At 35.6% G+C, this 288,358-nt stretch overlaps 2 protein-coding genes and 1 long non-coding RNA gene across 15 annotated transcripts; 1 reads left to right on the top strand and 2 right to left on the bottom strand.

Moving 5' to 3' along the window:
* Positions 1 to 117,978: 117,978 nt before the first annotated feature.
* Positions 117,979 to 120,821, bottom strand: LOC120607285 (uncharacterized). Its single transcript, XR_005654118.1, has 2 exons — positions 120,701 to 120,821; positions 117,979 to 119,546 (listed from the first exon to the last, which is right to left on the bottom strand). It is a non-coding gene; the product is annotated as an uncharacterized LOC120607285 (long non-coding RNA).
* On the top strand, positions 119,984 to 225,216 carry EEA1 (early endosome antigen 1). 2 transcript variants are annotated; one of them, XM_039869039.1, is made up of 30 exons: positions 119,991 to 120,194; positions 138,734 to 138,826; positions 145,265 to 145,390; positions 149,634 to 149,761; positions 153,766 to 153,820; positions 153,912 to 153,977; positions 155,837 to 155,876; positions 156,773 to 156,886; positions 157,564 to 157,685; positions 158,562 to 158,717; positions 165,653 to 165,769; positions 172,635 to 172,973; positions 178,151 to 178,300; positions 179,308 to 179,427; positions 185,852 to 186,055; positions 188,900 to 189,100; positions 190,042 to 190,155; positions 192,321 to 192,476; positions 194,285 to 194,424; positions 200,382 to 200,712; positions 201,760 to 201,861; positions 203,623 to 203,817; positions 208,636 to 208,818; positions 213,674 to 213,859; positions 215,160 to 215,291; positions 216,260 to 216,445; positions 217,399 to 217,637; positions 217,905 to 218,025; positions 220,861 to 220,959; positions 221,647 to 225,216. In XM_039869039.1, exons 1-30 carry the CDS (start codon positions 120,171 to 120,173, stop codon positions 221,767 to 221,769), a joined length of 4,362 nt encoding a protein of 1,453 aa, XP_039724973.1. In that variant the 5' UTR covers positions 119,991 to 120,170; the 3' UTR covers positions 221,770 to 225,216. The 2 variants fall into 2 exon arrangements, with proteins under 2 accessions (XP_039724974.1, XP_039724973.1); XM_039869040.1 differs by lacking the exon at positions 145,265 to 145,390 and having other exon boundaries at positions 119,984 to 120,194; positions 221,647 to 222,053.
* A 2,127-nt stretch (positions 225,217 to 227,343) lies between these two features.
* Positions 227,344 to 286,437, bottom strand: PLEKHG7 (pleckstrin homology and RhoGEF domain containing G7). 12 transcript variants are annotated; one of them, XM_039869037.1, is made up of 17 exons: positions 286,241 to 286,437; positions 282,002 to 282,024; positions 274,363 to 274,501; positions 268,666 to 268,793; positions 261,377 to 261,417; positions 257,541 to 257,639; positions 256,695 to 256,838; positions 252,878 to 252,973; positions 252,227 to 252,328; positions 248,797 to 248,910; positions 242,517 to 242,691; positions 240,854 to 240,969; positions 240,402 to 240,495; positions 235,038 to 235,117; positions 232,974 to 233,127; positions 229,085 to 229,182; positions 227,344 to 227,978 (listed from the first exon to the last, which is right to left on the bottom strand). In XM_039869037.1, the coding sequence occupies exons 3-17, from the start codon at positions 274,491 to 274,493 to the stop codon at positions 227,871 to 227,873; spliced, it is 1,680 nt and encodes a 559-aa protein (XP_039724971.1). In that variant the 5' UTR covers positions 274,494 to 274,501; positions 282,002 to 282,024; positions 286,241 to 286,437; the 3' UTR covers positions 227,344 to 227,870. The 12 variants fall into 12 exon arrangements, with proteins under 12 accessions (XP_039724971.1, XP_039724960.1, XP_039724966.1 ...); XM_039869026.1 differs by lacking the exon at positions 274,363 to 274,501 and adding an exon at positions 282,552 to 283,276 and having other exon boundaries at positions 286,241 to 286,429; XM_039869032.1 differs by lacking the exons at positions 229,085 to 229,182; positions 274,363 to 274,501 and adding exons at positions 229,009 to 229,063; positions 282,552 to 283,276 and having other exon boundaries at positions 286,241 to 286,429.
* Between the last annotated feature and the right edge of the window lie 1,921 nt (positions 286,438 to 288,358).

Raw genomic sequence — 288,358 nt, 5'->3', positions numbered from 1 at the left:
AAAGATGTAAGTCAAGCAAGAGCCAAAAGAACCAAACTTATAATTGATGTGACTTTCAAAGTATTAGTAAATTATTCAGCTGGTATATTAGTTTCCTAAGGTTGTCATAACAAATTACCATAAAGTTGGTAGCTTAAAACAACAGAAATTTATTCTCTCACAGTTCTGAAGGTTCAGAATCAAGGTGTCGATAGGGCCATGCCTCCCTCTGGAGTCTCTGAGGGAAAACCCAGTTTGTGCTACTCTCCTAGCTTCTGGTGGCTCCTGATCACCCTTGACAGTTCTTGTCTTGGGGTTTTATAAATCCAGTTTCTGCCTCTGTCTTCACATGACTTATCCCTGTGTCTTTTCCTTTTCTGTCTCATATAAGGACACTTGCCATTGGATTTAAGGCCCACCCTAAGGTCTCATCTTGAGACCCTTATCTTAGTTACATCTGCAAAGACCCATATTCAAATAAGGTCACAACTGAGGTTCCAACTCGGTATATCTTTTGGGGGACACAATTTAACCCACTATAGCTGGCAACATTTATTATTGACCCTATACTATTATCAACATTATTATATCTAAAATAAAAATGCCAACCAAAAATAATATAAAGAATAATATAACAATATCTCCTTTAAAAAATATGCAGTCTTTGAAAAAAATTATTAAAGCACTGTCTGCATGGTATTCCAGTGATCATATGATGTTTGATTATGGAAATACATATACAGAATTTTTAAATATCTTATTTATATCACTGATTATGAACAGATTATTTTTCAAAAATGTATCGAACTTTTGTCTAGAGCCTTTGATGTTCCAGGCACTGGTGTAGTGCCTGAATAACAGTACACTCAAGGCCCTTACCTTTCTAGTTTGCAAAACAGGGAAAAGTGAGAAGGAAGATGATGAAATAGTAACTTGGTGACAAGCACTGACTTAAAACCATTGCTGAAAGGACATATTAAGTCTCAAAATACGTGATTCCTACAGATGCTAGCAAAATAATTTATAAATATGCTACTGTTTTCTTCCTTTTTTTGTCCCCATATTGGCAGTATACCAGAGTAATTTCTGAACTGTAGAGTTCAATTAACCAGAATTTTTCAACCTTTTTGACATAATTTTTTTTACATTATCATCCAGTATACGTATCACTGAAATAAAAGTTTCACAAAACAATATTTACTCTTAGAACCATAATGTCTTCTGCTATTTTCTGTTCCATTTTATTTTGTTAGAGATTCAAACTCAAAACTCACTAATGGGTAACCAAAGTTTATTAAGCAGCATTACCCACTCCTCACCATATCCACCCAACGCACGTATATTAACAAGATTTCCTAACATGTTAGCATTCTTACATTTCATGCAGTAATTACATTACTATTTAGACATAGTCTCACTCTTATGACTTTGGTAGGAATAGTATTTTGGGGGACTTTAAAGACACAGTTTAATAGTTGAGAAAACCACATTAGATGATTTTACTTTAGCTTGTATATTGTTAGAACACGTTTTCCCCTCTGAATATATTAAAACCTTTACAACATTAATAAACAACATGTTGCATCTGTTCCCTTTCCTCCACAGACCAATAGTAGCTTCGGCTTGCTCACAGCTTTGGGTTGCCATGGCTCCTGCTACCTATGCAGTGATCTTATAATTCTCGAACTCTCTGGTTCATTCGCTCAGTTTCTGTGACTCTATTCCAAATTCTTAGCAGAGATCTTCTAGTTGGTTCAGCTTGTTCAAGTTCTCATGTCTGGTCCGGTTAACAGTGACCTGACTGAGTGGGTTCATGTAGGACATATGGCGGCCGTTCCACAGGTCTCTGAGAGGGTAGGTAGCAGTCAAGGGCCCAGCAGAAGTAGATGATGCACTAAAATGGGAAGAATTAGAGAAAATTTTAGTAAACAGGTGATTTATAAAGGTCCGGGCAAGGCACAAGAAAACCACAAGAAACAACAGTGAGAGGAGTGCAGTACTCTTGGGTTAGCAATCATGGGGCACCATGGCCACTCCCAGGCCCAAAGGAACAGCAGAGGGAGCAGTTACCAGAACTTGCAGAAAGAGCTGGGTAGAGAGACCTGCTCCACAGCAGCTGTGAACTTTGATTAAGGTTCACAGCCAATCCACTCCGACCTGACAGGGAGGATGCCAAGGGAACAAACACCTCAGCTTCCCTCTCATTCCTTCGTCCAATTTCCTGTCAGTTCTCCTCACCCCATTAGCCCAGCATGCCTGGAAGCCAGAGGGCAAGGGCAGCACAGTGCTGTGGGTCAAGGTCAGGAGCAGAGAGTGCGAGGAGCAGGGATCTCGAAGAGCAATTACAAAGTATCTTAAAGTAAATGAGGTGTGGGCAAGGAGGGAATGGTGTCCATCCCAAGTTCAGGGAGAGATCAGGAAAGCTTTCCAGAGGTATGAGCATCTTTGGTTTTATATACTGCCGCTAAGGATTTAGAGCCCCTCTTACATGCCAGACACAGGCAAGTGTGTTATCCGTTTTAACTCATTGAATACTAAAATAGCCTTCTGTGGAGGATATTATTGGAGAGGGAGGTACTTTTTACTGAAGTCTAATGTACCTGTAGAAAGGTGCATACATAAGTGACAGACCAATGATTTTCACAAAGGCAACTCGAGTCACCAATCCCCTGATCAAGAAACAAAACGTGGCAGTCTCTCTAGAAGTCCCTTTCCAGTCTCCACCACCCTCAGTGATAACCTCTATCCTGGTATCCAACACCACAGTTGATTTTGGCCTGTTTTTGAACTTTATGTATTGATAACAGCACTAATTCTTTTGTGTGACTTCTTTGCTCAATATTATGCTTGCAGCAACAGCCTTATTATTTTTTTAAATTGTTAAATATACATAACTTAAAATTTACCATTTTAACTTTTTCCCAGATTTATTGAGGTATAATTGACAAATAAAAATTGCGTATATTTAAGGTGTATAACTTGATATTGTAATATACGTGTATATTGGAAATAAACACCCCACTCAAGCTAATTAACATATCCATCACCTCGCATAGTTACTATTTTCTTTTCTCATTTTAATTATTTTTAGTGGCATTCAGTGCATTCACAATTTGCAACCATTACCACTGTCCATATCTGTCACTTTTTCATTATCCCAAACAGAATCTCTACCCATTGAACAGTAACTCCCAATTCTCTCCTTCCAGCCTCTATTCTACTTTCTGTCTCTATGAATTTGCATATTCTAAGTATCTCATATTAGTGGAATCACGTAATATTAGTCTTTTGTTGTCCGTTTTTTTTCCCACTTAGCATAATGTTTTCTAGGTTCAAGCTGTCACTCATTTTACAAGTGCGAAAACCGAGGTAGAGAATCATTAAAGGAAGCAAGTGGTGAACCCAGGATATGAATCCAGGCAGTCTGGCTCCAGAGCTTGAGCATATAACTGCTTCATTAGGCTATTTATCAATAGGTGTTGTCCTCACAAAGTCAGTGATAGCTCTTGAAATCATCTGCCAGCTGGATGGCTCTGACTACTTCTCAGAGTCCATCCACCCACAGTCAGATGACTTGAAATCCACATTTTCCCTCCTATGTTGCAAAAGGAAGAGTTCCTTTTGTTTTGTGTGTGTGTGTGTGTGTGTGTTTGTGTGTCTGATTAAAATGGCAGACTTTTCTTTCTAATTGAAGATTCTTTATTGACTGTTTCTGCAGATCCTGCCATTCATCAATTTCAAAGGTTACTCTGCTCCCATCCTTGAGACTGGCATCTCACTCCAGAGCTGCCATTTGGCTGTCTCAGCTCCCTATTGGGTAGAACTCATCATCCCACTGCTCCTAACTCTATACAATTTACTCAAATTATCAGTTCAGTGCAGTCTTCTGTTGACGTGGGAACAAGAACAATCCCTTTTGAAGCCAAAGATGCCAGTCTGGTTGCCGTTAGGAACAGGGCACTTGGTTGGCAGATACCAAGCTGTCTCATCTAAAGTGAATTCAGGGGCCAATAGAACCCAGGTGCAGCTTCCTCTCTGTCTTTGAGCAGAGTCAAACCACAGAGAGCTCATGCATATTTTCAAATAGTCTGCAGATGTCTGACTTTTCCTGGCCTACACTCCTCAATTCTTGTATCTCAGAATGCTGGGTACCAGGGAAAGGCAAGTAGCCACTGCTATTTCGAATGGCATGACTCAGTAGCAATGGAGCTTTCCAGCAAAGAAGTGTTGTCTTTAGAATGCAGGAATGATGTAAAACGCCACATCTTAAGTGAATTTTTTAATTTGAGAATTTTCAAACTAATTTCAAATATGTACTTATAACCCAGTTTTAAAATATAAATATTCTGCCAACAGATTTTCTTCCTGACATACAGAATTACCTTATCATTCTGGTCCCATTTGTTATCAGACAAGAGATAATATGCAAAGTGCTGGCTCCTTTTCTCTATTGAATCTTTAATTAATGCAGTGTTTTGTGGCTCAGTCCTTTTCATGTACGCTTTCCTCCTGTGTGATCTCACCCAAGCACAGGGCTTTAAATGCTGCTTGTTCATGTCAGAAATCACTTGGCTACAAGTAACAGAAACTCAACTATGAAAAGCAAAAATGGGAATTTATCAATGTACATAATTGTGAAGTTAGTTTTAGGGATGACAGTGTCAAGGGCCTCCATACTGCATCAGCCCCTTGCCACTCTCCCTTGATCACTTGAATCTGTTTTCTGCTGTGTTGATCTCATTTCATCAAGCTATGGCCCAAAGGTGGTAAAAACAAAACAAAACAAAACACTAGTAGCTCTAAAATTGTACCAATTTATCTATCCTGCCAGAAGGAGAATGCTTTGTTCCTGATTGTTCCATCCAAAGTCCTTTGGCTAATTCTTATTGAGTTGACCTCATTGACTTGAGCAACCCTTAAGAAGCACTGTGACCAGGTGGATGACATATGCCAACCATCCAGGCCTAAAATCTCTACTTGGGAAGAGGAGAGCTGGCACTTTGATTAATAGCCCCTTCAAGATTATTAGCTAAGAAGGAAGAAATTTCCCCCAAAGAAATTCAAGATGCTTTTTAGCAAAAGACGTGGGACATTATGCTAGACACCACCATACCAACTATATGTTGGTAACCCCAAAATTCATTTCTTTCCATCCCAGACGTCAACCCTGGACTCCAGGTGTATATATTTAACAGCCTTCTTGACATATCTAACAGGCAGCTGAAACTTGACCTGTCCAAAATGTACTTGTTGGTTTTGAGTAGCCTGCCCCGACCCTATCTCCAACCTGTATTCTCTTTTGTTATAGGCAACCAGAACTGGCACTGGCTAACTTAGGTAGAGAGAATGTACTTGAAGGACTCACAAAATTTATGGGGGGTTAGAGTCCTGAGCTTGGTAAGTAGGAAGCACAGCTACTGCCTTATAAAGGAAAATTTTGTTAGGAGGCTGTCCCTGAAGAGACTGAATTTTGTCCATTTGTTCAAGATTCACACTTGAGGGAAGGAATATATAGTAGGACAACCTCAGGGGTCCTAATTGGACTACATCTTGGCTTGACTATAACCCATAAGAAAGTGGTATCCCCCAAGAAGAAATAGGGGTGCTGTTAGGGAAATAGATGCTAGACATTCAAATACCAACACATATCCCCACTCCATACTGCTCTTCTCCTGCTCAATAAATATCTTCTCCATCCAACAAGTTACTCAAGTCAGATACCTGAAAATGAACTCGACTTCCTCCCCTCCCTCACCTCTACACCCGAATCATCAGCAAGCCCCTATAGCTCTACTTTGAAAAGATGCTTTTGTTCTATTTTGTGTCTCCTCACTACCACCTCCCTTATCCATACCACCATTATCTGTCACCTAGACTCCTATTATGGCCTCCAGCTGGTCTCTCTGCCTTCTCCTTTTGCTCCATACAGCTACCATTATGATCTCCCTGAAATATAAAACAAATTCTGCACTCCTTCTATTTAAAGCCCTTCAATGGTATCTCATTGCCCTTAGAATAACAACCTAATTCCTGACCACGGGATGGTCGTATAGCAAAGTGGTTATGAACATAGACTCTGGATCAAGATTGACTTGGCTTTAATCTAAGCTCTACCCCTTATGGTATGGATCTCCTTAAGAAAGTTAATAACCATTCTGGGCAATAGTTTCCTCAACTGCAAAGTAGAGATAATAATAGTATTTAGTTATAGGATTTGCTGTGAGGATTAAATGACTAATACATATAAATTTCTTGAATAATATCTGACACATAGTAAGTGCTCAATAAACATTAGCTATCATTATTATAAGACCCATCTGATCTGGTACCTTGTCTCCTGTCTAACTACATTTACCTCTATTTATCAACCATTTTTCCATAGTCTCACCAGACTGACATCCTAATTTTCTTAGAATATTCCAATTATTTTTACCTAAGGCCTTTATATTTGCTGTTACACATGCCCACATGTTCTTCCACCAGCTTTCAGATGGCTAGTACTTTTTCAACTTTAGGTTTCAGCCTAAATGTCACCTTTTCCAGACAGGCTTCATGCTATGCAAAGTCACCTTCTCTCTCCCCACCTTATTTCTCTATCCCTCAACATGTTGATATCCTTTAGTGCACTTATAGCGTTGAAATGGTCCAGTTTATTTCCTTTTCTGTTTATTGCCTGTCTCATTCTCTAGAATTTGAGCTCCATGAGAATAGGAACCTTGGCAGTCTTGTTCACAGCCCTTAGAACATGTTTGATACCCAATATGCACTCAATGAATACTTGTTGAATGAATGAATGGTGGCTGACTGAAGGAATGAAATATTTTCTCAGTCGATAGGATTGCCTTTTATCAATGAAGCTGGAGATAGAGCTGTCACTATTAAAAAAAACAGCTGGGGTGGTAACTCCCAGAAGCAAATTCTTTCCCAGATATAGTTCTAATCGCTTTAGGTTTTAGTGGACTTTCGTTTTTACTGTTCTGTGTCTGAGGCAGCTGTGGGGCTAGGGAAGTGTGATAGACCTGGAGGCAAGAATCTGAGTTTTCCATGTGGGATCTGCTATTTAGTAGTTGTGTAATTGTGAGGAAATCACCACTTCTCTGAGCCTCAGTTTCCTTAACTGTGATATGGAGATAAAAATAATACATTCTGAAGATGTGGAGAAATTGGAACCCTTGCACATTGCTAGTGAGAGTGTAAAATGGTACAGCTGCTGTGGAAGATACTATAAAGGTTCCTTAAGAAATTAAAAATAGAATTATCATATGATTTAGCAATTTTATTTCTCAGTATAAACCCAAAAGAACCAAAAGCAGGGACTCAAACAGATATTTGTACACCAATATTTGTAGCAGCATTATTCATAATCACCAAAAGGTAGAAGCAAACCAATACCCATCAACAGATGAATAGGTAAACAAAATGTGATATATACATACAGTGGAATATTATTCAGATTTAAAAAAGGAAGAAAATTCTGACCTATGCTACAATATGGATGCACCTTGTAAACATTATGCTGAATGAAATAACCAGACACAAAAGGACAAATGCTATGTGATTCCACTATGTGAGGTACTTAGAATAGGCAAATTCATAGAGACAGGAAATACAATGGTGGTTGCCAGACCTGGGGGGAGGTAAAAATGGGGAGTTATTGTTTAATGGGTAGACAGTTTCATTTTGGGATGATGAAAAAGCTCTGGAGATGAATGGTGGTGATGGTTACACAACAATATGAAAATAATTAATGCTACTGATTTGTATATTCAGAAAGGGTTAACACAGTAAATTTAATGTATGTGTATTTTACCACAGTAAAAAAATAATAATACTTCCTCATAAGGTAGTTTTGAACATTAAATGAGATGGCGTATGTCATCACTTTACCATAGTGGTATTCAGTTAAATTGGTGTGAAATGAGTGGCAAATGAGGAGAACATGTTAGCCTTGAAACATTTTTCAGCAGAGATATTACATGCACAGAAAACACAGTAAAAATTATCCCAGTTAAATGCAGTAATGGACAAATTGTGCACTTGGCAGCCTTCACTAATATTCCACTCAAATTTAGCCTGATCCATGTTGAATGTGGGGGACATCTTTCTCCTGAGAGCAAACTGGATCATTCTTACTGTTTTACCCTAAATCAGGCCAATAGGCCTGGGAGGTAAACTCAATTTAGAGTGATGACAAAACATTGGTGTCCCCTACACTCAATAACAGGGGTGTCATCATTGTCTTGTATGGGTGGTGGGGGGTGCAAGGTTGGGAGTGAGCTTTTCTCATGCGGACATGAAAAGAAAAAGGAAGCTGAAGTTTATTGGTTCTTGTAGTTGGGAAAGATACTAGAGCAGCTCAAGGAAAAGCTTTAGGAATCACTGTTTCAAAACCTGGAAAGAAGCTCATCCCAGCTGGGATTTTCTTTGTCCCATCTGTCTCTCTACTCCTTGTGTGTTGGCCTAATTCTCTCCTATCGCAGATGGCATAGCCTTTTCTAAATAGCAAGGCACATGCCTGCTGACTGCCCTGATATAGCCATGTCTATGCTCTATGAATTAAGATAAGGCCAGGAGGAGGTACCAAACATACCCAACTATGTTGTTATTCACAGTATGTCTCAGGGTGGGTTCTCCAAGAAGCAGACTCTGGAAGTTTAATGTTCAGGATGCTTATTAGGGAGCATTATTAGATTTAAAATCTCTACAAAAGAGGGAAAGGAAGCAGAATTGGGTGAGGGAGAAGTCGAGGGGAGTCAGGCTTGTTGACAACGTTGGTAAACCCCATAGAAGTTAAATTGGCTTGCTAGTGATGTTCCATGTTGGATTGCAATGGCTGGTCATGCACTTATATGTTTGATCACTGGATGTGGGCTTCCCTCAGAAACATATAAACTTGGATAAAGCAACTCTGTTAGTGCCGAAGCAGTCCCCGAAGAGGCTGACAGCTGAAGGGTTTTTGCCGACAGCACTCCCTCAGCTGGGATAATAAGTCCTTCACTGAATTGGAATCTGGGTGATCCATCACAGTGTCCATTATACAATATAATTGTATTTCTTACTCATTTAATAGTCCTGGCAGGTGTTTAGTTAGGGAAGTAGGCCTTCTTCTATGCAGTCATTCAAGGACCCAGTCTCCTGCGATCTGTGATGTCACTAAAACATTGGAACTTAATTATCGTTTGCATCCAAATGGAAGGAGATAAGAAAGCATGGAGAAGCACACACAGGAAGATTTCAAAGGCCAGGACTGAAAGTGGCACATATAATTTCTGTTCATATTCCATTGACATGGTAATACTGAATAGCAGGGAGGCTATGTGCCAGGAAGAAGAGAAATAGATCTTGGTAAATAGTTATTGGTCTCTACCACAAATACTCTTATCTTTCTCCTGTCACTCCCTGGCTTCTAATAACATATTTTCTCACTGCATACAACCTCTGGAGAGTGGTTGCTTAACTCATGGGTAGCAGCCTCCTCTTCATCACCTACTCCCAAATCCTGATGAACATGATTCTCTCATTATTGAATCATGTCCTTCAAATTCCTTTGGTTTATTTTTCAGACTGAAGAGTTAAGTCTTCTACAGAGTAGGTAGTATCCCTTAACAATGCTTCTCCCTTGAGCCTCTTAAGCCTCCTCTCTTTAGATCCTTTCTAGTCTGGCAGCTTTCCAACACCCTCTTCTCTCTCCTCTCTCAAGTTAAGACATAGAACTCATATAGACATACCCAGATCCCTGTCCCTACTCCTGAAATGTTCCTTCTTTTTGACTGTGCTTAAGACATAAAACTGCCATGAGGTTTCCTCTTATTTTTATGTTTTTATTTTTAGTGTTTTCTCTTCAAGGTTATTTTTCAACAGCTTTCTACAGCTGGTTGTAAGTTCCAGTTGTCAGGAAGTTTGAGCAGAATTCTTTACACAGGGCTTAAAATGTCATACTTACATATTTAGGAATTGACTAAGTTCTCTCTTTTTCTCCCTCCCTTTTCCCCCTTCTTTTCCCTGTGGCAGAGATAGCTAGCTGACCACCAAAGGCTCATGATCCCTCCCTGTTGTGTGAGCTCTTGCCTAGCCAGGCCCTCCTTGTGACTAAGTGGTGCCATGTGACTAGCTAGGGCCAATAGAATGGAAGCAGAAGTTATTTGTATCACTTTAGGCCAAGGTAGTAAGAATCTACTGTGCCTCTCCCCATGCTTTGTTTCCTGTTAGTAGTGCCCTTAGAGAACTCATGTTGAAGGTGGTGGTGTCACAAGTTTGAGGCTGGATTCCTGAGTTACTATTTGGAGGAGAGCTGCCCAATCAGGCACATCTGCCACAGATTTTGGACGAGTCTTCGCATAAATTTGGCTCGTTTGTTACTGGACTTGCTTTTAATCTTCTCTGACTAATACACTCCCCTTCCTTTGTTAAATATTTCTTAGCCCATACTATCTGCCAAGCACTAAATTGAGTATTAAGCATGTAAAGATAAATAGAACATGGTCCCCGCATTCAAGGAGCTCATGATCTAGGGGAAGAGATGAATGTATACTGACATATTTCGTTAGGAAATTTGATTAGGATGCACTATTAGTGTGATTCTGTAGGAGATGTTTACTCACCAGGGACAATTATAACAAAGTCTCGAATATAATTAAAGCTTTACTTAAAAGTAATAGTTGTCCTGTGGGACCAGCATACCTCTGATTCTTCACGGAAGAATTTTATTGGGACTCGACTTTGAAGGTTTATTTTCATATAATCCTCTAATGAGTGCTTGATTCCAATGGAGCATGTCTCTATTTAAAGGGAACCAAATTGCTATTTCAGAGACAGACAATTACACATATGCTTTGTATAGAGTATCACCTGTTTGTGTTGCTTTCCAGGGAGTTTTAGTAGATATTGGACTAAAGGCCTAGTTTAAGTCATAGCTCTACTGATGGTAGTATATCGAATTGAATCACATGAGATGGTCAGTATTTGACCATTTCGTACCTAAAAGATGTCATTTTGTAAGGTTCTACCTGCTATAAGCATGGCAGTAGATTGAATTTTCGGTCCCAACTCTTTACTCACTGTAGTAGTATACATTTGTACCCTTGTCATAGCCCTGTTGTAGGAGCAGTAACGTCTCCACTCCTTGACTTTGGGTTTTGCCATGGAATTTGCTCTGGGCAATGGAATGTTAGCAGACATGATGTAAGCTGAGGCTTGAAATGTACTTGTTCAGTTGGACATTTCTTGTGCTTCTTTAGCACTATGAGAAATACATATTCCTAGGTAGCCCCTGTGCCTTTATGCTGGGCCTAGGAGAGGGAAGTTTTATCTGATTATATAAAGGGACCCAAGCCAGCAATATTCCTTTTTCTACCTCTCATGGTTATCATCTGCATTTTAGCTGGATCTGGGGCAGCCATCTTGGGACCATTATGGAAGCCTGCCTAAAGAAGACAAGTCGTTGTTCAGAAGATAGTAGAGAGGCATGATGGAACAAATGACTGTTCTGATAATGTCACTGAGCTACGGAATTCACCAACCCTAGAAGCTCCCTGTCTGCATGCTTCTTGCTATAAAAGATATAAACATTCCTATTTTTAAAACTACATTCTTTGGGTTTTCTATTACTAATAATTGGTAGCATCCCAATGGATCACTCAAGAATCATGTGTGTCACAAATTTTAATTGCTAGAGATGTTTAGAGTTGTAAAAAGTCATAAGTAAAAAATAGAAAAATTATTCCCACCTTACAGGTAAAGGTTGATGATGCTGGAAAAGGTCCTTTGAGAGTTGGATCAAATCTGACTTCTTTTGGCTTGAACCAATCATTCTGGTTCATCATCAAATTCTGTCTTGTGTTATTATTATCACTCTTTCTAAAAGTCCAATTTCTTTAAAGGAGAGAAACAGGTCAAAGGGTCTAACAGTTGTGTATTATACGTTTGTTGGTCTGGAGCTTACAAGTGAGGCTAATTGATGATTAATGCCCATGCATAGCTCCCACTCCTCTTAGCGAAAAGGTAAGACTACATAGCTGAGGGAGTAGAACATTCGGAGTTCATCAGTTCTGGGTTCAAGTCTTCGCTGGCTGGGGTGATCTTGTGCAAGTCACTTAATGTCTATAAGCTTCAGTCTCCTCATCTGTAAAATAGAGATAGTGATAAAGACTTCAGGTGCTCTGTAAGTAATCATTGTATTCTTCCCCATCTCCCGGGACAAACATTCTTTAATTATAAAGAGGATTAGGCTAAAAATCATGAGTGGCTGGACTTGGAAATGCCCATGCCTTACTGCTAAAGTCAGTAACAATCATTTTTATAAACCAGGAATAAGATAAAGCCTTCCTTCTAGAAAGTACTATGTGTTCTCAGGGAGAAAGGTGGAACAGTAACAGAAGGAGATATTACAGCTACCCTCATCTCTGTCCCTTAAACCATATATTTATTTTTAATGTAAAATATATGACAAGCTAGACATCTTTGACTATGGCAAGTGATTTTTATATTCTGCATGCAAACTCAGGACGTATGCTTCTTTTTTCCATAACTATTCTAAATGTCTTTCCCCCCACCAGGACATCTCTGCCACTTAGGATAAAATTGATTTTTAGTTGTCTGGGATTTGGTGATGTCAGTTCTTCTAGGCATGGTGCATGGGTATGTGCGTGCGCATGCACACACACACACACACACACACACACACACGAGTTTTTCGAATGGTGAGTGCTCAAAGCTATCTGGAGGAATCCAAGCTCCATGGACCAAACTGAAATTTCCTATCCTCTATGAAATCCTTGATGCTGACTCTTCTGGTTTCTTTGTACCTTCCTTTTATCCCCCAACAGTGCCTGAAAATCAGGAATTGCCTTTGGGCTGCGTGAGCTAATGCTGTGGCCCAACAGGTTAGGCAGCTCTGTGGTGTCAAGTACATACTTTAATAGCTGGAATGGGGCCTCTGGGTGAAGAATAGACTTGAAGTAGAATCATCAACTCACAGACTTTTTACAGAGGGTAAAATTAGGCATAAAGAGGTAAAGATGACTGCTTAGTCTTTAGCAAACTAGTGCCAGTGAAAGGCAAGATGATGGTCAAAATTGTGTAAGATCACTCATCACATTTTTGGTGTGCCAATTACTATTCTAGGCAATGGGGATACAACAGTGAATAAAATCCTATCTTTCAGGAACTTATATTCTAGAGAAGGGAGATAGAAGATAAATAAAGGAAATAAGTAACAGAATGTAAGGACTTTGGAAAACAAATAAAGCAGGAAAAGGTGCTAGGAGTGTGTTTTAGGAGAGTTTTGACATCTTAAATAAGATAGCTGGGAGTCACTGAGGTAGGCTTTGAGAATGAGTTGAGATGAGATCTAGGGGACAAGGATTCCAGGCAAAAGGAACATCCAGTCTTGAAGTGGGGACATGCCTGGAGTGCTCAGGAAAAAGCAAAGAGGCCTGTGAGGCTGAAACATGCTGAGCAAAAGAATGTCGCGAGATGGCATCAGGGAGAGAACGTATATGGTCTACATGGGTGGGTCCTTGTAACACTATAGCACTTGAGATTTTACTTCGAGTAGAATGGGAAACTGCTAGATGATTTTAAGTAGTGGAGTGACATAATTTGACCCATATATTAAAAAGACCTGCTGGCTTCTGTAGTGAGAATAGATTATATATGGCCGAAGGTAGAAGCGAGAAGACCATTGCAATATTCGAGTAAGATATGAGGGTGGCCTGAACCAAGCTGGTGGCAGTAGAGGTGGGGAGAAGCAGAGATATTCTGCATTACATTTTGAAAGTAGAGCCAACAGAATTTCTTGATAGATTAGGTACAAGGTAAGAGAGCAATAGAGGATTCAAGTATACTTTAAGGGTTTTGGTTTGAGCAACTGGAAGGATTCAGTTACCGTCATCCGGAAGAGGGAAGACCGTGGATGAGACAGGAGATTGGGGGAAAGGTCTAAAGCTCAGTTTGGGGTGAATTCGAGATTCCTTTAGATATCCAAGTGGGGATGTTGGGTAGGCAGCTGCTTATATGGGTTTGGAGTTCAAAGGTCTTGAAAATAATGTCCCCAGCCCAGTGCCCAGAGCAGAGTGAATGTTCAGTAGGTGGCAGTTCCCTTCCCTCTCCATATCTTTGATTCTCAGATTTGGTTCACAAATACTGCACAGAAGAGAAGACTCCCAAGTCAGTACTGAGGGTAACACATGGGGCTTCTCTTTATCTGTACAAGCTTGGAGGTGCTTTATAAAAAAGAAATGTCTTGATTTAATGACCAAGTTCATTCTTTCATTCTCATCTTTATAAAGAGGATGACATAATTATGGATGCCATTCCTTGTCCTGTCTTCCAAATGAATAGTAAAAAAATTCAGTGCCCTCACTCAGTGTTCTCTGTAACTTCTCTTTCTAGCCCTTGTGCCAGAAGGATGATTTCCTCCCTGGGTCCCTCAAAAACAGCTATCCTTCTTTTTCTGCTTTCTCTCTTCTCCCAATCAATAGTTTTGGTTTCTTCTCTCCTGCCTTGGAATAATCTTGGCCCTGTCCTTTCTCTAATGCCCTCCACTCTTTCTAAGCCTTGGATCTAGTCATCCTCTGGGGTCTCCATCTCCACAGTTTCTTTTGGATATTGAGTCATGGTTTCCTTGGACAAGGTGATAAGGAATTGTTTTTGAGATTCTTCAGGCATTAATTCCTGAAGGCAGAGCTGTTGAAGGAGTCTCAGATACTCCAATGGCCTCTGGCATTTGGGCAATGAAGGTGGTCCTAAGAGGCTTGTGTTTCTGTTCCCAGGTGCAATATGTGACCCCATCCTAAAGGTCCTTTTGGTTTGCCTTGAACCAAGAACGAGACATCATTTAGCTTAGAAAAAGCATTTTGCCATCATTTACTTTGAAATGGAAAGTTTTATCAGGAGGCCAGCTCCCCTGGAGTTTCAAGCTGTGAAGATGGCCCTCGAAGTTTGGGAAAAATACACCTAGGGGAGGTGGAGGTAAGAGGGGCGACATCTGGAGGCAGCAGAGCCTTCTTACCTCCTGACTTCTGTCTGTGCAAATGGGGATGTGTTGTAGAGGGCCAAGGGCCCAGTGGCTTTTATCCTCGTTTTCATGCTTGATGCCATCTCAGGAAGGTCTTTGTTTCCCAGGATCATTTCTAAACAGGAGATGCATGATGTTTCTGGAATGGCTCATTGGCTATGATATGACAGGTGTGTCTTGTGGCAGGAACAACAGCTCAGGTGTGGCCGAGTCTTGTCAAGAAGCCTTCTCGGGTCAGTCTTCCCTTCTGTTTTAGCAAATCCTTGGCTCTGTGCTTTCGAGCATCTGCGAAACTGGGCATGGAAGTAATCTTCTTTTGGTTTGATAACTAGCAGACCCACAGACAAGCCAGGAGCAAAGCCAATTCCCTCCCGGAGTGTGGGCAGAGACCATGCCGATGCCGATGGGAGGAGTGAGAGCATGGGGCACTCAGTGCTGCCACCTGTGCACCAAGTTAGCCTGGCAGCCTCAGCATCTGGCATGAGCTCAGAATCTCTGACCCCCATCTTATTACATCCTTCCTGAGGAGTTATTAAAAATGCTTAAGAGAACACAGAAGGCTTTTTATAGGCATCCTCGATAGGATTGCTGAAAAAAAATTTCTGGAGTGGAAAGACCTTTAGAAATGTCTTTGCCAAATTTTTTTTTTTTTTTGTAGTTTCTCATCACGGGACATATTAGTATAAGGAGACTCTTCCTTAAATCTTCAGAGCTCAAAGGGGTGTTGCATCCCTGAGACGTTTACGAGCCAAGAAGACTGGAGGAGTGGGGCCTTGAGCTTCAGCTTCAGTTCTGACACTTTTAAACCCGTGGAGATTTATAGAATCAACAAGCCAGATCTTGTGGGGGATCATCAGCCATACTCATTGTTTCCATGGAAACAGTAGAAATTTCTGATATAAAATGGAAGGTAACCTATGGACACTACCCTTAAAAAAAACAAGTCTGGTTTTCATCTCTGCTTCTTAAGCTGGGGCCAACTTCTCCTGCTGTCTCCTTTATGGAATTTGGAATAAGGAGCTAAAGGAAAACTCCTAAAGGCGAAAAGGACTTCCTCTCTGAGTCCAGACGAAAAGGACTTCCTCTCTGAGTCCAGACAGGAGTGAGACAACCGGATTCCAAGTAGCAAGTTTTAAGTACTGGCTTTGCTCGTGACATTGGAGACCTCACACTGAGCTTGTTTTTAAGTAGGCCCCTGAGTTTTTCTTCCTGTTTTCCGGTGTAACCGTCTGGACTTCTAAATTACAGGGGCAATAGCCTGGGAACAGAAAAGCTGTTCTCATCTGCTTTCTGGCCTATTACAGACCAGAGAGAGAAGCTGTGAATATCTTGAGATTTCCAGTGTGGCTTCTCAGACCTGTTGGTTGGAATAATCCTGATGCGAGTTGAAGAAAGGACACAAGCACATGAGCTTTTATAAGCACCGAGTAGAAGCTCTATCCTTTTCAGTTTCATCAGAATGTCAGTGTTACTATTGATAAATCAAGCGTGTCATCTTTTCCACTATCTCAGCACCTGGCATCGAAAGCATGATGTAGTGGAAGGAACGCTGAAGCTGAGGTCAGAGTCTTGGGTTCTGGTGCCGATTTGCCTTAATAAGCTGTGTGACCTTGGATGAGTCAGTTACTTTTTCTGGGCTTTACTTTACTCATCAGTAAAGAGAGAGGAGGAGAGATACTAGAGATACAAGTATTTTTTAAAATGGTTTTTATTGTGGTATAAAACACAACGTAAAGTGTATCATCGTAACTATTTTTAAGTGTACAGTTCAGTCGTGTTAATACATTCATATTGTTGTGAAACAGAGCTCCAGAACTTTTTCATCTTGCAAAACTGGAACTCTACTCATTAAACAACTTCCCTTTCCCCCTACTCCCAGCCCATAGTAACCACCATTCTATTTTCTGTTTCTATGAAATTGACTACTTTAGGTATCGCATAAAAATCAAAACATACAGTTTTTGCCCTTTTGTGACTCTGCCTGTTTCACTTCATAATAATGCCTTCGAGATTCATTCAGGTTGTAGCATGTGCCAGAATTTCCTTTCTTTTAAAGGCTGAATAATATTCTTTTGTATGTATATACCACATTTTGTTTTGTCTAATCACCTGTTGATAAACATTTGGGTTGTTTCCACCTCCTGGCTGTTGTGAGTAACGCTGTTATAAACATCGGTGTACAAGTATCTGTTCAAATTTCTGCTTTCAGTTCTAGAAGTAGGATGGCTGGATCACATGGTAGTTCTATTTTTAATTTTTCGAGCTCAGAGGAACTGCCATAACTTTTCCAAGGTGGCTGCACCATCTTTCATTCCCACCAGCAGACCACAAGCGTTTCAATTTATCTACATCCTTGCTAACACTTGTAATTGTTTTTCATAGTCGTTTTAAAGGGTGTGAGGTGATAACTCATTTTGGTTTTGATTTGCATTTCTCTGCTGATTAGTGATGTTGAACATCTTTTCGTGTGCTTATTGGCCATTTATATGTATGTCATCTTTGGAAAATTGTCTATCCTAGTTCTTTGCCCAGTTTTTAATTCAGTTATTCAATCTTTTGTTGTTGAATTGTATACTAGATGAGTCTATCGACTGTCCATCTTTAACAGTTATAAGTCTAGATTCTCACTGTCTTCAACTAACTTTTTCATCTCTCTTTCTTTCCTTTCAAAGGACAGATAATGGTTAAATGCTATATTTGCAATAAATTGAATCTATCAATGACTGACAGACTTTTTTTTTTGGCATGCTGAGTTTTGCTGTATGTGGCAGGAAGTGAAGGTGCATTGGTTAGAGTTTGATATAATTGGATGTCCATCACTTGAGGAAAAGTGTGGAGTGGAGTGGGAATCTTTTTTCTTCTAAAGCAAATGCTTTTTCAGGACTAATTATATGCTGATTGATTTTCTAAGTACTTTATATATAGTAACACATTTAATCCTCACAGCAACAACTCTATGAGATAAGTACTAGTATATCTTCATTTTAAGATTATAAAATTGAGGCACAGAGAGAGCAAGTAACTCCCTTAAGGTCATATAGCTAGCAAGTTGATGCCACAGGTCTCTCTGCCTCCTGTCCCTTTCATCCTTAGCTGCTGTCTTCGTAGTCTTTAATCTATTATATAGTATTATCCTAGGATGCTTTTGTCTCCTGTTTCCCTCCCTCGTCTTTCAATCATGCCCTTTGGAACCTATTCCATAGTAAACAGAGTCCCTATATCCTTAACGTTTCTACTACATGTTTCCCCTATTTTCTACCAACAACTGAGACCCTAGTCTTCCCTTTCATCCTTCTCAAAGGAAGTGGGTCCCTCTCACCTACCCTCTGCCACTCAGGCTGGAAGTTGGGAATTAATATCTCCCTTGCTGTCCAAGGCTATTGCCAGGTCACTATTCCACCCTCTCGTGTAAGATTTCCTTTGGCTTTGAGGCTCACATCTCATTGCTGTGTCGTCACTGTTATGTGTCAACTTGCCGACCATCTCTGCAGTCACAAATGATTTTAGCAGCAGGTTTATGACCTTTCTCTCCCCTAAATTCTGCCAACTGTCAATCTGGGTGACTCCAGTGTCCAAAAGGATGATCTTCCTCACCTACTGGCTCCTCTGATCTTTAGCTTTAAGCCTAGTGTTTTTTATTTGGCTTCTTCTTCGCCATGCTGGTCTTTCAACAGCCCTACCCTACTGTGTCATCACTCAGTACTGCTCTGTCCTGAAATCTCAAATTCCAATATTCTCTAGCTCTTTTATTTCCTTACCCCCATTAGTTAATTCACGGAGGTGGCCAGATCCTAGATTCTTCCATGTCCACCCAGTCTATATCACCCTCTTCGGTGAACCCACACCCTAGGGTAATCATCTGAACTGTTCCTCATTAACATCCTCAGCAATATTTACACCTATCTCCACCTTCTTTTCTCCTGTTTTAGAGAATGAAGCATCTCTCCTTCCTTCAAATTTAATACTTCAACCTATGCCCCCATCCGCCTTCTCTGAGGTCCTGCTCTGTCCGTCATTCCCTTTCTGCTGTATCTGCACTCTCTTCTATGTCCCTGTGAACATGCTCAATTACCTTAATTCTCCAGCCTTCCCTTGACCCTGCACCCCATTCCAGCTTCTGTCCAATCTTGTTGTTTCCCCTTCTCTAAATTTATGGAAAGACAGTCTCTACTTATCCTATTTTCACCTTTCGGTCTATCAAAATTTGGCTTCTGTTCACAAAGAATTTAGGTACATGTGAGGCTGATTTAGAAACTTGAAGTAGTAAATGGCTGATTACTTCTACAAACTCAATGGAGGAGAAGGTCAAGTTGTCTGCTAAGAATGTAGGGCAAGGAGATGGGTGACCTTGAGGAGCATGGTAACATTAGCAATGCGTCTGAGAGAGTAAGAGAGTGGAAAAGGATTATCAGAAGCATCTTAATTGAAGGCGAACTGCACAATGCCTGGAACATAAAGATATGCAACAAAGGAGCTCCCTCCCCGCTTGTCCCTTCCCTTTGGAACTCAGTTTTTTTTCTTTGTAGAGCATGGGGTTAGACCAAATGATCATCAAATCCCTTCCAGCTCTAACCGTCTTCATACAACAGAATTTCTCCTAGCAATGTCTCAAGTTTGTAATTGCCTTGGAGACAAGTCTTTCAAAAACTGCTTACAAAAAGGCCCGTGTTCTTTCCACAGAGTATTCTTAACGAATATCAACAAAAATGTTTTTAACAGACATTGCAATTCATTGCATAATAGCCAGTTACCTCGTTGTACCTCTTCTTGAGTAATCTAAACCAAAACGTGTGGTGTTATGAAGATTAAAGCAGCGATGTGATTTCCATCCAAGTTAGTATATATGCATTTCAAAGAGAATTTTAGGATTTAACACATCAAACTTAAGAAGTAACTATGATTTGACCAAATTCTTGACTAAATCAAAAAAGCTGATTTTCTTTTTTCCACAGATGGGAGCTTTTGTGGACAGAGCTGGACAAAAAAAAAAAAATGTGAAAAGAATGCAGAATTTAATCAGGCAGTAAAGAGATTAGTTGAATCCAGCCTAGGCTAAGGGTTGCTGAATTCCATCTAACCAAATTAAGCTTCTTTTAAAATGGCCAGTATATTTGCTATTTCAAGAGAATGTAGCATATCCTGACCCTAAACGATTTTCTTTGTGATTTCATTATAAAATGAGTAACATCTTAATTTTGAAATTTTAAGTTAAAAGGTATAAGAGATGTTTATTAAGTTTGTAAATAGAACTAGAATATTAAGGAGAACTCAGTTTATGATATTTTTAAGTTTTTTTTATTAGAGTTGCAACAAAAGAAAGTTTTTGCTTGTTATGGTCATAAAGTTAGTTGTCCTATAAGACATTGGAGGCATGTAAAAATAAATTTGAGTATATTATATTTATAAATGCAATTTTACATAAGACTACTTAATTGATTAAATTTGTAAATGGGAGTGATTAAGCAGTTTAGTCTGTCCACTGAAGTTTTAGAAAAAATTTGAAAGTGATTTTCTTATTCTACAAGTTTTATAAATAGAGTGATAGTTTAGACTGAAACTAATGAGAAGTGGGCTTTAAAATGTACAACTTTGGTAGCCTGAATATTAATTTAAGAGTCAAGTAGTTAAAAATTCTTTCTATTGAAAAGGCTCCCATTAGGAATAGGAAACACCAAGACAGGAGGGATGAAAATGTCTGGGTATCTGGACAAGGAAGAGCTGTCTGGTGCTGCAAGAAAGTGATGCCCCGGAAATGTAATGGCAGATATAATGGGGACACTGGAATATACTGAGTGTACTCAGTGTACCAAGGGGTGGGACTTAAAATATTTTCTCTTTCATTTTTATAATACGAATACTTTAAGAACATTCAATTCCATATCTTTATCTTTGCATGACCTTGTTTTATAGGTAACAGATCAGGATTCAACCAGACAGGGTAACAACATTCAAAGTTGGGTGACATATTAACTCGATGCAGAATATTGTTTAATTTCTCAGCAGTTGAAATGCAGTATTTCCTCACTATCAAATAATTTTTTTATTGGGACTCAGTAAAACTGAATATATCCCAATTAGTTATTAAGAACAAGGTGCTAATAATATATCTTTCCCTCCTGAATGAAGTGATAGAGCATCTACTATGTGCCAATCACAAGACTGGCAGTTTTACATACTTCATTTCATCCTCAGCACAGCCCTGGAAGTCTGAAGCTTGACTCAAAAAAGTTAACTCTATTGCCCAAAATCAATCTGCTCAAAAGTCACAAATTTTAGTTTTCTTTATCACCAGCAAACATTAATTGAGGACGGAGCACAGACAGAACACCAAGATCAGTCTAGACTATCCCTGAGCTTGCTAATTAGATCATGTTGCTCTTTCTTTGGTACATTGTGTCTTGTGGTATTGATCAAAACCAACACATTAAAAATAAACCTTGAAAACTTGAGATCTTCTTTAAAATATTGTATTCTCTTCAATCCCACAAGTTTTACAATTTGAAATTTTTAAAAAAGCTCAAAGGAGAATCTAAAGAGCATCAATAATTCTATTAATCAGAGAAAAAGCGCTGTTAACTTTTTCATGTATCTCTGACCTGTTTTTTTGCTAAATACACATGCACATGAACTTATAGCATCCTTATACTTTAAAAACACAAATCTGACCATTCCAGGTTATATCATTTTCTATTTTTTCCACAGTAGTTGTAGCATGTATAATGGTTGTATGGACCAGAGTTCCATTTTTTAATCGACCATAATTTACTTATTAAATTGGTCCCTGATTGTTGATTATTTAGATTGTTTCTATTGCCACTTTTGAAAACAAGGTTGTCTTACCTACTCTAACTCTCCTTTAAATATCAAGGCTGTAGGCAAATAATTTTAAATATGCAAGGAGTCAGAATATATGTAATCATGATCCCATTCTGAGATGAACTGTATTTCATCAGAGATGACTGGGGAAATAGCAGCAAAAGCACTGATGATGAGCACTGATTATAGTTAACTGTAGGTCTAACACTTAAACAAAGGTGGAGAAAGGTAGAAGAACAGCATGTAAATTAGAAATAATGACTGAAAACATTGGACAAGAGAAAAGGAAAAGAGAAAGTGGAATAAGACAATTGATTAGCACATAGGTAATATATAATAGAAAGTGTGAGTCAAAAGATATCACTTAAAGGTCTAAATCAACTATAAGGAATAAAGGGAATTATGACCATTAAAAAACAAAGTATTGGGATAAAGATAAGCACTATAATAATAATATAAATCTTCTTAAATATTGAAAAATATAACAAAAATAAAAAAGAAATATTTGCTTATATTTACAAAAATAAGCATATTAAGGATAACCTACAAACTCAAAAAAAATAGCCACCTAAGAGGACTGGAGGCAATAAGGGTAGAAAGGATGGAAATGGGTCTAAGATTTCTTTGAGTTTACCATTTAAACAGTTTTGACTTTTGAACTATGTAAAAATTATACGTATTTAAAAAATAAATCCAAAGACTAAAAAGAGCAGTGTGTATAACTTGATAAAATTCCGGATTTTAAAAAATATGTAATAAAGACCATTCTGGAGACAATTGGACACTTTTTCTTAAATTTTGTATTAGATGATATTAAATCAATGTTACATGTATTAAGTATAGTAATTGTGGCTATGAGGAGAATGTTCCTGTTATCAGGTTACAGAGGCCAAAGTATTTAAAGGTAAAAAGTATTATAATGTCTATAATCTAATTAGAATAGAACAGCAAAAAATAAGTATATATAATGAGAGTAATAAAGCAAATGTGGCAAAATGCTAGCAGTTGGTGAATTTATGTAAAGGTATATGGGGGTTTATTATATTGCAACTTTGTCATTTTGAAAATAAAAAGTGGGCCGGTGGGCAAAATCTGCTTCATTATAGGAAAAACGGATCTAATACGATGTTAGATATTATGAAATTACATTATCATTTTTTAATCTCTAAAACCCAAAACACTACTTCAAAGAGACATATAAATCCATGTATTTCTTAAAGCCTTATTTACAATAGCCAAGATATTGAGGCAACTTGGGTGTCGATCAGTGGATGAATGGATAAAGAAGAGGTGGTACATATATACTTTTACTCAGCCATAAAAGAAGAATGAAATTTTTCCATCTGCATGGAAAAATTTGGACTTGGATGGACCTAGGTATCGTGGTGAGTGGAGTAAGTCAGAAAGAAAAAGATAAATACCATGTGATTTCACATACATATGGAATCTAAAGAATAAAAGAAATAAACAAAACATAAACAAACTCATAGATACAGAGAACATTTTGGTGATTGTCAGATGGGAGAGGTGTTGGGGGTGGGTAGGTGAAAAGTGAGAGGGGATAAAAAGTACAAATTGATAGTTACAAAACTGTCATAGGGAGGTAAAGTATAACATAAGAAATATACTCGATAATATTGTAAAAACTATATATGATGTCAGATAGGTACTAGATTTATCAGGGTGATCACTTCATAAGTTATATAAATGTCTAATCAGTGTGTTGTATACTTGAAACTAATATAATATTATATGTCAACTATAATTGCAAATAAATTTTTAAAATTACTTTGACCATAATTGGATTAAATGCTCCAATTGAAATATTTTGGATAAAGAAGTAGTACATATATAAAATGGAATCTAAAAAAAAATTCATGAACTAGCCAGGCAGAAGCAAACTCATAGATGCAGAGTACAAACTGCATCTATGGAGATGTGAAATACAGCTTTGGGGAATATAGTCAATAATATTTTAATAACTATACTTTGTGTCAGGTGGATGCAAGACTTATCAGGGTGAACACTTTGTAAATTATATAAATGTCAAACTACTATGCTGTATACCTGAAACTAATACAATATTGAATGTCAACTGTAACTAAAAAATTAAAAAAATTTTTTTTTAAATCTCAACCAAGCTGTTAAAAAAAGTTAGATGTATTCTATCAATGGGAAAACATGACACTTAGATATTAATATAAAAGTTTAATTTTTAAAAAATAATAATTAAAAATTTTAAATAAAACCCATTTAGAAATTAAAATAGAAAGTATATTGTTAATATATAGATTAATATATTACTCTTAAGGTATTATGTTAATGAGATAATTATATATTAATTGTATTAATAAAATTAATATCGATAAAATTAAAATAGAAATTAAATTAGAAATTAAATTGCACTCCAGTGGGTTCAGCAGGAATGATCATAATAAAAACTAACACAAGTCGATTTGTGGAGAATGTGATCGGAAGATCACAGCTTCTAATAGGAGTCCTCTGCATAGCTCTTCTTTCAATTGAGGAATCATTTTTATAGCGCAGACACTCGGTCCACCAGCCTCTGCTTGAGTGTGTTCAGAATGCTTTGTGAGGCAGAGAGCCCTTTGCATTGTTGCATACTGTTACTTATTAGACTGTTCTTTTTTTAAAATAAAACAAAATAAGCCTCCTCATAACTTCTGATGATTGATTCTACTTCTGAGCATCCTTTACATGTGACAGCCTAGCCAATATTTGAAGATTCATGCTGACTTCTTTCTCTTTCCTACCCCAAAGAGTTGACTATCTTCTACCCTAAATCTTCTCAAATTCTCCAATAGTTACTTAGAAGACCTATTTAGATTCTCTTCAAAACTTGTTCCCCTCATTTGAATGTTCTATCTATATCTTTTTTTAATTAGGGAGCCAGACCTGGACACTACATAGAGCTTGACCTGTGTATACTAGAAAGAGAATTCAATGTGATATAGCTATGATGCTCAGTAAGAAAAATGGCTGATTCTTGGAGATGGTGGGTCTGGGACTTCCAGAAAATCAGTTTTGTTTTTTTTTTTTAAATTAGAATTCTGCACAAATGATAGTGAATCTTATGCTATCTCATGAAATACAGTTTGTAGACCACCTGCAATCAAACGAACTGAGATTATCTGTTAAAATTTAAGAACGAGGGTTCCTATCCTAGACTATTGAATCAGAATCGCTAGGTGTGGAGTCTGGGAATCTACATTTTTACTAAACTTTCTTGATATTTCTTACATACACTGAAATTTTAGAACTGTCGATATGGTGATTAATAATACAGGATTTCCCAACTTCAAGCTCTGTGATTTCTCTAAGCTTTAGTTTTCTCATCTATAAATAAGGATAATATCTCTTTAGAGGATGATTTATTAAAATGATATGTATGTGTAGCAGACACTGTTGCTTGTTCATTCAATCGCCATTTTCCAGCCCATCCTTCTCTTCTTTGCCTGTGGAGCCCAGTTTTGTTGGGGTACGGTGGTCACTTTTCCATGTGTTCAAGGAAGATGAGCCAGGGGCAAATTGTGCGCAATTGGTCTAAGATGATATTGGTGGTCTCATTCTCCTTGCCATTGATTGGTTTAGGAATGGGTAAGTGATTTGATCCTGGATAATGCGATGTGAGGGAAATCCATCTGTAGAGACTTTCTGGGTAGGGTTTTACCAACCAATAGAAAGAAATATGTGGAGAATGTACTTTTCTAGATGTTAAGGTATCTGTGTGGCACCTGGAATATTGTAGCCATTGTGCAACCACCAGGGGAGCTATTACCTGCATGCTGAGAATGGCAGACTTGTGGGATGGATCCTCCATGATATTGTTATGCTACTCAACCAGCCAACTCTGGGACCAGCCCCTCCTCACCAATGGTTATGAGATAGGAAACCCTACTGCTTAAGCCTGTTTTAGTTAGGTACTCTTACTTGCAGCCGAAAGCATTCTAATGTACATGGCACATAATGCTCTTAGCATAATGCCTAAAGCATAATATTTGCATAATAAATGGCAGTGTCATTTTATTAGTAGTAGTATAGAAATATTGGACTTGTCTATTAAATTTAAGGCAGGGATTATAGTGTCAATCCTATTACAAGACACGTGTCAAAAATATTTGCTTTAAGTTTGCATCAATTCTCTTTAGTTTCTACTCTTTATTTAGCCTGATAAAATCTATTATACAATGTATATCAGCTCTCTTTCCTAGCCTCCAGTTTTACACAAATATGACAAATTTTTCAGCTTTTTAAGTTTTCATTTAAATTTGGTGTCCTTTGAAAGATGATTATAATTTGAATAGAAAGAGAAAGACTTCTGTGTTGGTGGTTAGAACACACCATGACTGAGGATTATTCTGGGAACAGGACTAATTTCATGATTTGTCACAGGTGGTCCCAAGTTAAGCCTTGTAAAGGCATTTGGAAGACAGAATGTGGATTGTAAGGAGTTGGAAATTTATCCCATAAATCCCTGGAAGTTTTTGTCTGATGAGGCATCTGAGGCAGTTGGCTGAAGTTAGATGCCTTGCCCAAGGTCATTCAATGATGGTGTGACCAAAGAGGGATTAGAATTCACAGTCACAGTTCCTGGAATTCCTGTGCATGAGTGCAGTCTGCTACGTGATGTTACTTGGGGGCAACAGTAATTACTGTGGCAACAATATCTCTAGAGAACAAGGGGAGGGACAATGGTGGAGGCAGAGTCTGGTCCGACTCTCTTATTTTACAGAAGAAGAAATTGACATCTATAAAGGTCAAGAGACATGTCCAAGGTCACATGGGCATCACGTGGCAGATAAGGACTTCTGTCTTATAATGCCTGACTTCCTGATTTTCCCTGTATCATTTCTGCTAAATTTCTTTAAAAACACTCTTTCTAGAATTTTATAACATGAAAGCTGCAAACATTTGGCCAAATTATAAAGTAGACTGCATTCTCTTATTAGATCCATTGCTTTATTTTGATTTATTCTACTGTCTTATTGTATCAGAACGTCCTGATTTCTTTGGACTTTCTGGCAGATGTGCTAAGCCAGTGCTTACTTTCACGACTGATTTACCAAGACTATTATTCAATATGTCCATAATGTAAAGAGGCTGACTCTTTTGTGGCTCTAGAAACTAGTGATATTACTTTATACTAAAATAGCATATATGAAAATTCAGGAACCATTTCTCATGACTGAACTATCATTATAGAGCACCAATTATGTGTTAAGAATCGATCTTGGCATAGCACATGCAATATATCAATTTTGTCATTATAGAAAAGCTGAGTAAGTTCATGCTACTATAGCAGGTCACACTGGGCACATACGCAGGCACTCAGAAATGAATGTTCACAGCTGTTGTCATCATCGGTGTTGTTATTCTGGCTTCATGTGAGGAATCAGGAGGGCAGAGCTCTACTTTTTTTTGTCCTCTATAAATTTGCATTCTTACTTTCCTCAATAAGTCACACAGGTTTTCTGGACTTCCTTGTCATGAGAGAAAGTCAAGAAGAGAGTATATGTCCTTGTGCATTACAGTGCTACGTGGAAAATAGTCAGAGATAAGAGAGAATACATGACTCCCACCCTGGGCTGGGTGTTATAGACATTCATGATGCTTTTGTGAGCCAGATCCGAAGCCAAACTGCCATGTTCCTAAAAACGACTACAAAAGTCCTTTGTCTTGTTTGTGCCCATGGGATTTTAATTTATCGAGGCGACCGAGTGATGACACAGAGGGGACAATACTACTGAAAGAAGAATTTATTATTCTTCGCCAGAGTGGGCATGCATGCCACACAGGGCCACATGGAGAGCACCAGTTTTGGTCACGAGGCAGAAAGGAATGAGAAGAAAGCCCGAGCCAATGCCTTTATTGGGTTTTCTGCAGAAAAGGCAAAGCAGGGCAGAATAAACAGCCAAGATTGGTGAGTTTCAATAATTCTGGCTGGCTCTGGGTTACAGGAGTGGTCTCTAGGTGCCTCTAGGATGATTCAGAGCAGACGAATCTGGCATGGTGTGTGAAAGTTAGATAAAAAAGGTGGTTGGGGGATATGGACTCAGGGTTGGTTGGTTTGCATATGAAAGTTGTGTTCATGCATAAGATGCTATCTTCAGGAATTAGCTGGACCTGGGAGCGGCACTCTTTTCCCAGGTCTGTAAGGTCCTCAAAATGTCAAAACACCATAAGACACAGAAAATTTTTAAAGAGATGATTAATACTCCCTTTTATCTGGTCCCTACTTTCATTCCCTGATTCCCTGACCTTTAAGGTTCTAGATGAAATCATAGGCATCAATATCAAGGGCACAGGTCAAGCAGTTTTTGGTAGAAAAGCAAGACTTGTATCCTCTGGTGGATGATGCTAAAAATAGCCTGTAGTGTTACACAAGTAGTGTCATACAATCTGATTACAGTCTATGTGGAGAAAAGAAAAAGAAAGGCAATGATTAAGAAAAGAGTTGGGAAAGAACCTCCTGCAGCCCACTGTATCTTTGGTAGTGCTGCCAGGCAACCAGCAAATTCATATCAGCCTCACAGCTGCCTGTTGCTGATTTAGAATCTTCAGTTTGCCATTTTAGAAAGGAGTCTGTTATAACTACAGATTTCACCATGTAAAATGAGACAAAGGCAAACACCACCTAACTCCCACCTACACGAGAGTATTTCTGTTGTTAATTATTTACTGTATCTGATTTTCTTTTATGGCAGCTATTTTTTCTTAGCACGTGTATAAGATTTAAAAGGCTGAGTCAAATCTCATAGTGTAGTAGTTTATAGCTACGTGTTAACTGATGCACATACTCCTGAGCCTTGAGCTAATGTATTATAGAATTATAGTTCATGCTTATCCACGCTTGTTGCCAAATAAACTGGAAACCCAGACTTTGGGCCTGTTTTATTACCACAGACTCAAACCTGGTCTCCAAGACACCATTCCTATTGTAATTTATCTTGCCTGTGTTAATGGATGACTTACTGGTACAGGTCATTGAGTGTTTGATACAGTAAAGCAAATCTTGAGAACAGAGTATTGAAAAGATTATATTTATTCTCAACACTACACAAGAATGGTTTCATTCTTTCCAACAATACTAGTCATATACGTTGCTTGGATCCCTAATATGATCTCCAACTATTTATTGAGCACTTAATAGATTGTAAGCTCCTCCGGGCTTGTTTATATTTTTATATCCTTCTTATGAGAAGTTAGCTATATGAGGCAGAGGCATACTCTAGAATCTAAAATGAATAGTTGATTAGATAATTGTCTTACCATAATGTTTCTCAAGGTATACTGCATGGTCCACTGAAGGTCTAAAATGATTCATCTAATGTGCATTGAATGAATTAATCAGACAACACAAGACTTTTCTATTCTGAAGTTCCTGGATTTTCACTATTACATATTATGGCCTACTTACGGGTAAATATATGAGTTTGTTAAAGGTTTCTAAAAGTAGGTATTCATATTTTTTTGTTGAGTCTGTTGAATATTCCACTAGAAAATTCTAGAGTATGTTGAGTATTCTACCAAGATAACTTGCTCATATGCAATACTTGACAACATTGCAGAATTCCCATTGCATGTGCACATATGCAGGCAAACAGCTGGTCCTTCCACTGTGTATAGGAAGGGTTTTTGTAATCAGCGCTTCACAGATTTTACCTTGAGTTGACCATGGTTTTCAATTGTACTATCCTTGATTTAAGCAAAATTTTTCAATTTTTAGTTTTTTAATCTTTGTTATTATTGAGTTTTTTTTTTGTTTTTTTTTTTTATTAATTGGAAAGTGGAATTGGGTAGAATAAATGGACCACCGGAACTTTTCCTTTGCTTAAGCTGTCCCTAGTTGAAAAATTGGAAAACTACACCTCTAGACCTGAGATTATAGTGTTATGATTGATGTGCTCAACTGTGAGCTACAGTGCAAACAATTTATTACTACTGATAATTGAAATATTGTTTGTGAATATTTTATTTTTCTGTAGAAGTTAATGAGGATTCAAGATTACTCCTGTAATAATACTATTCTTGCTCACTGCTTTTAATATGCTTTCTCAAATGGAAGAGAAAGGGGGAAAGAATTATAAAACTGGAAATTGTATCTAACCTGAAGCTATTTAGTCAAAGCCATATCCTGCAGTGAGTGACTTGCTGATAGTCATAGTAATGGCAACTACCAATGACTGCAGCACTTATGAGCTGTGAATTTATGGCTTTTTAAGTTTTTTTAAAAAATAATTTCTTTCTCCCTGATTTTGAGATGTGAGTTATTGAGGGCTTCAAGGATGTTCCCATCTCCCTGGTCTACATTGTAAATTTTGTTTTGGCATGTGTGGTCATTAATACAGCATTCCATTTTCTTTTAAATTTTATCTGTGGCAAATTTGTAATATAGAAGAAGGCCAGGGAACTAATATGATTTTCTAGGACTGTCAGTCATGATTACCAAACAACATGCACCCAGAACGAAGTTGTACCTGAAAATTTATGCCACCATTTTTATCGTTTATCAAAAATTTGTACATAATAATTTTTTATCTTAAACAAAGATTTATGTGTGCTTATTCTTAAATAGAACTTACAACATTAAATGATTTAACGAACATTTATTCACACATTATGTGCTGGATGTAAAATTATCAATAACATAGACATTGGCTTGTATCTCTTGAAGTTTGTATTGTGCTGGACAGGTTGGAGGAGGGGAGACAAAAGTGAAGGGTGGGAGTGAGAGATGGGGCCAGGACTATAGATAAGTAATTAGACAATTACAATTTGTGGTCTTATGGGGGCACATGAAGAGGGGCACATAACCTCAATTTGGAAGAGTCATGAGGACGTTTTTAAGAAGGAAAGTTGCATATGAGTTGAGATGCAAAGAATGAAAAAACAAATTGACTCACGATATTGCCTATAGGAGATAAGTTCATAAAAAAATCAAAATATAGTTTAAAATTTAAAATTTGATTTACTATGTTTTCTTGTAAGGTATAGATATATTTTCTCTTGCAAGAACTTTGGAACCTTTAAATATCTGATTTCATCACTCACATGCTTGTAAAATGTTTCTGAATTCCATGCTCCATTCCCATCTAAAGCAAAATGGCAACATTTATTTTACTTGCCATAAATTAATTTTAAAATTTGCCATAATTTGTATATCCCCCATGGGAGTGTGCTCTGAGTTAAAACAATACCGTTATGTGTATCACAATGAGAAAAGAAAATTGAGGTTTGTTCATTCTACGATGACTATCTATTGAGCACTTACTATGTACCAGCCAGTGTTCTATGTGCTGGAGACAAAGCAGTGAACAAAGCAATAACTCTGCACTCATAGTACTCTTATTTTACTGTGGAAGATAGATAAAAATAAGGTAATGTACAAAATGTCAAGTAGGGATGAGTATTATTTTAAAAGGCAGATAAAAAGTTATGGGGTAGGAAGAGACTATTTGAGATGGGTTAATGGGTTAATTGGAGAAGCTCCTGTAATAAGGTGACAATCCAGCAGAAACTGGAATGAAGTGGAGGAGAAATAGTTTCCGAATGGAAGAAACAAGTGCGAAAGTCTTGAGATGGGACTATGCTATATTTAAAATTGACTGCCAGAGGGCAGGTAGAAAGTGATGTGATGGTATAAGGAATAACATTTGAATCTGATATTTTTAGGAGGGAAAAAGACATTTGAGTAGTCTCTCAACTTTCAGATCTTTGTAAAGGAGCTTTAAAATTATGCTTTAGAGAACTTAACAGTTCTGCTTAGAGTCTAGATCTTTGGTTCATATGCCCCAGAGTATTTTTATTTCTGTTTCTAATATTTCACACATCTAAAATTGTTCTCTTCTGCCTTCACATTCTGTTTGTTTGGGTGGATGTCAGAAAATAGAAAGAGGTATTTTTGTTAAAAATCGCTGCTTTTCTCCTCACACTAGCTACACATATACTAATCCTAGCTCGTGTTTAGCACCCTCTTTCTGCACTTTTCATAGGTCAGACACCCAGATCTCAGAGATGTTAAGCAAACTCCTCTCTTAGTCTGCCCAGGTTGCCCAAGTAAAACACCATGAACTGGGTGGCTTAAACCACAAAAATTTATTTCTCACAGTCCAGGGTGCCAGCATGGTTGGATTCTTGTAAGGATTCTCTTCCTGGCTTGCAGATGGCTGTCTTTGTGCTGTTTCCTCGCAGCAGTATGAGAGAAAGAGAAAGGGGGCAAGGAGAGAGAGAAAGAGAGAGAGAGAGAGAGAGAGAGGAGAGTTGCACAAGTTCTCTTATCTTTTCTTATAAGGGCACTAATCCCATCTTAAGGGTCCTATCCTCATGACCCTATCTAAACACAAATACCTCCAAAGGTCTCACCTCCAAATACCTTCATAATGGGGAGGGGGGCTTGGGCTTTAACATATAAATTTGTGGAGGATAAAACTCAGTCCATTGTCCAAGGCGCATGGTAAGTGGAGAGTCCAGGACTCAAGCTTGGAATTTTAGTTTCATGCTCAGCACTCTATCACATTGCTATGTTTTTTAAAAATAGGAAGTTTGGTGATTAGTGGAACTGATCCCATTTATTCCAAAATACTACATGAAGCGATGACTTATGCCTAAATATTGGTTTCCCAAACAAAATATTTCTGTGACTTTTTCTATTACTCTCAGCCCAATGGTCCCTTGCATCTTGTATGCAGGAGGACTCATTATACAGCTCCTGGATAATCAGCTTAAGTAGTTTCTTTATCTATGAGTGGAAACAAGTAACTATGGAAGAAATAAATCCACAGTAGTAACAAGTGTCAATATTGACCATAGTTGCTCATAGAGAACACACCTGTTCAACAAGAAAAATGCTTCAGGTCACCCATCGATGTTTTCCCAGCCATCGGGCAAACAATATAGTCAGTTTTAATATAAAAAATGATGCAGAAATCTTTTTTAAACTCTAAGGAAAAGAGGATCTGTCTTATATGTGGAGCTGCTGAGAGGGTAAGAAGTAACTCAAGAGCCAGTATACACTGCTTTGTCATCATAAGGGTAAGTACTACCTACAATGGAGTCAACCTAGAGGAGAGTAGGGCTGTGACATTATTTGAAGACCTGGAGCAAGTCATACCTGAAGCCAAGATGTTTCTCCTTGCTTTTTTTTTAGTTATACGAATCAAAGAAATTTGAGCAAAATTAAAAATTTTTCCTTTGCTTGGAACACTTAGATTGGGTTACTGTCACATGCAAGTGAAAGAATATTTTTCATCTGATCCTCTGCTGGCATCTCCCAGCAGGATACTACAGCATTCAAAGAAGGAGAGAGGATGAAAGGAGTCTTGTACCCCTCAATTGCTAAGAGGAAAAATTTAAATGCTGGACAGGATGAGATCATCCAAAGCACATGAATCAGTTAGGTCAGTTTTGTGAGTTATGAAACCTAAGTCTTTTTTTTTTTTTTGCCTCTTTACTACAAATAGAATAGAATCCACCACAACCACGTCTAATCTGAGCAATGCTCTCCAAAAGTTTTAGTCATGCAAAGTCTGTGTTAAAATAAATCTTTCAAAAAATACATAAATTGTACTTCATTAAAATAGAAAACTTTTGTGCATCAAAGGACACTATCGACAAAATGGAAAGAAAACCTGTAGAATGAGAGAAAATATTTTCAAATCATATCTATCATAAGTGATTAATATCTAGAATGTATAAAAGAACTCCTACAACTAAACAACGTTAAAAAAACCCTGATTTAAAAAATGGGCAAAAGACTTGAATAGACATTTCTCCAAAGAAAATATACAAATGGCCAATAAGCACATAAAAAGATGCTCATCATCTCTAGTCATTAAGGAAAGACAAATCAAAACTACGATTAAATATCACTTTGTACCTATTAATGTGAGTATTATAAAATAAAATAAAATAAAATAAAAAAACAGAAAATACCAAGTATTGACCCGGATGTGAAGAAATTGAAACCCTCATGCACTGTTGGTGGGAATATAAAAGGATGTAGCAGCTATATAAAATGATATGATGGTTTCTCAAAAAATAAAATATAGAATTACCATATGATTCAGCAATTCTACTGCTGCATACGTACCCAAAAGAATGGAAAATAGGGACTTGAACAGGTAGGTATTTGTACGCTTATGTTCAGAGCAGCATAATTCGCAATAACCAAGGAGTGAAAAGAATCCAAGTGTTCATTGATATGTAAATGGATAAACAAAATGTGGTGTGCACATACGATGAAAAATTATTCAGCCTTAAATAAGAAGAAAATTCTGACCTATGAACCTTGAGGACATTACTCTAAGTGAAACACCTCAGTCACAGAAGGATAAATACTATATGACTCTACTCGTGTGAGGTACCTAGAATAGTCAAATTCACAGAAACAGAAAGTAGAATGACAGTTGCCAAAGGTTAGGAGGTGGGAGGGATGGGGAGTTGTTCAATGGGTATAGAGTTTCAGATTTGCAAGATGAAAAAGTTCTGAAGATCCGTTTCACAACAATAAATATATTAACACTAAGGGGCTAAAAATGTATAGTAAATTTTATATTATGTATATTTCACCACAATAAAAATAAAATAAAATAACTAATATCTTCCAGAAGAATGGTGTTTTAGTGAACAAGCAGAAGACGCTCAAATCTTAATTAGTTGATATTAGAACAATGGAATGGGAGAGACGATTGACTGTCATGATTCAAATTCATTAAGAAAACTAGGATTATTAAATTCAACTAAATACAATAATAGGGTCATTTTCAAACACTGAGTCTAACTGCATGAGCTTTCATCTTTCACTGAAGGCTGAGAAGGAGGAATAACGGATATTGGTTCCTATCTGAGACCCCTTAGTTCTTTGTATCTTCATTAATTAATTGTTGTAAGAAGGAAAAGCCTGTTTTCATTTTTAGCATAGCAATAGCTCTGCAAGTTTTGTTTAATTTAACTATCTAGATTCTTCATTTCCTCTGACGTTTTTAATGTAGTCAACATGAATTTATTCAAGTTTGACTAGGCATGATGATCAGTGTTTCCATGCAGGATATTCTGTTAGCTTTTCTGGCTTGATTCATTCTCAGCTCTTCTCTGCTTTGTTCTCTACTTCAGGAGGAAGTGATTGTGGACTGTGTCATGCTCTAGCTTCTATCAGAATTTGACCTTTGGAAGGCAGAAGCAGATCAGAAGATGGGAAGAGAGAAGTGAGATATTCCTTTTCTGGCTGCTCCCGGCTTCACCATGGTTTGGCAGTGGTCAAAACCTCTGTCTGCCACCTCAGCTTCCTCGGGGCAGTTCCATTCCCTTGGCTCTAGCTCTCACTGTGCCCCGTAGCCATTTCTCCCCATTTCTTTCCATTGCCCATTCAAGTCCAGGGGAAGTACCAGCTCCCCCTTATTGTTAGTCACGGTGAGCAATTCAATTCCTTCTTGGTTTTCTTGACCTTGCCCAAATTCTTGAATTAGCCCCTTCGTTTGCTCTCTTCAAGTAATCCTTCGAGCATGCCATTCATGTTCTTCCAAGACTCTGACTAAAACAGACATTAGTATGCCACGAACACATAGACAGATCTGATGATCTTATGTACCTAAAAATAATAATACGTCCAGGGAAAAGAGGCTAAAAGTCCAGGTTGTTACTGGTAGCATGTTATGGAAGGCATGTTATTGATGCGCATGTCTCCTAAATTTGCATATTACATACAAAGCATTTAGCATAGTGCCTCCCCCACAATGGGCTCTCAATAATAGTTATTATTATCGTCATTGTCATTCTAATAGCCAAAAAATGGCAACTATTGTCTCTATTTATTTATTAAAGAGATTAGCCTTATTTAACTACTGATTTTTTTTTTATTCTTATGGAGGGTTTACTATGTGCCAAGCCATTTAGACACTTTATCTCATTTAGTTTTCAGAACAGCTCTATGAACTAAGTGCTACAGAATTATTATCTGTGCCTTACAGATGGGGATACCAAATCTGCAAAAGCATAAGTGATTTGCCCCAAATCACACAGAGAAGGAATGTACACAGCTGACATTTGAACACAGACTGCTGGCTCTAGAAGCTGTGTTCTTATCAAGACATCCACAGAGTGCCAGGATAAAATGAACACAGTCCTCACTTCCTTGGGCTGGAGGAGGAAACAAGCATAAAACAAGAAATTACAAACATGATGTATCTTCCTAGGAAGACCTAATCTCATCTGGAGAAATTGACAGTTAAGCTGAGAACTGAGAAAATGAACCAGATGTAAGAGATATTGGTCAGGCCTCTCACCTGCAGATATGGCAGCAGGTCATGACAGGACTGTCTACGTCTCACCTTGGGTTCCTCCAGCAGTACCTAGCTTCTTGCCCTGAACAAAGTCTACACTCAAAAAGTGTTTCTTGACTCGATTGAAATAGAGATATTTAATTTCTTCCTTATCACTGACAGCTTCCGGTAGAAATCTTCCTTAGTAATTGTTTATAAATCAAAGTCTTCACAGTGCCTTGTGAGGTCACAGAACCAAATTCTCTTCTCAGTTACCTGTACATGACACTCCCTAATTTCGATGGAAATCACATGTATTTATTGAAAGGAGAATTTGGTTGACAGGATATTGCAGAGTAATTAATGACAATTCCAGTCCCTCCAAATGCACATTTTGTATCTATAATCATTGTTTAAGAAGATTACATTCCACATGAATTAGAGGTTGTGGAGTCTGAGCACCTCCACATTTTGGTAGTTGTATAGTCCTTATCCTGTTCTCTAGTTACTTTCCTTTTCAGATTAACACCAGGTTATTATTTTTTTCTGACACCTAGTTTTCCAGGTTTAAAAACAAGAACCACTGTTTAAGGGATTTTTAAGAAAAGATAAAAGTCCTTTCTGAATTAAGTTTTAGGGAGAAAAAACCCTGCCAAATATTGCTTCCTGAAGATGTTTCCACACTGGAAGGACTGTCAGTCCAGAATGGTTCAGGTGGGGTCTGTCAGCTGCTGACCCCAGTGATCCATTCCGGCCTTGTGTGTCTGTTCTCTATTTTCTCAGTATCATGCTCAGGAAAGAAATGTGGTTGTCTCTGCTTAGGCTGTGGTTTTAGATCTGTGAATCATCTGGTATCCTCTGAGTGTTAAAAAGTATTTCAAACAAAGAAGAAACTTGTAAATGCTTAGTTGCTGGAAGCTGCAGGCTATAGGCTGAGATGTATCAAAACAAAAGCCTGTAAATAAATTCTTCAAATAATGCTCTTATCAAGCTCTTTGAATCACTTTTTTTTTCTCCTTTTTCTGTCTTCTCTGTCTCTTTCACTCATATTGTAAGATGGAAAAATATTAAAAGAAGAGTTTGGAAACTGAAGTTTTAGACAGAGGTCTGCTACTGACTTTTACCAGAAACAGTTACTCAATTTCTCTTGGACCTAATTCCTTCTTTTGTCAAACAAAAATTTGTCGAAAACCTACCATGAGCATTGTTTCACCGGGGAATCAGAGGTAAGGAAAACATACACAGTCCCTGCTTTTGTGGGGCTGACATTCCAGTAGGAAAATGACATATGACCACAAAGAGACAAGAACCCAGCCTCCTAATGTGAAGTCAGACAGATTACCTATACTTCTATGTGTCTGTGGCTTCCTTGTCTACAAATTGCATAAGATTATAAATGCTATATCTTTCAGACATTATTAAATGTGTTATTAAATGCGGCACTGCAAAGGATCTAGAACGGCCAAGACAATTTTTAAAAAGAATAAAACAATGTTGGAGGACTTATTCTATCTGATTTTAGGACTTATTGTAAAAACTACAATAATCCAGATAGTGTGGTTAATGGTATAAGGATATACATGAATTGGTGCAATAGACTGAGAGTCCAGAAATAGACCCACATGTACATGAAGTCAATTGAATTTTTAAAAATATTTTTTTATTTTTTATTTTCAATTACAGTTGACATACAATATTATGTTAGTTTCAGGTATGAAACATAGTGATTAGACATTTATATAACTTATAGAGTGATCACTCTGGTAAGTCTAGTACCCATCTGATACTGCACATAGTTGTTACAATATTGTTGCCTATATTTCCTGTGTTGTACTTTACATCCCTGTGACTATTTTTATTACTTCCAATTTGAACTTCTTAATGCCTTCTCCCTTTTCACCCACCCTCTACCACCTCCCATCTAACAGCCATCACTCTGTTCTCTGTATCTGAGTTTGTCTGTTTTGTTTGTTTATTTTGTTGTTTAGATTCCACATATAAGTGATATTATATGGTATTTGTCTTTTTCTCTTTGACATATTTCACTTAGCATAATACCTTTTAAGTCCATCCATTTTGTCACAAATGGCAAGATTTCATTTTTTTTTATGTCCGAGTAATATTCCATTGTATTACAGATACCACTTCTTTATCCGTTTGTCTATTGATGGACACTTAGATTGCTTCCATATCTTGGCTGTTATAAATAATGTTGATGTGAACATAAGGATGCATATATATTTTTGAATTAATGTTTTGAATTTATTCGGATAAATCCCCAGAAGTAGAATTGCTGGATCATATGATAATTCTATTTTTAATTTTTTGGGGAACCGCTATACTGTTTTCCATAGTGGCTATACAAATTTACGAACTCACCAACAATGCACAAGGGTTCCCTTTTTTCCACATCCTCACTAACACTTGTTGTTTGTTAATTTATTGATGTTGGCCATTCAATAAATGGTGCGAGGTGATATCTCATTGTGATTTTAGTTTGCATTTCCCTGATGATTACTGATGTTGAGCATCTTTTTGTTATATCTATTGGCTAACTGTATGTCCTCTTTAGAGAATGTTTATTCAGGTCTTCTGCCCATTTCTTTAAAAAATAAAATTGTTTCTATTTTTTGTGTTAAATTGCATAAGTTCTTTATGTATTTTTTTATATTAACCCCTTATTGGGTGTATCATTGGCAAATATCTTTTCCCATTCAGTAAGTTGGGTTTTTTTTGTTTTGTTTTGTTGATCATTTCCTTTGCTATGCAAAATATTTTTAATTTGATATAACCCATTTGTTTATTTATTTTCTTTGGTTCCCTTATCTGAGAAGAAATATCAAAAAATATATATTATTAAGAATGATGTCAAAGAGTTTACTGCCTATGTTTTCTTCTAGGAGTTTTATGGTTTCAGGACTTACATTTAAGTCTTTAATCCATTTTGAGTTTATTCTTGTATATGGTTTAATAAAGTAGTCTAATTTCATTTTTTTTTTTTTGCATGTATCTGTCCAGTTTTTCCAATACCATTTATTGAACAGGCTCTCTCTACCCCATTGTATATTCTTGCCTTCTTTGTTATAGATTAATTGACCAGATAGGCTTGGGTTTAATTCTGGATTTTCTACTTTGTTCCATTTCTCTGTGTGTCTGCTTTTATGGCAGTACATAGTCAATCAAGTTTTGATGCCAAGGTAAGAAATGTATAGTTTTCAATAAATCATGCTGAAATAACTGGACATCTAGATTAAGAAAGATACTTTAATCTTTTATTCACAGAATACACAAAATTTAAATTAAAACAGATCATAGACCTAAATCTAAGTGCTGACAACATAAACCTTCTAGAAGAAAATGTAGGAGAAAATCTATGTGACCTTGGATTAGGTAAAGTTTCTCATGTAGAATACAGAAAGCATTAACCATAAAAAATTTAATAGAGTTCATAAAGATTAAAAACATCAACTTGTCAAAAATACAATTAAGAAAAGGAAAATGTAGCTATGAATTAAGATAAAATATTTTTAAGGCATATATTTGAAAAAGGACTTGTATCCAGAAAAAATTCTCTTATAACTCAATAATAAGAAAACAATTTAATAATAAAATGAAAGACATGTTTGAATAGACGTTGCGCAAAATATACGGATGATCAAAAATCACATAATAAGATTTTCAACATCATTGATAATTAGAGAAATGTAACTTAAAACCATAATGAGATACCAATACACTCACACTAGAATAGCTAAGATTAAAAAGATTGACAATAACAGAAGTTGGTGAGGATGCGGAGCAACTAGAAATCCCCTACATAACTGGAGAGAATGAAAAATGATAAAGCCATTTTGAAAAATAAAGTTTCTTAAAATGTTAAAATACCACATTTACCATATGACCCAGCAATTTTACTCTTAGGTATTTACCTAAGAGAAATGAAAACATATGTCCACTGAAAGACTTGTACATGAATGCTCATAGTATCATTATTAGTCCCAAAGTGGAAAAAAATGCCCATCAATGGATGAATAGATAAAAAGAAAATCTGATATAAAATGGAATATGAACAACCGAAAGGAATGGAGTACTGATACAATAATATGATGCAAAAGCATCATTCTAAGTGAAATAAGCCAAAAACAAAACACCATTTATGTTCTGTATGATTCCATTTGCATGCAATTCTAGAAAAGGCAAAACTAGTGACAAACACATCAGTGGTTTCCTGGGACAGAGGATTGAGCTGGAAATTGACTGCTAAAGGGCACAAGAGAAAATCGCGAGTGATGAAAGTATTCTAAAATGTGATTGTGGTGGTAATTGCATGATGATACATTTACCAAAATATATTCACAGTTAAAATTGGTGAATTTTACTATATATAAATTATATCTCAATCTAGTTGTAAAAGCTGTTAATTTAGAATAAATGCTTAGAGCTTATAAAAAGCAGCACATTCTATAAGACAATATTTTGTAGTTACAGAGGACCAGGAGAATAAACAATAAGAAAATTTTAATAAACAATAAGAAAAATTTTAATAAACAATAAGAAAAATTTTAATAAACAATAAGAAAAATTTTCAGATTAGCCAGGAAAAACTTCTATTCGTAATGGAATGCCAGAAATCCTAGGTGATCTAGCACCTGACTTGTGACACCTTTGGGAATCACAGGCCGAAATGTCAGGCTCCAGAAATAGGTTTCTTATCACGCACACAGAAATCTCTGTCAGAGGCTACAGGCTGTGGTTTCACTGCTTTATCTAGCTAGATAAACCCTTAAGGGTTTCTCCTCATCCGCTCCCTGGAGACCTGGAGGTGAGATGGGGGAAGAGTGGAGCAGCCCAGCCTTCCTGGTCTGGATATACGTCTTCTTAACTGTGGGATATCTGCAGCCTTCCAGCCACTCATAGTGTTTCTTCTTGGAACATCATGCTTTCTAGTTTCCTAGTCACTGCATGTTCTACCTGGGACTCTGATGTTTACTGTGGTGCTGATTTCTTGCAAGTGTCTGCATCCCAAGCAGTAGAGAGTCAAGATTTTACTGGATATAACTTAATACAAAGCTTCTCTGAGAAAATCTTCTGAATCCGAGCTCATCTCCCCCTTAACCCAATTTCATGCTCTTGTCTCCCAACTTTCTTCTCTTTCAGCATTCAATTAGCTGCGATCTCTACCAGGAAGTGTTGGTGAAGAACACGATTTCTCCCTAAAACTCTCCCTTCCTGAACAAGCATCTTCCACACTCACTCATTGCTTCCTTCCACATACACAGATCCATAATATCACAAATTATTGGAATCCAAAAATACAGAAAATGTAGACCACTATTTGCCAAAATGTCTTCCGCAGAATCCAGGGGTGTTAATAGGTGCTCAGTGGAAAATAGATTCCATGATCTTATATGTCTAGAAAGTGACAATTAAACAAGTTTCTATATACTGTACACAGGAAGACTCAATATGCTCACTTTGATAAACAGCATCATGACATGGGATGGAGATTGGGGAGGTGTGAGAATGGAGACACGGTATGCAGTGTCTGATCAGAGAAACATTTTCTTCTCTCAGATTGTAGAGCAGTACTGTTAAGTAGAAATATCCTGCGAACCATATCTGTAGTTTACATATATAATTTTAAATATTTTGGTAGCTGCGTTTGTAAAAGTAGAAACAAGTGGACCTATTTTTTATATAAAGTTTTCATTTATTTAGTTATCATTTTTTAAGAGCCACTTTAGATTCACAGCAAAATTGAGCAGAAAGTACTGAGAAGTCCATATACACCTTGCCCCAACGACACCCACAGCTTCCCATACTACTCAATTTTAATGATATATTTTATTTAACACAATATATAAACCTATTATTATTTCAACATTAATCAATATAAATTATTAATGAGATACTTCACTTTTTTTTTCTCTGTATACTGTTTTAGTTTTTACATTGTAAAATGTGGCCCTACCTACATTTCAAGTGCTCAGCAGCCACATGTGGCTAGTGGTCACTTTATTGGTGCAGAAGCAGATCAAATGTTCTAAGGAACATAGTTTAGGAAATGCTGATCTAGCCACACCCACTCATCATACAGATAAAGTTGTAGAGCCCTGAAAGTTTAAAGTGAATTTCCTGACTTACAGACCCAAATAGACTTCATAATATAGACCCAGTCAATGTCAGAGGTGAGATCAGCACAAAGATTTCCTGATTCTTACAGGGTAGTTCCTTCCACCACACCATCACTCAAATACAATTTTTTTCCTTTGCAGGAGGGAGAATTGCAGCTTCCTTCCTTTGCCCTACAGAAGAACCTTCTTCTATTCCTTCTGAATTAAATTAGAATGAGGCTAAGTCTAGGAACAGAGAGGTCTGAGTTTGCAGTGACTATCCACAGCCTTTCATCCTACTGTATGCTTTTCTGAATCTCCATGCTGTCTTTCCTTCTTAGAATTTACATGGTGTGCATTTTTATTCACATTAGGGGCTTTTTCAGCCCTCAGTGCACTAAGACCCCCAAATATGGGATCATTATGGTGGCCCCTGGGCACTGGGCCCTGGATTGAGAAGGAAAAGAGGAATCTGTCATTCACCAACAAATGCTTATTGAACACTTATCATATGTCAGGCCCTGTTCTTGGTGCTGGGGACATATTAATGAACAAACCAAGTCCTTGGCCTCATGAGTTAGATTCTAGTGGTGGGAAACAGATAAAATATAAATATGTAAATATATGGCATGTCGGTTGGGAATAAGTATTATTGAGAGAAGATTAAACAAAATAAGGAAAAAGGGGACTAAGGAATGGAGGTAAGTTGGGGAGTGAGGGATTCTTTAATTCTCCACTCGTGATGCTTATTGATGAAAAGGGGAACTGGTGTAAGAAAAACATTCTTCAAAGCCTTCATTATGAACGTGTATTTAAATGCCTTCAACACCTTTATGAATATGTGGGTCCTCTTAAGTAAATAATAATATTTTTTAACAACTAAAGTGCATGCTATTCACTAGGCAGTGTTAAGTATGTGACACTGATTTAGCAATTTAATAAGAAACCAATGATCTTTGCTATCTTACCATTCGTTTTCCAAGTCTTTGTAGTTAAGAGATGTCAGGAAAGCAAAAATTGTCATTATGAGCTGGCCATTTATTAAAATCAGTCTCCGGTCAAATACCTCTTTCTGTTTTATTCTAACATCTATCCTGGGCTATGGGTTAGTCATCTTTGTTGGTCATAGCCTCATTGATTGTCAAATATTTATGGCTTAGATTGCACAAATACAAAAGCAGATGAATTACACAGGGGAAAAGCACAGTTTGCAAAACATTTAGGATTTCATAAAGTTGATGGAGTGATACAGGAGAACTACTAGAATTACTTACAAAGCTATTGGCAAATGTGGATTTGGCATGATTTGACCTGTTGAAAAGTGACAAGAACAATGATGGGGATAATGACAAGTGCTTCAAAAGGAAGGATTTGAAACAAAAGGAACAGAAAAGGTCCTTGGAAGCCAGTTAGGCCCCAGAATAGTTTTTGTTCTTTTGAAGGTCACATGTGAAACGAAAGATGTTATATAGTGCTATCATATAGTTTTATTTGAAAATTTTAACAAAAAACTCCTAAGTAATTTACTATTTTTCTGAATATAACTGTATAGTTAACACTTTACACTAAATTTAGCTAAGTATAAGACGATTTTATAACTTGTATAATTTTTAGTTTATTTTTCAAAAAATGTTTTAATAACACCTATTTTTTTTTTAAATGTCATTTTGGTACATTGATTATTAAGTGGCCTTTTCCAGGTATCAGCTGCCCCGGAATAACAGGAAATACCATGCAGGTGCTATTAGTACCTCCAGTTTTATGGTGAGGAAACGGGGATATGAGAAATTTAAGTAATTTGCTCTGGGTCACGTAGCTAGTGAGAGGTAGAGGCTCCTAGAAACCTGGCTGAGCTGAATTCAGACCACATCTCCACTACACAACACTGCCTCCTAGAGGGGTGACGGTGGTCTAGCTTATTCTTGACAAAATTCAAACTAAAAGCCTTGCATAAAAAGATGTTTAGTACTCATTTCTTGTGGACCTCACAGGTAGGAATGATTCTACATTAAATATTGTTGCTCAAGGCGGTTTTTAGCAGTAAATGAGCACATTGTCTATTGTCTCGCCATCATAGTTTATACAGTCTAAAAGGTTTGAAGTCTAAACCACCTAACTGCTAGTTACGGTCTATTATCTTTGTGTTTGCTGAACCTCTGCAGGACATATCAGGAAAGTTAAACATGTCTGTTATAAATACTGGGTATCTAATTGTCTTACCTTATAGCTCAGCCAGAAGGCAGACACTAAATAAAGAAAACCTCCCAGCTCACAATGACATACTGTCTTCGTACATCTTTCAAGCAGAGGAAAGATAATGGCCATGTATGATTTTAGGCAAGACTGCTGATTTGCAGTCTCTTCAGGAAATTGTAGTGTTTCCGAGGACAATATTCCTAGTCAAAATAGATTAAGCCTGAAGCCAAAGTAATGACCACAGTCAAAGTTAATGATACTGTGTGTTTGGTTGGAAACAACTGCAGGAAAAATAAGTTATCATAGCAGACAGTCCACCCTGTAATCTCTCTTTATTCTCTGGTCCTTGTCACCAGTGGGATGGAAGAAAGCGGTTTTCTCCTTGAGTATTTTGTATTTGTAGGACAGAAAAATGCTTCAGTATGATGGAATGGAGTCCAGGGCAGGAGAAGGCATAGTTTAGAGCATAGATCTCCAATCCCCAGGCTGCAGACCGATACTGTTCCGGGTCCGTGGCCTGTTAGGAATCCAGCCGCACAGCAGGAAGTGAGCAGCGGGCCAGTGAGTGAAACTTCATCTCTATTTGCAGCTGCTCCCCAGCACTAGCATCACCACCTCAGCTCCACCTCAGATCATCAGGCATTAGATTCTCATAGGAGCACTGGCCCCTGGTATCGAAAAAGTTGGGGACCGCTATTTTAGAGGAAGACTCTCTCTTCGCTTTCCCAGTTTCAAGTTTTTAAGGAATGCAAGGCAGTCTTAGAACATTCTCTTTTACACAGAAGGGGCATGGTGTGCTGCTCTCTGGTAGCCACGGCCACACCAGCTTGCCAGGAGAGTAAGGGTTCTAATAAAGACAGGGGACTGTCAAGGTTAGTGACCACCAGCAATTCCACTCCCACGTATATACTCACAAGAATTGTAAGCAGGAATGTGAAGAGCTATTTGTATAGGGGTATAGCAGCACAGTTCACAAGAGCCAAAACATGGAAGCAAGCCAAGTGTCCACTGACAGATGAATGAATAAACAAAATGTGGAATACACATACAACAGAATATTATTCAGCCTTAAAAAGAAAAGAAATTTTGACCCATGTGACAACATGGATGAACCTTGAGAACATTGTGTTAAGTGAAATAAGCCAGTCACGAAAAGACAATACTGGATGATAACATTTATGTGAGGTACTTCGAGAAGTTAAATTCATAGAGACAGAAAATAGAATGGTGGTTTACAGAGGCTGGGGATAGTTGGGAATGAGGAGTTTTTGTTTAATGGGTGTGGTGTTTCAGTTAGGGAGGATGAAAAAAATTTTGGAGATGGATGGCGGTGATGGGAACACAAAAATGTGAATATACTTAATGTCACTGAAATGTACACGTAATAATGGTTAAAATGGTACATTTTATGCCAGTAAAGAGTGGTGAAGTAGTGCTATCTAAGGTGATGATGGCGAAGATGATGAGAAGAAACACAACTGTTCAGATTTTCCAACCATGTATTGGCATGAAAATGATTTAAAAGCAAAGAGAAGTCTTGCCAGATGCTAATAGCAATACTTTATTGAGTGCTTACTAATTGCCAAGGATTACACTAGAGCTTTAATACATTAACTAATTTATTCTTCACAATGACCCGGTAAGGGAGGGTACTACTGTGATACTCTTGAGATTTAGCAAAATTAACCACCTGACTAGTCCGTGGAGCCAGTGAGTGCCAATAGAATTAGGATTTGAAGTCAGGATGTCCGACGAGCCCAGTGGTTCTCTGATATTAGTGTGCACCACAGTCACCTGGAGGGCTTGTTAAACTGCAGACCGCTGTGCCTTGCCTTCCAAGTTTCACTAAGTCTGGGGTGGGGCCAAAAGATTTGCATTTCTAACAAGTTTCCAGATAATACTCAGGTTGCTGGTTGCATGCCACACTTTGAGAATCAGTGGACTAGCGTATATTTGCTTTCTCTGTCCAAGGGGAAACTGAGGAAATGACATAAGGTAACTGGATGTATTAAAAGGAGCTAGAACAGGTGAGGGGAATAATGAGCTGAGCTCACTACCCTTCCTCAGCTGTGCCAAATTCTGCTATGACACAGGGGCAACTGCTAATCTCCATCAGCAAGGTGTGAGCTTTGAGGTGTTTTTCTTGGAAGGAATGGACAAAGACTAATAGTCACACATTCTCATCACTCTCTTTCCTGTAGTCTGTCCAAATATTCTACATCCTTCAAGCTCAAAATGAAATCTAATCTAAGATTGAAAGCTTGGTTCCCATACCTCAGATTGTATTTAAACTCAATGTTACACAGGTTAGAGATTATTAATCTCTAACTGATTTATATGCTTTTGTCATTCTTCTTCAATTAAAAAGCTTTCTGAGGTCAAGGATAGTGGCTTATATTTATCTGGGACTTCCAACATGGCTAGAACAGTCTTAGGCAGACTAGCTGTATAATTGATGAGTATTGAAAAAAATGTTCAGCGAGTTAAAGATTAGCATGATTACATCAATATTAATACAAATAAGAGTAAGCATATAATAAAAATGTTGCAGAGTATTAAATGTTGGTTAGTTAGTGGCAGTCTTGTTGCTAGTTCAAATGGCGACTTTGGAGGAAATAGATGAAAGTACCTCTGGCTCAAACACCTAACTGGCATCCACGCAAATCTAAGGAGCCTGCAAAGGGATGGTGCATCCTGGAGCCATGCAATACATACCTTGTACAACTCTAAGAGGTGGTCCTGTGTCCTGGGTGGATCACACAGGTTCACTACTTCCTTCCAAGGCAGGTGATGATCTTGATAAATGTCAGTACTAATAGCTCTCCCATAATATCTAGTGCATATTTCTATAACTGCACTTGTACAATATTCTGTAATTTCCTAATCCCTAGTCTTTCTCCCTTATTAGATTTATTATGGATGCTCTAAGGGTAAGGACCATGTCTTAGCTTTGCACCCCTAGTGTCTAGACAAGTATACTGCATGTAGTAGTCCTTTAAAGTAAATGTTTGTCGAATGAAGTAATAAGTAAATGAAACATAAATTGTCATTTTGGGGTTGTTTAAAGCTCCAAATATAAAGTTATACAATAAAATGCTTTGAAATTGCTTGGAGAAATGTCAAGATTATACACAAGTTCAAGTGGAAAAAACATTAATGGCACCATCAGGTTTTGGTAGTTAACCTTTGCAGAGTCCTACAGTGAATTTTCTTAGTATTCCTACCAAACATGCGGAATGGCAGATGGATAGTTTCATCCTCCTCTTATGCATGAGAAAATTGCTCTTGTCTCAGTAATATAAATTCCACAATTTTTTTTCGGTATTATTTTTTCTTGATGATTTTGTCAGATCAGGACACCTGTTTCCTTAAACAATTGTCGTGCTCATGGTGAAGGCCTTAATGAGGATATTCCAGCTGAGGAATTACTATGGAAATGCAACAAAGTTCCTAAGTGCCTTATTCTCCAGAACATACTTTTTCATTTGACCTCGTAAAAATATCTCCTTTTCACTTGGCCTTTGTGTTAGTCATCAGTGCTGTTCACTGGATATTGTCAGTGTCCCACCCTCCTTTACCAGCATCTGGCAAGATCATACTTCCCTGTAGCCCTTGAAATTAGGTGGGCTGTGTGACTTGCTCTGGCCAGAGACATGTGAGTTGCGGGTACGTGTCCCTTCTTGTGGACACTTGAAAGGCCAGTGTGTGGTTCTCTACTTTATCCTCCCCGTTGTGCTGTTAATGGGTCAAACTGAAACCTCAGCCCGAGGTCTCTGAGTAATTTCTATGAGTAATATATTCACATTTATTATTAATGAGAAGTCAAAATGATCAAAGGATATGTTTCTTTAAAGTGCCTTAGCGAAATAACTGGCTAGATGTGTATATTTCAACTTCCCCTCTTTTCTTTGAAGACTTTGCAGCTTAATGCATTATGATCCACATGAGCAAGAGTGGCTTCAAAGGCCTATGCAAGGTCTGTGTTTCTTCCCAGGGTAAACACAAGTCCACTGGGTCTTTGATTAATTCCCTTCATAGCCATCACTCTGTGCCATTATTAGGGATCCTAGACTCACAGTCAGAATTACACGCTTTACTCAAAACAGAGGCATTTATTCTTCAATCCAAAGAGTTATCTGAAAATTGTCTGTGCTCTCAGTCCTTCTATGTTAGGTCACCTACATATTTTCCCTTTCTCTTGTTTTTGCTAATTCCACATTTTAGCTCCCTGCACAGAGTTCCACTGCTGTCTTTATTTGCCCATATCCAGAGTTGGGATGTGATGGATACCCCTAAAGTACAGATGACTGGCTAACCATTGAACTTTGTGGCTGCTGATCTTGCCTCGTCTCCTCAGGCTTAAAACCAGAACTGACCTTGGGTAAAGTATTAAGTAGGTCAACTTTGTTCTCAGGCCCACACATCCCTCTGCACACTTGAGCGACAGCATTGCATTAGACTACTGGGTATTGAATACATTTAGTAGCTGTGTGACCTTGAACAGATGACCTAAAATCTCTAAACCTCAGCTTCCTGATTTCTTAATGCTAGTACTAGTGCTTAGCTCAAAAGATGGTCGTGAAGGTTAAATAATATAATATATACAAATGTTTTGCACGTTGTAGTCTCTTGACGTATTTTTTTCTCCCCTCTTTAATTCCCCACCCCTGTCCTTCCACCCCTGATCCATAAATATTGCCATTTCCCCCTTAAGAACTGGATCTCTGAAGGCAAGATGTTCCCTCCCACATGCTCACGGCATGCACCTGGGGCCTGGCGCGTGGCTCCACCTGGGGAGTGAACCCAGGTGAACCCAGGACCTTCTACTTGCAAAGCAGACTTGCTAACCACTACACTATAGAGCCACCCCTCTCTTGATATATTTTAACTTTTACTAGTATTAGTGTTAGTGTTAGTGAGGTGTAAATGACCGACAAGGCATAAATATACATCTCTTGGGCTGTGAGAAACCTGGTGCGTAGGAGGCTGGTATGAGTCCAGGGAGAGGACCTGTGACAACAGAGTACATGCATCTCAACATAGCTCTGTATTCTCCATTCACGGAAGTATATAGAACAACTCTTTTAAAATAGTAGACACTTTGTTTCTTTGTGAAACCAAAGATTTTAAAAGGATATCAGCTGGTACCAGTGATACAAATAAAAGAAAAGTAATGAGCTCTGAGAAAGTGATGATTTTTAGCCAGAAAATCATCAGAAATATGGGATAAATGGAAAGTGGAAAGTTAAGTTGGGTAGTGCCCAAGAGTGATAAAGTGAATGAATCTACCACATGTGTTCTGTGGAAAAAAGGAAAACATGGTTTGTAAAACTGTTTTAGTAAGTACTCCAGCCAGCAGTCCAGCTTATTGAGTAAGATATAAAACTGTAGTGAAAATTGGAAACAAAAATTGGTGTGAGATGAGTGCAGGAAGTCCAAGTCTTAACAAAATGGAAATATAGAGGAAAGCAAGGGGCCTGCTCCACATTCGCAGTCTGAGGGATTGGTGTAAGGTGTCAGGTATATTTCTGTCCGAAATCAAAGATCAGCTTTACTTTGTCGGCTTGTATGTGTCTCTGCATTGGCTGATGGGCTGCTTGAGGGAAGGGTTCTGTATTCATTGCCGTTTGCTTTCCAAAAGTCTCCCTGTGCCTGACACATGGTAGGTGTTGAAGAAGTGTTCAGTGAGTGAGTAGTTAACTGAACCCACTCCGGGAACCAGGTTCCAAGGACTGAGCGGGACCAGCAGACAGGAAGCTCGTGCTAGAATAGTCAATTATGACCAGAGTTTCTGCCTAGGGGCAGGGAGGGCAGAGGCACCTGGGGTGAGGCCCACCCTCCCTGAGGCATTCCAGTTGTGGTGTTTGGAGGTTGTCACCATTGCAAAAGCTTACCAGTCCCGTCGATGAAGACGTGGGAGAAGGAGGACTAGAGACTCCTGGCAGAGCCACTAGGACATTACAAGACACCCAGGGCTTTGTGGGAATCATGGAGGCAAGCTTCAGAAGGGCACCCCCACTTTGGGGATCAATTTCTCCATGTTTAGAGCATGTTGTAAAAACTCTATCTTTTTTGAGGTATCTAAGGCTCTAACCTGGATATGATAGTGAACATTTATTGAGCACTACCATTGTGCTAAGTGTTTTTCTACTTTATCTAATTTAATTCTCACAAAACCCCCAAAGGTTGGTGTCAGTATCCCCATTTTAAAAACAGGAACTGACTCTTAGCAGGTTAGGCAATTACTAACCCATAAATCAGGGATTCTAATCCATGGCTGTCTGCAAAACCTCATGCCATCAACCACTAAGAAAAATTCCTAAATTTGTTTTATTTTTATGTTAGGGTATGGGAATATGTATGTAAATATAAAATATCTTCCCTCATCTTATAGTTCTCCTACAAATGTTGCTTCTGTCATTCCTTAGCCATACCCTTAAATTTCTAAGACTGGGGAGGTGTAGACTGAGGTAGACAAGCTATAAGGTGGCCCCCATGATCTCTGCCTTCTGGTGTTCACACCCTCATATAATTTGTTCCCCTTGAGTGTAGACAGGACCTGTTCCTTGATTCCAACCAATGGACTATGGCGAAGATGACGCAGTGTCACTCCTGTGATTATATTAGGTTATGTAAGACTCTCTCTTGCCAGTAAACTCACTTTAGAATCTCTCTCTCTCTCTCTTCATTGCTGATTTTGAAGAAGAAAAATATATATTCAACAGCCTGAGGGAGTTTGGAGGCAAATCCTTCCCCAGCCAAGCCTCTGATGAGACCCCAGGCCTGGCCAGTGCCTTGACTGCAGCCTTGTGAGACCCAGCTAAGCTGTGTCCAGACTCTTGACCCACACGAACTGTGAAATAATTAATGCGTGTTATTTTGTCACTAAGTTTGTGGTAATTTTATATGCAAGATAGAAAACTAACAGAGTCATGCATCGCTTGATGGAGATACGTTTTGAGAAATATGCTATTAGGCAATTTGTTGCCATCTAGGTTTGTCAAAGTACACTCTAAGATGTTCGCACAACAACGAAATTGCTAAGGACACATTTCTCAGAAAGTATCCCTGTCATTAAGTTGCCGGGGCATCCTCGCTCTCAAGCCCTGAGTGGAGCTAGGCAGTGGAGGGAGAGTTCAAATCTCTTCCATTCTGCCCTCTCAAGAGATATAAAGGAAAAGAGCTTACCTGGCATGGCCACAGGATGAAGATAAACACTTTCTTTTACAGATATTAATCACTTCTAATCGTGTATTTCTCTTTCTTTCCTCCATGTTACCAAAGGGATCCAACAAAGGGATCCAACAAAGGGATTCTATTACTTTAGTTGGCATAAAACAGGGTCCAAAGGAGTCGTTAGTTAATTATCTCACCTACAGGAATGAGGGGAAAGAAAAAAATTCTATTAGGCCTCACCTCTTATCGGAAAAGAAGGTTTTATATTACTGAGAGTGGGAAAACTGCAGGTTAAAGGCTAAATTCTTTGAGCTATCATGTAATTCTAAAACTTTTCTTTTTTTAAGGATCAAACAAAATCATGTTTAAATGAATTGCATGTGCAAATACAATCACCGTCCTTCTTGCTGTGACATGTTTGTGCTGGCCGAAGCCCAACATATTATAAGACGGAAGAGCACAGGGGTTTGGGTGGAGAGCTGATCCTGAGCAGAGAGGGCAGGTGACCTGTTGACTGCATACAATTTCCCTCCCTGCAAGCAAAACAATTGGGCCACCGTCATTCGTCATTTGGCTCAGATGAGGGGCAGTGGGAGGGTATGTGTTTTGCCTGCCTTGTTGCAAGGAGGAAAGGGAGGGTTGCTTTGTTCTGAATAAGGAGGCAAAGGTGGGATTCCTATATTTTTGTTGGATCCCTTTGCATGAACGACCTCACCTGTCAAAACATAATGAAGAGTGGAAGTGGAACAAAGGAGAAAGAGGCAGAAACCGTGAGAAGGTGGACTGAAGCAAACAGGGCCTAAAAACTGTCTGTGAAACGTCTGATTGCAGTTCATTTTATACCTGCCGAACTTCCTGTTTTGGGCCAAATTTGGTCTGTATGTGTGTGTTTTCATATGTTTACCTTCTATGACTAGACTAATTCGAAAATTGGCAAAAAACATGCAGAGACTTTTCGCCAGTGAGGATATGTGGATGGCAAATCTATATACAATGATTAGAATCATTATATCTAAGCCAATAAATATTCTAAGATGTTGTGTGTGTGACGGTGTAATCATAAATAATTTCTAGATGAGGATCACACTTATGAATTCGCACAAAGTCTTTCACTACCTAACTATATCTAGTAATTTCCAGCTTTTTAAGACACAATATTATAATGAAAGTGCTTTCACAGAGTTATTTCATTTAGTTGCTCAAACATTTACTCACCCTCTTCTTCTCCATGGATCCTTAGAACTTTCTCTCTTGACTTCCGGGCCCGATCCACCAACTGTGTGTCCCTCAGAATTCTCTGATGTCCAAGCCCGTCTGTCACTTTGGCTCTGTTCTCCACTCCCAGCACTCTGGGACTCCAAAGCTGCCCTCCTGCCCCTGCCCCTCCCCCGGCAATCAGCTAATGCAACATTTTCTCCAAATATTCTCTTTACCTGTTTGCCTTAATAGATACCAAGAATTCTCCAGAAGACATTTCTTTCCCCACAGCCTCTTGAAGGGTAGGATAGTTTTTTCATTTGTTTGTTTTGTCTTGTTTTATTCTTTCTCACGTTCCTTGTACCTTAAGCCTGAGAAGTAGAAAAAGGATAATTCTGGCTCTCTATTGCTGACTGCAAAGCATTCCTCTCTCTCCCTCTTGAAACTGCTTCCTCTTGTTCCTTCTCCCTATCTTGGACCTGTCATTTCCTTGACTTGTTCTTACTTCTGCTCATTTAAATGGCTTGAGCCACTGACCGATGTGCTTCCTCTCCTCTCCACTCCACTCTGTTGTGATTCTGAGACCACAGCTCTCACAGGTGACCCTCTCTATACCCTGACCTCCCAGTTTCATAATCTTGCACTTCAGCTCAGCCACCCACCTTTTTGGTGGCCCCTGTACCTTTGTTCATATTACCAGTAACTGCTTCCTTTCTGAAATCTCCAACCACCACCTTCTTCTTCGTAATCAGCTGACTTACTTTGTAGCTACACTTATTTTACCTTATGAGTAGAATCTACCGTTTAAAAAGAATTGTCCATAAGCTTCCTTTCATCTTCATTTTCTTTCTCATTCAGCTTAGAGTCCATTGATATCACTTCCTTAAAAATATTCTTAACTCACTGGATATTGATAGCCAAAAACAAACCTTCACCTAAACCTCACATATGATACAAAAATCAACTCAACGTGAATTATAAATTTAAATGCAAAACATAAAACTATAAAGCTTTTAGAAGATGACATAGGAGAAAGTCTTCAGAATGTAGTACTTGGTGGAGAATTCTTAAATAAGATACCAAAAGCACAATTCATAAAAAAAATAAATAAATAATTAAACTTCATTAAAATTAAAAAAATTTGCTGTGCAAAAGACCCTGTTGAGGATGAAAAGACAAGCTAAAGACTGTAAGAAATATTCGTAAATCACATATCTGACTAGGACTAGTGTCTAGGACATATAAAAAACTCTCAAATTCAATATTTAAAAATTCCAATTTGAAAATTGGCAAAAAACATTCAGAGACTTTTCACCAGTGAGGATATATGGATGGCAAATAAACACTTGAAAATATGTTCAATATCATTAGCCATTAAAGGAAATGCAAATTAAGACTATCGCTATACATGTATAAGAGTGGATAAAATAAAAAAAAAATAGTGACAACATACTGGCATAAATAAATGGTCGAGTACATAAACAAATGGAAGAGAATAGATAAATCTCCTATTCAAAATTCCAAATAATTTGTATAGACATTCCACCCTTTTTAGGATGTGGTACATAACTTTCCACTGTGTGTGGCTTACACAGAGTGACTTCCTTTCAAAGAGCACAGTCTGAAAAGGGCTGAAAAGAGTAACTTTATGCTGGTGAAATCTAACAAACACCATCTCAACCAGGCAATCAAGGTTATCAACAGTGATAAAGTTATGTTGATAGTATGTACCCTTGATGTAATATGATAAGAATAGCTTGAAACCTGTGTGATCTTCCTCTTTCAAACTCATAACCCCAGTCAAACCATGAGGAAAACATCAGAAAACATCAGGTAATTAGGTAAATGTTGAATAGATTTGAACCTAGTGTTTCTGTTCCTAAAGCCAGTGCTTTTTATACTGTACTTAACTTACAGACAAACAGAAGGGTGCTTTTGATGGACATGAACTCAACCTCTGACCACACTGACCCTCAAGCTGTTCTGGACCATGGGACGTTCAGAGATTCAAAGACTAAATGACCCACAGCAGTGGTTCCCAATACTGGTCAAGAACAAAGTTTATACTTGCCCTTAGAACTCCTATTGTAGAAATTTCCAGCTTCCCTCCATAAAGCAGAGAGAACCATGATGGTTTTATCTTAAAAGTGAGGAGTAATGACTGGGGAGTGCCCTCAGCTTATTTCCTGTGGGCTCCAGTCACTCACCTCGTCTTTCTACCTGTACATTGTGGGCAAACTGGAAGAAAGAGCTCAGAAACATGGGAGCTGTTGTTCTTTAGCATCTTGATTTGCCTACACAATTTCAAATGAATTGAAAGAGCATTATGACTAATGTTTTCATTTTTGTTCATATCAATATGTGTGAAATGGGAATTTTTTTTGAAAGTGACAATAATAAAAATAAAACACCAAAATAAATTTCATATTAGAATTCTTCATGAATGCTATCAAATACACATAGTGTTACCAAATTAACAGAAAACTCGTACCAAGAAAACATAGCATACATTGCATTATAAAATAAATTTTAATGTCATAAATATTTCTGCATTTATTTAAAACTTTATATCTTTTAAATTTATCCATGGTTAAAGAAAATGTTTCTTGGGAAAAGTTCATAATTTTGGTATGAAATTATGAACTTCCTACATTTTTGATGTTAAAATATACTTTCTGAAATGATAGAATAGTAACTTTTGGGGAAGTTTTACTGTCCTGAAAATTTAAGGAATCACTAACCTAAGAATAATAACATTCTAAAAATAAGAGGATTAAATAGACAAAAATTAAAAGACTTCTATGTAAATTAAGAACTAAGAAAATTTGTCTGGTTTCATTAGTTTGTATTTCACATAATCCACTGTGTAAAATTTCACTTTCTTTGACCACAATACTAGGTTATTGTTTAAATACCAAATCCGAAAAGAACTAAATGGTGGAAACTGGAATATAGTATAGTTACATAGTATCATATATCACAATTCTTTAGAATATGTACTTTCACCGATTAATATATTATAAAGGTTTTGTGGTAGTTGTTTTCATTTGTTGTTGGCTTTGATATTTTTGCTGTTGCTGTCCCACAAATCCTGTGCAATAATGCAGATTACAAAATGCATCTATAGTGGTTGGACTGGTTTTTTAGGTTTATATCACATAAACTAAGTTGATAAAAAATATAGACATGTGCTTCTGAGTTTAGTCAACTTCCCCCATTTACATTGTATAGTGTAACCAATAGAGAGCCGTTCTATGAAAATTGAAAATAATTTCCTCAGAAATCCTACTTGGAACATTATGAGCCTGGGTGTAGCTGGGCTCAGCCCAGCTGCTCAAAGAGTTGCTAAGGAAGTAAAAACGAGGCATGGTTGGATTTTTCCTCCATTTCAGTCCATGCTCCAATTCAAATGAATCTCATTTTACTTTATTATAAAGCAGATCTCTTTATTCCACTCCAACTCATCTCCATTTCAACGAGCTGTAGAAGGAAAACACAATTTCCATGACACCTATAGTTTCAGAGGAGACCATTTGCAGAGGGTGAGTGCTTCACCCACAGCAGGTAGTTTTACAATCAACCTGTGTTAATAGCAAAATTAGAAGAGGTAGCTTGTGAACAATTACCTGCTCAAACTGGAGACTAAATTGTGCAGAATTCTGCCCAAAAGTTTTTGAAAATTCGTTCCCTTTTTGGTTACTTGGACATTCCAAAATTTACTTGGGCTATAGTTGTTACTATTGATATTTAGAAACAATTTAAAAATGGCTACTTAGATACAATATGTTGCAGTTATCACAACTTAACTACAATTTTATTTTTACTACAAATAAGTAGATGAAAAGATGTGAGGTTTTAATTTTGTGAAGCCCCTTATATCCAGGTAAACAGAGAACAAGTTCTTTGTTGGTGTCAACTGCTTTCAAATATGGAAATACCTGCTGGACACTTCTTTGTAGAAGAGAGTAATTAAGAAATATAGAAATATTGGTGAGGTCAGAGAACAGTAGAAAATAAGCCAAAGATCTCAAAGATAATAAATACAGGAAAATATAGCATCAAGAACATTTGGAGAAGGGAGATGGAAAATAAATTTGTAAAAAAATCATTGCAAGACACCCAAATTCTCAAACATTTTAACCTGAGTTCTTGCTAAAGAATAGAAGAGGTTGATATTTTTAGCAGGAAAGAACCCTTAGCAGATTCACAAATTATACTTTTATTTATTCTTCCATTGTGGAGAATACACATGTATTAGTGTAAGTGAGATCTCCTTCCTTACACAGGTTCACTGTGGAAAAAATAATATTGACCAAGCCTCTAATCGTGCCTAACCTGAAATTGATACACTTACAATCGTGGAATTTTTTCAGCTGGAAAGTACATTTGGATGAGATTTAAAGGCATTACATAACTTGTGACCTTCACACCAGTTATCTATAAAAAGCAATGATATACGTCATAAAGATAGAAAGTTTAAATCATTATTCTGAATTATAACACAAATGGAGCTCTAGTTAATGAACTGAGTAATTTTCTTTTCTACTACTGGGGAAAGCCCTCGCATAGAAGTCTGAACTTTGAAGTGGGCAACACATTGGAGATGACAGTCTGACTGCAGTGTTGTGCACAGATCAGGAGGCTGAGAAAATACACTTGACAACACTAAAATCTCAGAGCCACTTGATGATAAAGCCGACTTTAGCAGAAGAAAGACCATGAGCTTATTGCAAATAGAAAATTAGGGCTCCTATCCAGGGAAGAAGCCTTCTGCCAGACCAGTATAGCCTCAGAGGTTGTACTGAAGAACTTGGATAATACTGAGAGGTGAGGAATTCATTCCAGAGATACTTTGAAAGGCGCTTTGTCTGTTTGTTTGTTGATCATCTCTTGGTGAGAAAGAATGGCTAACTTGTATCAGAAGCTCACAGAGTATGATTTATAACTTGTGCTTTAAAAGAAGCTTAAATTCACTGTTTTGAAACCCAGAGATAGCATACTAGACTGACTGCTCAGGAACTTGGGCCCTGGATGTCAGCTGTCTGGGTTCGGTTGTAGGATAAGAGAGAGAAGAATCACCATGCGAGTCTTTGAAAATCATGTCAGTGATTTTTGTTTTTAATCCTAACAGCATTAGGAACTCATTTCAAACCAAGTGTTTGAGACAGCAGAATGTTTTCAAATTCACGTTTGAAAAACTTACTGACTCCTACTTCTGTCCATTACTAGTTATATGAATTTGGGCAAGTTATTTATCCTGTCTGTGCCCTGGATTCTTCATTCATAAAATGGCACTCGCCTTATACTGTTGTTATGAGGATTAAATGAAATAATGCTTTAAAGTGCCCAAAACAATAATGCTTTAAAGTGCCCTGGGACACAGCAGGCACTCAATGGATGGTAATAGTATTCAGCCCTGTGTGCTCTATAATATGACCCAGTGGTATAATAAATGGGAAAAGAAAAAGACCCAAGGGGAACAGAAAGGTTAGTGATAGAGAAAGAAGGAAAGCTGGGAGTAAAGGAAGTAAGGAGAGTTCTCTAGACTTATTGAGAATTAACGATAAATAGGAGATGTAGAGGGAGAGCTGCTCTAGGTTTTGGAATTAGACTTCAGAGAACTCTCACCTTTTATTTACAACACTTTGAAATGCTGAGTCATTCATTAACAGCATCCTTTGCTCTTCAGCAGCTCTACTTTGAATTGGGCTGTTTCCTTGGAATATCTAGTGTCCAGTTATTCTCTGAACTATGGCATATGAGGCTCCCTGAAACCTGGGTCCAACCGGAATCTAATTCCTACAGCCCCTGCCCCCACTCATCTGAAGGATGCTTAAAACATTGCAGTGGTTCAACACTAAGTCCAGGCTCCTTAATGTGGCCTCTACTCATCTCTTCCATGTCATCTCACCACTCCTGGCCTTGCACTTTATGCTCTCACAGCAACACTGAATGACCTAAAAGTTCTGTTCTGTCTCTCTATACACCAAGTACTTCTTCTAACCTGTGCTTTACTCAGAAGTGTCCTCTGACTGCTCTGCCTGCCCATTCTGGCCCAGGTGACTCCTATTCCTATTTTCCTCCACCAGGAAGTCTTCTCTGATGCCTCTGACTGGGAGAGGTACCCCTTCCCATAACGTCATGTCAGAGTTCCAGTTCCTCCTATTGTCTCTGAGCTATTCAAACCCATTATAAGACTGCCTGGGCTATAGAAAGCTCTCTCATCATAATGAGTGAGCCCTTTGCTCCATGCAAAGACTTACCCTCTTTACTTGAGCTTATCATTCTCATTGGGATAAGCTCCTTTAATTTTCAGAATTACTACATTCTTTCTCTGTATATTAAGTGCTTCTTGATATTGTTGTTTATTTCACTATTTGAAAGTTAAGCCTTTCCTATAAAACCATAGGAGTAACACTGTAGCTTATACATCTCTTTATTTCAATAACTTTAATGGCTAACACATCGAGGTGCTTGACAAATAGTTGTCAGTGATAAAGATGCTGATTTCTGTTTTCACTCTGGTTTCTGTCCTCCACTGACTAATCTTACTCATCCTCAAGGCTGTCTTCTTCCTTGGATCCCTGCAGTGTTTACTGATTTTATTTTTCTTTGTAAAAATAGTTTACTTTTATTTAACTGCTCTGTGTGTGAATACCTTGTACCTCATACGAGTTGCTCATTTGTTTTGTTTGTTTTAACAAAATTGGGCCTATGCCTCACCTTCTTTTGTAACATTCCTCTCCCCAATATGTAAAAAATCTTCCTGCTTGTTAACCTCATCAGATTGAGGTGAGGAGAAAAGAAAAGCAAAAGAAAAGGTGAATGCCCTGTGAATACATATGTTTGGGAGGATAGGTGTGGGTCTGGCTAGTTTGGTAGTGATAATGTGAAAATGAAAGGACGTTCTATAGAACTGTATTTAAGGATTAGTTGCTTAAATAATGCTATTTATTAATGAAAATACTGAACACTTCAGAAAAGTGGAATGAAATTAGTCAAAGGTAAGGAAGATGAAATGCTGATTTGACTGGACAAGGCAGTGATATGTGGTAATTAGAGCTACAGCTTTGGCATTAAACAATCTGGGTTCCATTCCTTGCTCTCCATTCACTGTGGGACTTGGGCAAGTACTAAAATCATTTCAAACCTCACTTCCTTCCTTTGTAAAACATGATTAAATGTACCTCTTATCACACAGGATTATTGAACCAATTAAATGAGCTAATGCAGTGAGCTAACACATGTAAACATTTAATTCAAGGCATGGGTCAAATTAGTTATTAATGATGATAATAAGGATTCATGGTGTGAATAAGGACTCAAGAGATTGAAGGGTAGAATTATCTACCATTGGTTGGTTATTAAGGAGGCAGGAAGCTTTTTATGGGGCATAAGGAAGGGTATAAATGAGACTGGAGGCAATGAGGAAAAAAAGATGAATTAAATGATGAAAAAGTGCCCACTGAAAGAGCAAGCAGCCAGGAAAAAGAAAAAATTAAGGGAAAGAAGATTGAGATGTGAAAAGTTAAAGGCGAGGCTTATTATTAGAAAGGAGTATAAAGAGAAAGGGAAGAAGCAATAAACTAAGGCACGGAAAAAGACCTATAATACCCTGAACCACATTGCTACTCATTCAGAAAATATTGAGGGTGCTTTGTCCTTTGTCAGGTAGAGGAAAACCAGCTGATCCGCTGTGAGTTAATCCAACATGGGCAGTGAGTCATGTTGCTATGGAGACTGTAGTCAGAGAGGTAGAGAGACAGAAGAGATCTCAAAGGTTATTTAATTAGTTACCTGGCTCTGCCCTCTTAACCTTCAAATCTATGTTCAGTGTATGTATAATGAAATATTTCTAGTCCAGCAATTTACATACCAATGCCCAAAGAAATACCATGTGGACAACACCACAAATTTTTTATATCCAAAACAAAGCTCATTATCATCTCCTCAGAAATCTTTGGCACCACCCCTTCCTTGCCTTGGTTAATGGTGCTAATTCTCCTAAACTCGAATAGAATAGTTATATCCATCTACCATCTCTCCTTCTCTCTCATATATTGGCATCCAATTAATTGTCTCTGCAGCAACTTGCATTCATCTTTCTTTCTCTCACTGCAATCACCTTAGCCTAGGCCCTCTTTTGTTTAGAATTTCAGAGCTGAAAAATACTTCATTCTACAGAGGCTCAGAGTGGTTAAGTGATTGCCTAAAGTCACACAGACTGTCGGTGGGCTAGTAAGACCAATGAGCCAAGCTTACGGGTCAAACAATTTTTCTTTTAATTCCTAGTGCTTGAGGTGCATAAAGATATCCACACAGCAGAACTGAGCTAGTGAACCTCAGGGCAAGCTCATGACTTTAACTTGTATCTCTCAGTAGATGCCTGACAAATCTATCCTCCATCCTAAATCTTTTGCTAAATTTAGTTCACATCTCCTAGAGCCTGCTAGACATCTTCAATCCAATGTCCTGCTAACATTTAAAACTCAATATGTGTAAATGGAAACTCCTCATTTTCTTCCTCCTCACTCAGAAAGGCAGAGGATAGCAATACATTAAGAACTGGAATCTAGATTTTTATCTCACCTCTGCCATTTACTAAGTTAAGCCCACAAAGCCTCAGTTTTCTTTAGCTGTAAAATGGAAATAACAATAGGACTTAATAGAACTATTGGGAGAAGTAAGAGAAATAACAATTATATTAAGCACTGGGAATCGTATCTGTCATGCAGTAATTGCTCAATAGTATTAGCAAAATCTCCCAACAAGAAAGCTCAATATCATCTTCAACTCTTTTTCCTTGCTCCCTGACTCCAATCGGCTGCTGAGTCCAGATGATCTACCCATGTACTGTCACTTGCATTCAGTCACTTCTATTTCTTACTGCCGGAGAAGGGAGAAGCTTGGCTGATAATCACAACTTGACTGCCACAAAAATAACTTTCTTCTTCACTCAGTTTTTCCCTCCTCTCCTCCACATAGCTCTGGAAAGACCAATGTTGCTCAGGTGGAAGTCATACGGATTGTATTTCATTTGAATAGCTCACCATGTAGCACAGTAATGTCCCTGCACATGGTTAAATGAGTCAGGTCAACTTTTCTATGAGCTTTCTTCCATTGTGGCACTAACATCCACATTTACCTCGTTGCCTATTTAACACAAAATCCTGCTTTCAGCCTAAAATAAATAAAAAGGAACATCAGCAGGGAAAAACCAGACAACCAAACCTGCTTTGCTTTGCTTTGTCCAACCGCACGTTATAAGTCAATGGTTTATTATAGTCTGTTTACTTACAGGGAAGCTGCCGGTGTCTAAGACATAGGCATTTAGAAAGTTGTTCAGACAGTGGATTCACAGTACCTAGAATCCCTAGAATGCTTGTGACTCAGTTTTCCATAAGTATGCTACTGGAGGAAACACTCACAGATCAGCAACTGTGCACTTTTATTGGCAGCACAGATATTGCTGATGTGAACCATTCCAAACAGCAAGCAGTTTCCCCAGTGAAAACAATGAGTAAAACCATGGCATTCAACAGCTGGCAAGGAATGTTAGAGATAGCTTAATCTACTCTTTGTTTTGGACACAATCCTGCTTGAAACTATTTCGAACAGATAAAAACCCATGCTCTGCTAATGGGCCTTCATCAGTCTTCAAATATCCCTCCCTTCCAAATTAGAGAGTAATTCCCTTTGTCTGGAGCAGACAGCTCGGTTGCCTAGCCAAGAGCCTTTCCTCATTTTCTCTTCTCTAGTGAGTAAAGAGCTCACTTGAGGGGGTTGCTCATCCCTTTCCTGTGCATCTCAGGATTAAATTCTGATCGTCTTGAACTCGCCAGTGATTGGTTTGGAAGGGGCAGGTGACCCAGTTCTGTGCAATAAAACATAATGAGAGTTCAGCTAGAGGGAGCTTCTGGAAAAGGTTTTAAAACAAGAGTTATAAAACAAAACCAAACCAAAAACCAGTTCTTATTTTCGGCTGGACATGATTACTAGGAGCTGTGGGATTTCTCTCGCATCCATGAAGGGAGCCAGGCAAGGACAAGGTCTTTGGTAATATCACTGAGCTGTTGAATCAACAAACCTGGAACCAATCTACCCCAGGATTCCTTGTCATATGAGGTAGAAAATGTTCTTTATTGTTTGTATTGATGACAATGAAAGTCCTTCCAAAGTATGGAACAATATTCATTTGCAAGCATCTAGAGAAAGAAATGGTAAACAGTAGGATCTTCTTTGGATTCCCTAAGGCCAAATGTACCAAGCTAAAATTATTTTTTTGATAGAATTTGTAGATTATACATCTGAGAAAGTCATGGACATCAAATATTTGATTTCAGCAAACATCAGAGAAAATTGCTTATAATATTTTGGTTAACAAGATAGGAAAATATTGGGGAGAAGATGCAGATATTGAAGAAAGACTAGAGGAAGACAAGACTGGCATTTTAAAGATGCTATGACAGATAACAAATAGGCAATGGTGCAGGAAAGAAATCAGCATGAAAGATGTTGATATGTCTAATACAAATGGTGGGGCATACTAAAAGATGGACAGTGTATTGGGAATCAACTACATATGATAATTGGAAACCTAGGCTAGTGATAGCTGGTACCACAGAAAAATTGATAGATTATATGCTTCCATTCTTATATCGTTTTTCTTTGGGGCGGGGGGGGGGAGGGGATCGTGATATGGGGATTTAGAGGAAATAGATGAAAAGACTCCAAGTTTAAGCACTTTTTAAAAATGGAAGCACTCTTCCCAGACAAAAATAAGCTGAAGGAATTTGTTGACACCAAGCCAGTATTACTGGAAATGTTGAAGGGACTTCTTTAAGAAGAAAAATTATGTATCAAAAACATGAATAAAAAATGATAATAACTACATTCCTATCAACAAGTACTTCAAATCAAAAAGAATTAAGTGCTCCAACCAAAAGATAGAGTGACTGAATGGATAAGAAAACAAGATCCCTACATATGCTGCCTACAAGAGACTTACTTCGAATTAAAAGACACACACAAACTAAAAGAAAGACAATAGGAAAAGATATGGCCTTGATGGACCTAGAGGGTATTACACTGAATGAAATGGGTGAGATAGAGAAAGACAAATATTGCATAATTTCAGGTACATATGGAAACTAAAGAACAAAATCAACAACAACAACAACAACAACAGAAATAAATTCATAGATACAGAGAATATTTTGATGGCCACCAGATGGGAGGGGGATTGGAGTGGACAGTGAAAAACGGCAAAGGGATTAAGAAGTACAAATGGATAGATACAAATAGACATGGGGATAAAAAGTATAGCATAAGGAAAATAGTTAACAATGTTGTAATAAATATGTAAAAGGGAAAAGGGATACTAGATTTAGTGAGGTGATCAATTTGTGAGTTATATAGATCTCTAATCGCTATTCTGTAGAACTGAAAATAATATATTATTGTATGCTGACTATAATTGAAAAACTAATTGTCTATTGTATTTTAATAAACTGGAAACAAAACAAAACAAAAAATAATAAAATAAAAGTAGACACACTTCAATTATTAGAAGACAAATCATTGAGACAGTAATTTTAGAATAAGTCATGGCAGAGTCCTAATTGCTGTACCTTGGATGAGGGCCAATACTGTACTAGAAGGAAATATGACCCAATGCTGAATTCTACAGTTTTGGTCTGTAGATCTTCAAATTCCTAGGATTGTTCTAGAAAAAATGGGGAGGCCAAACCCTTAGATGAAAGTCAGGTGGCCTCAGCTATAGAGATAATAGAGATACAAAGAGAAGGAATCAGGAAGTGCCTTAACCAAACATTATTGATTAATCAATGAATCCATATCAGCTTTGTGGAAAATCTGATTAATTGTTTGTCTGAGATCTTTGTTCATGACCCTGACTTAATCAAATATTTTTGTTATGAACTTAAATGAGAACAAAGATGATATGAAAATCACATTTGTGAACAATAGAAAGTTGGAAAAATTTCTGTGTCAGACTCAATAATCAAAAAATTGGGTGTAGTTAAACCAGCATCAGATTAGCAGCTCCTAATGCGGTTTTTTCCAACTTCACAATAAAATACATGTGAACACAAAAAAGTCTCGAAAATTCACAATATGATATACTAGAACTACATACAAGGACTGGCCCATTGTGAGTATTTCAGAGAAATTTCCATGAATTACAAAACGAAGAGAAAATAATTAAAAGAAGTAAGTGGTAAATTTCATGTGCTCGTGTGGGGAGCCAAGCTGATGGAAAGAGTTTGTCTCTCCTCTGTTTTTTGACTCTGGGACAGAAGCCCCAGATCAATTCTGGCTAGAAACATAGACCATTGCAGGTCTTTTGCGCTCTCTCTCTCTCTCTCTCTCTCTCGTAGAGTTCTAAGTTTTATCCTCTTACATGCTGAGCCAATTTTATCCTCACTCTACTAAGTTTTGATGGCACTTTTTCCATAGATCAAGAACCTGAGATCTATTGCTGAATATTCCGTTATTTTATTGTCTGTTCTTATGCCACTACCAAATTACTCTTTTTAATTATCTTGGTTTTATAATATGTCTTCATATATGATAGAGGCATTCCCTTTCCCCAATTTTGTTCTTTTTTTTTTTATAAAAAACAAAACAGACAATTAAAAAAATATTAATTTTATCATACACATTGAGCAAATATTCCCTTACCCCCAAATTTTACTAGAATTTTGGGAGAAAATATATTAAAATCATAGATTATTTTGAAAAGAATTTACAGTGTTGTGTTTCTACACGTGAACATGCCTTATATTTCCATTTATTCTTTAACCGCTTCAGTACTATGCTACTTAAAGTGTGGTCCATGGACCAGCTGCATGAGCCTTACCTGGGAGGTTTTGAAATGCCAAATCTTGGGCGTCACCCTCAAACTACAGAATCAGAATTTGCTTTTTAAATAAGATATCCAAGTGATCTGTATGTACATTTAAATTGGAAAAATGCTTTAGTAGAAGTTTAAAGATTTCGCTGGGATTTTATGCATATTCGTTAGGTTAATTCCTAGGTGAATATAGTTGCTCCTCACTATTTGCAGGGGATTGGTTCCAAGACCTCGCTCGGGTGCTGAAGTCCAAGGACGCTCAAATCCCTCAAGTAAAAAAGTGTATTATTCACGAACAACCTATGCACATACTCACATATACTTTAAATTATCTCTAGATTATTCATAATACCTAATACAATGTGAATGCTATGTAAATAGTTGTTATACTGTATTGTTCAGGGAATGATGACAAGGAAAAAAAAGGTCTGTACATGTTCAGTACAGAAGCAACTATCATGCTTAACTACATAGTACATGTCAGCAGCAATGAACATTTTTTTGAATATTTTTAATCCAAGGTTAGTTGAATTCGTGGATGCAGAGCCCATGAATATGAAGGGCTGACTCTACAGTCAGAAAGATATCCAAATCCTTTGCTGAACTCCATTAACAATTCTAAATAGTTTTCTTATCGAATCTCTTCTGAGTTTTCTGTGGATATTTATATCACCTATAAATAATGACAATTGATTCTCCTGACTCGCTCCTCTTCCCATCTTGATACTTCCTCCTTTCTCTTGATTTATTTTATTGGCCAAGACATCCAATATCATTTGGAAAGTAAGGGAAAGAAAAGACATCCTGGTTTTATTCTCAACTTTAAAGAAAATACTTCTAGTATATCTTTTAGTAGATATACTTACCAGGTTATGGAAATTTTTCTCTATTCTTAGTTTTCTAAACACTTTTTTCAAAAGTTTGCAATTGATTTAAACATAATTTTCTGCATATATTAGAAAAAATCATATGTTTTTGTCCTTTGGTTCATTAAAATGAATTATATTGTTATAATTTCTGTCTTTGAACCATCCTTACATTCCTGGAATAAATCATCTACTGTTATAATTCATACTTAAACACTCTCTCTTTTATTAGATAATGTAGAATAAAGCATGTAGCTTTTTATGTTAATTAAATTATAGGGGTAAAAGTGCAACTGGACTTAATTTTGCTGAAAAAGTAATTTATTCTATTCTCAGCCTTTTAATGTTTTACTGTTTTTTATGTTTTATTTTATTATTAGTTTCAAGTGTACATTGCATTGGTTAGACAATTTAGTTTATCAAAAGAACATGGGCCAAGGGAGACACATAAACTTCTCAAGGAGATAAATTTCTCTTGTTTGTGACCTTGATAAATATTTAGAACAAAGGAATGAATATAATTGTTACTTTCCCCCATTTTTTTTGGTTTAATAACCTAGATAAACTTTGAAACTCATCTCTAGAGATGACTGTCCACAGCATGCAGCTATTTCCATGGCATGACAGGGCAGTTACCTTATGATCAAGCTCCTCCTTGCTCTTTGAATCAAAAGATGCTCTTAATTTCAGTTACCATTTCTGGGTAGGTGGCACAGAAGACTCAGGCAGAACCATTTAATATACTGCTCCTACAAGAACTTTTCTCCATAGCTAAAACTTCTGATTAATAAAGCCCATTGTGGTTTACAGTCATGCAAATCCATCCCATTGCTGATATGTAACATGCCAGGCCAGGATTGTCTATTCTCTGGATGTAAAACAGCTGAGCGAGGCCCTTGGCAGTCAGGCATCTGTGGGTTCTTCTCAGTTGACTGATTATAACTCTTCTATTCCCAGTTTATGAATGTCTGCTTTAAGCGAGAGTTCTTAATCTTTCAAGAATCCACTGGAAGCTCCTTCCATAAAAAATGAAAAAAAAAAAAAAAAACCAGAAAGAAAGAAAGAAATACAAACAGACAGACAGAAATAAAGAAAAGCAGCCCATTATTTCCAAAAGGTCACAGTCATGGTTTCAAAGCTATGGTCTGAGTAGGGGTCTGTGGCTATCAGTTAAAATCCTTGAGATAGGGCCAGAATGAAAAAAGGCTAGAAGCACCGCAGTGTGGTTGACTTTCAGTGTTAGTACAGCCACTCAAAGGATATGCTTATTTTCTTGACAGTTCCAGTTTTTTAGATGAATAGTTTAGGTAACAGCTAAACTAAGCAGCTGCATGCTGGAGATTTTGTATTTGTAACATGGTAGGGTACAAAGAGTGCAGAGTTGCATAAGATCTTATCAGGCCTTCAGGGCCTTTGAGAAATTATACTAACAGCCCAAAACATCTATAACCTTTTGCAGATTTACTTTTGTACAAGCTTTTAGTGAAAAGTCATCATGAAGTACTCCTGGAAGACTGGACATGGACTGTGGATGACAGACACTCAGAGCTTTCCAAGAACTGGGCATTGATTCTAATACCAGTTTCCTGGTCATTCGTTACATCCTGGTATGGAGACATATTCATTCACTTTCTCACTTATATAGTCATTCATTTATTATTAATTGATATTACCATAAATCCAACTAGGCCCATTAATGAATTTTCATCTTCTCCTTTGCCAGAATGTATACAATAAAAAAAATACACTTTGAGTTAAAGATAAGCTAGAGAGAAAGGAATATTGTTATCATTTAACTGTCACAGCATGAGTCTTCATTCAGAGAATTAGACAAGCATTTCAGCAGAGAACAGCATGGAAGGAGAGTAGGATGAAAGGTCTGTAATTCATCTTTATGCCTGATGTGTTGTTGGTGGGAAGAATAAAATAACAGTGATGTGATGATTTAACACCTAATCCTAATCTTAGATTTTAGATATTGAACCCTTGTATAAATTTTAAATGAAGCCAAAAAACATATAAAAGGAGGAAGACACATTTTTATATTTTTAGAGAAATAATAGGAGTGTCAAAACATACACCCTCAATTACAGTTTAATCAAATCCATTTGTTGTTTCAAAGATCTGAATGGAATATTGTATTATTTATAACATAATGATTTATACTTTTAATTAACTTCAGAACATGTGGTTATTTTATTTGGGCTCTGACGAGTTTCTCCACCCAGGATTCAGAATAAAAGCACTATGGAAATCACTGTTGATTACATAATAGAAAATCCCAGCAAGGTACAAATCTGATCCTTAGTTTAATTTAGTCTTATTTTGTTTGTTTTAAAATTAAAACCACATATAATTTTTGAATTAAGATTAACTTTTTTTTTTTTCACTTTGGAAAGCTATTATTAACAGCTTTTTCAGGACCGAAGTATGAAGGAATTTGGGAAAGAATCTTTTTCTTATGCTCTGGAATCTTTAAGCATGTAAAACAGATATCATAGTCTCAATTAAGTTATTAATTGCTACAAGTTGCTAAAATGTAATACTGTTTTCACTGAATTTCTGCAACCTCCGAAAGTACTGACAAAAAGAGTTTTTATACAAGAAAAAAATAAAATATAGATTAGATATGCTGTATAGATTAGAATAACATTACATAGCATTCTCCTGGACCCGCTCTGTCCAATACTGTAGCTATTAGCCATATGTGGCTACTGAGTGCTTAAAATGCAGTGTTGGGAAGGAAAATCATTTCCTCTACCCTCTTAAGTTCAGGAACTGGGGAACTAACAAAATAAACTAACAAAATAAACTAACAAAAGACATTAACAGGAGAAAAGGTACACAGTTTTTATTACTATTCATGTGCACAGACGTTCACAAAAAGGAAGTGAAACTTAAAGAAGTCAGACTTGGGGACATATATCATTTTAACAAAAGAAAGGGGTTTGGACTTCGAAGGATGATAAATCTTTGGAAAATGACTAGGAAATATATGGAGAAACTAACGGAAGGTAACGGTTATCTTAGTAAGGCTTGTTGGTGTGAATTCATCTTCAAGTCTCCTGTGGTAGGAGTTGCTCTTCCCTTCCTGATGCTGGGAGGGGGCACCTTTGCAAAGAGACATGTGTGCCCTGCTTTCAGGTAAATAAGGGGATGGCATAGAACTCTTTTTGCATCTGTTGATTCTCAGTTGCCTTCAGTTCCAAGAAATCTGAATGTCAAAATGCCATAGTTTGGGTTGGCATATCTTGATCCTCTTCAGTAGCAAGCCTGAATTGAGATGTGCCATAAGTGTAAAATACACACGAGGTTTTGAAAACTTAGTAGAAAGAAAAAAAGTGTAAAATATCTCTTTAATTTTTTTATGCTGATTACCTGCTGAAATGATAACATTTTTGATATACTGGACTAAATAAAGTATATTATTAGATTAATTTAATCTATTTCTTCCTGTCCGCCCGCCCCGCCCCGCACCTCCCGCCCCAGTGTGGCTACTACAACATTTAAAATGGTGTGTGGCTAGCATTATATTACTATGAGGCAGTTCTGTTCTGGACATTAAGTAAATGACTCAAGTTGAGGGGAGATTCAGTTTTTAATAGAGCGGACTTCACTGACAGGTGGACAGCAGATGTTGCTAATTTACTAGAATGACAGCAATTTAAACAATGGGAAGGCATCCTAGGATGCTCAGGACAGTGGAAAGTATTTTTGTTGTTGTGTGTGTTGTTTTAAACTTTCAATGATATATGGGTAGTCTATTTGGAGTGATACTTTTTCGTCTACTTCAGACAGCCCTCAATTCTTTAGGTTGTAATACAAGGACAATAAATCCTGAGTCAAATGGTAGGGATGAGATCCAGTTGACCAGAAGAAGGATCTGATAAAATGAAAAGTTAACTTAAGAGCATTCCCTGGTGGCCAACATCCATACAAAGAAGGTGACCATTTATATAAACATAACGTAGCAAGCATTATCTCTCAAGTTACATCAACCTGGGTAGAGTAAGGATGCAAGATAATGCTAACAGAAAGAAAAACTATTATTTCTCACAAGCTCCTATTAGCTGATTCCTGGAACTTTTCTGAGTCTTCTTTGATGACTCAAGATGGCCATTGGGACGGCTGTGAGTGAAACCCAACAGGTCTTTTGTCTCATATTTTCTCTTGGATCCTCCATGCTGAAATATCTTCCAATCATTTCCAGAGTCATTTTGGGCCAGAGACCACCACACTTGTGACCTGCCAGTTCTGCACCTGCTCCCTTGACATTGGTGGGCCTGATGTCACCCCTCACAGTGCTGCCTTCAACAAACCATGCCAACGTCTGTGCCTGGAGCCAGCAGTCCTGAGTCTACAACATCTTGTCCGTCTTCACAGAAAACAGGAACTTCCTAACTTCTTTCCTTCCCTCTTTCCTGTGGGCAATGTTGACCTTGAGCTTGAGCTTGGGCCTAGATAGCAGTCCTGACCCCACTCTCATCCTTCGTTCATCTTGTGCTTACGTTTGGACAATGTTGACTTTTACCTGAATGTTAAGAAAGACCCTCATCATATTGTGTCCTAGAAATTATGTACTGCGAGAAACCACCCCTCTCCATATGACTTACACAAGACTCAGGAGTACTGCGAGAAACCACCCCTCCCCATATGACTTACACAAGACTCTTGCTTACCTATGACGAAGTCAGACACAGACCCTTCAAATTCCCACTCTTTGCGTCATAAACGATTAATCGAACTCTTTGTCTCCACGGATTAATCAGAACAGAGTGTTTGTCAACCAACTTTGGTTAAGCTTCTCTCCTTACCCCAGGCCCTTGAACTTTGTCTCACTCTCAACAGGAGCCAGCATGTAGCCCCTCGAGGGCCCCTCCTTAAAGCAGGCTGGGCTCAGTGTGAAACATTCTCTGATCCATGCTCCCATCATGCCACTCTTGTATACCACTTCCCTACACCCAGTTCGTATTTACTCTTCTCCCTACACAAGAAAAATACTTTTGACTAATTCTTGATACACTTGCAGACCTTCCTAGTCTTTTCTTCCTATTACAATAGGCCCTTTCTTTCCCCTTGCAATAATGCTTTTTGAATTAGCCCTTCTTTACTAAGTCTGGATTTATTTTTTATTTGATAGTTTTTATAAGCAGAGGAAGGATACCTCAGAGGAGGCCCAACCCCCCAGTTTCACTCTCTTCAGATCCATGTTTACTTAATTTTGTTTACCTTATACTAAGTCGAATCACTGTAGTGTGATATTTTTTTAAAAAGGATTTCGCTATTTTGGCATATATTAAAAGGACTTCATAGATGTAATCCATCAGCGCATGTGTGGATGTCTAAGAATGGTGGCGTCAGAAAATCCTGGGCAATGGGAATCACATGCCTATCTGTCACCTACCACAGCTGCGCAGCATGGTGATGTCATCTTCCTGAGCCTTATTTTCACTCCATTGCCAAATGGCAGTCCCTGGGCTGGGTTCAGCCCCGAATTTCCTTTATTTGGTCCACACAATATTGAAAACATTTCTTTTAATTAATCACCATCATTCTTGAAAAATCAGGAGACTTCATATAAATCTAGCTTCTCTTGGAAAATAGGACATTGGAAACATTGTTTGCATCCCTCCATAGGACAACAAGTCCTCATAACTTGTGCCGTCACTCATTTATATTAGTGCCATCGCTCATTTATATTATCTGCCTGGCCTGTGGCCTTAAACTATTAACCCTGATTATAGCATGGAACTAATAGTATTTCCCTCATTTAGTTGTTTTGAGGTCAAAATGAGGTAAGGTGTATAGTGGCTCCCATTAAGACGTCAATAATTTTTCCTTCTCCCTCCTCACTTGCTGGTATTTAGACTTGTGAACTTAAATTGACTTTTAATCACTTAAAAAGACTTAAATAGATTTTCAACTTTGAATACATGGCTAATGGTTAAAATTAACAACAACAGTAAGGTTAGAAGTGCATCTGAGATGAAGCAAATCTCTAGGGGAAACGAAGCCGACCAGAAAATGTGTTCGAAAGATAATCTTTTTCTTTTTAAAATTAAAATCTTAGACTGTATTTGTGTCTGCCAAATGAATCATTTAATCATTGAAATAGTTCATTTCAAAATAAATATTTTTCCTACACTGACAAAAAATTGATTCAATTGATTTTACAATTAAATTGAGGGGGGTGGCTGATAACTTTTGCAAACTCATTCCTTGTCCTTTATTGATTTGGTTTAAAGTTTAGCCATTGAACAGTAACTAATCCACCTTGAACTGACAAAATCAAGGGCAGTCACCAAATGAAAGCATAATGTATAATAAAATGTGTCACAGCTCTCACGGAATTTTGAGTCTAACTTTTCCTTGAAAATTCACATCCGATCACTGAAATACATAGGATTACGAATCTCTGCCTTGAGATTAGTCCTGGACAATCAAAGCTGCCTCAACTGTTGCTCATCTTAGAGGGCTTAAAATTTTCACAAAAACTCCCTTGTAGCTTCCATTTCCTCTCTGGAAGATTTCTTTGCAGATCCAAACCTGAAGCAGTTTCTCCCTCCTACCAGGCTCCCTTGTGGGGCCCAACTACATATTTCAAAACTCTCAGGTGGTTCTTCCTCCCCACAAATCCTTACTGAATACTGAAACTCACAGTCAGTTTCAAGAGTGCTGTGCTTAGCTGTCGAGAGTCCTCCCCCATTTACAGAATCTACAGGCATCTCACACCAGGCCTTGAAATCCCCATTTCCCAGCATGAAGCACAGGGTAGAATGTGGCAGAAGCCTGTCAACCGCTCCTCCAGGACTTGCAGCTTCTCCCAGCCTCATGTTTGTCTTTCTCAATATAATATTCTCTACTTCTAGAAACTTCTTATAGCCTTGCATCTGAAAAATGATGCCATTTCTTTTCCTCAAGGGAGGTCTTTGAATGCTTCTGGCATTTTCACAGGTTACTTTTTTTTTTTTAACTTTAGTATTGAAACAAAATGTGACCAGTTTAAATGTTTCATTAGCTGTTACTAAGCTGCTTCCCTGCTTGCTTTGTAACTTCTTTCCAGGACCTAGTGAAAGTTTAGGCACTTATTTTAGTTTTTTGAAGTGAAATAGCACCCTCTATAGGCCAACCTTGTTATGAATCTGAGAAACCATATCTCACATAGAGAGTTAAATTTCTCATGCCAGAGCCTAAAGCAAAAAAAAAATCCCATTTGTCAAAATTATCCAGAAAAATCCTTGAAATAGTAAGGCATCATAAAAGCCAAGAATTAGCTTACTTTTTTCTCTTTTGATTTGGTGACTGCCTTCCTTTATCTAGAGAGGTGGACCTTCAATAAGAGAGAGAAGATTAGGTTAGTCTCTTTCTTCACTCCTCTTTCTGCTCAGCCATGTTTCTGACATCACTCAATGACCCCTCCTTTTGTTTCCCCGCCCCACTCCCCTACTCTGAGAATCTTATGTTCTTCAGTTCCCTTACAGTATATTTATTCAGTAATATTTATTGACTGTTTATCTACGAGGTGTCATTCAATCACCATTATAACTTCAAACACAGAGATATTCCTGCTTTCACGGAGTTTATATTCTAATGAGGAGATAAAGAAGATTAACCTCTAGATTTTGAAGAGATTCTTTTTTCGGAGAGTGATAAGTACTCTGAGGATTATAAAACAAGAGAGTGGCCTAGAGAGTGATGGGGCAGTGGGGCAACCGGTTTTAAATAGAGTTGTCACAGAGGGCCTCCAGCGGGAGGTGACTTGAGCAGAGACTTGAGTGAAGAGACAGGTGTAGAAGCTTGATGACTGCTATAAATTAGGGAGAGAAGAGTTAAGGAAACTTTCTCAAACACAGCTTATGTCTCTGAACTCAGTAGTTTGTTTATTTACTGAATATCTTCTTCTGTTTGTTGTACAGCTTTTTATTTAGCTTAACACATTGTGAGTAACCTTAAACAGATTATTATTATTTATTTAAAATCATAAGATAAAGTTAATAATTCTGAGTTGTTTTTATCTACAGGAAATGAGGGATGAGAACTAAGAAACAAGATGGGCATACTATTTCAGGCCAAACTTTGGGGCGAAATGGCAAGTCTTCCTTTCATTGTCATTCGTCCCTCATCTTGGGTGCACTTCCTCAAGGTAATGTCCTTTCTTTGCCATTCTTCTCTGGGGATGCTCTTTTAGGACTGGGTAACAGTGCTGGGTAACAGGAAGTAGGGGAAGTAGCAGCCTACTGATGGTGATCATTTGCAGGTCTGTTCCAAATTGCATTTCTCCAGCTGCAAATAGTAGAACTCTCCAACAGAGTGAGAATAAAGATTTATTCCCAAGGAGAGAGTTAGCTCAAAGAGAGAGTGTTTGAGAGGGAAGGTGGAAGCAAAGTCATCAGACTGAGCATCAAGCCTAAAAAGAACTAGGATACTATTTTATTCATTCATTCATTCATTCAATATCTACTGGACACTTGCAATATTCCAAGCACTGTGATAGGCACTTGGTATATTACGGTGAACAAGACCCAATCCTGAACTAAGGTTCAGGGACAGTTCCTGCAAAACATTGTCAAGTCCATCAGGAGGTATTCTGTGATGCTACAGTTCTCAATCTTGTATTCCCTGCCCATAAGGCTATTGTTAGGCTACCCAGGGCTCTTTTAGTTTGGGATGCACCCTAATTTAGATATCTCTTCATGTTCCACTTTCTTCTTCCACCAAATATTGGCAGACAGAGAAAGCACAGTGTAATGTTTGACAGCACAGGCTTTGAAATCCAAAGGTCTTTGTTTCAAGTTCTGACTTTGTCACGTACTAGACACCTGACTTAAAACTCTGTGTGCCTTAGTGTTCTCAACAGTGGCAATTAAAAACAACTTCTTCAAAGGGTTTCCATGCAGACTAAATGAGATCATTTTGTACAGTGCTGAGCCATCTATTTGGCACAGAGTGAGTGTGCTAGGCTGAAAAATGACCCCCAAAGATATCCAGGCCAAATCCCTGGGACTTATGAATGCTACATTATATGGCAGAAGCATTTGTAGATGTTATTAAATTTAGGACCTTGAGAGGGGGAGATTATCCTGAATTATCTAGGTGGGTCCCAAATCTAACTGCGACATCCTTATACAAGGGAGGCAGAGGGAGATCTGATTACAGAAGAGTCAGACAGAAGGCACTGTGGTGATGGAAGCAGAGAGAGATTTGAAGATGATATGCAGCTAACTTTGACAATGGGAGAAGGGGCTCTAAGCTAAAGAATCAAGGCATTCAGCTATAGAAGCTGGAAAAGGCAAAGAAATAGATTCTCCTCTAGAATCTCTCAGATGAAACCAGCCCTGCCAGCATCTTGACTTTAGCCCAATGAAACTAATTTCAGATTCTGGCCTCCAGAAATGGAAGAAGATAAATATGTGTTGATCCAAGACAATAAATTTGTGGTAATTTGTTACAGCAGCAATAAGAAATTAATTCGATGAATATTCAATAAATAGTAGGTATTCAATAAATGCTCATAGAAGGCAAACATGGTACAGTGAAAATATTAGTATCTATGATTTTTTGAGAACTTGCCATGGTTTATGTTCTAAGTGCTCTACATAAACTAAGATATTTAATCCTCAGAACAATCCTGACTTAGGAACTATTATTATCCCCACCCTACCTCCCCTTCCTCCTTTTTGTAAGGTCTACAGCACCTGGTCTTCCTAGGCAGTCTCCCATCCAAGTACTAACCAGGCCTGAATCTGCTTAGCTTCCGAGATCAGACAAGATTGGGCACCCCACCCCCTTTTTTTTTTAAGTCCAATGTATCAAGTTTTTCCTCTCTGAAATATGTTTTGGTATATCTAAAAACTCTTTAGCTAACCTAAAGTAACAAACACTTTATGCTACGTTTTCTTCTAGACATTTTATAGTTTTATTTTATGTTAAAAACTATTATTTATTTTGAGATAATTTGGGCATAAAGTGTGAGATAAGGATCCAGTTTCATTTTTTTTCCCCACATGGAAGTTATATATATATATATATATATATATATATATATATATATATATATATATATATATATATATATATACCATTTGCTTAAAAGACTACTCCTTCTCCACTGAATTGCCTTTGCAGCTTTGTAATTAATCAGTCGACTATATTTGTGTGGGTCTATTTTTAAACTCTATTGTGTTTCATTGCTCCATATGCTTTAGCACTTCATCAATACCATACTGTCTTATTGTAGTTTTATAGTCAGTTTTGAAATCTGATAGTATGACTCCTCTAACTTCTTTTCTCTCCCACATTATCTTGGCTGTTTTGGTTCTTTTGCCTTTCCATATAAATTCTAGAATTTGTAGATATCTTAAAAAAAAATTCTGTTGAGATTTTGATAGAGATTGTGTTGAATTTATAGATCATCCTTTTTAACATATGAAGAAACTGGGGCATGGAGAGGTTAAATAATTTGCCCAGGATTACACAGCTATAACCTTGCCTGAGCTCAGGTATGACCACAAGCAGTCTGGCCCCTCTACTCTTAACCTCTATGTTTTATTGCCTCCCACATGTTGTATGTTGAGCTATACCACATGGATCCCATAAAAAAAAAAAAGATTAAAATGTTGCCACTGCCCAGTCTTAGACCCATTAAAGGACCCTGGATGTGGCAGTCTCAGGAAATCTTATCACCTCGGGGTCACCATGGTGGTGATAGGGTGAGGGAGTTAACATCTGGATAAAAAATATTTGTAGTTTGAGTGGTGGTCTTTTCATATCCTCAGAGTTCACAGATTTCTCTGTTGGCACAGAGTGGATCCCGTTGCTCACAGCAGCATGTCTAAGCAAGGAAATGGGTTTTGTTTTATGAACATTTGATGCTAACTCTCTTTTCCATTTAGCACTTACAGTCAGGACAACGAGTAGCTAGGGAGGAAAATTCTGGTTAGATTTCTAATAAAAGGAGGTCATGTGTTTAAGTAATTAGGCAGGAGTCTGAAAATGTCATTTCCTGCCTGCCGATTGCTGCACAGAGTGATATTTTGTGGGCAGCCTGACACTCCTGGCCAACAAATAGGGCTGGTCATGGAGGGGACACCCTTCACTGCCTCTCCAAGCCAGATTCCTTTATGATTTGGTAGTCCTATGACAGTAGACTGAGACAGTGTTTCAAAGAGAAGCCAGAGATAAACTTATACTTTTATATGAGTCCTGTGGCCACCTAGGGTAGGGTGGGAGGAATGAGAAATAAAACATTTGACAGATCAAATTGATCTCTTCAAGGACTTGCTACCATGTTCAGAGTTGCCTTTTGTGGTCATCAGACAAAATGATTGACTGATGCTCAAAAAGAAATGGCTTCTGAAAAGATATGATGACAGCATGATGCTTGACACATGGTAGGTGACCAACAAATAGTTAATGAAGAAATATGAAAAGCAATTGAGTGTTAGAAATAGCATCTGAATTGTGCCATGACATGGATCCAAATCTCTTAAGAGTACTTTGAAATTGCTTTTTGAGTGAGTAAGTGATAAATCTACAGTGGGTTGAAATTATGCATGACTGTAGGCAAAGCTGCCTGTGAGGGTCCCCAAAATTCTTCAAGGCCTTAACTATGTCTGCAGGGTTTCTTTTTTTTTTTCTTTTCTATATTTAAAAAGAGTGTAAGAGATTATTCTTTCTTGATCTCCTGTCTTCCTTGATGACAACTATATTCCAAATTACCTAACCTTCTAGATGAGTCAATTTGATAATTGATTGTTAATAATGAATAAAAAATTCTATATTATGGAATAAACTGTGGCATGGTATGTAATCACCTAGATTTATATATCTCTATGTCTGTCTGTCTGTCTGTCTGTCTATCTATCTATCTATCTATCTATCTATCTATCTATCTATCTACCTACCTACCTATCTATCTATCATCTATCTAATCTATCTATCTACAAATCCTTGATTTTACTAAGTAGTGACTCATTTTCCTGATTTGACTGTTTTGGTTTTCTGGAGGACTTCCATGAGCATATTTGGTTGATATCTGTATTTTTCCAGGAACTGAACTGAACTGAAAATTCTTGTTTGACATATTAAGAGCGTTGATTAGTATTTATAAGTAGATGACCTTAAATATAATTTTCGAATCATGAGAAATGTGAATAGTGTTGTTACCATGACAAATTGGCATATCTTTCCACAAGAGAACTAAACCTACATTAGTCACGACTTATTATCTCTTGTAGATTAGAAAAGGGATTTTAATGGAAGAGAGAAGAAAATATCCCTATCAAGACATCTGAGGGTGCCTTTACAGGTCTTTTTTCTTTTTTCTTTTTTTATAATCCACCTAAAAATTGGGTTTCCAAATAAAATATAGGACACTTAGTTAAATCTGAATTTCAAATAATCAACAACAACAAAAATTTTGGTGTAAGTATATCTCATACGACATTTGAAATGTATTTATACTAAACAGTATTTTGTTGCTTATCTGAAATTCACATTTTACTGGGCATCCCGTATTCGTATTTGCTAATCTAGCAACCCTATTCTAAAATAATACAATTTACAATCCTCAAGGATCCTCTCATTTCAATACCTGGAACAGCCAGAATGGCTGCTGTCCTCTGAGATCTGAGCATCAGGTCAAAGCACTTGGGGCACAATCTGGGTCATAATGAACAGTAACATGCGTTGTTGTGGCAGAGACTGCAGATTGACTCTCCAATATTCATTCTCTTCTAATTCTATAATGGAAGTTGTGGATGAGCACACGTCTTCCCAGCTAAAGTCAACATTTCTCAGTCTCTCTTGCAGCTAACTGTGGCTCTGTGACTAGTTTCTTGCCAATGAGATGTGAATAGGTGTCGTCTGCCCCTTCCAGATCATGTTAAAGGGCATTCCCTTGAGACTGGACTCAGTTTAGGCAACTATGCAGATTCACTTATCCATCCCTGCTAGGCCTTGCTGTCTACTCTGCTTCTGACAGTTTCATTACTGTGGCTGTCACCATACTTTTCTCATTTCTAATGCCAGTGCTTGCTTCAGGGTCCCCAGCTCTGTTGTCTCCACAGCTACGGGAGCATCTTTTACATCCAGGTCCAGAGAGGCGAAGCTCCCCCAGTGGTTGCCTGAAAGGGTGGTAATACAACTCAGAAATGTGGGGGAGTATTAAAACCCTATAGGATGAACTTGACCAGTGGGAGACAAAAATATGAGAAATTACTGCAGGTAAATGACTTGGCTCTCCTGCCCCTAACGGTTGCTTTCACCTGGGAGTTTGTTAGAAATGCAGAAATTCAGCTGAACTACAGATCTATTGAGTCAAATCTATATTTTAACAGAGAGATTTACATGCATATTAAAGTTGGAAAAGGTTGCTCTACGACATAGCTGTTCCACAAAGAAAACAAAACCAGCACCTAGACACATTATGGTAAAACTACTGAAAATCAAGGATAAAGAAAAATATCTATGTCAGACAGAGGGGAAAAAAAACATATTACAGAGGAGCAAAGATAAGAATTACAGCAGTATTCTTGTCAGAAGCTATGCAAGTCAGATCACAACACGGTGACACCTTTTATGTACCGAAAGAACAAAACTGTCAAAAATATCTTTCAAAAATAAAGCATACTATTCCCAGCAAACAAACGAACAAAAAAAGAATGATAAGTAGAAATGTTGAAGGAATTTCTTCAGACAGAAGTGATATTATATCAGAGAAATACAGAGTGCTAGAAATGGCATAAATGAAGGTAAATATGTAATTCTTTTTTAAGTTCTATTTTCTCCAAAATGATAGGTGATTTACTAAATGAAAAATAGTATCACTGTACTATGTGAAGTTGGCACATGTGAAGTAAAATGTGGCACAACAGTAGCACAAAAGATGGGAAGGAGGAATTGGGAGTATACTGTTATAGAATGTAATATTATTTGAATGTAGACTATAACTAATTAAAGATCAACCAATTTGACCTGACATAGGTAGAGCGCTCTATCTCAAAAGGCAATAGAAAAATATGCTTTTGAGTCATAGCAGAAATAAAGTAGACATTAGTAACAGAGAGACATTTGGGAAATCCTTAAATATTTGGAGATTAAACAACACATGTTTAATAACCCATGAGCCAAAAAAGAAAGTCATGAGGGAAATTGGAAAATATTTTGAATTAATGAAAATGAAAAATATTGATGACATACAGTGCTAAAGGGAAACAATTAAATTATGAATCCCTCCCATTATCCAGGCCCCCTTGTTGGTTTCTAGGTCATTTCCTAGGTTCTTCTTTGTTATGTAGAATCCAGGTAATAGAGTAGAGTACAAAGAAAACTAAAAAATCCAAAGAGGCTCCATTAATATTCATAAAAGTGAACTGAGGTACAAATGAGGGAGGGCTGCAAGTAGAGCTTTCTGAAATAGAAGGACACAGTGGAGAGCATGATTTGGCAGAAAGCCACTGAAAAGCAGACAGAACTTGATGATGAGAAAGGTGTCTCTAAACTTTAAAGTGTATTTCAAGAAATTTTGCTGTATCCTAAAAATATACCCTAACTTTAATGTTTTATTAAAGGACTAAGCAAAGATTTAAATTTCTTTTGATTTTTATCTTTCTGAAGATGGCAGTTTCTTTGAATGTGACTCAAAGACTCTCATGAGGCCCCATACAGCCCAAAACAGTCTTCTTTGTTCTACTTTCCTTCACACATTTCATGGAAGAGTATTTCCTTCTTTCACATTCTTTTTAGGCTGCAGGTTGTTCTTTTGTAATTTATGTTCTTCCTCACTGCCTCTCTAGATATTCATTTTCATTTCCTTTCCTTTACAAGGAGAAACCTTTATGAGGAAGAGGCCCCATGTACTCCCCTGCCCAGGAAGGATTAGATTCCCCAAGTCCTCTAGGAGTGGCCCTTGACATTTCCCATGTACTCTCAGAATGTATAACCTTTTATTTTCATCAGGCATCTGGGTGACTTGAGCACTTTGAAGTCCCATACATCCTCCCCTCACCTCCCACCCCCAGTGAAATAATGAGCCCATGACCCAAATGAACACAGAAATTTGAATCCAGAACATAAAGACATAAAGTTGGAAGATGACTGTGGCTGAGTCATTTGGCTGGCAGCCTCCAAAATGTGCTATTCCAGGAATTCCTGGTACTGAGATCCCTGGATCTGCCTTAGTCTGGTTCTATCTGAGACTGTTTTTTTCCTTCAATTTTGCATTTTCTTATATCACTCCAATTAATTCTTTATTGCTTAAGTTAGCTAGAATATGTTTCTGTTGTTTGCAAGCAAAGGACCATAACCGAGACAAGTGACAATATAAAAATGGTACTGAGTGCTGTGCCAGATTCTTTTGAGTTAGGCCTGCTTGTGCTTATGTAGGCTGTGTGATGACTCAACGCTCCCTTAATTTTCTCTACTTATTTCTCTGCTGTGAAACCTCTCATCTTATAGCAGAAAATATACTGAGACATCATTTGTGCCTCATTTGATGCAAAAACATTATTTATGTTTTCAGTCCACATTTGTTCTTATGAGTCTGTGTGTCAAGTAGCGATACTTGATACCATAAGAAACCACGTGGATCATGAGAGTAAATAACACCCCTTAGTTATTAAGTAACCATTCAAATAATCCAGGATATGTTCATTATTTTTTTGACATTATTGTTTAAATGAAAGCACATCACTTAAAAAAAAAATTTAAGTCTGTGCAGTAGACTTGACTTTATCTATTGTATTTCACAGACTTCGTCATTCTCCCTGATGCCTCAGTGGAGATCAACTTTGGCCTTGACAAATGCATAGTTAGGTACCATGAGGTTAAAAAGCTAATAAGCGAGGACATGACAAAAGAAGCACAAAACAAAAAAGCACAAATGGTCAATAAGCATAGGAATATCTGCTCAATTTCAGTAAGATCAAAGATGTTTAATGTGTCAGTCTGGATGGGCTGGGTAACGTCACAGTAACACTCAACACCAAATCTTGGTGGCTTAAAATAAAACAGGTTTAGTTTTTGCTCATGACTTACCTGAAGGCTTTGCTCCTTGGAATTTATTAACATGGCCTGTCCACGTTAATCAATTATGAGACCCAGGTCACTTTCTGGAATATTGCTGGTAACCAATAAAGGAAGAGAAAGACCACTCTGTAGGGTCTTATACTGGCAACAAAATACTCAGCCTAGAGCGATACATATCATTTCTATTCACGTTTCAGTGACCAGAACAGGTCACATGTCCCCACCAAACCTCAAAGCCCATGAAATTCTAACCTACTATATGCTTGGGAGATGAAAAGTCAAAAATGTTTGGTGGAAGCATTAACAACTACAACATGTAATCAAAACAATAATAAGCCATTATTTTTCAACTAACAGATTGGCAACTTTATAAAGAGAAATAAACCCCAACTCAGCAGGTGTGTGGGAATGGGCACTCTTACACATCAGAAATGAAACTTTGTATATCATTTGTTGGGGCAGTTTGATAGTACACACACACACACACACACACACGCATGCACACTGTACATACACTTTACAATTCCTAGAGGACAATTTTACCTCTAGGAATTTAACCTAATGGGATATTTACAGATGTGAGAAGATAGGTTTACAAAAGCATTCTTTACAGCATTGTTACAACAGTGGAAAATGGGAACAGCCCATAAATGCAGCAGAAGAGTAATGGCTGAACTGCTTATGTTACAGCTGTTAGATTAAATATTATCAATCCAATAAAATTATGCTCACAAAGAATTTATAACTAAATAATATCTTTATTTTATAATGTAAAATAACAGAGCAGCCTATACACATTCAGTATAAGTTCTTACTGCTCTCTGCAAGTAGAAAAAAGCACCTCGGGTCTCTCTCTTCTCTCCTTCAATGATCGCAGCTCCTTCATTCAGCAGAGCCTGCATATCTATTTACCATTAGGGACCCCAAACAGGGCTGTCCTCCTGTGGGTGATTCCTGTGCTATTTTGTAACTCATCCGTTCAGCTCTACAGCAGCTCTGCTGGGAACAGGATGATGGGTGTTGTCAAAGTGGCTTCCACTTCCCCAGAGGCTCATTTATACTCAGGACTGGGAAGAAGTGAGAGTACTGACTCCTTCCCCAGAGTCCTCATGGTTGAGTTTTCCTTCCTAAGGAACCACCCCCTGCTCTCTAGAGATTAGCAGAATACCCTGCTCTTCTCACTTAGATTCCTTCCTTCCTGCCTGTCTTCCTTCCTTCCTTCCTTCCTTCCTTCCTTCCTTCCTTCCTTCCTCCCTCCCTCCCTTCCTTCCATCCTTCCTTCCTTCCTTCCTTACTTCCTTGAAAGAAACTTTTATTGAGTGGTTTTAGTTTTGGGCACTGCGCTCAGTACTGGAAACACCATAATGAACAAGATACTCTCACTGCACCCATGGAGCCTTCTATCTCTCCATTGGGGAAAAGAAGGAGAAAGGGCAATTGCAATATATTCCTGTGGTAGGCACCTCTAGGATGGCCCAAATGCCCCCTGCCTCCTGATATTGACACCCTTGTGTAATCCCTTCTCCTGAATGTTGGCTGGACTTAGTGACTTGCTTCTAATGAATATGGCAGAGCCATGGAATGTCACTTCTGAGAATGGCTAATAAAAAGACTCTGGCTTCTGTTATGGTTCCTCACCACTACTTCTCTCTCTCTCTCCTTGCTCTGGGGGAAGCAAGCTGCCATGTGCTTTACCACTATGCTCGGTAACCAGTGTCATTTGTTAGAAATAGAAGGTAATTATACAAATAATCACAGGAAAAGCAAAACAATGCTGTTAAATCCTAGCAAAACAAGATTGCCCACTGAAAGCTCCAAATCTAAAACCTCCTTGCTCCCTCTCTCTGTGTCACTCTGAATAAAATAGGAGATAAAAACTTAGTACTAAACTGAAATTTTCTCTTTGATGTGACCAAGAGAATTAAAAAGAATTTTAAAAGGATTCATATGGTTTTACTTTAGTTACTGCTGTTGTCCACATACTACGAAAATTCATCTCATTCACGAAGCACTTTGAAAACAGTGACCTACGCTAATCAGCAGAGACCCCCTCAGCCACAAATGAGTCAGCACTCCTTACCCAGGGAAAGCTGTTTTCTTAAGCCAGACCTAAGGCAGTAATTCTTCACCTGGATGCATGGCACAGTGGTGTTTGATGAATTTTCATGGTGGGTCACCAGATTTTGATCAATATATAAAATTGATTTCCCCTGTCCAGCTAGGATATATATTTTTGTGTATGTGTGACAGAAGACTCTTCAGAGTGAGTTGGGCAATGTGTCTCCCATGTTTTATACTTAAGAAACATCACCTCTCTATGGGAACAGTGAACTGGAATGCTTGTCAGGGCTATGACCACTCAAATTTTACATAGCAATAAAAGTTGACCCAGTGAATAGTAAAATAATTCTAGAAAGACTTTTCAATTTTCCAAAAGTTGTTTTTTAAAAACCGTCATTCAACTTTTAATGATGCTTTTGTGCATACTGTCCAAACTTCTAGAATTAAAAAATGTACCTAATCTTGCCACTTTAGGATTGAGATCTTCAACTGTAAAGTTTGAAAAGGTCATAGTTTAGATGTCAGAGGCAGAATCCTTCTACTAGCAACCAAGTCAGATTTCAGAATTCCTGCAATAGTGTTGTCTTTTATGAGAACAAATACTTCTCTTTCATTTGCTCTGTCAAAGCAATTCAGTATAACTAATGATTTGCGGAGATAAAATTCTCTTGAAATGCTTCCTAATGTTCAACTTGATCTTTTTTTCTAAGACATATTATGAAAAACACTTTGAGCTTGTCAGTGATTTGTTTTGAGTGACAACTGGGAATAACATTTCCTAAAGAAACAGTGTTTTCTTTTCTCATAATTTTGGAATCTGCTTGATATATTTCTAGACAAATGGAATTGAACAGTATAGTCGTGCCCCAGAAGTATAGGGGTGGGGAAAGAAGATGCAAGGCAGCAGATGGGAGTATATTTTCATGCATAAGGACAGAAGAAGAAGGTACTGAGTAAGAAAATTGTTATTATTTCTCCTCCAGTGCAGAACTGGGCCATGTTTGAGTGCCTGGAGTGAGCTTGGCAGAAAATCACTTGCTTCCTCGTGCTGTTATGTTCCACAGAACTTTCTGTCCACATTACTGTCTTAGTGAATGGCCTATTTTGTAAACTAAATGCCACAGCAGTTCCACATATCCAAATTAGAAGAAATAAACTGACTTAAAATATGAAAAATCCATCGAAAGGTCAGACTTGATTCTCTTCCTGTTTAAATTTCAAAAGAGATACTTGCCTAGCATCCCTCAAATGATTTTAACTAAGTATCGAACTTGGATTGAAATGGTTGCGTCCCAGCCAGGGGAAAAAAAAAAAAAAGTCATGAGAAGAGATTGGATAAGAAGGAATCAAGTACCACTTTTTCTGTTAAGAAAGATCTGTGACTCACCCATACCATTTTCTGGTCTCTAAGAAGGATCTTTTACAGAAGCAAAATAAGTTACATTTGCTTAAAAGTTCAAGTCAATAACAATTATATTTATTTGGTGCATTAATAATGAGGAAAAAGGATATTGTCATAGTCTAGTGTGTCAGCCTCAGGTTGCGTATGAACTCTGTGATTGGCTGATCCAAAAGGAGGTGGAAACTGGTTCTAGGTTCAGGAACATAACATAGCTGTGGCTCTTACCCGCAAGGACACTGGATGATGGTCTAAGTTGATGTTCAAAGTAGAGGGATAAGTGATACAATTACATCCAATGCTGTTTACAGGTGAAACATGTCAGCAAAGGTCTCCATACACAGGTTATGCTTCAAGTTAGCAAGGAACTAATGTTATACTTACAAATGGTTCATCTTTTTAGAGTATAACCCTAGCCAGCAACTTAAAGGTTGTCAGTAGAGTCTCCATTTCCTTAAGAAGAGGAGTGGTGAGATATCCCAGTATTCCAGCAGAGCAGAGCTGAACTCTATTTCTCAAAAAAATTGAGGCGATAGTTCAGTCACATAAACTAGACCCCCATGGTGAGATTTAGAGAAGTGTTATAACTCAGTGAATCCACTACAGGCATTATACACACTGGTCTACATGGAAAAACAACTATTTCCAGAACCCAGCTAATTGCAAAGATGGGCCTCAGTGATGCCAAATTAGAAAGTAAGAACTGACATTAGTATTAGGAAACCAAGAAACTTTGCCATGGCAAGTAGGATCAGCAATGATCATTGAAGGTATGTACTGGTGACAGTCCTTTACTACATTTTATGGAAAGGAAGTGTAGAAGAATATATAGAATTCAAAATATCCAATAAACAAATGAGAGTCCCAACTTCATGGCAATCAGGGAAATGCAAGTTCAAATCACAATTGGTACCATTTCACATCCATTAGGTGTACATAAGAATGTTACTACAGCATTGTAAAAAAATTTAATTACTTAAACACTTATCAATAAGTTGGATATCTAAGATAGTAACAAATGTTTGTGGTAATTTAAATTTTGTGTTATATTTTGCAATGGAATGTTATAAAAATGCTATAAAGCAGTGAATATAAATGAACATGAGCTAGTAGAGAAAATTGAAGGAACAGTCATGAAATACTTAAATAATGTATTTCTGGAACAACACAATCTTAAGTTATAAAGTATATCTAAATACCTAAGTTAATGCAGAAAAGCATTTTGTTCTTACTTCTAACATAACACTCTCCAGATTATACTGTACATTTTTATTTAGGTGCCTAGAAATCTGATATAACAGTAAATTCTTTGAAGGCAAAAACCAAGCAGAATGCCTTAACAGAGTAGGTGCTCAATAAAGTTAGTTGAATGAATTAGTAAGTGAACGAATAGTTAACTGCATAACTGTCATCATTTGGACCAAGGTCAAAGCCATCATTGTTAATTCTTTCTGTCCATCCTGTCTTTTTTTCTGGAATCCCTGACTTTTCCTCCTTATGAATTTGTTGAGCCAATCAGGAAAAGTTGGGAGAGAGATAATCTGTCCCCACAGCTCGCTCTCCTCCCACACTTTTCATTCCAGCTTACACAATTTGGAACTACCTTCAAAGACAATCAGATGTCGTTCAGGTGACCTTGAGAATAGACAGTACTTTTTCTATGACATGTACTCATGTATGCGTGTGCATTCTCACGTGTGCATGTATAATGTTGGGCCAAATGTTGAGCTTTCTCTCTATCATAGCACCCTTAACTTTAGGAACATTTCAAAAACTTATACGGAGAAAAGTAAATAAAACAAATGAAACATAAACACTGTGGCAGCTCTCAGAGCACATTGATGAGCCTTCACTGTGACAGATATTTCAGGGATATACCAATCCTAGATCCAGAGTAGCATGTACCAGGAGGGATTGAGGCTTTTAAAAAAATTCTAAAATATACAATAGCTAAAAGAATGTTCAAGGTGTATTTGAAGCAAGAAAACCAAGAAAAGGGGTAAACCTGCTGCCAACGGAACATGGGGGAGTGTTAACAGATGACACAGAGAAAAATGGAAAAATCTCACTATTATTTTGCTTTAATTTTCAGAAGCAGCATTTCCCAAAGTGGGTTCTACAAAACGCTAGTTCTTTAATAGGGTTTGCAAGAAGATTTGCATGACCAGATACATTTGGGAAACGCTGGAAAAATACACAAGAGTTCTTTGCTGCCCAATGTTTCATTTGCTTTAAAATGCTACAATGTTTTTTGAAACTCAAAGAGAGGGTAGAGTCTTCACTGCTATTCCGACTAATGCTGAAATTGACACTTTTTATCTGGAAGCATCTCATAGGACTAGTGTTCTATGGAACATACTTTTGAAAACCCTAAAAGCAAGTAGAATGGTCTCTAACAAAAACATGTAGAATAAATAGTGCAAAGAGAAAACTTCATTAGGAAACTACAGTTATGTCTTGGAGAAAATTCGACAGAAGAGAGAGAAGGTGGCGGGGTGGGGGTGGGAGAGAGAGAGAGAGAGAGAGAGAGAGAGAGAGAGAGAGAGAGAGAGAGAGAGAGAGAACTGAACTATTTTCAAGGATTTCAAATGTTTCAGTCCAGAAAGTACATTCTAACTACTATAATCCATTTTGAGATGTAAAAAAAAAAAGTTAAAAATTGCATCAGATTGGAAATGAGCAAGTAACATATCCAAAGTAAGGTTCTTTAAAAACTTGAGACCAAAATGTAATCGCCATTTAAAGCTAAAACTGATTTTCATTTCATTATGATTCTTTCATTGCAAGTGATAAAAACCAACACTGACGGTTTTAAGGAAAAAGTGAAGGCACTGGTGGAATTTTTAGAAAGATGATAGACTAGGGACTTAGGCTTGAAACTGGGAAAGAACCAGGGAAGCCGTGGGTACTAGAGCCTGAAATTTATACTGTCTTTCTCAGTTGCCATGGCTGATGTGAAATCCTTCAAATGTTTTCTTCCTCTGTCAGTTACTCTACTAGAGACTCTAAGTCCCAGGAGAGGGTGACCATTTGGAACAGTGTGGTTCTCATGCCTACCTTTTGACCAAGAATTCTCACAATGTATTACCTAAAATAAAGTGTGGTGGGGGTGGGGGAGGGGTTGGTAGAAAGAAAAAATGAATGAAGAATGTCCGAAAATCAACAAATTCCCATTATGTGTTTTCTAAGAATGAGCTATATTAAATTGCCCGAGGTTGGTAAAATTCTGAAATGGCATAGAAAAACTGTGTCCTTGATTTATTGTTTATGTTTCATTCATCCATTTATTTGTAAATCTTCAATATCCAGCAGTTAAAAACAAGGCACCCTGATACACAAATCACATTAGTCTCCTGCTTAAAAGTTTCAGTAGTTTACATGTAGGATAAAATATAAAACCTCTACTGTGGCCCCTTAAGGCGCCACAGTATCTAGACCTCTGACTCTCTCCTATCCCCAACTCCTTAACCCATCCATTTTGCCCCAGTGGCCTCAGGCTTCCCACATATTGTTGCCTCTGAGGGCACTCTTCTCACTCAAGCCTGAATAATCGGAATAACTCCTAGTCATCATAAGTCTCAAGTTAAATGTTGGTTCCTTTGGAAAGTTTCACTAAGCTCTCAGTCCATTCTTTCTTTCCTGCTGTTCTGGCCCCTGGAACCTTGGTTTCTTCCTTCATAACACAATTTGCAATCTTCTAATTTTCCTCTTGATTTATATAATGACTCCTTCTTCATAAGATGGCACACTTTCAAAATCCAAGGACCACATCTATTTTGTTCAATTCTAAATGTAATGTCTAACACAGACTTTAACCAGTGTTGGAGCACAAGAAATACTGTTAAATGAGGATTCAGAAATAAATGAACTCTATATATAGAGTCTGTCTTCTAAGGACAAGAAATTATGATTGAAACTGAACCAAAGTCCATGTGCCCAATGCTCCGAAAGGCCAAAACTCAAACGTGTGAGTTTGGAGTGAGGAAATGTTTATTGGTCAGGAAGATGCCAACTGAGAGGATGGGAGGCCTCAAATTCATCTTAAGATGTTAGAGAATTCAGGCTTCTTTTAGGTCAAGGGACAGGGAAATGAGAGGGGCAAGAGGTGATTGATGACTACAGACATCTGGGTGCCAGCAAGGGTCAGAGGAAAACTGAAACTTTTTTGTTCTTAGTCTGTTGACTCTAGTTGATGTGAGTCCAGTCATAAGGTTCCTGCAAATCTTTGATAAATATTCATCATCTTTGTACGTATTTCCCTTATATCCTCAGGAGAGGCACATTCTGGTAAGGTGCTATTTTTATAAAATTCAAACTGTAAGCAGAATTCCTCTAATGATTAGCATGTCTAAGTGCAAGACTAAGAAGAAGTTATTAACTGGAAGTCCATGGGAACAAAGCAGGCTTGAACAGGATAGAGTCAGACAGGTCAAGCAATTCACTCTGTTACATGATCACTGTGGTAAGTGCAGTACTAGAGGGTTGGAGAAGCTACCCAAAGAACACCCTGAAGGGAGGGGCAATTTCCCAAGATCTCCCTTCATGTCCCAGAATATTTCTCCAAGAGGGTGAAATAAAAGGTGGCTAACAATATTAGGTAGCAAATGCCCAAAGGGAGGGGGAAGGGAGAGGGAAATTTGAGGGGTGTACCTTCACGCGAGTGCCTCAAAATCAGGCTGTGACCTCCTCTGTAACATTTGTATCCAAGACTTGGATGAAGACAGAAAGAATAATTATGAAATCTGCACATGACACAGAATTGGGAAGAATGACTAATGTTCTGTCTTGTCCTGAAATTCTATTTCATCAGATTTGCTTTAAACATGCATACATTTCTTAAAGGAACATTTGCTTTCTGATGGTTAGTAGCGTCTTCATGTTTAAATATATTTGTAATTTAATTCAAATGACTTGGAAAATGAGATTTCTAAGAGAACAAATCAATGACTTGATATTCTGGAATGTTAAGTTTGTTACAAAGTTAATTCATAGTGCCAGAGTTAAAATCAAAAACATAAAACCGAATGTTTAACATTCTTTTTTCAAACTCATGTGCTTTCAGCCTTTCAATTATTACCATAACATGATTTTTATTAAACTCTTACCTTCCTTTCATTTGCACAATTGGGCCTAAATTTGATGTTTTAACAACACCATGGAAGAACCATAAGCCAATTTATGCTTACTCAATTGTTAAAATGAGGCACTAAAAAACAATTTCCCTTTTCTCTCCCTCCCTTCCTTTCTTTTTCCTTTCCTCCTTCCCTTCTTTCTTCCTTTTTCCACAAACATTTATTATGATTCTAGTGCTAGTCTAGAGCTCTGCTAGGTGCACATATTCTGAATATATATAATACTTGGATTCAGGTTTTATTTAACCAGCTATGTCTAGGGTAAATTTAACATGATTCAATTGGCTCATTTATAGAACATATCCAGAAATATCTCAAACATTTTAAATTTCTTTTTTAAAGCCCAACATGATATAATAGAGTTGGTCTTTTTTCCCTTCTCACATTCATCCATAGATACTGATTCACCACCATGTAGTTTTTGCTTAGTTTATTGTTAGCTCCTACTCTGGCTGAGAGCAAAATAAAAATGTACTCAGCTAACACTTTAGTGAGTCAGTAAGGCTTCTTTTAATTTCCTAATTCTAGTTTTAGTTAAGGCTGGAATAAGCAGTTTTCTACACAGCATTTGTAATTAAACTCATTAATTAAAAAAATAGACATAAACCATAACACATCAATTAAAATGGTTATAGGTCATATCTAGCATGGGGCTCAAACAAGTATATAGTTCTCTGTATGACATAACAAACAAAACTAGGCATTATGGACCTGCTTCTTTGTCTTCTACTATATTTAGATGTTTTCCTTAACTTGCTTTGTTTTCTTTTTTCAGTAGACCACCCAGGTCTTCTTGAGTAAAGACAGAAGAATCTGTTAGCACTGTGCATGATATTCACTAACATCTCTCTGACACATGAAAAAATGTCCTGGAGAGTATTATTTTAAATTTGTGTTTCCCTTATTTATTTTAAAATTAATTGGGAAATTCTGTATGTTTAGTAGAATTACTTTATAAAGTGAAGTCAAGGGTAAATCCAAGATACTTGTATAGATATAGATTGGGATTTTCCTGTTGATAAGAATTTAAGACACAGCCTCAGAGGTGTAGACAAAGGTTGAGAAACAGCCCCACATTTTAAAAAAGGGCCTTTAACATATGGCACAGGCCCTGCTATGAGATAGCCCTTCTGGTCCAGCAATCATCACTCCCAACAGCCTCTAGCAGAGAAGGCCAGAGATTCATTTGGGCAGACACCTCTTTAAGGGGGCTTCCCAAGAGTAAAGAACACAGTGACATTTCTTCCTTATTCTGCATGGGACATTGCTCCTCCCACCAGAGCCAATGGAAGGGAGGCAGTGAGAGAACTTCTTAGAATTGGGAGTGCTAGCCAGAAAAGGATGCAGGCCTTTCATTCCCTGGCTAGATGCTTACCAGGTTGAAGGATTGTGCTACAATAGAAGTGGAAAACAAATCAGTTTTAGGGAGAACTTATTCAGGGTACCCTCGAGTTTGAGAGGTATAGAGAAATCTGCAGATTAGAGGCTGGCTGCAGCTGCCCCAAGTAGCTGGATGGGAACAGTGGGTTGAAAATTACACTTTTGCCATTTCTCTGGGCAAGAATACACGTCGTTTCCCACAGACAAAAGGGACACTGTGGAGACTGTCTACCAAATGGAGTGAAAGGAAAGGCCATACTTGCAGCTGTAATAGGAGAGAGGGGGGAGGAGGGAGATTTGAAATGGATGAGAAATTAAAGTTTAATTTAGTCTGGGCTGAAATTTTCCATAGCCAAAAATGAGATTCCTCACATCTGAGAGTAACTCCAAAGGTAAAAGATCTGCCTGAAATATCTTTGGAAGCAGAGAAGGGAGCTTGGCTTACTTGAAGGCAGCGGTGGGAGAGGAAAGAGCAGCTTACTGATTATAATTACTGATTTGGCACATTTAATAAATCAGTTAGTTTATTTAAAAAGTAAGCTATGATACCACCTACAAAGTATTCCTGCCAAAAAATTATTTTTTGAACCTGAATTTAATCAAGTCGCTTGAACTAACTACCAGCTTACAGGAAAGACAGGAGATGGAAGAACCTGTTAATGATACTAGGAGGATACCGTCTGTCAAATCCAGAATGTGAGAAATTCCACAGGACAAAGGTTCCTTTTTTTCTTCAACAAACTCATGTCATAGAGGAAAAACTGAGGAGAACTGTTTACATTAAAAGAAACTTAAGAGAATATCTGGCACATAATGTGTGCACTGTGTTTGAGTTTATATTTGAACAACAATAAAAAGATATTTTTGAGAAAATCAGGGAAAGTTGAACTTAGATTGAATATTAAACATAATAAGAAATTATTAATTTCAGGGGTAAACATTACTTTTTTTTCCTTTTAAGTTCTCATGGACTAGAGAAATACACTGAAGTATTTATAGATGAAGAGATATGATTTCTGGGATTTGTTTTTAAATACTCCAGGATAAAGTAATAAAAATAAATATAAAAATTTGAAAAATAAAATAAAATCTCCAGGATAAAAGAAAATTTGGGAAGAGGATTTATAAAAAAAAGAATGGTAAAATGGGAATAATTTTTGAAGTTTGGTGGTGGGTACATGAGGCTTTACTATACTATTTTTTCTATATTTATACATGTGAAATTTTCTATAATGAAATGTTAAAAATTAAAAATAAAATTAAAAAGCTGTTTAAATAGAAAATATCTTTATTTTTATTATGTAAGGTCTGGCTGTAGTATAGCATAATGGTGAAGAGCTCAAATGTTGAAATTAAACTTGGTTTTGAAGGTTGGCTACAACTATTATAAGTCATGTGACCTTAGGCAACACATATTTAATAGCTCCATTTTCTCTACATGTACATAATAATGATAATAATACCTATTATTACAGTTACAAGAATTTAATGAGATAATATATGCAGAATATTAACAAAGCACAGAGTTGCTGCAAGTATTAATCAGTAATCTTTGCAAGTAGGCACAGAGTAAGTGCAAGTATTAGCCTCATCAGATTTAATTTATACTTCTCTGTTTCCATCTTAAGCTACTGTCTTTGATGTTATAGTGTTTTCTTTTTCTGGCTTTACTAAAATATAATAGACAATTAGTTGCTTGTATTTACATTGTACAATTCATTAAGTTATTTTTAATTATTTCAATATAATATTGACATATAATATTAGTTTAAGTTGTATAACATAGTGGTAAGAGATCTATATAACTCACAAAGTGATCACCCCACTAAATCTAGTCTCCCTCTACTCCTCTACATATTTATTACAATATTGTTAACATGTAATGTTATGCTACACTTTATATCTCCATATCTATTTTGTAACTATCCATTTGTACTTCTAAATCTCTTTTTCCACAGTCCCCCCAACCCCCTTCCCATCTAGTAGCACTCAATATATTCTCTACGAGTATCTATGAATTTCTTTCCTTTTTTTTTGTTGTTGTTGTTTATTTTGTTCTTTAGATTCCACAAGTAAGTGAAGTAATGTGATATTTAACTTTCTCTATCTGACTTACTTCATTCAGCGCAATAACCTCTAAGTCCAAGGCAATATTTTTTCCATGCCCTTCCTTTTAGTCTGTGTGTGCCTTTTAATTCGAAGTGAGTCTCTCGTAGGCAGCATATGTAGGGGTCTTGTTTTCTTATTCATTCAGCCACTCTGTCTTTTGGTTGGAACACTTAATTCTTTTCCATTTGAGGTATTTGTTGATAGGAATGTAGTTATTACCCTTCTTTATTCATGTTTTTGATACATTTTTTCTTCTTAAAGAAGTCTCTTCAACATTTCTTGTAATCCTAGCTTGGTGTTGATAAATTCTGTTATCTTATTTTTGTCTGGGAAGCTCTTTATCTGTCCTTCCACTCTAAACGATAGCTTTGCTGGATAAAGCAGTCTTGGTTGTAGTTCCTGAATTTTCATCACGTTGAATATTTTGTGCCAAGTCCTTCTGTCCTGCATAGTTTCTTTTGAGAAATCAGCTCTCAGTCTTATGGGTGCTCCCTTGTGGGTAACTAACTGGTTTTCTCTTGCTGCTTTTAAGATTCTCTCTTTGTACTTAACCTTTGGCATTTTAATTATGTGTCTTCATGTGGGCCTCTTTGGGTTCTTGGTTTGGGGGACTCTCTGAGCTTCCTGGGGTTGTATGTCTATTTCCTTCACCAGGTGAGGGAAGTTTTCCATCATTATTTCTTCAAATAGCTCTTCAATGTCTTGTTTTCCTTCAGGTACCCCTATGACACCGATATTTTTACATTTAATTGTGTCCCATAGACTCCTTAACTTATTATTATAGTCTTGGCTTCTTTATTCTTGCAGTTCTGATTGAGTGTTCTTGGCTTCCCCATCCTCCATATCAGTAGTTCAATCTTCTTTATCCACTCTGTTGATTCCATCTAATATACTCCTCATCTTAGATAATGTGTTCTTCATTTCTGACTGGTTCTCTTTTATAATTTCCATTTTCATTTTTATAGTTTTTATTTCTTTGTTGAAGTTCTCACTGAATTCAGCTACACTTCCCCTAAATTCATTGAGTATCTTTATAACCAGTGTTTTGAACTCTGCATCTGTTAGATTGCTTGACTCCATTATTCCTGGAGCTCTGTTCTGTTCTCTCATATGGTTTCTGCATTTTTGTCTTGTCATTTTGGCTGCCTTTCTGTGTCTGTTTCTATGTATTAAGCAAAGCTCCTAAGTCTCCCAGTCTTATTAGTGTGGATTTTTGAAGTAGGTATCCAGTGGCACAGTCCTGAGAGGGGTTCAGCCGCAGGCCAAGTTTAATTCCAGCCTGCACCACTCTAAGGCCACCTGTTATGATTCAGCAGATGCCATGCTTATAGTTGCCTTAAGACGCTATGCCAGAAGCCGAGGCCAGCTGTCATCACGGAGTCTAGGCGCTGCTCAGCAAAGAATACCATACTTGCCCCAGACACAACTGGATGTGCCTTGGGTGGGGCCATGAGTTGAGGGAGGTGGAGTTTCAGGGAATCCTCTGGGCAGAGCAACCTCTATCGCACAGTTTGATGATGTCTCAGCTATGGTGGTGCTGCATCTGCACACGGGGGATGCGGGGGCAGGGCTCAACAGAGGAACAATGGATACCACCGGTACTTCTGCTTGGGAGAGATCCTTGACTCTGGCCCTCATTCTGACAACTCAGTGTCTTCCTATAAGTCCCTGGTTCCTCCTGAGCAGCCGACCTGTGCTGGTGCTCAGAGAGAGCAGGTCTGTCTCTGTGAAAATCTGCTTGCAGACACGGCCCCTTTAAGAGACTTCTGTAGCTTCCACTGCCATAGCCTCTGTCCCACTCAGCAGTTAAGGACCAGGCAGCCTCACATCTTCACCCCTCCTATCTTCTATTGTTGCAAGTTCATTAATTATTTCTCTTCCCAGTTGTAGTGCTTCTTTATGTCTAGATCCCGGGCGACTTTGCTTGCTGTTTGCTCCATGTTTCTGTCACAACTTTGATTTGGCCCCAAGAGGGATGAAGAAAGCCTCTATCATCTATGTTATTTATTATTTATTTATTTTTTGGATGTTATAGTGTTTTGTTATCTTAAGTCTGGGAAATGTCATACAGAAGTGAAAATGTGCTTAGTCAGAAATCCTCAAGGATGGAGAACTGGTTTTACCTCTCCTCACATTGGAATGCATCCAGTCTTGACCTTTGATCACTTAGAGTTCTATGATTCTAAGTCACAAACCAATTTGGAACAACTTTGGGGGGAAAAAAATGGTATCTTACAGAGTCTAAGGAAAATTGGATTTGGTAAGGCAGACTAAGAGCAAACTCAAGGAACTATAAAAACTCTAGAGATCAAAGTAGCATGAAACCATGTTTTTAGTTTTTTCAAGTCACCATAATCAGGATAAATGAACTTCAACTATTTAAAGTCTCTGGATCACTTCACTCAAGATTTCCGTTTTAGTGAGAGAAAGTGTCTGAGTGGCCCAGTTTGGGTTACATGCCCATCCTTTGGCTGGAATAAAGAAGTGAATTGGGTTCTTCTAATGATGATGCTACCAACACTGTATCCAAAGATGGAGGGATTGTTATCTCTGTCAGACTACTACTTTCCCCTAACATTCATTCTTCCTTTCTTTCATAGTAATAGGGTTTTAGCTGTTCAAATATCTGCCCAGATAAAAACTACATTTCACAGCTTCTCTAGAAGCTCTATATGGACATGTGGCTAAGTTATGGCAAAAGGCTATAAGCAGAAGTTATATGTGACATGTCCAGGTTCTGCCCTTAATAGAATTGGATATATGCTCCTTGAGTCTCCTCGAGTCTCCTTATCCCCTTCCCACAGGGGAAGAAGGCTAAATCTCACAAAAACAAAATAAACAAAAGGAAAGGTAAAAAAAAAAAAAAAAAAAAAAGGAGGGGCTACTGTTATTTCCATCTTACCAAGAAGGAAACTAAGTCTTAGAAGGTCAAGTAACTTACTAGCTTTTCTGCATTTGGATTGGTGGCATATCTGAGATTTAGATGACTCAGAAATCCCTCATTCTTAACCACTGTGCTATACTTAACTCATGAATACAGTATTAATTAAACATCAAATATTAGGTACTGAATTAGAAACTGTAAGTACAATAGTGAACAGTTTCCTTGTCTTTGGGTAGCTGATAGGTCAGAGGGAAATAGAGCTAGGTAAATAGGCAATTATAATATAAGGCCATATGTTGTCTAAAAGAGACACGCCTATAACCAGAAGTTACTAAAGCTGCCTTGTACTTATTCTTACCAGTTTGTAGAAACTGACTGTTACAACAGCATTAATCATAGTAGCCCCAAAGTGGAAACAACCTAAGACTCATCAACTGATAAACGGATAAATAAATTTGGTCTGTCCATACAATACAATAGTAATAAGAAGAAATGAAGTATTGATATATACTACAATATATAGAGACCCTGAAAACATGTGCTAAGTGAAAGAAGACAGGCACACACAACAAACACATATTGTATGATGCCATTTATATGACATGTCCATCAGAGATAAACCATTAAGGCAGAAAATAAATTAGTAGATGCCTGTTAGGATTTGGGAAGGGGAATGGTTGGAGGTTAGTGGCTGTCAATGAGTCCTCTGGGGATGATGAAAATGTTTTAAAATTGGTTGTGATGGTTGCAAAGTCTTGAATATATTGACTATTAAACTGTACATTTAAATGGGTGAGTTATATGACACGTGAATTATATCTCAATGAAGTTATTTGAAAACCAAGGTGGCATGAACATCTCCTTCCAACTTTGCATTAAATACAAGATAATCAGTCATATTTGAATTTCAGATAAATAGCAAATACTTTTTAAATAAAGTGTGTTCCATGTAATATTTGGGATATACTTAAATACAAAAAATTATTTCTTGTTTATCTGCAATTTAGATTTAACCCGGGATCTCATGTTTTATCTCGCAATCTCAAGGGGACTATTGACACAATGGAAATCAGTAAATTTTACAAATCAGACCCTGTTTTCCCTCTTCAGAGAGCTGGTTGTTAAGCATGTGCCAGCACACCACTGCATAAACCATTAAAATAGAGAAAGACCGAAAGTCAAAGAATGTAAAAAGACGAACAACAGAGCAAATACTAATCAAAATAAAGGTTGTATGACCGTAAGCATATCAGACAAAACAGACTCTAAAACAAAACGAAACAAAAAAAATTACTGTAAAAAGTGTAGAAATATTGATAGACAATTCACTTTATCAAGATTTAAAAACTTGAAAGTTGTATGGACTTCATGGCACACCTTTAAAATATATACAGTAATAGTTGCCAGAACTGCAAGGAGAATCAAGTTTACCACTATGGTGGGAAATTTTGACATACATATATCGATAGTTAAGAGAGCAATCATAAAAGATCAATAGGAATACAGGTGATTTCAAAAATATAATTAAGAAGCTTGATCTAAAGAACACATATAGACTCATAACTGACAACTGGATTGTATGCATTCTTGTTAGGCACCCATAAAGCTTTTATGTGAAAACTGTCTGGGGATATGGCCAAGAAGCAAGTTTGATTTACTTTTTTAAGAACTGGTATATGCAGACCATATTCTTTAAACACAATTTGATTGAGTTAGAAATGCATTTTAAAATATCATGTGCTTGGAAAATTTAAAACATACTTACATAAATGCATGTCTCAGAGAAGAAATTATAATGGAAACTTTAAACTTGGATGGCAATAAAAATATATATCAAAAATTCTGAAAATGGATTCTTAGAGGAAAATGCATAGTTCTCCAAGATTAGAAGAAACAAAGAATAAAACCAAAAATAATAAAAAAGAGAAGTAATGATAAACAGAAATTAAAATGAGAGAATGCACAAATGAACAAATTTAGGAAAAATTATAAAAAATTGAATGAGTATTTTAAAATCTTCCTATGCATAAAAAGAAAACCCACCAGACCCAGACAATTTCACAGTATGTGAATTCTAATATAGTTTCGAGGAATCGAAAATGGGGAGAAACACTCCCTGATTCATTTTCTGAAGTTAGATATAACAGTGATGTCAAAACTAGACAAGTTCAGTGTAAGAAATGCAATTTATAGGCCCTCTCACTCACGCACAGAGATGCCAAAATCCTAAAACAAGATATTGGCAAATGGAGTACCGAGTACCACAAGACATAGAAAAATCTCATTCGGTTTTGCAAAACTGAGTTGATTGTAAGGATGCAGGATTGCTTCAACATCAGAATATCAATTAGAGTGATTTACTACATCAAGAAATTAAAGGCAATATCATCATTTCAATCAGATTCAGAAGAAAACATTCAATAAAGTTCGGCCGCAATTCATGGTTATTTAAAAATCAATCTTAACCTGATAATAAAAGCACCTAGAAAAAGGCATAGAGCAAACAACATATTTTACTGGTGAAATGTTAAAGTCATACTTTTAAAATCAGAAACAAAAGTGGGAGGCTTGTTATCATTGCTTCTATATAACACCTCAGTGGAGGTCTTATCCAAAGCAATACACAAAATAAAGAAACAATGATTGAAAATAAAATTTTAAAACTAATCAAAAACAAACTGACAAATATAAAGAACAATATGGGGAGGGTCCAAGGAGAGAAGGGTTGCGGGGCTGGGAAAATGGGTTAAAGAAGTACAAATTAGTAGTTGATAGATAGTCATGTGGATGAGGAGCACGGCATAGGGAATGCAGTCGGCATTAATGTAAAGGCTAGGTGGAGAGCTCAAGGAGAGAAAGAGCAACTAGGGAATCATTTTATGAACTATATATACCAATGTACCGTAGACTTGAAACTAATGATAAAATTAATTTTTTTAAAAAGACTATCATTAGTCACAAAAAAAGATAGCCTACAAATAAAACACAATTGTGTGTATTGATTTATAATTGGAAATAAAATAGAATTTAAAGAGATCATTAGATTTAAGGTCAAATAAAAAAGGTTAACTACATTATGATACAGCAGCTACAGTCAGAAAAATGTAACAAAATATATCTAGAAATAATTTAACCAAAGATATATAAGACCTTTTTGTAGTAAAGTGTAAGACTTTACTGAATGGTATTAAATAATACCTAAATAAATTAAGAGACAAACAGGTTTACGGATTGGAAAATTCAATAATTTGAAGATTTAGTTCTCCCCAAATTGATTTAAATCAATCTCAGTTAAATCTCAATAGGATTTATTTTTGTAAAATTAGTTAAAATGTTTCTAATTTATATGAAGAGCAAAGGGTCAAGACAACAAATTTAGACTAAAACAACAAGCTGATGTCAAGACTTATTACAAAACTGTAATAATTGAGATAATGTGAAACTGTCAAGAGACTAACAAATAGACCAACATAACAAGTAGAAAATCACCAACCCAAATTACATATCTGTTTATTTGAAAACCTGATATCTGATAGAACTAGAAATGCACAGTAGTAGGAGAAAAGTTGGAACTATTCAATATATGGTATAGGTATGACTGGTTATCCTCATAGAAAACAAAATTGAAAATTGTATTTCTAGTTTATACTGTGGATAAAATCAACTTTAGATGGATTAGGAATTAAATGTGAAAGACAAAGCCTTATAACTTTTAGAGGGTAGTGTAACATCATTATGACAACATGAAAAAGAATTTCTCAGATACATAAGGAAAATATTAGTAAATTATTAAAATTAAGAAGTAAATTAAAAAAATAAAATAGAGGGAAAAGACAAGTCACAAACTGGGAGAAGATATTTATAACACACATGACAGGCAAAATACTGATATCCAGAATATGGAAATGGGCAAAAGACATAAATAGAAATTTCACGAAAAATAGAAACTCAAATGTCACATAAAATATTAAAGAGTGCTTGCTCTGCCTCAGAAATGCAAACTAAAACCACACTGATCCTCCTGTGACCTGGCTTGAGATACACTATTCAAACTAGGAAGATTTAAACTCTTTGGGGCCCCCTCAGCCATTGTCAGTCACACTGGAAGCATCAGGAAATCTTGGTAATGTTGATGTCATGCCTCAGCTCAATGAGCTTTGCAACTTAACAGTGATCAGACAAAGGTAAAATGCTACCAGAATAAGATGGGAATTGTCCCATAGCATTGATTTGGTACTAATGGATCACTGTAAATTTCTGGAGAAGACAAAGCAACTAATGCAGTCAATCATGGAGAAGACAAACTCAATAAACAGAAGAATTAAGAAACGGTGGTCTGAGGTCACATAAGAAGGTTCACTAATTGTTACACATGTACACACAAAAAAATATATACGCACATGAAAATTTCATTTCAAAACACCTCATGGGGAAAAAAATTAAAACATCTTACAGTATCAAGTGTTGGTAAAGACAGAAAGCAAAGAGAATTTATTTACACTGCTGGTGGAAGTATCAATAGAAACAGCACTTTGGAACATAACTTAGCATTATCTAGTAAAGTTATAGAGATATATATCTTAAACCCCAGCAATTCCAATTAGAAATGGAAATGATGAAGAACATGCAGTTATAGAGGATGAAAGGGTATAAGAATGTTCTTAAAATATATAGAATTAAAAGATAAACTGAAGCAGATTAAACATTTTGAGTTTATTTGAGCAAAATCCATTTGAATCTAGCAATACCAAAACAGAAGGGGTTAGCAGTTCTCCATCAACAGAAGCTAGAGGAAAGAATTTTGTAGAGAAGGTGCAGAAGCAAAGCAAGGTAATTTTTTCATTAGCTACAGCTTAAGCATTTGCCTTATTTGGAAAAGTCTAGTTAGTTGTTTGTGATTGGTTGTCCTTGGGTTTTGATTTCCTAACCTTGAGGCATTTCAGGTTTAGGTTTTGGTTTGCTTAGGTAGGCTACTAAGGTATTAAATCTACCTCATCAATGGCCTCCTTGCTTAATTAATGAAACAGTAGATTAAATAAAATATTTAAACTCTTAGAATAATATTGCCTACTTTAGTGATGTCTTACACCAGTCCACTAGGTATTTAGGTATTTAAAATCATTAACTGTAAGGGCTCTGGAATTAGACTGCCTGGCTTCAAATCTTGACTCAACCACTTTTTAGTTTGGGCAAATTATTTAATCTCTTTAAACCTCAGTACCCTCTATCTCAGGATTATTGTGAGGAATGAATGAAATAATGTAAGAAGTTCCAAACATTGTTAGTAAGTGCTCAATATATGTTAACCGTAATGTTTCTGTTTGATTATTTTGTCCTTGCAATGAAAAGGTACAATATAGAAAGTAATATAGAGCAACTTCATTATGTAAATTACTTTAAAAGCAATACACGATGTTTGCAATGTTTAATAGAATAACATTTCTCAATATTGATAAATTCTACTTACTAGAGCTTCCTTCAAATGAAAATGAATTCATTCTTGCCTACCAAGATAGTCCTGTAACTTATCTTTATTTTATTGAATAACAGAACATTTTAACAACCACAAGTAAATTTTCTTTTCTAGTCAAACCTAGATCTCAACAACTAGTACTTCTTTTGCATGAAAAAGAAACTTCCTAAATTGTTGCTTGAGTAATTGATGATATAAAAGATAGATCTGGAAAACATTTATTTAGAGAATTTATGAGTAAATTTATTTCTCCCAAACTTTAGCAGTTAATAATGAAATTATATAATAATATAATAAAATATAATTTATATAATAGAAGACAGAAACAAACAAGACAAAAAATTTTAACTACAATAAAGTGAAACAAATACAAAAAAGTTTAAATACAATAAAATAAAATAAATACAATAAAATAAAAATAGATATAGTTTTTTTTTTTTTAAACAGTTGAACAGCACATTTATTCAAACCAACTTCCTAATCAGGGTCAGCAAATACTATGCTAACTTAAAAAAAATGACTTGGTCTTTCCATATGGTGTGGGGGAGGAAGACTCTTCCCTCTACTCTCCCAGGTTAGCTTCTTCTGACTGGTTTAATAATCAATTTCACATAAGACAGATTAACAAGAGAAAAATAACCAAATCTAATTACAAATGTACATATGAGAAGTCCATATACATGAGAGTCAAGACCCCACTTACAAGAGGTTTAGAGATAGAAAGTTAAAATGAGGAATATATGACACTCTTAGTTGAAGATGAGATAAGACATTTGCGGCTTCAGAAGGGAGGAAGATCATTCACAGGAAGATAAGATGAGCAGATGTTCACTGATTAGATGTTTGCCCTAACCTATGTATATAGGTCATAAAAAGTTATCTCTGGAGGGGGAGAGAAAAAAACTGGTGTAGATAATAGAGGCTTTGTACATCCCTCTTGTGACCAAATCAAAGCTGTGACAGAAACAAGGAACAAAGAGCTAAGAAATCTAGATGAACAAGCCCTGCAACTAGGAAGAGAAATAAGAAATCACTGCAATAGGAAGAGGTAGGACAGGGTGCGGACACAAATTTGCCCAGACCAGAGCAGCTGAGTGGGACAGAGGCCATAGCAGTGGCAGCCGGCATCTGCAGACGCCTCTTAAAGGGTCCGTGTCTGAGAGCAGACTTTCACGATGACGGACCTGCCTGCTTTGAGCACCAGCACTGGGTTGGCTGCGCAGGGGCACCAAGGACTTACAGGGGACACCGAGTTGCCAGAGTGAGGGCCTTAGGCGAGATTCACTCTGTACAGAAGTGCTGGCGGCATCCATTGTATCTCTATCGAGCCCTCTCCCCTTCCTGTGTGCAGACTTAGCGCCGCAGAAGATGAGATCTCAACAAACTGGATAACAGAGGATGCTCCGCCCAGAGGATTCCCTGAAACTCCACCTCTCCCAGCTCACAGCTCCACCCAAACCACATCCAAATGTATGCTTGGTGAGTCAGATTCTCTTTGCTGAACAGTACCTAGACTCACACTGACGGGAGCTGGCCTCAGTTTCTGGTGTGGCTTTTTGAGGCAACTATAAGCACAGCATCTGTGGATTGCTTGCTGAATCAGAACAGGAGGGAAACAGGTGTGGGCTAAACTCCTTTCAGGTGAACTCCTTTCAGGACTGTGCCACTGTGACACCTATTTCACAAAGCCAGACTAATAAGACTGTGAGATTTAAGAGCTTTGCTTAGTACATAGAAACAGACACAGAAAGGCAGCCAAAATGCGAAGACAAAGAAGCAGAAACCATTTGAGAGAACAGAACACAGATCCAGAAATAATGGAGTCAAGCAATCTAACAGATTATAAAGGGGAACCAGTCAGAAATCAAGAACACATTATCTGAGATGAAAAGCATATTAGAGGGAATCAACAAAGTAAATAAAGAAGATATCAGTGAACCACTGATATAAAGGATGGAGAAACCAAAGACACTCAATCAGAATCACAAGAAAAAAGAAACCAAGACTATAATAATAAGTTAAGGAGCCTATGGGACACAATTAAATGTAAAAATATCTGTGTCATAGGGGTACCTGAAGGAAAACAAGACATTGAAGAGCTATTTGAAGAAATAATGATGGAAAACTTCCCTCACCTGGTGAAGGAAATAGACATACAACACCAGGAAGCTCAGAGAGTCCCCCAAACCAGGAACCCAAAGAGGCCTAAATGAAGACACATTGTAATTAAAATGCCGAAGGTTAAGTACAAAGAGAGAATCTTAAAAGCAGCAAGAGAAAACCAGTTAGTTACCTACATAAGACTAGGAGCTGATTTCTCAAAAGAAACTATGCAGGACAAAAGGACTTGGCACAAAATATTCAATGTGTTGAAAACCCAGGAACTACAACCAAGACTACTTTATCCAGCAAAGCTATCGTTTAGAGTGGAAGGACAGATAAAGAGCTTCCCAGACAAAAATAAAATAAAGCCAATATTACAGGAAATGTTGGAGGGACTTCTTTAAGAAGAAAAAACATGTATCAAAAACATGAATAAAGAAAGGTAATAACTACATTCCTATCAACAAATACCTCAAATGGAAAAGAATTAAGTGCTCCAACCAAAAGATAGAGTGGCCAAATGGATAAGAAAACAAGACCCCTATACATGCTGCCTACGAAAGACTCACTTCAAATTAAAAGACATATGCAAACTAAAAGGAAGGGCATGGAAAAAGCTATTGTCTTGATGAACGTAGAGGATATTGCACTGAATGGAGTAGGTCAAATAGAGAAAGAGAAATATCACATACATGTGGAATGTAAACAAAATAAATAACAACAACAACAAAAGCAGAAATAAAATCATAGATACAGAGAATATATTGAGTGCTCTTAGATGGGAAGGAATTTGAGGGGGGTCTAGGAAAAAGGCAAAAGGTTTAAGAAGTACAAATGGATAGTTGCAGAATAGACATGGAGATGTAGAGTGTAGCATGGGGAAGATGTTAATAATGTTGTAATAAATATTTAAGGGGAAGTGGGGTACTAGATTTAGTGGGGTGATCACTTTGCAAGTTATGTAGATCTCTGATCCTATGCTATACAACTGAAACTGATATATTATTGTATGCCAACTATAACTGAAAAAAAAAACCCTCATTGAATTGTAAAATGTAAATACAAGCAACTAATTGGTTATTATATTTCAATAAAGCCAGAAAAAAGTTATCTCTGGTAATAATTCTAATTATGGGGAAGGCCCCAATTTTCAATTCTTTAAGGGAGAAGTAGAGTTTCAGGATCCTGCAGGGTCTTGAATTCATTGAGGTCAAAATAATTCCCATGCCAAAGTGGCACATCTTGGCAGCCCTGTCCTGAGCCCCTTTAATAGTCTGGTCTTTCCAAGTGTCTTCAATTTTTCAACTCAGAGCAGAAGGTACAACAGATTCCTTTATTCTATTCTACCTCGCGGTATTTTAAATTCATCAAGATCGTCAAAATTAAGGGACAGAAATATTAACTTACCTAACAATACCTTTAACTTTTCAACTTAAAATTACTCCACTAAGTTAGTTATATGTCATCTTGGAATATTTTTTTCAGTATATAAAAAGGATTTAAAGATGATCTTCGTCACTTATTTCTCATCACAAGACTAAATTATTTATAGGCTTTAAATTTCATCCCATGATTTTATAATTCAATTGCAACATGTAGAATGTTTTACATATTACATTGTTTAGGGAATAAGACAAAAAAAGTCTATACATGTTCTGTAGAGATGCAACCACTGTAGTCCCAACTACATAGTACACATCAACAACAACAGTGTAACATTTTTTTTTCCTGAATTTTTTTTCCAGCTCATGTTTGTTTTGCTTTTCATCATTTCCCTCACCTCTATTCCCTTTGGCAACCATCAGCTTGCTCTCTGTATCTGTGGGTCCGTTTTTGTTTTGTTTTGTTTGTTCATTTGTTGTGTTTTTTAGATTCTACATATGAGTGAAATCGTATGGTATTTGTCTTTGTCTGACTTATTTTACTTAGCGTAATACTCTCTAGGTTCATTCAAGTTGTCACAAATGGCAAGATTTCATTCTTTTCTATCGCTGAATAATATTCTATTGTACTCGTGTGTGTATTTGTTTATAACATTTACTTTATCCATTCATGTATTGATAGAACTCTTAGATTGCTTCTATATCTTGGCAATTGTAAATAATGCTACAGTTAACATAGGGATAAATATATTTTTTGAACTCGTGTTTTAGTTTTCTTCTAATAAATATCTAGAAGTGGTATTGCAGGGGCATATAGAAGCTCTATTTTTAATTTTTTGAAGAAACTCCATATTGTTCTGCACATTGGTTACACAAATTTACATTTCTATCAACAGTGTGCTAGGGCCCCCTTTTCTACATATCCTCATCAGCATTTGTTATTTGTTGATTTTTTGATGACAGCCTTTCTGACAGGTGTGAGGTAATATCTCATTGCAGTTTGATGATTTCCCTGATGATTAGTGATGATGAGCATCTTTTCATATGTCTGTTGGCCATCTGTATGTCCTCTTTGGAGAAATGTCTATTCAGGTCCTCTGCCCATTTTTAAATTGGGGCATGTGTGAGTGTGTATGTGTGTACATGCGTGTGTGTGTTTGTGTTTGTTAAGCTGAGTTCCTTACATATTTTGGATAGTAACTCCTTATCGGATATTTGCGAATATCTTCTCTAATTTAGTAGGTTTTTTCATTTTGTTGGTGGTTTCCTATCCTGTGCAGAAACTTTTTAGTTTGATGTAGTCCCATTTGTTTATTTTTTCATTTGTTTTTTACATATCTATCCAGTTTTCCCTACACCACTTATTGAAGAGACTGCCTTTACCCCATTCTATATCTTTATCTCTTTTGTCATAGATTAATTGACCATATGAGCGAGGATTTATTTCTGGGCTCTCTAATCTATTGTATTAATGTATATATCTGTTTTCATGTCAGTACCATGCTATTTTGATTAGCATGTAGCTTTGTAGTTTAGTTTGAAATAAAGGACTGTGACACCTCCCATTTTGTTCTTTCTCAAAGTTTCTTTGGCTTTGTGGGGTCTTTGTGGTTCCATATACATTTTAGGATTAGTTCTAGTTCTGAGAAGAATGTCAATGACATTTTAAGAGGGATTAGATTGAATCTGTAGATTGTTTTAGGTAGTAAGGACATTGTATTCTTAATTTCCTCTTCTGATTGTTCATTATTGATGTATAGAAATGTAACAGATTTCTGTATATTGATTTTGTATTCTGCACATCTACTGAATTCATTTATTACTTCCAATTTTTTTTTTTGGCGGAGTCTTTAGGGTTCTCCATATATAGTATCATGTCGCCTGCAAATAGTGACAATTTTACTTCTTCCTTACCAATCTGGATGCCTTTTATATCTTTGTCTTGTCTGATTGTTGTGGCTTGGACTTCCAATTGTATACTGAAAAGAAGAGATGAGACTGAGCATCCTTGTCTTTTTCCTGATCTTGTAGTTTCTTAAGTGACCTGAAGAGGAGGAAAAATAATCCTCTCTCTACCCTTCTAAGTTAGAGGCTGAGACACCCTGTAAAACACACACACACACACACACACACACACATTAACAAGGGAAAAAACAAATAGAAGTATAATAACAAGTGTGCCTCATGTATACATGGGAGATACCAGGGGAAAATGAGTAACTTCTCCAGGTGGCCTATGTTACCAGTTTAAATACCACCTTAGGCTAAAGACAACAGAAGGAAAGGTGTGTGTGGAAGGGGGAAGGGGCAGGAATTTACTAGGAAAATTATGGTAATCAATGGGCAACTTAGTAATGCAGATTTAAGTTGGTGTCTTCTCCATTTATAGATTTAAAAAAAAAATGTAGTCATGTTCCTCTTCCTTATGAAAGGAGATTTCCTTTATAAAAGTAAATGACTCTTATGAAAGAATAATTTCTATTCTTATTTTCCGAGCTTCTCTTGCATTTGTTGTTTCTAAAAATAATCAGCTCAAAATAATTCTTGTACCAAAGAGGAATACTTTGGGGGTTATATTCTGCTACCTGTCAGAACAGAATTGTCAATCCGGATTTCAAATGAATTAGGCAAATCTATTGTTTTTGAGGTTTACATCATGTTCTACAACCTGGGAGAGTGGTATTAAGCTGAATGTGGTCAGGATATGCTACCCCAAAATATGCCACTTTGGTATATTGATAATTTAGAGCTGAAATAATTCAGAGATAGCAGATAGAGTTAGAGCTGTGGAAATAAATTTCTAGGCCCAAGAGGGGGCCCCTTCTTAGATAATTTTTATGTGCCTGTAAATGTTCTACTTGACCAGAAACCTACTATATTCAGTCAGCCAATCTCCAAACACCAAGCCTACTCTGGGCATTCTCATCCCCCCCAAAAGTTTCACCATGTAGCTCTAGCCAATCGAATATTTTCTATTTGTCTCTCCCTTGTTCTTTATTCTTTATCCTATAAAAGCGTCTTGCCTTCTGCCCATTTTGCAATTCTTCAAAAAGAGGCTATCTTCTTCATGAAATGTTAGTTTGTTTATATCACCTAAATTGTCTTCTTTAACCTTTTCTTTTTTTTTTAACAGTTCTCTGCCTTCCCATTTTCTGCCTAAAAGCTGGGCATAAATTTCTCCCCTTTCCCGTAGCAGGATGAGGAGAGCTATCCATATCGCTTGTCATAAATTGCGGCATATTAAACATTTTTAAGAGTTTATATGAGCAAAAATTGATTTGAGTCGTGCAACACCAAACCAGAAGTGGTTAGGAGCACTTTGCCAATAGTAGCTAATGGCAAGACTTTTATAGAGAAGAGGTGGAAGCAAAGCAATGAAATTATTTAATTGGTTATAGCTTAAGCAGTTGCATTATTCGGGAAAGTCTAGCTGGTTGTCTGTGACTGCCTGTCCTTGGGCTTTGATTTCCTAACCGTGAGGTATTTTAGGCTTAGGCTTTGGTTTGCTTACAGAGGCTACTAAGGCATTAGAACTACATCAGTCTAATGGCCTCCTTGTTTAATTAATTTATCACACTGGAGATGGAGAGCTGGCACAGAGATGAGTCTGCATAAACAAACCTTACTAAAATTACCCCTATCCTCCATTAGATCCTTCCATATATTTCCTAGTCACTTTCCCACAATTTATCTGCCCTGGAAGCCCCAAACTCCCTTCCTTTGTCTAGTCACTTCTCCAGAATGTATCACTACACTTTGTTAAAATTATATAACCCCTGAGTTTAACCACTTCTTTAGGTTTCTCACTTCTTTTTTTGTGAAGTCTTTGTGAAGATATACATATTAACATCAATAAAAAGCATGTACCTTTTTTCTTGTTACCCTCTTTTTTTGTAAGTTTAAGTCACATCCCCCAAGGTACTTAAGCTAAGAAAGTAGAGGAAAGTTTTTCCTCCCCTACAAGGTAGAAGGGAGACTATTTTCCAAAGTTGTACTTTAATATTCTTCTCAGATCTATTTGTTTGTTTGCTTGTTTTCTTTCAACTAAGTGTCCATTTTAGATATTAACCACAATCTATGAAGTAAAATACTTTTTGGGTCCCATTTAGCCAACTAACCTGTAACAAGCTTTGTCCTTAAAATATTTTTTAAAAGTGCACCACATGTTATGTTTTATGTAATCTTGCAAATGTGATGTTTAATATATTTTAATATAATTTAGAAGTGATAATATGAATGAGGTGATTGTCCTGAGTTATCATGTAGACTTTGTCTCCCTTAACAAAGAAAACACTTTTCTTAGCACAGGTAGATGTAGATAGAGCGAGGAGGACGGGAGGGAAGGAGGGTGAGAAAGAGAGACAGAGAGCCTCTTCCACCCAGAATATTTTTTACATAATAATAATTTAACTATTAATAACTTAATAATTATATTTAGTAAAGTACTTCATCATCTCTCATTGCTCACTCATGCTACCATCTCTGTAGTAATTAAGACATATTCAGATTAATATTTCATAAAGGACCATTTATTTGAGCCCTGACTACAAACAGTACTCTAGATTTCCAGAATGTTTAAGCAATCTATGGACTTAAGCAATGCACTGTTTGAATTAGATGGCCTCTGGAATCTTCTACTACTAAATTTCTATCAAATCATAAGGTGAGATGGAAGTGCATTAGGTCTAAATTTTATACAACTCATCATTCTAATTATGCCTCCGAAGAGGCCAGCTGGCTAGCTGTCAAGAGACTTCAGGAAGTTTGTTTGCATTGGTAAATTCACTGGGGTTAAAGCTCTGAATCTTTGCTTTGCAGGTTCAAAACTTGAATTTTTGTCAGCACATTAAAAATGAAGTCTTCTCTTGGCAAATTCATATTATCCAAGCCTATAGAAACTGAAATGTCATTTTATTAATTTACAGTGGGAAATAAAATATTCATGTGGATGTTATGCTTGCATCAACAAGACCAGTGCATTTATTCTTTAAAGACAAATCTACCCAGGAAGCCAGTTATAACTGAAAGTTTGTGGGGGTCTGTATTCGGGACAAGAGGAGGTAGTTGAATGATGAACTTTATGGACACTTGTCATGTACCCCACAGTATTTTGAGTATTTTAAAATGAAGTTCTATTCTCCGTAAAAGGGTGGAGTACAAATCAGAGGTACACATAGGCCATGTAGCTTAGTTTAGGGGAGGGTGTGACAGCTGGGGATGAGTAGAAATTAGACAAAAGGAGGATGAATGTAGGGAACAGTCCAGGCATATGGAGTAGCATATGTAATAGCCCAGTAGTAAGGGAGAAATTGTGATGAGCCAGAAACCTGTAATTGTTCAGCATGCCTGAAGTGACAATATAAAGAAAATAATGTCAAGAGATTAAGAGTGGAGGGGTAGCTGGGGCAGGAGTATGCAGAGGCCTTGCTAGCTACAGTAAGGAGTTAGGGTTTTTATCCTCAAAATAATGGAGACTAGTGAGGAATTTTACATAGGGAGAGTAACAATTACCAATGTTTTAGAAAGATCACTCCAGCTGCAGTGTGGAGAATGAATTGTAGAAATGCAAAACCAAAATCAGAGATGAGTTGGCACCGAAGTTAGAATGGAGTGACTTGAAAATGGGGCTATGTGAGCTAGAATTCCCAGGTCTGGGTGATTAATTAAATATAGGCAGAAATAAAAGGAGAACGAAGATGACATTCAGATTTCTAGCTTGGGCGTGGTGGTGCCAGCACTAATATAGGAACCCAAGAGCACATAGGGAAATGAATGAAGGGTGAGCAGAAGAGTCAGACTAGAGATTAGACATTTGAATTGAGTTTGAGGATACTGTAGGCAATCAAAGCAGATTTATTCAATAGGCTGTTAAATATTTGGGTCTCATATTTGAAAGAAAGAGTCAGACTGAAAATTTGGGGATCACTAGCAAATAAATAAGATGTAATAGAAACCTTAAGAGTGTCTGGTAAACCACTGAACTGTATGGGAGGTAGGTAATAATGGTCCTGTAGCTGTAAATCTAGGTGAATCTCACCTCATTTAGCCAAATTATTAAAATCACTCTACTGTGTACATTCTGGCAACATCCTTCCAAAGTCGAGTAGTTCTAGTACAGAAAACTTGAAATTCAAGGTCACGACATGATTTTCCAAGCAAGGCAACTTCTTGGAAGGCATAGTGAGCTCACAATCACATAATAAAATATTCTGCTTGTATTTGTTAAACAACTTTATGCTAGCCTAGGAGTCATACAGTGACTATTCATTTGAAGGAAGTCACTACTTTCAAGGGAAGAAGAATTCAGTTCTATCTTTTGGTGGGAAGAGTGTCAAAAAATTTGTAGATAAGTTTTCAAAACATTGCAATTAGGGAAAAAGGAGGCTACATGTTTTGGATGGTTTACCCAGTAAGTTTACTACCAATGACTGGTCTGAAATTTAATTTTTTCTTTCTCTTATATTTCTTTCCCTCTCCCTCCCCCTCCTCCTCCTCCTTCCTCCCTCTCTCCCTCCCCTCTCTGTTCTCTTCCTCCCACCCTCCTCCCTTCCTCCCTTCCTTCCTTCCTTCCTTCCTTCCTTCCTTCCTTCTTTCCTTCCTTCTAAAACTCATTTACCAGTATTGGCTGCACACTGTGTCACAATGAATAAACTCCAAATTCAATATATATATTATTCTTTGAAAAGTATTTGTAAAAAGCAATACGAATTTATGATCTTACAATTCTGGAGGCCAAAAAAAACTGGCCATAAGTTTCACTAGGCTTCTTCAGGGGCTGAAACCTTCTGGACACTCAAGTGAAGAGTGTTTCCATGTCTTTTCTAGCTTCTGCATTCCTTGACTCATAATTCCTTCCTTGCATCATTCCAATCTCTTGTTTCCATTGTCACATCTTTCACTTCCTCTTTTGTATAAAATCTTTACCTCTTTTTTTAAAACAAATTGTGATAAAATACAATAACATAAATTTACTATTTTAGTCATTTTTAAGTGTACTCTTCAGTGGCATTGAGTACATTCATATTGTTAGGCAACCATCCTACCAACCATTTCCAGAAATTTTTAACTGAAAAAAGTTTTAAAATGTTTACCATTATTTTTATATTTCCTTTCAGTGTGGTATATGGAAGGAATCACAGCTTTGTAGACGTGGATAAATTTCACACTTCTGATCCTCAGTGAACTTCATCTCTGATATTTAACATAGAACTGTAGACAGCATATATGATGTATCTAGCACCAGACCATGCTCTTTGCTCTTAATAACTTAGATTTAGTATATCCGAACCTATAGAATCTAGTTTATTTTCCAGCATTTCTCTAGAGAGAGGATAGCTTGACTCCTATTTAACATAAGATCTCAACTGCTCTGCCTCGAGTTTGAACTTGATTCACTCACTGCATCTACTGGCTCCCTTGCGCTTTGTCTCCTCCTTGGGCAGGGCCAGTGGAAAGCACCAGCAAGAAATCCAGACATATATTCCCTTGGTACCATGTCTAAGCATTTTCTAAATATATGTCTACTGAAGGTCACAGCTCATGTCCTGCAGCTCTCTCTCATAGTTCTCTTTGGATTCTGGTAACTGCTTCCTCTTCTTGCCCCTTCAGGCACTAGTTCAACTAGATATATGGTAACTTCTACTGTTGCTAACTCAGGTGTGCTTTACCATTTCTTACTGGTTTTCTTAACTTCTGACCATATGTACTTAAATAGTCTCCTTTAAAATATCTTCAATTCTACTTTACCATCTGGGCCCCTGACTGATTCTTTCTTTTTCCTTTTTTGAAACAAATCTTAGAACTCTATTATGTAAAACATAACAGTGAAGCTACATCAACTGACGTGAGGGTGAATAATTGCTTATTTTTCCCTATCCACTGAGGTTGCCTCTGAGAATTTAGGGTTTGGAGAGACACACTTAGAAAAACACTGGACTTAGGAAATCCAAGGAAATACCCTCCTTAAACTGTGCTCTGATGATATCTGTCTACCAAACTTGTTAAATAACTTTATCTGACCTCACAAACACACTTGAGGAGCTTGTGAGAACAAAGCGTCAGATATTGGCTCTGTGGGGGAGGAAAAACATTCTATTCTTCCTTTCTAGGTCCTTTTGCATACATGGGAGAGACTCAGGAAGACTGAATAACTTTCCAAAGTGGCCCAAGCTATCACCTTGAATACCATCCGCAGCTAAAAACAAAAGAAGATGTTGAGGGGAAGGGGGAAAGCCAATTATGGGTGGATACCAGGAAAAGCAGTCAACAAGGGTAAGGTTTTTCTGCAGATTGAGTTCTTGTCTTCTCAGTTGGTAAGAGTTCCTAGAGACTGAGTCATTCTTCTCTTCTTGCTACAGAGAAAGAGATATTCTTACCAATGGAGATTTCCCTTTTATGTGTAAATGTCTCTTACAAAGGGTAACTTCTTCATTTTCAGAATTTCTCCCAAATCTGCTATTTCTTTAGAATAACCAGTCTAAAATTATTGGTATACCAACAAAGCATATTTTGGGGTGGCAAACTTTGCTCTCCTCCAATTTCATTTCTATACTGCCTTTTGTGACAGTACTTTTGGTTGGCTGTTCAGCTAGGAGGTCCATAGGTTGATCTCAGTTAGAACAGATAAAAATGATGATTTGAATTTGAACATCAATTTCACTTTGATTAACTACTAATTTTTTTTTTTTTTCAAACTGGCAATATAAAGATATTTGCAAGATCAAAAGATAAGCTATCCTAGATCCCCATTGCTTTCCTAGTACCCCAACTGTGTAGTTTTAGGAAACCCACACAGAATGGGAAGTCTACCAGGTCAGAAAGTCCCAACCATGAACTTTCTGTGTATGATTGGAGGAGCCACATTGGCACTCAAGAGTTCCACCCTATTATGATAGATGAGAATTTTTGTTTGTGCCATCTCTACATGATTCCATAGTCTATTTTGTACTCCATCAACTTGTGGTTTAAATGCAATAGGTTTGGCTATGGCCTATCACATATACAGTCAGAGCATTATTTTTAATAGATCTTAAAACATAACTATTACTTTGGATTTTCCCTAAATCTGCCTCCAAAGAAATTCTGTGGAGACTTGATATTTTTCTTGAGGTTAATCAGGTCAATTAACGTATAGGGAAAAATCAGTAGAGTTTTGGAGGATTCATGTATCTCCCCATTTCTTTGAAGTCTTCATTTTTCCTCTCTCCTCATCCTGTCCCCAAGGGCTGAAAGAAGCATAAAATGACATTAGGCTTTGATTAGTTGGTTCAGGATGGTTGTAAAATGTTTAGAATATACAAAAACAAACAAAACCCACTAAGAATTATACAGTTTAAAAGAGTAAACTTTATGGTTTGTGAATTATATCTCAATTTTGTTTTAAAGGTACAAATAAATAAGCAAGAGGAAAAAAATTTTTTAAGTGAGTAATTCAGTTAAAAAAAAAAAAAGATCTACTTGATGCCACATAGCTGTTTACTAGTCCTGTGTGTATTCTTTAGAATCCCTAAACTATTTTTGCCTTACTTATACAGAGCCATCATCTGCACTTTGCTTATTGTGTTGTGATTTTTCGTGGATTGCTTCTAACTGCAAATGAATTATTTGGTTATCACACAAGAAATTAACAAGAGAAAAAATGTTCTAATTTATAGAAGGTGGGCAATAGGTTGTTCCCCATAAATACTGGGGAATTTTGAAGAGTTAGAAAATATCCATACTATATTAAAAGGAAAACAAATACCAAATAGGATCAGAAGATTGTTGAATTGCACTCAATATTGTTGGATTTGGACCATATATTCACAAGTAGGAAGCTGTTAGTTTGAGGAATCCTGTAAGGCAACTCTTGCAGGAATAATTACATACACTTCTGTCTTACTTAGTTTGGGCCACTATAACAAAATTCACAGTCTGGTGGCAGAAATGTATCGGTCACAGTTCTGGAGGCTGGAGACTGAGATCAGAAAGTCTGGGTGCTATGTGGAGAGGTCAGCACTGGAGATTCAGACTTGGGAGTCTTGGGTACACAGATGAAGTTTAAAGCCAGGGGACTGGCTGAGATCACTTCTAGGCTGTGTGTGATAGGTAAAGGAGGGGTCTTAGGACAGAGTGGGGAGCACTTGAACATTAAGATATACAGTAGAGAAGCTGTCGATTGAGTCAGAGAAGGAATAGTCATTGAGGAGAAAAAACAGAAAGTGCATTGTCAAGGAAGAGAAGAGAATAAAATAATTCAATGAGGGATTGCCCAACAGTTTTGAATGTAAATGAGAGTCAAAGTCAAAAATGATAAAGTCATCTTTGGATTAGGCAACATGTAGGTCATTAGTAATCTTAACATGAGCAGTCTCATTGGAGTAGGTGAGAAGGAGGCTTGACTGGAGTGGGTTAAGAAAATGCAAGGTAAGACAGTGAAATAACTATAGATGTGAAAGTCATTTTAGAGACCTAGAGAAAGAAGACAGGAGGAAAGTGTAACAGGAATGCTGCTGGACTGTGTTGAGTTCCGACCAGAAATCTGTGGCTACAAGGCAAAATGAGCCCAATAGCCCCGGTTGTACATGTGCATCTCTAGTGATATTCAGCTGCTCCTGTGCAGCATAGAGTAGGTAGATAGCTGGGTTTGGGTTCTCCTAGATGAAAACAACAGAGGAAGAGAGAGATGAAGAAGTTCAAAATATTTGCAAGAATGGGGGGACTATCAAGTTGAATCACAAACAACTGGATTTTGATGGAAATGACACTAGGGAAATGGCTAATAGTAAGAAAGAGAGGACAATGGACCTGAGATCTTGGTGGAGTCAAAGAACTAATAGAATATTAATGTAAGATAGATAAATGAATAGGAATTAGTGGCCAGATAGGATAAGCAGAACTGTTATGTGTGGGAAGCTGCTAGATTAGTGAAAGGTATTTTTACATGATATCTCTCATCTACTGCTTATTTTCTTTTGCAGAATTAAGTTCTCTAGTGTATGCCAGTGATGGAGTTGTCATAAACTGCAGGGGAGCACACAGATTTTTGAATAACCCATTTGCTAAGTGGTAGATGAGAGTCTATTATATTAGTCAAAAGATTCCACAGGAGAATTCCAATAGAGATGGCTTTAGAATGTAACATTAATAAGCAACTTTAAAGTAAATTAATTTCTGAAAGACAAACAAAAAAGAGAAACAAATATCACTTTAAATGGAAAACTGTTTCCTTTCTCTGCTTACAACACTTCTGACACCAAACACGTGGTGTTTTATTTAACACCAAGCAATTCTCCAATTCTCCGGACACCAACTGGGTGTCCTACAATTCAATTCAATTCTGATACTAACCACCCATAGTTAACACAGACCCTACAGTTTAAGAGTTTAGTCCTACAGAATACTCTCAACTTCAGACACCAGTCAAAAGTCCCAGGTTGTCATCTGTACTTCATACTAACTATGTATAAATTGGACGTTCCCACAACACCATTCTCAGGTTCAATAATATGCAATACCAGCTCATGGAACTCAAGGAAACACTTTGTTTACTATTACCAGTTTATTATAAAGGATACAACTCAAGGATGGCCAAATGGAAGGTATGCATAAGGCAAGGTAAAATGGAAGGGCTCCAGAGCATCCCTGTTCTCTCTAGGCATATCATTCTCCCAGCATCTTGATGTGTTCACCAACCCAGAAGCTCTTCAAACCTCATTGTTTGAGATTTTCATGGAGGTTCCATTACAGAGGCAGGATTGATTGGCCATTGGAGATTAACTTTTGCAGCTCCTCTTCCCTTCAGTAGGTGGAGGCAGATGGGTCTGAAAATTCCAACCTAATCATGCATGGGTCTTTCTGGTGTTCAGCATTATCTTAAGCTATCTAGGGATCCCCAATCATCAGTCATTCAGTAGCATTCAAAAAGACACTCTTATCTCTCTGGGGATTCTAGAGTACTTAGAAGCTCTATGTCAGGAACCAGGGTCAAAAATTAAATATTAGAACAAAAGGTGCTTCTAGCACCCTAACACACCTGAATTCACGAGGGTTTTAGAAGCTCTGTGCCAGGAATTTGGGGCAGAGACCAAATACCTATTTATTATTTCACACAGTTTTATCACCCTAGTTGGTTAAAATATTTCCCATATTGTCTGAAAATAATGCACCAGTGTCTGGAAAGATGAAAAAGTGTAGGCTTTGCTATGTTTGCCTGGAAGTATTTAAGTGCACTATTATCAATAGTGATTAATAATGTATTAGTTGTAGGCAGGGTTGTTTTACTGCAGACACAGTAAAAAACAGAACATGTTTGGGATAGAAACAACATATATCATATAATATTTTACACTTTACAGAACACTTTTACATTAATTCACTTGAGAATAATATTCGCTGCATCTTTTCAAAATACTTTCCAATAAGCACTCCATTCATTGCTTGGTAGACTTCAGTCCTCCCCGCCCCAAGGTTTGTTGCATTCGTACCTCTAGTTCCCTATTTAAATAACATTAAAGGCTTCCCTCTTTCTCCTAGGGTAAAAATCAAACCACTTAGATTGTGAATACTAGCTGAATGGTAAGACTCGGAGCTGTGATTTTGAGTTTAAATGACATCGTTCCTGGAAGTCAGTTCCAAGTCCACGTCCTCGTTTTGGCATATGGTTTATTTGTGACCTCATAATTTTTTCTTAATCTATAAAACAGACACATTAACGCCGATTCACTTCATATAACTATATCAGAATAGGTTTTAAATTCTTTAGAATGGTCCAAACATGGACTTTAGAAAGATAAAGTGCAACATGTTAGCGACATCAGTCCATTAAATATTGTTGTTATAATCCCAAAGGGACAAGTTCAAACTTCTCTTGCTAACTTAAATTCCAGTTTCGTCCTACCCTTTTTTCTGATTCTTTATTTTTCCTTTGTCTGAAATTAGAAGCAGGAAGGGAACAGGGAAAAGAAACAAGGGGTCGGACAAGGGCAGGGAAGCCCAACAGACGGGTCGGTTAATCGTGTCTGCGATTCTCTCCTTTGCTTCCACGCAGGGGCTAAGCGCTTCTAGCAGAAATGAGGATCCAGGCCAGGTTCAGTACAGGCCAGGGTCACCTGAAAAATTTTAGAGAGCAGCCTGAGGTCTCACCGCAGATACTCATCCCGAAGCCGCTTCTCCAGTCACGGTCATGGGCACCCCTACGCCGGGCCCCAAGGTTTCTCACCCTCTTTCCTAGCGGGCACGCGGTCTGAGCGCGGGCGCGGCCTCTGACGGAGCGCGCGGGCGTGCGCTCGGCGGCCACTGCGTTCCCGAGATCGGCGGAAGGAGCGGCGGCACCAGTATCCTGTCTCCTGTCCGTCACGCAGCCGCCCACGCCACCGCCGCTGCCGATTGGTGCAGGGCCTGGCCAGGCCTTTCCTAGCCCCGCCCCCTCCGCGGATGGACAGGCCGAGTGGGCGGGGCTGCGGCAGGCGGGTCCGCCCAGCTGTCAGTTACCGTGGTGGCCCAGCCGGCGGGCGGGCGCTCGCTGGCTACCTCGTCGGTCGCTCGCGCGCGCTCCCTTTCGCCTCCCGTGGGGAAGTCGGGGCCGCCCGAGCGGCCGCCGCCACCGCCTCGCCCCGACCTCCTCCTTGGTCCCCTCCAGGCTCAGTGTCTTCCTCCCGCTCACCCCCGAGTAGTCAGTGGCCCCGCGTTGGGTCCGGAGAGTAACCGCGGCGACGCCGGGTGGTGTTTAAACCATGTTGAGGAGGATTTTGCAGAGGGTAAGAGAGTGAAACCGTCTTTCCGGCAGCACGTGAGCGGGAGAGCCCGAGCCCTGGGCTGCGGGTGCCGCCACCGCGCTGTGGAGCCGAGGCGGCGGCGCGGGCGCCCCCTCCTTAGCGCGGGCTCCTTCCTTCTCTAGGCCCCGCTGCCCGGGAGACGATTAGGCCGCGGTCGTCCGCCCCGGGGTCGGGTCGTGGGGGAAGGGAGGGCGGGCGGGGCGGCGGCGGGGCGAGAGGCCGGAGCCGGGGCCGGGCGCCCAGGCCCGGCGCGCCGCTCTGGCGCGGGGCTGTCGGTGCGAGAGGGCGGCGGGGCGGGAGGGTGTGGTACAGGCGCGTTCCTCCCAGATCCTAGAATGGCCGTGTAAATGGAGAGTTGGTGCCCGCGGGACCGGCCCGCCAGCCGCCTGCAGGGCTGGAGATGGCCTCGTGGGAGATTGTGGGCGGCTTGCTTAGCTCTAACCCACCCTTCCTGGCCAGGGGACCCCCCAACTTTACACCACACGCACCTTCCACATACGGCTTCGGTTTCTCATCTGGACAGCGTTGGAGGGTAATGTGGTGAAACCTGGCCTAGCATGGGCCCAATCGTGGTACCGGCTCTTAACTGGCAAAGTCAGCTGAGAAGGAAGATATTACTCACTGTTGGAAACTTTTTTTTTCCAATTAAAAATGCGTTCTCCCCTCCCAGCCAGTCCTTTTTTTGAGCTGTCCAAGAATAAATCCGCAGTAGGCTTTAACCAGTGGTATACACTTAGTCCTTCACTTTCTGCCAGTGCTATCTGTATTTGAAATCTGGAAAAACTCTAAGATATAAAGATTAGAGCATTGGAAAGCTGTAGGTGTATTCTTTAGGAATCAGTTCTTAGAATAACATAAAATCTATTTTTCTATAAGAGTTACTGTACTAAAAAATTTTGTTTTGGATGGCTTCTTTTTTTCTCTTTGATAGGGTGCAACAAAATGTAAATGACTGCATAGTTGGTGCCAAACCCATTAGTTAGTATAGACTGAGTAGGGTAACTAGTTCAAAAGACAGAAGAAATGAGTGAATTCCTGATATTCAGCCAAGGAATGTGCCAAAGAGAATTGAGCCAACCATTATATAGAGAGTGTACTTGCTTCTGCATAGCTTTTGTGAAACGTTTAAGTCATGTGAAAGTTGGTCGTATATATCAGGGAGAGAAATGGTTAACTTTTGTATCTGCCACCTTTTATTGACATTTGACGATTTTTTTCAGTGGTTTTGTCAGAGTTTTTGAAATGTTGATAAGCTGGTGATTTTGGCAGTAGCAGGGCATGCCCTTTACTCTTGCCATCGGTTCCTGTGGTCAACAGTAAAAACTGTGCATGATTTACTTGTAGTACTTAGAGATTTTTCTTTTGTCGGACCTGGAGAAATGGATTACCTCATGCCTCTGATTTTTTGTCATAGTTCCACAACTGAAAATTAGTTAGCCTGTGGTTTGTTTTAAAGTTTGTGTATAAAACAAAGTGTTTGCTGACTTAAGAGTAGCTTCTGGTAGTTATAGATTAGGTTTCAGAAATATGGGATGCTTTCCAGTACTCTTAGCTTAATGTTGTTAAGCATTGGTGTTGGTGCATACACAACTGTTGCAGAAGTTTCAGTCGAAACTACAAATTTGGAATTTTGGTTATTGCTGAGATGTGATATGGAATCATCACATAGGAATAAGTCAGTTGATAACTGAGTTTCTTAACCATGGCACTATTGATACTTGTGACTGGATAATTTTTTATTTTGGGGGGCTGTCTTTTGCATTTGTTAAGAAGTTTAGCAGCATTCCTGGCTTATACCCACTAGATGCCAGTAGCACCCCCAAATCCCTTTTCCCCTATTGTGACAACCAAAAATATCTCCAAGACTTTACCAAATGTCTTCTAGGGGCTCAATTGCCCCTGGTTGAGAACCACTGTGTTAAATGTATATAATCTTTTATAGGACAGTTTGAATTGTTTCTCACAGGTAAATTTATTTATTTTTCACTGTACTTATATTGAGAATCAGTAAATGCCAGTTATATGCTAGGGGCTGGGAAACAGTTAAATAAGATATGGGCCCTCCATTTACAGCTCACAGCTTGGTTATGGAAGTGGACATTTAAAAGTAATTACATGCTATACTAATTGGGGGGATCACTTCGTAAATTAAATAAATGTCTAAAAACACTATGCTGTACACCTGAAACTAATATAAAATAATATTAAATGTCAACTCACATTGAAAAATAAAAATTTAAAAAATAAAAGTAATTACAGTATTATGTAATAGAAGAATGGAGAGTGCACTGGATGCTACTTTGTAGGAGGGTGTTTGGATAATCATGGAAAACTTCAGGGAGGAAGGCATGTTTAAAGCTCAGAAGAGGGAAGGGCGTGTCTGGCAGAGGGAATTGCAAATGCCATGACAAGGAGTCATGAAAGGGTGGATAATATTAGGGGGATGATGAACTATCAAGTTTAGGAAGTGAAATATGTCTAGGAACTGGTGGGAGATGAAGCTGCAGGAGTAGCTATAGACCAGATTATGACAAGCCCGGGGTGCCTTTGGAGTTCAGCTTTTACCTTGTAGGTGGATCAGTGTTAATGCTCAGAATTTTATAAGACCTTTTGATAAAAACCTTAAGGAAATCTTGTGATTTTATTAGTACTTTAGAACCTAGAATATATATTTTATTAACTCCATAGGTGATATTTACTAACAAATATAACTGGAATCTTTAAATTATGTGTAACAAGGTAACCATTTTATTTTGATAATCTTGATAATCTCGGCAGAGATATTAAGATGTAAGATTAAATCTAAACTTGTTGCTTTAGAGATTTGTTTGAAATGGACTCTATGCTTTGAAAGTATATTGCATTCCTTTAACATTATGTTTTTAGATGGCCTTTTCATTTAACTGTTGTAATTTTCTTCTAAATAGTGTCCTTTAAATAGCATTTTTGAAAGTAGAAACAAGCAATGCGCTTATAATAAATTATAACTCAGAGTCTTTAAACATCACCAATAAAATCCCAGGGTACTTTACAGAAAATTAGGTTTCTAATTCTCCTCCTCCTCCTGCTCCTTCTTCTTCTCTTTCTAAAGGATGTCTCTCTGAGGCTTGAAGGGCCTGAAGAAAATATAGAGATAGCTTCAATATATATGTATTGACTTTTTTGCGTGACAGTCCTTTGAAGAGACATGTGAATTTGAAGTGCTTGATGTCCAGAAAGATGATCAGCATTTAGTACTTAGGTAGTTCGTAAACTTTGTTGCAATTTATTTCTTAAGGATCTTACTGTGATTTAACATTAGTGTATTTGATGTACTTTTACTGGTATATATCAATGATATTGCTAAAGGAAAAATGAATTTAATTATTCTAGAACTGTAGGAATAGGAGGCTTCTTTTCTGGTCAACAGGCCTATAATGAGGAAGTAGAAATAGAGATTCAGTGATTTACCTAAAGCAGCACACTTAGTAGATGTCAAAACAGACTACAACCAATTTTTTCCAACTTCCAATCCATTTCCCTTTTCCTGGCACCTTGTTGCCCTTTTCTCCCACACTCAACTGGTGTGGTTAGCACTATGCTAGTCACTGTGGAAGATATAGGAAAAATATAAGACATAACTTATAACTTCTTCGTCAAGGAACTTATATGTTTAAGTGCGAAAGTAAATGATATAGACAATAAAGGCTATAGTAGTACAGAGGAGGAAAGATCAGAAACGAACCTGTGTGATGCGATTTTGGTGAATATCTGTGATTAGGAGAGAAAGAGACAAGTTTCATTCTAGGAAGGAGTTAAAAAATGAGCGAAGACTCAGAGATGGGAATGAATTCATTCTTCCTGCCGGCCCGCCTTCCTTTGCATATTGCCTTTTAATAAACAAATATTTATGACACTTGCTATGTGCTAGATACTGGGGATACAACAGTGAATAAGACACAATCTCTTAAGTAGCTTAAAACCAAGTGACTTTTAGAGAGAGAGATATGTTTAGAGTAGAAAGAAATTGAGAGAGAAATTTACAAACATAGTGTGACACCTCATTTTGGATATTCTTGTCTAGCTCAGCCCTGTCCAGTGCATATGAGTCATATATGTGATTTAAAGTTTCTACTAGCCACGTTGAAATAAAGTCAAAAGGAAGAGGTGAAATTAATTTTAAAAGTATATTTCCTTTGACCCAACATATCTAAAATATTTTTAAAGTAATCAATATAAAAATTAATGAGATATTTTACATTCTTTTTGTACTAAGTTTTTGAAGTCTGGTATGTATTTTGCACTAACAGCACATTTCAATTTGGACTAATCATATTTCAGCTATTTTAACTGCCTCAGGTAGCAAGTAGCTATTGTATTGGATAGTGCAGGTCTAGTTGAATATATATATATATATATATATATATATATATAAAATTTTTAACTTTTTATTTAGAATTAATTTCAAACTTATAAAAAATTGCAAGAATAAAACAATACAAGGAACACCTGCATACTCTTAATCTAGATCTATCTATTATTAACATTTTATTCTATTTGTTTTATCATTTGCTCACTTTCTTTTCCCTTCTCCTTCCCTTTCCCTTTCCTTTTGTCCTTCACCCCTTTCCTCCTCCTTCTCCTTTATGGTGGTGGTGGTGGTGGTGGTCTTCTTTCTTCCTTCTTTTTACTCCTCCTTCTCCCCGCTTCCTCTTCCTCCTACCTCCCCCCTTCCCTCTCTCTAATTTTTTTTTCTGAATCATATCGGGATCAGTTATAATCCTTTACCTCTGAATACTTAAGTGAAGGATAGGGATATTTTCTTACATAACCACAGTATAGTTGCAGACGATCTAAGTTTACATTGGTTCAATTTACTATCTATCCATAATTCCAGTTTTGCAATCGCTCTGATAATGTCCTTTGTAGCATTTCCCCCTCTCTAGTATAGGACCCAATTAGGGTTATATATTATATTTAGTTGTTATGTTGCTTTAGCCTCTTTTAAAATGGAACATTTCCATAGCATTTCTTTGTAATTTATGACATTTGTGAAGAATGCAGATCCCCTCCTGCCTTTTTTTTTTTCCCCTAGAATATTCCTTGTGTTGCATTTGTCTGACATTTTCTTGTGATTAGATTGGGATTATTCATTCTTGGCCAGAATGTTTCTTAGAAGATGTGTCCTTCTCAGGTTATCACATCCGGAGGCCCATGATGGCCTTCTGTCTTTCATGGGTGATGTGAATTTTAATTACCTTGTCAAAGGTCAAGGTGTAGCTGTTTTTCTGACTAGGTAATATTTTTTTTCCTTTGCATCTACTAGGCAGATACTCATAAGACCATGCAAATATCCTGCTCCTTATTAAAATTTTCCCTAGATTTTGCATCTATCATTGATTTGTGCCTGATCTAATCTTCACCACAATGACTGCAAAATGATGATTTTCCCACTCCGGCATTCCTTCCACATTTACCATTTGGTATTTGGCTTCCCCTTCCTCTGTCCCTTCCCTCCTGGCTCCCTTCCATCCTAGTCCTACCTCCCTTCTCTATCAATTCCCTTCCTTCTCAGTACCATTTTTCCTTCCTTCCTTCCTTCCTTCTATTCCTTCCTTCCATTATTTCTTCCCTTCACTACTTCCTTCCTTCTTTCCTTCCCTATTAGTATGGACTCATAATTTCATTTTTTTTTCATGGTTTATAACTCATCACTGTATTTAATTATTTTGGTGCTCACATTGTCCCAGGATTGAACAGTGGGAGCCCCTTCAAGATGGTTCCTGTGTCCTTTTGACATGCCCCTATCATTTTTTTGAGCTCTTCCTTTCTGGTATAATAAGGCATTCCAAGCTTATCCTTTAACTACCCTTTCCCAGCCCTGAAATTAGCCATTTCTCTGAGGAGCCCTTTTCTTTTTAGTAGGGAATGGTATTAGAAACCAAGGCCTGGGGTGGCTTTCCTTCTTGTTTCTTTCGGTGGACAAATCTAACTGAACTTTTGAACTTTATTCTGTAGACATTAGGAAGTCAATAGATTTTATTCACCAGTAAAATATATTTAATATATAGGGGAGGAAAAATTCTCTTCTACCCTCTTTGGGTCTTAGGATAGGAGAAAATCATACAAATTTTATTACATTTTTACATGTATATGAGAACTTTCGCAATAGAATGAAGACCTGAAGAAGTGACCAGAGCAGAAAGTTTATACCTTTTAGACAAACAATAAACTTGTGAACAATTGATAAGATAAAGGGGTTTGGGCTAGAGGTAGTAAATGGTGAAGAAGTAACTAGGAAGATAATGGTGAGTTTAACGAAGTTAGTTTGTACAGATTTATCAGCTCCAAATTCTCTGTCTCTGTTGATAAGGGTGTCTTCCACCCTGTTGGTACAAGGAGGATACATTTTACATGGTAATTTTTACCTCCTGCTTTCAAAAAGAAAGAGGGTCAGAGTGGTTTTTTTTTTTTTTTTTTTTTACATGCTGTTTCTTAAGTGTCTTTAACTAAAAATAATATGCCAAAGTGGCATATTTTGGGGTGGCATAGTCTCTTTTTTTCAGGCACATAGTAAGAATTAATCATATTAATTGAGTATCAAAAGGAATGGGAAGGTTAATTTGCCAGTGTTTCATGTGATGTATTAAAACTATAGAAGAGTATAGGTAGAGATCATATGAGAGTGATTTTAATATTTTAGGCATAAGTAAATATGATTTGCATTAGGATGAATGCTAGCTATGTGAGCAGAAAAAAAGTGATGAATAGGGATGACCTTTGACATAGCTCTCTCCCAAACATCTATTACGGGCCTACTATGTGCTGTGGACACATTGTTGAGTAAAACAGACATGAACCCCTGAGGAGCTTAGTGTCCAGGGAAGGAGAGAGGAACTAAAGAATCACATAACTATATGGTCACATCCTTGAGTGTGAGTATTAGGAAGGAAAAGAACAGGGAGCCCCAAGAGCAATTAGCAGGAGGGCCCTGATCTAAACTAAGATGCTAGAGAAGGTGTCTCAGATTAGTTACACATTTAAGTTTGATGAAATTATGGCTCATTTATTGACGTGAATTTAAAAACTAGGATTAATTTTCTCTGTATAGATTTATTTTCAGTGTGTTAAGAATAAAGAGGAGATTATCAGGGCTAGAACTAAGTTTTCTCTCCTAATCCTGGTGGTCTTTGGCTGGAGTTAGAGACAATATAATTAATGATAATGAACTCTGGAGCCATACTATTTAAGGTGGTATCTATATGCCATTTACTATCTGAGTAGCTTTGGGCAAGTTACTTGACTTCTCTATTTTATTAGAATGGTCATAATACTAGTACCCTTCTCATAGGGTTGTTGTGAGGACTAAATGAATTAATACATGGAAGATCTTACAGCAGGATATGGCACACAGTAAGCTCTCTGTAAATGTTATTAGCTGCTCCTAATATTGGTGTTTTGTTATCATTATTATATACTCTAAATTTCTTCACAGAACACTTTTCTCATCATTCCCTTGCTTTTTTATTTTTAAAACCCCTCCATTTCGTGTGTGTGTGTGTGTGTGTAGACACATTCATTTATCATCCTGTTGAACATTTATTATGTGCTAATTACTGTGCTGGGCTTAGAGATAAAAACTCTCCAGTTTTAAAGGGAGAGGCCGATTCTTAAGTCATTACAAAGCAATGTGATCAGTGTTACTAGATACACAGAGGAAGTTTGTGAATACAAAAGAAAAATTAATTCTGTGGCAGAAAGGTGAGAGAGAAGGGCAGGGACAGGGAATGGAGATTGTCAAAGGCCTTACAGAGTATGGAGGTGACTCAGGCAAGATGGGGTGAGGGAGAGAAGGCATTTTAGAGACAATGACCAGGTAAATAAAAGAGCCTGAAACAGCCTGGCACAGCACAGCAAAATTGTGATTATTTCTGCGTGTGAATGAGGATAGTTATAAGAGATGAGACTGGAAACGGTTTTGGATTTTATACTACAGACAGTACGGAGCCAAGGAAAGTTTTTAAATGATAAAATTTGTAATAAGGAAAACTCTCAAAAATATTTTTCCTAGGTAATCTTTATAAAAGGTAAATCCTATGAATCACTCTTCTGTCTAAAGTCTGTTGGTGACTACTCAGTGCCCATAGGAGATGTTCAAATTCTTTACTTTGGTACACAGTCCTATAATGCTCTGGTTCTTTTAACACCATTTCAAGCTCATCTCCACATACATCTCTGTACAGGTACTGACCTTGCTGTCCTCACTAATTGTGTTTCCCACAACTTACCCTGTTTTCTCATCCTATCATACCTCTGTAGAAGCTTTTTGTTCTGCTCAGTGTCCTACAATCATTGCTCAGTTCAGGTGAGTTCTAGGACTTATTTACTTACTTATTTTCTTCTCCTAAAGCACCCCATACTAATTAAGAGAATGGGCTTTTAGATTTAGACCATCATTTGAACCCTGCACTCCTCCATTAATAAGGGCGAGATCTTATGCAAAATTTCAAACTCTCTGAGACCCAGTTTATTGAATTGTTGAGGATAATATGTACCTCACAGCGTTATGGGAGGATTAAATGAAATAATGTTCATGAAACACCACAGTACCCAACATTCAATAAACATTTAGTATATAGTAGCTATTGTACTACAAATCTCTAGAAAATTTATTACATTGCTTTTGTAATTTGTTTACTTGACTTCTTCCTTACTAGACTGAATTTTCTTAGAGTGGGGATTTTATTTTCTTTCTTAGTGTGCAAGATTTAACTTGTGCCAGATGCTTAGTTGTTTTCAATAATAAATATATGTTGACTACTTGATAGCTGTGTAGAGAGGATGGCTCTATTAAGGGAGAGACCAGGTAGAAAGTAATAACCCTTTATTTCCTAAAATTGTTGCACATTAGAATCATTTGGAACCCTTTAAAAAAGAAAAGATTCCCAAGTCCCTTTATCGAATCAGAATTTCTGGATCTCTGGTTGTCGGTCCAGGGGATGATGAAAGCTTGAATTCAGGCAGTGGCTTTGGGGCTAGAGAATAGATTGATTTTTCAAGAAAATTAAGAGATAGAATTGATAAGATTTGTTGACTTGTGATTAGTTTGGGTAGCAGAGAGGATGGTGGAATGGACTAAGATAAAGAATAGAGAAGGAAGGACAGGTTCGGGGAGGAAGATGAGTGTGGACTAGAAATGTGGACATCCCAGTGGAGATGTTAACTAGGCAAATGGAAATATAGGCCCAGCACTCAGGAGACATGCAGAGGCAGGTATTAGATTTGTGTGAATGTTAAAGAGAGAAGTCAAGTCAAATAAGGATTGAGAAGTGTCCCCTGAATGGAGGAGTTAGATCATACCTAGTTCAGTTTTAGGAGAGTCATAGGGAAAAATGACTGACTGGGAAGTAAGGAAAAAAATATATGTTGCACATACTTCCAAGAAATATGGAGAAGAAACAGTAACTAAATATTAAATGAATCAATGTAATCTGCCATCCTTAGACTTTGTTCTAATAAATGCTTTTTATTTTTAAGGATCACAAATTTTATCAAATCAGTTTAAACTTAAAGGGGATTTATTGTGAGGTTTCAAATCAAAGAATAAGATTTCCTATACAGCGGGTCTCTAGAGAGTAGGACTTAGAGTGGTGTTAGAGGTGGCCCTTCCCTCTGTCTCACATTCAAATGGACCACTGGCATCTTGTCTCTGCATTTCTACATCTGTCTTCCTTGCTGCCGCTTACTCGGTATGCTCAAGACCTCAAATTACCATTTGACCACGTGATTCTACTTGCTTGTCACCTGTCTTTACATAAGCAACTGGCCCAATGTTTTAATTCCCAAATCCTAAGAGAAGAGTCTAAAAATGTCCTCCTTGTCTTTTCTTGTCAGGTCATACATTGGTCTCTGGCTGGCCAACAGAGTTGCTTCTTCTGGGTCAGGTGACTATTGTTGGTTTAGTCATCTGAGGTTGGGAGTAGAGTGGGGTCATATGGTACTTAGGATTCTTCCTTCTAGGAGTTGGCACCATGAAACCCATCTTTTACAGATCGTTTTGGAAATAAGTTTTGTCTCTGAAATAGTGATAATAATTTTGATTAGGTTTATTAGGTTCTAGGAATAAAAGGTCCAGGTTAGCTCAAAAATAAGATAGTGGTGGATGTGCTTGGCAATAAGAAAGATGGAATTCCATGGAAATTCAAAATCAAAAATTTAACATGAGGTGGAGCTTCTGAGACATTTTTATTGAAAGGCTTTAAAGGATGCATGGCAGTGCTGTTCAAGACCTCCATGACAGGGCTTTATAGGTTCTTCACTCTAGGGTACCACTGTTAAAGTACTCAGTGATTCTTCACATATTTGAGTCTCTTGTAGCTATATATTTTTGTTTCTGCTCTCAGCTAATTTTCTTATCCTCTATTTTAGCTTTTTTTCCCCTCCCCACCATAGCTTCTGCATATTCAGACTCTGTGGTCATTTGAGACTTTGGCTGGGTTATGACTTTGATTTGCTCAAGACCCTCATATACTCTTACTTTACCTCATGTCTACACTCACTGTATATCTGTTTAGTGCCATTTTGTGCAGCTAATATATTATTTCTCTTTATAGTTTGCAAATCCTAAAACCTAAGTATGTGACTCAGCAGTAGTTCCTTCTTGACATTTTTTGTCATTGTTGTTGTTGTTTATTGGATCTTTTTATTGGCTGCTAGCTAGCTTGCGATTGGCTGTTGTTGAGTCCAGGTGATCACATCTGGTCAATTGGCAATAGACATGGGGTCATATAACGTGGCTGTTTTGGACTGTGTTCTCAACATGGGCTATAGTAAGGTAACTTATTTTAGGTTGGATCCATGCCTATTACATGCACTGCGATTGATTGACATATTTATTACATTAACAAGAATTATTTAGTTGCATAGCCATCTGTTTAAGTATTGTATGGGCCATAGCAGTAGATGAAATTTAATAAAACTGCATTCTTTCCCTCATCTCAGTTTTTAATATCAGACTATGATTGAGTTTTACATAAGTATGCTAATATAAAAGTTTTTCCAGAGTCTCAGTGATACTTTATTTGGACTTTATTAGCTATGTAATATTTGGAAAATGATTTAAGAATTCCTATCTTAATATGGTGCTATGCCAAAATGTGTTGTTGTGTGGGATGGATTAAGTGGTAAATCATATCGAATAAGATCTCTGATAAGGAAGTATGAATTTATTTTATTCTCTAAGATGTTTTTTTTTTTTTGACATGACATCTGTTTTCAACTTCTAAATATTTAAAGTAATGATTTAGTTTTAAAATATTTAACTATAATAAAAGAATATATTTCTGGTTATGAAAATCATATACATCATGGAAATTTGAAAAGTTTAAAAAAGAAAATTGAGAAGGAGCATAGGACTGTAGCATAGTGGGTGGTTTTACAATAAAAAAAGAGGTTTTGAAGTCAAGTGGAATTCTAGCTCTGTGCATTATTACATTTGTGATCTTAGCTAACAATTTATTTAGCTCTCTTAACCTTATTTTTTATTCTTGACTAAATGGGAATAATCCCTTTACTTAATTCAAAGGATTGTTGTGAGGATTATAAATACTTTATAATGTAAATAAATTATTTGCTGTTGTGCCTGTCATAGAGGTTATATGTTAGCTATTATTGTTAATAGAAAGATAGTTGTTAATAGAAAGATAGAATATTTTATTTAGCAGACTACCAATTGATATTTTTTTAACTGGTATAAAACTGAAGTTTCTTATGTGCATGATTTTGAAAATGCAAATGATCTAGGGGAAGTTGATTTTCTGAGCTTTTCAATAAGATCATGCCTTAGGGTTATTTTGGTTTTAAGTGTTTGAGTATAAAGGCACCAGAGCAAGTAGAGAAATCACTGATTTTGGGCAAATCATTGGGCTTTTCTTGGCTTGATTTTCCTTAATCTTTCTGGTGAGGGCACTTTTTCCCCCCTGACTTGGCTGCTTTTGAGAGATAAATTACCTGGGTGATTTCTGAAGTGCTTTTAGGGTAAAAGTGTTCGTTGAAAACCAAAGAAGTCCCAGGATTTTGAGTTTGCAGATCATTTGCAACCCCAGAGTAACATTTTAGTGTTATTAACATTTGTGTTATATAACAAATCCTGATACCTTTTACTCTATTTCTAGCATTTTTGCTGAGAAAAAATGTCTTCAGGAAGGAAGGATTCAGTGATAAAATTTGATAACTCATGTGAAGTGACTATGATAGCACCTTGCACAAAGTAGGCTCTAAAAGAGAGGTCTCCTTCTCTACGGAGATCTCCTCTCACCCAGTGTTATAGCCCCGTACGGGTATCTAAAATGCAAGTAAGGTAAATTCATTATAGTGGATGCTTTGGTGTGCACCTAGATCCCCTTTCAGGATGAAGAAACATTCCCCTAGTTACCTAGAGCCATGGCTGCCACCAAAGGTTCGTAACTTCTTTGGGCGTCGCCCTTACAGAAGGAAGCTCTTCACCCAGGATTATGTCTCCTTCCTGGAAGCAGTTTGCCCTTAATTACTGGTTGTTGTGGGTGATACAACGAATCATTATCCCCTAGCTTTAATTTGGAACTTTTATGAGGGACCATCCCAGCTTCAGGACTCTTAGTAGGATTAATTTAGGCTACTATTGCAATGTGTTACTGATCAATACTGTTCAGTTTACCCCTGGGCCCACACAGGTGTTCCTGAGAGCACTCCTCAGTAAATCTCCTGCTTGCAGATTTTAGAGTCTCAGAGTCTGTTTCCTTGGAAACCTGAATTACGAGTCATCTGCTGTTTGGATAGTTTTTCTCAGAGATTTTTGCATCATAAAAGATTATTATATTCAGGATGGATTTTAATTTTATGAATGTTGTGTTCTACTTCTTTGAAATTGATATTCTACATATCTTTTATAACAGGAATCCATGGCCAGTAGATTAGAATTTCTGTTAGATTCTGAAATGCTTAGTAGTAGGTCTGCAAGCCTTTTTGCTGGGATTTTGAACATGGCGCATAGGTGCTTTGCTCAGACAGTTAAAAAATGGTGATTTCTAAATTTTTCATTCTTTATACATACTTTGACATTTTCTGTAAAGCACTTTTTAATATCAGCCAGGGCTATTGGGTTGTCATGAATTTCAGTGCACACAGGAAAGGTAGGATCAATGCTTAATATTTTTCACTTAATTACTAATTTTCAGAATAAGATTTGGTACAGTGGTCTTTAGACTTTCTCTTTCCTTAAATATTTTATGAACTCATGGATTTATATATATTTATTGAGTTTCAATCAGCTGTAGTCAATGTGGTTTTGGATGTGCAAATTATCATAGCTTTAGCTAGTGGAAGTGCCTCTTTTACCGTTTGGGTGATCTAAACTCCAGTGCTGTCCCAGGAACATTGGAGATTCTTGGTTCTTTTCACTACCACAGAAACAATTCTAGCACAGTGAGGGTTACTTTATTAAAGGCATGTTTTGAGGTAGAAATGGATCACACCTAAACTGGCTAACCTCATGGGAACGAAAGTACACTCCCTATGAGGATCAGGTTACAGCAAGGAAAGAAGGCTTTAACAACATTGAAGTGGGAAGGTCTGTATTATATTAGGACCACTATGGCTGGTTACAAAGACATTCCTAAATGATTGGCATGTAAGGTCGTTTTGTTTGACATTTGGCTGCTATATAACACTTTGCCTAGATCTCGTGTGCTTACCCAGAATTCAGCCTGTTATAATTAGAATCATGAACTTCCGGGAATAGACATGGTATTATATGATGGTATAATGAGGCTGAGGTTGTGGGCAGGTTAGGGTAGTACCTTCTTCGCAAGTATCTGTGGCTGGGTTAAACCAGCTATAGGTTTATGGCCATCCAGTCCTTTGTTTCTCAGGATGCAGGAGTGATCCTTTAACTACAAATAGGGTGATCTTTGGGAAGTCTCTGTGCTGGGTCTTTGTTCCTTTGTTCCCTTGTTGCTCATGTCTGACTAGCTACCTTACATTCCAAAGTGACTTTTTGTCATTTTGACAGGAAGGACCCTTTTAGCATTTGATAGCTTCCTTGCTTTTTGGCACACCATGTCTTAGGTTTACCTTGTAAAGTTTCTTGTAAAGTTTATCTTGTAAAGTTTTTTATCTTGTAAAGTTTATCTTGTAAAGAAATGCCTGGAATCAGTCATTTCTTCAAAAGTCCTGTTTCCTTTTAGTGGGGAATGCTATTTAGATATCACTGTCTGGGCACTTAATGCGCTTACTGATTGTAGGTTGTCATTGCTTTTAAGCTTTAAGTGATAAGAACATATATACACACACTAACACACACACGTACACAGATATAATCATATTTAAAAAGCAAATAAAACATGAATTCAAATTGTTTTTGTTATACTGAATTTTTTGGAACATTAACATAATTATTTTCCCTAAAAATACATAAAATGGCTTTTAAATAGCAATATTACTGTTAAGATTACTGAGCAAATTTTACTACCTTTTTTAACAGGTTTTCCCCCCTTATACTATATCTCATTATGGCTATACAGTCTAAATGCTGTATTCTTAAATCACTTAGAATAATTTTTTTCTCTCTGTGGCTATACCACCCACCTGAGATTCAGTTAGGTTTTTAAAATTTAAAAAAAATTTTAAATTGTGGTAACATAAAATTTACCATTTTTACTACTTTAGAGTATACAATTTGGTGGCATTAAGCACATTTATAATGTGCATTTATAAACACAACTATTTATCTCCAGAATATTTTTATCATCCCAAACTGAAACTATGTACCACTGCATAGTAACTCACAATTTCTGCTACTCCTTAGCCTCAGGTAACCACTATTCTACTTTCTATCTCTATGAATTTGATTATTCTCGGTACCCCATATAGGTGGAGTTATACATATTGGCCTTTTTGTGTCTGGCTTATTTCACTTAGCATAATGCTTCCTAGGTTCATACATGTTGTAGCATGTTTTAGAATTTCCTTCCTTTTAAAGACTGAATAATATTCTATTATATGTATATACCACATTTTGTTTATACATTCATCCACTGGTGGACATTTGAATTGTTTTCATCTTTTACCTATTATAAATATTTCCGCTATGAAAATTGGTGTACAAATATCTATATTATTAGATTTTAACTGATGTTTTTCATAAATGAGGATTATAATTGACTAAGTTAGAGAACATAGGAGGTAAAGCAAATTTTTTTGCTGGGATGGTAAAAGGTTGGGATAAATGAAGGGTTTGATTTTGGATATGATTCATTTCAGGTGCTATGGGAAATCAATTAGGAAACAATTGGAAATGTGGGTGGAGAGGTATAGGGTGCTAAAGTAGGTCTCTCTTTTATAGTCCTGGTGAGAGACGATGGCACCTTGAACTAAGGAGAGGGAGAAAGGCTAAATTCAAAATTTATATAGTTGATTGAATTAACTTGGTGTTTAGATGTGAAAGTTAAGGAAGGGAGCATGTAATGCTTTGGATTAGGCAAGATGGGTGTGTGGTGTTTCTGTAATTTGAGGTAGAGAATGCAGATGGGTGAAAGGTTTGTGAGAAAAGAAAATGAATATGGTTTTAAATAAGCTGACTTTGGGGATGCTTTCAAAGGATTCAAGTAGAGATATTTAGCAGGACAAGAAAATATGAATTTTAAGTTTAGCACAGATCTAGATTAGATTTAGGGTTTTATTGTCAGCTTTGGGTGGGGGTTATTAAAATTAAGGAAGTAATTGAAATTACCTTGAGCAGGGAGTCCTCAACCCTAGGCCAAAGACTAGTACTGGTCTGTGGTCTGTTAGGAACAGGGCCGCACAGCAGGAGGTGAGCAGCAGGTGAGTGAGTGAAGCTTCATCTGTATTTGAAGCTTCATCTGTATTTGCAGCCACTTCCTAGTGCTAGCATCACTGCCTCAGCTCCACCTCAGATCATCAGGCATTAGATTCCAATAGGAACCCTGGTCCCTGGTGTTAAAAAGATTGGGGCCACTGAGAGAATATATGATGAGCTAAGAGGTCAAGCATGAAAACTTCTTGGGAAGCCCTGAGTTGCTTTCCGTGAAATTAAAAAAAAAAAATTTCCCATGAAATAGTATTTATTTGTAAATAAATCTTCTCACTTCATCTGTATGGGGTCAAATCTTAGCTCTTAATAGTGGAAAAGTGGTAGTGAGGGTCTTCAGAAATCTTTGGTTATCCATTTATAGTACAAGGATCAGGTAATATGTATAAAGCACTTTTCTCAAGGTCTGCATGTAGTAGGTGGCTTTTCAAACTTAATGAATTTGCAGAAATCTTCCTAATTGGTTTTTATGGTGGCCTGAGGATGAAAGAGAAACAAATCAATGTTGAAAGTTACATTTTCTAAAATGTCTTATAAATCCTCAAGGTTTTGAGGTTATGTCGTTTCATTTCTAGTAATTGTATCCTTTCCAGTTTCAGAAATAAATTTGCTAAATATAAGGTATGCATAATATCTACAACCATTTTTTTTTTCCACAAAGACTTTTGCAAAAGCAAAAATTTATTTTTAGTTAACTCGTCTTTTCCTGGGAATCAATTCATTATTAACTCAACTTTGGCTGGTTTGCCTTGTTTGCTATCTAGTTTCAGCTAGAGTGGTGTAGATTGTGCATTTTCTTATTAAGCATTTATTATGGCTCTTCTGTGTACAAAGACTGTTATAGTTATCATTTTAGTCAGTTTTAGTGCTTTGAAGGTAGGTAAGATTTAGAGATGAGGTTCTTTATCTTTAGTAGCAGTGCGGTTGTGGAACTGATTTGAGTAATTTTCCCAATGAAATTTTTGCTCTCTTCCTGCTTGGTCTTCTCTTTAGTGGTCATATGTAGTTGCGGATAAGGGAGTTGTTGAGAATTTGGAATTTCTGACTCAGTATATCACCAGATATTAGAAAAACTTTTGTTATTCATCTACAAATATTTGCCTTTTATATGCTACTAGATTCTTGTTTTCTGGTTTTTTTTTTTTCTCTCTACTAGATTAATATTTTCAGTTACATTTACAAGATATAGCTATTGGTTACTTTGGATTACAGCAGTGTAATTATTCTCACATTTAGATTATTTAATTGTATTCAATATACAACTAGTCTGAAATAAGTCAAATATGGATTTCAAAGAAACTCCATGTTAAAACTTCTGTGATGGTGATATTTTCTTCCAGGCACAGTAAACAATAATAATTTTTTTTATTTGCTTGTTTATTTGCACAGTTAAGTGCTTTTCTTTCTTCAAAAGCTTGTATTTGATTCTTTGATATTAGGTTTTGCAGAGATTAATGCTGCTTTATGTCAATCATATATTTGCTGATAGTATGAATCCGCTTTTATATAACCAGCAATCTAGGATAGTCTATTCTTTGCGGGTATCCCTTCTTATTTGGTTGAAGTAAATAGTTTGAATACCCTTGGCCTTATTTAGGTCTGTTTACTAGGATTATTTTAGGCAAGTTTGTAAAAGAGTGTTATTGGTGATAGTAATAGGATTATTACAGGATGTTTGTGCATTGAGGCAAATGTGTAGTGAATTGTTCTATATCTTGGGTGCTTGAGGTGCATCTCAGTGAAGATGTCCAGTGGAAAAACAGTGATTATTGGATTAGTGATTAAAAGCCAGACTTCTTGAGCTAAAATCTTTTTTTTTTTTTTCCATTTATTAGCCATGTGACTTTGGGCAAGTTACTTAGACTCTACCTTGGTTCTCTTTTATGTAAACTGGGAAAGATAGTATATACCATAAATGTTTTTTGACAAGGATTATTGAGTGAGTTCTTATGCTCTTAACCTTTTTTTTGCCCAGTGTTTTACTGAATTTCCAATTCCTTTAAGATAACACCTAGGTATTAATGAATGATAATGTTAGATGATAACTATTGGAAGGGGTATAAAAAGACCTTTAACCCTCCAAACTGTAATTTTGGTGATGGAGTATCAAGTATTGGAGACAGATTGGTAATGGTTGGCATGGATGGTAGATAGATGGGTAACTAGATAATGTGGACAGTGTTGGTCTTTTTAGCACTTCTCAAATCATTGTAATTTAGTTAGTGTAGTAGCAATGCAGAGGAATCAGAAGACCATTATTTTAGTTCTGCTGCTTTCTGATTTTTGTTCAGTACAATCTTGAAAAGTCCTTTAGCTGCTCTGAATCTGTTTTCTGATATATAGAGATAACATTTATCCTGCCTCTCACAGAGATGTCATTATGATTAAATAAGATATTCTGTGAAAGTGAGTTGAAACTATAAGGCACTATATACAAAAGTAAAATTTTTATTTATTTAAGAAGACTGAAAATGAGATAATGCATTTAGAGATCTTGATACAGTATTAGGTACAGTTTTCAATAAAGGATAGCTGCTAGTACTATTATTATTGAGAAGATGTCTACTTTTTTATGTGTAAGGCTATTTCTGATTACTATTTAGGTTATTAAATAGTTCATGAATATATTGTTAATATATTCTGCTTTGATTCCCTCCCCCTTCTGTTTATATTTCAGACTCCTGGGAGAGTTGGCTCTCAAGGTTCTGATTTAGATTCATCAGCAACTCCTATTAATACAGTGGATGTCAATAATGAAAGCTCTTCAGAGGTATGAAAATAATAATTTGGCAATAAAATTCAATATTCTTAGCAAATATTTAGAGTAATGATTGGTAATTTAATCTTTAGTAGGAAAAGTTCTCATAAGTCTTTCTTACTAAGGAATGCAACTTTTGAATCATACATGTACATGTATATCGGTGCCTAATTGTGAGAATGAGAAAATGAATATTAAGATTGAAAAATATTATTGCCAATTTGTCTTTAATACTAATGTTATATCAACTAATGAAGCTTAAAATCTGTTGATAAAGAATTCCTGGTTAATACATATCTGTTTATGTGCTTATATTGTCATGAATTATTCAGTTAATGAAAAATTAGGTTATCTATAATATTTATACATTATTTGCTGCCTTCATTTATGACTTTATAAGAAATTTTTGATAGCTTATTCAAAGTTAACAAGGAAAGTAAATAAGTCTAAAATAGAAATAAAGTTTTGAGAAGTCAGCCTTGGTAGTTGCTTTATTATTATTTTTTTAAACAAACAATATTTCACGTGATAGAAAAAGGAGGTAAGAAAAGAGAAGAACATAAAACCACCTATAATACTGTCTCTAAGAGATCTACACACATTCTGCTATGATAGTTTTTGTCAGTTGTCCCTTTCTGGGTCTGACGGTACCATCTACTGAGTCCCTTTTCTCTTTTCTCCCCTTTTTCACCTCTTGGTTGATGCGTCTCTCTCATGTTAGTTTCTGGTTATTTTTCCCTTTCTAATAATTAATCTCTCTATTTTTTCTCTCTCTGTCTGTCTCTTCATTCGTCTATCTTCATGTATATGCATATTAACCATAATAAGATTTTACAAGATTGTGAGAGCGAAAAGTAACAGATTAACTTTATTAAGAACAAGTTTAAAGAAACATCTTTTAAAAAAATTTCAAACTGTATTCATGATATGGTGAGCTCAAAGTGCTCAGCTGTAACCCTGGAAATAATACCTATTAATAATTGTTGATCTCAGACCAAAAAAATAAATCTTCAATGGGTAATGAATAATGCCTGGTAATCCTGCTATATTTTCTTATTAGGGTCATTTTCCTGCTCTCAGAGATAGTTGTACTCCCTCCTCTATCCTCAGATCTCTCATGTGTCTTATCCTATTCTCAGCTTCCCTTAGCACGTTCTATTTCACTGAGAAAATAGGAACCATTAGATGAATATTCTCATTTTGTCACTAAAGCTATTCTTGCACCAGTGTACTCTTTCTTACTTTAGTAATTTAGGTTACTTTTTCTGTCAAATTTTAATCCTTTCTTGTGTGCTCTGGATTTCATTCTCTCTCATATTCTCAATGTATCCTCTTTCCCCCCTGCCACTTAAGTTTTTGCCTATGTCATGAACTGTTTCCATCAGCATATAAATACTACTCTAGAGGTGCCACTAACCTAGGACTCCCTTAAATTAAGTTCTGTGCTTGAAATTCTTCAGACTGCACAATAATATAACTTTTGACTACTAACCTAATTTAGGGCTATTGGTTATTATGAATTTTTGGGGAATTGTTTTGCCATGAGTCCAGTGCTAGGATACGGATTTGTCAAGGTCTTGGTCAGTGTCTCTCTCTGTCTCTCTCTCTTTCCCCTCTTTCTCCCCTCTCTGCTCTCTCTCTTCCTCTCCTCCTTTCCTCCCTCTCTCCCTCTTTCCCCCTCCCTCATTCTCACCCTTTCTCCCTCCCTCTCTCAATCTCTAAATTTCTCTCAGTCTCTCTATTAATAGTTTCTCTCTCAGGTTTGTTTCCTTATTACTCTGAGGCTGGCTTCCCACTTAGAATAAACTCTAGGTTTTAATGTTGTACCCTTTGCTGCCTTCTAAATGGAATTTGAAATATCGTGGTCTCCAGGACTTTAAAGAAATAGTCAGAAATAAAGCAATAGTTTGCTTTGGTGCTCATTTATATCATGTTTTATGTTTTATTATATAAAATATTTTATTGTATTTATATTTTATATTTATATATAATTTATTATATATTATATTTATATATAATTTATTGCGCTTATATTTATATATTATATTACATATTTATATATTATATTTATATTTTATTACGTAAAACATAAAACATATATATAAAACACACACATATATAATGTTGTCTTAGTCAGTAGGGGTTATTACAACAAAAGTACAATAGACTGAGTGGCTCAAACAACAGACATTTATTTCTCACAGTTTTGGAGTCTGGGAAGTCCAAGACTAAGTCTCCAGAAGATTCTGTTTTCGGTTCATAGATGACTGCCTCATATGGCAGAAGGAGTGGGAGAACTCTTGGATCTCTTTTACAAGGACACTAATCCCATTCATGAGGGCTGCATCCTCATGGCCTAATTATCTCCCAAAGGGCCCACTTCCTAATACTATCAAAATTCCTATATTTATTATTTATTTAAAATTCATATATGAATTTTGGGGTACACAAACATTCAGTTCATAACAAATGTATAATATGTATAATACATAACGTAATAAGTGATGTTTTATATCATTTAGTTGATATCAGGACAGTTGTTCAGACTATTTAGTATACTGTATTGTCAGGAGCAAATGTCTTTGTTCACTCTTTATCTCTTTCCAATCTGGCTTCCATCCTTAGTACCCACTGAAACTACGTATTAATGACCTAAATAATGCCAAATCCAATTTTCATTTTCCTAGTCCTTTGGCTAGAGAGAGCAGCATTTTCTTTGGGCTTTTTTTGTAAGTCCCCATTGAAGTTTCCAGGTTGCTAGGTTCTCCAGCACCTAGTCTGGAATATATGAGGCAAAAATAAAACCCAGAGTACTCAGTACTCACTACTGTGTCAGTCTTTGGGTCCTGAAATCTTTAGCTTGTCTGCCTTCTTCTTTTTACCTTTCACAGTCTTCTGATGTTTGTTTCATATATAATGTCTAGGGATTTTAGCTTTACTTAGTAGGAGGAATAGGGAACAGTGCATCTATTCTATTTTTGTCTGGAACTGAAAATCTGCCCATTGAAGAAGTTGGAATTATTTATCTTTTTATTGTTGAATTATACGAGTTCTTTATCTTTTTTTGGTACAAGTTCTTTGTCAGTGTTGTGATTGCCTCTTATTCACTTCACTGGTGAGGGTTATGGGGATGGCTGAACACATAATTAACCCAGCACTGGACAGATGAGATCAAGAGCAGTTTATTAGTCACATATGCTCATAGTCTAGGAAAGAAGTACATTATATGTCATGCAGGGCCACATGAGGATTGCACTTGGGAACAAAATGAACAACCAGGGGCTGGGAGAGGCAGGCTTTATAATGTCAAGAGGGTGAGGTGCCTTATGGTTGCTACAGGAGGATGTGACTGGCTTGTCTGAATAATTCCATGGACTGGTGAGGAACTGAAACCTACTACTCAAGGATAAGCAGGCCCTGTGCTTGTTTTCTGTGAAAAGGAGGGTTGTTTGACTGAGGACCTTATCTGTCGTTGTGAAGTGGGGAGGAAAACTTGAGTTAGGCCATTCGAAACCTTCCAGTTTTACCAGGTGTCAAGGCAGCACATAATTATGGGCCTTAATTTTAAGCCTTACACCATAGTCAGATATATGTGATGTGGATATTTTCTCTTAGTTCGTGGCTTGCTTTTTTCATTTTGTTAATGGTGTTTTCAAAGAGAAGAAGTTTTTAATTTGAGGGAAGTCTAATTTGTCAGCCTTTTCTTTTACGGTTAATGCTTTTTGGGTTTGTCTATGAATTTTTTTGCTTACCCCAAGATTACAAAGACTTTCTCCTATGCTTTCCTCTTATGTAAAATATATATATATATATATATATTTTAGGGTCTACATTCAAGTCTATGATTTATTTAAAATTCTTGTGTATATGAGATGGTGGTTGAGATTCATTTTTTCCCACATGAATATGGAAACCACATTTTTTCATGTGGTTGTTTTAGAACCGTTTATTGAAAATGTTACCTTTTCTCATTGAATTACATTTTCACTTTTGTGAGAAATCACTTGACCTTCTATGTGTGGCTGTATTTCAGTGTTCTTTATTCTGTTTCACTATTTTATTTTTATTGTATAATTATGCCAATACTGTCTTGATTACTATAGTTTCATAATGTCTTGAAATCAGATAGTTTAAGTCTTCAAATTTTGTTGTTCTTTTCAAATTTGTTATTATTATATTATAGGTTTGTTGCACTTCTGTATAAATTTGAGAAAAGTTCTACTAGAATTTTTGACTAGGATTATATATAATCTACAGAATAATTTTGGGGAGAAAAGCCATCTTCATACGGAGTTTTCTAATCCTTGCACACGATATAATTCTATTTCTTTAATTTCACTCAGTCATGTTTTGTAGTTTTCAATACAGATGTCTTATATACCTTTTATTAAACTTATTTCTTGGTAATTTTTGTTTTTCCATGCTAGTGTAAATGGTATTTCTTCTATTTTTTTTCCATTTGTTTCCATGATATAGATGTACAATTGACTTTTGTATGCCTATCTTTTATTTTACAACCTTGCTAAATTTATTTATTTATTCCAATAATTTTTTTTTTTTTGAGAGGGTGGTGTATTAGGGTTCTCTGAAGAGAAACAGAACCAGTACGTTCATATGTATGTGTGTTCTCAGCACCATGGAGCACAGTAATCACACTCAGTAAATATTTTTTGAATAAACAATCGAATGATTTTATGTGGAAATTTACAGTGAAGAAAACAGAGTAAAGTGAAAGGCATAAAGCTGTTGTAGCAAAACAATGCAATGATACCTTCTTTTAAAGAAGTATTATTCTGCAGTCCTGGCGCTTGGGACTATGGTTGCCTAAAGGAGATCTCTTTCATCATTAAAAAAAAAAAATTGAATTCATGTTCCTAACTTTCATCCCCTGGCTAATCTACTTTAAGAATTGTTAACAAAAGGAATAATGATATTAATGACAGCCAATATTTATTGAATATTTTCTTTGCACTAGGTGCTATGATAAGCACTTCATATGTATTATCTCATTTAATTCTTATGAGACTCATGTGAAGTAGCTGTTATTGTTATCTCACTTAACAGATGAGGAAACTGAAGGTCATAAAAGCTACTAAGAGTAGTGTGAATCTACGATTCAAGCCCAGGTCTAGCTCTTAACTGGTACCTTGCCTTGCCTCCCACTTTGGAACATTGTTTGCAGTCTCCTTCCTTGCTCTTGTCGTAAGTGACATTAGCGACTCAGGGAACATCCTAGCCTCCCAGTTCTTAATGTTATCAATACAAAAAGTCTTTACTACCTCTTTTCTGGCTATTCAAGCTATGGCAGGAACTTCTACTTTATTATGAGGCAGAATAATTTTACCTGAACTATTAAAATCATATCTCTCATTTCTTACCATAACTGTCTATCTTTTCAAAAAGTTTATCATATTTTTACTACTTAACTTTGGCCTTGCTGAGTATTGCAGGTTTTTATTTTCTATAATTTCTTTTAGTCTTTCAACATTTCCAGGCTTTGTTTTCTTTCCTTTCTAACCATACATTTAATGGCAATTGGTATTGGTGAATACTCACAATGTGTCAGGCACTGTACTAAGCATTTTATGTATTACACAATAACTCTAGAATAGGTGCTAATATCAGCCCCATTTTAGAAATGAAGAAACTGACATTTAGCAAGTATTTTCCTTAAGCTCGTATAGTCAGCATCGGTTAAGACTGAAATCCACATATATTTTTGACACCAGAACTCATGACATTATAACTTTTATATCCTGTTTTCCTTCACCACTGTCTTCATTTTGTTCACTTTTCCCCTGATACTGTTAATTCCTCTATTAACTTGCCTTCTACTACTCCTATCCAATGGAAACCCAAAGCGTAGATCACTGTAACAGCCCACATTTTAAAATACAGATATTGTTAGGTATAGGGAATTTAGGAGGTTGTTTTAAAATGATATTATTTGGCTCGGAAAAGTAGAAGGGTCACCTACTGGAGATTACAGGTGTGGGCAAGGATGGGATCTCAGCCTAGTGGAATATGGTGAAGACTAAAAATTGATTTCATTATAAGAAATTTAGAATATTATATCACATAAGAGTATTTTTTATATCTACTAGTCATTTCTGGATCTAAATTAAAAGCTAACTTGCTAATAATAGTTCTCAGATAGGTAAGGATAAAGTGTCATCAACAAAAATGATAATAATCCAACTACAGCAACTGGTTACTATAATTTAAGAAAAAATGAAGCAATGGGAATTTACAGCATGACAGCTAATTTTAGAAGTCCTAACTTTGAGTAGATCTTTTTTACTTTTTGTGCAGTTACTATCTGAAAATTTCCTTTACATATCTTAAAAAGTGATACAATAATTATTTTTCTGTCGTGTCTATTTTCATTGTCTGTATTTGTTTTATAAATAACTTTTTATGTATATCCTCCTAAAAGTTGTTATTTCACAGGGTTTCATCTGTCCATTATGTATGAAAAGATGTATAACTGCTATTGATTTGTCGGAGCATTACCAGAAAGTGCACGCTGAAAATGAAACAAGAGGACAGGAACTTCTTAATGACTCCAGTGTTACTGTGGGTCCTGTATATTTTGTTTTAGCAGCTTGGTTATGGGTTGCTCAAAATAACTTTGTTTTTCTTTGCCTTGGTGTTGCTTAGCCTTTATGCTACAAGGGAATATGGATTGCTTTAATTATGCATGCTTTAAAGAAAGTTCAGTAAGGAAAGAAGCTCTTGGGAAGTTGGCTTGATTTCTCTTGTTTGCAGCTGTCTTTTTGTGAATCTGTAAACAAATATAAAAGTTTAAGTTAATATTTCTGCATAAACTTTGTCATAAAATTTGACATATGTGAATGATATTTTATTTCAGTATTTGTAAGTTATTTCTTTATTACGTAGATATTGTTTTACGAATGCATTAAAATGCTTTACTCTTACATAGAGGACTTTACATGTGAACTGTTACTGTTTTTATTTGGGAAAATATACAGCATTAGAACTGAATCTACCAGTCTCAATCTTTGTTTTGACTACCCAGACCTGAGGGAGGCGACAAAATGACACGCATTCATCATTAAAGGTGGATCACTCAAATGTTTCTCAGTAGTATGTGGGGCTGGTGCATACCTAAGGCTGGGTGTAGGATCCCAGTAAGGGGAAGTGTTGCCAGTGTTCAGGCTGGAAAAAGTTTCTCAGGTGATCCTGATATATCTCTTTCCTTTGAAAATTACTACAGTATCCTTGGGGGGTGGGGAGAAACAGCTTTTCTTTTGCTACTTTTACAAATCTTACAAAAGAATGAAACTTTTTGTACTAGGAAAGACAAAAAAATCAGACATTTTTCTGTGAGATAATTTTGTATATAAGGAAACATTTCAGCAAACATTTACTTAACATATTAACAGAGTACCTCTTAGTTGCCAGATATTTTGGTAGGTAAAAGAGGTAAAAAGATAAGTAAGATATGATCTCTACCCCCAGGAAGTTTCTATGATAGATTTTATTTGCAAAGAGTGCAATGGCTAATTCAGCTTGAGGGGAACGCTGGAAAAACTTCACTGGGGAACAGTGAAAGCAGACGTTCTCTAGGGTGATGAGGAAAATGTTGCATATAAGAGGACAGCAGTTAAACTAGCTGGATCAGTACCAGGAAAGATAGAGGCATGAAAGGTTCTTAGAACTCTGCTTTGCATTTTACCAGTTGTCTTCCTTCTGGAACCTATGGGTCAACTCTTCTGCTTTATGGGTTAGCCAAAATCAAAAGTGACCATCTCACTTACCTGTCACTGTCCTTTTAATTCAAAGGATATTTGGTACAACAGGGATGCTGTAAGTATCAAGGTAAAGGAAGTTCTTAGCTGTAGTGGATTTGAGGAAGGATTTCAGATAACTGAAATTTAATAATAAGGAATTTATTGTTTTTAATCTTAAGTAAACTGTGTATGTGGGAGAGTGGAGTTAGTTTTTTTTTTTTTTTTGGAAGTTGGTGAGAAATTTGGAATGATTAAGGGAAATAAATGTAGCTGGCTATTCTTAGTGTTTTATTGTTTGCTGACAAAACTTGTGGATGTTCTCTCTCTAGCAACCTCAATCTCCTTGAGATTATTTAGAAAAAATAAATAGAGGTGGAGTCTCTTACTGTCCAGAATTAGTATCACAAAGTCCTTGAATTGAAGATCATGCACTCTGTTCATGGAACATCACTCAGGCACTCATTCTGAACTTATTTTACTTTTATTTTAAATGGGTAATGTGGTTTTAATGAACTTTTCCTTAATCTACCCTTTCTACCCATAGCAGGCTAGCATTGCTAGAAATAGCATGCAAATAATTTTTAGAAATCATTGTTGAAAGAGAAAATAGGGTGTAGGAAAAATTATAAAATATAGGCATAGGAATTAAAGAAGCTGGCCCAAATTAATAGAGTGGATGACACCCAAATCAACGATTAATATTTTTACATCTGAGACATCAAGCAAAGGTTTATTATCATTCATTTAAGAAGATGAGAAAATGTATATGTATTTTAGAAAGATGAGAAAATGTATATGTATTTTAGAAAGATTTATTTTTATCAGTAATATCTCAAAATAAGAGTTTTATTTAAACATGCAAGCTCTAATCACATGGAAAATTCACTTAGGAAATATTTTTGTAATTAAATATATTTTTAAATATACTGAATTTTTAAAATATTTCTTTAGAAATGAACCAGTTCTTTCTGGACTATTAAACTAGTAATATTTAGAAGTTTTAAGAAGGTGTGGTATACCTTAATATGGTCATTAGCTTCTGGCATCAAAACTTGGAAGAACCAAAACTTGGAAGCAGAGACAATTGTCAAAAGCCAGAGTTGTGAAGATTAAATAGTGTCATCAGGATGTGGGCTTCTCTGAAGAATGCTCTGAAGAATGCTCTATAATTTGTCTTCTCTGCACTAGCAGAAGTTGAGACACAAAAGAGACATGACAGGTTGAATGTTATAGGGCTTCATGTGCTATTGCACGAAAGGCATGTCAACTAGTATGGAAAACAGTTACTGGGCAGAAGTTATAAGAATGCCAATTAAGCATAATGTAGAGCCAATATGAAACATGATAGTAAATAAGAGATGGTTTTGATGAAAGAGAGCATAACACCAGCTAGATTAACTCACAGACTGAGAGCGTTCATTCATTCAGAAGACAGTGCTATGTACCAAATATCTCTGGAGCCTAATGGCATTATTCTGGTGTCCAAAAGCACACCCTCAGTACTACTGTCTTTGCTCATTTCAGGAATTTCACATGGGATCACCGCATTTATTCACCTGTTGTGCCCTTCACTCTGGTTCTAATCAGAACATATCTTTGTTTCCCAAATACAGCATGGCTGTGTTTCATACCTCTTCCTGAACCTTTGTTCATATTCCACCATTTACTTAGAATGCCTTTATTTTACTTCTCACAAATAACTACATATTCTTTAGTACTTAATTCCAATGTCTGGCGTACATTATATGTGTATGTATGTGTAGCTATATATTTTTTGTAAAGCATAATATGTATGTATATTTGTTTATTTTTTGTAAGGCATTAACTGCTGCCACAGGCAGAGTTGGATACCTCTTCTGTGTTCCTAAAGTTCTGTACATAGACTTGTGTTATAGCGTTATCTGGTAATGTATGTCTGCAAATCCCCAATACTCAGTGAGCCTTGATTTTGCCACATAATGTGTATAAATGATAAATGAGGATACACTATTTGTGTGGAACCCAACAAAGGAGCAGAATTTTTATTTATTTCTAGTTTTTACATGTTCAGAATATTATTGCTTAGCTCAGTCATTCCTTGGAAGATTTGATAATCTGCACATTATTAAAGGTCTTTTTTGTTTGTTTGTTTTACCAAATTCTACAATGCTAGTTTCATTCACATTTCATTAAATAAATATACAATGTAGAAAACATATAGTATGTTCAAAATTCTACATTAGTTATTAGGGAAACAGATGAAAAGCTTCAATGTGTTGTGTATTATAGTGAATGTAGAAACTTGATGAGCTAATGAGAATAGTGCTGAAGGAAAAAACAGTATATTGCAAAGGCACAGAAGTGTGAGACACCATGGTGTGTACAGGGAAACACAGGCACGTTAGTATTGTTGGAGCATGTTGTATATAGAGTGTGAGATGTCTTGAGAGAATAGTCATGCAGGACTGTGTATGCCATAACCATATAATAATTCTGGGATTATTTAAATATTTTTTACATTTTATGGGACTATATTAATTTGAAGCTTTTGCAGTGTTAATCTTAGGTTAGCAAGGAAATTCGTTTCTCAGCTGTCGTAGATACTCCGTGGTAATTATGAGTTATACTATATTACCATTTTCTTCAGTGATTAGAACACTTCACATTCGTAATTTGTTGTTGTTGTTATTCCTATAGAACTGAGATTACTAATGAAATATCTAGAGAGAGGGAGGACATGATGGCAAATATTCTCAACTAGTCTTCTAGTTTAGAATTAACTTCTCAGGTTAGAATTGTATACTGTAACCATTAATTTATTCAACCTAAAAGATAGTTATAAGGGCTTTCTTTATATTTTGTAATCTCCAGCCAGAAGAGACAATGATGAACCTTTGTACAATACCAGAATTTGGGATTAATACCATAAATTGTAATTTACTTAATGGCATTATTCTTTGAATAAGACATTTGACTATATTTTATAATATATATATTTAAAAATAATATATTTAAAATATATTTTAAAATAATTATTTTGCAGTATTAAATATTATTTTGAAAGCTTTCTCTGCCTTTTTCTATAGGGTTTCATATGTCCCCAGTGTATGAAATCCCTTGGATCTGCTGATGAACTTTTCAAACACTATGAGGCAGTTCATGATGCTGGTAATGATTCAAGCCATGGAGGAGAGGCTAATCTTGCTCTGAAGCGGTACAGTATAATAGTTTTGAAGTGTAACATTGTTATGAATATGTAATATCATTGTTTAATCGTGAAAAATTAGTTTGTAAAAACAATAGTATTTTTATATTATTTAATTTAAATCTGTTCTCCTTTAGCATGTCTTCTTCCTTTAATTGTTATAAGCTATTCTGTCCTTGACCAGCAACAATACCAGCATCTACAACACGGTCCAGAAGTTATGTTTTTAATGAAGATTATGAGTTATCAAAAGGTTAAATTATATTTAGCATATTCTGTTTAATAAAGGATGATACGCTCTGTTTAGAAGATTTTATAATTGTATAGTAAGTTGTTAAAATAATGAATTTAGCCAAGAATTACAATTTAATAATTATTAAAATTTTTTTTTATAATCACCTATATAACAATAAGCACATGTCACATTCTACTTCTTGGCAATTTTGCCTGACTGTTTTAAGAATTAAATTAAACTAAAATATAATTACTTAAAACAGCATTCAACAATATGACTTTGCTTTTCTTTTGCTATTAGTAAGAACTCTTGTCGTAGAACCCCAGTAAGGAAGAAAACTTGATTTCATTCTGCTTGTAATTTTTTTCATGCTTTTCTTAAAAAAAAAAAGTCTCTTGGTTAATCTGCTATAACATAAAGAACATCACATAAAAAACATTATGATTACATAACTGTGGTGATAGATAATGTAGAACTATAAAATATGACTGTTTTAACTTACTAAAATATGTGGGAAAAAACAGTGCTTTTGGGAAATATGAATCTTTCCTTTTACCTGACTATAAATGCTCTTCAGTATTTTTATGTGTGAATTAATAATTTGCGGTACAATTTTTTTTTGTCATTTGTTAGGAAATAGATATAAAATATGTACTTAAAGTACAATATAAATGTTTTTTATATTTAATATTAATTTAACAGAGTTGCTTTATCAGCTATTAATTAGACAGTGCCCAATATATTGGACTTTCAACATAAAATCCTCCATAGTTTATCCTTGTTTTTGCTTCTTTTCATTTAATGTTTAGCTCATTGAGGCCTGGCTTCTGCCTTACCATTCTGAATCTGCTCCTTCAAAGGCTAAGAGTAACCTGAATTATTTTCATTTCTTATTGTGTCAGAAGAAGAAATTATCCTTTATCTTCCTAGGTTCTTTGAGTTTGTCTAATAATTAAATTGGCATGCGATGGAATAGCGAGAGAAAATAACCAAATTTAATTACATATGTACTTATGGGAATCCCACATACATGAGGAGTTCAAAGACAGAAAAGTAAAAATGAGGTATATGACATTCGAGCTAAAGAATGAGGTAAGGTACCTTGAGGTTTTGAGGGGAGGAAGGCCATTCACAGGATAAGAGCAGATATTGAGTAATTAGAAGTTTGCCCAGCCCTGGGTCATAAAAAGTTATTATTATTATTACTATTTTGAGGGACTTAGATCTTTATAACACTTAACTGAAAGCTACATTTCCTTATGAATGGAGTTTCTTTGGTCTTGTGTCTGTAGGCTAATATTTTACTTGTAGCCTTAAAATCTGATGCTTTTATGTTGTTGAGTATCTCGGAAGGAAGATGGGGGGAAAACATTTCTTTACACCTTGGGGTATCTCAGACAGGTTGTTTCACATCAGTGCAGATAAAAATTATTTCATTTTTTAAATGAAAGAATGGAATTTTATCATTCTTCTTTTGATGAGCATTTAGGATATTTCCAGTGTTTTACAATTACAAATGATGTGATATTTATCCTGATGGAGGTATCATTTGCACGTGTTTGAGTATATCTGTAAGGTAAATTTCTACAAGTGGAACTTTTGGACAAAGTTTTTATTAAAATTTTTATAGAAGTTGCCAGTTGACTTTTGTAAATACCCTAGGTTGTTTGATATGTTATGCATTTCAAAAGGTTTTCTACTGTAGGCAAATTACTTTCACAAATCTATTGGAATGACACTTTAAAAAAGATTAATTGGAGCAACTGAGCTTACTGAATTAGAGTTGAATTGGAATTATCTTCTTTGGAATTTCATTACATTTTACATGAGCCATTTAACTGTATTGTTATTAATTCCTTTCTTCATCATTTTAGTTTATACATAGAATGGGAAGATTAATAAATAGTGGAGAAAACTTAAAACATATCCACACTTGAACAACTTAAGAGTCTGGCATAGAAAGCTAATGTCTGTTGAATTATGAACAAATTCTTTACACATGAATGGCTATAAAAGGGAGAGGACTTATTTCTCCATCTTTTACATTCTGTTAGTTGGCATTTTCTTTCCTTTTCTACTATTAACCCTATTTCACAGATAAAGCTGACTCTGTTCTTTTATTCTCTACCTCTGCCCTTATCCCAGAGAATAATTCTCCCACAAAGATGTTCCATTATCTTTTACCTTGCCAATAATGCTTGTGATGTGGACTGTCTTTTCCGTCATTAGAAATGATCCTGTTCTCCTATTCCCTTTTACTAAAATCAATTCATTTGAGTATTCCTAATTAACTTGTTTCAGTTCCTGTGTCTTCTACCATGGTAGGCATTTGTATTGGTGTGGAATAAGGAGAGTCCACTTTTTTTTTTTGCTTTTGCTTTTGTTTTTGTTTTTTGCTACTTACAATCCAACCAGGGAAGATATGTTCCGAACACCCAGGAGAATAATCCCCAAACTGTTTTATCATGGAATCTTTCCTCATTAGGACCTACAGTGGTCTCCTGCTAACCATTCTTCATCATACTGACTCTTAGGTGAGGGAAACAGAATGTGAGAAAGTTCTGACAGGAAATAATATATCAGACTCAAGGAACAGAAAGAAGCCAATGTTATTAGAGCTAAGCGAATGAGGGAGAGAATTATAAGATGGGGGACTAGATGGTGCAGATTTTATAGTCCTCGTTAATGAGTTTAGATTTTATGCTAACTGCAGAAGGAAACTATTGATGCTTATTGTTGGTAGATTAATGTAAGCTACTATGCTGCTGGCTTGGCCACTCGACAGTCAGTTATATCATTATTTCCATGATAAAGTATTTTTCCACTTATAAACAATGAGCTTTAAGAATAAAATTATTTTCCTAAGGTTTTTGTATATATGCCACTATACATAAAATCTACAGTTTTTATTTTTTTTTAATTGAGAAAATTAGAATATTAATATATAGTCGTCAGCATTTGGGCTGATTGGAGTTCGATGTCACCCCAATGGTAGGTGGGGAGAGAGATGGATAACTACGGCACAGACGTGTAGTTAGCATTTTCCCTTGGTTCTTCCTCAAATGACTGCAGTGAAGAATCACAGGTCATTGAAATTTAATAGTTTTATTAAAAGTATATTTTCTAAGGACAGTGCCCCAAGGAGGCACATGGAGAAAGACAAAGTAAGCCCCGAGGAGGCACATGGTCACAGCTATGAGAGCTTCAATGGAGTGCTGCAATATCAACCATAACAACACTGAGGGCGAAAAGAAGGGGCAAAAAGGAGGACCACAAAAAAGAAAGCCCGGAAGGGCAAAAAGGGCCCAGAAGTGGGAATGTTTGCCTCATATTTGGGCTGTGATGGGGTGATTCCAAAGGCATTTCTAGGTGATTGGCAAGTGAGAGCATTTGATTGACACCTGGCTGCTATATCACTTTGCCTAGTGAGCATGTGCTTACTCAAAATATAGTCTGTTATAATTAGATTCATGAACTTCCAGGCATAAACATAGTATTATAATGACCTTCTGTGCAGGTGTCTGTAGCTAGATTAGGCCAGCTAAGACTGTGACCCTCCTGTCCTTTGTCTCTGGGGATTCAGAAGAGAGTCTCTAACTACCAAAGGGATGTTCTTTGAGTGGTCTCTAGGCTGGGCCCTTAATCCTTTGTTTCCCCCATTGCTCATGTCTGACTAGCTACCTAACATAGTCACTAACCATGATTTGTTAAGAGACAAAGTTATTAATTAAAGAACATTAACTATTAATTTTCTCCCTCTCCCCCCATATATGTTTAGAGATGATATAACACTACTTAGACAGGAGGTCCAAGACCTACAGGCTTCACTTAAGGTAAGGATAAAAATGACTATATTTGTTTATTTTCAGTGTTTCAGATAATACTCTAAATTTGCTAATTAAAAATATTTTGGTTTTCCTTTAGGAAGAAAAATGGTACTCAGAAGAATTAAAGAAAGAATTAGAAAAATTTCAAGGGCTGCAGCAGCAAGTAATTGTTTTTAAGTACTTGAAGTGTGTTTATTAGTTGTTTGTTTTAATTTGAAAATTAAGCATAACACTTTTTTTGTAAGCAGGTAGCCTGATATAAGTAACTTATTGATTTGTTTCCTGTGTTTATCCTTTGTAATCCTAATGAGTGCAAACAAATATATGGGAACCTGAGATATAACTTCTCAAAGGTACTCCATTAAAAATCAATTACCTGTGGACTGTTTTTTTATAGCAGGCTACAACGTACCTCATAGTTTCAAAATATAGGTTCAAACAATAGTGAAACTCTTCAAAGCATTTGTGGTTGTGACATGTTGGAAATGACTAAAATGTCCATTTGCAGGGAAAGAACCATTATTAACTGTTATAGGGAAAGTTGTTTGGAAACATGGGAAAACTGTTGTGTTAACAATGTTAGGTTTTAAAAAACAATAAAAATAGCTATATATATGCATGCACATACAAGGACATATATGTATTATATGACTTTACATAAAATAGTACATAGGAAAAACAAGAAAATTACTGTGGTATCAAAAGTGGTTATCATCTCTGAGTGAGATTCTTTTGATGTCTTTGATTATAGTTTAGTGTATTTTCTAGGTGAATATCTTAGCCAATTATGATTTTTAGTATAAAATTACATTGACTTTTATACTAAAATTAAATAAATTGCATAAAGAATAGTAGAATAATGAATTTTACCAAATCTATATATATATATAGTTTTCATTTGTAAGAATAAATTGAATACCCTTCAACAATAGTTATAATATTTTTATAAAGTAATTAGTGATCCCTTTTCATATTATCTTAGAACATTGTGACTCTCAAGTCAGTCTTTTTGCCTTTTAGACTTTTCACCAAAAGTTGTTATTTGGACTAGAAGAGGCAAAAACAAATAAATGGATAACAAGTTATCAGTCTTATTACTACTCAGCTTCTATAACTGAGGTTGCATTAAAGAGGTTTTTAGTAATCTAAAATACTTACAGATCATTTACTCGTCTTTTACATAGATGCTATTAACAAGTCACACATGGGCTGTATTATTCTTTGTACCTGAAAACAGAGGAAATTGCTTACTGCATTTGAGATGACTATTTCACATTTAATAAGTTAAATAAATTCTCCTCAGTGCAAGGTGTGTAAATTGACTTGTTGGAAGATTTACCTTTGGAAGAAAATGCATTTGAAATATTGACAATTCTTGGCAATCAATATGTCAAAATCCAATATTTAGGAAAATAAAAAGCTATACTATGAGGTGCTTTATTAAACTCTATCAGATGTGTATAATTCTTTAGAATATGAAAACAATGACAAGGCAGTTTATTGTTTTGTTTCTAATGCATGTGATAAATTAAACCTTATGAGATATGTTCTTTATTTCTGCTTCTTTTAAAGATAATTTATGATCTTGAATTAAAAATTTATGCTTTTAAAACCAGTTTTTTAGTAGTAGTAGTTCCATGGCATATTTACCTTATATAACTTTTCAAATATTATAGGATTGAATGTTGCCTGCTGACTTAAGTATTTAGAATCTATATTTTTAATAATTTATATTTATTACTGAATTTATGGAATTTAAGATGCTATCTATTACATGACACACAGTAATTTCTTATATGTTAACATAAAAACATTCTTAGAACCAGTGAGCTGCAGTTAAATTATTATGCCAGTCTGCCTAGTGTTACCTTAGAGACCTGGAAGAATGTGATCAGGAAAAAACTTAATTTTCATCAAAATCTGACAGAATGTAGCTTTCAGAGATTTTGTTAACATTGGCAATTGTAACAGTATTGTCTTTTTCACTTAATACATTTATTTATGTCTTTTGTTTTCATTGAGGAATCTAAACCTGATGGATTGGTGGTAGATTCATCAGCAGGTAACTTTACTAAAAGCAGATTTTTTTTTTTCATTTTTCTTGTTCTCTATCTCATCTGTCCTTTTAACTTTTTTCTTTCTTTTTCTCTTATGCCTGGTATACGTATTTTGTTTTGTGGTTATACTTTTATGGCTCTAAAATAGTGAAGATAACAATCATATATGAAGTTTACAGTGCTTGTTACCTATGAACTTTATAGTGTAATCATTTTACTAAAATCTTTGTATTTTCTTAGTTCATTATATTCTGAAGTTATAAATAAACTTTTGGAAAGTTACATTAATATGTTTGCTTAATTAAAAGTTAAATCTACATCAAGAAATGATGTACCGTTTTTCTCTTGAAATCAAATGATGAAACTAGTATCTTCATAACTGACTTTAACTGGAGGAATGCTCAGTGAATAATCAAAATTATATTTAGAGGTTAATTTCCTTCTGAAATCTCTTTATGAGAATGAAGTATTAGAAATTGACCGCATGTTTTAATTATTTTATTTAAGACCTTGATTGTTCTTTAACCATTTCTAATTTTATTTCACATTATATTAAATTTTAGGAGAGAAACGGTATATATTCCTTTTTGGTCAGTTGGCAGATATAATAGGAAAATCACTGTGAAGTATGAAATCAAAAGAATTTTTTAAATAAATATTTATAGATTATTTGAATGTGATATTAAATATTCCTTTCATTTGTTTTACATGTTTGTAAATTATGACTTGTCTCTTTAATGAAACAGAAATGCTTAATTCTTGAAATGAGAAAATACTCTACTTGTAATTGGTAGTAGACATGTTGATTGTCTTTACTACTGCAATGATTATGATATAAGTAATAACAATTTAGCAAATGAAAATTAACATTGTTTTTGAATAAATACTATATCTTTTGTAGAACTACAGTCTTTGGAACAACAGTTAGAAGAAGCTCAAACAGAAAATTTTAATATTAAGCAAATGAAAGACTTATTTGAACAGAAAGCAGCCCAACTTGCCACGGAAATTGCAGGTAAATTCAATAAGAATTTTTAGCTAATGCATCAGTCTCATTACCTTTTTGCTATTATACATCCTAGAAATAAACATTGTATTTTAGTGATAAAGCATTTGTTATAGAGTATGTTGGTGATTACTGGAATTTAATAACAAAGTTGCTATATCAATTATTTTGTTTGTCCTCCTACCTCTTTTCTTCAAAGGACTAATTTTTTCTAGAATTCTTGATTTTTAGAAAAAATGAATTTTCTTTTGGAGTATCTTAAAGTTTAACAAGTAACATATTGAAGATGTTAAATACTTGTATGGATTTAATATTTTGTTATACTATCAGTTACATATATTATTATTTTTTAAACTATATACTTTTAGGTAAAATTTTATATGCAAATCAAATGCTTTTGTCTATATAAATAAGGTAAGTAGTAGAATTTATATAGACAAAAGCATTTGATTATATTAAGTTTATTTAATGTAATCAGAAGTATACTTTTATTATATATGTTTATAGTTATCTAAGGAATGTGACTTTGAATTGATATACAGATATGCACTACAGTGTACAGGAATATGTTTATGGTTATCTAAGGAATATGACTTTGAATTGATATACAGATATGCACTGCAGTGTACAGTTATAAAACTGTTTTTAATGTCATGAAACGAATACATATAACTATCTTTAATTAGATATAAAGTCAAAATATGATGAAGAAAGGAGTCTTCGAGAAGCTTCTGAACAAAAAGTGATGCATCTGACAGAAGAATTAAACAAAGAGGCAATTCTAATTCAAGATCTGAAGACTGAACTGGTAATTTACAAACCATTTATTAGAATATGTACCTTTATAAAATGAAATACATACTCTGATGAAAAAATTTTTAAAGTGTAGCTTGAGTAAAATGGAGGAAATAAAAAATTCCCTGTAATTCTACCACCTTTGTATATACCATACATGATTTTTAAGATCAAAATAGAATTTTTTGATACATAATTTACTACTTTAACATTTTTGTTTCTATCTTAATATCATCTGTCTTTTTAGTAGTTTCCATATCTGCATCTCTGATCCTGACCTTTCCTTACACCTTAGGATACTTCTGATTGCATTTATAGCTTTCATTTCGAATTCAACAAGTGTAACATTAAGTCATCATTTTCCTCCATAACTGTGTTTCTGTCATTGGTACCGTAAATCTCCCCAGGCTTAACAACCTTGGGTCTATCCTTGATTCATTTCTGTCCTTTATTTAGCATCCAATAAATAAATGAATAAATGAATCAATTATATTCAATCTGGAACAAACACTAATTATGCTTAATTACATCTGCTCCTTCTTCATTTTTATTACCTGTCTCCTAAGATAGAAAATGAAGGAGTGTACCATTTATCAAGTGATTGTTATGACCAATGAGTATAGTTCACGAAGGAAAGGAAAGCATAGAAAGCACTAAGGGTAATTGTGAATTTGCTATTTTGTGCCTTGAATGGTAATACTGTTAAGAATCAGATAGAGTGTCATGAAGAGAGGCTTGTTGAGGGGAGAAATTAGTGTTTGATATTTGGAGTTTAATAATCAATATTAAAGATCATTTTCATTTTGATTTCTTCGTAGTGAAACCATTTAAAATATATATTATTTTAGTTTTTCACTGTAATTTTTAATTAACATCTGTTGCTTCACAGCTTCAGAGACCTGGTATAGAAGATGTTGCTGTGTTAAAGAAAGAACTGGTCCAAGTTCAAACACTAATGGATAACATGACCTTGGAACGTGAGAGAGAATCTGAAAAACTCAAAGATGAGTGCAAAAAGTTACAAGCAGATTATGCTAACTCAGAGGTAATGAAGTTCGGTGTACTTAAATGTGATCAGTATTAACTTGTTTATACTGTTGAGAGAAGCCAGGGTTTGAGATTTCTTTCGAGTGACCTATCAAAACAGTATTTGCTTTTTTTAATTTGCTCTGAATAATATTTTTATATAGTCGTTATGGTCTGAGAGTCAATATTTTTTTCTTTGCTTCATGTTGCTAGACACTTAGAAAAGAATGTTGGGTAAAGGAGTATTGCTTTATTTAATAAATGATGAATACTGTGTAGAGATGATGTTTAAAATTAAATGTGCTCCAGGCTACTTAGTAAATGGTAATTGAATTTCTTTCAATTAGGTCGGGGAAAAGAAAGCATTTCCAATAAGTGTTCTACAACTCTTTCTATGTGGTATATGGGTGCATATTTCTTTATAAATCAGCCATTTCATTGAGTTGACATTTGCTTCCCTGTAATTTACATGCACTGGTTCCAGTTTTCCTCAAAATAAATTGTACCTCTTTCCTTCATGAGACATTTGAAGGCCGTTCATATTTACTGAAATTTTTTTCTCTTTCAGAATAAATAGTCTCAGTTCTTTTTACTATTTCTTACGTGACATGACTGGCTGTAAATCTCATATAATTATGTCAACATATAACAAGTTCTAGGATATGTAATAAATATATTTGCAGAAAAATGCTAGCCTTCATCCTTTTTACTATATAGGAGATATTGTTATGACTACTATTGTTTGTAGTTCTTAAGTTCTTCCATGTGATGTGGACCTCTGTTTCTCATATTTCCAGTTTAAAAGTAAAGTTATAGTGACCTTTCAATTTGTATTTCTGTCTTAGAGTTTTTAAGCTGGTGATCTAAAAGCCACTCTATTCATATTTAGAAATATATTAAAGAGCAATGAAGTATAAATATTATTGACAACCCATGCCATCTTTTATTTTTCTTCTTCTTATATCTTATCAATGGGAGAGTGGTAAAAGTTTATAGGTATAACATACATAAGCATGTGAAGCTTTATGATGCTTAACATTTCGGATGTTAAAGTTTATGAATTTCAGGTCCAGATTTCCCAAAAGTGATCTTTGTAGCCCAAAAACATATAATCCCATAATTTTTCAAATAATTTCAGGGAGTTTATGAACTTAACAGAGACAGTTAAAAGCTCCTAATGTGTAATCGAGAGAGGCCGAATCAAAGAAGTCTCATGAGAAAAAATCCCATTTAGATAATGGTACAGTAGAAATACTTAAACCTAGGTGAATCCAGTCATTTATGTTTGTGCTTTAAGGGAGTTCAAATATATGGTGACAGAAGGAGATTTGACTTTGGGTGGTAAACCCACAATGCAATATACAGATGATGTATTATCGAATTGTACATTTGAAACCTGTATAATTGTGTTAACCAATGTCACCCCAATAAATTTAATTAAAAAAGAATTACTTTTAAGTCTGCCTGCCTACTAGTATTTCTCAAATTAAAATAATTATACTTTTTTAATTAAAAATTTTTTTTAATGTTATTTGAAATTTCAGAACGAATCAATAGAGTGATTAGAATTGAATCTCAGTAATGGTAGTTTTAGAATGTCTATTTTAAAGTGCAATCCTTCCTGACCTTTTTCTGCTGAGAATTATGGAGTTATATTTGTTATACAAGTAGAATTTGAACAAGGAGAAGAAATTTATATATTTACTTGTATTTGGGGAAAAATATATGTGGGAAAAATATTTTTGAGTAATATTTTATTTAAAAATTATGCCAAATTTCATATGAAGATTTTTATAAATTTATAGTTTTATTCATGTAGATTAAAGTACCCTGATATATAATGAGAAGAGGTCATTTACAATGAAAAAATTATAACTAGAGTTATAAAAGATTGGGGGTGATAGGATTTAGTGTCTTCCCACATTGTCCTCTTGTCAACAGGGTTGACTGTAGGAGAGAATGACTTTTTTTTTTCCTCTAGGAAAGATATTTCTAGGAAAGAAGAAAAATGATTTAGAAGTCCATTCTTTACATCTTAACTTCTTTCAAATTTTCATAAAATTTATATTTCAAGTGTTTTAAAGGAAGTTTTAAAATAAAGGGATTTATTCTTGCTGAATAATTGGTGATTTGACATTTAATTATATCTTTAGTAAAACATAGATAATATTTACTCTTTAGTTAATTAAAAAATATATAGTGATTGAGACTCCAGATTGTATTGAAATATTTTGAACAACTTTAGGAAATGGTAACATAAGAGTCAGAATAATATTATTATGAGAAACAAACTTACTTTTTGAACACCTCTAGTTTTGGATACTACACTAGGCACTTTAAATATGTGGTCCCATTTACTTTTTTTAACCCTGTAAGTTAAGTACTATGTTAATTAAGTACTATGTTAATATATATATATGGAATCTGAGGCTCAATCTGAACTTGTGCAAGGTCATACACCTAATATAAAGCTAGGGTTAGAACCCAGGTCTTATCTAAAGCCTGTCTTCTTTCTGTATCATGTTATCTTCCATTTTAGGTGGTCTGATGATTTGCCTTTAAAGTAAATTTGTGCTATTAATCTTGCCTAATACTGTTATTACTTTTTATATTTTGCCATATTGTATATTGTAATATTTATATCGAGTATAGCTTAAGGTAACTTTTGATTTGTGTCTCATACCATTTTTATATGTAAAAAAGTTAACGTTTGAATACTCCATCGCATTTATTTGTTTATAACTCTATTCGTTTTTAGCTTCTGCTTACTTTTTAAATAGATGGCATGTATTTTATTAAAATTCAATTCCATTTATTCTCAGTTAAATGTGTTGGTAAATTATAGCACTTAAAAACTTAATAGAAAAATTTTATTTTCTATATTGCTACTTTACTGAACTTAAATATTGACATCCGAAACAAAACATATTAATAGGAATTAAAGAAGCTAAAAAAATCCAGTGGTTTATTTGGTATTCTTAGTTGAGGCTGAAGATATGTAATCTGGTGTATATTGTTAAACATGTCCTTATATTTCATTACTTTCATTAAATATATACCTTATGAATTCACAGACAGTTTTTTTGGGGGAAGGAATCTAGATATTTTAGAAGGGAATATAGAAAAATATCTCATTCTAAAAGATTTGAAAGCACTTCATAAACACTAATTAAACTATTTTATAGATCAGAAATTAAGATTTAAAGCTTAAAAAATATTAAAAATCTACATTTTTGAAAATATCAAAGCTGTAATCAATTTATATTTAGTATGATCTTTAATGGAAATTATTTTTTAAGTATCTTATTTGTATTCCAAATAAACTCATTTGAATCCCAGGTTTAGAGGCTAAACTGTTGATAAAGACATGGAATAAGTATTATTACACTCAGCATAGTTATTGAGAGAGTTATTAAAGAGAACATTTAAAAATGTGCTGATATAAGAGATCAGATTTAGCAGTGTGTTTTGACATTATTTTATTGTGTTCAATGTGTATTTTTGTCAGTCTTCTTTTCCACCTTTCATCCATCATTTTATTTTTTTTTTTCTGCTTTCTAATGGAGATGCTTAAACTTGAGGTAATGTGTTTTTGGAAGGCTTTTAATATTAGTAATACTTTTATATAATACTTTTATCATCATATGGCAGTTTTGTGTATTAAGGCAATCTCAGAACTTCAAAGATATGCTCATTTTTGTTTTTATTAATCAAGCAAATTTTCAACCATATTTAAATGACTATTTACTAAGAGTAGTAGAATATTAGGACAATAACTATAGTTCTAAATTACTAGCAGGATGTTTGCTTGAAATATCTTTCCTTAATTATTTTGTAATTTAAAGTCTTTTAGTAAAAATTAAACGTCTAATTCAATAACATGGCTTCAAGGAATACAAACTGTTTATAGGGTCTGATGTACTGTTTCAGTGGACAAATATCTATCAGCTCCTTGGAGACAGAATCACTCATTCCTTCAGTGGGTATTTTTTGAATGTCTATGTGTCAGCAGCTATTTAGGTGTGGGGAATATAACAGTGAATAAGACAAGAGTACTTGCCCTCATAAAGCTTATATCTCTTTGTGGAAGCTGAACAACATATAAGTTAACCAAATCATGATAGAAAGTCAGTTAAGGAGTGGCTCCTTAGTATAGTGGTTAGCACATCTGCTTTACACGCAGAAGGTCCTGGGTTCTCACCCCAGGTGGAGCCATGCACCATACCTGGTACGTCAGGCCCCCCAAGTACACTGGGGGTGCCAGGCTATGAGCATGTGGGAGGAAACACCTCGCCTTCAGAGATCCAGTTTTTAAGGAGAGATGGCAACATTCGTAGGTCAGAGGTGGAAGTGGCTGGGGCGGGAGAGGGAATTAAAGTCGGGGGGAGGGAATTAAAGTGAGGGGAGGAGAAAGTCAATTAATGCTATAAAGAAAAATAAAACAGGATATACAGTAGTGGAGGTGGTAATAATTTGGGACAATTTTAGATAGAGTGATCAGGCAAGGTCTCCTCAAGAAGGGTATGTGTGAGAAGTAAGCAGGAATTAGGATGAAGAGCTGGGAGCAATAAGAGGCAATGCTAAAGCCTTCAAGGCACAGGTGAGCTTGACCTGTTAAAAAGGGAGGAAAGATAGGATGGCTAGTGCAGAGAGCCACTTTTGTTTGAATTTCACTATAGTGATACCTGAACAGAGAATGTATTTATTTCTTAGGAAATTTTGTCTTTCTTTAATCTTTATTTTTTCCCCATACCTTTTGCTGTATACTCTTCACACGTTTTTCTTTTTTCTTGTGTAAATTAAAAAATTTTAAATGCTTGTATTTTTCTTTTTAAAAATTCTAGTTTTAAAAAAGATACATACTTAGTGTACAAAGGATAAATGATACACATAATGTTCAATTCTTTAGGTGTTAACATTATAAAATTATAAGAACATATCTAAAAATTAAAATATAACAAGATATTTTTGAATATATTTTCTTTACTTTTCCTTGTTTAGTTTCTTTTACATGTTGGAATTTATCAGCAAGATAGACACTAGAGAGATGTTACACCTGGCTTACTACAGCTTACAAACTTTCAAGTGGAATGATGGTGTTTAATGAAATATACTCATAATTTGCATTTTAATATGTATAGTTATTTATTTCTGTTTATTATGTGCTAAATCCTTTGATAAGATATTTATAAGTAGGAATTTAAATATAATTTATTTTCTTTTGTGATAAGTTAGCATTTGTGCTTTATGATTAAAACATAATAATTTAAAATAGCTGAATTATTCCTAATATTTCTGTTAATATTCTTAATGTTACTAACAGAAAATGATTCTGAGATTCCAAGTTGTTAGAAGTAGCAATTTGAAATAAACTCCCAATACCTATATTTGTGTTATCTATGTCAAGGTCACATAATCAATTTAAGACAGAAGGTATTAAGATATGCCTTTAACTTGAACACAGTTACAAATACATGAATAGTTAAACATTTCTTTCTTTGAAGTATGTGTATGTTATATATTATATTGAAACATCCCGTATAAGGTATAACTGTAAAGTAATGTGACCAATTGCCTTTCAGTGTATCAGATTTGGTTTGTTTACACAAATATTTTTCATAAAAGGTCAGGCCATGGACTTATCTCAAGACATGCTGTCAGTTTAAAAACATTTTGAAACCTCTTTGAATTGACTTTAAGCCAGTTTGGAAAACACTCAAAAAGCTAGCTTCATTAATTTATGATTATTAAAATCAAAGAAGCCCAAGTTTTTGATCATTTCAGTTCAATTGCTTACCTTGTTTACTAGGTGATTTCCAAAACTTAAAACCAAAGCCACTGTAAGTGGATGAAGATACACTACCAAGGAGAATCCTTTAAAAAAAAAAATGCCACACATTCTGGAAGAGTTTCCAAAAGAGGAGTAGCAGAAGATCTCTTGGTGTTAATGTCACAATAAATTAATAGCTCTTTAAGTTTTCTTTCTTGAAGATGAAAGTATTTATTTATAATATATAATGTAGGTAACTGCTGATGTGTTTATTAAGAAAAAAATTTTAATTTGTCTTATTCGTATTATAAAGTTTAATTTCTAACAAAGAGGATAGACAGTGAAATAATTTTAACTTTAGGAATGTAAAAAATAAAAAATAAATCCAATAAGCAATATTAGAAATATAAAGTTCTTTTGTTAATGTCACAGGAAACCATACTTTGAAAGCAATGCTTAGTCTTTCTAATGGTTGAAGCTTTCATGTATAGGGAGTCTATATTTTCAAGATCTTTGCTTACCTTAGCTTTCTTTTTTATTATTTTTAAATGACATTAATTTTTATTAAAAATGTTAAAATACATTACAGCTAATTCATTAACAGATACTGTACCTGATCATAGAGTGATGCAGCTTAATGAAACTGTATATAACTTCCATTTGGTAACTTCTTTGGACAAATACTTTCCATTATAGTCAAAAATATGATTCACTACCTTTCAAGGTGATTTTTTGTATGTTTGCATTTAACATGCTTCTAAAATAAAAAGAAAAGGCTATGCTATAGAAATGGGGAGAAAATGTAGACTTAATCTGCATATCCTCTTTAAATTCAGGAGGATTAAAATACAATTTCAAAGCCAGTAAATTCAAGTTTGCAGTTTGATGCTTACTTCAGACACATAATGTAGGATGTCAACTTTTCATTTCATGTATTATTGAATTATTAAATTGTGTATTTTGGATAGATTTTCAAAACAATTTTTTAGCCAAAAAAGATGTGTGATGGCAGGATAAAGAACCAAACTGAAATTTTAAAAGATTATTTCAATTTAAGAAAAATGACAAAAATTTATGTAATCTTAAAATCTTTGGATGCTTCCATTTCCTTTTTCATTTTAGTTTGCTTGCTTGCTTTATTTGTTTGTTTGTTTGTTTGTTTATTTATTTATTTATTTATTTAGGCCACAATAAGCCAGCTAAGGAGTGAACTTGCCAAAGGCCCCCAAGAAGTTGCTGTGTATGTGCAGGAACTACAAAAACTTAAAAGTTCAGTTAATGAATTAACACAAAAAAATCAGGTGAGAATTTAAAAACTACATTTGTGGTGAATTGATTTTATATATATTAAATTTTAATCTTGTCTATGTTATTTGCATAGAGGTACAATACAATGTGACTTATACTGTATTTTTTTTGTGTTAAGTATTGACATTGTTATGCAATTAATCTCCAGAACTCTTTATTTTACAAAGCTGAAACTCTGTACTCATTAAACAACTCCCCATTTATTGCCACTTTCTGCATCACCATTCTACTTTTTATATCTACGCATTTACTGTTTTAAGTAACTTATTAATGGAATCCTACAGTATTTGTCTTTTTGTGCTTGTCTTATTTCACTTAGTGTAACGTCCTTAAGATTTTCCTTGTTTTGACATGTGTCAGAATTTCCTTCCTTTTAAGGCTCAATATATTCTATTATATGTATATATCATATTATCTATTTATCTGTTGGTGGATACTTGGATTGCTTCCATCTTTTGATTGTTGTGAATATTGCTGCTGTGAACATGGGTATACAAATATCTTTTTGAGTCTCTGCTTTCAGTTCTTTTGGGTATATAGACAGAAGCGAAATTGCTGGACTATATGGTAATTCTATTTTCATATTTTTGAAGAAATCACCATAAGCAGTGCACACAGATTCACATAAACAGTGCACAAGGATTCCACAATTTCTCTACATTTTTGTCAACATTTGTTATTTTCTGTGTATGGTGTGTGTGTGTGTTTAGAGTCACCATCCTAATGAGTTATTTCATCATGGTTGATTTGTATTTCCCTAATGGTTAGGATGTTGAGCCTCTTTTCATGTGCTTCTTGGCCATATAATTTCAATAAGGTTGTTTGGTTTTTCGTTGTTGAGTTGTAGGAGTTCTTTCTGATTGGATATTAACCCTTTATTGGATATATGATTTGCAAATATTTTCTCTCATTTCTTAGGTTGCTTTTTCACTCTGCTGTATCTTTTTGTTAAGGAAAAACACTCCTCCTATGTCTCCTCTATGCTTAATAAATATTCTGACACTGATGTGTCAGGGTCCCAGTGACAACAGTTCTGTGACACTAGCTGGGTATCTGACAATCTTTCTCAATTCTAGGACTGCTTACGTGGAGATAGTATCAGATCCTACAGATAAAAGGTCCATTCTCACAATATTGTGGCTGCTCCCTTCAGATGCCAATGGAAGTCCAGCTTGTTACCTGTAATTCTGACCAACTGACTATAAATGCGGGGTTACCACAGCCCCTTCCTGGGGTTCAAGTAATTTGTTAAAGTGACTCACAGAACTCAGGAAGACATTTTACTTACTAGATTACTGGTTTATTATGAATGACTATAACTGAAGAACAGCCAGAGGAAGAGCAGCATGGGGCAAGATATGTAGGAAAAGGCACCGAGCTCTCATGCTCTCTCTGTTCTCTCCACATGTTCACCAGCCCAGAATTTCTCCAAACCCTGTCCTTTTGGGTTTTTATGGAGGCTTCATTATACAGGTATGACTGATTAAATCATTGACCATTGGTGATTAATTCAGCCAGTAGTCCCCTCCCTAACCTGGAGGTGGTGGGTGGGACTGAAAGTTCCAATTTTAATCTTGGTTAGTTCCCCTGGCAACCAGTCCCTATCATTAGGAGCTTTCAAAAAAAAAAAAAAAAAAAATCACCTCATTAATATAAACTCATAGATGTTTGAAAGGGATTATATCATAGATGTTTGAAAGAGATTTGTTATGAGTAACAAAAGACATCTTTATTGCTTTTACCATATAGAAGATGCCAAGGTTTTTAAGAGTTTGTTCTAGAAATGGGGATGAAAACCAAATGTATATTTCTTATTATAAATCACATCACACCTTTGATGCACAGTTTTTAATTTGATGTATTTCCATTTATTTTTACTTTCATTCCCTGTGCTTTTGGTTTCATATCCAAGAAATCATTGCCAAATCCAATATCATGAAGCTTTATTTTGACTATTGTAGCGTTTAATAAGTTTTGAAATCAGGATGTGTGAGGCCTCCAACATTCTTCTTTATTTTGTATTTTGTAACGTTAATATTTCCCACTTTTTTTCTTTATAGATGAACAGCAGATAATATTAGTTTTGGGGCAGGGAAGATAATGATATTAATACTCCCCCCCCCATGTCTTTACTTTTTTTGGTGGTGAGAGAATAGCGAGTTATTAAACCTGTATATTCAAATGTATGGTGAATATGTTGTCTTTGCTTTAATAACTTGAATGTAATATTTTGATGAAATATAACAAGGGAAAAATCAAGAAAAAAAGAACATGGTAGAAGGGAAAAAAGAGGATCAAGTACATAAAAGAAGCCACAGTCATGAGTCTGTAGGAACTGAGCAGGGCAGCTGAGGACAGAACATTGTGGACATCACTCATTCATAGGGTCGCCAGGAGTTAGAGCTGACTCAACTGTACATAACACATACATAATTGGTAGTAAATATTAAGGCTTTTGACAACATCCAGGCAACCTAGCTTGGAAGCAGATCCTCCAACTCTTGTCAAATCTTCAGAGATGCAGGTCTGGCCCGCAGTTTACTACAACCTCATGAGAGACCCTGAAGTGGACCCTCTCATCTAAGCTGCTTCTGGATTCCTGACACACAAAAACTGTGTGAAATAATAGATACAATTTTAAGTTGCTAAGTTTTGGGGTAATTTGTTACTTATGCCTTGGAGAACAGTTCTCAAACTTCTTGATCTCACGTCAGCTTTACATCCTCAAAATTGTTATGGATATCAAAGTGCTTTTATTTTGGGCGGGTTATATCTAACATACATATAGATATGTATGTTAGAAATTAAAACAAAATTTAAAGTATTTATTTAAAAGAACATTAACATTAAATATTTACATGAATTCCATTTCTTATGAAAAGTGACTGCATTTTCCAAAACAAAGAATAGTGGTGGTGGTGGTTTACATTTTTGCAAACTTCTTAATGTGTAGCTTACTATAGGACAGATGGCTTCTCAGTCTGCTTTTACATTTCATCTGTTATGATATAGTTGAAGGGTATGAAGAAAATTCAGTCTCACACAGATATGTAGTTGGAAAAGAAAGATATCTTAATAGTCGTTTCAGATAATTGTTGCTATTTTTATTTGATACTATGCTGAAACTAGATAAAGTGTAGTTTCTCAAAAGTTAAAGTGTAGATTCTCAGACCATATCAGTGTGGTTTTTGTTCTTTGTAACATTAAAATTCATTTCTCTATCTTGCCTTTTGAGTGTATCTTTCCTGTGCATGATTTTGTAACATCGTGCATTAGTCATGTGGAAAATATTGGTTCACTAAGCTATGCAAACCCTGCAAATATTTACACATTTCATTGTACAATATAAAAACAATCACATTGGTCAATATTACAATCAATCTCAGAATAGACTTTAAGTATGAGGAAGTGTCAAGCTCATGGTGGTACAAGATTTCCAAAATTCTAAACCCCATTTGAAAGCTTTAATTTTACCCTTGACAGCAAATACTGTCAGTTCTATTCTTTGAAGTGACAGGTTCTCTTCCTCCCCAAGTATGAATAATCACAGTTCGTCTGTCTTTTTTCTAGTAAAATTGATGTTTCATGAAAAAAAGCAACTAACTTAGTTTATAATTCAAATACATAAATGCTTTTCCATGTGGCAATTATATTATTCTTTAGAATGCAGTAAAAGTGATCCATATGTACTTCTTATTTTTTCACAGTTTTTCTATTTCCTTGCTATTACAAATATTGCAGCTATGAATATTCACATCCAAATCTCATGTATTTGTGCAAGAATTTCTGTTATATACTCCCAAGTGAAATTTGTGGGTTGTAGGCTATGCCTATGCTCAAATTTACTAGGTGACCCCAAACTATTTTCCAAAGTAATTATATCAGTTTACCAGGATTGGTGGTCTGCTTTTTAGAAACTGACCAAGATGTATACATGCAGTAGATGTTTATGACCAAAGTCTTTTCAGCTTAGTCTTTAAGAATTCTAAGGAGCATTTCACAAGGCAGAGGGGTTAATGACATTTCATTCTGAGAACTAGATATGGGATATAGAAGACATGGGAATGTGTAAGAACACAAAATATGAGGTGTTGAAGTGCTGCAAGTAGTTCAATTTGTTCTTCCTCCCAAGCTGTTTTGAGGAACAAACGAGATGAGACCCCTGAAACCACTTTGTTAGCTATCAAGTATTAAAAAAAAATGCTTTTTTTTTTTTTTGCATTCATTCTTATTACCTGGGCAAGTAGCAAGTGAATGATGGAGCCTAACACAGGGAAATTGACTCTGTAAGAAAATACGTTGAGAGAGCAATTGGTGAAAAAAACAAAAGAGGACTGGACATTTGGAAGGAAAGAATTTTGCTTAAGCAAATGGTGATTATGAGTTAGGCTTAATATTCATTTTATAATATAAACTTGAATAGGATATATTTGGGGGAGCACAAATTGACTCACACCGAGTGTCTAAATTGTGTTGCGAAAAAGTTATTGGACTAAAAATCATAATATGTGACTGCCACTTGGCAAAGTCATATTAGATTCTTTCAATTGTAGCTTCCTCGTATGTAAAATGGGGATAGTAATGTCTATTTCATATTTTGTTGTTATGGCTAATATGGAGAAATGAACATGCCATTATTATTTCCTTTAATGGAGTCTACTATACTTAAAAAAATCAATCTTCAAAAGCCCTGTATTCATTATACTATTTTGCTTCTGATTCCATGAGAAGACCATATTAAGAATGAAAAATTTATACTACTAAATATAGTTAGCCTTTTGTATATAAAAGTTATATAGTGTAAGTGGATTAGGTTCTTTTAAAAAGAAAGTGATTTAGGTTCTTTTAAAGAAAATTTCAATGTCTCTCATCTGTACAATAAAGCAGGTAGATTTTGATTAATTACTTTTGGACAGGTGAATTTTAAACAGACAAATATTATGTATTTTTGCTTTTTAAAGGGTTAAGCTGTGTGAGGGGTCGTTTATGTATAGCACTGGTGGGATTACTTGGTAACTTTATAAGTAAGCCTTTGGGGAAGAAGACTCACTAACTTATTAGAAGCTTTCATTTTTGTAGAATGTTTTAAAATGATATCTTGCCCAAGTTCTCAGTATTTGTGAGCATGGTTGCATTTATGAAATTCAGTACTCTACAATTTTTTTAAAAAAGATGCAACACATTTATAGATCAATGAATAAACTTAATTTAGCTTCTAAAATTTTAAATTTAAATTCTAAAATAAATGTTATTTTCTGAAAGAGAGAATGTAAAATTATGTCAAGAAGGATTTTGAGTTACTAATTAGTAACACAGGAAATATTTATAAAGAGAATTTTCCTATCATATAGTTTGACGTAAAAATATTATTTTTTTTTCTCTAATCTTTTGACTCTACTTTTTTTAAAAAAAATTTCTGTTGGTTGGTCAAAGCACACAGGCTAATTTTGCTATAAACCTCTGGTTACTCTTCTTACCTCTCAGATTCTTCTCATCTTGTCTCTCATCTATACTTACATCATCTTTCTGGGCACTGCTTTTTCTATATTCTTACTTGACAATTTATATTACTGCCTTTTTTCTCACACAAGTTACTGCTGCCTTTCCCTCCTTGGTACCTAGGTTTGTTACTCTCATTGCGGGGACAATAGTGTTTGCTGTTTCCCCACATAAAACTTGTCTGTTCCTTTCTGTCTTTTTATATTTTTGTGTCTTTTTGTATAGAGCAGATGGCATGAGTCATGTATATCTATTACTTAACTCATCTCACCACTTTACCAAGCTCAAACTTTATTTTTAGGTGATCATAACTTACGAGCTAGCTCCACCTGACTTTGCTCATTTTGATTTTAAAAAATTATGTGCTTAAGAAATTTGACACAGCTTTTGTATTAATCCTATTTTGCTGCACAATATGTTTTAACGTTCTTAGAAGTTTTTTTTATGTGTATGTTTCATTTAGATTATAGTCTGTTAAAAGCCCAGAGTCTTTGATTGTCCTCTACTATTTCTGTATTACCCTCTTGTAGCACACTGAATATAAAAAGTGAGTATAATAAATGTCCATGGTTTGACTCACCAGGTGCTTATAGTGCCTTCTTATCTCGACTATCTTTCTTACAGAATTGAGTCAAAATCCTAATTCATGTCTTATGTGTAAATATGTTGACTTAAAATGTCCAATATTAATTGTAACAACTACTGAGATCAGACTTTGACATTGTATTAGGCTGGCTGATTCAGATCTTTGATTGGAAGTATCATTTTATATTTAGTATATGATAATACTGAGTAAAATAACAAAATCTAAAGCAGGTAAGTGACATTTTTAGATCACTATTTTTACATACTTAGAAAGAAATTTCAATTAGTGTTAAAATTGTGACTCTTAAAAACAGTCTTTATCAAGAGGAACAAAGATCAGGAATGAGTAGGATCAGACATACTAGTATAGTGATCTAGTCATGCTAAGCTCTTACCAACTATGAAGTTGCAAAGCCAGAAATCAGAATTGCCATAGTATATTGTTGTTCAAAGTAACTTTTGATGATAGGAGGTAGTTTTAATTTTTAACTCAAATGAGAGACTATAAATATTCTTACTCTAAAGAATCTAGCAGATTTTAGGGTTTTGATTTTATGTCAAAATATGTTAAGAGTTTGGTCAAGTGGACCAATAATAAAATTATAATTAGTATGTAATAATTTAGCTCTTCTTGGCTAGAATATTTTCACTGTTTTTATGTTATAATATTGACTAAAACATTTAAGAGGAGATGGTACTACTCTAAAAATTGTTTGAATAATTATAATAATTAAAAATATTAGAAAAGGAAAAATTGTTAAATTGCTATTTCAGAACTTGACTGAAAAGTTGCTGAAGAAAGAACTCGACTATACTCAGTTAGAAGATAAACATAATGAAGAATGTGTGAGTAAAAAGAATATACAAGCAAGCCTTCATCAAAAAGACTTAGATTGTCAGCAGCTTCAGTCAAGGTTATCTGCATCTGAAACCTCACTGCAGAGAATACAGGCAGAATTAGGTGAAAAGGGAGAAGCTACTCAAAAACTCAAAGAAGAATTATCAGAAGTAGAGACCAAGTACCAGCATCTTAAGGTGGAGTTTAAGCAGCTACAACAGCAGAGAGAAGAAAAGGAGCAGCATGGGTTACAACTCCAAAGTGAAATTAATCAAGTAAGAGATATAGCTTTTACTAATTGTAATTCCTCCTATGGTTTCTTCTTAGTGTGTTTGATAGTTATTTGATCATAATATAGCTTATTAAAAGTTGTCATTTAACAAAATTAACTTACTATTCATAACTGTAGCATTGAGTCAGATCTCATTTCATTACAGTTTTTTTTAAGAAGAGGAAGAAATGATAGTATCTATCATATAATATTGTTGTGAAGTGTTAATGAATTAATATATATAATTGCTTAAGATAATACCTGACACATGGTAGATACTCAGCAGGTATTGGCTTTGTAATTAATAAAAATTGTTGACTATTCTTCAGTTTAAAAATTCTCATCTTTTTTTTTTGTTACTTAGTTTTCAAAATATAATTATTGTTAAACCAATAGTATAAAAATTAGATATTTTAAAAGAAGAAAACATTTAGTCCTAGCAACTATTTTTTATAGGTAAATAATGTACTTCAGATAAAATTTAATGCAAGTTTTGATTTTGCTATTAACTTACTTTTTAAATTATGTACTTTATTTTTTATAGATAACATTAAAAATTGGTTGAAAAATGGAAATTTTGGGAAAAAATAAAGTCCTCAACTACTTTTTTGATAATGTTCAACTATTTTCCCTTAAATGGCAGTGATCCTTGCTTTTGTGTCTTCAATTCTTCTTTCTTCTTGACCTGAAATAGTCTTCCTATTCTTCTTCTCATTGATGAATACTAATTTTACTTGTCACTTTTCTAGAAATCTTTTTCCGTACAATGTCCCTTCTACTGCTGCATCCCCCCCCCAAATAAAGATGGCTTAAGCATGTACATATCTTGATTGTTTCACTTACCACAGTATAGTTATATTATCATACAAGTTTCTTCACTAGACTAAACTCTTTGGATGCAAAGACCATGTCTTATTTATTTTTTATCCTTACTACCTGGCACATTGCTTGTTAAACAGCAAAGGTTTTAGTGAGTAAGTGAATTCATAATGGAAGAAAACAGAGGCTTGGGGATATCAGTACATAACAAAAATAAATTAAATGACTCAGTTCAAGTAAAGAAATTGGGCATTAATGGTTTCTAAAAGACACTATGCCTTATTGTTAGGAGATACAAAAATGAAAAAGGACACAGTATCTACCTTAAATGATTATGTAAGTCTCATTGAGGATAAGGCAAGTACTATCCTGTACCAAAGAACATGAGAATTGCAGTAAAAGATCCTATATAGTATGAGAACATGAAAGAGCTCCTCTCCTGTTCTCTTCTCCACATAGTACTTCATATTATATAATTATTTTATCCAGTTATATGATCAGGAAAAGCTTCGTTTGAGAGAGAAGTGGTGCTTGAAATTGTGAATATTGGATAGGTTTAGGCAAGTAGCAGTTTGAAGATAGGCGGGGATTCCAGGCAGAAGGATTAGCGAGAGTAAACTAGTGGCAGGAAAGTATTGTAAGAACCAAGAAGGGACACTGATTTGCTCTTAGGATGGGGTATGTGCAATAAGAGTGGACTATTGCGACTAGAAAGAACATTTGGGACTTTATTATGTAGGATCTTGAATAGCAGGCTGAGAAATTTGGGCTTTATATTTGGTTGTCAGTGAGCAGACAGGCATCAGGAATTTTTGAGAACCAACTTAAACAGATATTTTTATATGAAGACTTGAATATGTAAGGATTTGGTTTAGTCACAGTTCTGTACAAAATAAAGAGGTCATACTGAAGACCTTGAAGTGATACCATTTATCTTCTTTCTTTCAGCATGCTATCTGGATTCTACCATCAAAGTATGTCTCAAACCTGTCTACTTTTCATCTACACTGCTACACCCTTAACATTAGCCACCATCATTGCTGATCTGGGCTACTGTATTAGCCTTCTTACCTGTTTACCTTCTTCTAGTGACCTCCTTAATCTATTTTCTGTCAAGAAGACAGACACATATTTTTAAAACATGAAGAATATCACTTTATTCCTCTGCTTAATACTCAGCTTAAAGTGGCTTTACATTACACTTTGAATCAAAACCAAATGTCTTAATTTGGTATGTGAGTCTCTGTATATGGTATGTCCCACACTATGTCTTCAAACTCACCTCCTACCTCTGTGAAGCCATGTTGGTCTCTTTTGAGTTCAAATACACCAACACTTTAAGTACTCTCCTGCCTCAGGTCCTCTGCCTGTGTTTTTTTTTTAGTGCGCTCTTGATTTCAGTTCTTCACAAGGCTGGCTTTATTTCCTCAATAAAGTCTTCCAGGACCACTTTGTTTAAATAGCTTGTTTTCCATATATTCTAGACCCTATCTTTATTTCAGCAAGCTGCTTCTTCCTTCCTTTTTACAACACTTTGTATTGTATATTAGTTTTTTGTTTACTTCATAATGTCTACAGTTCCCATTGGACTGTGAGTTCCTTAGTGTGAGGAATTTTTTTTATTCTGTATTCTATCAGCCTGTATACTTAGGGCTTTTAGTAGATATTTCTTGGAAGAATGGAAGTGAACCTCACCTTAAACCTTTTTTCAGTTTTATTAAAGTGTATAGGCATGAACTGGATTTGTTTTACTCTCCACTGTATCATACTCAGTATCTGTTTCAGTGCTGACAAAGTTAGGTAGCTGGCAATTGTCAACAAAAGAATTGAAAACAAAGTAGCCTATATTCTTCATATTTGTGTTCATGAACACTTCTAAAATAGCCACAGATGTGCATATAGTGATTTGTTACATAATTAAAAGATTAGATGCCATCAGTTTAACTTTTAAAATTATCTAACATGCCATCTTGAATGGCATAGTGGTTTATCAGTGTGGATTTAGGAACTAGCTGCCTGAATTCTAGTTCTGTGGCCTACAAACTGTGTGATCCTGGGCAAGTTATTTAATTTGTGCCTCAGTTTACTCATCTATAAAATGAGGATAATAATGGAAACTTCTTCATAGGGTTATTATAAGGATTAAATTAGTTCATATTTGTGAAACATGTAAAATAAGGCCTGATACATAGTTAACATCATTAGGAATATAACGAATAAAGAATTATATATTTACATTTACAAAGCTGAATTTAATAAAGAACATATGCATGTATATGTACACCTCAAAATGTGACTTTAAGGTAGACCATTCTAGTAATAATTCCAATATGTATTATTTTTACTTTTAATTTAACCTATTTTTCTTTAAAATATTTACTCCAAAATGGTTTAGGCATCATTGTATAAGTGATTTTGGCCTGCTTCCATACTTGAGTAGCTTTGATTTGAGATTCATCATTTCTTTATTATAGTTGAGGGATTTATCAGGAATTATACAATAATGAATGACAAAGTTACAAAAAATACATATCTTTTTTTTTTTATTCCCTTTAGTAAATCTTCACTTTAGAGCAATAGTTATCTTTAATTCAGTGGTTCTCAACTCTGTTTGCACATCGGAATCATTTGGGAAAATTTAAAAAATTACCAGTATCAAAGACCTCACCCTGAGCCAGTTACATCAGCATCTCGGGCATATGCCTGGGCATTGGTATATCTAAAAGTTTCCCATGTCATTGTACTGTGCAGATGAAATTGAAAACTGCTACTTTTTAAAGTGTTGTTTTTTGGCAAGCGATTTCTGAACTTTCCTGAATCCAAATATCATCTGATTCTTGTTATGAAAACATGGATTTCTCAGCTTCAGCTTAAATGTACTAAGTGTAAACTTCTAGAGGAGAAGTCTGATTATCTGGATATTAACAATGATATCAGGAGATCCCTATCCAGCAAGTTTAGGAACTAGACATGGGTGATGCCTCTTTGTAAGAGATCAAGCAAATACTTAGATACTTAAAATATAAGTTTAATTTGAAGGCCTGCTTTGCTTTCACATATCAGGATTGGGCCTAATTCTTTTAGTGAGGAGAAGGTTGGGTAGTTATATTATAGTGCTAATTCACTGCATTTAAAAAAGAAGAAAATAAAGGAGACAGATGACAGGGTGCTGGCTAAGGACAAGGATGAATGCATTCTCTAACTTATTGATTCCTCTTTTAGATAGAGAGAAGCACATTTTACTTTAGAGAGTAACTTTTTTAAAAAATTAAAGATAGGATATATTCTGATAGCCAAAAGTTTTTTCATAGCATAAGAATATAGTAGGTGTCCACTTTTCTGATAAAACTTTATTTTTTTCCTTGCCAACTATGAATTTTTATGGAGAAATATGCAAGTATAGAGCATATAAGTATAAATATAACACAAAGGCTATAGATTCTTAATATTTTAAGATTTAACAAGAATAGATTTGATTAAAAGCAATTATATAGAATGCTTTTTATTAATTTTTAATTTTGCTGAGGTAAAATTCTAGGAAGGTGTGTCAGAACATTCTTGGTGTGTGAGCTTTTGCTCAATGTCCTGTGTCCTTATCTCCATGCAACTCTTTTTTGTTCTACACTCCCAGCACTTGTGCAGTAATTCTTCAGAAATGAATACAAACTTTTATCTTTTTTAAATGGAAGCTCCCCCAACCCAGGAGAAAGTAACTGTTATTTCTGGTGATATTAGAGAAAAAAAAAAAAAAGAATTTGAGAAAGTGATGTTTCTTAGCTCTAGGTCAAATTTCTGCTTTAGCTTTAACTGGGTGGCAATTTTAGAATTAGTGAATGAGGTTTGCCTAATATTAAAAAAAAATTCTTTTCTCTATTTTATTTAGAAATTACGTACAATTTTGAGGGCTTTGGAATGCTTTGTGGTCTCTTCAGTAATCAATGTAAGAAGTCCATTGCAGTAGTGCATAACTATGGAAAAACAATGAGAATCACTGTGAAATATTTTAAAATATACTGTGAAATAGGTCTGAATATGCCCTGAGTGTCATAATTTTTAATTTTAATTTTATTGTTCTAAGTTTCTCAAGTGACCAGTACTCATGTCCAAGCAAGTTCCTCTGGTTCACTGTATTTTGAGAGCAAGAAAACCAGAAACTGTGATGTTTAATTATAATTTTATGTGATTCAAATTCAGTTGGATCTTAGGTTTCCCATAATTTATGAAAATTATGGTATTATACTTATAATGGAAAAAAACTAAACATTGGAAAATAGGTGGTAGTAGTGATGGTGCATGTGTGTGTGTGTGTGTGTGTGTGTGTGTGTGTATTTATATATACATATATATATATATTTTTTTAAGTTACATGGCAAACTTCTGGAGACAGAGCGCCAACTAGGGGAAGCTCATGGCAGGCTGAAGGAACAGAGACAGCTTTCAAGTGAAAAGTTGATGGATAAAGAACAACAAGTGGCTGATCTACAACTCAAACTTTCTCGTTTAGAAGAACAGGTAAGCTATCATTTCAAATGAGTTTATATTAGCAAATTTAATGATAGATTTGAGGCATCTCGAATATTGTTATGGTTTAGGCTTCTCATTGTCTAAAGCTTTAATTAATTGGACAGTTATTTTTTTAAACTTTAAATTGTAATATTTATGTCTCCCAAATAAAAACATCCTACTTATTAATTACAGTAAGTCATTTTGTTGTGACTATATAAAACTCTCAAAAAAAAATGTACACAAATACTATTCTTTCAGCTTTAGGCAGGAAAAATTCTGGGACTGAACCTCTGTCAGGTTGCTAAAGATGAGCCTTCCTACCCAGGAAGGACCATTTCCTAATAAAACAGTGAAAAATGAATGGTGATGAGGATCATTAATGACACATAGTTGGTGCACACAAACTTTGAGTTTGCATTTAAGGATTCACACTTTTAGAAATTATGCATACGATTGACTGCTTTCCTAATTAAAGGTGTAGTTGCCAAAAATGGTAACTATTATTAGATTAAAGTAAAAGTTATCATTAAATTATGTCTTTTATTAGAATCGAACAAACATTGAGAGCTAAAATCTGTAGTTTCAGCTACAGATTTTCTAGACCGCAAATCTTAGGTATGTTAGATGATCCTATTCTTTTCAATAAGTGATAATTATGATTGTTATAGAAAAAATAAAACAAACATTAATACTATATTTAGATTATTGTTACAAAAAATTGTATGTAATTCCTTGATCATATTAGTATACAAAAACAATAATAAAGTAAATGCCAACCTGGAGAAAGAATTTATTCTCAGGATGAGAGTCTATTTCTATGGAATAGTTTCTTAATCATAATATTAAGTTTCTATAAATAACGAGATACTACTTCTTAGGTTGATTTCATATATTGTCTGAATTTAGTTTTCTCTTCAGATTTGAGAATTGGGAGATTTGAAGCAATGCCAGATATTTAGGAATGATAGCATTATGCCTTTAAGTTGTCAGTTGACAGTCTTCATTTTTTTAAGTTGAAGGAAAAAGTGACAAATTCCACAGAATTGCAGCATCAATTAGATAAAACAAAGCAACAGCATCAAGAACAACAAGCTCTTCAGCAAAGCACTACAGCAAAACTTCGAGAAGCTCAGGTAAATATTATTTTAATGATTAGTCTTTTAAACAAATATAGCCAAATAATAATTTTTTTGTTGTGGTAAAACTAGATAATGCAAAATACTTTATTATGAATGATTTTGATAATTTTCAATTCCTGGACGATAAGAAAATCTTTCTCTTTTGATTGCTATGTTGAAAATGTTCTCTAAAATATTTTAAAATTATTATTGCAAAGAGATTTATTATATATCTAAGTATATTTATTATATATCTAAGTATATTTATAAATACTTATTAAATTTCTTTATTAACTAAATTTATTAAGTTTTTTAATTTAAATAAAATGTGTTTACTTATTTAAATTATTTTTATACACAATATATTACTTAATATTGTTTACTATTATTTTTACTTATTATTTTCCAATTACTGTTGACATACAGTATTATATTAGTGGCAAGTGTACTGTTTAAATAACTTATTTGAAAAATAAAAAAATACAAATAAAATTTCCTGGTTTAGTTAGCCCAGTAAAAAAGAATATTTTGTATTTCTTACAGCAGAAACTTAGTGTTTGTTGGTCATGGCTTTCCCCACTTCAGAACTGTCATATGAAAATTGGAATTTTAGGTATAGAAAATATAAGTGATTGATTAAATTTATACATATTCTATAGCATAGCTTAGAAGATTTAAAGAAGTTAAATTTTTTGTTTTGTTATGGTGAGGGGAAGAGGGTGCCCAAATATATGAAATGAATTCGACTTTGACATTCACTTATTCTTTCAATCTTTCATTAATTCACTGAATATTACTGAGCACTGTATGTCAGGCCCTGTGGTAAGCACTGAGAATAAAGAGATGAGTAAGACACAGTGCTGCCTTCTAGGAAATAGCAATCTAATGCTGTGCATACAGAAACAATGTTGGATTTAAAGGAAGCAGTCAATAACATGCCTCTTTTCCTTCTGAATTTGGAGAGTGGCATCGGAGTCACATGGACAGAGATCAAAACACTGTATTCATTTATTCTTTTATTCAATCAACCAACATGTATTAATGTCTGCTCTTAGCCATTTGTGGATATGGTAGTGAAGAAAACAGATAAAAATATCTGATCTCATGGAGCTTAGTGAAGGACAAAACAATAGCCAAGGTAAAAAGGGAAAATATATTGTGTGTTAAATGGTGATAAGTGCTAGAGATAAAAAAAAGAGACTGAGAGTAGGAAATATCTGAGGAGCTGGAGGTCAATGACTGCGCTGTTAGATAGCATTGCCAGGGAAGGCCTCTCTTAGAAGATGAAAGTCCTGAAGGAAAGGAGGGTGTGAGCCATGTGGATATCAGAGAGAAGAGCATCAGTACCCCAAAAGGTCATGAGGCAGGAGCACTTAAGAACATAAGGAAGCCAGTGCCTGGAGTGGTGTGAATGATAAGAAGTATTAAAAGAGACACAGAAAGATCATAAAGGATCAGAACATGTTGAGCCTTTTAGGTAATTTTAAAGATTTTACTCTGAGTGAGATGAGAAATCACTGGAGGGTTTTGAGCAAAGGAGTAACGTGACCCGAGTTAGAATTTCACAGGATTACTCTGGTTGCTGTACTGAGAGTAGACTGTGGGGGCACGTGAATAGAAGTAAAGAAATTAACTAAGAGATTACTACAGTAGTCTAGACAAGAAATGATATAGGTTGGACCAGAGTGGAAAAAAAACAGGTAGTGAGAAATGGTCAGAACCTAGACATATTTTAAAGGTAAAGCTGACAGATTTACTGATAGATTGATGTGGGGCATTGAGAGAGAAGTCAAGGAAGATTTCAAGGATTTTGGCCCAGATGGTCAGAAGGGTGCAAGTCAGTCAGTCAAGATGAAGACTGAGAATCCTTTTGGATTCGGCAACATCGAGGTCCTCAATGACATTGATAAGAGCAATTTGGATAGAGAAGGGTACTGAAAGCCAGATGGAGAGAGTTCAAGAGAAAATGGGAAGAGAGAAGTTTGATCAAATAAATATGGATAACTCTAGGAGTTTTATTGTAATGAGTAGCAAAGAAATAGGATGGTAAAGCTGAGGTAGGGAATTTGGCATAGGTCTGCAGCCAAATGGACTTTCTTATACTGTGTACTCTGAATTGAATTCATTTAATCACTCAGAGACAAAGCTAGAAATGATAGTCTTTCACCTTTTTATAGACAATTGTCTCTTAGACTGAGGGGAGAGCAAGGCACTGAGTTATTAATCCAAACTTAGCTTTTAATACAAACTTCCCAATTAAATTCTCCTTCTCTGGAGAGGAATAACAAAAAGATGGTGAAGAGGCCCAGCAAAGTCTCTCATATGAAAACATAAAAAGTCCTAAAAACTAATTAAAGGGATGTGATGAGTATATACACACACCTAGAGGACAGTTATCTAACTCGGGTAGAGTCTGGAAAAAAAGTCATTAAAAACGTCTTAGAAGTGACAATCTGAGTTGCAAAGGTTGCATAGATGTTTCTGGGTTGCAAAGATGATGATAGGACTATACTCCAAGGAGAAGTTACAAGCACGAGGATACTGAAGCTGTGAACTAAACTGTTGGGTTTTGCTGGAGCTTTTACTGTAATTAAGAGGTTAGAGAAGACTCCAGAGCATTAGACATGTGTAAGTTTGTGGAAGGCCTTGTGCGACATTTATTTTTGAAGATACAAAGATATAGAAGGTGTTAAGATAGAAGGGCCATAGCCAGATTTGGTTTTGAAATAGATAATTCTCGTGGTTGTGTGAAAGATGGATTTTGGAGGGAATTTTCTGAAACAGGAGATCAGTTTAAAGACTAATAAATACAGTATTTTAGATTAAAAGTAATAACGATCTTAGTTTAAGCAATTGTTAAAAAAAAGTCACAGGAACAAATATGAGTAATACTTGGGAAGTAAAATAAATAAAACTTGTTGACTTAATAGATGTAGAGAATGAGAGAGAAAGGAAATGACTTCCTGATTGATAACATTGAGTGCATAGTAAATGGGGGTGTCATCAGTATGTTTCTGAACGTGAGACAAATGGCTGTCACATTATATAGGGGAACATGATGAATGCAGTTTTGGAAATGTCTTGAGGCACCTATGGGACATACTAATTTAATACGTTGTATATTTAAATGTTATATATATTTATATATGTTATATATACTAGGTGTGAGAGCCATCAGTATATAGAGGATAAATTAGAATAGATGTGGTCAGCCACGGAAGATATATAGTGAGAGAAATAGATAACTAGTAACACAAGACTTCTGAGAAACACCAGCACCTAAGGTGATGGATGAGTAGAAGAAGAACAGCCCAGAGACAGAATGATCAGAGGAATTAAGGAGAACCTACAGAGTGGAAACTAAAGGACTTCAAAGGTGGGTGTGTGGTGGGGATGCCTAGTATGATAAATGAAAGATGTCCATTAGATTAGGCAATTAAGAAATAAATTAATGACCTTGTCAAACATAATTTAAATAAGGCGATATAGATGAAAGTCTGATTTTTGATTGATGAGTAAATGAGAGATGAGGGAGTTAAAAATATGCGAAAGTAAATATATATTATTTTGAAATTTAAATGTTAGTTGTATAAAGAGTGGGCAGAAACTGTAGTGGGGCTTGGTTCAGGAAGTGTTTTTGAGAATGAGAGATACCTGAACATGTTTATAGTCTAGGACAAAGGGACTGGTAGAAAGGAGTGAATGAGGATGTTGGAGAAGGAGAGGTGACTGAAGGAATAAGATCCTGATAAGAAGCTATGATGTTACTCATGGGTGGTGATAAATTTGAATTTATCCTCTATTTTACCCTTTGAAGCTTGAGGAAAGGAGGCAAATTGGATATATATATGTATATATATATAAAGGAGGCAAATTGGATATATATATGTATATATATATAAAGGAGGCAAATTGGATATATATGTATATAATTATATAAATTATATAAATTGGATATATATAATTATATAAAAAATATATATATATATATAATTTTATGGATAAGGAAATGGAAAATCAAGGTAGATATTCCTGAAGGCCCCCCCCACCCCTTTCTCTCTTCAATAAAGTTTGAGGTAATAGCCTAATGTCAGGCAGGCAGACACTGAGAATTTGAGAGAATGTTGTAGCCATTACATAATTATTGAAGGGAGTGTTTGAGGGTGAGAACCTCATTAAGTGGAAGGATTGACAAGATGACTGAGTATATAATGGAAGTTGGGGGTCTAGAAATTTGTAGTGGCACCAATCTGTGGAATTGTGTGATTTTGCTCTAACAGTACTTAGAAATGTAGGAGTGGAGGAAGCAGATTGCAATATTTGCATAGGATTGGGCCTTTTTTTAGGTAGCTGTATCGAAAAGTTGGGGTAAAAGGAAATGGAGAGTGTAGTTGAAAGAATAGTTAAGGTCAGTGCATATCCACATGTGACGTTCAGGAAGAGAAACTAGGCGTATTCTAAATAAGCTAGAAGAAGATTGAGTAAACGTCTCTTTGACATCGAGGAGCAGAAATGAGGCTATGAAATTGGAATATGATCAAGAGTTGTCACAGAGTAGGATAGATGAAATTTTTTACTTGGAATAGTTTCAGGAAATTACAAGATTCTACATGTGAGTAGTTGAATAGAATGAGTAAAGGTCTAGGAATTAAGATGATGTGATTGTTGAGGCTTACTCTTAATTCTCTGTGTATTTTGTATTTCCCAGGAAATTGGCAGAAATTGGGATTGAGAGAAAGACTAAATCAGGTCTCAAGTCTTCAGTGAATGAGGTAGGGATTTATAGATGATAGCAACACAGAATAGAGGGTAGAATAAATGAATGACACACTCCCCAAAGCAGCGTGAAACTTACATAAGGGAGAGAGTATATGGTGGTGAAAAACCAGGACAGGGTCAAGTTCCCCTGCTTACCCAGAGGAATAGACTTTATATATCAGAGGGGATTGAGGGGGAATCAGTATCTGTAGAGGGAGAACCACATTTCAGTTATGTTTTGGAAATAGTGACTGTTCTAGAACAAAAAAGCTTAGGCCTGTGGGTCTAGACAGTGGTCCCAGCCTTTCTGGCACCAGGGACTGGTGCTCCTATGAGAATCTAATGCCTCATGATCTGAAGTAGAGCTGAGGTGGTGATGTTAATGCTGGGGAGCAGCTGCAAATACAAATGAAATGAAGCTTCACTTAGCTTGCCTGCTGCTCACCTCTTGCTGTGCAGCCTAGTTCCTAACAGTCCATGGACCGGTATCTGTCTGTAGATGGAGACCATTGTTCTAGAAGATTAGTGGAATGGAGGCAGAGGTCATTTGTAGAAGAGAGAAAATGAGAGCTGAGAGCTTAGGCTGCCTTTCATCATTTTGTAATTGAAACTTGGATAAGAAGTATATTTGAAAGTGACTGATCTTCAGTGTTTTCATACTGGTATAAATCATTGAGGAAACCAGGTGGTTGCTGGCTCTGTCTTACGAAATTTTGTGGGCTATGATAAGATTTGCAGAGGGGCTTTTGAGGGCCTTCTTTGGGTAGAGGCTCTTTGGCTTTTAAAACAATTGAGGCAGAGTCAAAGGCTGTGGGTCAGACAGCTTTAAAATGTTAATGGGCATTGTTCTGGATGTGGGCTATTGCGTTGTACTCTGTAACACTGCTTTGGTAAAGTAAGAGAAGAGGGCTTCCTTCATGTATCAATAGAAGAGTCTTTTTGTGATACTGAAGTAAGCCTTCATAAGTATATGTGTTAGAATGCAGTTATTTATTTTTCTGCTGATTCAACAAATATCTCAGCATATATGTCTTAGATAATATTAATGAATAAGATAGACAAAAATCCTCACCTTCGTGGACCATATATTCTAGTGAGGGGGCGAAGGGAGGCCGATAAACATGAAAAATAAATAAATTATTTAGTGTCATTAGAAAATAAGTACTCTGGAAGGAAAAAAAATATTCGAGAGAGGGAGTATTGGGAAAGGTTGCAATTTTAAATGTAATGGTCAGTGTAGGCCTGAAAGTGACATTTGAGCAAACATTTGAAGGAGAAGGAATGAGTCTTGTGATTGTGCGGAGAACGTTCCAGGGAGAAGAAACAGTGCAAAGGCTCTGAGGTTGGAGTGTGCCTGGTATGATTAAGGAGTAATGAGGAATCCCATGTGTCTCAAATAGATTGAACAAGAAGAGCAGTAGGTGGTGAGGTCAGAGTGTGACAGTAAGAATGTGGTTATTTGAAGGATTTTTTGTTGTTGTTAAATTCCAGTTTATTATCAATAATTTATAGTAAATATAAAGTACTATTGAATGAAATTTGCCCTGTTAAAATGTATGATTAGTAAAAAAAATTAGTAAGACTATGAGTTGGAGTCATAAAATTCATTATCATTTTATGTTTGAAGAATAACTTTTTAAGTTTTCTATCTTTAAGGTTTGTAGTTTTTAATTCTTTACAGAATGATTTGGAACAAGTACTACGTCAAATTGGCGATAAGGACCAAAAGATTCAGAATCTTGAAGCCTTATTACAGAAGAGTAAAGAAAATATTTCCTTACTAGAAAAGGAAAGAGAAGATCTTTATGCAAAAATTCAGGCTGGTGAAGGGGAGACTGCTGTTCTTAACCAGTTACAAGAAAAAAACCATACATTACAGGAACAAGTAAGTTATTAGTCAAATCTAATCTATTTTTTAAAATTTTCTTTTATCTCTTTAAATCTTATGAAGTTCTTTATTTAAATGATTCTTTATTCTGGTTGTTTTTAGTACTTTTTATATTATATATTTTCTACAGATACCATCTCATTTATCTTACAGGTTGCTTGCTATTGCAGTGAAATTAAGTTAACATAATTTGAGAAAGGAAACCTCAATTTATGTCCTAGGATATAACTTATTACCTGTGTGACCATGAGCAAATCATTTCACCTTATTAGTTCATTTGAAAAGTAGAGATGTTATTAATAATCATACTTACCTCATGGCATTTTCTTTTATTTTGAAAAAAGAATAACTAAATACATTTATAAAGTAAAGGTACTAGATAAGCGTTAGTTGTTACTGTGTATTGGTTAACATACAGACTTAGTGGTTATTTATATTTTGATAATACATACACCTTCGGAATATGTAGCTAATGATAATTTTGATGTTACTGTATTCTAAAATTTGTGTATAGTTTAAGAGACACTTATATTTTCAAATTTTCTTTCAGTCTCTTTCATATTGAGAGAGACCTTGAAAAGAATTTATAGTTGTTTTGTGGGGAAGAATTTGTCCATTGAGAGAATTTTAATTATCTAAATGAGAAAGTATTAAAGTATCAGAAGTTCAGAGCACTTTTCTAATTTGGGTATTAGAATATAACACAAAATTTCCCCCCAATTTCAAAATTAGCCTTGGTTACCCAGTTTTTATGAAGAATTCTTTGAATCAGTTTTAGCTGTAACTAACATACAACTTATCATACAAATGTGACCAGAAAAGCCTATGCATTTTTTAGAAAAGAATAAGTAAAAATGCTCTTAGTCTTCCCACCATAAACAACTAGAAAATTGGAAAACAGTGTGCAAAACCGCTGTTTTTAGACATTGTACATGAACAGTACAGGGCTTTAATCCTTGAGAGAAGAGAGACAAATGAAGTCAATCTTTTGGTCACTTCAGCTTTGGACCTGGAGACATTTTCCAGACTGTGGTGCAGATTGGAGATATCTAAGGAAAGCACAGTGGTCTCACTGAATTGAAGGGAGATTGAAGTTCAGGGAGGTCGAGGCAGCTCAAATTTTTAGGGCAGAACATCAGAGAAGAGGGAACACGGGAAGAAATCTGCACAGGGATCCCCTTGGCTGAATGTTAAGCTTTGTCTCATAAGGTGGGATTTCATGAAGCCAGGCAACAAATAATAGTTAGGATGTGCAGGCTGAAAAATTATGAGAACTCACAGAGCTGGGAGATGTTCAATGTCTAGCCCATCAGCGGAGAATGATGTGGTTGAATCCTTGGGTGGGAGGGCATTCAGTAGAAACTCCAGAGATGTCACATCTTAGAAGTAAAACTAAACTATCCCTAGAGTGAAAGCTAGTGCACACCCAGCCTAATAGAGCATAAAAACAAGCCTCAAAAGGATCCATTTGAACCACAATATATTAACTGCCTGCTGGAATAAGATTCCACATTTTTTGAAAGAAGACAACAAAATTATGAGCTGTCATATTAAATATTAAAAAACTACTAGACATAAATAGAAAACATGAGAGCTATAAGCAGGAGAAGAATCGTTTAGTGGAAAGAGACCCTGAAATGAGAGATAGCGGAGTCATTAGACTTCAAAACAATTCTTAAAATATGCTAATGTATATAGAAGAAAAACGATAATAACGGAAGTAGAAGTGGAAACGATAAAAAAGAACCAAATAGAATTCCTAGAGATAAAAGAAGATCTGAAATAAAAATTGCATTGGATGGGCTTAATAGATTAAACAAGTAGAAAACAATATCAGTAAACATTAAGACAGTTAATTGAAACTGTAAAATGAAGCACACAGAGAAAAAAGGGTAGAAAAAAATGAATAGTGCCTTAGTGACCTGTGGGACAGTATCATGTAATTTAGCATACATAAAATTAGTATCATAGAAGGGTGGGGAGAAGGAAAATATTTATAGAAATAAGGACTGAAAAATATTTAAATTTTGTTAAAAATATGAACGTATATTCAAGAAACTCAGTGCAATCCATGGTACACCAAAAAAAAAAAAAAATCAGATGATTTGGATTTTATCTATATTAAAAATGTAAACTCTTCAAAAGATACCATTATGAAAATAAAAGCCAAGACACAGATTAGGAGAAAATATTTACTATATATATATATACACACATATATATATATGTATATATATAGTAAATATACATATATATTATACATATATATAGTAAATATACATATAGTAAATATACATATATATGTATATTTACTATATATATACATATATATGTGTGTGTGTGTGTGTATATATATATATATATATATATATATATATATATATATATATAACAATTCAGAAATATCCAGACTGTATAAGGAAATCTTATTAGATCAGTAATTGGGGCTAGAGATGAGTGGAGGGCACTGAATGCAAAGAGGCATGAAGAAACATTTTGGGGAAGTCAAAATGTTCTCTATCTTGATTGTGGTGATGGTTAAATGAACGTATATCTTTATCAAATTTTCTCAAACAATAAAATTAAATTGGGTGAGTATGTAAACTACAGCTCAACAGAGATAGATTTAAAAATAGTAGGAATCTCTGAATTTAATGTCATTTCTTATGATTTTGAGATATTTACTTGTGTTTTGAAAGATGTAAACAATTCTTTTTGAAAAAAATTTGAGATAACCGATCATACTGCACTTTAATATTCTCATGGTACTTAAATTTGGGTTTCTTAGTTCTTGTTATATCATTTGGGACCTTCATAATTAGAGTTTTGCTTGTGTGATAGGTAACTCAATTGACAGAGAAGCTAAAGAATCAGTCAGAAAGCCATAAACAAGCTCAGGAGAATTTGCATGACCAGGTGCAAGAGCAGAAGGCACATCTTAGAGCTGCACAAGATCGTGTCCTTTCTCTAGAAACCAATGTCAATGAATTAAATAGTCAATTAAATGAAAGCAAGGAGAAGGTCTCTCAGCTTGACATACAGGTAATATTAAATTCTGCAATTTAATATAGGTTTGTATAAATAAAGCACTAATTTTAGATCATCAAAGTTTTAAAATTCTGTTGCTCTCTGTCTCTCCCTTTCACACTCTCTTTTTCTCTTATTAATAGAAAAAAAATTGGAAATAGTAATTAAATGTTGTATTTAGACAATTTGTTGAGCTTTTCTGTTTGTCTTTTTTTCTCTCTCTTCTGGAAAACTGTACCTCCTGAAATCACTGGATGTTTTCTTTGTTTTCATGAAGTCCTTATTATTGTTTTTGTAGTTCAAAGCAGTTTAATATTATACCATTAGCTTTCTAGGTTAAATATTTTTTTATTTTGATTTTTAATTTTACTTTGAAGGTATGATTAAAAAAACTTTATATGGTACAATTATGTATTTTAACATACATTCTTTCAGATGCCAGTATAGAAATTTTGTTTAATAAGTCGGTTATGAGGTGGGAATTAAGACATTTCTTCATTCTTATCATTGGTTTCTTATTCTATACTATAGTAGAGAAAGTTATAGAAACATTTCTAAGCCTTGATTTTCTTGATATTATTCCTAATTCCACTGACAATACAAAATAATAAAACAAAACCTAGAAAACGATACACATTTATTTTTCTAAAATATAATTATTTGTTAGATGAGTTATATGATAATCCAATATGTGGACGTCCAATTTAAGAGAAAGAGAAGTTTTGGTGGCATATTTATCCAAATATTTCATCATTTATCCAAATATTATTAGAAGTCTTCTCCCCTACTCAAACTGGGGGATTATCACATACTTATTTTTTAGTGTTTAAATTCTTATGTTTTTTTGCCAAAGGACTTAACTTTTAAAACTATTTAGTGACAAAAGCAATGTATGTTCAGTCAAGGGGAAATTGAGAACTAAGTATTGATTAAATGACTTATAAATTTTGTTACAGATTAAAGCCAAAACTGAATTGTTGCTATCAGCAGAAGCAGCAAAAACAGCTCAAAGAGCAGATCTTCAAAATCATTTGGACACAGCCCAGAATGCATTACAAGATAAACAGCAGGTAGAGGGAACCTGATGTAGTTCATACCATAACCTCATGTTCTGGTAGATAAATTAATTTCAAACATATATAAGGATGATACTTAGTTTTATATAACATTTCGCTTGACTTGCTTATTCCCTTTAATTTCTTCCTGAGAACCAGTTGAATGGTAGGTGCAGAAGTAAGACAAATGAAGATAAAAATATCATTTTTGTTTTTGATAAGCTCAACTGTAGCGCAGCCATGGCTGGGCTTTTTAATATTTCCCCCTGCATCTAAAATTCGTTGTGGAGCTGAAATATTCATTCTTAATTGTTAAAATCTGGCTTCATCCCATCAAGTGCCGTGACTGGGAAAGAGAGACAAACTTCTACACCTGATTTTAGTAAACAATCTGGGCCGTGACCCAGGTTGACTTACTACTTGGAAGCAGAAAAGAGCAACATGTATTCCATCTTAATAATAAGAATTACTCTCTTTTTTTGGGAGTAGGAGTAAGTGGGGCTGGAGGGAATATAGAAGTTACCTTTCTCAAAACCTTGATAAAGCAAAAGTATCCTACTTAGGGCCAAGGTCAAAAAACTGGTAGATTATTCTTACAAGGTAGGAACTTTTAAAATTTATTTTTTATCTGAGAAGTAATACCAGTTGTTAGTACAATTTTTTTAAAACAATGTAGTAGTATATCAGGTTAACAAAACAAAACTATTTTCTATATTTACCCTAAACCCCAATCCTGTTTTCTTCTTTAGATGGAATGATTGCTATTAAATTTGGTATGTATCCTTCCAGATTTCTATAAGCATTGAACAAATGTGTGTATGCATATACACACACATACACACTCAGATGTTTTTCATTTAAGCACAAAAATGACTATATATGTTGTACTGCAGCTTGCTTTTTACTTACATTATTGCTAAACACATCTGGAATGTGTTTTCTAAGCATAAGATCAAGTGCCAGAAACTATAATGGAAAAATTATAAGAATAACTACATAAAAGTTTAAAATTTATCTGCCAAAAATATTACTAACAAAATTCTGAAGCAAAGAGCAAAAGAATAAAACATTTTCCAAAGTATGTCTGATGAAGGGTTAATATCCTTGATATTTAAAATACTTTTACATAAGAAATAAGTGAACCTATGAAAAAGTAAATGATCAAAATACATATTAGTAAATGTTCAGGTTCATTAAGAATCAGTCGCAAATTAAGACAATAGTAGAATATACCCTTATTGAGAAAATGTGTATGTACTTAACACTGGAAGGATTGGAGAGGGTGTAGAAGAACGAGCCACTTTTATACAATGCTAGTGAGTAGTATACATTAGTTCAACCTTTTGATGGTGGTAGGGGAAGCTGTTTGGCGATCTATTTCAAGAACTTTAGGATTTTTCATATTTTTTAAACTCACTTTTAGTTCTTTATTTTAAGGGAATAATCACAGCTTTAAGGATGCTGTTTGCATTTCTGTTAATAAATACGTAAAGTTTAGTAGTAATTTAAGAATTTAAAATAGGATAGTTGGATAAAAATGGTCTGTGTCAATAGAATGGAAATTTATGCAGTCAAGTATAATGCTATTTTAGAAAATTACAGTTTCATGATATATTGTTATGTAACAACAAAGGTGTTTACAGTAAAACAGTATGTAAAGTGAGATTCTGTTTTTATTTTAAAAGTAGTACAAATTGAAAAATAGAAACTAACATACAGAGAAGACTGGAAGGAAAGTTATGAGAACAAGTAGTGGTTATCTGTGTTACTAGATATTCCAAATGAATTCAACAAGTATCATAGTTGTATCATAATTATTTATATACATATATATTAAAAAATGTTATTTTAACAAATGGTGACTTAAACATTTAAAACATTTAATTATAAAACTCTTATTTTACTATTAGCTTATTATTCTGTTGTCTCTTTTGGCTTCCTAGAAAAAGTTGTTGCACTGTAAGGCATATAAACTTAGTATCTCAGACTATGTACAACCTCAGTTCAGGTGCTTTATATTGGTGGATAAATGTAACCACCGAATTGCCATTAGCTTTTGTGATTTTACTCCGAATAGTTTCTTAAATAAAATTAGAGTTTTCAATTTTACTATGACCAAACATTGGCACTACAATAAAGTAAACCTTACCTAAGTTTTCTTCAATTTTACTTCTCTATAGGAGTTAAATAAGATCACTACTCAGTTGGATCAGGTTACTACAAAGTTGCAGGAAAAGCAAGAACATTGCAGTCAGCTGGAAAGTCATCTTAAAGAATATAAAGAGAAACATCTCTCTTTAGAACAGAAAACTGAAGAATTAGAAGGTCAAATTAAGGTTTGTATAAAAGAAATTGAATTTAGCCATATTTTCTATGGCTTTAGCAATGAAATTGATGACCTAATGGAATCAAAGATTTTAAATTTACAAACAAAGGTGAAGTTGTGATGTAAAATTTTAAAATATTGCTTGTAATTTTAATGTTTTAATTTTAATTTCACCTGACTTTTAATTTCTTCATTAATGGGTAGCTTTTATAAATGACAGTTAACATATATACTGGTTCCATTGTAATGTGTATTACAGAGACGATCAACCAGGGATTACTCTGTAATTATAGGGAATTTGTTTTTTTGTTATTGTGAAGTCTCTTTTGTTCTATCATTCCCATCTCCTTACCTCCTTATTCCAATATAATATTGAAGATATGGTAGACTTCTTCCTTTTTTTAACTGTACATTTATATCCTTTGGATTTTGTTTCTAATTTCATAATAAATTTACTCTATGGTAGACTGCTTCTTACTTTAACACAACTCCAAGTGAATGTGTTGATTTACTAAAGAGATTGAATGACCATACATATTAGAGAAGGATTTTACCTGAGTCCTTTGTCCTTTGCATTGGAATTACTATCAGTTAAACAAAAATTTCTCAAGTTAATATATATAAGTACACACACATATATAAACTATATATATAGACTTATTAATTGTTATATGTTATACCTTCGCAATCACATGAAGCACTTCTGTATGATTATACAATCATGGGATATGTATATGTGCGTGTTTGTGTATAGATATATAGATGTATCGCTATATAGATATATATGTATTCACACCAGTATAATATGGAAGGAAAATTACATTTACAATTCTGTTTATGGGTTCTTTTTTCCTTTCTTTATGGTAATAGTAATGACAACTTTATATAATGGTTGAAAGAATAGAAAAACTATTTTACTGAAAAGTATATAATGAGAATTCTATTTGGATCTCTTTTAAAAATATTTCTTTAGAACCAATAATGTCTGTTGTGATGATCAGATCTTTAACATTTTATAATGATTATTTAGGAAGTATTCCATATGTCTAATATCAATATATTTTATAGAATTAATATTAGTTACATCAACTATCCCATGTAAGTGTTGAGTAAGAGGCACAGGTACCTAGATTAGTTTATAAAATATTTAGGGTGCAAAATTGTTACAACTATACAGGAATATGCATTGCTTATAGATATTCAGCCTATATTTAACAGTTTGTTTTATAAATTTGTAAAAATACATACAGTTATATGTAATGTAAGAGACATAAACTACACTATGAAGAACAATCTCTAGATCAAGAGATTAAAGAAGCAAAATCACGAATTTAGTTGGCTTTATATTTAGGGTCAATAGGTATAAATGTAAAGGATGACATGACAGCTTTATTTTAGTTTTGAGTATCTACAATTACATCAGTATTGTTAACTGTGGGTAAAAAAGAATATATTTTAAGTGGGCCCATATATGAACTATTTACTTAGTTTTTTCATACTTGAGTTAGAGATTTTCTCCACTTTATAAATATAATTATTTCAAGTCTGTTTTTATATTCAGAGATAATTTTAAAAAGTAAAAACTTGGTGACTGTCTGTCATGTGTAAAGCCTGCTCCTTGCTCCTCTGAAAGTTTCTAAGATAAATAGCTGCTTTACTCAGTGATGGCTTCAGCATGTACTTTTTATTATAACAAATATTTTATGTTTTTTTTTTTGTTGTGTCAATACCAATTGGGTATAAAACAAAAGCATTATAATATTTAATAATAATATTTATTGATATTAAAATGGTTACTATGTTATATTTCTTCCATAGAAACTAGAAGCCGATACTCTTGACATTAAAGCAAGCAAGGAGCAAGCCTTGCAAGATCTACAACAGCAAAGACAGCTAAACACGGATTTAGAGCTTAGAGCCACAGAGCTGAGTAAACAACTTGAAATGGAGAAAGAAATGTAAGCTAAACAACTTAAGGGAGAAGATTATAACCTAAGTATTAAAATTTCTTTTAGATTTTGATTTTGCTATCACAGCGCTTAAAGATTTATTAAATGTTTCTTTGTCTTGATTTTATAAACTGCTGATGTTAATGTGGATGAAAAATAAAGCCATCATAATATTGTTAAATTTACTTTCACTAGAAAGGACTGAAAATTTGAGGCATTTAATTTCAACAGTAATATGGTACACACTTCTCTGGGTTGAACCAGTTGTTTCGAGTTATTCACCAATTTGAAAAAATTAATGTAAATTAACCAATAGAGGGGTGTTTATATATATCGCCCAGAACAGTCAAGCTTCTGCTTTGAGTTACTGTACCAAGTAGGGAATGGATACTTTCTTATAACAAATGATCTGTTTTAGCTTTGTGAAACATTTTGGCAGATTGTCTATATATATGACACATTTTCAAGCCTTTTTTTCCCTAACAGTTTTGCTTTACATTTTTTGGTGGTATCTTTCAATAAATACAAGTCTTAAATTTGGTTAAATTCAATTTTTCTTTTTATGTTTAGTGTTTTGTGTTCTTGCTAAGAAATATTTGCCTATTCTCAGGCTTTATGAAGAATTCTATTATGTTTTTTTTTTTTTTCCTAGAAGTTTTATAGTTTTAATTTTTACATTTAGGTCTAGTATTCACCTTGAACTTAGTTTTGTGTGAGGTGCGAGGTAGGAGTCCAGTGTCACCTTTTTGCCCATACATCATTAAGTTGTTTTAGTATCCTTTGTTGATAAAACATTTTTTTCTCTCATTGAATTGCCTTGGTAACTTTGTCAAAAGCAATTTACCTAATATATGTAGGTCTATTTGTGGACTCTCTTCTGTCCATTAGCCTGTGTGTCTCATGGTATCTTGACACCAGTAACCATCCTGTATTGATTTTTGTACTTTTGTAGTAGGTCTTGATATCAAGTTGTATCACTTTTCTAACTTAACATTTTTTAAAGATTGTTTTGACTCTTTTAAATTCATTGCTTTTCCATATAAATTTTAGTATTAACTTGCCCATTTCTACAAATAAAATGATTGGGTTTTGATTGGAATTGCAGTGAATCTGTATATGAGTCTGGGAAGAATTAACATTTTAACTATATTTAGTCTTTTAATCCATGAATATGGTATATTTCTTCATCTATTTAGGTCTTTAATTTTTCTCAGCAACATTTTGTTGTTTTTAAAATAGGGATCTTGCACATTTTTTGTTAAATTATTTCTATTTTATGTTTTTCAATGCTATTATAAATGGGAGTATTTTTTACATTTAATTTCCTGATTTCTTATGGCTAGTATAAATATACAGTTGAGTTTTACATATTGACTTTCTACGCTTTAACATTGTTAAATTTACTTTTTTTTAATAGTTATTTTGTAGAGTCCTTAGAATTTTATGTGTAGACAGTCGTGTTTTCTATGAATAGCAACAGCTTTACTTCCTTTTTTATTCATTCCGTAGGCCTTTAGGTCTTTTTCTTGATTTATTGCTGGCTGACACCTCCGGTAAAATTTTTAATGTAAATAGTAATAGTGGACATCCTTGCTTTGTTCCCAGTCTTAGACAGGAAACATTAAATATTTCACCATTAACTTAGAGGTTAGCTGTTGATTTTTCCTGAATTCTTTATCAGATTGAGGACCATTCCTTTCTATAGTAGTTTTCATTAAAAACGTTTTTATCAATCAACTTCTTTTTCTGCATTTTTGATATGATTATACAGTTTTTCTTCTTTATTCTGTTAATATGGTGAGTTACATTGATTGATTATTAAATATTAAACCAATCTTACTTACCTGGGGTAAATCCCATTTAATTATCCTGTCTTATTCTTTTTTATATATTGCTATATTTAATTTAATAATACCTTATTTAGAATTTTCTGTACATTCATGATGATCATTTAAATGGAGAAAGAAATATAAGCTAAACTACTTAAGGAGGAGGTTTATAATGTTCTTACTTATTTATTGGTTTATTATTAAATTTATTTAGATGACATTGGTTAATAAGATAATATAGGTTTCAAGTATACAGTTCCATAATACATCATCTGTATATTGCATTGTGTGCTCATCACCCAAAGTTTAGTCTCTTTCTGTCACCATATATTTGACCCCCTTTACACTCTTCAATCTTCTCTTGTCCCCTTCCCCTCTGGTACTGTTGTCTATGTCTGTGAGTTTTGTTTGTTTATTTGTTGTTTTCTGTTTTATAGTCCACATATGACTGAAATAATATCATTCTTGTTCTTTTCCACCTGACTTGTTTCACCTAGCATAATACTCTCAAGATCCTTTTAATATCATCGTCAGGGTTTTAGATTCATGGTTATGTTGGTCTTAAAAAGGAATTGACAATATTTCTTTCTCTTTCTGAAAGAGTTTGTATAAGATAGATATTATTTATTTCTTAAATATTTGATTGAATTTACCAATGAATTCACCAGTGAACCCACTGGCCTAAAGTTCTGTCTCTGGGTTGCTTCTTAATTTGGGGTTCAATTTATTTATTAGTTGCAGGGATATTTTTATTTTCTAATGTTTTTTTCTTGAGTCAGTTTTGGTAACGTGTCTTTCAAGGAATTTTTAAATTTCATCTAAACTTCAAATTTATTGATATATTGCTATTCATAATATTATTATACTTTTAAGGTCTTATAGGATTTGTAGTGATGTCTCATTATCATTCTTAATAGCGGTAATGTGTTCTCTCTTTTTTCGATCAATTAATTAATTAAATTTTATTTAAAAAAGTTTTTATTTAATTTTCTTTGTCAATTTTCTATTTCATTTATTTCTCCCCTTATTTTTAGTATTTTCTTCCTTAGGCTTTGGGTTTAGTTTGCTCTTCTTTTTATAGCTTCTTAATGTGAAAGCTTCCCTCTGACTGTCCACTTTTTATAGTCTTTTTCTCAGTTTCTCACCCCCTTTGCATTTTGTCGTATAGTAGATGTCAGATTTCTGTAGATGGTAGTTATGTGTCTTTATTCTAATAAAATCAGTATAATTTGAGTTTTTCAACAGATGGAATAAATTATCTTGATGAAGATTACCCTTTTTCTCATTTACACTAAGTGTTCAATGGGCTCATGACAGCCCTTAATATAAGGATAAATTAGTTTAGAAGATATTAAGACTCTAAAAGATTCATTGGTAAATGAAATATCAAATGTCTTTGAGTCAGAGAGGGTATGTGCCTCTGGATGCATGCCATATAGCCACAAAAGTGCTGAATTGGGGACATCTTTCCTTCAGTCTTAAGGTAGAATTAATTTCTTGCCTAGCTTGTTTTTGATGTTAATTGTTGGATTAGTTTTTCCTATGAGATTTTTAGTGGACACCTAACTCACCAGAATTTTGACGAATAAAATCAATTCCATCCCATTTATTTGGGTGTCTTCATAGGAGGTCTATGACCAGTCACATTTCAGTACACTTTGTCTCTAAATGCCGAAGAGGCCACTCAGATAGAGTTGACATACTTCATCTGTGTCAAGGGAGATTGGGGTCCTTGACTCTCACTAGTAATAAAACCACAGAGTTAATGATAAATAAGTTTTTTACATCTTCATGGTTTCATCTTTGTTTTAGGAATGATAATGAAAAATGTCTTGTTTTCACATCTAGTAAATTAGGTCCTGATACTTTGAATTTGAGGATATTGAGGTACATTTTGAACCTCAAATGACATTTTTTCTGTTAACATCATAGTTTCCAGTGCCTATGTATTTGGGGAGCACATCTGATCTTTTATTTCACCCACTGAATGGTTTGTTACCTTTGAAACCTAATCATTGGTCCATGAAGATCACATCTGTGTTGGTGCTTGTTTTCTTTCTCAAGGCTCCTATAGGCCCAATGGTTCTTTCCATTTGTAATGGGCTTAATGGAAGTGGACCTATTTTCATTCTGTGTTCTTAATCTCATGGTTCAGAACTCACTCAGAGGTTTCCATATCATATTGGGGTAGAAAAACCTTTTATTACTAAGATCTTTTTTTGCCTATATACTTTATGCAAACATTTCTTTTGTGGGATCTTGCATTTCTAGACTATTACGTATGAAAGGAAGGCTGAGTAAACATATCTGGGATTTGACTATATCCACCCCTGATCCCAGGACTCAGCCCAAATAACAGGTACAGGGCTCCTCTTTTTCAAGGCTCATGGGCATCTATGCATCCAACTCTTTCCCTCCAACTCACATCTTACAATGTATTTTTATTACTGTATATTTTAATATATTTTCTAATATCATTTGTGATATCTTCTTTGATGCATAGATGACTTAGAAATATGTTGTTTATTTTTCAACTGTTTGGGCTCTTCTAGATATCTTATGTTATTGATTTCTAATTTAATTCCTTAGTGGTCAGAGAATACACTGAGTAAAATTTAGACTTTTCAAACTGTCTTATTTAGGGCCAAGTGTATGGTTTATCTTTGTTAATTTTCCATGCGCACATATGTATACTCTGTGTTTTTGGATAAGGCGTTCTGTAAATATCAATTGGGTCAAGGTGATTGATAATGTTCTATTCTATATCCTTGCCATTTTTTTTTTTTTCTCTTTGTTCTGGTTCTTCTATCAGTTTCTGAGGAAGGGGTGTTAAAGTTTTCAGCTATGATTGTAGATTTATTTATTACTTCCTGTAGTAATTTTTTTTTTTTTTTAAAAAAAACCAGTTTTACATTATTTCTGTTTGCCTTCTTTGATTCATATGATTTTATAATAATTATCTATGGAAAAATTAAGTAGCATAGTAAAAAATATGTCAACTCCTAATTTTAGCATTTCTTGACAGAACTATATTAAAACGGTAAAAATAATATTAGTGTAATGATTTTTCTATTTAGACCTCTAAAAATTGGTGAGGTACAGTATCCTATAAATGTACTTAGCTTCATCTTTTCTAGCTGCTTTTTAAAAAGTAAAGGTAACTTTCTCAGACTAAAATTTGGAAAATTTTAAGGCCTGATATTGTGTTAATACCCAGCTTCAAATATGTGGCTAGTACATCTTTCAGCGACCTCTCTTTAACATATTGTTGAATGTATACTGATTATAAAGTACCTTGGAAATAGTATGCATTCAAGAAATATTATTACTTTGCATCTGGTTTTATTTTCACTTTTAAAAATGGTTGATATTTAATGTGTGTTTTTTAGTGTATAATATGTATATAATTTTATTACTTTTATGAAAATGACAAAAGTCTTTAATTTTCCTAAAGCGGTACCTTCATTCCCTCATTCTTCTAGCTTATTCATTCAGGTGTAAAACAGTTATGGCAGAGAAATGATAACAAATCACTCTATAATCTGCTAGGCTCTTGGGTTAAAGTAAATCTTTTGTCTTCCATTTGAAATGAAATATTTCTTTTATTTATTTAATTTATTATTTCTGGGTTAACCTTAAGTGTTTTGATGTTTAAGACCTATCAAGCACATAATGTGTTTTATGTTTTTAAGAAAAGAGGCAAAATTATCTATGTGCTTGGATTCTAATACAATAAATAGGTTCTTTAGGGTACATGGAAAACTTTTCTTGCTGTTGTAGATTAGAGGGTCTGCTATATGTACAGTCTTCTTTAGGGATCCATTGTGGTACACAAGACTGGATTAAGTCAGGAGGCTTATGTAGTCTTAGCTTCACCACTAACTTATTTGACTTGAGGAAAATCATTGTCATCTGGCAAATGACAACATTATATAGGTGTTTTTAAGGCATTTTTAAGGCGTTTTTTTTTGGTTGTGTGTTCTTATGACATTTTTACTTCTTAACTACATAAGAAAGTTAATAATAATAATTTATTTGTTAATTTTGAATGGTAAATTATAATTATTAATTTCAAATGGTAAATTAAGGATGGGGAATCATGCATTATTGTTTAAAAATTGTTTCTTGAATATTTAGAGTATCCAGTACAAATTTGGACCTACAGAAAAAATCTGAAGCCCTTGAAAATATTAAGCAAACACTTACCAAGCAAGAGGAAGAAAAACTAATTCTTGAAAAAGAAATTGAAAATTTAAGTCAAGATGCGAAGATGCAGCACAAGGAATTGAATAACAAAATGCAAATAGCAGTAACAGAACTACAAAAAGTAAAGACGGAGAAAGAAACTCTAATGGCAGAGCTTTCTGCAGCAAAAGAGAAATTATCAAAAGTTTCTGATTCTTTGAAGAACTCCAAAAGTGAATTTGAAAAAGAAAATCAGAAAGGAAAGGCTGCTATATTAGATTTGGTTAGTTGTTTACATTTACTTTCTTAGGTAGAGTGATTTTTATTTAAAATATACTGATTTTTCTGCTTAATTCATTGTTGACTTTTCATCCTGCATTTAAATGATTTTAAATAGGTTGTATGAGGAAAGGAATTTTTTTAACCTAAAAAAATATATATTGGCATGTGTATGTGTAATTTTCCAAAGGCCTAGAAAATTGCAGGTGAATATATAGTCTTTCTCTATTGCTGGTATTATGTGAGATTTGGGAAGAGAGATTTGTCCTCAGGGAGATTTCCACAGAGATATAGCTACTAGTTGAAACATTATGCACTTGTCTGGAAAAAAAAAAAAAAGACCAGAAAGATCTTGAGGGCTCTTTTAATTCCGGTACTATAAACTTTCTAATCTTTATTTAATATTCTAAAACTCTGGAAAATACTATGTCTTAGAAATATCATAAAGTCCATTTAAACTAATGAGAAAAAAAGTCTGTCTCGGGAAATGTTTAAAAGGGAATGTATTCTCAGAAATATTTTAACCCAGAATAGCACAGAGTAACAGAGAAAGGAAAATTCTTTTTTCTCAATATGAAGGTCAGTGAAAGTATTTAGTAGTGTAAAAAACATATGATGTTAGTATGTTACCTTTATGTTCTTTTCTGTTTGTTGAAAACATATTTTATCGGTACATCTTCCCTCTTAAATTATGTGGTTATTTTTTATTTATTGTTTTAATACTTTCTGTTAAAAATTTTCCTTGCCTTAATTTTTTGAAGCTGATTATTCTACTTTTAAAATTGCATGATAAGTTAATTATAATTAATTTTGTGACATAAAAGTATTCTAAAATATTATCTAAATATTATCTCTTAGTCTTTTCCTGTCTCTCCCCCTTTACTGCTATAATATTTGCCTGTTTTTATAATTGAAATGGAAGATTCTATCCCATCTTAAACAATCAGTGATTCTAGTTTACTTCCTTATGTGGATCTTACTAAGCTTATAAACAAAACTTCTTAAACTTACTACAAATATTTTCTGCATAATGTAGTTTCCATTTTTTTAGGAAAAAACTTGCAAAGAATTAAAGCATCAATTTCATGTGCAGATGGAAAGCACACTTAAGGAACAGAATGAACTGAAAAAGTCACTTGAAAAGGAGAAGGAAGTAAGATTTTCTTTTTTCTGTAACATAAAATATGTAAAGCATAATAAGGTCTTTATATTTTAAAAATATTTTTACACTGACACTTAAATCAATGGAAGATTTATTTCTCTGAAATATAATGAATTATATATACATAGTTTCAAATTGTCATTTCTGTTCTACCTATTACTAAAACAATTTAAGCAAGTTTATAATAAAAGACCCCAAATTGAAGGTTATAATTAATAAAGATAGAAAATTGAGTTGATTAACTATTTGGTTATAATTAGATAATCTAGATTAAGGAATATTATTATTGTTGGAAAAAAATCTTGGTAGGCTTTCCATAGAAATGACCTTTTAAGGGCTCTTTATTTCATAGTCATTTATATTAATGATGTATTTGGATAACAGTTGTATAATAATCAAGAGATTTTTTTATGGTTAAGGCTTCTATTTCCATCAAAAACAAGCAAATGAGTAATGGTTATAATATATAGTTGTTATTCTCTGAAGATATATGTGTAGCAACTATAGTCCAAGCGTGTAGCAATCTAAAGATCTGATTTGATAAAGCAGCAAAACTTAGTCCTGACAAGTCTTTAATATGAAGTTATGGTGGCTTAGTGCCCAAGCTCTGAATCCAGATTGTCTAGAAGTATATCCTGTTTGTGTCATTTATTAGCTATGTTGTCTCACCTTGTTTTAGGCAGATTACTTAATCTCTGTGCTCCAGTTTCCTCAGCAGTACAATGAGGCTAATAATAGAATGGCGTCACAGGATAATAGTGAGAAATAAATGGGTTAATATATTTCAAAGTGCTTGGAACACTGACCGTAACAAAATAAATGCTCATATTGTTAGCTATTATTATTGGTTATCATAACATAATCATCATTACTGTTATGTTACCTGACTCCTGTTTTGCACAAAAATATTTATGTTGTAAATAAGCTGAAGCATTTGTATGTAGCATTGAAACTTTTAAAAAAGTAACTTTGAATATGATCAAATGCTCAAATTAGGCTGTTAATGAAATATACATAAAACTCGAAAACATGACTTTGGCTGGAAGGGTAGGAAATAAGAGCAGTTCACTTTGGCCACAGAGGAACCTGTGTGACTTCTGTATATCTAATTTTGAACAGAAAGGAATGCTAATAGATTGTAAAAACAAGGTAGTGGCAAAATATGTCCCATTTCTCTAGAAGAAACTATTGTATAATGTAGTTTATTGTCTTTAGACAGATACTAAACATATTTGCCAGAAGCGATTTGAGTTTTATCATAGTTAATATGGAGCTCTTCTTTCTGATTAACCATAACTTTGGGTACAATGCAATATACAGATGATGTATTATTGCATTGTACACTTGAAACCTATATAGTTTTATTAACCAATGTCTCCTCACTAAATTTAATTTAGTATTAAATAGTATTTTGGAAACAAACAAAAAAACCTGTGGGCAAGAGGCTCAGTTAGCATTTTGAGAGTATTCTAGAAAGACAATAATCTAAAGATTAATGTTGGTACCCTTATTGTCTATGATACAAGGGAATACTATCTAGTTTATTTACAGGCTCTACCCAAATTTATAATCATAAATTAAAAAGAAGGTAGGCACCATGAAGGCAGAGATTTTCTTTTGGTTTACTACTGATAACTCTGGCCAACAGGCTCACTAGTTTCTACCTAGAATAGTACTTGGCATGTAGTAGATACTCAGTAAATGTGTGCTGAATGAATAAATTAATGCTAAACACATTTTATTTTCTTTTAGACTTCTCATCAGTTGAAGTTGGAACTCAATTCAATGCAGGGACAAGTCGTACAGGCCCAGAATACTTTAAAACAAAAGGAAAAAGAAGAACAGCAACTACAGGGGAACATAAATGAACTAAAGCAATTGACTGAACAGAAGAAAAAGCAAATTGAAGCATTCCAAGAAGAAGTTAAAATCGCTATTTCACAGAAGGTAGTGATATAGTTGTATACTTTTTATGGGAAAAAAATCTTTATAGTTAAGAATAATATGATAACATAGATGAGTTGCAGCAAAGAAAAATTTATATATGCTGAAAATATTTCTAAGTTAAATGTATAAAAGTACTTAGTGTGTGATTAAATATCTAAGTCCAGATTCCCATTCACCGTAACCATATTGTCAGATAAATCTTATTTAAAATTCTAGTACTAATCATTTGTCTTATAGACATAAAATGACCTTTTTGTAAAATAACATAAATAATACTTAATATTAAGAGAATGATTTATATAACATTTCTAATGTATTAAAAAATTTTAAAGAATTTTAAAAATAAATTGTTCTTATTAAGGGAAAATAATCAAGAACAAAAATCACAAAATTCAGTAGTGTAGCTTTCATATAGTTAATATTGTTTGATATTTTAAGTTGCATTATAATGGTCTCCATTTCTAAACTCATTCTAATTTTATTGAGCATCTATTTTCATTCTTATGTATGTTTTAATACTTGTCCAGATCAAGAGTTGATAAAAATGGTCTGTACTTGATATTTAAGCAAAATGAGTTTTTCCCCACTGTTGGTATGTGTCTATCAATTGTTCCATGAAGAAAGAAGTAAAATCCCTACTATGTAGAACAAACAACATATCATGTCATTAAGAGTTGGCTATCGTATTACTAGAGAAAAAAATAATTCCACAATTTTATGTTTTACGTTGACCACTGTTTTTATATTTACTATTATGCCACTTTATAAAAAAGTAATTTTCTAATAATGCAAACAAGAGTAGACAAATTTTTCTATTCTTTTTCTGTGTGTTATTATATGTAATCATAGGTCGGGATATAATTATCGCAGTACATATTTGTTGTATGTTTTGTTATCCTGAAGTCATTTTTTTTCAGAATCTATTAGCCTTATATACATGTATTCCCCAGATATTCATTTTTATTACATCATAACTTAGTGAATTAAAGAAGCAACTATTTTTAGCACACTTTCTTTTTATTAGATTATTGGTTATAGTAAGATTTCTTTCAGATTTATGATTAATGTATATTACCTATACTTTGCATGGCTTTCTTAGATGACACTTTAAAGATTATGAGATTTAGGGGAAATGTTCTTATTGGCAGTTGTCTTAGTTCAGACTGCTATAACAAAAATATCATAGAGTGGGGGGCTTGAAAAATAAACATTTATTTCTTACAGTTCTAGAAGCTGGAAGTCCAAGATAAAGGCACCTGACAACCAGTGTCTGGTAAAGGCCCACTTCCTGGTTTGTAACAGCTGCCTTCTTACTATAACCTCATATGGCAAAGAGAGAGATTATCTCTCTTATATTTCTTCGTAAAAGGACACTAATTCCATTCACGAGGTGATATATTTAAAGTACCTAGTACTGTGCCCAGTGCAATGTGGAAGCAACATAGCTTTTGGATATTATATGGAAGCATAGCAGACTATGATCTAAGAGTGTCAGTGTGCCTGGTAGGCCATGCTGTGATGGTCTGTGACAAAGTTAACATTGACCTACAGTGAAATAGGAAAACCAAGGATAGTGTTTAAATAGGTGTAGATGATGTATTTGTGTACACCTTATATGTATACAACATAAGTATACATATATTTTGTATGTATGTATTTACATATAATCATACTTTTGATTTACATATAATCATTACATAATAACGCATATATATACATTTATATATAATCATATATATATATGATTGTTTGAGAGCCACTGATCAAGGATTCAGCAAGCATGGTATAAGTCAACAGTCACTGCACCAACTTTATTTGAAAACTAATGTGGGAATACAAAATGAATAGGATATGGCCCCCTACTCTCAAATAGCTTGTCATTCAATGAGGAAGCAAGTATGTAAAGAAAAACCTGTAATATATAAAGGACAATGAAACAAGAACTTAAACAGAAATATAAGAAAAATTAGAAGTTAGTAAAAATTTTGACTGGCTTTAAAGGAGCTAGCATTTGAACTGGGCCTTTGAAGATGATTATAATTTTGAAAGGTTAAAAAGAAGGAAGAAGTCAAGCATTTCAAAGACAGGAAATAATATTAGCAAAATGTGCAAAACTTAAATGTCATTTAGCACATTAGCTATTGAAGTGCATGGTAAGTGGCGAAGTGAAGGGAGATAAGGCCACAGAATTGGATGAAGCCAGATCACAGTAGATGTATAGTTGTTTCCACTTTAAATTTTTAATATTGGAGGACTAAAGGTTTTAAGAAGGGAGAAATGTGATCAGACCTGTTTTAGAGCAAAAACTTATCAGTTTGTGAAGGATAAACTATAAATGCCTGACTTTCCTGCATTCTGCTTTGGGGGTTTGGATTTACCATTATTAAAGTAAGTATCAAATTGTTGCATTGATTTTTTTAAAATTTAACTTTCCCACTACTAGATTTGAGTTTCTCAACATCAGAGAACTGTGTGTTAACAAATAAACTTCATTTTTTTAAGTGAATGAATGAATTCAGTCAGAGTAAAGAATAATGAAGGCCCAAAGATAATCCTTAAACGTTGTTATGGTCATTATTGAGACTTTGCAGAGGGCTTAGTTGTAAGGACATAATTAAAGAGAAAGGACACTAGTTTTGTGAAAAAAATGTTAAAGAGAAGAAGTAGTATTCTACAAAAGAAAATGTGTAGATGCAGTATAGTCTTCAACATGAAAAAAGATGTCCAGGAATTCTTCACCAGGAAAAAAATCTAAATTAGAGGAAGTGAAAGGGAGGTGACATGGGATGTTATTGGATGTGTGAGAAGACTAGCTCCCGTTTCTTCCACAGATAGTTATTACCACCTTCTGCCATCTGCCTCCTAAGGTCTCTACCCTCTCCCTCTTCTCATTTCCCATTGCCACAGTCTTAGTCCAGGCAATCGTTTTCTTTTACCTACACCATTACAATAGCCTCTTAACAGATGTTTCAGGCTTTTCCACCTCAAATCTATTTGTCATTTATTTAGTTAGGAAATGTTACTAGGCACCTATTTTATGCCATGGCACAATTCTAGGTGTTGGAGATGGACACACAAGGAACCTGCTCTGATGGGGCTTATACTTCCTTGGGGGAAGAAACTAAACAGGATTATGTGAAAGATGGTGATTAGACAGAGTCCTACTAGAGGCTGGGTGATCAAAGAAGCCTCTCTGAAGATATTTGAGCTGATATATGAAATGCAAGAGATATCCAAAGCGAGATCAGAGGGGATAACTAATACAAAGACTTTAAGGGTAGAACAAGCTTGGTATTTTCTAAAAAGAGAAGACAAATAGGTTAAGTATAGTGGAAGAGAAGAGTAAAATGAGTGCAAGGAAGTAGACAGGGACCAAAGCATATACATGTAAACTTGCAGATTTAAGATAACAGGCAATGATATATTTTGTTTTAAGGACAATTATAATCCATTGGAGAATCTTGAGCAGAGAATGGTATGGTATGACTAAAGGAAAATAAAAAAGCCAGCAAGGAAGGCATTCAAAAAACCGTCGTTATAGTTCAAACAGTACATGATGATGGCATGAACTAACATGTTAGAAGTGGAAGATTTGGTAATATATTTTGGAAGTTGAGTCATTTGGACTTGATGATAGATTAAATGATAAGAAATGATGGAAAGGTAAATCAAGACTAACTAGATTTGTGACTTATGCAAGTGGATAGATGCCCATATTTATTGGGGGAAGTATTAGCTTTTTGATGAGCAGGCTGTAATTTAATGAAGAGTTCCACTAGAGATATCAGTCATTCAAGTGGGAGAGGTCAAGGAAGTCCTTGGATATAATGAGCCTAGAGTTCAGGTGGTGAGATTGGAGCTAGAGATATAAATTCTGGAGCTAGTTGTAAATAAGTGAATCTAGTTGAGATCTTCTTGTAAGAGACAATACAGAATAGAAGAGGGCCAAGAACAGAACCCTGAAGCCCTATTGAGAGGTCAAATGGAAGAGGAGCTAGAAAAAGATTTTAAGAAGGAATGACCAGTGAGGTAGAAGGAGAACCTAAAACAGAAGGTGCCCTGAAAACCAGGTTGAAGAATGTTTCTAGGAGTGGACATCATCAATTATTTCAAGTAGTGCTGGGAGGTCAAGTAAGATTTAGACAAAGGCATGAATGTTGGATTTTGAAACAAGGTGATTGCTGGTGACCTCAACAGCAATTTCATTGAAGTAGTGTATTTATTTTAAAAGCCAATCGCTTTTCTTTTTAAAGTTCTATACATACATGCATTTTAATTATGTCATAATTTGTACATATCTCCTGAAACTTCTTAAAGATTAAAGACAAGTTTAGAGTTTAGAGGAGTTGTACCTTTGCAAGATTTTCTTTTTCTGCCTTGATGTTAATAAACATGACCTATAGAAATTTCCTAAGTTATTCTTGAATTTCAAGGAGTAGAAACAATAACTTCAGCATAGTAATGGCTTTTTAACTTCTTTCATTTAGAAATCTTCTAAAACAGCTAGTATTGCAACCCCCCTCAGAATGTGGTTGTTACTCTCAGTCTCCTGAGACCTTGATACTTAGGACTTCCCAGTGAAATGCTTTTTTTCTATATTTAATTGCTTTTTGGTTTTTAAATTGGAATTTGTTGGATTTTTGTAATTCTTTAACTTAGTAACTGTGTGGTAAATTATTCTTTCTTAAAGTAGAATTTTAGGGCATAAATGCTGTTCAGTTCGTCCTCAGGAATATTCTTAGTTTTGTGAATTTCATTTTATATTTGTGACTGGTTTTTGGTATGCATACCATTTTAAATAACTATTGTATGTTTCAGACAGAGCTTGAGAATAAACTACAGCAGCAGTCAACACAAGCAGCACAGGAACTCACAGCAGAGAAGGAGAAAATATCAGTGTTACAAAACACCTATGAAAAAAGTCAGGAAAGTCTAAAACAGCTGCAGTCTGATTTCTATGGGAAGGAATCTGAACTTCTTGCCACAAGGCAAGATCTTAAGGTATAGTGAACTATATTGTATTATAAAAAGTTAGTAAATTGTTTATAGACATTAACTAAATGATTGATTTCAACCCAAAAGGATAAAGAGAATGTTAGTATTTGTGGAATGTCACACCTGTTTTCTATTAAATTATTATTTTTGGAGTAACGAGCTTTTAAAAAATTATTTTATGATAAAATATTATATATGTAACTATAGGCATTTAAAAAGAACATATCTATAATAGGTAAATAATTTGGAAATATGCTAATTGCTACATTATAAGCTTATCTAAGAACTTTGCTGTCTTTATGTAAAAAAATAACTTTTAAAAAGTACTATTCTTAGAAAATCTAAGGAGTTTTAAATGTAAACCACTTGTGAAAATGCAAGAAATTTATTGTTGCTTGTCAGGGAATATTGACTCTAATTTTATATATTTGTTATCTTCCCAAAACCACTAGAATGCCTGATGATTAAAATTAGGAGATTATAGCTCAAAGTAAACTTACTCTTCATTATCTAAACATATGGGAACTTTATCCTCAACAATACTATATGATTATATAAAGCATCATGTTTATTAAAATGAAGGATATGGAAAAAGAGAAAATAGTTTTTATGTACCTTTTTTTTTTTTTTCTCGTCATGATGAAATGTTATACTTTTTGTTTCTTATGTTTGGATTTTTTTTGTTTAATTTAAAGTGTATTATTAAAAAAATCTAAAAATCATAGAATATTTACATATGTAATATATGTAAATATACTAAGTCTATATTTTATTCATAGACTGTGATAGGGAAGGCTTTATGAAGGAGGTAGGACTTGACCAGGTCCTGAAGGATATATAACATTTGAATACACAGAATGTCCTGAGAAAAATTATTTCATTCAGGGGCACATTTGAGATAAGGTGCTGCATTGGGAATGAGCAAAAGCCAGGAGTCAGTTAATATAATTGTCTTGCTAGAGTGCTGATTTGTGTTTAGAAGGTAACGTTAAAAAGGTTGAGATCAAATTGTGAAGTATCTTAGATGCCTAACCAGGATGATTGGACTTTATATTTTGGGGGAAAACTAAGAGTCTAAGCAGAGAAGTAAAATGAAGAAAATAGTATTTTAGGCAGCTTAACCTGCAAGTGGTTTATAGACAGCTTAGATTAGACCTGGGATAAACTAATGTTAGAGAGATTAGTTAAGAGAGTATCTCCCTTCTTTCCTTCATAAATTTCAGTGATCAAGGTGTGAGTTGATTAAAACTGGGATTAAAGTTAAAGAGGATGGAACAGAAGAGATTTATGTGAGAGACATGATGAAACAAAAGGCCTGAATACATACAAGCTCTGAGGGAAGTGAAGAAATCAGTGGTGACTAATGATTTGACAAAGAAATAAGAAATTGGGTAAAAGAATTTTCATAGTGCCAATAGTAGAATATATATGGTTAAGTTGAAAATTAGTAAGAGTTGTTATAAGAAAAAAATACCACCTGAAACTTAGAAAGTGTCTTATTTGCTATGCTCTCTAAATTATTATTATTTTTTCCTTACAACACTATGGAAAGTCAGTAAAGTCCTGTGGAAGAGTTTTAGACTTTATTCTAAAGGTGGTAGAGAACCACTGAAAGAATTTGTCCAGATTTGAATTTTAGACCAATGACTGGTTACAGGATAAGGAATGTATTGTAGGGGGTCATGGCTGAAAGTAGAAACTAGAGAGGAGACTTTGCAGTAGTCCAGTTGCAGATGATGGTGGTGTGGGCTGGTAATAGGAGAGAATGTGGATGAATTTGAAGAATATTTAGGTGATAGAGGAGATGAAACTCGACTGATTGTAGAAGTCCTATGGAAACCACACTCCTTTTTTTTTTTATTTTCATATGGATATATTTTATTCAAGAACATAACATAGTAACAGGACTTAGATCTCTTAAATCAATATTCTTTAATTTACCCAACAACTATTTTTATTATGTCTGAAAGTTACATCATGTACTAATAGTTTTATACATGAAAGAATAATTCAAATGTAATTATGGGCAAAAGTAAAAGATAGAAAGATAAGGTCGTGGTGGAGTTTTGTAACTGTTAAGAAGCCATGGATAGATCCTCTATCCAAAGCTTCCTTATGTGGACTGAGGCCCGTATTGGTTTGTGACAGGCCTAGGGTTGCACAATAATAGAACCATGATTAGAGCACAGTTCTTCTGATTCATAGCCCTTTATTCTTTTATCATCATTTCACTAGATTTTTTTTACAAAATAGAATATTGTTAAATTCTATATTAATACTTCCAAAACACAAAGAATCTGAACTATTTAGGAAGTTATTTTTTTTTTTTAAAGGAATAAATTCCTAGGGAAGTTCTAATGATATTATATAAGGCCAAAATAAGAGATGGTTATCAGCCATTATTTTTCTTGTGCTTCAGTGATGTTATATGATCTATGTAAGAGAGAGAGAAGTTCAGAACCTTATAACATGACACCTACTTAAGGCAAGGCTGCCATCTGTGGGCTGACAGTATACACCAAGACACCTGTAGAATGGAATATGACTGTCTGGCCTAATCTATGCCTTTAGCCCCATCTACTGGATTATTTTTGAAATACCAAATTTGTTGACTGGATATTTCAAATTGTCTGTGTTCTGTGCTAGTCTTTGTTGTTTAGGAAAAGTAGAAGTGGAATTTAACTGTAAAATTTCACCCTATGTGAAGTAAAATTTTTAGGGTAATAAGTTCAGAATTAAATATAAATCTTCTCAGCCTAATACTCTTCTTTATGTCATTTCATCAGTCATCAAGAAAAAGTAATAACTAAAAATTTTTCTTTTATTTTGAAAGAAGAAAAGGAAAAATTGTTGAACAGACAAAAAATGTAGCTAACATGGAACACTACGAACTTTCTCTTTAGCTACAGTACTATAATGTGATTGAAGTATTCATTCAGGGTCAAGGTTAATTGTTGATGTACTCAAGGATTTGCCTATTCCAATGGGAATGGATGGATTAAAGATAGCCTCAACTAAACCATTGAATAGGAGAGAAGAGGTCCCTAAGGGAAGGGATGCTGAGCAGGTGAAAATAACATGGTCTGCAATAAGAAACATAAAAGGAATATTTAAAATGTATGGCAGTATACCACTGAATGACAGATGAATATTCAGAGTCAAGGTAGAGTGATATGTCTTGGCATCTTCAGAAAAGAGTAATCCAAATTTTGAACTTGACTTTAATGATCTTATCACTGGATTTTTGTGAGTTTAAAATTTTATAGGCTTATTTAAACCATGAGCCTTTTGGAATTCTTGTTATCAGAGACTGGGTATACTGTTGCTTTGAGGCTCTAGCAAGCCTTTGTATTCTTTAGCTTTAGCTCAGGACTTTTATTACCAAATTCCAATTGCTATAGACTGTATGGACTAGGCATTGCCAAATTTTATTATTTTTATCTGACATCATTCTCACTCCTTGTGACACGTAAGTCAGTTCCCACATACACCATGGAGTCTTCTGTAAACATATTCTACGGAAAGCTCTCACACTCATCATTTTTCTGTGCATTTGACATATAGCAAATGCTCTGCTCCCTTGTACAGCTTTCATTTTACATGCTGGTTCCATTTTTCGGGCTACATAGCTTCTTTAAGTCAAGGACCATCTTTTACCTTCATGTCTACTTTAGCAGTATATGCAGTTAATGGTTAGCTGCTTGATTAATAAAGGACTAGGTGAATTTAGGTCTTTCCTGAAAAAGATGCCTTAGGGTTGCTTCTTTGTATTCTCCTGGAAGCCACTGAAAATAGAAATTTAATTTATATCAGAAATATTTCTGAACTGAATTATTTGTAAGGAATAAACTTTCTCTTTCAGGAAGCTTAAGAAGCCCCTTAAATAAGGTCTTTATTCGTTTATTTATTTTCATGTTTTTTTATTGACTGCTTACTATAGCCAAGTCTAAGCAGCATGAATTCTTCCTGAATTGTATCTTCCACCTCCTTTTCTATATATCTAGAATAAGAAAGATGAACTTATTCTAGGTGGTAGAAGAGCATCTTCAAGTTAGTTCCCTTTCCTACTGATTCTTAGCAATAGCAGCTAAGAGTGGCAAGGTTTCTGCCATTTCTTTTACCTACCTCTTAATACCTCTTACCATATCTGCCCCAAATGAAACCTAAACAAAAAGCTTGCCCTTTCCCCCAGCTTTGGCTTCTCAAAATATTTGGGCCTTAAAACTGTGGACCGTGTTAACTGACAACATAACTTCTACCATATAGATGGGAAGTTAAGAGGGTAAGGTGATGGCCTTGTCAGAAAGAGTCTGGTTGACTTTTTCTTTTAATTCACGTGATTAAGTTGGCAGATGTGAAATAGTTTTTTTTTTTTCCAAGACAGAAAAACTCTTTTTATTTATCAAAGGTTTTGGTATGTCAAGGGATGTCACAAGTCCTATAAAACATATATACACACATAACAACGTTTAACTATATCTTTTTAAATAGTTTTTTCATGTCTCTCCATGTCTTCTCTCTAACTATATCATATGTATATTCTCTGAGTTTGTTTGATATGGTCCCTACTTACTTAAAATTCCTTCATATCACTTAACCAGTAAATACTTATAGATTATTTCTAGAGGTTTAGATAATTACTTTAGCTTTATTAAGTATTTTATGCTATAATTTTTTCCCATTGGCAAGAGAGTTAATTGTCTAGCATTCTTTGTTTTTTTCCATAATCTTACTGCAGGTATGGCACAATAAACTATCTTTTCATAGTTTATTGCTTTTCATTATGCTTATGTTAACTGTATGTTTCTGTTGAAGTTTAAAAAAAATGATGTAATAATTTGAGGAAATTGTTTTTTATAAGTCTATAGAAGAGAAGCTTTCCTTAGCACAGGAGGACTTGATTTCAAACAGAAATCAAATTGGAAACCAAAATAAATTGATTCAAGAACTAAAGACTGCCAAGGCTGCTTTGGAGCAAGATGCGGCAAAGAAAGAACAGCAATTGAAGGAGCAGTTTAAAGCACTACAAGATATTCAAAAAGAAAAGGTATTTCATTTTCTGATGAAATCTAGAATCTTAAGAGTTGAAATGGCCATAGAGATTATCAGTCAAACCTCTTGCCCTCAGTATAGGCACCATCTTTATTTTCAGTAGCTCTCTCAGATGGACTTCTAGTTTTTAATAAAACATGGTAATTAGAATTTAATACTAGGTTGTAGTTATTAAACTAGCCTTCTTTTCATTTCTATCCTTTTTTCTTAATGCTCTTTTTAGTTTTACAAACTAATCTGTTTTTCACACCATAGACCCTTGTTTATTCAAAAATATATATTATAGCCCCTTAACTATTTCTCATATAACATGTTTTCCTCTAGATGTGAGAATGAGATAATAAAAGGCCTAGAAATAATTCTTAAGCTTATTAAGAATTACTACAATTAAGAACCATCATTTTCTAATGGGAAGTAGGGGTGTATTTTATATAAATGATGCTAAGTTATGAAGTTGAAAGCATTGTATTACATAACCAGTACATTTAAAAATCAGGTAAAATGCTATATGAAAGAGATATTCAGATTCTAGGGAACATTTTACTTTGGGTTTTATAATTCAAATCGTATATTTTATAAGCTGATAGGATATTACTCTAAAGTCTATAATTTCTGAAGTTCTCGTTATATCTTAATTGTGCAATTTCTGAAATTCTCTTTAATGAAATTTGGGAATATTTTTGTGGGGTGGTGAAGCTGGTGAAGCTGTAATGAAATTCATAGTTTGTGCCTGAAGTTTAGAAAATTCTGACAGAACTATAGTTTATAGGCCTTTAATTGCAAGGGCTATAGATTAGGCAGATCTTGTTTTCGTTTTGCCTCTAAATTTAATGGATTATTTCACTTCTCTAAACCTTTGTTGGTTTACCTATAAAATGAGGATTAAAAAGAGCTACCTAGTATAGAGATTAAATTAGATAATATATAATACTCCTAGCTAGGTGTCTTATATAAAGATAGTGATACTACTAATAATAAGAATGATAAGAGTATTAATAAGAGCAAGAATGGTAGTTTTAGTTAAATTTTATTCTTACTTTGGCCAGACAGTATTCTTACTTTGGCCAGACAGTATTCATTTTACAGTATTAATTTTAACTATAATTCTTATAATGATCTTATTATTGTTCACATTGTATAAATAAGGACACAGAGGCAAGAGAAGGTGAGTAAATTGCTCATGTTAACTTAGGTAGAAAAGGGCAGAGACAGTGTCATAAATAGTATCAGTCATTTTTATTACATTAATTTTAAAGTACTTTAAAATTATTTTTTAATATATCATTTTTCTATAGTCGCTGAAAGAAAAAGAACTAGTAAATGAAAAATCCAAATCAGCAGATATAGAAGAAATTAAATGTAGGCAAGAAAAAGAAATTGCTAAACTAAGTGAAGAACTCAAGACTCACAAGCAAGAAAGCATAAAAGTATGTTAAGATAATCATTGTTCTTCCTTCTGTATTGTATGATTATTGTTTAACTTTTAAAAATATATATTATTTATTTATTGAACCTACTGTATACCAAGAACATTGTTTTGTTGTTTTTGACAAATTCTCTTTCTCTGGAGTACTGTTACGTTGCATACTATCTATATACTCATTGAAACTGTTACTTTTGTTTTCAGATTACTGAATAAAGCAAAGTAATGCTAAAAGTTAAGATTTTGTTGAGATGATAATCAAGAGTGCTCTTGATTTAGAAAGTCATGTTTGTTAGGTAGTCAACTTCAAAATATGTAAGAGTTTAGAGTTAAGATTTTAAGGGATTCCGTTTCTTCAATTGTTTTCTTCCTAAAATCCTTTAATAATTGTTTGAATATTTTTTCCTGTCCTAAGCATACATAGGGTGCCAGTTGAAGAAACTAATTCATAATTTGCTCTGGAAAATGTTATTCATTTTCTTAAAGAAAGGTTAGATTCTCTTGAGTAGTCTCATAGTACCTTTGATGTCTATGAGTATACTTATAATTTTGCTTTATAATTATCTCTATATTATGTCATTATGTTCTTCCTGATTGTGACTTTCTTAAAGCATGGTTGTATCTAATTCATCTTTGTATATATGCCCAGGATCTCACACAGTGTGTGATGCTTAAATAGTAACCAATATATACTTGCTAAGTGAAGAAAGGGAAATAGAGGGTAGAAATTTTTCCCATAATTCAATCAAAGCATGCATGCAAACTGTCACTCAAATTTAAATGATTGTTGAGCAGGAAGTACATTATCTTGCATCTTTTTAGCAAATTGTTTGAAATACTTAACTTTAAGAAACTCATTAGAGAAGAAGCTAAAACATGTTGTATATATTGTTGTGATAATTTGCATAAGTTTCAGCTACATTTTGAAATATTTACTATAAAGGATAATTTATGTTTGGCCTTTTTCAATAGGAGGTAACAAATCTCAAGGATGCCAAACAGCTTTTGATTCAGCAGAAATTAGAGCTTCAAGGGAAAGTAGATTCCCTGAAAGCAAACCTTGAACAGGAGAAGAGAAACCAGCAAATGCTAAAAGAACAGGTGAAAAAGGAAGAAGATGAGCTCAAGAAAGAATTTATTGAGAAAGAAGCTAAACTGGTCAGTAAATTAATGGTGGGGAGTGTGTTTTGTACATGATTTTGTAAATCAATTCAGTAAGAGGATTTTTCTACCTAGAAGTTATAATTCAAATTCTCACCTAACATTTTAATTTTTAAAAAAGGAGATCCGATTTATTTAAATAGCTGACACATGATTGGAAATATTTTATTCTGTAATTATATTTTGGTTTATATAAGCAAAAATCCAATAAAATATAATTCAAAAAAAAGAAAAAGAAAAGAAAAGAAAACCATTTAGTGCCAGAAAAAACATACCCATAACACTGTAGACTGAGGTAAATGGTGTGAATGCTAATCATGTTAAACTCATTTGTTTGGTCAATGTGAATGTTGATAAGAGAGAACGGAAACTTCCATTTAAAATTACGATGACTAAAGCCTACTTTTCCTTCCCTAAGTTGTGCACGCCAAATGGGAAGCATCTGGCTTTCCTTTATTGGATTAAGTCCAAATATCCCCAGATAACTTGACCAGTGAATATTTTAGTTGAAGAATTACAATTTCAAATTCACACAGTGAGTTGAAGTATTTTATTGGTTTTTGGCAGGTTGACAGAGACTAAAGGATTTATGTGGAATTTGAGACATTAAGAAAAATGCTAGCTTTGTCTCCAGGGCAGTTTGCCATCCCTACCTATATGTTCTTCCCCTGCTCTAGTGGAAAAGGAAAATCTCAAATTGCTTTACTTTAGCTTGATCTCATAAGAGGCTTGCCGACCATCATTTTAGCATTATGGCCTTTGAGCCCATTCGAATTACAGAGATGTGTGTGGACTCAATTTCATTAGTGTATACTGAAATATATTATCTTGTCTTTTTTTCCTGAAGAAGTAATATTATTTGTGTTGCCAATATTTTAAATTCAATAACTAAAATTTATTTTGAACTACTTTTGTAATAGTTTTTTTCTCACCGTTTTTCCTTTTCTCAGCATTCTGAAATAAAAGAAAAAGAAGTAGGAATGAAGAAGCATGAAGAAAATGAAACTAAACTTACCATGCAGATTACAGCATTAAATGAGAATTTAGGCACTGTGAAGAAGGAGTGGCATTCTAGTCAACGGAGAGTTAGTGAACTCGAGAAGCAGACAGATGATTTACGGGGTGAAATTGCAGTATTAGAAGCAACAGTTCAAAACAATCAAGACGAAAGGAGAGCACTACTAGAAAGGTGATTGATTTCTAATAAAATTAATTTATTTTCATTCTAATGATAAAAAGGTTGTCATATTCCACATTTTTAAAGTAGAAAACGAGTCTTGGGAAAAGTGTAGAGCTCCTGCAAGAATTTAAGTAGCCATTTGAAAACTAATCCTTAAAACAATCAGATAGTAGAAATTAATATGTTATATTTAAAGTTACTAAAGTAGTTAATTATCTGTGTTCTAGAAGGGTCTTGAATGATTTTTTAAAATTATCTCTTCACAATCTATTCTAGATGTCTTAAAGGAGAAGGTGAAATTGAAAAGCTTCAGACCAAAGTACTAGAATTGCAAAGAAAGCTGGATAATACAACTGCAGCAGTGCAGGAGCTGGGCAGAGAAAATCAGTCTCTTCAAGTAAGTCATGCGGTGATGTGAGGCAATGTTTTGGTCTAGCATTTACCTCTTAGTAAAAAGCATATTTTCAACCTTTAAAAAAACCTCATTTATTTGATAAATACTTTTGAGTGATTATTGTCTATGTAACAGTATTATAGACACTATAGGTTATTAAATAAAAGGGAGAAAGAACTTGTTTAAGAGACTCATGGGGTCAGTTAGAGAGCTGTGTCATTCATGAGTTGTCAGTACTGGGAAAAGCCAAAAGCACCAACGAATAGATCAGTGGCTCTGAATATTTGAATATGTGCTCAGAGTCTCAAGGGAGGATTGATTTTTAGGGTTAGAATGGCTGGGAAATCACCAAAGCTTAGAAATTACCAATGCCTTTAGGAATAAAATTTGATTTGAGTGATTGATGACTGATTTGTCATTCAGACTTAAAAATGTAGCCGCTTTTGAAAATGGAAGTTGATCAAAAGACTTCTCTTTTTTTACTTTTAATACTAATTTTTATTTTTTAATTACAGTTGACATACAGTATTATATTAGTTTCAGGTATACAGCATCGTGATTAGACATTTAAATAATTTACAGTAAATTAATCTAGTGCCTATCTGACAACATACATGGTTATTACAATATTTTTGACTATATTCTTCATGCTATGCTTTACATCTTCATGACTTTTGTAACTGCCAATTTGTACTTCTTAATCCTTTCCCCTTTTTTACCTGCTCCGCCCAACCTCACTCCCATATGACAATCATCAAAATGTTATCTGTATCTATGAGTTTGTTTCTGTTTTGTTTGTTTTGTTTCGATTCCACACGTAAGTGAAATCATATGGCATTTGTCCTCTGTCTGACTTACTCTACTCAGCATAATACCCACTATGTCCATCCATGTTGTTGTAGATGGCAAGATTTCATTCATTTTTATGGCTGAGTAATATTCCATTGTATATATGTACCAACTCTTCTTTATGCATTCATTTATTGATGGACAGCCAGGTTGCCTCCATATCTTGGCTGTTGTAAATAATGCTGCAATGAACACATGGATGCACATGTCCCTTCAAAGTAGTGTTTTGGGTTTCTTTGGTTAAATACTCAGAAGTGGGATTACTGGGTCCTTCTTTGTCTCTTGTTACAGCCTTTGTTTTAAAGTCTGTTTTGTCTGTTATAAGTATTCCTACCCTAGCTTTCTTTGCTTATTTGTTTCCATTTGCATGAAATATCTTTCCATCCCTTTTTCAGTTTGTGTGTCTTTTGATCCGAAGTGAGTCTCTTGTAGGCAGCATACATAAGAGTTTTGTTTTCTTATTCAGCCACCTTATCTTTTGATTGCAGCATTTAATCCACTTACATTTAAAGTAATTTTGATACATATGTAGTTATTCATCTTTTTTATCTTTTCTTTTTTCTTCTTCTTCTTAAAGAAGTCTTCTAACATTTCCTGTAATACTAGTTTGGTGAACTCCTTTTGCTTTTTCTGGTCTGGGAAGCTCTTTATCTGTTCTTTGATTCTCAATGACAGCTTTGCTGGGTAGAGTAAACTTGGTTGTAGGTCCTTGCTTTTCATCACTTTGACTATTTCATGCTAATCCCTATTGGCCTGAAAAGTTTCTGACAGTCTTATGGGATCTCCTTTGTAGGTAACTAATTGCTTTTCTCTTGCTACTTTTACAATTCTCTCTTTGTCTTTGGTATTGGTATTTGGTATTTTAATTATTGGTGTGAGCCTCTTTGGATTCATCTTGTTTGGGACTCTCTGTGCTTCCCAGGCTTGTATGTCTATTTTCTTCACTAGGCTCGGGAAGTTTTCTGTCATCGTTTATTCAAATAGGTTTTCAATTTTTTGCTCTCTCTCTTCTCCTTCTGGTACCCCAATGATGTGAATGTCGTTATACTTGATGTTGTCCCAGAGGCCCCCTAAACTATCCTAATGTTTTGGATTGTTTTTCTTTTTGCTGTTCTGTGAGTGTTTTATGCTACCTTATCTTCTAAATCACTGATTCAGTTCTCTGCTTCATCTAATCTACTGTTGATTCTCTGTAATGTAGTCTTCATTTCAGTTATTGTATTCTTCATTTCCGACTGGTTCTTTTTTATTTCTATCACTATTTATGTGTTTCCTATCTCTTTGTTAATGTTCTCACTGAGTTCATCTACTCTTCTGCTAAGTTCATTGAGCATTTTTATAACCAGTGTTTTGAACTCTGCATCTAATAGACTACTAGTGTCCATTTTCTTTAGTTCTTTTTTCGAGCTTTGTTCTGTTCTTTCATTTGGGACATGTTTCTTTCTATCCCCATTTGGGTCGCCTTCCTGTATTTGTTTCAATGTATTAGTAGGGCTACTATGTATCCCGGTCTTAGTAGAGTTGTTTTAAATAGTAGGTGTCCTGTGGGGGCCTAGTGGTGCAGGCTTCCCGGTCCCCTGAGCTGGGTGCTGTAGGATTGTCTTATGTATGGTTCGTGTGTGCCCTCCTGTTATAGTTGAGTTTGGTTGCTCTTTGTACATCAGTGAGAGGGATTGACTCTCATGCTGATTGGTTCTGAGGATTGGCTGGTGACTCTAGTAGAAGAGCTGTTGTGCAAGGGCTAACACTACCGAGCAGGATTCACTTTAGCAGGGCTCTGGTGCCTTCCTAGTCTTCCCTTTGGGTATGTCCTCCTCGGATGTGGCCCCAGTGGTGCTCCAGCTCTGACCAAAGTATTTCCTATTTTTAAAATTTTATTCCATTATGCATATAGTCAAAATTTTATAAAACTCAAGCACTGAATTAGAAAGTATCAATCATTCTTTAAAACACTGAATATTATAATGTATTAAAACTTTTTTTTAATAGATCAAACATACACAAGCATTGAATAGAAAGTGGGCTGAAGACAATGAAGTACAAAACTGTATGGCCTGTGGGAAAGGCTTTTCTGTAACAGTGAGACGGGTAAATGATTTTGTTTATATTGCCATGGTTATGAATTTTATTCCTTAATGTTTTAACCATCAACAGATTAAAAAAATTTTTACATTTTTTGGTGAATTTACAACCACATAGAATAATTAAATTTTGTGCAGTTTAGTTTGTGGTTAGTATATATGTTTCAATTTTAGTTTTAAATTTAGTCATTACCTTCTTACTGAGTTACTACTCTCTGGAATAATCTTTTTCTGAATAAGTGTACCAATATTAAACTCATATGTTTTAGTCATCATTGGGTTCTTTTAAAGGAAGAAAAAACAGAGATAGAAAAAGAATATTCTAAATAATACCATCATTTGATGTTTTAAGTTTATATTCTTATTGAAGAAATTATGTTTGAAACATTTGGCAAATAGTAATAGTTTTTCACCTTATAGAGGTACTTTACTGACACTTTAAAAGCCACCTGTTTTTTTGAGAATTCCATGATAAAATCCATATAAATGTTTAGCAAAGTATCTGATAAATAGGAAACATTCAGTTTAACTAAGGGATTAAATTGGCATATTAAAATATTATGTTATTAAGTATAACACTAATTACTTGAAAATTAATATACCTTAACAGTGCAGTTTGCAGTATTCTTGTAGTCTCATAATATATTTGGTGTAGTTTCTGTGCTTAATATTGCTTAATTTTTGTCATTTACAGCATCACTGCAGACAGTGTGGAAATATCTTCTGTGCTGAATGTTCAGCCAAAAATGCCTTAACTCCTTCTTCTAAGAAGCCTGTTCGTGTCTGCGATGCATGTTTCAATGATTTGCAAGGATAATGGGTTATCATAACTTCAGAGTACTATTACACTAACATTAGATTTTTAATAAATGTACTTAATAGAGGTCTTGGACTACTATTTGATTTGGACAGTGGTTGCAATACTAGACCAAATTAGAATTCGTATATTTTGGAATGTTACCAATATCAAGTAAAACTCTTCTATTTTTGTGCAACTTGGGCTCATCTTTCATTATTTTTTTCCATTGAACCCCTGGAACAGCTTTCATGCCAAGTCTAGAATTAGCAAATGAAATGTAAATAAACTTTGGACAGAAAATATCGATGTATTTTTTTAAATATTATTTCATTATTCACAAATGACATGAATACACTTCCATAACTTGCTTCTTCTTTCTCCCAAATTTAGTGTACAGAAATGTACATAAATTATCACATCATATATGTTGCACAATAACACATTAACTATATTAAATATTCTCTTTGTGAAGTTATGCACAGAACTATACAATTTTTGACTCTCTTTTTTTCTTATATATAGTTCCATTATGTTACATTATGTTATACATTTATTACTTAAGTGTTGTAAACACAGTTTATGTCAAAATATATATTAACGATGAACTCAAACACGGTTTTTGTTTTAACAATACTGATTAAATTCTCTTTGGGTGGATTTTATGAAAACCTCTGTAAAATCAATTTGCTTACTTTATAGTTATCCTGAAGTTGTATTTTAAAGATTAGGGTTAATTTTTCTTTTTCTTTTTTTTCTATATTATTTTTAAATTCTCACATATTCTCCATTCATCCTACAAAGTTTCTCACATTCACTCTAGTTGGAGAATGAATAATAGAAATTTTTTAAAGATCCTGTTCTCACTTTCTTGTAAGTGGAAATTCTTCTGAGATTAGCCTTTATTTTATTCCTTCACTTTGTCTCTCTAGTATCTTCAGGAATCTACGGTTTTGTTTTGTTTTGTTTTTTAATGGACCTTCTTTTTATCTTTATTTGATTTAACCTTCCCAAGTATAGCCTCAGCTTTTCTATAATTGTTTTATAATTTTTGCATCTTAAAGCCAGTGATATTGCTATAGGCTTATCTGTGAAATATAAACTGGTAAAGAAACATTAAATATTCTACTTTATATTTTCTTCTTACTTAATGGGGAAGAGTTTTTAAAAGTTGTGAACTTAAAATGGTTAATTTGGGGTTCCACATCAACTGGTAAATCTTTTTACTTTGCAAAAATAATACTGCGTATTTACCTTGAAGTAATAGCTGAAGAATAGAGTTTCACCAAAAACAAATGTATTTCGGAATACCAAAGTTATAATCAGAATTGAAACAGAATAGCTAATTATAGATAATTAAAAATTAGCTTATTTGTATGCTGACAGTGGAACTGAACTTTAAATTATCATAGTTTTATTAATTTGGAAAATAGGAAAACATCTGAAGAGAGAAGCCATTAATATTGGTTTATTACCCTTTCTAGAGAAGAAATGTTAAATTATACATTTGTTCAGTACAATTATTTGGTAGTAAGAGCAGGAAAGGATGGGAGTTAATATTTCATTTACAATAAATAGTTTATAATATATACTTGCTTTCAAATATGACAAAATGAAATTATCATGTTTATGCTATACCTATAACATACATAAACTAAAAGAGATTGTCACATAATCATTTAATTCTTTTTTTATAAAAACCATTAATGTAAACCCTATTGTTGGTAGCTGTTAAGGACTCTGATTGAAGCCTTGGACTTGGATAAACATATATCTTTTAGCATATATAATTAAGAAATACAATGGTTCTTTATTAAAAATAATACTTGGATTATATAAAATGAGCCAAAATTATCCATTTTCATATAAATTTTTTTAAATAGTCAATTCTACACTTTCACATGTAAGTGACAATGTGTTAGAAAAATAGATATTAACAGCACCATCTGTTATTAATTTTAGGTAATAAAACTTCATAAGAATTCTTCTGGATTAGAATATTTGGGTACAATTGGGTCTAATTGGGTACACTGAAGGCCTTTTCCCTTATTTCCCTGCCCACACTGTCATAAAAAGATTGTGGAGACAACAAATAAAACCATAGGTTTCATCTAGCTAATCTCATTTCATAAGTCCTGAATAATTTATCATAGGCTATTATACTAATAATATTAGAAATGAAGGCTAATACTTTTGTTGTGAACTCTCACTAAAGTGTTTTGGAAACAAAAATTAAAGGTTTTTTTTTTCTTTTAATTAAAGTAATCTTTTGAGTCCTTACTGACTCTATATTTTAGATATCTGCTGGTACTATTTATATGTCAGTGAGTTAGAGCGGTGTGGAGTCCCAGCTCATGGCTCTAATACAAGGCTTATTGGCATCACATGTTAGTAAATTCCAAATCCAGCACAGAAATGTGAGCTAGAATCAAGTCTTGCTGGGTTAGTGTACAATAAACTATGTCTATGGAACTGTTTAATAGAAAAAAGATGAAGCAGCTGTTACGGGATTTGTTTCTTTAGAAGGAAAAGTGGGAAACAAACACAAAAACCTCAAAGCAGTGTACAAATGACATTTTGTTCAACTACCTCTTAAAGTGGTATTAGCTAGTTTGATAGTTTCCTCACAGTAATGTTAAATAGTAACTGCCAAATTTGTTAGTTTCCCATCTCTCTTAAAAAGGTTTTATGATTATTTTATAGTTTTGAGAACTTTAAAGTCACTTTTTTTTAACCTTGCATTTGCATAAAAATGTTTAGCTTTTAAGTGGACAGCAAATTATGATCATATATTTTGATATTTATGACCTATTTGACTATAGCAGTTTTTTTTAATGCACTTTGGCTATAAAACCATGGATGACTTGACCCATAAGATTTAAATGTGCCATCCATTTAGTTTTTCTAGACATGGGCTTGATGAATGGTATTCTGTAATTATAATGTGCCACACATTATTGTATCTTAATTGCCCTTTGCCTGAATTTTAATGATCAATTTGTTATTGTTGCAGATGTGAATATTGTGCATAAACTTACTAAATTCATGTAAAATTGTATAAAATAGAATTGGAAATAGCTAAGTTCTTTCTGTGTAGGAGTAATGAATTTATTGTAACATGATGCAATTATGTATATGACATTCTGTACTTCTTTGAACTGGATCATATATTCATATTTTCTGTAGATACTTTTGCATGGATATTTTCTCATTTAGTTTTTGGATTATTTGTATTGTGTTTATTACTTGTGATTATGTAGTTGTGCCTTATTTTGTGAGAGAGTTTAGCTCAGTAAATACTGCAATTTCTAAACTCAGTGATTGGAAGGTTATTGATTATAAATGTAACTGATAAATTACATGACAGCATTTAAATCTGTGTAAAGAACAATGGAAGGATCCTTATTATTGCTTTTGTTTTTTTTTAATATGTTAAAGATGATATTAAAAAGACATTTCTTTCTAGTAGATGTATTCTTTGACTATAAATTATTTTGCCTATTTAAAAAGAGAGCAAACTATTAACCATTCAGCAGTTTATTAACAGAATGTTAGAAATTTGCATTTGGATATAGACAGTGGTTAAGCTTTAATGTTCAGCTTAGAATAGTAATTAAGTTCATAATTTCAAGGGAAATTATTAATGCCATTTTGCTTAAGACATTCTCTTTTTTATTCATTATTGTGAAGAATTAACAGAACTACAGAGAAATATTAAACAATTTAACCCCTTTCATTGTATATCTAAATTTAATACTTTTGTGAAGGCTCCATGTAGCATTATTTTTTATCTTTTTTCTCCCTGGGAGCCAAAGTTCCAGAAGTGTTTTTTTCATTTTACCCTCTGGAGAGTTTACTGTGTATATCCTCAAGCACTTCATCTGGTACATATTAGACATGTTCTTTTGTGAGCTTTATAGAATTCCAGTTTAAATATATAGCATATTCTTTTTAAAAATTTTGTTTTACTGTGGTAAGAACGCTTACCATGAAATCTGCCCTTGTGACATTCTTTTAAATATACAGTACAGCAGATCTCTACAGCTTACTCATCTTGCTTAACTGAAACTTTATGCCCATTGATTAATAACTCCCCATTTCCCTCTCTTCCCAGCCTTTGAAAAAAAGAGAAATGGTAATTCCATTTGATTCTTTGATTCTATGGATTTGACTATTATTAGATACCTCATATAAGTGGAATAATATAGTATTTGTCTTTCTGTGACTGGCTTATTTCCCTTAGCAAAATGTCCTCAATGTTCATTCATGTTGTCATGTATTTCAGAATGTTTTCTTTTTTTAAGGCTGAATAGTATTCCATCCTATACATATATGCCATATTTTCTTTATTCATTCATCTGTCAATGTACATAAAGATTTTTTCCACATCTTGGCTATTATGAATAGCACTGCAATTAGAGTGCTAATATTTCTTTGTGTATAGCATATTCTCAAGCTATTTTACTTTCTTGATGTTAATTTAGTTAATATTTTTCTCTTGACATTTTAGAGAGAAACTAGTCTTTTACATATATGAATATATGGTTACTGGACTCATGGGACTAAAGGAATCTTGAGAGATCACCTTGTCCTAGTTCATTGCCCTTTTTCTAAGTCAGCTTATATCTAAAAATCCCTGCAAGATGATTGTTAATTTTTTCTAAAAATATCTATATACATTATTTTTTGGCCAGAAATTTTTTCCTAAATCTTCTATATTGTCTTCTGAACATAAATTGCTTTCGATCTCATCCAGGTCCCATCACTAGAAACTCACTTGAAGTCTATTGTCCCCTATTTTATTTCTCATTTATTTTTAGACATTAAAAGTAGTTATCACTTTCCAGGTTTTCCTTTTATTTTCACTTACTCCTATAAATGTCTGACATTATTACACAGAGACTATGATGCTCCCTTGTAATAATACTTGGCCTTTGAGCAAGAGCCTTTGTGCTACACTTGTCTGTACTGCCTGGTTTGTATTTTTCTCAAAGAATTAACTATACACATGACTTCCCCAAGAATCATCTTCTTTATCCCATTCTCTGACTTAAAAAAGATCAATTAAGGTATCATTTGTCTTGTAGCCCAAGTTGATAAATTTGCTACTTCCATTGTGTAAATTGTACAAGGTACCATGGCTAAAACTGAAATTTGTGGATTTCCATTATATATAACCTGACCATCAAAACTAGTTCCTTAAATGCAATTAATAGCATATTTCACCATGATAGCATAATACTTCAAGCTGCCTTTCTTAATAAAAAATTCTATGAAGTTTCAAGTCCTGCCAAATAAAGCTAAGTGGCTGTACTGTGCTAAAACACACACACAAACACATACACACAACCCTATCCCACTCAAAACCAGAAAGTTTTATGACAAACCATCATTCTTCAAAAAATGAGGTTTAGAGAAAAATATCTTACTGTTTCTAAAAAAATCGCCCACATGAAAGTGTTAACCTGTAGAACTGGAATAGATATTTGCTTTTTCTTTCTTAAAATAGTGGAATTTAGTCTTTGGAATTTTCTACTTCCAAGTTAGAATATTATAAAATATACCTGAGATAAATAAACTGTTGGAGAACAGGAATTTAAAAACTGCTATTAAAATGTAGACCTTATTTATTGCTTAATATATTAAAACAGCAATCAAACTTTGTATCAGAAGAATTACCAATGTGTGTGAGGTAGGACTATACAGCAGTAAGACTGATTTAGAAGCCATGTAGGAAAGTCGTTTTCAAGATAAACATACACTAAGTAAGATGCTGCTGGAATTGCTACTGCATACAAGCAGTATTTCCTTCTCCACTCCATTTATCTGATCGCTCACCCTTTACAAATTATAGCACCATACTTTACTCTTACCCCTTGTAAGCCTGACTGAAACATTTTAAGGTAGTCTGAATATCAGTATGTACTTGCCAAGAAATTCCTCAGGGTTCAAATTCGTTGCAGTCATTATTCCTCGATATTGAGTATTTTACTATCTAAAATTCTCAAATTCTGGAACTCCTTTAAAAATCACATTCCTCTCTAGCTCATCACTAAGTGTTAGGAAAGTTTGAATGAAATAATATCTTAATACCTCATATATAAAAAGTTTGCTTTACGTTCCTAAATTTCAGAGGATTCTACAGGCGATGAGAATAAAGATATTTTCTTGGTTTCCTGCCTCTTGATGAAGCAAGAGATTGCTGATGTTATTTGTGTCATCCATGTTTTCTGTAAAATAAATAAATAATAAATAGATAAAATAAATAAATAGCAAACATCCATTCATCCATACGTAAATACATACACACATACAAACACACACACACACACACACACACACACACGCACAATGGGGGGAAAGACAGGAGAATGTTAACTTGACAATTTCTCACATATTTAGATTAATATATTTTTGTATTTATTGACTTGCTCTTTAAAACTGAAGACTGATGAAACATTTACATATTTCCCACTTTTTTTACATCTAATATAAATATCTCTAATCATATACAAAAATGCAAATGGATTAAATGAGTACGGTATGCAAGTGAGATCAACAGTCATGAGTCATCAAAAAACCATAACAATCAATGATGACTAATTAGAAAAATGAGAACTGAGAATATAAAAAATTTGAACATTAAATTTGTTCAATTTCTGATTTGTATGGAAATAGTAGTTCTTAACCAATGATATAATTTGCAAAATAGACTGAGGAAGGTGACCCAGAAAGCAAAGTTCTTAAGAAGAATGCGATATTTCATTTATCTGGCCACCTTGTTGCCATGATAATGAAAGCCTACCAGAGGAAAGACAAAAATGGAAACGTCTAAAACAGAGAAACCAGAGTCAGACAGGCAGCTGCTCTTCAACTCCATTGCTGTAAAAATGGCATATTTTCAAAGGTTGAAGAGCAGACTTGACATAGTTCATTAGTGCGGCAGCCCCTCACTTAAGCCGACACCACATTATTTGTGTACTGAGCCTTTGGAAATTGATTGGAGCATCTTAAAAGTCAATCATGAAACCCAAATCAGTCCTTTCCCCATTTCCTACAGAAATTGTAGAACTCAGAAGCCATTCTTGAGCTTCTGCTACAGAAGGAAATGAGGGAGGCTATGTTAACTCTGAATGTGAGGAAATCGTCACCTCGAGATTTCTGAGCACAGTATGGACTACATGTCTATGCTCCTCCTGTCCTCTCAACTTCTTCCCTTCCCAGAGCTGCTGAGGGAAATTCGCGGAACTTCCCATTCACCTTTATTTAGGTTTGGGGTGATGTTTTTCCTTATGTCCAATTTGAAGAATCAAACCTACAAAGTTGAAATACATACTTTGATGTTTTCCGTTTGGGCTTGTAATAAGAACGCTGCTATACACTGCTGATATCTGTTTTCATGTTGAATAAGGAAAGCATTTCTTAGTCCAAAGGCTAGAAAAAGATTACAAAGACAAAAAGCCAACTCATTAGGAAAGACAAAAAGCCAACTCATTTAATAGGAAATCTATATAGTTTCTCAGTTCTTCTCAAAGAACCTGGAGTTTTTCTGTTTGTTTGTTTGTTTTATTAAAGAAAGTGGGAGGTTTCTGTAGATTACAAAAATAAAAAAATAAAAGTCTGATTCCAAGACCAAGACTTCACTACCATATTCAAATAGAGCCCATTTAAATATGAAAATGCTTTCTTCCTTAAATAACAACTCTGGGCCTTGAAGAGATGCAACTATGGCTAAAAATGGGCTCTTCCTCAAGGAACCATAAATTAGCATATTAGCTAGATTTATGTGTGTATAAGATAGATAATAAAAACATAGAAAATAATGGAATTATAGTTTCTTTTTTTGGCCCCCATACTCCTTCTTAAGTGTTTTATTTATTTTTGTATATAAAGAAAAGACACATCAAAGCAAGGGTTCTAAACAAATTGAGATGTGGCACAGGTACAAAACCACCTGAGTGCTTCACAACAGGCCAAGAAAAGCCAAAAACTGACTCAAATAAAATCCAACATTCACCAAAATATGTGAAGTGTAAAGGAAAGCAAAAAGAAATGTTGGCATAGATTCTGTGTTTGCAAAAGAAACAGTCAGTTCTGTCAATCCTAAGCTGGTCTCTTAAAGAAATGACAGGTGATATTGAGAGAGGAAATTCCTTTTTTATACAGCAGAAGCTCTTAAAATGGAAGCTTCTTCCTTGAATTATTAATACAACACAAGGAATAAAATTCTGCAGCCTACATGTCCTTTCCATAGTTAATTTATGTTCAGGGACAAATCAAAAGACCAAACCAAGGCTGGCTTCTGATCAGGTCAGGTATTTCAGAGAAGAGGAGAAGGGCGCTATTTTTACCTGGCCGATCATTAAGCTGATGCTCGTCCACTGTGATTATTTCTATTTGTCAGAGTTTGTGGATTTAACTAAGATTCAGTGAGGCAGGTTGGGCCTCATTTCAGAATCAAAGCGAATGTGAGACTTTTATTTTTTTAACTGCAAGAACTATTTCAGTACCACAAGTTACACCCAATCTAAACCTCATAATTTCTAATGCTTTGACAACAAAGTCTGTTAATATCATAAAAGTCTGTCCTGCTTCTTTGAAATGAGAGTACTTAAACCTGTTAAAATGATTTTTTGGAAAAAAAAAAGATCTGGCTATGTTTGTTTTACTCCCATTTCTCTTCTTATAAATTCCCTACGGCAAGTGAGGCTTTAAAGATCACAGGTTATTGTTCTTGGCTGAATTTTGGAATTCATTTTCCTCAAAAATTATAACTCTAGTTCTTAGTTATTCAAGGCATCTCTCATTTCTTTGGTATAAGGGGCTTTATAAGCAAAAGGACCTGGGATGGCTAGGTTTGTATAATAAAATTAAAAGATAATTTTTGATCAAGAATAGCTCTTTTCCTCCTGACATTCTATTACAATGATAAATAATAATATAATAATTGACACCATTTATTTAGCGCTTACTGTGTACTGGGCACTGTGTTATATTTTTTCCTTTTTGTGTCATTTAAACCACACAGCAACCGTATAAGATAGGTCAGATAATTCCCAATTATAAGTGAGGAAACAGATTTAGACTAATTTTTCCAAGATCACACAGTAAATGATAGAGTCAGGATTTGAAACCAGGTTTCTGTCACTCCAAAGCTCAGTCTCATCTTTTTGTGCCCTGTACTCTTTCTCTATAGCTATTCTGCCTCATGCAGTGACTGTATCCGAACAGTCAAAATAGATCAGAAAAACATAAAAACACAGAAATGAGAGATGGTAGTGACAAATCAAAAAATAACAACAACAACAAAAATGTAGTTTTAAAAAAGTACTGTTTATATTTTAAAAAATGAAAAAGAAAAAGAAATAGAGGAGAAAAAACGTACGTCTCCCAAGGTAATTCAGTGATGTCAGATTTCCCATAAAAACCAGTTTTTAAACCTGGCAGGACTGTGGCTGAACTGAGTCCAAGCTGCTGCCACTCTTCCACATGGCGTTCTGACAGCTTCCTCCCCTCAGGTCCATTTATCATGCCAGAATCTTCTAACTATGGCCTCTAGAGTGACGGAATAAATTCCTGGCCTAGAATGTCCTCTGATATGACATTTTTGAAAAAGTAAACTAAAACAAACAAAAGGAAGTGATTTCTGGGCCTCACATACTGAGTATTTCCCATTTACATTGCTCTGCCGTCCACCATGCAGGGAGGAGGCTTACACCAGGTAGAGAGTGGGGGATATTATCCTCACAGGCAAAGATTCTACTCCCTTGAGATGCCCTTTTTTTAAAACTCACTCCTGAAATGTTCCCTGGCTTATGCAGACTTTGGCCTACAGAGGCCGTGACTGGACCCAGCCGAATCAGGTATGAGGCCTTGGGGCGTGCCCAGGTCATTTTTCAGTAAATCGTAGTGGAAGTAGAAAGAATAGAAAAAGGAGACAGAAGATTCTGGTTCTGGATGCAAGATCCCTCTTAGTGGGGGCCTTCTGATCTTGGGGAGAGAGTCTGTAACCATTCAGTATGTAACCATTAACATATGTAAAACATTTAAATACATAACTTGGTTACATAACAACTAGGTAAATGTTTGCTATTTCTATTATTCGTTTGTGTACTCCTTCATTCATTCACTATGTAATGCTGTTGTTACCCATGGGTGGGTCCTATGCCAGTCATTAACGCTCTGGACTGCTGGGATGGGAACTGAGGGGAATGGTGGTTCTCCCTCTGTTTCTGTTCCTCCCTTGCAACAGAAAGGCAGTCCTTTCCTTCTGGCTTCAGCTGGTCTCCTAGGAGCCTATACGCAGGGCAGAATGACCTCCAGCTTCCTTCTGAACATTGCCACATCCACCCAACACTGGGGAAACCGAAATGTCCTTTCAGTCCCTCCAGTGCCAGGGCTTTTGTGACAGAATTAACTGATCTTTCATTGTTTTGAGAGCTTGCCAAGATCAAGGCCTATTTCTTAGTCATTTTTATAACTCTAGGGTACCCATAGAAGTTCTGGTTCTCAGTAGACATTCAGGAAATGCTTGAAAAATTAATGAAAATGATATATATTTCTTACCATGATATCTATTTATCATCTATCTATCTATCTATCTATCTACCTACCTACTTACCTACCTACATACACACACACACACATGTATATAGGTAGGTAGGTAGGTAGGTAGGTAGATAGGTAGGTAGATAGATAGATAGATAGATAGATAGATAGATAGATAGATAGATGATAGATTATTTCTGGCATATTTCTTTCTATAGAGCTATTAAAATAAAATATCTTAGGCTTATATAACACATTGTGGTGTACCAGGGATTTATCAATAGGAACAGTACTAATAATGGTAATAACCATACTAAAAATAGCTATCATTTGAGTGCTTTACATACATTATTTCATTTAATTCTCTTGACAATCCACTGATCTAGATATTGCTATCTCTATTTATCAAGAGAAATCTGTGGCATAGAAAATTTAAGCTCCTTGCCTATGGTCACATAGCTAGCAAGTGGCAGAGCTGGGTCATCCAAGTACTGGAAACCAAGTCCAACATTTTTTCCATAATGAATTTGTGGATTGAATTATATATAGCTGCATAGAAACTCGGTATTGTCTTTTATGAAGACTTAAATTGGATTCATGTGCTGTTACCAAAAATGGCCAGTATAAAACTTTGCGATGGCAAACAGATAAACTGAATGATGAAAACTGACACGTACCTGACATATGGAGTGGATCAATACTTTTGACTACCAATCTGTCGAGTGGAATGGGCTGATCGAGTACTGTACAGGAACCACCCTCTTTTATTACTGTTTGCAGCTCAGGAGTAAGAGAATGACATATTAAACTGCTGTCTGAACCTCCAACTTTCTGAAATTAAAGAGGGCAATAATGCAATTAATAGGAAATAAGCATTGGTGCACATACCTAAATTGTATCCTTAAGCATATTGATTTTTAGAAACAATTGCTTGAAATCCAGCTTACTGTTCTTTCTCGGTCTTGAAAAGCATTTTCTCAAAGTACATAGTGATTTGCAGCACAGTTTTCTGATACCTAAATTTAATTACCTGAATAAATAATGTGTGACATCTACAATTGGGAAGCATGTTAATCACTATCACATCAGTGGGAAATTCTTCATTTCCAGTATTTCTCTACAGTACTGAGATGAATGAGAAAGGGGAGCCTCATTTTTTTGGCCAACTCTGTCATGGGATCAAATACTAAACTTGAAGTAGATTCCATGCTCTATAATTTATAAATAATTGAAATTATTTTGAATATATAAGATGTTGAATTTTTAAAAACAGGTGCATTAAATTGCAAAGACAAATTTAAAACAGATAGCATTCTTTTTTTTCCCTCTTCCAAAATAAGTAAAACCCCATGTCTTCTCTGGGTGGTTATTTTTGTGCCTATGAAGTCAACAAAACTCTCCAGATTTACTAGACAGAGTAATTTAAGGAAGGATTTAAAACGTAACATTTCTTATTCTGGGATCAAGTTGTGAAGCATGAAACCAGAATATTACCTTATAATATGGTGAATGTGGGCCACCTTTAACTCAGGTTTGAGCCATTATTTGAAAGGAAATTAGCTGTGCTTAGTGTCAAGCTTTTGGAAGGGATAGAGATTTTCAGAGCCTGAGCTGTTCAGACATGCTAGTCTGGATAGCTTAAGAGAAGAGGCCATTCGAGTTTCAAACCTGTGATTCTTAATATTCTCCACTAGCTACTTCCTTTCCAATGATCATTCAACTATTCACAGATTAATGAGTGTCTATTTTATTGCTTAAAAATCCTTAAATTATTTAGCTCAACTAACCAACATGCCATCCAGAAGCTCAGGTTATTAAAAGATATGAGATATCTAGTCTCATTATCTTGCATCTGTGTAAAGCTAGTCATCTGGCAAAGAAGTGGGTGAATGAAACAACATTAGCTATCTCTGATGGCTTAAGACATATTGCAGCTATTCCTCCCCGCTCTAAGACAGGTGCCTGAGTGCCTTACAGAAGGCCCTCTCTTCATGATACCACTCCTTTATACCATTCAGGGGACAGACTGTGACATGGGAAATTAAGATAGAAAGCCTTTAGTGGACCATGATACAACAATAGCAGTAGCCATTAATACGCAAGTAATGGGAAAAATCCCTGTTTTCAGAAGAGATTTTGTGGCTTTAACTCCAAGTGACTCATTTTGTCTGTGATGCCAGCTATACATTTGTTTGGCTGTTGCCGTTCTTACATCCGGGTGGATACCACGAGATCAGGGCTTCCTCCACCGTGCCCCCAAATCATTATTTTCCAGGAATTATGTGAGCTTTTAAATCAGAAGGAGTGATGGATATCACCTGGGCACATGGCAGCAGACAGTTTAGAGAGTTCCCCAACTTTGGCAGTTTTCATTGTGGTGGACAATTCGGATGATGAAAGGGCCAATATGGACAAAAGAATTTTGGTTTCGCTTGCTTAGGCAGGTCAGGAATAAAATCCTGTGGCTTCTGGGACTTACCTTGAAAGTGTACAGGCTGTTATTCTAAAAACGTATGTGTCCTTTGACATTCTTAAGAAATGTAACTTGCTTTCATTATTGTTATTTTTTAGTTCAGAACTATATGACTGAAAAAGCCAATATTTTATAATGTCTCCATTTTTTTAGAGGGTGAATCGCTCAATTTGATGTATAAGAATTTCTTATTTTTTTTTAACACAACTTTTTTGGAAATAGTTCTAAACTTATTTAGCAAACTTATTTAAAAATAGCAGCATTTTACCTTTTTGTTGCGCTTAGTTTTCGTAACTAAGAGGAAATCATCAAAGAGAAACAGATAAACATCTAGGAATCTGGTACTTTCTGAGGAAAGAAAGAAGGTGAAATTGGGGTTGGAAATAGTAAGCAGAAGGTTTTTTTTAGATGAAAGAATCTCTCAGAAAACAAAACAGGCCAGGAATCCTGGCATACCAGGCTGGTAGCTCAGGGCGCTCCTAAGACGTGGGTCAGAAAACTGCACTACTGTTGGACTGATTTCTTCCTGAAGCAGAGACTTGATAAGAGCCCAAGCTCATGACTTTAAAGACATTGTATTCATGATGCATTTCATGTGGGTTTAAGATGACTTGTATAATATTTGTAATGGTTTCGACTAAGATGTTGAACGTACAGCATTTTTGCCTCTTGACTCATCTAGGTGGTCATTGGCAAAGGTAGACATAACCAGAAAAAGAGCATTTGCCATTGCTCTGGACTAAATTATGTCCCACTCCTCAATTCATATGTTGACATCCTAACCCCTCAATATGGCTGTATTTGGAATAAGGAAGTAATTAAGAATAAATGAAAGCATAGGAGTGGAGCCCTGATCCAATAGGATTAGTGGCATCATAAGAAGAAACATCATAGAGAAAGCCACATGTGGACACTGAGAAGGTGGCCATGTGTAAGCTGGGAAGAGAGTTTTCAGCAGAAACCGAATTGGGAGGCTATGTGATCTTGGACTTCCAGCTTCCAGAACTGTGAGAAATAAATTTCTGTTGTTTAATCCACCAAGTCTATGATGTTTTGGTAAGGTGGCCTTAGCTGATTGAGAGTTATTTAAACTTCTTCTTTCTCAAGTTTTACAGTGTGTCTCTAATGTTTAAATATTCTCCATGTAACTTTATATTTATAAACTTTTTTGATAGCAACATAAGGCAAATAGGCTTTTCTCTAGGAAAGGGTTAGTAGAAGAGAAATCAAATATTAGAATAAGATATCTCTCTCTCTAATTTTACTCTTTAGAAATTAGAAGAAAAATGGTTAAATTTAAGTGATTTCAGAGAAAAAGGCAGTCTATTTAGAGGCAGTCTGTGATAGGTGCTTAAAATAAATATAAGAAAACTCAGTAAATATTTTTTATTATTCTTCTTTATTTATTTATATTATTCTAGAAAGTTTTCCTCATATACTTTTACTCCTGGAAACTAGGTGGCAAAGTTTAAATTAATAGATAAAATATTTAGGAGTCATGTCTATTTCCTCCCCTTTAAGTATAGAGAAAAGATTCCATATTTGTGTAGAGAAGAAATTAGATATTTTATTCAATCTTGAATCCTCCTTGAATGTTTTTTAAAAAATTGTGTTTCATCATTACTAGAAATTCATTTATTCTTTGCAAATGAGGCTATGGCAAAACTTTCTGATTGTCCCTCAAAAACCATTCACCCCTTCTTTTGTAGTAATGGAATTTCTGAATTTTTTATGGGTACAGTTTTACTGCAAATAAATAGTACAGCTCTCAGCTTTTTTTTTGTAGCTAAATATGATCAAGTGATTAAATTCTGATCAATGGAATATGAGCGAAAGTGTGCAATTTCTGAGTCATATCCTTAAAAAGCAGGGCTTTGCTCTCCTGCTCACTTTTTTTTCCTTCCTACCAGCTAGTCACACTGGTGAACTCATCTTCAGCCTCAGAGAAGAAAGCAATACCCCAGGAATGGCAGAAAAAAACCCCCAGAAGAAACCTGGGTCTCTAATCACTCCATGGAGGAGGGCCGTCACAGCAGAACTCAACCTTTACATGGGAGAAAAATAAACATCTACCTTTCTAAGTGATTATTATCTCTCTCTGTCTCCAGTGGCTGAACCAATATCCTAATACATACATAACGTTAAGAATGGGATATTTGGACAAAACTAGACCTTCAGGACCTGTTAAATGTTGTTTTCCCCAACCTCTGCCGCTCATATATAAATTAGGTTGATGACTGTCAAAATGAAACAGTTTTGTTTTCTCCTGATAATTTTAACTATTTTATTTTAACAAATAGTCAGTGAGCTAGACTATTTGTGTCCTAGACTTTATTTTAGGAAGTAATGATTATTTTACCTACCATTTATTGAGGCCCTAGTGTCCCATCAAGCAGTCAACAAATATTAAGCACTTGCTACGTGTCAATAATTAAGATAGAATCTCTGCCTTCAAAGAGTTTTATTTCTAGTGAGAGCAGACACATAATGAACATGTAAACAAGATTTAAAATAAGATAAATTCAGAAACTGATAGTGCTAAAAAGTAGATATGAAAGAGGATGACTAAGGAGGGAGATTGTAAGCGTAAAGTCAGACTCTTCACATTTATTATCCCAGGAATTTGAAGCTATTATTATCCCAGTGAAAAACTTTAACCAAATTTAGACTTAGACTTAACCAATGAACATTGCGAGTCTGAAATTCTGCTTAGCTAAGTGTTACAGAACCAGATATGAGACTTACAGATTTGTGCAGTTCTATATTGACTAGGTATTTTTTTCTCATGGAATCTAGACTGTGGGATTTTCATTGCACTGTTAAAGAGCAGAGCGAAATTGCTGACTTATTCTAGTTCTGCAGTAACTTGAACAATACGTGTTCTTTAGGTGTTACAGCTGTTGGACCATCATATTTTTCTGCACCTTACTCATTTTTCTAATTAGAAATACTAATCTGTGGGGAGCAACACATGTGTGAAAGATATGCTGGAATGAATTCCAGTGGGAAGTTGGTCATGCTCCAAAAGTTATGAAAATTTGTACTTTCTGGGAATGAGAAAATATACTTATTTGTTTATAACAGTGCAGTTTTTAAAGCTAGAAAAAATGTTGAAACAAAATATACAAATGTTAGGTATCATCATCATTGTCATCATCATCACCATCACCACCATCAATAATATTTACAGAAGAGAAGAAGGGAAATTAAAAAATTTTCCCAAAGTCTGCAATTGGAGCTAGATTCCCTGATTCTTGGTCCAGTGTTTTTCCATTTAAAATGATGTCCTGTTTCTTCTAACACTGTTATCCCCACCCCCACAGCATCTCCATGCCAACTGAGTCAAAGTCCCAATGACTTTAAATTTGACTTGATATAACTAAATGGTGCCTCTTCTCTGATGGGACTTGATGAACACAGCAAATGCCATTAAACAAATGCCTTGTGTTAGTGACATTTGTGTAGCTCATCCACATTCTACCACATTTAACTCTACAAGAAACTTTTTCTGAAAAATTAGACTCCTTCTTAGGCCGGTCTCCTCATGTATGCTTCCATGACAAGCACCCCACTGCCATGTGACCTGTGAATAAACCCCTGACATGGCTTTTCACCGAGAGATGGTCATTGTCATGTTCATCCAACTTGCACACAGCTGAAACCTAAGACTGACTTCCTGACCCACTTACTCTATCACCTTCTGTGTGATTGACCAATCTTTCAGACACATAGATTAGAACACTCAAAGGCGTCGATCTATTTTTTTTTTTAACCATTTTGTCAAGTATAAAATCCTCCTATTTTGAGATATCTCTCACATTCATCCTTTTCTATCTATGCCCATTTCTAACATTTTAGGATAGGCCAGCGCATCTCACAGTGTTGGAAAGTTCATAGATAGAAAGAAGAAGTAAATAAAAATCTCATAATTCCAGGTGGAAGCCAGTTTTGGCAGGAAAGACATGTTTGAATGAAGAGCCGTGTTTTGCTTTATTACTTTGATTTGGCATTGCCACAACATATAATTATTTTTGAAATTGTGAATAACATCAAAAAAAATTTAAAATTGCTATTTTTCCAAACGAAAGTGGGAGGGCGGTGGTCTACAGGTTAAGAATGGTTGAGAAACACAGGCTCAGCTCTTCTTGCCTCACTTGGCTTCACTGTGGAGCTTCTGGGCAGGTCTCTGCTTTGGTCTCCTCCTCTAAATCCATTTTGTCCATTGCTTCCAATAACTCCTTCTTCAACTTTTAAGCCTATCACTTGTTGGCGATTTCCTGGCTGGGTCCCCCTGTTTGCCTTCCAAAGCAGCTGGTGCCATTCCATAAACTGAGGCAGCCTGGCTTGGTCCTGGACTCTGTTGTTAACCTGTCAGGTAACCCCGAGCATGATATGGAACCTCCCTGGGCCTCAGATTTCTCATTTATAACATGGGATTAAATTTAACTTCTCTGTATAAGTCACTAGAAGAAGAAAATGCATGAAAAAGTCTTTCGATGGAAAATGCTGGGTGTGTCTATCTTTCCCCGTCAGCCATTGCCAGGTGGGGGTTATGTCCCAACCTATCATCTTATGCTACACCTAACATATGGCAGATTCTCAGCAAATGTGTATCGAATAAGGAGTTGTTGCCTGGAACTCCTCACCAGATTTCATACTACCATAAATAGGAAACCTCACACCCCACAGGGCTTCACACGTAGTAGATATCCAATCAAGATTTTGTGCAGAAATGAATAGATGAATGAATGCAAATCTTGTTTCTCCAGCCAGTCCTTTCTGATCATAATATTTATTGAACACTGATTCTGTGCCAACCATTCTTTCAAATCCTTGTACATCCATTAGCTCATTTAATCCTCACAACAAAGAGGGGAAATTACCATAACTGGCCTAAGGTTACACAGATAGAAAATGCTGAGCCAGGACATGATCTGGCAGTCAACTTTCAAGGCTTGCCCTCTTCACCACTCTAGCAGAGCTTATTCTCTGATGTGGCTTCTGCCTCCAGTACTTTTCTCCTGCTATAGTCTTCATCTGGGTTGTCCTTTACTGATCTCCATCTTTGTATCCCCCATGCCTACCTCTAGTCTCATGAACCACATGAAGGCTTTTCTGGGTACTCCAGCTTCACAGACCCTCTTTCATTCTCAACTTAACTTGCAGGTCTGCTCATGATGGCAGAGCTTCTCAACTAGAGGGTCAAAGTTTATACAGAATAATAATTCCATATCCTCCAATGGTACCCACCTAGCACAACACGTTTTACATAACAGGTTCTCAGTCAACACTGACAAGATGATTGCCTAGCTCGTTGGAGTAGTAAAATGATGATAACAGCTGACAGACTGTGTATTATGTTCCAGACCTTGAGCTAAGCACTTTATGTATGTTATTTCATTTTAACAAGATAGATATAGTTATCCCATTTTACAGAGAGAAAATGGAGGACACATAGCTAGTTATATTGTGAAATCTTTGATTAAGCTTGCGTCTGCCTGACTCCACAGGATGTTCTGTGATTCACATCTTCCATAGGCAAATGCAATTCTTCCCACCCTTCAATTAGCAACAATTGGACACGTTACAAGGGAGCAAAGATGTTGAGTTTTTAAAGGAAGCAATTATTTACCTGCAAGAGTTAATTTTCCCTCATAGAGAAGGTGTCTGTTGGTCGGTGACAGGATGCTTTCTGCCATGTGTTCTTTAAAAATGTGTTTCAGGCACTTGAGAAACAAGGGAGAAAAATCAAAGAGAGGTTGTTAGCGATTGGAAGAGAACCTGTTCCAGTAGCTGGGGCAATGTACTTTATCTATTAAGATCAGGACATTTAGAAATGCCAGTAGATGGACACAAGAATGGGAAAGAACGGGAAAACCTCTCAGAAGGACCACCCCAAGAATGGTGTGATGACGTCAGCCTCCCTACATACAATGCCACGTGAAAGAAGGCTTTACTTCTTGTTCACAAAACTAGATTTATTTTTTCAAGTGGACAGCTGGGCACCTTGAAAGACTAGTCTATTTCCACCTGAATGCCAGACGTCTGGAAAGGAATATAAGTCTTAATTGATCCGTTTTGTACCTCTGGAATGAAAAACCTTTTATCTCTATCCCAAAGCGGAGGCCACACTATAATCTCCTGTAGGTGTCTAAATTTTTGGAAATTGTCAAGCCACTTCACTTTTCCTTCAAGATCCCCTGAAAAACAAGACACATTAAATATATTTTTGAATTCACGTGACATTACAGTATAAATTTTAACCAAGATGCACAGTAATCACTTAGAGATACCGCCCCTGTAGTAAAACCATACTTTAGGTTCATTTAACATATTGTTTGCAGTCTAAATGTCTTAGAAAAACCCACTAATTTGGAATTAGTCTCTTGCAGAGAAAAATGAAGCTTAAATAATTTAATTCAGTAGGTTGGAAATGTATTGCGCAATTTTATTTAAATAATACAAATAATGTCCTTTGTAGCTTTCTCTTATTCTCCATTCAACATGGCCTATAATTAGAAGATGAAAAAAATCAGACTAACTAAAACGAACATGTATTTTTGTCTTAATCATAAAACATGCATTTCCTTTATGGTAAGGATAATTATTTTTTTTGGTGAAAACATTTTCTCTTCTTACAGTTTGTATTAATGTTCCAATATTTTCTAATAACATATTCTACTGAGGTTTCTAAATGTTTTTTAGGAACATGAAGGGCAAGGCATAGGCCCACAGAATCACATGGTTAGGAGAATCCTTGAGAATTTATCATCTTTAAGCTCATAGACTTAAAGGAAGGCCACAAGGATCTCTTCCCCCAACAATGAAAATCCATATTTTATTGAGAAATCCTCAGAAGAGATGTTATTCTCTTCCTCAAAAACCTATCGAAATGAGTAATAATCTTCACAATTACTCTGAAAGTTTTAAAAACTCTGCTTTTAATTAAATTTTTGTCTTATTCATTTGATAAGCTTAATTTTAGTTCCTTGGATCATTTTAGAATTTGAACAAAAGCTTTAAAAAGAGGAAAGAAACTCCCAACTGGATGGTCATTTTACTTTTAAACTTGCAAAAGAAAGACATATCATTCTTCGCAGCTGATAATCATAGCTTTGACTTGTTCCCTTTGACGCTCCCAGGAAATCTTGGCTTATGGGCATATATCACAAAATTCTTTGGATTCCATTTTACAGAGCTACTCAGATAAACTTAAGTCGTCACAGGGCTTGCTCTGTTCCTATTCCCAAATTTCAGTTTTAAAGATTGCAGTTGGCATTAATTTTAGATTGGCCCTGGATTTCAGTGACTGAAAAAAAAATGATGAATAGTAATTTGTCCTCCGGAAAGGCTTCCCATGGTGTTTATTCCCATGTGCTTTGTGTTTGGGCTCAGTGGGGATGTTAAAAACAAAGTGCCTTCAATCATCTGGGAAGTAGAACTTTTCCTGCCTGAACTCACATCTGAAAACCTTGGAGACAGCCACGTCCTGCGTAAACTCGGTGGTCGAGTTCTCATAGGGTTCACCAGGATGTGACTGGAGCCCATTGTTTTGTGTGTGTTTGATATACAATTCCCTCAAACTCAAATCCACATTTCCCAGAACCATGACCTCAACGCACTGGAATTACCTTCTAAGATGGAAGCCCAGATCGTTCCTGGTAGCCAGAAGGCACCCCCCCCCACCCCACCAACTCTTTGATTAAGCTTCTACTGGAGCTCGGGGTCCCTTATCTCAGAGACTTACGGATCGACTTTTCCACCTTTTCCTTGATGGAGTAGATCATGATTTTCTCAGTAGAGTCTGTACTCCTTTTCCAGATATTCTTCAGCAACAAGGGGTATCGAGTCAGCCTGTGTAGTGGGGCCACTAGCAGCTCAGGCAGGTGAAGGCGTCTGCACTGTTCATTTTGCTCACACCACTGGGGAAGGCAAAAGCAGATATTCAGAATATCACTTCTCCTATCAAGGCCTTGAGAAGCCTGGACATGAGAAACTCTTAGAGATTTTATAAAGTAGTGACATAATGCAACTGTGGGCTTCCTGGGAAAATTTATAAGCTACAGAGGAGAATTTGCTTTTGAAATTCCCATATTAAATTGTCTTTAGCAAGCATCTGTCTACCAGTGCCAAATGCAGAGTCTGAAATGGGTTTCTTAGATGTGGTTAAGAAGTATTATTGAATATTGCTGACTAACACTGTTACTTCCCAATGAAAGAAATGAGAGAATCCTTCTTCAGATGTCTCACCTTCCCAGTATGGTGATGAAGCAGTGGTCAGCATCACCAATAACATCACCACTAAGTCCTCCTAAATGGGGAAATTTATCAAGATTTAAAGGCATGGGAAAAGTTTAGAATTTGTTAAATCCCCTGGAGAATGCATGTTCCATCAGTGGCAGTGAGAAGATGTGTTAATATGTGTGCTCCAGCCTTGTTTACCCTTCTCATTTGAGAGTTTAGTTTCCCCCTTGGCTCTGAGGGGGCGATTTATGATTTTTCCAGCTCTGTTCCCATCCTTGTTGTGCTGCACAGTTAGGAGAATTGCAAATCAACATTGGTGGGGTAGAAGGAAAAAGAAAGGATTTTTCTTGTTGAATTAGATCCTTGATTCTCCTTTGTTGAAGGAAATCAGAATAATATAAGAAAATAAAAATAAAAGTTGAAGAGGCTAAATCGATCTACATGCTATAGAGCAGAGAGGAGAGAGGAGAAGGATAAAGACACAGATAATTTTCAACAAGGAGAGTTTGGACAAAGAGGCAGTTGCAGGGTGTGCAAGCCCTGAGGAAGACAGGAAAAAGAATTGTAGCAAGTATTGCTATGGAATTTATATTGGATTTCCATAAATGGTATTTGAGAAACAAGTAAACATGAGAATAGTTCATAAATTTGTTTCATCTGCTGGACTGTTTCTTTGAATTCAACACTGTCTTGAACCTGAGGGTCCTTGGCTTTTACACACGTGACACCTGGCTCGTGGAGCTAGGTCTCTGGCTACTATGCGCACAGGTTCATCAAGAAGTATTTTTGGAGTGTGTGTTCTCTTCCTGTTCTCTTCTCCCACCTACCCACACCTGAGGTCAGCTGTAAAGAAGTCCTGCTTTTGCACTAAATGATTTTCTTAGTACAGACTACTGCCTCTTTTCTGTCTTTCATGCTCAGTCCTGGGCCAGGTTATCTCCTCTGCTTCGTGACCCAGACCCTCAGGGCCGGCCTTAGGTTAGCGAAATTACATTGTGGAAGGCTCCCTCTGCTTCCCCAAAGATAGCTTCACATATCTTTATGCCTAGATGTTGGCCTTCGCATTTTGGAGATCTAGGTACAATTGACTCAAACTCCCACCAAATCCAAAGCCCTCCCTTAGATATTTACAAACTCAGTGAGAGGCTGGGATTCTTATGGCTTCCTCTGGCCCCTACACTTTTGCACGTACGCACACTGTTTCTTCCCTGAACAGCTCGGGCCAAATGTCAAACTTAGCCCCTTGATTATTTTTTTATGTTGGTTTCCACTGTAATCCCACTCATGACAAATGTTTTATGAGTGTCTATGTTTATTTTACTGAAGATTTTGGGTTGTTCAGGAGGGGTCAAATTCACATCTCACAGCGCTTTTATGGCTTCATTCTCTTTCTTTCTAATTATTTTTTTATTATTAAATGTATTGAGGGTAACATTGGTTAATAACATTATATACATTTCGGGTGTACAACAATATAATAATATAACATCTGTGTACTCTATTATGTGCTTACTACCCAAAGTCTAGTCTCCATTCTCTTCTTTAGAAAGAGAAAGCTTTTCCTTTCCCTCCCCCCCTTCCAACTCTTCTCCCTTTCTCTTTTGGCCTCATGCTTAGCAATTTGCACTTGTTTTTCACAGCTTGACTGTATCCTTGGGGGGGTTCACCCTCCTGCACCAGGAACTTTATTGAAGTATTTCTTCTGAAAACATCCAATGTTCTTCCTCACAGAAATTCTGTTATCTTTTTCACTTTTCTATATACAGAAGGCAGGTCATGAAAGTGAGCGCAAGGGTTCATGGTAGATGGAGCTTTAGGAGCCAGGCTTTAAGGCTTGCTGAGGTGGACTACCTCTCTTTCTCCATACTTCAGATTCCTCTTGGTGGAAGGCAGTAGGTCACCTCCAAATTCTCATCCAGCTCAAAATGGCTGGGATTCCCATCAAAGTTGGAAGGAATGGAGAAGGAAGCAGGAAATACAGATGTGGAGAGGCTGGGCGTGGTAAGAAGTGTAAAGAAGAGGTGTGAAGGGGCCTTAGTCTGTGGTCTTAGTGGCTGATTTCCATGCTGACTCACTTATTGGCAGCAGCATTCCAGCTCAGGTGTCTGGGAGGTCCAGTAACAGATTTCTCAGCAGCAGTTAGGTATTCTCTCAAAATACACAGCCACTGTCCCAAATTTCCATGCCATAGAAAACAGCTTTGGCTGCCAGCACCCTCTGGTATTCAGGGTAAATGTGAAAACACCCAATTTACACCAGACTTCAATCAAGCAAGAAGCATCAGTGGTAAATAGAGACAAGGATCCAGGCGGGAATTATTAGAAGCTTTTACTGTTTCAGAAGGCCTCAGAAGAGACGAAAAAGATATCAATGATTCTAAAAGTAGTAAAAGCTTTTGTTTCATCACTCTATTGGCTTTAGCTTTTTCAGGTCCATTAGGAGAAAAAAAGAACATCTCTGTCAAGGGAAGTTGGACATAAAAGCCATTTTATGGATGGGTCTAATCAATGGAGGCTGCTTTTGTTTTATAGTAAATATTCAAAGTGTTTAAGGGAATAGTAAAAGGAATGCAGAGGCCCAAATAAAAATGTTCTTCTCATATATTTGTCCTGGTAGGATGTAACATCAGGCTGGGGCAGCCCATATTCTTGAAATCTTAGGGAATTTATTAATAATCTCTAAATCTCATCTGTGACATGTGGATAACAAGAGTAACCACCTCAGTAGTTTGGTGGAATGTTTAAAGAATTTTTTTTTTCACAAATATAGAAGACAATCTGATGATAGCGAGAAGGGAGGGAAGTTGGGGAGCTGGGAGAAAGAGGTGAAGAAGTAAAGAAGTCCCTTTAACATTTCTTATAATATTGGTTTGGTGGTGATGAACTCCTTTAACTTTTTCTTGTCTGGGAAGCTCTTTATCTGTCCTAGTCTAAATGATAGCTTTGCTGGGCAAAGTAATCTTGGTTGTAGATCTTTGCTTTTCCTTACTTTGACTGTTTCGTATCAATCCCTACTGACCTGTAATGTTTCTCTTGAGAAATCAGCTGACAGTCTTATAAGAGCCCCCTTGTAGATAACTAATGGCTTTTCTCTTGCTGCTTTTTAGATTCTCTCTTTGTCTTTAACCTTTGGCATTTTAATTATGATGTGTCTTGGTGTGTATTTCTTTGGGTCTATCTTGTTTGGGACTCTCTGTGCTTTCCAGGCTAGTATGTCTATTTCCTTCACCAGTCTAGGGAAGTCGTCCATCATTATTTCTTCAAATAGGTTTTTAATTCCTTGCTCTCTCTGTTTTCCTCTGGTCTATGATGTGAATGTTGTTATGCTTGATGTTGTCTCAGAGGCCCCTCAAATTATCTTCATTATTTTGGATTTTTTTCTTGTTGCTCTTCTGATTGGATATTTTTGCTACTTTATCTTCCAAATCACTGATTTGATTCTCTGCTTCATCTAATATACCATTGGTTCACTCTAATGTCGTCTTTATTTCAGTTATTGTATACTTCATTTCTGACTGGTTTTTATTATGTTTTCTGTCTCCATTTTTATATTTCCTATTTCTTTGGTGAGGTTCTCACTGAAATCATTGAGCATCCTTATAACCAATCTTTGAACATGGCATCTGGTAGATTGAACCCCGTGAAGAGACCTGATACAAAGTCCTAGTCTCTTTCTCTGCATTATTTTAACTGTCTCTGAAAGAGCAGGGAGAATTCTACTCCTATCAAGGTACACAACATGATGTACCGACATTAATTAAGCCCAGCCCCACATGATGTGGAGGGTAAATTCATCTCAGTGCATTCATAGCCCAATTTCAGACAGCCCATAATAAGACACAGATTTAAGTTCTTCAACAACAGTGTTTATATCAGACCATGGTTGGAGAATAAATGTCAGCTTCAGACAGGTCCTAATTCAAATCCTCCTTCTGCCCACCCCTGAACAACAGTACGTTTCATTGAATTGCCTAATTTGTCTAAACTTTTGAAAAATGGGGATAATATAAAATCCCATAGGGTTATTGTGTAAACAAAGAGTTCATAGATGACCAGCATACAATGTAGTACCTGGTTGTAGCAAGGGTTTGAGAATCAATCACCTTTATTATTACTAATTATCATTATTATATATTACAATTATTATTATATTTATTATATGTTATAATTATTTTATATGATCATTTTATTAATTATCTGTAACGATGCTTTTGTTCTGTAGTATGGTGCAGTGGAAAGCAGATTCTCCTTAATTCCTCCAAAGTCTCTTGTTGATTCCTCACCTTTGCTTCATGATGTTAACAGTTCCTAGGAGCTGGAAATAGGTCTGATGTAAAGAGCATTGTTGCTGTTGTTGTTTTTTAATTCTTTTTCTTTTTCTTTTTTTTTGCCTGAAGACCTTGATCCAGGTTATTTTTTGCTACTTACTGGCCAAGTGACCTTGAAAAAGTCATATAACCTTTCTGAGCCTCAGGGGCACATGTGGACAATGTGATCAACTTCATAGTTTTCTGCTAAGGATTAAAAGAGATGTTTGAAAAAGTGCCTGGTAAAGCATTATGCATTATAAAAATATAGTATGTTTTCATTACAACATTGCATCCTTTTCCCTAAGTATCTTTGTATGCTATATATATTTCACATATAAATATAAAGCACCCTTCTACGTCACGATTGATAAGGGATTTTCCACAGATATCTGAAAATGATGGCTGAGCCTTGTTAAAATCTCTGCCCCAGCTTAGAAGAGAAAGAAATTGACCCAGATTGTCCTCTATTTGGGGGCTTTGCTGGAAGTCTTAATCCATCAGCTTCCAGGGAAAACTTTTATAACACAATTATTCATACATTTAGAAATCTAACAGCTTTCAGGTTTTAGTTTGTATAGCAAATAAAACACTGAAAGTTTGAAGTTACAAAAATAAGGCCAAGTTTCTTGCCCAGTTTCATTCCTCTTTTCTTATCCATGCCACACCCAGGCTTCCTGGCACATCTGGGCCATAAGTGCACTGATTCACAGCTAAGTTATTGGAAATATGGTAGCTTTTCTTCTCACACTTCTGAGGTGATTCTTTCCCAGGGGCTTTTTGCAGCTGCAGAGAAGAGCTAGTTTTCTGGAAAGACTTGGACTATTTTTTCTGGGTCATACAAAAGGGCTCTGGTATAATACAGTTAAGTCTAAAGAAGTGCCAAAAGAGGGGTCAAAGCAAGTAGAGAAGTCAAGGAAAATTCTTTCCATGTTGGCTTATTAACAAATGCTGAAGGTCCTTAGCAGAAATTCCTTGTCCTGATGCTTTGGGACCCACAGCGTACGACTTCAGGGGTAACATTTATGTCGTGCTCTGTGATGTGCTCTACAGGGTGCCATTCACATACAATACAAGGCGAACTGTGTGCCAAGTTTTTGTGCAATAGGATCTTGCTGGGACGAAATCCTCCGAAAGCAAACTTCTTGCCACAAGCAAACTTGGTTCTTAGTCTAGTTTTCTCCTTGCAACAGACCAATTTCTTCCACAAACTGACCAATGAACAAATAAAGTATTTTTAGCCTCAACTGAAATTTTAGGAGGGGCATTAGATGATATGTTTCCAGATAAGCACCATTTAAAATTCTTAAGTGTGCAGTGGAAGATGTATTTATGAGGAAAGCAGATTTGTAGTTAAATGTATTATTAATAATTTATTTTTCTTCTTTCCCATTTAATTGGGTATACTAATTCCTAGTACCTATTATGCCAAAAGAGTCTCAGGAAAAATATAAAAGAATAGAAAATGGTACTTTACTTTTAAATAAATTCCAAAGTCATTTCTCTGCCTCAGGCTCTCAAGATAAAAGACAGCAGCTGAATAATTCAGGCAGTAGATCTGGTGGCTCTGACAGAGGCTCCCTCGGAAATACTGCAAGAGGAAAAGAACAGAAGGAGAATCAAAAAGCGAGGACAGCACAGACAGACTTTCTCTTTCTCCTCACTTTTATTACTTACTAGAACAGGGAAAAGTGGAGGAGTCACCATTGATAAGTAGGAGTTATGACTGTATGGATAGAAACAGGTTATCATCACAATAAATATTCTTTAAAAAGATGGCATTCCTACAATAAACAGTTAACTTCTCCATAAATCATTTTCTTTATCCATACGTAAATTCTATTAAGGACATCTTGATGTAATTCACCCTTTACCTCTGTTTATACTTTGTTGAGATCTACACTCCCCTCATGGTAACTGATAACGAATATTCCATTTAATTTCCGTGCTTATGTTGATTGATGTTGAGTTTGTGTTGGTAATAAGTGATTAAAATAACAACACTTAATTTTTCATCAAAACTTCCTTAAAAATGCCCTTAATTCTCCTGGTGGCTTCTAAAACTTGAGTCAAATTTGGCACCTCTACTAAACGTACTGTGTTTAGTAGCATGCATTTTGTATGACAGTATTACTAATCTAACACTTCTCTTCTCTTTTCTTTATAATTTCTATTTAATGTCTTAAACTTGCTGTAACAGCTATACATTTATAAGCCATCTCAAAGTTATTTTAGAATAAGGCAAATGGCCAATTTATATCTATATATTCATATATATAATGGTCAAACAGAGCACAACACACAATGTACCACTATCTCGATTAAATGTCCTTCTTGGCAATGAGTTATTCTTTACTCTTCACCAATGCTTCTGTCTCCTTACTGACAGACATTCTTTTTCAGGATTCCATGGTGCCTACTATGTTGCTAAGCCTATGGGCTGGCTCCTAGATATATTTATTAATTATATAATGAATAATGGGTCCCATTGAGGAATTTTCAATATCATGTGGTGAAATGAAAGAAGAAAGACACATTTTTAAGTAACATTATAACTACAGTGAGTAGAGAAAGCAGACTAAGCCTAAAAAGCCACTAAAGGAAGTGACAGTAATAAAGGCAGAGATAACGAAAACCTAGAAAAATATTTTGTTATAAGACAGAGGAGAAAATGCTATGGGGGAAAATGTCAAGTTTTGGCTCCAGCAAGAAGTAATTTGAAACATATGATGTAAATTTATTTTTGAGAGGGAAGAGGGGTGGTTGTTGATAGCTTGGAGATAAAGAGAAGGTCTTCTCACAGGGCACTGAGATGCTTGAGAAATGACATTAGCAGGAAGACAACTGTTAAGACTGTATACGGTCAGTCTTAGAAATCCAGTTCCGCAATCCATAAGCTACATGACCTTGGCCAAATTATCTAACCTCTCCAAGCCTCAGTTTCCTTCTCAATGATTTGCTCACAAGGCTCATAACAAAATGTGAATAACAAAATGTTCCAGCTGGTGAGCTTCTTGTGAGGCTGTAGTACTGTTCATATATTTTCCCTTCCTGAGGAGGATTATATGTACCCACTCTGTTGAAGGTAGGCTTGGCCATGTGACTTCCTTGGATGATGAAATATGAGCTTTAGGCAGAAACTTGAAGAGTCGGTGAGATCTCTGCCTCAGTCTCTTATGTCTTTGCCACTGGTAACATTCCAGGTGGTGGCTGCTCCCCCAACATGTGTCCTCAGCACGGGTCCCAGAGTGAGGACAGTGACAAAATAGAAGTAGAGCATAAGTGAGATATGAACCAAGTGTTTGAGATTTGGGGACTGTTACTCTGGTACAACTGAATCTAACCCGAGTGATAAAGGACCTCTTAAATTTAGGAAAAACTTTTATAGCTCATCTTTGCACACCTGTAACATAATATGAAGCATTAGTATGTGGGTAATATTACGGACCTTTAGTAAAGAGTCTATTAATATCCCTTGCATAAGCAGGCTATAAGTTCACTTACTCTATGCTGTAAATGTTTGTGTTTCCCCAAAATTCATATGTTGAATCCTAACTCCCAACATGATGCTATTAGGAGGTGGGGCCTTCAGTAGATGATTAGCTCATGAAGGTGGAGTCCTCATGAATGAGATTAATGTCCTTATAAAGAGGCTCCAGAGACCTCTCTAGCCCCTTCTGCCATGTGAAGGATACAATGAGAAGTCTGTGACTGGAAGAGGGCCCTCATCCAACCATTCTAACCCTGATCTCAGACTTCCACTCTTCAAATGTGAAAAATACATTTCTGTTGTTTATAAGCCACCCAGTCTGTAATGTTTTGTTATAGCAGTGTGAGTAGACTAAAACAACTTATGTTTTGATGTGAAATTGGTATTTTTCCAGACTATTTACTTAAAACTAAATTTAAGAATTTTCTGACTTTAAATAAATTGAGAGAGCCCACAATTTGCTACTTTCCAATACTTTATATTCCTTCTCTTGTTTTTCAAAGTTTTTCTTACTCAAATCCATTTTCAAAGTTCACTAAAGGATCTCCCTACGTTTTACCTAGTTTCCTGCTTATTTTTGTCTCATTAAATACTCCTCCTTCTTCATATCTTAGCTCAAGCATCTTTGCCCCAAGAAGAATTTCCCGTTTGTAACTATCTGACCATCTTCCCAAACCTAGATTTCTTTAGTCATATCTGTTCCCCTTTTCCTTAGCACTGATCTCAATTTGATTATGTAATTATTACTGTTGTTATTGACTTAATTTCTCCTCAACTAGACTGAAAACTCCCCATGACCAGGAGTGTGTCTGGTTTTGCACATTATTGTGCACAGGGTACCTGCCCCACATTTAAGCACCTGGTAAGTGCTAAATCTATGTTTTTCAATGGATTGTGAGGATATAAATCTTGCTAAATGAGAATACAGAGAGACTGAATCTAAAAGCTCAAAGCAAAAAAAGTGGGGAGGAGGCCCAAATATCTACTCAAGAAATAAATAGCATTTATCAAACCAGGGCTACAGGTTTGAAAGTTCATTTATTTATTTATTTATTTCTGTGAGACTGGCATTTTTCTTAGAAGAACTGAACCATGTAATTAGCCTACACGAACTATTGCCATGAATATTGCTTTAAATTGAAATCATTTAAAAAACAGACTTGGAAATGGCTGTTCCATGCGTGCAGATTTCTGCGTTAATAAAACCCACACAGGAGAGGTGACAACGGAAAAATAGAATCTGCAAGTTATTTTTGAAAACATTGATTGGTGGAGAAAAAGATATTTCCTTTGTGGGAGGGTGCTGGTGGAACTTCCTCAGGAATAACAACAACAACAAAAAACAAATATATATTAACAGCTATCCTGGGAGCAGGTGAATTTATTACACAAAGCTGAGATCTCAGGAGGATTTTACCTTCGTGAGCACGGAAATGAAGTCCATGGACGATGAAGTCTCAGAAGCATCGACATACTCCTTGATGATGGCAAAAAGACTGGTCACAAAACCAAAGCTTGTCTAGGGTCAGAAGGAAAGAACACAAGAGTAGGCACACAGCCAGGGGTAAGGAATAAATATTTGATGAACTTTAAATATCATTCTTACAGATGTTTTTCATTTCAAATTTATCTTCTGACAAAATTCAGATTTATTTTCTTTTTCAATATATATTTTCTTATAAATTTTTTTAAATAAATTTATTTTGGAATCTCTTTTCTCTTCCTTTTTAGAGGAAAGATACATGTGAGAAAAGGACATTCATTTGAGAATAAACATTTATGAAGATGATGGAGATCTCAGGAATATGTTTACTTTCTTAAACAACCAAGGAAATATAAAAAATGTTACTGTAAGCTGATATCTGCAATCTGTTGGAAAGATGTCAATGAATGTTTAGATTTCTTTCTTATTAACCTGACCTCCTGCCCATAAAATTATAAGGGAAATAAACCATATTCTGTATTCCAGTACAAAATACAAGCCAAAGGAATGGAACAAGCAAGCATTTTTACAATCCTCTGGTGAATTTTAAAACATATCTACTGGCATCTTTCTACTTTGGCTCACCTGACTTAACTCCTCCAGGTTTGCAAAAAGTCTCCATAAATCCACATCCAGGAGATATTCATGAGTTTGTAGATATTTTAATGTATTCATGAAGATCTTAAAAAAATAAATGCACATTACTTTCTATTTTCCCATTTTGAAACTTGGCTTTTGCAAGAACATTAAGCATAAACCTCCTTAGTATAACTTCACCAAATAGTCTAGAAATCGGTATTTTTAAGGCTTAATAATTTTTCTAAAAACAAATGATGACATTTAAGCTCTGTAGAACATATGGGAAATGTGCTCTTCTGTATCAAGTTGTTATTGCTTATGGGTTCCCCAACAATATTCCTGTCGAATATAATTTGTTCAAATGGGCTTTCTCTGCCTCCCAGAGTCAAAGAAATCTCACAGGTTCTCTTCTTGCCAACCGCACTAATGATACCAAAACATTCATGCTAAGTTCTCATTTATTCTTTTCTCTGCAAAAGATCCAAATATCTTTTGCTTTCGGAGAAATAATGAGTTAAAAGCTGATCACTGGAAAGGTATCTAGATTTGGATAAAAGCGTTAAATATTAATAAAAACATTAAGGGGGTCTTTACGTTATTGATACTTGATATGATGCTTTCATACAGCAATTCAAGAAAGAACTACAATCCTCACAGATAATCTTCCCCTCATTCTATAAACTAAAGAGAAATCAATTTATCGAAATAGGAATACTTTGCATAAATATGATGAAGCATTCAAAGGGAACAATTATCTCAAGAATATTAAGTGTGAAAAGACTGGACTTTAGACCACAAACTTTCCAATTCTCATTTTCATATTACTTAATTCATGCAGTGAATGGTTCTCAAACTTGCTTCAGAATCACCGAGAAGCCTCGTTAAACCAGAGATTACTAGACTCCACCCTCAGAGTTTCTGATTCAGTAGGTCTCTGATGGATTCTGAGAAAATGCATTTCTAACAAGTTCCCAAGTGATTCTGATGGTCTAGGGAGTAAACTTTGAGAACCACTGACTTAGTGCTTTCCCAAATCTATATAGTATTGGTTGTCAATATCCAAGCATTTAAGATATGTAACTATAAGAAACAGAAGTCATTACTATAGATAAATTGAGAAAATTTAGAAAAAACAGTCTTTTTGCTATAAGATTCTTTTCTCTACTGAAAATGTTGCCATTGTTAAAAAATATTGAGCCTTTCAAGATACTTATTTTAGTATTTGAATTTACTAATTGTAAATATTCTAATTTATAAGCAACTTTGAGAAATATATTGATTGTATAAAGAGAGAAACATGTATCCTATAAATACATTAGGACTTTGGAAAATAAACTAAAATTGGTCTTTTTTTTAAATAGAAAATTTTAGTTTGAAAAGTCTGTAGCAGCTGACAGTGGAACAGAGAGTTCCATGCTATTTGTTAGGGAAAAGGAGGTAGTATAGATCAGGGGGTTCACGCTCCGCACTTTCAACGCTTTTCTTCCCTAACATCATCCTGGTTTTGACCCACGTATCTACTCTTCCCCAGGCCTTGGCGTGCCATGTGGCAAGCAGGCCTTACTCCCAAGGGTATGTCTTGATTTCCTTAAGCCAATTAGCACATTTCTTTCTTATCAGAATATTTGGTTCAGAAGTGGGCATGTGACTTAAGCCAGTTCAATCAGAATTGAATTCAAGACTTTTGCTATAAATGCTGAAAAGAGGACCTCTCTTTCTCTTTCTTCCTCTCTCCTTCCATGGGCTTAAGGACAGCAGCCATCAGCCAAAAGACGAGGCTGATGCCATGGAAGGCAGGAATGAGAGATGAAAAAAAAAATTGTCCTTGATCAAACAAATGTTGAAATCTCGCCTACTTCTGGACTTTACAGTCACGTGGGTCAATAAAATCCTGTATTTTTAAAGCTAGTTTTCTGTATCCTAATGATACACTCTCTAAGTTTCCATTTTCTCAGAGAGTCTTTGTGGTTTAAATTTTGCTGTTAAAGTACATAGTGCTATGACTGACGTTAAATACTACTTACAGAAAATAATAACTGACATTTGTATGTCATTTGCTAGATCTCAAAGAAAACTAATCTGATCATCACAATGTTCAGATGTTATGAGACAACCAGAGATGGTATTGTCATCCCTTTTCTATACAGAACAGGGATTGTCATATGACAGTCTGTGGGATAAATCAGGCCCACGACCTATTTTCATAAATAATGTTTTATTGTAACACAGCTATGCACATGCCTTTATAAATTATCCGTGGTTTCTATGCACATTCCTTTATAAATTACAAAGCAGCTGAGCAGTTGTAATGAAGACCACGTGGCCTGCAAAGCCTAAAATATTTACTATCTGGACCTTTATAGAAAATGTTTGCCAACTCCTGGTTTAGGACATAGCATGGAGGACTAGATTTTCCTTTTTTATTTTTTCACATAAAAGTTCTTAGTTTATTAATCTTCTCATGAAAAATGTACTCAAATCACCAGAGATAAATTCACTGGTGAATCTTTGCTCCTTCTCTTTGCCAGCACCAACATTGACCTTTGTAGTCCCCCTAACTTTTTTCATTCTGTTCTTGTGTACCTTTTGCTGTTTTCTTGAGGTCTTTTTATTCCCATATAGGCCATGTCTTGCAATGTTTGAGTTCATTTTTCTTTGCATAATCCAAGGAATCATAAATTATGCCAAATTCAGTTGTCTTGCCACCACCAAAATGGGTTCTGAATCCAAATACAAAGATGACATCTGGTGTGGTTTTGTACATTTTGGCTAGTTTTTCCTGAACTTCTATGTTAGGTGCTGTTGCCTTTCCAGGATAAAGGACACCGATGATCATTTATTTCCGTTGAGGTAGTCTATTGGTCATGAACTTCCTGATCCAGAGAGTACTGTGTTCTTTGTGATGGCAGCTGACCCTCAAGGAGCCAGGGAGGAAAAAAGAAAAACAGAACTAGACTTCTCTAAGGTCACATGGTGAGTCAGAGGCAGATCCAGGACTTGAACTCAGGTCTCCCAATGTAGTGCTTTTTCTTGTGTAAAAGACTAGCCAGGATTCAAAAGTGCTTATGGGTAGAGGCGACCTTGGGAGCAATGTGGCTCTTTTTCCCCATGGTCTTGGGAGGCAGGAGGGCAGCTGCTTCCTTGCCCTTCCTTGCCCTCTGGTTCTCCTATAAGGAATTCTCTGCTCAGAGCCTCACCAGATCAGGGCTGCAGCACTGCATAACCTCAGGGTCACCATTTACATGGCAGACATCATAAATGCATTGTGTTTGTTAGTAATCTCAGCAGGAATCTTCCTTTGCCTGTAAGTTCCCTATGCTTTGGTAGCACCTTGCAGGCTCTAAATACAACTTGGTAAACTTGTGTAGTTTACATGCCTCTTCCCTATATTAATACAACCCCATAGAATTGGATGTGGATGGCTGCCTGGAAATCTCTAACTGGCCCTGCAACTGATAAGAAGCAATTGCCTAGCAGTGCTCATGAGGGAGAAAGAGCTTCAAAAGAGGAAGCTGACCAGTGATGGAATGGCGCCTTGAGGGTGGCTCTAAGAATAAGCAGAAGAGATTCATACATCAGATGAGGAGTTGGACTAGTTTACTTAGAAGATCACATTCTATCCTGAGAGGCTATGTTTAAGAAAATAATGAGGAGATAACCAAGTAGTAGATAATAGGTAAAGTTTTTTTAAGATCTCCTGAAAAAGGGAAACTCCAAGCCCCTCCCTGACAGCTTTCTTTCTTTGGCATAAAAACAGAAAACAAATCCCCCCAAAATCAAATTAGCATTTTCCATCTACTACAAAAATTAAGCCCAGCATTACCATCTTAAGAACTAACAAATGGTCCAAGAAATAAGTGCATTCACTTGTGAAAAGTTCCCACACGGCCTCTTGCTGCTTTCTTAAGTCTAATTGATCAACGGGAAGTTTTTGATGTGTTTCCACGACTTCATTCCAGGTCTTATCCTGCACATAGGAGAAAAGAAAGAACAAAACATTTCTGCTTCATTGGGTTGCCCTGTTCATCATTTGCTTTGATTTGCCATACAGCAAGAACAAGCATTCCTGAATCACGGTTTCCTGCTGCAGGTCCCCCATGTCCCTCTTGGCTGTGGCTCCTCAGGCTGCCCAAATCACAGTTCTCGCTGTGTGGCTTTGGGATGCATGGCATATATTATTTTTAATTTAAATGAAAAGAAATTCAAATTGATCTCGTTTTGTATTATGCTTGAGAATTTCATGAGCCTTTTGCAAGTTTATTGCAAAAAACCCCAAACACAGAACTGGGAAGTTCGGTCCAGCTTCCCCTGGCAAAGTTTGTTGCAATTAACTCCTGAAGAATCATAAAATGAGAGTTTTAAAGTTTAGAGAGACATTTAGAAATGGTCTTCTCAAAACTAACTTATTTTTCGAATGAGGAAATTGGAGCCCTGAGGTAAATAAGAGTAATAACTGTCAAAATTTGTACAGGGCCTCTCATGTCCATTGCTGTATTTAAGATGAAAGGACTTTCATGAGTTTTCAGTATGTATTAGAGAGAGCAGATCTTATTTGGCCCAGCTCCAGACTCCTCTCTTGCACTTTGCTGTTATATGAATAAAGGCAATAAACTAATGATGAAAACAAGAAACGAAGCCATGTCAAACAGTAAGCAATTTGTGAGATTACCTTAAGGCTGTGGAACTCATAGTCTCTGAACTCTGTAATCTTCACAGAGGAAAGGCAGTTTTCCAGATCGGATATATGCTTGTGTTTGTCTTTGCCCTGCTTGAAGATGATTAGAAACAGGATTTTCAAACATGAGTTCTTTAATGACACGACTTTGGTAGCCTCAGCATCTTTTGTACTTTCATTCCCTAACGTACATCAGAATAGACTGCGTATTTTGTCTATAAGCCACTACCAGTTGAAAAGCCATGTCCCAGCTACAGCCTGACCCACAGGACCACAGAATGTCAGATCTGGAGGACAGAAGCTGATGAGAATGTCTGATCCAAACTTCTCATTTTACTCGGGGGGTGGGGGTGGGAATCCAAGGCTTGGAATAGTTATATAGTAAATAAGTGGACTCTGGGTCTCACACCGACTCCATGGGGTCATATAACATTCTTCACAGTTCTAACTTTTCCAAACAGAATTATAGGACTTTAGCATCAGAAAGTACCTTGGATGTCTTAGTTCCATCCCTCATTTAGATTACTGAGTAAAGCCCAGAGTGTTGAAGAAACACAATAATTCTCTGCTAAAGAATACTAGAATATGCTAGAAAGTCTAGCTTCCTTAAAATGAAACCACCCATTTATTCTTGTCATTGTTTTTATTTTTAATGATGTTAGTTTAAAAAATTCTGATTATAAAGGTAATATATGGTTATTGCAGAAAATTTAAGAAACAAAGAAAAACATAAAGAAAATCAAAGTTACCTGTAATCTCTATCCTCAGATAAGCACTGAAAACCTTTTTCTGATTGTATGTATAATTAATTTTTACTGGTGTCATATTTGCACATTCTTTCATAACTCGCTTTTCAAAATTAATGAATTGTGACTTTTTTGTTTACTCATTCAATATTCTGTTTCAACATCATGAATTATCCATTTAAAGAGTTCACTTTACCACCTAAACCAAAAAGAAGCTATCATATAATGATGTTTAAGGTTTTCTAAAGTCGTCTTGGTTGTATTTCAAACAAATTTTTGTCACAAATAATTTTTTAACTTGTTCTATTGCCTCAGGATGCAGGATGCTGGCATGGATCTAAGCAGTCTGGTGGAAGTTATTCAACTTAATGTTAGTGAGCAAGAGAAGGCAGGGGTTATCTGCCGTTGTGGGTAGGTAGCAGCCTATGCGTCTGAAAGGAGATCCTATAATATTTTCAGAATATTCTAAAGGGCCGAGGCTGGTTTCTCTGGTAAGGTTATGGCACGGAAAGAGAAGAACTTATTAGAGACTCATTAGCTTCTACAGTAGCAAAGAAATCTTGGAGCAGGTTGAGGACTGCCTACAACAACTGGGACATATGCCTTTTGTTGATGTCTGAAACCATAGTGACTGCATGATGTAGAAATTTAAAAAATATCAGCAACTAGTTGGAAAATAGAGAAGCTGAGACAATGGAAGCCTCGTTGGAGTTGTGAGAATGTGGGCACTAAGCCTCTCTCTTGAAGGGCACTCACTGTGGCTTTCAATGGTCTTACCAACCTCCTGACCAAAGTGCTTGGTGGATACACCAGTGAGAAGGGAGAGCATGGTCCTCTCTGAGATCACATTAACTCTTCAGAGTAAATTAGAGTAACAACATTATTGGAAGCACAATGTTGCTTCCACTGTGGTGGCATTGGCAAGGAGAGACCATGAGAAAATTTGAAGGATATTTGAGAGGATATGGAAAATGAAGAAGAGTAAGAAGCCGCGGTCAATTCTGGGGTCTCAAAGTTAGTAACTAAGATGTGAGTGGAATGGAAATTTATAGTAGGCACTGGTGACATGGAAACAGAGTAAAATGGACATATATGATATATGAATGTGAATATACACATTTTAGAGTGGTTGACAAAGAGATGGCATTGAATCTATGAGAACAGACAAGATCTTTGAGAGCACGGATGAGATAAAAGAGGGAGAAGTGTCCAGGTCTGGTTAAGGAGCAGCACAGATGGAGGAGAAATTCAATGTTGAGGCTAAAACAGACTCAGAGCCAGATGGCCTGGGACTGAGGGGGACAAATCCCTACCCTGACACTTATAAGCTGTGTGACCACAGGCAACCTACTCAACCTCTCTGAACCTCAGTTTCATATGTAAACTATGACACACATAAACAGGAACACATGTAAATAGAAACAGTGCCTGACACCATGGTAAACATTATATCTGTGCTTGCTTTTATTACTAATATTGATATTGCTGGTTGGGAAGAAAGGAAGGAGAGAAGCAAGAAAGGTAAGAAAAGAAAAATCCTATAAGAGATTGGAAAAACATATTACAACAATGTAGCAGTGTGTTATATTTATATGGATTATCATTTACATAGATATGGATTACAGTATAAATAAGGCTAGAAGGATGAAGGAGTAAATAGACATTAATTTGAAGGACCCATATACTGTGACCTTATGAAAGTGAACCTTCAAAAAATGAATAGCTCTTCATTACTGAGAATATTCGTTGGCTGAAACATTTTGTTATTCCACTAATTATTCTGTCTTTGTGTATCTTGACCACTGCCTACCAACCTGCAACACTGTGCAAGCCATTTATCACAATTTTTTTTTTCTAATTTACATGTCGGTCCAACCTTCTCAATTGTGAGATGATAATGGACATCTTGGCATCTTAGGTATCCAGTCCTGTGCTTGGCACCTACCTTGAAGGTTCTGTTGGACAAAGCCCTCAGAGATTCCAATCCCAGCTGCTCCACTTACTGCTCTATGACATTGCCCAAATGAAGTCACCTCTCTCAGCTTCAGATCCTTCCCTATAAAAGGTTGGTGATAATGCCAGCCTCACAAGGAGGCTGTGATGAGGAAATAAATGGAACAGCTAGGATGCCTCAGAGAGCTTTTAATTTAGCTACAGTACTTAAAAATTGTCAATGTGTGTGTCAACAATACCTCTGAAGTAGATGTCAGCAACTGATAATAAACTGATTGGAGAGGCCATGTGGACAGATATTTAATAGAATGAAGTACAGTAACTACCCATAAGGCCCTGCTATAGCTGCAGTGTGTGCGTATTGCAATTGGTATTGCTGGGAGAACACACAGTCAGTCCTTCCTCTTCCTCCAGAAAAGAAGAGTGAAGAGTCAGGTTGTGGTCAGGAATGCTCCTTCCCTCTACCCCCAGCATACCTGGAGGAAAGGCTGCACTGTGGCTAACTCTTATCCTAGGCAGTAAAGAATCAGGTACCACTGATGTCAATTTATGACTCTTTAATAATCGATGGTACTAAGAATGAATTAAAAGAAACACGAGGATTAATCCAACTGGCTTTCCAAGAAATAGAAGTGTATTTGTGGAATCTGTTTCTGTAATACCTCATTAAATTTTCAGTGTTCCCAATATGCACGGTACTGACTGCAAACTGGGGTATACACTTATCAAGTTTACTTTATCGAGTGAGCAGTTTCTTAAGCTGTATGAAGTTATAAATTTGGAGTTGTAGAGCATCACAATATTAAGATTGCTTCTTCTTCTTCTTCTTCTTCTTCTTCTTCTTCTTCTTCTTCTTCTTCTTCTTCTTCTTCTTCTTCTTCTTCTTCTTCTTCTTCTTCTTCTTCCTTCTTCTTTTTTTGCAGAGCTCATTAACCACTGGCAATTAGTACCATTTTATTGCACAAAATGGCTTCATTTGGCATGTTCTGTAGCCACCATTATGAATGTGATGGTATAATTTAACTTCACATGTCATCTGCCATCATGCAAAGATAAAGTGACTCTTCAGCCATTTCTTGCTTAGCTACAGGAGTCGCAATTAAAACAAAAATGACAATGCACAACACTCACCACTCCTCTCTTGGAGAAAGGCCATCTTGGCTTTTTGGATTCTGGTGGGTGAAATTAAAGAAAATATATTAAGACTTTGAGTACTAGTGACAGATCATTGCAGTGCTTTAAAAAACCTGCTTTTTAAATGAGCAAAGTAGAATTTGTCCTGCTTTACTATCCCTTTTCTTGAGAATGCCCAGAATAAATATTTATATTTATGCAGATGAGTGAATGAAGCAATGGTGCGATCAAAAGTTGGTGTTCCATTGCTACCTGAAGGTGATATTGTCCTGTTTCTTGACTAGAGTGTTGTTTAGCTTTCTTTCCCCCATCACTCAGGGAAAAATCTATAAAATGTAATAAATATGTTGAATAATTTAAAATAGGGTCAAAGGACTTTGGGGCTAAAAGGACTTCATTATTATAGTGTTCTACCAGAAACCATCCCAGCATTTAGCCTGACCAAATTTGAGATTTGAAGACTGCATCAACCTGATAATCCCCAGGTGTCCCAGGTGTGGGTAAATCCAAACCCCCGAAGTAAGGGAACATCAACACAGACCAGTGTTCGTGTGGGGGGTTTATTATTATCTCTATTAACTGCCATCCAAGTAGTCCTTAGGAGTTGTTTTGAGTTGAGAAGGAAGTCATTATTCAATAACATTGTTTCGATGATTAGGAGTAGAGATAAGATTCTGAACTCTCGATTTTTTTGTTATTTGTATCTATTTGTATTATTACCAAGAAAAAGCTGGGAATCATCTCTTAGGTTTAGGTGAGATGTTCTGATGACTTGATATACAAAATAGATGTCTTATAGGTGTATCTCTCTTTCTGTTAGGTTCGTCAGGAGACTTTGCATAATACTTTAATCAGATGGAGACAATTACTTGAGCAGTATTTACTATAAAGCATGTGCTTGAGGGACTTTTCCTACTGGAAAGCACCTGTCCTTGGAAAGCATTTGTCCAACGGATCTCGCTCTCTGACCACCTTATTGATCTTTTTAAAGGGGATATTAGGTGGAATCTTCTTTAGATTGGTTCCACTACTCTTATCCCTCAAATGCTTGGTAGTAAATTATTATGTGCAATTCGAACCAGATTAATTGAGATCTCTGGTCTTAAAAAATTTCTCTCCTCTGCTTTTCTAACTTTGGGGATAATTTTAGGGTCTTGGGAAAGCTCCAGAAATATTCAGAAGATTTAAAGGGGTCTTTATTAAATCCATAATCTTTTATTACCCATATTAAATGTTAAGCTTTGTTGAATCGGAATCTCTATTTCAACAATATGTATAAGTGACTTATGCACATCAAAGCTTGGGCAGCACTGTATTAGACCATGATTTGGGGATATGAGAGTTTTCTTCTAAACTCCTTAAGAAGAGGACAAAAAGGGATTTGGTGGGAATGTTGCATAAATTTTACTATGTGGTATCTCTTGTGATGCTAGGCAAACAACTAAATTAAAAAAAAAAAAGTTGATTTAGAAGCAGCACACAGCAGTTATGACCTGTTCCTTAGTATGGTTCTCAAACCTTAGCTGGCATCAGAATCACCCAGAGGGCTTTTAAAAAACAGATTACTGGGCCCCACCCCTAGAGTTTCTAATTCAGAAGGTCTGGGTGGGAACCCAGAATCTGCATTTCTGACAATTTCCCAAGCAATGATGAAGCTGCTTATCTGGGACCAGCCTTTGGGAAACAATGCTTTAATTGTTTAGAGCTTTTGCAAAGCATCGTGGAACATGTACTAACTTCTCTTAAGGTTATACTTTGGTTAGAACCAGCTCTAATTTCTACAGCTTGTTATTGAATAGATCACTCAGTCTCTCTTGGTTTGTTCATTTGAGTGACTGTATCATTTGAGATAGTAGATCTTCATTCGGACTGCTGTGACATCTAAAACAGATGTTGAAGGGATCTATAAAAAAGGAAGAACTACATAAACTTTATTTATTTATCCCCATTAACAAAGTTTTTTTTTTTAATTTTGCAATTTTTTAAATTAAGTTTATTGGGGTAACATTGGTTAATACAATTATATAATTTTCAGGTGTACATTATAATTTGACATCTATATATTCTATTGTATGATTACCACCTAAAGTCCAATTTCCTTCAGCTACCTTATATTTGATGCCATTTACTCACTTCACCCTCCCCAACCCCTTTATATTTGACCCCCTTTACCCTGTCTATGTCTTCCCTCCTCCTCCACTCCCTATCCTCTGGTAACCACTAGTCCATTGTCCATGTCCCTGAGTCTCTGTTTATCCTGTTCATTTGTTGCTTTTAGGTTTATATCCCACAATATACATGATATCATGTGATTTTCAACTTTTTCTGTCTGGCTTATTTCCCTTAGCACGATTATCTCAAGGTCCATTCAGATTGTCATAAATGGCAGTATCTCATCTCTTCTTATGGCTGAGTAATATTCCATTGCATATATGTACCACAGCTTCTTTAGCCAATCATCTATCATAGGACACTTCGGTTGCTTCCATGTTCTAGCCACTGTGAATAATGCTGCTATGAACATTGGTGTGCAAATATCTTTTCGGATATAGGTTTCCAAGTCTTTGAGGTAAATACCCAGTAGAAGGATTGCTGGATCATATAGTAGATCAATTCTCAGTTTTTTGAGGAACCTCCATACTGTTTTCCATATTGGTACATAGTGGCTGTACCAATTTGCAGTCCCATCAGCAGTGTATGAGGGTTCCTTTTTCTCTGCATCATTTCCAACATTTGTTATTACTTGTCCTTTTGATTATAGCTATTCTAACAGGTATGAGATCATATCTCATTGTTGTTTTGATTTGCATTTCCCTAATAGCTAGTGATGTTGAGCACTTTTTCATATATTTGTTGGCCATTTGTATTTTCTCTAGGAAGAAGTGTCTGTTCAGGTCCACTTCCCATTTTTTGATTGGATCATTTGTTTTGTTGTTGTAATTGAGTCATATAAATTCTTTGTATATTTTAGATATTAGGCTGTTATCAGAGGTGTTGCTTGCAAATATATTTTCCCATTTGAATGGTTGTCTCTTTACCTTGCTGATGGTTTCTTTTGCTGAGCAGAAGCTTTGTAGTTTGATGTGGTCTCATTCATTTACTTTTGCTTTTACTTCCCTTGCTTTTGAAGTCAAATTCATAAAATCCTCTTTAAGTCCAAGGTCCTTGAGTTTTGTTCCTATGTTTTCTTCTATGCATTTTATTGTTTCAGGTCTTATATTCAGGTCCTTACTCCATTTTGAGTTAATTTTGGTGTGTGGTGATAGACAACTGTCTAGTTTCATTCTTTTGCAGGTGGCTTTCCAAATTTCTGTCCATATCTGACAGTGAAGTATTAGGTCTCCTACTATGATAGTGTTTTGGTCTGTTTCTTCCTTTAGTTGTTAATAATTGCTTTACATATTTTGGGGCTCCCCAATTGGGAGCATAGATATTAATAAGTGTTATGTCTTCTTGGTGCATGATTCCCTTTATCATTATGAAGTGTCCCTCAGTATCTTTCTTTACATTTTTTAATTTTGAAGTCTATTTCGTCTGATATTAGTACTGCTACTCCTGTTTTTCTCTGAATGCCATTTGCTTAAAATATCATTTTCCACCCTTTCATTTTGTGTCTATATTTGTCTTTGGAGCTGAGATGTGTCTCCTAGAGGCAGCATATAGTTGGGTTTTGTTTTTTGATCCATTTGGTGAGTTTAGTCATTTACATTTAGTCATTTACATTTAGATTATTGAAATATGAGGTCTTTTTTAGCCATTTTATCTTTTGCTTTCTGGTAGCTCGGTGTTTCCATTGCTTCCTTGTCTTTGTGTTTCTGTTTTCTTTATTTTGGTTGGCTTTTGTGGGTTTTGCCTTTGATTCTTCTTGTTTTATGTTATATTCTTCAGTTCTGAATCTTCGGTGTGTGATTACCATTATGAATATGAAAAAGATAGTTATATGTATATAGTCATCCATTTTCTAGTGCACATGCCTTATCTCCTTTCCCCTTTGCGAGTTTAGACCTTTGAATCCTCCCCTTTTTAGTCATTGTTATCTCAATTTGTCCCTATGTATGGTGAACTTTCATTACTGTCTTGCTATAGCAATTCTCTTATTATTATTTAAGCTTATGATGCCCTGTTCTTAATAAGGGTTGCACTCCTCTGCTTCTATTTGCTCCTAATTCACTTTACTCCTAATTATGTATTTGTTTTGTTTTGTTATTTTGTTTTAGGTGAGCTGATCCCTTTCAGAATTTCCTGCAGTGCAGGCCTCATGGTGGAGAATTCCCTCCATTTTTTTATGTCCGGAAAGGTCTTAATATCTCTTTAATATCTAAAGGAGAGCTTAGCTGGATACATTATTCTAGGCTGGTAGTTTCTTTCACTTAATAGTTTAAATATTTGATTCCATTCCTTTCTGGCTTGTAAGGTTTGCACTGAGAAGTCTGATGATAATCTAATGAGTTTTCCTTTTCTAAGTTACCATCTTCTTTTCCCTGGCTGCCCTGAAAATTCTGTCTTTGTCATTGATTTTTGATAACTTTAATACAATGTGTCTTGGTGAAGGCCTTTTTTGGGTTGAGATAATTGGGTGTTCTGTTGACTTCTTGAATTCCAAGTTCCAGCTCTTTCCTTAGATTTGGGAAATTCTTGTCTGCTATTTGTCTGAAAATGCTTCCTAGTCCCTGCTCCTTTTCCTCGCCTCCTATAATGCCCATTATTCTTATGTTTCCTCTCCTGATGGTATCAGCTAGTTCTTGTATTTCTCTTCCATTATTTTTCATTCTTTGGTTTTTCTCTTCTTCCTTCTGATTTATTTCTAGATTTGTGTCTTCAATATCACTGATCCTTTCTTCCATTTGGTCGATTCTATTTCCCAAGCTTGCTATTTCATTTTTCAACTTTTGCAGTGTGTTTTTAATCTCCAGAAGTTCTATTTGGTTCCTTTTGAGGGTTTCTATCTCCTTGCTCTGCTCTCTTAGTTGTTTTTACAATTCTTGAAATTGTTGATTTGAGTTGTTTTGGATCTCATTGAGTTTTTTCAGAAGTACCATCCTGAATTCTCCTTCATTTAAGTCACATATTTTTATGTCTGTAAGTTTATTTTATGGAGATTTTTCTCTTTCTTTCTGAGATGCCTTGTCACCTTGGTTGTTCATGGTGTTTAATGGACTATTTCTCCGCCTGGGCATTAATGGAAGTATATTATGTCATTTTTCCAGAAAGAAGATTTATTATATAAAGCTCTCTCTTAGCCTGCTACAAAGAAGGCACTTTTCTTTTGGTTTCCAGTAGGTGGCATCTAAGCCTTTTGGAACCCTGCTTTATATAAAGCCTAAATAATGTCTTTTTTAATTTTCTTGTAGATATTTAATCACACTTGCTATTTTTAGTTTCAGCCCCTGTCAGTGTTAGCAACAGTTTTGGTAGCGTTTTCTCAAATTTCTCTGGTGCTTCGTGGTGATTGGTCTTGGTGATTGGTCTTGGGAGGAGGTGCCCTCTGGGTTGTGAGTTGGGGGCTGTGGCTCAGCCTTGGTTTTGCAACTTGGGCCAGTAAAAATCATCCTGCTTCTCTGCTTTCTGCCCTGATGACTGTGCCCTGCTGTCAGCTGCGTAGAAGTCCCGGCACTTCCAGGCAGGGCTGTTCAGGGAAGTTGCCATACCTTCTCCTCTCCCCTTCTTCCTGCAGGGAGCTCCAGAGGCTGTGAGAGGCAGCTTCAGTCTTAGCAGCTTTTGTTCAGATTCTCCTGGGGCTCCATGGTGGTCAGTCTTGGAGGGTGTGGGAGGAGGAGTCTTTTGGGTTGGGGGTTGGGGGTTGCAGCTCAGCTTCGGTTTTGCAACCGGGGCTGGTAAAAATCAACTGTTGTTTCTCTGCTGTCCCATCCCGCTTCTCTGCTTTCTGCCCTGATGACTTGGCCCTGCTGCTGGCTGCATAGAGGTCCCGGAACTTCCAGGCAGAGCTGATCATGGAAGTCATCACACCTTCACCCCTCCCACTCCTCCTGCAAGAAGCTCTGGAGGCTGTGAGAGGCAGCTTATTTATTTCTCCTAGTCCACTACCTGACACCCGGGGTTCTGACCTGTGATAGTTCTTATGCACAGATCCCATGCTGAGACATGCTGGTATGCAGTTTGGGTGTTTTTTTGTTCAGTTTTAGACGTTCAGCTTATTTTTGTTTCAAGGGGAGAGATCTGAGGATATCTCTCACTCTGCCATGTTTCCCAGAATCCCCCAAAGTTTATTGATTCTGGGCTCACTGAGAAGCTTCACAGATATTGCTCCTTTGGGAGCCCATGTTATGGCTCTACAAATTTAGCTATGATTTATTTACTGGTAGTTTCTGCATTCCACATGCAGAAGACTAGAGCTGCCAATATCATGGGTGGTTGACGCAGGCTGGTGGAGAGCACACAGAACTCACAGTCAGAGGCCCAGATTCCATTCCTCCGATAAACCAGCTGATAGCAGAGCTAGTCACTTGTCTTTTCTCACTTTGTACATATGTGAATGAAGAATGAGCTGGGTGGTTTTTCGACCATGTTGCCAGGTGTCCTAGATTTCTAGGGATGCCTTAGAGGTGAAGATTCAGGAATTGCCCCATTTTCAAACATTGCAACCCCACCTGAACTATTTTATACACTGGATTTCCAAGTAAAGATTCTTTTGCAAAAGGGCTCTGCCAAGAACAAAACCAGTTCAAAACTACCAAATAGATAATCTTTAAGTCTCCTTCTAGCTCTCAAAGGCTATCCTCAGAATCATGGGGAATGTACCCCAAACACCACAATTGTTCTTTTCTTTCACAACTGAATTCAAAATTCAGATTTATCCCAAATCCTGTCTCTCTCTAATCTGCTCTGACAATAATCTGCTGTCACCAGGACCTCTGTTTCCACATGGTACCATCTGGTTGGAAGATACCAATGTGAGGCTGATGGCCTGGTGTGGGATGGGAGTGTAATATTACAACAATGGAAGGGAAGATGCCCAGAGAAAGCATTTAGCTCCAAGATGGCAATCATCACTGGTATATTTGTTCTTGGTCCTGGACCAGAGGCAAATTATTTGCCAAAATGACCTTGTGAAAGAAGGCTCATACCTGGTTCATCTCTGTAAATGAAATGGCCATTACCAGAGTGGTATTCAGCTGGTTCCAGAAACTCATGGATGATGCCTATCCTGATTGGTGAGATATTTGTTTTAACTCATCTGTCATTAAATATTTTGAAAATCTTCCCTTCTTATTACAATATTCTTCCCATAGCAGGCATGTACTATAAGTATGCTGAGTAAACGGGACCTGAATTCAACAGCAGAAGTGGATGGCACAGGTAATCAGCAGCTCCATCTGACACCAGGAGGTCCCCAGGGAACACCTCAAGTCCAGGTAAGTTGAGCACCACAGAACTCCGTCTACGCTCATAGAACCTGTGCTCAAGAGACAGAAGACAGGTCTTAGAGCCAGCATACTTGAAGGCAGGTATATCAGTCAGACTAGCGCTGGTCGTTTGAAAGAGATGGCTGGAAGCCTGATTAATGTTTGTTTTTAAGGAAGCATTTGGAGGCCACCCCAGGCTCCAGGCACAGAAGTGCTATAATGATACATACCTCCCACAGGTTCGCTTGATACCTTTTTGAGCTATGTTGACCATTTATGATTCTGACTATCCACAGCAGAACAGGTCTTGAAAATACTAGACATGTTCTGACTTAGAAGAACACTAGAGGCTTTGCAAATTATGTATACAATCTCAGAGGTAGCAGGATGTATGGTCATGACCACCAGCACCCTTAGAGATCTGAAGCTGGTTGTTTAAAGCCACTATTATTTTCTTTAGAGAAAAATGAGCACTCTTTTTAGAAAAGCTTAGCAAACAGGCCTATCTACCTTCTTCTTTCCTCTACCCCATTTCAAGAAACTTCCTGTCTGTCGGATATTCACAAAATTAATGGTTGACATATCAGGCACAGTGTGGGGCAACTTCAAAGCCACAAGGCATATGCTAAGTGATATCTAAGGAGAAAAAGGGGTAAGGAACCCTGGGAACCTGACTGATAACATCAAATTTCAGAGATTTTCATAACTTCCCCATCAGAGCTGTTCACCTATTCCTTTGGTCTCTTCTGAGGAGTGAGATATTCCCTCTACTTATTCACTAATGTAATCCCTAAATTCTCTCTCTCTTTTTTTATAATCAACAAATAGCTTATCATGTAGGTACTTTATGTACAGAAGAGTTTTATCTCAATTTATCAACAAAAATGTAGTTATGGAATTGCCTTGAAAGTTGAGAGTTTGGGTCTGTTATACATTGGATATTATAATTTTGTCCATGCAGCCATGCAGCTCTCCCACTTTCCCCACAAAGAGGCCATGCCTGGAGCCCTATTAGTCCCTGTTCCAGTCCTTTCTCTGCTACTTTCATTTTCCCACCTGCCTACTGCTTACATCCTCCATGCTTTGTAGCCAAGTTACACACTTTGACCTTCTGCATGAATAATGGCCTTTCTGCCTACATTCTTATCTGTTGCCTCATAATTTTACATTCCTTGGTCTCATGCCTTCTTTCTTGTCAATACATCTGATGCTGGGGTCCTGGTCATGCCCTGTTAGGCCTATCATGCTGTTGAGCAAGGTTGGGTGTGTATTAGAATATCTTGTGGAATTTATTATTATACCTATCTCCAAGACCCACCCTCGGGATGCTGCTCCAGTAGGTCTGCATCTTTAGTTTTATCCAGCTCCCTAGATACTTGCTACAGCTGGAGAACAACTCACTTTGAGGATACAAGTGTTTTAATATAGGCCTTTCCTACCTTTAGATTTTAAAGGTTATTTCAAATTTTCAGTCTTTTGCTTAAAGTGTTTCCAGATCGTTTTACTTGTGAACAGTCGGACAAGTCATTTAGGAATTTCTATTAATGAATAGCCTATGTCCCATACACTCTTACCAAATATATAAAGTAAGGCTGCCTGAGACTCTGCAGGTAGATGCCATAGGGATAAAAGAAAGTTAATTTTTAGTTATAAAGTTTTGCTTCTTCCAAGTAGTCTCCCCTGATGCTCAAAGAAGTGATTTCTCCTATTTGTACACTGCTGTGCATCCTCACTAGATCAGGCCCTTGGCATCTTCCATCTGTACTAACACAGTTGCCTCTTAACTTTTTAATTCACCTTTAGCTTTATCTTCTTGATTCCATCCTATACCCAGTCACTAAATGTGAGTTATCTAAAATGCAAGTCTGACTTAGTACGTCCTGGCTTCAAACACTTCAGTGGCCTTTCATCTTGTATCAGATAAAAACTTTTTAAAGCATATACGTGAACCTTCTATGATTTGTCTCCTGATATTCCTTACTTTGAAATTTATTCTCTGAAAACAGGGAATAAATTGTAATCCCCACACAAAATATTTCACACTTTGGTGCCTTATCTGGGAATGTTTTGCCCTCTCCAAGACTTTCTAACTCCTACTCATTCCATGAGATCAAGTTCCATTTCTAAGTAACTTAAAAGGGAAATACTTAGATAAAATTGGCTCAAATTTATTCAATTAGCTGTATTCCTGATGTTTTAAAATCTGTTTTGACTGTCCTTTCTCTGCTCTTACCCCCCACCCCCCACTCTTTTTCTCTCTCTCTTTATTGGAAAACTTTAGAGTGATGTTGCAGACACTGCTACTAGCCAACCCAATGTGCATGCTCTCCATTTTTCTTACTATCAAAACCCTGCTTTGCTTGAGGTGTTATGTGCTGAGTTAATATATTTACTTGCTCAGATACTCTTGTAGCTAGCAGAAGCCATGTGACTTAAATCTGGCCAATAAGATTAAAACATAAATTACAGGGTGTGGCTTCTGGGAAACTTTTTCAAAGGGGACAGAGTTAGTTAACTTCGTCCTTTTACCTTTTGCCCTTTGCCTGTCTTGTTGTCTTGAATGTGGCTTCATATCTGAAATTATACCAGTAATCTTGCAAAAATAATGGAAGAACAGGAAATAGCAGGAAAGCAGGAGCCTGGCAGGTTGCTGACATCTACCCTGGCCTGGGCTCTGGTCATGTAACAAGAGAAATACCTTTTATTTGCTTAGGTTGTTCTAGTTGGATTCTGTTACCTGCAGACAAATGCTATCCTGCAGAAAAATGACACAAATCTCTCCATCTTGGACTTGCATCTCTAAGAATAAGGTCATATTTTTGCATTCTGCACTCCTGTGGCTTGTTCACCACCTACTTATGATGATGTTTCATAACAATATACCATTAGAGTTACAACTTCATATAACTCTCCCTTTTCTATTATTTGCCAACCCAGTCAGTATTCATGGTGGTTATAAAAATGGAGGGGGATAAAGTAGATGGGAATTGGAAAAGTTACAGTAATTTGACTGAGAAATATAATTCTAGTTTCATCATTTTGGATACAGGACATTGGGACTGGCACATTATGAATTAGTGGAATACAAATCCAGCCAAGAATTTGAGTGCTATTCAAAAGATATTAGATAACATAAAATATTGGGAGCCCACAAGAAAAAGTCCTCTGAGAAGAAATATTAAAAACTTTCCCATAGACTTCATACTTTTCTTGATAAAGGCCCTAGAAGCATACAATGAGATTTGGTATTTTGGGGACTAGAGGATATTGGAAAAGTTACAATAATTTGAATGAGAAATGTAATTTAGGTGAACTTTGGGGAAAAGTTTACTACTTTGAGCTTGAATTTAGATGTTATACAATCTGACAAGTTTCTTAAGCCACCATGTCTAGGTTGGCTTATATGTTTATATTCATGCTTCTGTAGCTCTCTGCAGTGGTGGTTAAGAATGTGTAGTCAATTGCCTGGATTTTAATCTTAGCTGAGTGACCTTGATTAAGCAAGTTAATAATCTCTCTGGCCCTGACTTTGCCTTTCCCATTTGTGAAATGTAGACAATAATCACATCTATTTATTGTGTGAAGATGGAAAAAGATAATCAATATGAAGCACTTGGATCAGTGTCTGGAACTTAGTAAGCTGTCAGCAAAGGCCATTATATTGATTACTGAATGTATTATGATTTAATGTTCAATTTATGTGTCTGTTTACTCCAAGAGACTGCCAGCTCCTTCAGTGTAAGAAACATGTCCTATCATCATTCATGTTAGTGGGTGCTCCTTTAGTACTCAATTCATTCTTATTACTGAACACAAAGAAATGCAATACTCCTCTGATGTTGTCCTCCTTCATCGAAAGTATCTTCCTTCATAAGATAGTTTTGTAGATTCATGCCTTATCTCCCCTCTTAGCCTAAGCTCCTAGCTCCTGGTCTCAATCCCTGTGTTTAGATCATAAACATTTGTTGAGCCAGTGGAACCATAACCAAACCTGCATACCCAGAGTCATCACTGTCATTTCCTAACATGAACTCCTGCAGAGCGTGTACTCCAGTAATAACTAGTTCTTCACTGTTCTTTAAACTTACCTTGTGCATCGCACCTCTACATCTTGTCTCTGGTAGTCCCTATCTTCCTGCCTTTCTCCACTTTGTCTGCCTGATGAACTCACATTCCTCTCTAAATTCCAGTTTAGATTCTTCCTCCATGAGTCCTTTCTAACTTGCTCAGGGAGAGCCAACTCTCTCTCCCTCCCTCTCCTACCCCCATGTAGTGTCTTTATAATGATTTCATCGAAGCCTCATGGTGTGTCTTATATATCACAGAATCTAAGCACCTAATGTAGAACTTGACATAAAGCAGGTATTTTCAAATAAGCTTGTTAAATAAATAGGTATGTTGATCTATAGAGTGATAGACACACAGTTCTCAAATGAAATTGCTTTTCCACTCTGGAATATGAATGAACAATTTATATTGCATATACAATAGCAAAAAGCAATTTGAGTCCTCCCTTTTCCATAAAAGGGGGTTAAATTATCCCTATACATTTCTCCCTTTTCTGGGGTAACTTTAACATAAGGCATCCCTTTAGAAGCACAAACATCAAATTTTGGAGTTCGATTTGCACGTATGGAGCAGAGGGAAGACAACTGGCTCACACAGGGCCGGAGCTTTGACACCAGGATGCTCATTTTAGAAAGGTGGGCATGGCCCTGGAAGGGCATAATGGGATCTCTTTTAAGTTCGTCAGAAGAGGGCATGGCTTAATAAAAATATCAAGAATTAGAGTTGCAACCATATGGATACCTAGGAAAATAATAAGAAAGAACATTTGTACATAATAACATAAAGAGACATGGATTGGTGCAGAAAACCTGCCCTTGCATCACCCATGCATGGCACTGGACTAGATTTCTGAAAAGGAGCCCGTATATGTGTCAGCCAGGGTTGCTCAGATTGTTGAATTAATAATATTAATGCAAATTATTGCATGAATTCAGAATGACTTTGAATTTAGTTTTCATGTCAAGAGGGGTGTTGGTGATCCCAAATTGGTATCTTATTTTTGTCGTTCCCAATATTAGAATTACTTCTTAGAAAAAATGGCATGCACACAGGAGCATTATGTTCAGTTCTGGATTGAATATCCACTGAAAGCAATCATTGAAATAAATTTATAATTTTGACCCATCTCCCTCAAACAAAATGGTGTGTACATGGGGTTGCGGAATTCTGCGTGATGAGGGTGGGGAAAAGAATTTTTTGATACTAAATTTCCTCAGAGGGAGATTAAGCTAGAAAATGAACTAATAATAAATGCAAAATATTTGGGGTGTGGCCGGCAACCCACTGTCACTGCGAAAGTACGTTATAACTTCATACTGTCTTTTGTTTGGGAATGCACAACTTAACAAACATCCTTGAGAACTGCTTTCTTTTTTGGGGTGGGGTGGGATGGGGTTGATGTTTGGCTATTCTGATTCTTTGCTTCAGGAGAAAATTTTAGACCCAGGAGGCTGTACAACTGGGTGCCTGACTCAAACCTCATAGCCCTCTCACTTACCGGCCACCGCCCCCTAACTCCCCCACTCAGAAACCCCCAACGCAGCCACTAACCCTGAGTTGCGTTGCCCCAGGCTGGTCAGATCCGAAGGGACTAGTCCCATGGTGGCTGGAATAATGTTGTCTCCCTTCTGGTACCAGAACGGCTCCTTTTTCTGTCTTCTGCTGAAGATCTGAAGGTCCATGATGTGGGCTGGGATGGCAACAATTTAGAGAATCCAGAGAATTCTCTCCCACTGCTGAGCAAGCTGCACACCCATGTGTCAACACTCAACAATGAGCCTGCTCCCCCATGTCAGTGACAGAAAAGTTTCTGGTTGGTGGAAATGTGTTTCCTGGTGGACCTCAAATGCATATACTGTGAATAGTTTGGTCTTGTTGAATGTTTTTCTAATTTAAAATCAGCTGGAACTTACTGAGCACCCACTTTTAATAGACATCCTGTTAAGTGCTTTTTACATGCATTGTAATGATTTTCACAAGCATCCTATAAAATAGAAATTACAGTCCTTATTTTAGAGTGGAGGAAACTGAGGCTTAAAAAGATAGTTAAGGAATTCACCTAAGGAATACACAAGTCTGACTCCAAAACACTTGTAAATAAGAGGAGGAGAAAAAGATACCACAAAACATTTTAAAGCACCAAGTGTTTTTAAAAATCAATATAATGATGGTTACTACTTTAGGTCAAAGAGGGGCTATAGTGGGTTGAATAGAGGCCCCCTAAAGATATATCCACATCCTGGAACTGTGAATGTGATCTTATTGGTAAGAAGGGTTTTGCAGATGTAATTAAATGAAAGATCTCAAGATGAGATTATTCTGGATTATCTGGGTGGGCCCTCAATCCAATGACATGTATACTTATGAGACACCTAGAGAAAAGACAGAGAAAAGAGAAAGCCATGTGAAGATAGAGGTAGAGATGAAAGTGATGCAACCACAACCAAGAAACACCTGGATGAAGAAGCAAGGAAAGATCCTCCCCTAGAACCTTCAGAGGCAGTGTAGCTCTGCTAATATCTTGAGTTAGGACTTCTGGCTTCTAAAACAATGAGAGCATAAACTTCTGTTTTAAGCCACCCATTTAGTAGTAATTTATTACAGTAGCCACAGGAAATTAATACAGGGGCAATGCAATTGAGTGGCAAGAGCACTCCATTTATGATCCCTGAGCTTCATTATGTGTGACCTTAGCATGTCACTTTCTTGGGCCTCAGTTTTCTTATGTAGAAAACAACTATGAGACCCTTTCTATTCCTTACAATCTACGAATCAAGGATTTAGGAATAAAGTTCTCACTTTCTCCCACCAGTGGCTAGTGAGTTGAGGTAGCAATTATGTGGTGACTGAAAATCTTATTAAAGGTATTATAATTTGGATAAGGCACAATCTTATTCTTTCCCCTGATATGAATGTTGTCCAATGTATTTTTTCTTTCTTTTCTTTTCATTTTCTTTTTAATTCAGGCAGGCTTATCAGGTCTCATTCTTCAGACTCTATAGTCCTTGTCTGAAAGTAAAATTAATGGTAAATGTACCTTTTCAGCTGGTGGCATTCCAGCAATTGCGTGACTAGAAAAGTTAGGTGTTCTACTTTAAGAATCATACTGTTTTGCCATATGTAAGAAATATAGTGCAATTTGGAATGCTTGCTTATAACCATGGTTTGATTACACAGGAAGAACACAGTAAGAATCAGTAACAATTTTTTTAAAAAATCTCTTTCTAAAATAATCAACAGAGAAATGACAACTCAACTGCCAATTAAGAAACTGTAGCTCTCATGGTTAAATCTGGAATATATTTTTTCATTATTAGATTCAGAAGATTGTTGGAAACTTTCTTTTGCATCTTCAACTATAGTTTCCAGTTCAATTTTCTACCAAAATGTTCCATTTGCTAGAAATCCAACTGAGAAGACAGAAAGTTTACAGAGCTTAGCTCACTGCCCAGGGCCAGACATATAGTGGTCACTTCATGGATATAGAGTGACCGAATGAAAGACTCTCTTTCGCATATTGTTTTCTGGTTATCATATCACATCAAAAACTTTATTGGATGAGTACTTATTAGATAGGAAGACACATCAGTTTGAACACAGAACAAATACAGTCTTTGGAGTCTCGTCAGTGTGGAAAACACCCCGTGCTGTGACTACTTGAGCTCAATCAAAAAGTTAGCAAACAAACGTGTTCAGAGTACCAGGGTAGTTGCTGGTAACTGCTTGGAACTCTCACCGTCTTTCTAGGCTACTATTTCTTTTGGACAAGAGTCAGAATGTTGCCCAGTAGGATTAAGCAATACTTGTGTAAATACCCATGAACTCAAGGGTTGTTTAAGAGATATACATAAAACACATAAGAAGATGAGGAGGATGAAAGGAGCTGGAAGGAGACAAATAAGTAGATGGAGGAAAATATAGACAAAACCAAAAGAGATCATACAATTTTCCTACAAGGCTTGTCCTAACCAAACTAAACAATTGACTTCTTTTTTTCTTCTTTAAACATTTATTGAACACATAATACATGCAGGCAGTGTTCTAAGCACTAAGGATATAGCAATGAAAAAAATAAGCACAACCCCTACTTTCATGGAGCTTGCATTATAGAGCAGCAATCCCCAACCTTTATGGCATCGGGGACTTGTGCTCCTATGAGAATCTTATGCCTGATGATCTGAGGTGGAGCTGAGGCAGTGATGCTAGCACTGGGGAGTGGCTGCAAATACAGATGAAGCTTTGCCGGCTCTCCTGCCACTCACCACCTGTTATGTAGTAGGCCATGAACTGGTACCAGTCTGTGGCCCAGGGACTGGGGATCTCTGTTCTAGAGGAGCTGATGCCAGTGGAAGAATAACACATAGTTTCTGATGTGAAAGAAAGCTGCCAGTCCACACTCTACTCTCCAGGCCAGATCAGGAAGGCTTCCCTGCCTCCCTCAGGCTGCAGTTGCCTCTTTCGACTAATTAGCAATATGTCATCCATGTATCTGATCACTAGGAAAAAGAAAGTTGTAGCTATGTGAGGTGATGGATGTTAACTAAACTCGTGGTGATCATTTTGTAATATATCGAATCATTATGTTGTGTACCTTGAACTTATAGAATGTTATATGTCAGTTATATCTTAATACAACTGGGGGAAAATGTAATGCAATAAAATATGATGCCACAGAATGCAGAAATAAAAAACAAAAAACAAATAAACAAAACAACAATATGCCATCTATTAGTCTCTAACACCTTTCTAACAGGCTTTAAAGCTCCATGAGTGCTAGGACAAAGTCTTCTCTCTGATATTTCCCAGAGTTTACAGGCAGTGCTAGGTAGATAACAGGTTTTAAATAAAAGTCTGTGGAGGATATAACACTGTATTGAATCTAATGTTCAGACACATCAGATGAGTTTCCTGTAACACATCTGCAGCCAGAATATTTTATAAAGAATGAATCAATGACTTGCATACTGGAAATGCTTAATGAAAAAAATAAATGAATAAATGAATGAATGGTTTCTTTAAAGAATAATAACAGCTAATATTTTAGTTATGTTCTTTAATCATATCAAAAGCCTAATTAGATGGGTACAATTTGTATCTATACTTCATGGATGAAGACTTCAAGATTTCAAGTTGTTAAAGAACTTGCTTACAGTCATGCTGCCAGAGAGAAGCAGAGACAGGATTCAAACACAGGGTTTGATCCCAATGAGTCTTAATGCTACATTATGCTGCCCCACTAAGTGTAACTCCAGATGGCTTTGGGGGATGTTTTACTGGAATTCAATGTTTTCATCTGGTTTCTTCCTTGAGATAGACTTTTAAATACTTTGTCATTTGGTTTTCATGCCACTGTTGCCTATGTTGCTAAATTGGATATATTTAGTTTCTTTTTTTTAATTTCCTTTTGAACACTGGAAGTTTATGTTAGTCTTTGCTCTTACAGATATAGTATGTACATTTCCCTTCTTAGCTTTAGGGCTGGTCAGAATATTAGGGGAGACTGACAACTTACTCTGAATATAAATTTTTAGGAGTACCAGGAAGGTCTCCTTACCCCAAAATCTTCCCCACTTGCTTTCTGATGTTTAAAATTCCACCAACACAGTTTCATTGTTTGGTTTCAAGTCATGTTCTCTGTCAAAATGTAAATACGTCTGGGAGAGATAATTACCACTGTAAATCAAGCAGTCTGCCAGCCTGACTGTTTTCCTTCTTTCCTCCATATTTTTCTTCAATAAATATTTTTGGAGATAGATTCTGGCTTGGTACTAGGTGCTAGAGGTTTAGAGATAAATAAGTGGTCTCTGCCTTCAGGAAGGTCTTAATTCTGGAAGCAGATGAATATAAAAGAAATGCAGTACAGTGGTTCAGATGCTGTGATGGAGGAATTTACAAGGTGTAGGAAAACCCAAAAGGGAGGAATACACTGGCCTGCTTGGAAAGTTGAATGTAGATATCCTTTAGCTCAGAGTCCTTCACACCTTAGTAGGAATAAATTGTAAAAATTCTTTTCCAGGAGGTATATTTTGGTGATAGGAGAAGAAGGTTTGGAGTGAGTGTGAGTTCACTGAAATATTATAGAGCAAGAAAAGAAGTTCACAAAGAAAAACCTGGAATAAAGTCTTGAAAGTGAGCTGATTTTAGAACTGAATAGATTGAGCCTTTCTTATTTACATGAGTTTGTCCAATTGTCAGGCCATGTTGTTAAAACACTATAATACAAGAAGAATCAGTATTTCTGAAAAAAAGGGTTTCATATCTATTCTACAAGGCATAAAGTTTGTTGTGATTAACAATCATAGAGGCAAGCATTTCTTAACTGAATATACCAGGGGTTGGAAAACTTTTTCTATAAAGAGCCAGGCAGTAAATATTTTAAGCTTTTTAGGCCATATAGTCTCTGTAGTGACTACCCAACTATGCTGTTGCACAGCCATGAAAGCAGCCATGGACAGTATTTAAATGAATGGGTGTGGCTATGTACCAATTCAACTAAGTTTACAAAAACAAATAGTGGACTGAATTCAAGCCATAGACCATAGTCTGCTAGCTTCTGGCTTATCCCATTTAATAGGCATGTTAAAGTCCTAAGTTAACTAAGTTAAAGGTTTTGAGGTAGAGCTTCCAGCTCCTCCTGGATGGACAGCAGGGCCTCAGGTGGAGCTCTTTTTCTGACATTGTATGACTAAACCTGGTAAGTAGAGAAAGAAGTAACCTTTGAACAAATAGCTGCCGTGGAAAAGACTGAAGAGACGTGACAAAGACGAGGGAGAAGGAGAAAAAGACAGACAGGAGATCTTTGTGCTATGGATGGCTAGCTGTTTACCAAAGATTCATGCTTAAGGTAAATTTTTTGATTACAAATCATAGATTAAATGGTCTAGGACTGGTGAAAATAATACTTTTTAAATTATTAGTAGTAATATATAAATGTTTAACATATTAATTTATAGGTTATAGCTACTTAGTCTTCCATTTATTCATTCAGCAAACCTTGCCTTCTACATGCCAAGTATTGTACTAAGTCCTAGAGAAACAATATTACATAATTCAGGCTCATTACTAGATATCAGATGTCTAAATTACCTCTCCTCTAATCCCCTGTTGTGATTTGTGACTGTGACATACTGAACTCCACAGAGCTTTTTAAGGCCTCAAGCCCTTTGACTAAGTTGTTCCTTTGCATTTATCAAGACTACTGTTACTGTCTTACAAGATTCTACATGTCAATAAAAACTACCTACATGTGATCTTTTGCAAATGGCTTGATCTGTCCCATCATTTAGCCTTTACATCTGCTAACTCCATCTTATAATCAAGGCTGGACACAGAAGTCACCGTCTCTGGGAAACATTCCTTGTTTAAAGATCCTCAGATACGTATCTCCTTCCATGATGCATTCTCTAATCAAGAATCTCCTCAAAATCTCCACTCAGATGTTCCATAGGTCCTTAAACTCAACATGTCCAAACTGGAAGTCAAGACCTATACCTTACTCACCCTTATTCTCCCCTTCCCTCCCCTCAATATTACCTAGATCAGCAAATAAAACCATCTGCCACCCAGTGGTACAAGCCAGAAGCTTTGGGGTCATTCTTGACAACTTCTTTCCTCTCACTTCTTATGGTCAACTAGTCACAAAGTCTAGGTGATTGCAGCTCCTAAATAACCCTTGAACTGAGATACTTCTTTCTAACTCCACTGCCTTATCAGAGCCTAACCTATCAGTGTCTCATACCTAAACATTCTAATTGTTCTGCTGGAATCCACTCTCATCTAAGTCTCATGTCTACCCTATATGTATCTGATCATATCAATCCTTTCGATGGTTTCATATTGCTCTTTGGATAAGGAACAAAATCCCTAAACATTTTACTAGGCTATGAATGAGTGAGTCTAATCAACATCATCATCTTTCTCTCAGAATACTCTCTTTTTCACGTTCTCTGACACATCTCAATTAGGTATCATTTTAGAACTTTATTCTAGTTTGCAACTGCAGAAGATTTATATTAATGATCCCATTCTTCACCAACACTTGTATCCATACTATTTGTCACATAACATTTCAGTGCTCTTCCACTGTTAGTGACACATAATTTTCTGCCCCAAAGTTCAGCCATATGACTTGCTTGGCCAATAGAATTAGGCAAGATACAGAGCTCAGTCTCCAAGAAGACTTGCATGTCTCTGCTTGTCCTCTCCCTTTACCTTAAGAAAAACGGTCATGCCAGGGTAGACCTTTGAAAAGGATAAAGAACATGTAGAATGGAACTACCCAGCTCAGTGCAGCCTAGATCAACTGACTCTCAGCAGACACATAGATTTATAAGAAACAATAACTGGCTGTTATTTTAAGCTATTGTGGTTTGGGATGGTTTGTTACATAGCAATAGCTAACTGTGGCTTTATAAATATCTTCTACCTTTGTTCATACATTTAGGTCAACTAGGGTTAAAATCAACTAAGATTGCATCTTTCCTATTATGAACTTAAATTCTTGCTTGAGGATTGAGGTCCAGTAATAAAACAATGGCTAATTCCCTGAGGATTCCTCCATAACTTTCCAAATAAAATGAGGCCTTTTCTGCCAGTCCCACAAATTGGGTGGATGAAATTGGGCCTGGATCTTTTCCTTGCAGCCAGAGAAGATCTTCATCCCTGGGAGGGATGGCAAATCTATTGCCACGACCTGAGGACTATGCTGAAAGTTCAGAGCTGGTTTCTGAGGTGATGCATATGACAGACAGTCCAAAGGTACAGTCTGTCATAATAGGCGTTTTAAAAGTTGTCCTAGATTTCACAGCACATGTTGTTCCTTGAATTCTCATCCTCTAAATTTCTCTTTGAAAAGCTCTTGAATGTTCCTGTCCTTCCCATTTTCTCTACCTGTCAAAAGCTATTACTAAGTGGATATTAATTAAACCACAGGGTCAATTCATTGACAATTCAAAATGAAAACCATGACCACCCGTGGCTATCATAACCTGCCCTCAAAAGCCACAGCCAAATGCTGTAATTTTGAAATTAAGAATATTTCAGTTATAAATGAAAAGAGTGACTTGGGGGCTATAAAACAAAGTGCCCTGATTATTAAGCCATCAAGTTTGCTATGTCAGAACAGAAAAATAGATATAAAAGAAACAGTCAACACATTTTATAGCACAGGAGAAAATAAATACACGCATACCTGGATCGATGTAATTCTTCTCTCTGAAATAAATTTTTAAAAAGTATGTTTTAGTTTTGTTTACATCCATCCAAAATTCCTAAGCAGACATCTTGAAATGAGAGGCAATTAACTTTCTTAGCTTAAATGTTTTTGAACACTTTAGCTAAGAGGATATTAGAAATTTGAATAATTTGCTCTTTCTCTCCTTTTAAACCAACCAAAGTAGGTTGTCTTCAAATAGTGTGTATTTGCAAGAGGGCCACCTTAACTATACAATGCCCGGCATACCATGTCCAGCCTGACCTTGGTGAGCCATTTCTTAAAGTACCTTTAAAGATGCAGAAGATGAAAGTGAGCTAGATCTCCATTCTCCTTCTTCCCTAAACCATTGTACCCCTTTAACTTGAGAGTCAACATGTCCTAAAGAGCATGTGTCCTCTCAGCTGTGACTTCTTGAGTTATCTCCCATCACAGGTACCCCTTGCTTCTGGGATCATGTGAAAATCCTGAGGCCTATTTTGCTTTTCAGTCCACTGAATGAGAGGCAGGAGGCTTAGAGCTGTGTTACCTGAGGCCTAGGGAGCCGTATGGTGGAAGCAGGCAGAGAGTGGCCTCCTTTCTCTGGAAGAGAGGTCTGGGGAAGGGACTCCTCTTCGATAGGCTGAAACATGGGAAGGACATCCTCATCTGTGGGCCCTGTTTGGGGCTTGAATGAGTCAGCTGCCTTGAGGGCCCTTTTGGGATCCAGAGGTAATTTTGAGTGGAGTCCCGAGGACAACATAGAATGCGAAGAAGCATTTGGACTTCCAAGTAGATTCTTGAAAAGGTAACATGGGGAGCCTGCAGGCTCCTTCCAGCTTTCCCAGGTGGGCCCTTCCAAGGTCTCTTGCTGAGGCAGGGAGTGGAATGTCCCACAGCTACTGCCCCTTAATCTCCTCAAAGTGGGAGAGGTGGAAATTCGGCCTGGGGCTTGCCGGTCAAATTGGAGAAGATTCCCTTGGTTCTCACAGTGACTCTTTGACAAGCTCCTCAGGGGGCTCAGAGGAGAGGCCCCAAGACTTTGGGAGTCTACCTCTGGCTGGGATAACTCTGTCTTCCCCATGCAGCCAAGAGGCTTTGTGGCTGGATGCTTGCAGGCGACGCTGTCAGAGTTGCTGTTCTCTGGACGATACTGCGGTTGCTCAGTTCCCTCACCCAAGTGCCACTCTTTCTCTGGTGTGTCTTTGTCCTTTTTCAGAGAATAATTACAGGCAGATTGTTGCATCTTTAGTGAGGAAGAGCAGAGTGCGGAATCTGTCACAAATGAGGGAGACTGAGATGAGAAAAGAAAGGCTTCTAAAATTTCACATGAATCTTCTAATTCTTCACAGGAGACAGATAAAGCCCAGTTAACAGTGGCATCCTTTACACTTCAAAGATTAATTAACATAAGTGAGTCCAGTCTTCTCATCTAAATAGTCTGTATGTTGAAATTATTTATTGTTTACTTGATATCCCTTCCAGGTTCAAACAAAGAATCTTTTAAAAACTTTAATGATGTAGGAGACTTCTTGGAAGCTGTATAACTCAACACCTTTTGATTCCATTTAAAGAGAATTAAATATACATTAAATATTCCTTACTGTATGTATGTACGTATGTATGTACGTACGTACTTTGGTGTACTTGGGGATATAATGATATAACGATCAAGAAAAGAAAGCCCCTTCCCTCAAGGTTTAAATTACAGAATGAGACATGGTTGCAAAGAAAGTAGTGTAAAGTATTTCACAAAAGACATTCTAGACTTTATCTATCCCCATGTTTTGGAAAAACAATTTGCAAGTTTGAATAGAAAAACTCAGATGCCACCCAGATACCCTACTTCTTGTGATCAGAGGTGTTTCTCAGATTCACTAATGCAAACTTACCTCCCAGTTAAGCTCTTCTCATGCTCAAGCAAAACTGATTCACCATTTAACAACTCAATTCATGGTGACATAGAAATGACTTATTGCTATTCTATCATTTTGTCGTTTCCCACATGAAGAAATGTAGTTATGTGTGGAAAAGCATCGCTCCTTACCCATTTTGTTAACTATTGCATAGAGTTATCTTTTGATAATTTATAGACCTGGTATGGGACCATGGAACAGATAATATTACCATCTTCCTTTGCCATCGGCAATGTGGAAGGTGGTTTCAGACTGTTTTCAGCATTGCTTATTAATGGGGAGAATATCAGTAGTTGACCACATATTCTGAGATTTACAATAATAGAATTTTAGCAAGACTACAATTTGAAAATGAAACTCAGCAATCTGGAAACTTTCAAGAACGAATACATACGGAGAGCCAAATTTTAAGGGTAACTAGTAATTTACATTTTTAGTGCTATAGAATTTTAATTGCATCAACAAAATCTTTTAGTAGAACGTTTTCTATAGTGTATTATTTACTTCCTCAACTTAAGAGAGAATACCGAATACCAATAAATCTTTTTTTGATGACCTGGCCTTCTTATGTTGATTATCACTCACAGTACTGGCTGAAATACAGTGATTATTACTACATTTAATGTAGTTTTATGAGGAATGCAATACTTGTTACAGATTTTTATAACATATGATTATTTATCTCACACTAAATGACTTCATATGATGTACTCCCCAATTTTTATCATGACCTCTCATTATAGTTTGTGTACTTGACTATGGCAGCCACTCTTTAATTTGTTTCTTCTAATCTGTTTCTGGCATAGAAATCCCAGAACCCTGTGTTGAGAGAATGGGCTCTTAGATTTACCCTTACCAGCAAGGAAGAGGAGCCCAGTGTTAAGATATAGTCATGACAATGCTCTGACATTGATTTGGGGGACTTTGTGTTCTCTTACTTTTACTCCCTGGTTCTCATTTGGTTTAAGGTCAAATGAAACTAACAGATGCTAAATTTTAGAATGGAGAGGAATTTGAGGAACTACTTAGATGCCAACTAAAGTCAATTCAACTCTTATCTGCAATTCTTAATGCTAGGTTTGTTTTAATATTTTGAGATGAAGACTCAATTGTTACAGAACTTCACACGTAGAACAAAAATGCAGGAGGTACTCTTATTTTGGGAGACAGGGAAACGGGTAATATCAATTAAAAAACTGGTTTTGTTTTTAGATTGATAATTTCTGGCTGCTGCTTTAAAGGCTGATACCAGCTTCCCTGGGAAAGAATGAAAAAGCCCATTCAGACTATTAATGAAAATATACATTAGCTCTCTTTTCAGGTTCTGAACTGGAGGGACCAGTTCCTCCTTCTCTCAACAAACAGGTGGCTGAGCTGAGGACTGAAGTTACAATTACTTTTACACAGGTTCATACTCAAGGAGTTTTCTTATTTATTATTTTTTTATAGCATTTTCTGAGTCCTAGGAAGCCGCACCCTTACAGGAATTCAGTATGTTTACATAGGCACTTGCATAATAGTTCTATCAGAATTTTTAGTCCTTGGGTTTCCCCTTGTCCTTGTGCCTTCTTTCTTTTCCTTTGAGGGGTTAGGACACTGCTTTAGATTTCCTTTCCAGTAGTCCTGACACAAGGTATGGTGGCCAGAGGAGGTTATTATGTCTGATGGGACTTACAGGTCATTAAGTATTATTTATTGGTTAGTGTCTCGAATATGGGAACCAAGGCAATTGTAATTGCTGACACAACTCACCGCAGAACCAGAGAAATTTTAAATACAGCATGTCGGTTTGCAGAAAAAAGAGCGCTCAGATTTTGGACAATTTTCTTGCTCTCCCCACCTCATCTCCAGCTAGTCTGTGACCTAGGACAAGCCACTCCCCCTCTGTCAGCCTCCAGGTCACCCAAGTACCTTCTTCACAGGCTCTTTGCAAGGGTTAAATGAGAAAATGGCTGAGTCTCCTGGGAGGCCCTCCCTAAATGATTATCCCTGAGGCTATGATAGAGTCAAAAGTTACCAGGAGAATGCAGGCTAACTTCCCTTTTCCGTCTTCTAAAAGACTAAATCAATAAATGATTATTATATAGAAAATTCACCAGTCTTTGATCTCTCAAGCTTTAAGAACCCAGCAAACACCACTGTTGGGAAGCAATCTCAGTTTACTCGAAATTAAACCATACAGGTTAATAATTCATCCATTTTTTTTTTAGACCCGGAGAGGCCAGCAAGACAGGACCGAAAGAAGCTGGTCGTGTCAGGATCTGAACAAATGGAAAGTGCAAGAGGGAAACCCGGATAGCAAGCTGAAGGTCATCTCTAATACCTGTGGGGCGATCCGCCTCTGAAGGTGACATTGTCCAGGTGCGTTCTAACGAGAGTCAGCAGAACCACAAAGCCAGCTGCCAGGTGAGGGCTTGGAAGAACAGGTTCCACATCTGTAACGATGATCCCTCCTGGGCTGAGTGCAGGCAAACTTGATGCAAGTGGAAATGAGGAACTGGCCTCTGCCCTCCTTAGAGACTTTCCTAGTTACTCATTTATAAAAAAGCCTAAAGGGAAGCAAATTCAGAATCTAACACCACTTAAGAAAAAGGATGATTTGTTTCTAGTGAACAATGGCTGAACCAATACAGAAATGATGAAAATGAGGCTTTTTACTTCCCCTTTAGTTATTCAGTAATCACCATTGATAGTTCAGTGAGGCAGTTCTAGGTTTCTATGCTGTTTATTTTCTCAAAGATTGTGAGAATCATTCCTTTTGACTTTGCTCACATCTTAAAATATCTTGTGTGGATCTATTTAATTAGTGAGATGTTTTGATAAGCATTGAATAATAAAGAAAATGACCATTGTAACTTGGGAACAAGCTTATAGCATTAATTTCAAATAATTAAAATGCAAATAGAAGGCACTTGTATTTACCAGCATTCTCATTAGAGCAGTACCCTGAAGAGACTGTATTTGGTGTCTAGGTGGAGACGTTGCATACATTCCCAAGAATACATGCACTATTAAAAAATATTTCTATAGACTCTTTATAAGAACAAATTAAAATGAATTCTAATTAGGCCTAATTTACTGAAGTTTTTATTGCTTAGAATCATTACATACTGGTGAAGGTTTCTTTAGATCAGTGATTCTCAAAGTGGGGTGCCTGGACCAGCAGCATCAGCATCACTTGGGAAATTATTTGAAAAGCAAATTCTTGTCCTTCTCCATATCCTGAATCTGAAAAATTTGGGAGTGGAACCAGAACTTTGTGTTTTAACAAGCCCCCCAGGTGATTCTTAAAAATGTGACAACTGCTGCCTCAGGGGAAAAATAAAAGATCTAATTTATAGATATCGAACTTGTGATAACCTTTGTATTAGTATTCAGCTCTCTCATATTAGCCTTATTAGAACATCATTTATTTAAAACATTGAAAAATGATTTAGCCTCCTCCTTTCACCACTATTGCCACCACCACTGCCACCAAACCAAAAACACAGTATCGAGGGCATTTCTCTATTTTGCCAGCATGGAGCACAAAATAGTCAGAGCTCCTGCCAAGGCTGTCTACAAATGAATCGTTTCACCTTAAAAAGAAAAAAAAAATAAAGTATTTAACTTTTGGCTTGTGGAACGAAGGTCGTACTTTATATTCCAATTCCTTCATGCATGTATGATTGCAAATCTGTCTCTCCTGGAGGATAATGATAATGGGATATTTGATCTCCATCCCACAATTTCCAAATTCTGGTTGTAACTGAAATAAGAAAATTAAAAGTCTGCAGAAAGGTCACAAAAAATTATCAGGGGAAAAAACAGTGCATCCTGTAAGGAGAAGGAGAACAAGGAGTCATTTTGCATGGGGAAGGGACACCTAGGAGGAAAGGCAATTCTTAGGATCAGCTTCTCCTTCAAGACCCTAGGGCAACCTCATTGAAAGCCAAGGTAGTCTTTTATCTCTCAGTGTGACACAGGAAGGTTCTTTCCAGTACTGCAGAGGGAGCAGCTTTCCTCATGCTTTTTACCTTTTGCCTGAGTTACTCCATCAGGAGAAGTGTTGGTTGAGGGGAAAGCCCCCTGGGATGCACCATGCAGTCTACAGCCTGACAAGCTGTTTTCGTATCATGAATATCCAGATCTCAGGCTGCAGTCTGTGGAGTTCTGATTGGCCTTCCAGCTTAAAAAAAAAAAAAAAAAAAATTAACATTAAAAATTAAGAGATTTTACAGAAAATTTAGATTACAAGCTTTTTTTCTTTCTTTTTCCTTTTTTCTTTAAATAACTAGTCTCGCAACACTATATTCCTATTTCCATGCTTCCATATCCATATAAAAGGACACGATGTGAGAACAAGTTCTTTGTCTTAGATAGGACAAGCAGTAGTGCCCAGTTTTCCACACTCTGCCACTTCCTGATGTAGGCTAATGTTGGTTGCTACTTATCATTGTCC

The sequence above is a fragment of the Pteropus medius genome, unplaced genomic scaffold, assembly GCF_902729225.1.
Source record: "Pteropus medius unplaced genomic scaffold, Ma_sr-lr_union100, whole genome shotgun sequence".
Lineage (NCBI taxonomy): Eukaryota > Metazoa > Chordata > Mammalia > Chiroptera > Pteropodidae > Pteropus > Pteropus medius.
This window is presented reverse-complemented; position numbering and strand designations above follow the sequence as displayed.

Excerpts from the sequence above, each read along its gene's own strand:
- PLEKHG7 (XM_039869026.1), bottom strand. The coding sequence starts at position 286,271 with ATGTCACCTTCAGAGGCGGATCGCCCCACAG. Across the intron at positions 252,329-252,877 it reads ACCTGGAGGAGTTAAGTCAG|ACAAGCTTTGGTTTTGTGAC; the intron begins GTGAGCCAAAGT and ends TTCTGACCCTAG. Across the intron at positions 235,118-240,401 it reads GGGAAAATTAACTCTTGCAG|AAAGTACCAGATTCCTAGAT; the intron begins GTAAATAATTGC and ends TTCTTTCCTCAG.
- EEA1 (XM_039869039.1), top strand. The coding sequence starts at position 120,171 with ATGTTGAGGAGGATTTTGCAGAGG. Across the intron at positions 165,770-172,634 it reads AATTAACACAAAAAAATCAG|AACTTGACTGAAAAGTTGCT; the intron begins GTGAGAATTTAA and ends TTGCTATTTCAG. Across the intron at positions 218,026-220,860 it reads GAGAAAATCAGTCTCTTCAA|ATCAAACATACACAAGCATT; the intron begins GTAAGTCATGCG and ends TTTTTTTAATAG.